This window comes from Prionailurus viverrinus, chromosome A1 (assembly GCF_022837055.1).
Source record: "Prionailurus viverrinus isolate Anna chromosome A1, UM_Priviv_1.0, whole genome shotgun sequence".
In the NCBI taxonomy this organism is placed as follows: Eukaryota; Metazoa; Chordata; class Mammalia; order Carnivora; family Felidae; genus Prionailurus; species Prionailurus viverrinus.
In genome coordinates, this window is record NC_062561.1 from 6,276,605 (window position 1) to 6,507,694 (window position 231,090).

Below are 231,090 nucleotides of genomic sequence, written 5' to 3' on the forward strand. Positions count from 1 at the left end.
CCTTTAGAGATACAATCCAGACAAAGGAGGCCGTGGGGTGGGCTCAGATCCAATACGACTGGGATCCTCGTGAAAAGGGTAAATTTGGACACAGCCACACAGAGAGGGGAGATCACGTGAAGATTGCAGAAGATGGCCATCTGTAAGCCAAAGAGCGTTTGAGACCACCTGAAGCTGGAAGGGAGGCGGGAACAGAATCTTCCCTGCAGGCTCCAGACCCAGCAGGTCCCTGCCGACAGCATGGTTTGAGCCTTCTCGCCTCCAGAACAGTGAGACAACGAACTTCTGTCGTCCCGCCTCCTGGTTGGTGGCACTTTGGTATAGCAGCCCCAGGACTTAGAGCTGGAGTTAGAATTCCACGCGGTGAGTTTTCTAGATAGAGACTTGTTGGTTCCTGGTTTGAAGGCGAGATCCAAGAGTGTTCTGTTTTTGCTTTGTTTAAACGGCATTGGCTTTTAAAATAGAAACATTGAACTGGACACCCCCCCCCCAAATCTGGAGAATTCCTGATCCCTTTGGCTAAAGCAGGGGTTTTTCCTCCTTTAGAAAAAAGGAGGGGGGGTGGGTGGGAAATGACAGGTAGTTAAATTTCAAGGTCTATCTCCTCCCGGGCTTTGAAGATGAAGAAAAGCAGCTTAATTGGCTCTGGGCTGTCTTGGGGGTGATTTGATACTCTTTTTAAAAATAGAGAGCAAGGAAAATTGTCTCATGTTGAAATGCAACTCCCTCAGTCTCAGTTTTAAAGGCTCCTTTGCAGGCATCCCTCCCGGCTTCCGGCTAACCCTGCTGGCTCGCTCGTCTGCTCTCCAGGGCCAGCTGGAGAGAGCTTCCCCCGGCTTCCCGGCTGCTCTCCCTCTGCCAGGGAGAGCATGCCCCCATCATTTTTAGGATGTCCCCCTTTCAAGATCTGCCCACATCCTGAGGAAGTTTGGGAGGGGAAAATGCACCGCTTTGTCTCAGCCACGCTGTCGCTAACCCCCAGTGGAGGAGGGGGTGTTCTGTCTTCACGTTGGCTCAGAGGGAGTCTGTTGTCTCTCCCTAGCCCACACCCCGACCCCGACCGCGGGGCAACTCCGTGTCTCTGGGCCTTCCTTCGAATGTTCGGTGCTGACACGAAAAGGGCCACGGCCCTCACGGTAGTTCAGGGCTGCTAGAGCGTGCTACGCATCGATAGCTCCCAATTGCCGTGGCTTCTCAGCCCAGGGCATTTAGTCCAGCTCATTTCCAGTGGATGCAGCGGAGCATAACCCTGGAATTCGAAGAGGAGGGGACATTTTGAAACCTCATTAACTGTTGGCGTCTTTTCTGTGAACATTCTAGGCCATAAAATTGCTTCATTGGGGTATGTTTTATTAATTTTTACTATTTTTATATGACATTTATTGTCAGATTGGTTTCCACACCACACCCAGGGCTCATCCCAACAGGCGCCCTCCTCCATGCCCATCACCCACCTTCCCCTCCCTCCCCCTCCCCATCAACCCTCAGTTTGTTCTCAGTTTTTTCAGAGTCTCTTATGGCTTGGCTCCCTCCCTCTCTAACTTTTCTTTTTTCTTCCCTTCCCCTCCCCCCATGGCCTTCTGTTAAGTTTCTCAGGATCCACGTGAGAGTGAAAACATATGGTATCGGTCTTTCTCTGTAGGACTTATTTCACTTAGCATAACAGGGATGGCATTGGGGTATTTTTAAATGCCAAGGTCTTCTGTGCCCTAATGAATTTCAGGCCACCTCTCTTGCGTGCACAGGTGAATTGTACTCTGACGAAACATAGGAGCCGTTATGCGGACAGATTTATTGATAACAAAAGACCACCAGAAAGATCTCCTTTCCCTCTTGGTTTAGTTTAAGACTGTCCCGGAAGCTTCTGGTAATAGTGTCTGTCGTGGTTTAAGCTCTTGGCCAAGATGGTGAGATAGAGGGACTGTGGGAAAATTTTAAATTCTTCTCTGGGTCTTTCACCGAGGTGCTAATAGCTCAAAACGTGGAATCCTTTATAAAGGTGTTAGAGGGAAGGAGATATATAAGGAAAGAATCAGAGTAACGGTACCGTTATCCCAAATTACAGACCTCTTCGGAATTTGGTGTGATGTGAAATTATAGTCTGTCTTCAACTTCCTTTTTGCAGCTGTGAGTTGTTTACTATTGAACCATACAACCTTAAATTAGAGAGAAGATGGGAGGGGGAATCCCTGTTTGGGGCACAGTCTATGCTTATCTTTGCAGATATCTCGGAGCATGCACAGCATATTTCTATTAGTTGCCACACGGGTTCATTTTAACACCCACGTCCTGGTTGCTTCTGTAGTCCTGAAAGTGGTGTATTCGTAAATAAGGAGAAATCTAGAAAATCTGGAAGAATTTCAAAGCTGAACTAAACTGCAGTGATCTGGTTTTAACCTTTAAAAAAAACCAACTTCATTGTTAATTTCCCTTCCGACATCTCTTGGGATCTGGCAAAGGCAAACTGCCAAAAGGTCAGCCAGATTGCAGTTGGGCAGAAAATCTTGTTTAGATTATATTATCACAACCAACTAGCAGTATTTGGAAATCGGACGTAAATGACGCCAAGGAATGAGGGAGGGGGGAAGGACTCGTAACTCTCACGGCGCCCGCCCCAGACCCTGGGCGCTCCTGGGCAGGGGCGGAAGCAGCTCGCAGGGTCTGGGCCCGCTTGCACCACCCGATGGCCGGTGGTCCGTGGGGGAAAGCATCCAAATGTGAAGGCTTCAGTTCCCTCATCTATAAGAAGAGGGAGCTGAAAGAGATGATCGCCAGGATTCCTTCCGGTCCAAAACAAGTTCTGATTCTAGGCCATTTTCGATTCATTGGCTGACGTTGGGTGCTTACGGGAAGCCTTCAAGGAAGAAACGAAGTCTGAGCTGTGCCATGACAATTTGGTTCAAGAGTTCCAGGGGTATTGTGGGCTAGGAAGTGGTGGAACCGATACCTTACAGATAAATGAGAACGCAACACCCTTAGACGGCTGGATTGACATCCTGGTTCTTCCATTTCCTTAGCTTTACAAACACCTAGAAATAATGGTAAAACGCCCAGCACGGTATCAGGAACTTTGTAGGTGAACACCAGACGGAAGCTATTGATGACGCTGGAAGTTGGCCGCCCGTTGAAGCAGGAAGGGTGTGTGTACAGAAGAATATGTGAGTGGGAGAGCTATTGAAAACGTCTGAAGTCTTCAGTCACAAACTACAAATTGTTGTGAGTGGCAGTTGTGACCGTCTATTGATCTACAAAGAGAATCTGAGAGTCCCTGCTTGAGGAGTGGGACCAGGTGGACAGAAGCAGGACAGGCCGCCAAACTGGGAGACACTTGGCGTGCCACAGTTTTCTCCTGAGATGATGTGGCCCCGGGAATTAACTCTAGAAGTTCCCGTGAGGTTGACAGTAATGAAAAGAATGTGAACAACCACGCAAGGAAGGCGGGGGCCAATGCACAGCAGAAAAGTCCTGGCAGTGGAAGCTTGGGAGGCAGTCCTGGTCAAAGCGAAAGGTTGGGGGACCGAAGGGAGCAAATGTAAATCAATAAGAGGGTCCCCAACAGGCTGGGACGGCTCCTGCTCATACGGGACACAATACATACGTGTTCATTGACAGGCTAACTGGCTAGATGGATGGCGTCCTTGAAGCTAAAGAGAGAGAGGGCAGAGGATCACAAGAGGCAGAGTGTATGTCTGAAAAACTCCATTGTTTCCTTCTGCCCTGGTTACTATTATTTTTTTTTAATTTATTTATTTTTTGGTTCCTCATCTCCCTACTTGTCCAAGGACAGTCTCAGGTATCCCCAAACCTGGTTAACGCCCCAACGGTCCCGGACAAAGGCCTTACACAAGGCTTTAACACACGATAATCATCGGGCCCTTTTCAATTTCCCTTTCTCTGGTCATCCTCACTGCTGTTTCTCTAGAGAGGCTCCCCTGCTCTGACTCTCCTCACAACGGTCAGTCCTAGGGAGACTTGTGCGTACCGATTCACTCCAGCATAAGCCGTTAGATCGTGTCGTGTCCACGCTCAAAACTTTCCCAGGGCCCGGCACTGGGTATGAGTTCGAACCCCAGCCACTTGGCTGGGCTGTGTTTCGTCCCCGCACAACTGCCCGCGCCCCGGCTTTCTTCCAGGAACGCTCCACCCCTGCCTGTGTCCTATGCATTTCCCTTGCCTGCAAAGTCCTGGGTCCAGCCTTGAGGTGCTGATCTGTGGGTCCCTGCTCATCCCTACTCACCCCTCCCCTTTTCCTTTCTGGACTTCATTCGTCCGCTCTCTTCCTTGGGCGATTTTTCCGCCGATTCCAACTAGATAATACACCGCTTGAAGGTAAGGACTGCATTTTACCTTCCCTTCTCCACAGTACCTAGCATCGTCTGATTAATAGAAAACTATATTGGCATGCATGAGATAGCTAAAGCACGCGTCAATTTACGAAGCCGTTTCAAATACATTTTAGTAGTTAACGTGAAGGCAAGCTACCTTTCCAAAGGCCATATAAAAATAGCCTTTTAAAATCAGAATTCCTGTCTGAGTAATAAGTTGAATCAAATTTTCGGATTAAAAAAAAAAAGATGGGATACGGGTTTTTCAATTTCTTCTGCTAGTTGTTTCCAGGCAACCTTGAACTTGTCAAATAAAAAAGTCTAAGCAGAAGACTGAGATGTATGACCTTACTTTGAGAAGCCTGCTCTGGTCAGGCTAAGTGCGCTATTCAGCATTACAAGCAGACATTCTTTAGAGACCAACGTCGTTTCTCACGTTCGGTCTTCTTGGGTGATTTCAGGAAGAAAACGTGGTGTAGTGGGAGAACATAGTATTTGGGCTTACTTACTCTGAATCCTTTGAAGCCAGGCTTTATTGCTGTGAGCTTGGGGAAAAAATCATCCAAGGTCTCTGAGCTTTGATGTCTTTGTCTCTGAAATGTGTCTAACCGCCCAACCTGCCTCCCTCCTCATGACATCACGTGTACCACGTGACTGAACGGTAAACTGAAGCTGCCTTTTGCGATCATCATCATTGTCGTCGTCTTCCGTGAAGCTCCCTTCATCGGCTGCCCCTGCCAGGGCCTGCACACATGTGGCTGTGGCCAGTTCCCAAGGTGCGGCCCCCTACCCCACTGCTCCCCACCCCAGGGCCACCTTCGCGCGGCCGGAATTAGAACCGGCTCGGCTCTACCTTCTTGACTTCCACGTCCTTAATCCTTGGCCAGCGAGGGCTGACTCCAGCTCGCACCCGCTTTGGCCCTTGGCCGCTGGCTTCCGGTCTTTTCCAGCCACTGGGCCCAATCTGGGGTGACGCAGTTCCAGCCTGATTTGGGGGGTCAATCAAAGAGAGGCCTTTGCCACTTGTTCTGAACTTGGTTGGAGTTCTGATCACCCCTCAGCCCTGCATTTGGCATCTTGCCTTTCCTTATTCACGCGGGGAAGGAGCAATTATTGTCCCTGTGAAAATGGCAAGGCCTCCGTTCCCCTTCTCTGTTCTCAGGCAGCACCAGATAGGGAGAGAGGAAATAAAAAAAGCCACGGGGAACCGCTGAGGCTGTTAACTTCTCCAAACCTCTTTGGTCTTCAGAGACTCATGCTGAAGATCCCCAGGAGAGAATTTCTAAATGGAAAGAGGGAACTGGATTTATTCAAAAGCTACTTCCTCCTTGCAGGATGGAAGGAGCCTTCTGTCTCAACACAAAATATGCCATTTCAGAAGAAAGCTCTTTTTTTTTTCTTCTATTATGGCAAAATACAATGTTCCTTTGTCAGGAATGGGGAAACCTCAGAAGACGTAGCTCTTCCCTCCACAGACGTGAGGACTGACTTCTATAGTTTCTATTTTAAGACGGATTCAAATCCTTCATACATGATTTAAGAGCAGCAGTGGAGAACGATTCTTTGGAGGAGAGATTTTTTCCAATGGCATTCTACGCCCTCCCGTCCGGCGCCCAAGGCTGGACTGGACCTCACCTACTGGTTATGGCTGGGACGTCGTTATTCTGGAATGGCAAGCTATCATGAAACATCATTATTCTTCATCCTGACCCCAGGAAGCTAATGAGACAGGCCCAATTATGAAGCCATATGGCAAAGAGATATTTGGGTAAACAAATTTGTATTTCAATAAAATTTAACAGCCCCGTAAGATATAATAATTGAAACGTAAATGACAGTAGGTGCACTGGCTTAAAGCTGACTTCGTAACTTACCAGATGGCATATTGTAGGTGATTTGTGTTTCATGAGCGGAGGTTTTTAGGCAGGCGATATTTTCAGTATTCTCCCTGTCCATTTTGTCTCTTTGGGTAATATTTCTAGTTTGTTGTCTCACCCCCTGCGATCAGCTTTATTTTATGGAATTGCTTAGGGCAGGCATTGAGTAGTACAGTATATTGAGGGGTTTTCTTGGTTTTGTTTTCTTTGTTTTAATTTTCTCCTTTGCCCTTGGGGGATGAGTGGGGAAGAGGGCAGGAAAATGAGAAGAACAGGAGGTGAGGTTACCAGCGAATTCCCTCTTGCCTGGACTCCCTTTCCCCCCATCAGTCTAAGCCTCCATCAACTACACGAACATCATCTCCTCTCCGTCTCCTTCAGACGCACACGCAGTAGCCTGCAGCCTCCCTTCGGGCAGTCTTTTTCTGAAAGTAGCACTAACCAGCAGGGAGATGTTAAGAAGATCTAGATTCTAATTAAGGTCGCCTCTGATTGCACTAGACAAGTCCCTGCTGCTTGGAAACAGGCTGAAAAACCTCAGATTAAGAGGGTTGTGGAGGATGGCACAGATCAGGGGCAGGGGCTCGCATGAGCCCTCTTTCTGCCAACATTATCTAAAATGGGGCTGTAGAGGGCATACGATAAAAATGTCAATAGTCAACAATGCCACCCCTTGCTAAACCATGAATTTAAGATATAGCACAGGGCAAATGGTGACATCCATTGTGGCACGCAGCTCTATCTGGTAAACACTTGGTGTAGAATGATTGTGGGCCGTGAAGAAGGGGGGAGGGTGTTGGACAATGTGTAGGCTTTCCCTTAAACCAGCAGTGTAAAAAGGTTCTGCCTTTTGAGAGCATAAAGTAAAAATGAGAGCACTGCTCTTCCATCGGAAGAGCGGGAGCTAGGGTTTACCTTCCCATAGCTGGGGGCAGGCAGAGTCTGGTGACGGTCTGGAACGCCCTCACCCCTTCCCCTCAGCGGCCACACTGCTGGCCAGACTTAGGGTCATGAAACTTGGCATCGTGAGTGTGCGCTTTGTGTCTGAAATCGTTCTGGTTAATATGGAGAGACAGGCCAGACTGGTGATCAGAGTAGGTCATCCGATAAGTGTTGGATTAAATTAACCAAATATGTGAATGAATGGTTGTTTAAATGAATGAATGCCTGGTCCCTGCCCTGTTGGGGCTTAACATCTAAAGGAGGCGTCCAGACCAACATACAAGAGGCACGAAGCTCACAGTCTCATCCTCTTGGACCTGCTCCCTAACCGGAGTTAACCAGTGGGGAGAGGGGGTGTGTCTGCTTTTCCATCGGGGTTACCAGGAGGGGCTGGGCAAACAGGGTGGCTTCCTTTTTATTAGTGGAAACCTAGAAGCCCAGCAAGGTTAAATGGCTCCTCTTGGGCCACTGTCGTCCACGGGTAAACACCAGGTGAATATAACTGTTTGTCTACGAGGATAAATATGTCTGTATCGGAATTTATTTTTCAGCAACTTTAAATTTGGAAATATATAACTTCCCAGTATACAGAAAAGCTGCAAGGATAAGAAATGTACACAGAACACCCATACCTCCCTGCTTCACCTACTTTGTTGTTGTTCCATTTGCTTTATTATCTGTACACAGTAATAGATGTTTATATTACATTATATCGTGTATCATGTGAGTGAAAAACTATTTTTCTGAAATATTTGAGAGGTACATACAGTTGATCCTTAAACAACATGAGTTTGAAATGTGTGTGTTCATTTACAGGAGGATTTTTTTCGATAAATACAGTACAGCACTGTAAATGTATTTTCTCTTCCTAATGATTTCCTTAGTAGCATTTAGTTTTCTCTAGCTTACTTCATTATAAGATTACAGTATATAATAAGTATAACATACAAAACATGTTAATCAACTGTTTATGTTATCAGTAAGGCTTTCAGTCAATAGTAAGCTACATTAGTAGTTAAATTGGGGGGGAGCCAAAAGTTATACGTGAATTTTCAGCTCCTTGGGGAGTCAGCACCCCAACCCCTGTGTTGTTCTAGGGTCAACTGTATATTTGGCCTCTTAATGTTTAAATACTTCAGTGTGTATTTCCTATGAATGAGGCTAGGATCCCTACCCCGATCAGCATCTTTCACAGAACCTCTCCTCCATGTGGCTAATTGGGCTTCCTCATAGCATGGCAGGCTCAGGGAAGTTGGACTACTTTCATGGCTTTAAGAGGGAGCATTCTAAGCAGCAAAGGCAGAAGTTACAGATCTCCTGAGGACCAGCTCAGAAGTCACATGGCTTCACTGTCACTCATTCTATTGGTGCAGACAGGCCACAGGGTTGGTTGGATTCAAGGGCAGGGGAACCCAAACCCACCTGCGGTGGGAAAGAATTGTTGGCCATCTTGAATCCAGCACAACACCCACCATTTTCTTTTTCTTTTTAAAAAAATGTTATTTATTTATTTGTTTATTTTTTAATTTACATCCAAGTTAGTTAGCACATAGTGCAATAATGATTTCAAGAGTAGATTCCAGGGATTCATCCCCTAGGTATAACACCCAGTGCTCATCCCAACAAGTGTCTTCCTTAATTCCCCTTACCCATTTAGCCCACCCCCCCCCCCCACAACCCCTCTAGCAACCTTATTTGGTTGCTGTATGTTTTGTCCCCCTCCTTGTTTTTATATTCCTTTTTGCTTCCCTTCCCTTATGTTCATCTGTTTTGTATCTTAAATTCCACATATGAGTGAAGTCACACGATATTTGTCTTTCTCTGACTGACTAATTTCACTTAGTATAGTACCCTCTAGTTCCATCCACATTGTTGCAAATGGCAAGATTTCATTCTTTTTGATTGCCAAGTAATGCTCCATTGTATGTATGTGTGTATATATATATATATACATATATATATACATATATATATGTATATGTTTGTATGTGTATATATATGTATTTATATGTATGTATGTGTGTGTATATATGTATATGTATGTGTGTGTGTGTGTGTGTGTATATATATATATATATATACACATATCTCACATCTTCTTTATCCATTCATCTGCCAATGGACATTTGAATGCCCACCATTTTCTATCTTGTGGTCTAGGCATTTATGTATGATTCTCTGTCTCCTGCTAAACTCTAAACAGATAGAGCCTTGGTGGCACAATTCCTACCTGTCTTATCTTAGCAACTTCTCCCATGATACTCAGCTCACTGCCTTGCACATAGTAAGTGCTTAATATTTATGGAATAAATATTGATTGTAAACAGACTCCTCTATGGTTCAGTCTCCTCACATTATTTCTGAGGACCCCGAAACCCTATGAAAGGCCCTTGATAGTCTCAAGGTCACAAAGCCCCATTGTGTTAATCTCCATGACAGTCCTGTGAATCAATGTTCCAGTAGGGAGGTGTGACTGGGGACTAAGGAGGGCTGCTACGGGTTGGTAGGAACTTGGTAGGGAAGAGACTGTTGGCTTTCTCATTTGGTGCCTGTGTTTTTGAGTAAAAATCCTGCTTTGAATGGTTAATTGGCTTACCTGGGTCATAATGTATCTGTAAAATAAACTGGAAATATCTTTTTTTCTATATCTACTGGCAGAGTAAGGATACTAGATTTAAAATACCATGGGAAAGACAGGGAGGAGAGATGGGTAGATGGTTCCAGAAGTAGCAGTGTTGATGGTTGAAAGGATGTCCTGTCCACTTTGTCCCTCCTTGGTCTCTGTAACTGTGCTTAAGAATCCCTAACATGAGCACGGTCAGTGAACATGCCAGCAGTTAGCAAGTACTCGGGGTCCCTAAGTGGCTCTGCTCAGAGCTGAACAGGAGGGCTCAGCATTTTCCCTTCAGCACTAGCTTGGCCCTGTCCTCATGCGTGCCCATGCCAAATCAGAACTAATGCCCATGGCATCTGTCTCACAGGCCGATTTGCTCAACTTCAACTTTGGTCCTCCAGATTTTTGTTTTGACGTTTAAAAAATGGCCTCGTCAGTCGATACACCCTGATTTTTGTGACGGTTCTGAATGAATTCTAACGAGTTAGTGAATCTTTCTGGATCTGTATAGAGATGTAGGAAGATAAATTGCATCCGTCTTCAGGAGAGTTACGAATTCAGCAGAATGTCAGGCTGGGAAGGCGGGAAGGGAAGCATCTCTGACAGCAGGGCTGCGGAGCAGGCAGCACACGCTGGAAGACTGTGGGCTGTCGGACGAGGCAGACTGGACACAGGGGAAAGATAGAAATGGCCTGCACGTTCCAGACTCCTGGGAAACCACTTGCACCTATTAAGGAGGACTCTCCATCATTTTGGCCATGAAAGCAACATCTCACTTACCCTGCACTCGTTTAGATGGCCAGCTCCAATATCTGCGATGCCGCCATAACCTAGGAAGGAAGCTAAAACATCTCTGAGGCGTTAAAAGAGATGTCTCGGAATTTGTGACAAAACTCCATGAAGTTTTAGACAGGATCTCAACAAACTTGGTTATCTGCTGTCCAACTCACAGCTAGTAAGAACCAACTTTGGGAAGAAGGCAAGAGGCTTCTAGAGGCAGACGTGAAAAGCAGAAGGAAATCACAACCTGATGGGGGAGGAGCCCTAAAAACAAGTGAAAATCCTCAACAAGTACAGCATCCTGGGACCAGCCTGGGAGGAGGCAGATAACTCTGTATTCTGAATTACCTGAGTTCCACGTTACAACCTGATGGAGAAATGAAGATAGATGGGGCCTGGTGGCATCCACAAGGGGTTAAAACATCCTCATTATATTGTCATTTATACCTACAGCTTAGAAATCTATCCCTCCAAAATGATTCGACATTTTTTAAGTTCTTACACTTAAAGGAATAGATTTTAGTTATCTGGAAAATGCATGAAGTAACTGTATTAGTCTGCTTGGGTGGCTGTCACAAATACCACAGGCTGGGGGCTTATTTAGGCCACAGAGATTATTTTCCCACAGCCCAGGAGGCTGGCGGTCCAAGATCAAGAGGTCAGCAGGGTTGGTTTCTCCTGAGGCCTCCCTCCTTAGCTTGTAGAAGGTCCCATTCTCCCAATGTCCTCACTTGGGCTCCTCGCCATTCACCTGCATGTCTGGTGTCTCCTCCTCTTGTCATAAGGACACCAGTCATATCGGGTGAGGGTCCCGCCCTTATGACCTCATTTAACTTAATTACATCTTTCAAGGCCCCATCTCCAAATATGGTCACTTCCTGAGGTACTGGGGGTTAAGATTTCGATGTATGAATTCGGGGGGACACAGTGCAGTCTATAAGACCAACACAACTTTATTTCTTTATTTGTGCTTTATTTTGTGTCAACACAACTAATTCAGCCTTGGGGGGCGGGGCGGGTGCAGAAATTAGCAGAGCTACTAGGTAATCTTCTTTTCTAGTTATTCTGAAGCCACTGACAAGAGGGTTGAGGACACAACTATTTGTATGTAGTTCTTTCGATGTTTTACTGTCTCTCTCTCTCTCTCTCTCACACACACACACACACACACCCCTAGGAGAGCAAGTCTTATTTATTCATTTTTCTTACAAATCTTTGAAAACCTCTCCCTTCTCCTGCCACTGCTTTCTTTCAGACGCTTATCATTTTTTTCCCGAGTTCCATTATCCGCCCTAGTCCCCCTTCCCACCGTCCCCCCGGCCAGGTGAGGAGGCGATTTCCCGAAACACAGATCTCATCACACCACTTTCTGCTTACATCCCTTCAGTAGTTCCCCTATTGCTTCCAGGATTAAGTTCAAACTCTTCAGTGGCTTTACAAGGAGGCTGACCAAACTGATGCTATCAAGTGCTGGTGAAGATGTGGAGGAACTGGAACTTTCCTACGTTGCCAGGAGCAAAGCAAAGTGATACAGCCACTTCGGGAAACAGTTTGGAAGTTTCATGTAAACTAAACATACACTTATCATATGACCCAGAAATCCCACTCCTACATAATTACCCCTAGAAAAATGAAAATCTACCTTCACACGAAAGCCAATATGCAAATGTTTACAGTGCCTTTATTGATGATTGCCAGAACCTGAAACAACCCAAAAGTCCCTCAACTAAGGAATGAATAACAAGCTGTGGGACATCTATAAACTAGAATACTCCTTAGCGATAAAAATAAAACACACACATTCCTGATACAAGTAACAACATATATGACTTTCATATCCACTGTGCTCAGGAGTCAGATTCAAAAAGCTAAAGACTTGATGAACCCATTTCTTCACACTCTTGCAAAGGAACAAGGCACAGAAAGATCATTGATGGCCAAGGGCTGAGCTGGGGGAGGGGCTGGTCATAAAGGGCACAGGACTTTGGTGGCTTGTGGAGCTGTGTCCGTATCTTGACTGTGGTGGTGGTTACACACTTGTATATATTGGTTCAAGTTCCCAGAACTGTATACTAAAAAGAATGACTTTTACCACATGTAAACAGTTCCTTAATTTAAAAAAATGAGAAAACAGGGGCGCCTGGGTGGTTCAGTCAGTTAAATGTTTGACTCTTGATCTCGGCTCAGGTCATGATCCACGGTTCGTGAAATCTATCCCTGAGTCGGGGTCTGCACTGACACTGGAAAACTTGCCTGGGATTCTCTCACCCTCTCTGTCTCTGCTTCTCTCTCTCTCTCTCTCTCAACATAAATAAATAAGCTTTAAAAAATCCTTTAAAAATGAGGAAACAAAAATACTGACCATATGTCCTGATTATCCTGGTACAGCTCAGATTTATGCCTATTGTCCCCGGGTAATTTAGGCCACCTTCCACCTTTTACTCTAAAAAAAAAAAAATGTCCCCAAATTGTACAATCATCATCTTAGCCCAGGATAAACCCAGAAAGCAGCCCCTGAAATCAGGATTTGTGGACAGACACTTTGTTTTGGAAAGTGATGCCAGGGAGTAGGACTGGAAACTGGGAAATGGTGAAGCAGGGAAAGGGGCAAAGCTAATACTCGGGGGGCCGCCCTTTGTGTAGTGGGGGCTTGTCTCCACGGGTTCTTACCCTGTGTGGTTTGGAAAAGAGGAGCGTTTCTACCCTGCTCTCCTCCTGGGTCGGTCCGACACGGCCCACGGGGTGCTGGGTTCCAGGTTGCACATCCTCGGGGCTACGTGGGTCAGTGTTGGCATCCTATTCATCATCTGAGAAGCCCCCAGGAGGCGAGGGGAAGGTACAGGCAGAAGCCGAGATGGGGTTCTGTCGGGCTACACCCGAGGAAAGCCAATCGCTGCAGCAGCGGCTGGCGTAAAGCATGGGCGGAGATGGCATGAGGTGGGACACGAGAGGTGTCCGATTCAGGCATCCTACTTAGAAGGCCCTTTGGTGCTGGGTCCTGATTTCTTTTCTGACCTTACCTCCAGCTCGTCCTTCATGTGCTCGTGACCCAACCACCTGACCCTGGACATCTTGTGCTCTCCCTTGCCTCTCAGTCCCTAAGTCGTTCTTCTTTAGGGCTGCCACCGAAGGTTACATAGGTTGTATGTACAACCTATATAACTGCCCAAGGGCTACTGGAACAGGGGACATATCGGGACTGTCATCCAACCCGACCTCCACTGTATCCTCAGTGGAGAGGTGCCCACAGAGCGGTATCTCCCCAGCGACGGTACCTTTTCCCAACTTGCACAAAGGCACCCTGTAGCCTGGAAGCAAGCCCGCTCCTCTTGGAATGTGTCCTCTGGTTTCCATAGTCTCATGTCTCCTGTCCCTCTCTGCTTGCCTACTGTTCATCCTCCAAACTCACCCTAGGAAACATCAGCCTTTCCTAATCCTCCTCCAACCCAGCCCTAAGCTATTAAATACCCCTTGTTATGGGTTGAATTGTTCCTCCCCAAACTCGTACGTTAAGACCCTAAATGTGTACTACCTCAGAAGGTGACTCTATTTGAAGATACGTCCCTTAACTAAGTGATTGAATTAAAATGGTGCCCCTGAGAGTGGGCTCTAATCCAATGTGACTGGTGTCCTTATAACAAGAGGAAGAGACACCAGACATGCAGGTGCATGGCAAGGAGCCCGCGTGAGGACACTGGGAGAATGGGACCTTCTACAAGCTAGGGAGAGAGGCCTCAGGAGAAACCAGCCCTGCTGACCTCTTGATCTTGGACCGCCAGCCTCCCGGGCTGTGAAAAAAATAGATTTCTGTTGTCTAAGCCCACAGCCTGTGCTGTTTGCTTATGGCCACCTGCGCTAATAGACCCCTGTTCTGTGCCCTCATAATACCTTGAGCATATGTATTTTAGCTAGTATTCCAGAGTCTGAGAATCACTGGTGTCCCTGCTTCCTCCCCCAGCTGGATCATCGGCTCCTGGAGGGCGGTGTGATCTTGTTAGCATTCACTCCCTATCACCCAGTGCAGCGCCCGACATCAGTATTTGTAGAATGAATGACTAGGCAGAAAAACCCTTATCTCATTTGGCATCCTGAGAAACTGTAGCTGCTGAGGCCATTAGAAGCTCAAATGAGAGAAGCAAATTTTATGAAAAATATATCCAGAAACGCCGCTTCATTCCATAAAATGTTTCCAATATAGATAATACAGTGTCACCAGCGGGAAATTATGGCTTCCCATTAGCTATGGGGTTGGCTTCTATCTGCGTTCCAAATTTAACTCCTATCACTCTTTACCTTGATCACTGTGCTGGAGCAAAGATCAACATTTTGCTGCTTGCTCTATCTGCCTCTTTCTGCAGCCACCCCGGCCACCACCCACCACACACGTCCCGCACATGCTGGGTGGGATCCTGCGGCTGTCCATGCTGCTCTTCTGGAAGGTTCCCCCACTTGTCCCTGACAGCCCTCCTTCCCCTCCTAGGTGCACCATGCCTCTCGTCTGCTCCAGGGATTCTCCCATTTCTGCTTCAGACTAGATCAAACACTTCTTCTGCACGCTGTCTTATACCTGGGAGTACAACTTACCATATCATTTACCACAGTACATCACAGGTACCCATTTCCACGGTTGTCTTCCTGATATACCAGAAATTCCTTGAAAGCAAGGACCTTATCCCTTTCATTAAACACACACACACACACACACACACACACGACTTTATCCCTGGTGCCTGGCAAAATGCCTGATATATAAGTTACTCAACACATGATAGTTGTTATGATCATTTCTAATAAAATAGTAGTAAATCATGGGAAGGACAGTTAGGTATCATATAACGTCAGTATGAATTATTTATAAACTAAATATTTTTTCTTTCCAGGTTCATTTCTTTTCCTTCTGCTAATTTCTTTTGAACATAAGTTGTTTTCTAACTGCTGGTCTCCAAGATTGGTGAGAAAAAAATAGAAGAAAAGACAATGAAAGTTAAAGAGGGTGAGGGGAAACAGACACACACACACACACACACACACACACCACAAGTATAATTGAAGACAAGGATTTTACATACTTAAATACCCTAACTGCAGCATGGATTCCCTTAGTGCCCTAAAGTGAAGTGTACATAGTCCTTAGTCTCTGAAACTAGAGATGCAAAACATATCTCTTTCAACAAGGGGCTGAACAGATTAATTAATGCTTACAAAGCTCTTTAAAAATGAAAATGTGCACACAAATCCTTATTAGTATTAGTTATGCTCTATATAATAAGCCTTAGATGTGAAATTTATGTAATAAATCAGGTAACATGGCTCAAAAGTAGAAAAAGCATGTACAAAATACACACTGGGCATCCACATTAATCATATAATCAACAACTCCTAAACCCTCGTTCCTGACTGAGCTATCAATAATATAATACGAACTTGAATCCTTTGTGTGCTTTCCAATGTGATTATTGGCACAGTGTTACGTTTTGTGATGTAGATTTTAGCACACTTCTAGAAGATTTCCCTTTTTTTATATTAGATACATTAGAAAGACCTCATTCTGATGTGTTTTTTTTCTGGTGTTGGAAAAAATTGACAGCACTAAGAAAATTCATATATTTTCTTTTATAAGACTTGAAATGCTGGGTTTTGCCATAATGCGTCTATTGTCGAGGAGACAACTGGGCCATTATAATGATAACAATTTCTTCTGTCACTTTTCTTCAGTTTGGGTGAAAGTCCTTAAGCTCTTTCTAAGAAAGAGCTACTTTTCACTTCTCTGAAACAGGGAGATCCTTATAGGTGATAACACTCCTACTTTATGGTAATTGCATATTTAATGTCTGCCTTCTCCCCCGGATGGTAGCTTCACAAAGCCAGGAGCTATGCCTGCCTTCTCATGTGATATTTGGCACACAGCAGGTGTTCAGTATACATTCAGTATACATCTGAAGTGGAGGGGCTAGGTGTGGAGAAAGGGAGCATGAATATTAATGATATTGATACCATCTATGAGAGAGAGAAGGTCAGATGTAGGAAGGGAGAGACTGGTGGAGAACACGCATTTTAGAAAACTATAGAAAAAGATTTTGAGATTGAACAGAAGGTCCCAATTTGCTAAGGTGATAAATGTGAGTTCGAACCACTCAGTTATGTACATATGGTTTTGCTAATATTTAAACCTTATGATATGAGGAAAAAAGAGAATAGCATGATTATTTTTGCACGTAAGTTGTATCTCGGTAAGGTATGTGGGCTGACTTTTGACGTTATCATTGGCTATCATTTATGGAGCCCTTACTCTTTGTCTGGTTGGACTCAGCATTTCACATTGTTTATCTCCAATTCTCACTACTGTGCGTCAGAGACATCCTTAGAGACATTTTACGGAATAAGGAAACTGAAGCCCAAATTCCAAACAGCTGTTGAGAGGCCGAGTGTGGATTTAAATTCATTTTACTCTAATGATCCTTTCCCTACATTGTGCTATGTTGGGGGAAAGACTGCTTTTTGGACTTAAGCATGTGACTTGAACATGTTGTCTAACTTTAATGAGCTTCCATTTCCTCATCTGGAAGATGGAGAAATTCTACAAATAGAGGGAGGTAAGGCACTCCCTGCTGGGTTTGGAGCTGTCCATGGTCCTGACAAGACAGACCCCAATAATGCCATAATCCCTTTAGGAAGAAGTCCAAGAGTCCAGAAACGCCTACATTAATAAAGATCTTGGTCTTATTCTCTGGGTCTCTTAAGTAATTAAGCATGCCTTCTCTTACTGCTGAGTGTATGGATTATTCCAGGGCCCAAGCCACTGCAAATTAAAGATACAGGCAAATATGCACGCCCTTCCCCTCTCCAACACACACACACACACACGCACACACACACACACACCCCTGAAATAGTCTATGTGTTCCAGCCAAATGAGCTGTCCATCTTGCCTCCATTTTTTATTCTTTTGCCTTGAATTACAGATTCTTTTTCTGGGCAACAGATGTTCTTGAGCCTGAATTTCCAAGCTTAGCCACCCTACGAACCAAGTGAGATTAATTGAATGAATTATCTCAGAAGCCAAATAAGTTCTTTGGTTTTAGTCTACTTTTATTCCTTTTTCCATTTACCCACAGGGATATATATTTCACATGTGTCTGTGTCAAGGGACGCATATTTATTGTATAAGCAATAATTTCAACACAAGATGTAGTGGATACAGGGATGTGAAAACTTAAGATGAGTGCCCACTGTACGTTTTCTCTGTTGATCATGGGCTAGTCACTGAATTTTGTACCATCATCTCTTACCATTTACAACTTAACCCTAATGTATGACGTAACTTGTAAAATAGCATTAATAATAAACCTCTGGTATTTTGAAGTCTTTTTACTCTATGATGGCCTTTGCAAGATTTTTTTTTAAACAGCAATATTTAAATGCATAAGGAGTTCTCTCCATGTTGAAATAGTGTGTCCCACTGAGAGTTAATTATAAGCTGGAGCTACTTTAATAAGGATATATTGGACCACAGTAAAAGTAAAATCCTAAAAACAACAAGTGATAAAATTATAGCTAGACACTACTTTTAGTGTTTGCTTGAGTCCCTTTTTGAATTCTGTGTTCATTCACAGATCTGTGTATATAAATATGGTTTTACATTTTCAAATACACATACATGTATTTTCTTACATGCATGCATAGGTAAATATATACGGCTAAATCTAAGCTGTTTACATTTAAGGCCAGAGAGGATTCATTTTTTTGCCCTCCAAATTATCTTCCTGAGTGATCTTCAAGGAGAAGAAGGTCTTCAAAGGGAATGTTTTTAAGGTCCTTGAAGAAATGCTGAACAAGTGAATTCCTACATCAAGCCAAGGAACAGAGTCAGAGAGCCATAGCCTATATGGTGCTCATCCCAGCCTCAAAGAGTAAGATCAGTCTTAGGGAGAGAAACATTTCCCCCAACTCATGCATAAAAAGAGGCTTTAGGGCTGGGAGGTCTGAAGGGGACTTAAGACCTTTGGGCTCCTAGAGAGTTTGCAGCTCTGGGGGTGTTGGAAGCAGCTCCCTGGGCAGGGGCAGCATCACCCCAGGATGTTTGGCAGAAACAATTACCAGGAAATGGTGGATGTCCAGCACTATGGGTGGCTGTGCACAGGCCTCGCCAGGCAGCAACAACAGCAGCTCAGGCAGACTGAATAAATCCCTCAGCAGGCAACAAGGACCCAGGGAATGCCCAAAGTCAGCTGTGTTTGGGGGAATCGGTAGCAACCTCCAAATCAGATACAACATGCCTTTGCCACATTATTTATACTTAGTTAAAATTTAATTTTTAAGTATATTATAATGCATGGATATGTGCTTCCTTAGAAAACGTTCAACAATTAGAGAAAAGCTGAAATCCCATTTGCTATCACCCCCCAAACCTGGTTCCCTCTTCCTTTTTTTGAAGACTAGTTTATTTCTGCCATATTAAGGAATCGTTTTCCAAAAGAAAAAAGAAAAAAATTATAGACTGGAAGTCAGTGAGAATACTGGTTTTCATATTGCCTTAAAAAAGTTTTTAATGTTTATTTATTTTTGAGAGAGACAGAGACAGAGACAGAGTATGAGCAGGGGAGACACAGACAGAGGGAGGCACAGAATCCGGAGCAGGCTCCAGGCTCTGATCTGCCAGCACAGAGCCCGACGCAGGGCTTGAACTCACAGACCATGAGATCATGGCCTGAGCCGAAGTTGGCTGCTTAACCAACTGAGCCACCCAGGTGCCCCTTAATATTGCCTTTTTAAAAAATAAAAGAAAATAAAAGAAAAAATAAAAGAAGCACATGAAACACCAAGAATACAGGCAGTACAAATAGGGGGGGAAAAAAAAAGGAAAGAAAGAAAGAAAAAACAAATAAACAGAGCTTCTGATGAGATGTTGGAAATATTTACCTCTATCAGCCCAGTCTCATAAGTATAACATTTCTCAACGGAAGGGAAATGGAGTTAAAGGTCTGGGTCCACGTGGCTGATTGATGTACCACTCTGATGTGTTGACATAAAGAAAGAAAGAAAAATCACATTCCCCAGGTTGTAGCTACATAAGGCAAGCCTCTGCTGGCAACGTCTAATCATCTTCCCCAAGGCTGTTGTGTCTTTCATATTGATGATTCAAGGTAGTTAAGAGATAGGAGGCTGGGCAGCCTTTCACGGGGTGGCCGATTAACATTTTATCAGTAAAATTCCCTGATTTGGACACGTTTCACAGAGCAGACGTGATTCTTAAGGCACAGAATAAATAGTCAAGGTCTCCATGTGCTAGTTAATTTCTTAGTCACATGTTTTAATGGGGCCCTGTGATTATCATTATTTAATTTGATGAGGCAGGTGCTCTGATTGCTGTGAAATAGTCATCTGGTAAATGGTACTTTCATGGCCTGATGGCGTTGCTGCAGCTACCCTCTGGCTTACTGTCCAGGGGCAGAATCCCTAGACATTTTGTTCTTTGTAACAGGTCACATGGTGCATGGACAGCTTGGCAGTTCTCCGAGGTGTCAGGCAGGTGAGACAGGAATCCCTTCACATCTAGGGAAGACAAGCCAAAGATAAGTGAGCTGGAGACCAGTGACCAGTAAGTCCGTGGTTATATCATGTCCCCTGCCTTCACATCCAGCCTCTTAGGAGCACCTTCCAGAACACTTGGGCAACCAAACCCTTGTGCTTCCCTTTCTGCAAGAAAGTACTCTGTGAGCCTCTAAAGAAGAGGTCACCCTCGCTTTCTCTCCCAGTCACCGATGCTCAAGCAACTTGGCTTATGACAAATGTGAGCAAAGTATCTCATACAAGTTGTTTGGCAGCCACCGTATTTTTGGATGTATACACTTTTCCTTTCTTTAAATGTTTATTTATTTGTTATGAGAGAAAGAGAATGGGAGCGAGTAAGTGGGAGAGAGGCAGGGGTGGGGGGAGAATCCCAAGCAGGCTCCGGCTGTCAGTGCAGAGCCTGATGCGGGGCTTGATCTCACAAACTTCGAGATCATGACCTGAGCCGAGATCAAGAGCCCGACACTTAGCCAATTGAGCCACCCAGGCACACTTGACTCTTTTTAAGTGTGTAGTTCAGGAGTCTTAAGTATATTTACATTGTTCTGCACGCCAATCTCTAGAACTTTCTCATCTTAAAAAGCTCAAACTCCATATCCATTAAACACTAGTTCCCCCCTCCCCACCTACTCCCCCCCCCCCAAATGCCCCTGGCAACCACCCTTCTCCTTTCTGTCTCTGTGAATCTGACTACTCCAGGTACCTCACACAAGTGGAGTCACACAATATTTGTGTTTTTGTATAACCGGCTTATTTCATGTGGCTTAATGTCTTCCGTGTTCAACCATATTGTAGACTGTGGGCTGAATAATATTTCATTGTATGTATATGCCTCATTTTGTTTATCCGCTCACCTTTCAACCGATATTTGGCTTGCTTCCTCCTTTGGCCTATGGTGAATGTTGCTGCCAGGAACATGGGTGTGTGAATCACTCTCCTCTCTATCTCTGTCTCTCTGTGTTTCATAATCCAACCTTTGGATCTCACCCTGACTCAACGTTCTGCTGCCAGGAAAGGAGATGTGAGAAATCATTAACGCCTCGGTGCAAATGTGCGTAATGTGTTATTCCTAAATGAGACTGTCTGCATTTTAAAAAGAGGACCAAAGGGAAAGGAACATAAGGGAATGAATACCAAGTTGTGGAGTCCCCGGGTGGGCGCTGTGTGGGCCGATGGCACCCTAGCACTTCTCAGAGCTGATGGGAATTCTGTACCAATGGAAGCGGGACTCTGCTCCCATTGGCCCAGAACACCCTTGTCTTACGTGTCAGTTCCGATCCGAGTCTGTCTTAACCATCAAACGTTAAGCATACACTCGTCTCGACCTGTCATCATCTCGTGTTAGGCTGGGAGAGAACATCTTTATAACGTGCTGGAGAAAGCTCACTCTGCTCACAGAGCAGGTCTGGTTCCACTCAGACCCCAGATCACACCTCCCCACTGAGCCTTTTTTCCTCACACCAGCATCCCCGGGGCCACAGCTCCTGCACGGTTGTAATCCTCCCCAGCGAGGGTTGGCTAATCTCTATTATCTTTGCCTTATGACACCTGTCAACTCATGCTCCTCTCGGAGCTCGCCACCATGAACACACTGTTGCCAGAAACACACGTCCGCCCACAACTGAAGATATGCAACCTAGGGAATGTTTGTCTTCCTACAGACTTTACCCGCTGTAGTCTCAGAAAATGTTAATAGGCTGCAAGAATTCGTGGCTGCTGAACGGAATCTCTGTCCTCTTTTCTTCGGTTGTAATGTCACAAGCGGAGCCTGTCACAGCAGATCAGTCGCCATGACTTAACGTGTTGCCTTTCTGCTCTCACCAGCTGGACGCAGCCTGGGCAGGGGATGGGCTTGCGGGAGACAACGGGGAAAGACCCAGTCACATCTGGAAGGTGCAGAGTTCAGAACCGTAGGGAAGGCTGATTTCTGAGTGTTGGGGTGGCCGACCGGGACTTAGGTGAGAGGGGGCGGCGGACTGGTAAGTCGGGGCAGAGGGGGTGGGAGAGAGTGATGGGTGCCAGAGTAGTGCACCCAAATTCAGGAACTGTGCCAAAGTGAGAGTGCAGGAACCAGAGACCTAAGGGGGACGTGGAGAAGTGAATTTAATCCTGGAAATAGCTTTCCACGGACCTGCCCTTATTTTATTATTTATTTATTTATTTTTGAAGTTTAGTTGTTTATTTTGAGAGAGAGAGAGAGAGAGAGAGAGAGAGAATCCCAAGTAGGCTCCATGCTGTCAATGCAGAACCTGTCCAGGGTCTCAAACCCACGAACCACGAGATCGTGGCCCGAGCCAAAATCAAGAGTCCGAAGCTTAAGTGACTGAGCCATGCAGGCGCCCAACATGGGGCTTGAGCTCACGACCTGAAGATTAAGAGTCGCGTGCTCTACTGACTGAGCCCGCTAAGCACTCCTCACTGATTGCTTTTAAAAGCTTAGGTATATGTTCTGAGGAAATTTCCTTTCGTTAGAACTTCCCATTGCCAGTTAAAACCCTCATGGTATTTTAAAAATATCTTCCGGGGCGCCTGGATGGCTCAGTCGGTTAAGCCTCGGACTCCGGCTCAGGTCCTGATCACACAGTCCGTGAGTTCGAGCCCCGCATCGGGCTCTGTGCTGACCGCTCAGCGCCTGGAGCCTGCTTCGGATCCTGGGTCTCCCTCTCTCCCTCTGCCTCCCTGCCCCGCCCCCATTCATGTTCTGTCTCTCTGTGTCAAAAATAAATCAACATTAAATCAGAGTCTGTGAAGGTGGGCCTTGGGCACTGGATACAAAACAGCAACTTCCCGCATGATTGTAACGAAGCCATAATTAACCACTGCTTTGGCCTCTCCCCATGTACGTCCACCCTGCATACCACTTCCAGACAAACCTTTCAAAGTCTGATGCTTTAGAACCCTCAGGGACTCTCCGTTGACTTCTCAAGTTGATGGGTTTCCTCGGCCTGTCTTCCAACACGCTTCGTGTCGTGGGGCTCAGCGCCTGTGGCCTGCCTACCTTCTCCTTCCGGCTCATTGCCTGCTTGACTGTGGCGGCGTAGAAGCCCTGGGTGGGCCAGGCGCAGGTGTGGGAAGGAAATCCCATCTGGCGGGCAAAAAGGGGTGTCTGAGGGGCACGTGAGCAAACACGAGGGGAGCCCAGTACGGGGAACGGAGGCGTCCCATGACACGGGGTGGCAATATTCAGAGGTTCACGCAGACAGCAAGATCACAGACCAGAGAAGGCTCTCAGCTACAGGTTGGTGGTCCTAGAGCCCTGGAAGCCATGCTGCTCAAGCCTAGCTGGGCAATGAGAATGAGGTAGAATGTCCATCTCAGCCCCAGGCCAGCTCTATCCCGACTGTCCACAGTAAGTACCCAGAAATCTTCCAGCCATGCTGCCTCTCCCAAGGCAACAGCATCTGCCCAGGGTACCAGCCTTGGCCCCATAATCGGCAAGGTGGTCGCGGTCCTGGGCTGCCAGACCCCGGAGGGCCAGAGCTCAGAAGGTCAGGCAGGAAGACCAGGCCACCTGCCGGGTTGTGTGCTCCTGTCTCATTTCCTGGGCTTCGCCTGCCTCCTGCTTTCCTGAATCTCCGCTGCCTCACCAGCTGGAACCCCTGGACTGGGCTGGGCTGGGCTGGCTCTGCATCCGTCCATCCGGTACGCTCCGTGCTCTGCCCCTCTGAAATCTCATCTTAGTGATGAGCTCTGCCAGAGCCCCCTCTGGGCTCCTGTACCTGCTTGGAAATGGGTCGAATGTGCCAAGCCCTCTCCGCCCTGCCTGAGCTGGGTTTATCATTGCAATCCCTCCCCAAAGCTATCGCTTCTGCTCCCACTTCCTGCATTTGGTCCGTTCCAGGCCTTCTTCCTTGGTCCAGACCCCAAATGAGCTCTCCCCGCACCGGCATGCCCCCTGCGTCTAACTCCCCATCAGAGGGTAACACTTGGAGGGAACCATTTAAAATCGCCCTACAAATAAATATTTGTTGATGTTTGTGTTGGTGCTAAGTGGAGAAAAACAAAAGGTAGTTTGTATCTGTATGTGTTCACCCCACCTATGTAACAAGTGTGCAGACAAGGTCTGCAAGGGTATTTGGCAATATGTTAAGAGCGGTTGTCTCTGGGAGGTGGAATTATGGAAGTCTTCCAATTTTGTCCTTTTTGTTTATCTCTGTCATATAATTACTCCGCAGTAAAAAAAATTGGTTTTTTTAAGAAGGAAAATTATATACATATGTGTGTGTATGTATATATATACACACACACATATATATTTTTTATTTGTAAATACACACACATACACACACACATTTACAAGTACAAAACATAAGGTAGCTACAGGGATCCTGGTTCTCAGAAACAACACAGAGGTCGAACTGAGAGCACCCGGCCAAAAGCGTAGTTCAATTAAGAACTAGAGATTGCAGGGGCGCCTGGGTGGCGCAGTCGGTTAAGCGTCCGACTTCAGTCAGGTCACGATCTCACGGTCCGTGAGTTCGAGCCCCGCGTCGGGCTCTGGGCTGATGGCTCGGAGCCTGGAGCCTGTTTCCGATTCTGTGTCTCCTTCTCTCTCTGCCCCTCCCCCGTTCATGCTCTGTCTCTCTCTGTCCCAAAAATAAATAAACGTTGATTAAAGAACTAGAGATTGCAGCCAAGCCCCAAAGTGTTGGGCCCAAGCTCCCGAGGGCAGGTACTTAAGACTTAAGGGGGTGCTTGAGACTGTAACTATTAACAGCTTGCTCGGGTTTGAATTCCAGCTCACCACCTGAGAGCTGTGCAACTCTAGGCAAATTGCTTAACCTCTCTGTGCCTTGTTTTTCTGAATACTTTGGCGCTTCAGTGGATCATATCGTGTAACAGGTACTTCAAAAGGTGCCTGCCATATAGCAAGTATGCAACTGATGTTCACTGTTCTGGGAAGGAAGGCGGGAGGGTCTGGGTGGAAAACCTACCTGGAGCTTCTAACCCTCTTTGGGCTCCTCCTGTTTATATTCCTGAAATCCCACCCATTCTTGAAACTCCATCTCAAATGCCACATCCTTCGCTCAAGCCTCCCCTTTCTGGGCCTCCAACCGGGAGGGGCCTCGCTTTCCTCCGCATCCACCCGTCACTGTGTACCGTGCCCCCAGCCCCGAACGCACCCTGCCTTCTCAGCCAGTAATTTGTACACTCGTTTTGTCCCCTGTTTGCAACCGTACGCGGAGAACCCGTGTCGTGTCTTCCACGCTGTAGCACACATTAACTATCTGAGTTGAATCGCACGTTTTGAAGACGGTCAATTCGTCCTACGAAAATGCTAACTGAAAAGTGCTGAGATTTACCGCTCGGATGGAACCGTATTTGTCGCTTGACCGATATAAGGAAGAGTAGTTGTATATTTAAACTTAGGCACTTTGGTCCCACGGAAGATTGGATGTGTCAAAGGGTACCGGCCAGGAACCTCTTTGTTATTTGCAAAACAGGTTACAAATAAGATTGCAGGTTGGCGGAGTAAGGCGGGATCTGGCCACGAAGTTGCCAATGTCTGTGATGGCATCCAAATGCCGAACGGGGACGGAGACGGCTTCTCAGTCCCCGCCAGTGCGAACGTGAGGAACCGTGCGAGGCTGTGTTGTTGGCCTGCCGTCAGCAACTTTCTGTTTGGGGAAGAAAAATGCTACACTTGCTAGAGTTTTGTTTCATATTTACCTCCCACACGTCTTGGCAAATAAACTATACATCGTTTGTTGTTCTCCATCCAGACCACACTTCCTTTTCAAATGTGTTTGTGTTACATTTGCCAGGGAGCCAGGGGATCTTAACTGGAGTACTTACCGCATCAAAACCTGTCAGTGGGAAGAGGGTGGCGTATTGGGCACCTATTTGCACACGGGCTGTACGTTAGCCGCGTGCCCTGAAGCGATATATCCGAGAATGAGAGCTCAGGGCCATACACCGGACACATTTCGTCTGGGTTAAACAGGACGCCACGCCGCCTCCCGCCCAAAGCCCGCTGAAAATTGATCAGCGGGCGCTGTCGTTGCCTTGGACATAGAGTAGGCGCTCAATAAATGCCTGTCGATGGACTGCCTTGCGCCGTTTATTTAATGTCAATTTTTGAAAGGCAATGAGTAGAGCGTACGGAAATAGCGTCTGCGTGTAAGCAACCTACAGTTTTCACGGGACAAAGAATTTCCGAATTGGGCTAGAGAGGTGGGAAAACGTAAAGTAGGTGAAGAGAGTTAGAAGGCGGTGGTGGGCAGTGTGGGGCTTTGGGACACTGTGTCCCTCGATGTCCTGTGTTGAAAGGCTGAGACCTACCTCTCTAAGATGTTTCTGAGCAGCAGGATGTTGGGGTGATGGTGAGGTCGGGGTTGGGGAGGGGAACGTATCTGCCCTGGCTTTGACACTGGGGCCTTTGTTTATCCAGAAGCATTCCTGCTTTTCTCCATGGCTTTTGGGATTTCCTTTGCATGTGCGGGAGGGAGTTAAGCAGAGATGGATAGATGGATGTCTCCTGCCTTTAAAGCTGGGACTTAAAGGGGAACAAAATGGGCAAAGTTATTGGGAATGAAAGTGCATTATTTATCGATTCCGAAAGGCTTCATCTTTCATTCATAATTTTAAAAATACAACAGGGATCATTTTAAAAGAGAAAACGACTTCATTTTGAATCATCTGAAGAGAAATATTACTATTACTGTGGCATGTGGGGGCAGGGTGGGGTGAGTAATAGATTAATGCTGTCTCATCTCAGATCTAAAGACCCGATTCTAGGGAAAGGCAGAGACACGTGGTGGGGAGATGGGACGATTTTAAACAGGCATAACTACCCAGCCCAGAGCCGAGAGCCCTGAGGGCGCCCAGAGCCCTCGCTGGCTGCACCGTGTGTGGGGAATGAACTTGCAGCGCGCCTGCTAACCTGCGGCCGTGGGTTTTAACGGCCCCTGCCTGAAGGGTCTTTATCTTTCACAAAACTGGAATTACACAAAGATTGTGGGGCACTGTTAGTTTCCCTCGCCTGGCTGAACTTGACCCTTTCTCCTGGTGTCCACTGGGAATCGAATGGGAAACTGCTTTTAGCAGGGCTTCACTGCAATAATCTATAAGTCATTAACTGTAGCTATATTTAAACCTACAAGAATCAATCTCTGAGATCCTAGCAGATGTTATTGACATAAAGACCAGCGCCTCAAAAAATCCTTTAGAAACAATGATTTGAGGTCTGGGGCTGGGGGTTCGCACCTCCCCATCTTCCAATCATCTTCGATTTGCTACCTGGGGCTGGGACGCACGCCTCCGTCACATTCTATTCCAGAGCACCTGGCACTGGAGGGTCTCACACGCGGGACTGCGATAGATCTTCCTCGTGTCCTGGGGCAGACGCAAGGTTAGAGGCCCCTGTATAAATAGAAGCTGAAGCCAATGTTCTCCAGGGAGACTATAGCGATGATGCTGTTACGTGTTGAATTGTGCCTCGCCATTCATTTGTCGAAGTGTCAAACCCCAGGACCTCAAAATGTACCTATGTTGGGAGATAAGGTCTTTAAAGAGATGATTAAGTCAAAATGAGGCTGTCAGGGTGGGCCCTAATCCTATATGACTGGTGCCCTCACAGGAAGAGGATGAGACACCAGCGGGCGTGTGCCCAGGAGGGACACCAGTGAGGACACAGCCAGAGCGGCCATCGCCATCTATGAGCCAAGGAGACAGGCTTCAGGAGAAGCCAACCCTGCCTGCACCTTGACCTTGGACCCCCAGCCTCCTGACCTATGGGAAATAAATTTCCATTGTTTAAGCCCCCCAGCCGGTGGTACTTTGTTACGGCAGCTCCAGCAAACTAATACGGAGGCGAAATCACTTCTGAGCATGCTCCTAGCTAAGTATCAAACAGACGGAATTTTTTATGTTACTTATTTGGGGGGGAGCGTATTAGGGAGCGTTTTAGTTTTGGTCTTGTTAGAAATAGATGGTACACTCCAAGGGTGTCACCGAAGAGTGTGAGGAAGGTGACTGACTGGTGTGGGCAAGGCTGAGGGAGCGGAGGAGGGATGGGGCGACCCGGGGACTGGCAGCCGTGGGGTGCCATTGGCACGCTTGACCTGAGGGCCAAGGGGATCGAAGGGTTGCTGGAGCCCCCGGCAGCTGTAGCTGTAGAAAGGAGGCGGCTGGCCGCAGAGTGGCCGGGGTGGTGGAAAGGGAAAGATAAACACTCAGCCCTCTCTCTCCTCCTGCCCTCTTCACCTGTGCCAGTGCCTCCTGTTGCCCGACCTGCGTGATGGTGCAGCCCTGCAAAGTCAGGCTCCGGGCTATGGCACAGGGCAGAGAAGGGCTGAGAACACACGAGGGTGGGCACGGAGAACGTTAGCTCCTCTCTCAGAAGATCCACTCCTGCCACGTTCAGAATGGCGCCCTCTCGCCCTGGGTTTCTTTGCTTCTCACTTCTCCTCTCGCTTTTGGCCATTTTCTTAGTTGTAGTTTCGTCATTTTTACAAGTGGGAGCCGTAAATATTTTCCTCATGGGATTGTCGTGAACGAAACAACTTATGGACCTGTTGAAAGCCCCTGGCACGGAGGGGATCCTCTAGGAACCTCATTTGTTCTTGTTCACCCCTAACTACTCCTCCCCCGCCTGTATCTTCCCCATGCTCTTCTTCAAGCCTTCGTAGGTCCACACCAGACTCTCTTGGGATGGCTTTGTCACCAGGTCAGTGTGCTCTACAAAAATGGGACAGGAACAGGAAAGAAATAGGTAAGAAGGCAGTTTTGTGTATTGGCCAGAATAGAGATAAAATAAAGGTCCGTTAAAGAAATGGAAGAGGTTAAAAAAGAGGAGGAGAAGGCTAATGTAGGGACATGAGAGAGTGCCGAAGATCGATCACAAAAGAAGAAATAGGTGCTCTCTGGCTCCTTTTCCTTCCAAGGTCTGAAACCTCACTCCTATGGAGGAAGGGAGGGAAGGAGGGAGGGAAGAAGGAGTGAGTGCATGGCTCGGTGGATGGGTAGATGGGTGGATGGATGGGTGGACAGATAGCTGGCTGGCTGGCTGGCTGGGTGAATGATTGGATGAATGGATGGATGGATGGATGGTTGGTTGGTTGGATGGATGGGTAGATAGATGGAGGCTTGGGTTCCTGCATACCTGTACATAACTGCTCTGTTCTAATAACAACATTATGATTTCAGAGGCACAGAAAGAAGTGCTAAGGATCCTAAGCCAGGGTTGGGGAGGAAATTTTTATAGGAGCATATGGGTACTGTCTCGCCAGGTAATCTAGTTGTCAAGAGTGGATGGGAGGGTGAGAGAAAGGAGTGGTAGTATTAAAAATAGATACAAGAGTACAAGGTGAATTTTAGCTCTTGGTTTTATTTTTGGAATGAGAGCCATAAATAGTCACAATCTTACCCATTCTTCATCCTTCTGGGCTTTTCGCAGGGAACTCTTATCTAAGCACAGAAGATGCATAGTCAGATCTGAGCCTCAAATACATTTTATACCAAGAATTAGGAAAACCTTTAAAAAGTGTTATTGACAGGCCAGCAAGAGTGTTTCTCACTCAAAGAAGGGGGCACTTCCTGTCCCTGGAGGATGGGAGTCCCAAGAATGGGCATTTCTTGGTATCACCAAGAGTTCAGTGCATCTCAGTTCTCCATAAAAACATCAAAATGTGCTTACTACTAATAGAACGTAAGCTAAGATCTCATTAGTTTTAACGTGTCTAAGGTAATGTCATAACACAAGTTGTTTCTTCCTAAGAATCTGCCATTGTTAGTCTGTGTTACATTGTTCAGAGCAAACAAGTATAGTGAGTCTGTTTGGTGGAGGACGCTACCATGGGGACTCACAGATGCTTGGTGACATGAGCTGATGACTGAGGTCTCCTATCTGTCAAGAGGAAGACCAGACTCTGGACCGGAGACGTCCCACCACACAGGGGTTGTCCAGTGAAGCTATACTTGCTCTGCCTGTTCTTCTGCTTGTTTCCACGTCTCAAGGGCAACCCTGGCTACGCACCAATCCCAACCACTTTAAACTAAGTAGCTTGTCTTCCGCTAATAAGTGTAAATAACTGAAGGACGTTTTCTGAGATTGAACTGGGCACATCCTAGGCGTTTGAGTTAAAGAGGCAACCCACCCCTGATTTCAGATAGCACCCGAAAAGAGTAGTGACTGTCGGGGCGGGGGTGAGAGAGATTGTGTGGGAGGTAGCAAGCGTGGCCTTGCTCAGCCACATTGCCCTTTGCCCCCTGCCTTCCACGCCTGTGAAAAATGGGATCAAGGGAGTGGGAGTCAGAGGAATGTCAGGACTTTGCTAAGATTTCTGCTACTGGAGGCTTTCTGCTAGTTTTCCCTCATTCCTCCACATTTTAATAGAGAAGTTGAAGTTTCCCCACTACTTTAGGTTTCTACAAGATTATTTCTGGGTACAATACAGCTTGACTTACGTGGTTTTCATTGTACTTTTTGATATTTTCAATATTCCTTCTCTTTCTCTAATTTGCAGAATGCTTAGATTTTCTTTAAAATTGTTTTTGCTTTCAATGCTAGTACTTTTCTTTTCTTTTTTTTTTTTTTTTTAAGTAGGCTTCATGTCCAGTGCAGTGACCAACATGGGGGCTTGAACTCAGGACACTGAGATCAAGACTGGAGCTAAGATCAAGAGTTGGATGCTTAACCGACTGCGCCACCCAGGAGCCCAATTCCAGTACTTTAAAATTTTGTGTTTACTTTTGATTTGCTAGTCTCCATACTCACTTCTGGCTTCATACATTTTTTTCCATTTTAATTGCAATAATTTCACCTTTTCCATCCTTGTCTTTAATCTTTTATCCTTTCCATTTTTGCATTTTAATTTTTTACTTTTCTAGATTTTATTAAATCTTTTTTTTAATGTTTTATTTGTTTTTGAGACAGAGAGGGACAGAGCACAAGCAGGGGAGGGGCAGAGAGAGAGGGAGACACAGAATCCGAAGCAGGCTCCAGGCTCCGAGCTGTCGGCACAGAGCCCGATGCAGGGCTCGAACTCACAAACCACGAGATCATGACCTGAGCCGAAGTTGGGCGCTCAGCCGACTGAGCCACCCGGGTGCCCCTACTTTTCTAGATTTTAAATCTAAATTCTATTTACCCGATCACCATCTTATTATTTAAACAGTTTTGACTTTCAGTCTTGGATGTGGCTTAATGAATTCACTTAAAATAGTGAATTGATGCTTTAAAATACCATTATTTAATCTTAACTTATTAGATTGATTCTTATCTTAAACCACTACCTTCCCTTTTAGTCTTGCCTTTCTCTTATACTTTAAATACTTTCATTTTCATTTTATTTTAGGGATCACACGTTGTTTAGAATTTTATTTTGGAGATCACGAAGATCAGACAAGAAACAAATGTATGTGACTTAAGCTGGATATAAGATGATAGGAGAGTAGATAGCACAGGTACCTGGAGATAGCACATCCTGCCTAGAAGACCCATATGAAGACAAACCACATGGGAGAAAATATCTAGGAAAAAAAAAAATAGGAGCTAATAATGGTGCTAACTTTTGAATGGGATTATAGTTTGTTTTTTTTTTCTTTTTGTTTGTCTCTATTTTCAAAATCTTACAAACGTCAATCACAATGCGTTGGTAATTATGGGAGGAGAGTAAACACAAAAGCGAAAGACAACATAAGGAGAATACTATTCCAGCCAGACAAACACATCTGCCGGCTGTATGTGGCCCGCAGGCTCCAGCGTGTGACCTTGACTTATTTTCCCAACGGCAGGAAAGAAGCTTACGCTGCAAAGTGGGGAAGCTGGAGCCACCCTCCTGCCCTCCTACTCGGGCTCCGTGCCTCTCAAGGAGAGTTCTCCCCGAAGCTTTAGTTGTTGGGTCTTGATGTTCCATCAGCAAAATTTCTTGCCAGTAAAACATAAGGAGCACTTTGCACATTCCAAGTGCTCCTGTTTCTTCTGAGCCACTGAATACTTTTTATTTAACAGCTACCGGGAGTCATTTCATTCTTTGGGTTGAATAGAATAGAATGGTTGCTATTCATGATTTTAGCATGATCTCTCAAGTGTCCAACTCACATATGTTTGTTCTTTGGTTTCCTCACTACTTTTTAATCCCGTGTTGCTGAATACATCCTGGGAGACACCTTAAGTCAGCTTTGAAATAACATAGGGTATACATAAAGTAATTGACTAAATGCGTGGGAACTGCCTCAGTTTACCTCCTCAGTCTCATTTCCGTAAAACTCTTTCCACACTGCTTGTCTACACACACACACACACACACGCACACACGCACACACCCCATATGCATCAGTTTCCCGGAGATATCCAGAATTAACAGAGATACTTACCTGAATTCACCATGCATCCTTCGTGCTTTGCATTTGGTCTCACCTCTGCCTGGAGTTGGCCCTTTGTTTATCTTACTGATTCCTTCTCATTCTTTCAGAGTTTGAATCTTCTGTTCGCATAGCCTTCTTCAGTTTCCCTTTTCTGCCTTTCCACTTAGATGCTTCTCCCAGTACTCATAGAACCCTCTAGAATAGTGTGTTGGCCTATTTGCTTCTCTTGATCTTCTCCCCTAAACTGGGAATTCTCTGGTGGCTGGGACTTAATCATTTTTTCAACACTTCCATTAAGTGCAAGGAAAATGTTCCAGACACGTGTCCACACTGAAATGAGTGACAAAACATAAAACTGAAACCAGAACACTTTTAGGGGCATGGGCCTTTGTTTGGGTGGATTAATACATTCCATATAGATTTGATCTAGTCATTTAACCATGCATCAATGTCAACGAATGACGTTACCTTAAATCGCTTGGATCTCCCTGGAGAGCAAGGTTTCACTCTATTAATATCTGTCATGACAGATCACTTGGTTTGCTACACTGACCTTGCATTCAGTCGTGTAGAGAGATAGTTCAGGTTTTCAGATTCTGCGTGATTAAACCTCCGCACAAATAGTGTTTATGCATTTTTATCTTTTCATTTGTATAGCACCCAATACATTTCCTTAGCATTCACCATACAACTCCGGATGTTTTCCCTCAAACCTGCTGTTTCTCTGGTCTACCTGTCTGTAAATACCTCCTCCCGCCCCTCCTGCAGAAGCTTGAAACCTGGAAAGAGTGTCTGACATTTTTAATCCCCTCCTCTTCCAGCCCATGGCCAAACCCCACGGATCGTACCCTACGACACACCCCACATCTGCTCTTTCCTTTCCGTTCTCCTTGCTACTTTCTCGGTTTGGGCCTTCATTGACTGTCACTCACTGTGAGAACTTAATGACTCGTCTCTCCTCCGTGATCCGCTACACCTGGATGAGAGGAATCTTCACGAGGCCTGCCCGCTCTCTCCTGCACTCTTGTCCACAGCACTGGGCCCAACCTCCAGGCTTACACGTGTTCAATGGACAGGCTCTTCAGAGGCTCCTCACGGTATGTCTGAATTCCTTACAAGACACGAGTGACCCTACATAGTTACGTTCTGATCTCTTCTCCTAGCTTCTCTGCAACCCGCTCCAGCATTTCCCAGTTCTCTAGCCTGTCCTATGTCATGTCACACCCCGGGGTGTCCTTGCCCAGCTATCTCTGCTTGTCAAAGTGACATCTGCTTTTCAAGGTTCAACTTGGTTGGAACCTCTTCCATGCTTCCACTTGGATGCATATATTTTCCCTCTCAATGATATTCCGGTGGAATTTATCTTATAATTTACTTCTCTCCCAGAACCTACTACATTTTTTTTCTTGACTTACATCTTTTTTTTTTTTTTTTTTTTTTTTTCATTTGAAACCATGCCTGAGTTTCCCTTTCCAGGATGGGGGGATTCTCCCGGAGAGCAGGAAAAAACATTATAGAGTAAAACCTTGAATTGCGAGTAACTTGTTCTGCGAGTGTTCTGCAAGACGAGCAAACATTTCTAATAAATTTTAACTTGACAAAGGAGTGACGTTTTGCAATATGAGTAGTACGAGATGCCGAAGGTCATGTGATCACCACTGAGCCAATGGTTCTCTCTCTGTGGGTGATCGCCTCCCATGCTTGGAGGCTCGGTCTCAGGCGTAGGGATTTGGCAGAAATCAGTGATGTTTCAGAATGTTGGAAGGTGCCCACAATTGGTACTAGTGTATTTATTGTCCCTTCAAGGCACCTATGGACAGTCCTTAGCTTTTCCAGACAAGAGAAAGCTTAGGGATGCTTAGCTTCACTCTAGGTCAGGCTGCCTGCAGATGTAGACCCTTTCCTCTGCTGCCTTATTGCCAGTTACATTATATACAGTGAATGACAAGAGTTCATGAATACTGTACCACAGTCAACATCCATGCGAGCATATACAACGGCCCCAAGCAGAAAAAGATTCCAGTGAGCCAACAGATAGCAGTGATTCCGGTAGTGATAGTCAAAGTCGTCCTACACAATAATCCTCCTCCCTTGTCTCCCTCACACCAGCCACGAAGGTTTTCAAAGGTAAGTGCAGGTTAATTTCTTTGTTCTTTATATTTTGTATTTTCCTTATTATTTTGTATTATATTCCAGTATTGTAATCATTTTTACAAGAATATTTTTGGGTTGTGGAACCAATCATCTGAGTTTCCATTATTTCTTACGGGGACATTTGCTTGGATAGACAAGTGCTTTGGATGACAAACATGTTTCTGGAATGAATTATCCTGGAAAACCAAAGTTTCACTGTACTGGGCTTAGCATCCTCTGGAGCACCTTGCAAGCTGTGTCCCCTTTTCGAAGCGCTTACCAAATACAATTCGTCCTGTGTACGTAGCAGACTGAGAAAACCTGATGATCTCATATGGGGAGTGAGGGCCGGAGGATGCTCTCTCTCTCTCTCTCAAAAATAAATAAACATTAAAAAAATTAAAAAAAATAAAAAAACACCTAAATCTGTTAAGATCTCTAAATTTGATAAGAAAAGCCATTGCATAAATAACCCACATATAAATGGGTTTGGAATGGCTAACTAGCAAAACTCCCAGGCTCCGATGGTCAAGAGGAACGACTGAGAATGAAGGCAGGTTCTTCAGGTAGCATCAATCTGGGAGTCATTTCCTTCCTGTCGAAGCCCGGGGGGCTTATATAACTCCACCTTACTGCAGCACAGAGATAAAAGGCGTCCTGGGCAATTGCAGCAGGTAATTTTGCAGACTATGCACGGCAAGAGTGTTGCACGTTTGTTTCAGGAGCAAATTAGGAACAGTAGTAGCCCAAGCAATAAAATGAAGACTCTGGATTTTTAATAACTGAATTCAGAGCAATTGCCCTTCCATTTTTCTAACAGTATGAAGGCAAGGTACCCGTGGATTTGAAAGCAGCAGAGGTCCCGGACAGGGGCGAGCACGCTGGAGGAAGGTCTCTGTGGGACCAGCACAGGGTCGTTGCCCTCAACATCAGGCTCCAAGATTTGTTTTTTTTAAAAAAAAACTCATTGCAGGAAACAGGTGCACCCTATACCTTCTTTACCGCTTGTGTAAATATGCAGCATGAACTTCAGTTCACTTCGTAAGCTTTGGTGTCGTCATTCCCACGTAACCCTTCCGCCTTGTTTGTAAAGTATCGACTTCCAACAGATTTCCTTCAGGTAGTGGAGGAAGGGGATCTAATCAATCAACAAGTGCAGTCTGGAGAGGGAGAGGGTTGAAGATGAGGAATAATCAATGTTCTCTGAATACCGGCAATCGTACAACCCCATTTTTTATGTTCATTTTACACGAGGGAAATGGACAGGCTCTCCGAGACCCTAAGTTACCTTCCTCAGTACACAGTGGATGCGGAGTGGAAACCCTCTGTGGTTTCACTCAAGAGCTCATGCCCTTTGCATCCCGGTCCCCGGCCCCCTGAAGTTTGGGGTCCAGGGTAAGCAGACAAATGAATGGCGTCTACTTATGGCCTGTGCTTATGTTCCTGTAACCCACTCCACAGCCGGATCACTTCAGATCCGGGTATGCTTCCTCCCCTCTCCCCCCAGCAAGGTCAGGACTGTGTGTCTGTTGGATGAGGGTCAGGGGAAGCTGACAAGTGTCACGTGGGCCCGGGGCGGTGTGGAGGCAGGCAGCGTGTGCAGGCCCTCGCGCTTGCCAGGCCAGCAGTCACGGGTTCACCTTCGTTCTTCCTGACGCTGTTGTCGTCGGCTTCCTGACCTTCGTGGGGGACAGAAGCCTGGGGAAATTTCTGAGCCTGATGCCTCTCAGAGCTCTCTGTTAGTGCTATTTGGATTGCTTGCATATTAGTTTTTCCTATGATATCATGAAAATCCATTCAACAAAGATTAGCTGCATGCCTGCATGTGTTTGGGTCTGGGGATTCGAGAAGAGGAAGGGAGAGTGTCTGCCCTCTCGGAATTCGCTGGCTGGTGCGGGACTGTGAGACAGGGTAGGGCAGGCATGTGAAGAAGTGTAAGGGGAGTGCTTGGCGGGTGTGAGTACCTGCACGAAGGCTCCCGAGAGGTGGGGGGGGGGGGGGCGTGTGAACTGCGTTGTGCAAAGCGAGCTTCCCAGGGGAAGAAAGGCAGGAAAGGTCTTCAGACAGAAAAGGTCCAGGCACACAGGAAGAATGCTAGGGATGCTTTGGGGAAACTCGTTGGAGGTGGTAATTAGTAAGGGTTTTATTTGACTTCCCTGGAGACGGTAGGCGCCTCTGAAGGGTTCTGAGCAGAGGAGAGACACAATTCGATCTGTATTTGAAAAATCACCCACGAGATAATGCAAAGACAGACCGAAGGGAAATGAAGCCATGGGAAACGTGTTAGAAAAACTACCCCAGCGCAGAAGGGGACCGCAGTGGCCTCAAGTTGAGTGGTGGCAATGGGGAAAGAGTAGGGGGACAGACTTGAGAGAATTCCCTGCCGTGGTGTCAGAAGGGCGTGTACATAGCGTTCCGCTGTCTCGCGGAGTGACTTTCAGGGCTGCCCTGGCCCCCTGGAAAGGCAGCTTTCCGTGAAAATATCACGTCAGTAACTCTGGTAAATAACATACTTTCTTGGGGCGGCCGGGTGGCTCAGTCGCTTGAGCGTCCGACTTCGGCTCAGGTCACGGTCTCACGGTTCGTGAGTTCGAGCCCTGCGTCGGGCTCCCTGCTGTCAGCACAGAGCCCGCTTCGGATCCTCTGTCCCCCTCTCTCCCTGTTCCCCCCACTTGCTCTCGCTCTCTCTTTCTCAAAAATAAATAAACATTAAAAATAAAACCATACTCTCTGTGTCTTATCTGTAAAGTGGGCGTCACACCACGTATCCAACAGACACCGCGAACGTTAACTAAACCAAGGCCGCCGTATGGCGAGTAGTGAATTCACGATTCATGTCATATTCACCTTCTCGTATTTTTCTTCTCTTAAAAATAAGGTTAATATCAATAGACTGCCCTGCTCTCACGAGATAACTGGCCTCACATTTCAAGTTAAGATAAAGTTCCTCACTTTTTCGGGGAAGGTTTGATTCCTGTGAGATGTGGGCATGTGGACACGAGGATTTATTTCACTCTAGCGTCAAGATAAACATAGATGCTCTCCTCCAAAAGAAAGCTAGGCTAAGCGCAGCGTGTTTATAAAGATTTATGTACGGAGCTAAATTAATTCCTGAGAACTGAGGATTTGTAATCATTCTACCTCGTTCTGAGAACACATACAAATGGGCATGTCAAAAATGATGACAATTATTATGCCTTTGTAATTCGATTTCTTACACAGTCTCATTATATTCTTTTAATTAGTAACCACTCTCGTTCTGGAGCTTCCCCAAAGTGAGACTGAACTCCGTTCCTAATGCAAAAACAGTTTGTAATCTTTATGTCGCAGGACACGTTATTAAGTGAAAAGAATGACAATTGTGTTTTTCACCGAAGACTTAGTCACGGTGAGAGAGAACTTCAGCTAATCACCGAGCATGTATCTAATTTATAAAGCGTCTAATTTGTAAAAGTCACAGTGTCATCACTATCCGAATCGTCCGATTAAAGTAAAAGATGATGCGAACACTACATTTGAACTTTGGGCATTTACCCAAGAGCTTGGCCAGGCAGGAGTAAAGAGGAACAAAGATGACACATTTCAAGAGGTTTAAAAAAATATCGTCTGGAAGAGCTCATTAAGAATACGCTCGGGATCTTGTTCAGTTGTCATCACCCTGGACAGCATGCGTTCAGCTGGCTGGTGGGCTCAGAACCGGCCGCATTTGATGAACGTCATTTCACAAAACACGAATGATGGCTCGCTAGCCTTGCCTCACCGGAATTCTCCTTGGCCGGATGCCACACCACCAACCTCCCTGGCTCCCAAATTTGATTTTACCTGCTCAGCATGATCCCAGTTCATGGGGATAAGGACGTTCTATGTCAGACTGGCCAGGTATTTACAGAAAACAAAAGGGAAGTGATGCAGCTTGAGTAGTCAGACATACCTTGTCTCCACGAGCCCATTTTAAAGGCTCTGCTTGTCTCTTCTTATGTGCTAGAACAAGCCAGACATTTTTGCTCTTGGAGGTACATGCGGAGGTATTTAAAGTGTCTTAGTGTCTGCGAATTGCCTCCAAGGGTTGACTGAAAAAAAAAAGCCATGTGCAAGAGAGAGAGAGACTGATGAAGAATGAAGAAGCAAATATGGTGCTGTGTAGACATTTGGTGAATCTGGGTAAAAGGTTCATTGTGCCATTTTTCCCGTTTTTCTTTACATTTGAAAAATGTTCACTATAAAAATTGGGGCACCCCCCACATCAACAAAAAAAAGCATATGCGATAAACTTTTTAAGATTTAGCAATAGTTGAAGGGCGATAGCATTTGTCTGTGAATGCATTGAAGGCCCATAAATAAAACAAAGGTGGCCTCTCCAAACATTTTTATTTCCTCTTTATTATGTTCACCTCATTACGGACCAGCGTTATAACAGCATCCTTGACCGTTAACTATGGTTCCCTTGTTTTAGTGATTAACAGACTTTATTTTTTAGTATAGTTTTCGATTTACAGCATAGCTGAGGAGATAGTACATAGTATATACTCACCCCACCCCACCCCTCCACCCCTCACACAGTTTGTCCTATTATGAACACCTCACACAGTTTCTCCTGTTATTAACATCTTGTGCAATTATAATTAATGGACTAATATTAACACATTTTTTATTAACTAAAGTCCATAGTTCACCTTAAGTTTCACTTCTGGGTTTTGCATTCTGTGGATTTTGACAAATACATAATGACAGGTACGTACCGTTACGTACCGTACAGAATAGTTTCCTTGCCCTAAAAATGCTCTGTGCTCTGCCGACTCACCCCTCCCGCCCCCAGCCCCTGGCAACCACTGATCTTTTTAGTTTTCATAGTTTTGCCTTTTCCAGAATCTCCTCGTTGGAATCGTACAGAACGTAGCCTTTTTAGATACGCTTCTTTCGCTTAGTAATATACATGTAAGGTTCCCCATGTCTTTTCATGGCCCGATTACTCATTCTTTTTATCACCGAATCACATCCTCCTGTCTGGATGACCGGTTTGTTCATCCACTCACCTACTGAAGGACTTGGTTGCTTCCAGTGTTTGGTGATGATGAAGACCGATGCGGGGCTCGAACTCACGAACTATGAGATCGTGACCCGAGCCGGAATCAGGAGTGAGACGCTTAACTGAATGAGCCACCCAGGTGCCCATTGCTCATTTCTATTTATTTATTTATTTGTTTGTTTGTTTATTTATAATATAACTTATTGTCAAATTGGCTTCCATACAACACCCTGTGCTCACCCTTGCTCATTTTTAAACTGGGTTGTTTGTTTTCTTGAGATCTGAATGACCTTTTTTTTTTTTTTTTTAAAGTGGGTCATCTCATGGATAGGGGGTGGGTCCAATCATGTGTTCACTTATTCCACAACCATGCCAGAAACTGCTTTCCCTTCTCCTTTACTAACAGAATCCTGACATCGTGGCAGACAAGGTCCCTGGCCTGAAATATTTAGTCTTTCAGACTCCTTTGAGAGGTGGTCAGTGTGACACAGGTCTGGCCCACAAGAAACAAAAACAAACAGAGAGTGCTGGTTGGGGCTTCCCAGAAGGACTGTTAGAAAGGAAGACTCAGTTGGCATGCACGACTTTGATCTTTGGTCCTTACCTGTACCCCTACCATTTCCCAGAACGTGATACAGTGCCCAGAAAGGGAGAGATCATCTTGTGAGGAGGAAGACAAAGTCACTTGACGAGTAGAGCCAATGGATAGACGGAATCTGAGGTATAATGACACCGTGGAGGTGTTGCAGAAGCCAGGACCGTCCCTAGACATCCTGGTTTGTGATGAGAAGCACCCCCATTTGGTAAGCATTTTAGTCAAGTTTCTGTTACAGGCAACCAATGCATTCCCCAATATGGCGACATTTTTCAAGCACCGATCAGGGTGACACGCTGTCTCCCTGACAAGACTATTCGAAGCAATGTTTATTTAAAGGCCTGGTTCGCAGAAGTACTACATTTGAAAAAATTTCTGTATGTTATGGGCACGATTATATTTACGACATGTTCAGCACTGTGCTGGGCATCACGGGGAGAGGAAACGAGAGAATGAAATAATGAGGTTACCCTCATGGAACTTACCATCTGATTAGAGATAAGAGCGACCTACGTGAAATAATCCTGAGCGCATCAGGACAGTCAACGTTTATTTATTTTGGGACAGAGAGAGACAGAGCATGAACAGGGGAGGGGCAGAGAGAGAGGGAGACACAGAATCAGAAACAGGCTCCAGGCTCTGAGCCATCAGCCCAGAGCCCGACGCGGGGCTCGAACTCCCGGACCGCGAGATCGTGACCTGGCTGAAGTCGGACGCTTAACCGACTGCGCCACCCAGGCGCCCCAGGACAGTCAGATGAAGGGCTCATAGTGGGTATAAACAAGGTATAGCAGCAGCTCCCATAAGGTGAGGTCACTGAAGAAGAGAGGAAAGGGGAATGTGATTGTCAACTCTGAAAACACACTTTGGGTATCCTATAGCTTCACATTTTTGAGTATTAAATCAATGACCTGAATATGGACAGGAAAGCTAGTGCCTGGGTAAGTGAAGACAAAATGAAGAAAAGTCATTTTAATTTGTATACCAATTCAGCTTTGAATTCAGAGGAAATTTATCACACTAGTACCAATATTTCAAATACAGAGGACTGTAAATAATTCACTAAAAATCTATTTACCTTATTAATTGCCAGTATATTTCATGTTGACAGAAATGGAAACTGAGTGTATGTTATCTCAAAATAGAGCTTTCCCAACCCTTCCTTTGGTAGGTTAATGGATTTCACCCGAAGAGGGGCCCATGCTTTTTCTTACGCATTTCTGGTGGTGCAAATTTTGCTAATACTGTCAGCAACTGCTATTCATTTTTCCTAGCTTGCGGTTGCCGTTACTAGCTGGAACAAAGGTGGGTAGTTATCACACGTCTGTACAGACAAGAGCAAGGCAATCTGAATTAGTTTTTCTTGGGCCTCTTTCCTGGGATTTGAAATTTTTTTTCTCAAGTTTTTCAATTTCCGTGATAGAAGAATAAAGGCTTGCAACTAAAATACAGATGACATCTCTATCTAAAGTTTTTAAACCCCTTTTCTTCAGGACTTGGGGGCACGAGGACATACTTGGCTTTTCTTTTTCCTTCTCTTCCTCTCCTCTTCCATTCTTGAGTTTACGCCTGAGTCATCAAGTCAAGTCATCAAGTTTACGCCTGGCCGTGCTTCATTGCCACGGGGCTTAGTTTCAGGGTTATCAATCAGATCTTTAATGGGCACTGTGGATTGTCTCACATCTGGGCTGGAGGGCGACTGGAGATAGGGTGAATCAAAAGGGAAGAATCTGTAGAAGGATAGGAGGATAGGCAGAATGTTAACGGATTGGAGAAGGGCATGGAACCAATAGATGACAACGGCTATAATCCTCTCAAGGTTGCCTGAACTTAACCCTGTAGGACGTCTGACTACCTACAGGTAGATGGGACTTGTTCGCAGGGGCCCTCAAAACCCGGGTAAGGTTAGGGTACGGGTGGAAACTCAAAGGGACTGCAGTGGGTCCATCGGTAGCAGAGGCGACGGAAGGGCCCCTGATGATAAACCCAGCCGAAAGTAACCCCACCTCTCCGCTCCGGGGCCGACTCCGGCCAAATCCTCATCCGGAGCCGCGGGCGGAGGACTGATCGTGAGAGCCACCTCCTCCGCAATCCCCCGCCCCTCGGCGCCGACGCTCCGCGCTCCTTCCATTTCCCCATTGGCTGAGGCGCTCGCCAATCCTGGTGAAGCGGCTCGGCGAGAGGCCTCCGGTTGGTGGAGCCGGCGCTGAGCCCCCCTCTCGCTCCGGCCGGGCCCCCGGCCGAGAGGGGGCGTGGCCGCGGCCGTGGCCGGGCCGGAGGCGGCGTCGCTGGCGCCGCTGCGTGCGGTGTGGTGCGGGGCGGGGGCGCCGGGCGGCCGCGGCGCGGCGGGACCATGGAGCTCGGAGCGCAGCCTCGGCGCGGGCGGCGGAGCCGCGGACCGGTGAGTGCGGGCTGCGGCCGGCCGGACTCCCCGGTCCTGGCCCCTTCGCTGCGCGGCTGCGGGTCGAGGGGCTGCCCCGGGGGAGGGGCGGGCGCGGGCCGGGTCCCCGCAGCCCCGTGGCCAAGTGAAGTTGCTGCATCGCGCCGGGCGCTCTCGGGCGGCCGGCGGGGCCCACTGCGGGCCGCGGCGCCGCCCCGCGCCTTGCCCTGCAGCCCAGCCGCATCCTCCGCGCCGGCTCCCGTGCCGGCCCGGGCTTCCCGCCGTCGCGGCGCGGCCCGGCGGCCGCTCTCCCCCGCGCGGTCCCTCGGCCCTCGGCCCCGCTCGGTGCGCGCTTCCCGGGCTGCGGGGCAGGCGCCCGCCATCCCGGCCGCAGGTGGCGCCCGGGCCTCCGCTCGCGCCCCACGCACGATGCTCGGGGCTGCCCGGCGTCCGGGACCTTCACATCCCGTGGCTCTGCGCGCCCTGCCGGCATGTGGCCCAGTCCCCGCGTGCCTGCCGCCCCGGGTCGGGCCCTCCACCCCCGGCTTCGCCCTCCCCGCGCCTCTGCGCCGGGTGCCCCCTCCCCCGGGTCTGCAGGCCCGCGGGGCTCCCGGCCTCCGCAGCCAGGCTCGGCTCCCCGAGCGCAGGGCAGGGGGGTCGGGCAGCCGGCGAGGGGGCGCGCTGCAGGGCAAGGGGAGAGGGCTGAGCGCCCGGGAGCCGCTTCGCGGGCATGGATCGTCCCCGGGAGACTTTGCCTGCGCGGCGGGCGGGGGCCGCGGCGCCTGGCTCTCGCCGTCCTCCGCGCCGGAGCTCCAGCGCGTGGAAAACCTTCCCCTCTCCGTCCGTGGTACTTACGGGCAATGGCGATTTCTTCTTGCTTCAGCCTCCCTGCAAGGGATAGTTCCGTGGCGGAGAGCAGAGTTCTTAATTATTAAGGAGCTAAGCGATGGGCTTAGGGATGAATGGGAACATCTCATTTTTCTCAGCCGCCGTCGGGCGTATTAGGAATTCTTTCTCATTTGGGGGTCAGTTGAAATCGTACTTAACTACCAGCAGTAATTTCTCAGGTTTTAAAAGACCGAACATTCAGAGGTCAGTTTTTGCTTTGTGCTTGCTTCTCCAAATCAAATGCATACCGGGGCACGAAATTTTAAGATTCAGAATCCACATTTTTGGTTTTTCTTGAGGGGAGGGGCTAGCCTCATTTAAAAAAATCGGTTTGTCTGAAACTTAAAAAGCCTGCGTCTCTATCAAAACTAAGTTCAAAGTGTTATAATGGACTTATTTTTCTGTCGCCTCTAGGGCAAATTCTGTTGAACCTTGGTCGCTTCTTTTCTGTGTATGCTTTACTCAACTTTCCTTTTCTAGCAGTGAAACAATGCAGTGATTCTCTAAAGCTATTTCTTTTACCTACTAGAGAGGTTAAACAAAGGAAAGCTGGGTTTGACCTTTCCCATAGGCAGTTCTTATTGTGTATCTGGTCTCCTTTCTAACCGCCTCCACATAGCGCTCAGTTTTCTTCATTTTTGAAGATCTTAATTCATATTCACAAAAGTTGTGCCCTTTCGGATGTTTAAAACTCACTAGGTTGGGAAGTTTGCTTGACTTCATCATACATTTGCAGTTTGACCTGTATTCACTGCTGTCTTAAAACCGCGAAAAGAAGCTTGTTCTGAAACTGTCTACATAAAAATTGTTCTTGCGTTTCCAGTTGCTCACATGAAGTTGCTCTATAGCAGCGTTTTATCTGTTTCCTTGAAACTTACGACCGAATAGCCAATGGTGTACTACTCTGTTTTTAAAAAATTCTGGAAAAAAAAAAAAAAAGGCGAAACTGCACTTTACTAAGTGGTGGTGTCGGCATCGTAGCCCCCTGTGTGTTCTCAGCGTGTCTTTGTACACCTACTTTACCCTTCCCAGAGTAACCGTGTGGTAAGTCACTTCTTGGTTATTGGAATGGTTCCATTAAAACAGTTGTCTGTTTATAAGTATTAAAAGAATTACCTGTCAGGGCGCCTGGGTGGCTCAGTCGGTTGGGCAACCGACTTCGGCTCAGGCCATGATCTCACGGTTCGTGGGCTCGAGCCCCACGTCGGGCTCTGTCCTGACGGCTCAGAGCCTGGAGCCCGCTTCGGATTCTGTGTCTCTTCCTCTCTCTCCCCCTCCCCTGCTCATGCTCTGTGTCTCTCTGTCTCTCAATAATAAATCAACGTTAAAAACATTAAAAAAAAAAAAAAAAAAAGAAAGAATTATCTGTCCTGGGAGGCCAGTACTAGTGGTTTCATTTAGAGTTCCCAGAACTTTTCTTTAAGAAATAATCGTCGAGTATATTTCCCGCTTCTACGCTGTTATCATTCCTTATATCTTCTTGGGCCTGCCCCCCACATGGTCGTACAGACTGTTGATGCTCACCTCAGTCCTTTTTGCTCAGAAGCCTGCTTTCCTCTGCAAGGTCAGGTTTTCTTGGGGCCTGCCCTGGGGCATTTGGAGCCCAATGCTACTTGCAGTCCATGGGTGCTCAGGGCTGGGTCTTCACCCATGGTGGCTTTTACGCGGGTAATACAGGAATAGTGTATGCCATTCATACGTAAATAAGGCGTTAATATAAAATAAATTGAGTATCACTACGGAGATCCATGGAGTAACAAGTCTCAGTCCCCTCTTCCTCTTCTTCTTGGGTGCCCTTGTCCTGTGTCTTTCTCCAGAGGTAACCAAACCTGATCCTATGGAGTGTGGCCTTCCAGAACTTTTTCGATAACTTTTTTTTTTCTTCAGAAGCCAGTGAGTGGATGCCCGCTAAGCGCCTAGCGCTATTTTCATTCCGGGAGCGCAGAAATAAGAGAGAAAAGCTCTCAAGATGTTGTTAGTGTGCCGAGACCAACGATTTCAGTGCAGTGTGATCAGTGCCGTGATGGGAGTTAGTAAGCAGAGAGGGGTGCGGAGCATCACATGAGTGGCCTAGTCCATTCGTTTGCTTGCTTTATTCATTCGCTGGACTTCAGAGCTTATTCTATGTGCTGGGGATACAAAGGCAAACAAGGTAGATGCCTCTTTTAGCATCTGGTCATCGGGTTCTCGGACAGTTTTACAGAAAACATTTTTTTTAATGTTTGTTTATTTTTGAGAGCGAGAGAGACAGAACATGAGCAGGGGCCGAGAGAGAGAGAGAGTGGGAGACACAGAAGCCGAAGCAGGCTCCAGGCTCTGAGCCGTCGGCACAGAGCCCGATGCAGGGCTCGAACCCATGAGCTGTGAGATCATGACCTGAGCCGAAGTCAGTTGCTTAACCGACTGAGCCATCCAGGTGCCCCATCGGACAGTTTTAACCGATGGGGCACACATTTAGTTAACCAGTGTGGTATATGGTAAGCGCTCTGAAAGGGCTCAGCTACTGGAGCTTAGAGGGTGACTGGAAACCGAAGCTTAGGGACTATTCAGAGAGACGAGAAAAGCCTCTGGGAGAAATACAAGGGAAGGAATTGGTCAGAGTCTGGGTCAAGGAGAGGCTTGGTAAAGGCTGTCAGGGACACGGTATATTGGAGCACCTGAAAAAATTTAGTCTGGTGGTGTGACAAGGTGTGGATGGGCTCAGGGAAGCGGCAAGAAATGGGGCAGGAGAAGCGACCCGGGGCCGTGCGGCATAGGGCCTTGCGATTCCTGTCGTGAGGGCTTTGGACTCTTCTGTGGACGAAAGGAAACGGTTGCGGAATTCTGAAGCAGAAGGGCATGATCAGGTTTGCCCTTTGCAGAGTGGATGGAAGGGAGCAAGGGTGGAAGGAGGGAAGGTCGAGGAGGTAGAATTACTGGGGCTTGGTTGTCGGTTGGTGGGGGTACATGTGGGGGAGTTAGGAGAGGCAGGAGTTCTGGGCAGTGCTGAGTCCTGGGTGGCCAGCCGGGTGGATGATGGTGCCTTTCTCAACGGAGCAGCGGCCATTTGGAAGAAACGATGCCCGGTGCACTTGCCTTTGTTAAGTTTCAGGTGGCCGCGAGACACGGTGGTTAGTCGACTGCGTTGGGGGATGTCTGGACTTGAGACAGACATCTGAGAGTCCTTAGACCACAGTTCCCAGACTGTGTGCTGATGTGATGCAGTGAACTCACAGGGAGACTGCGGGATATTGAACTGTGGAAGGAAACTCAGCAGTCCATAACATCTGTCCTGCCCTGTGGGGAATACTCGCTCAGAGGAATCTACAGTTTCCACCATCAGTTGCATTACTCTCTTTTCGTTGATAACGTTTGTAAGGCTGGGCGTTCAGTGGTTGGGTTCCCTGTGAGATTCAGTGTGTAGTAGGACGTGCACGAGGTGATATCCAGTCCAGCTCCAGGGTTTGAGAAATTGTGAGGTGCCCAACAGGTGCACGCGTACCGTAAGTAAATACTGGTGGTTTATTCAGACATGAAAATGCTGATTTTTTTTTTCCTCAATTGAAATGTGCTTTTTAAAAATAGGTAATAAGTTGTTAGGGCATGAATGCTTAAGTTATTTGAACTTGTCCAACAATGCAGCAGTCAGGCGTTTCTTTTGGCCCGAGACGCTAAGGGTGCCGTGAACAGAGAAAGTTCCAGAACCTCTGCCTTGGCCCGTATTTGTGAACGGAGGCTGTTGGAGTGGATGGAGTTATTCAAGAAGCACGTACAGAAAAAAGGAGTGTGTCGGATGTGACCTGGGGAGCTCCTGTGTTCAAAAGATACGCAGGAGAGGGTAGGCTCTCACTGTGAGACCGAGAAGGACAGTTGTGGGGGCAGGGGGGCACGAATGGCGTCCGGAAGCCGTGGTCCAAAAGAACGTCAGCAAAGAGGGGTGCTGAGAGCCAGGAAGTCATTAGTGATATAGGAGGTGGCAGCGGTGACACGGTAATGGGGACAGGAGTGGGATGGCCAGATCGTGAGAGCGTATAACAGCGGGAGCCAGGAAGTATGTGGGGACAGTGTGTGGGGACAGCTCTTGGGCGTGGTGGTGGTGAAGGGTGGCTCCAGGAGGCCAGGGAAAGGAGGGACTTTTTTTTTTTTTTTTTTTTTTTTTTTTAGTGCAAGGATTTGAGCATGTTGAGGAACCAAGGGGAGAGGGTGCTAGCTAGCAAGAGATCCAGACAGACAGTGGGTACAGAATGTCCATTGGCTTCCGCTCTGGGACGTCATTACTGGTTTCACAGGAGGAGTCCCAGGGGAGCCTTACTGCCACGGACCAAGGATTGTACTCGGGTGGGGAGGCTGGTCGGGTTACGCGGTGCTTCTAAACCTTGGTTATGGAGAGGAGAGAAGGGTATTCGCTAGGGAGGCACGTCTGGTTCAAGGGGAGTTGCTTTTTGGTGTTTTTTTTTTAAACATTGACTCTATTTTCTTTTATTAACTTTTTTTTTTTTTTAAGAACGCCTTTTTTTCTCTTCCATTTAAGACATGCTTTTCTTAGGACTGGTTGAGCCTTCTCAGGATGGGGTGCTCTGGGCATGGCCGTGCCTTTTTCTAGGTCCTGGCGTCCCGTGAAGGTCGTATGGTCCGCGACAGTGCTGTCCTGTTTTGCTTTGAGTGGACGCTTTCTGCTGTCAGTGCTGTGCTGCTTACCTCAAGGTCAGTTTTGTTTGTTTTGTGTAAGAGCCTATCCTCCTGTCTTAGCAGATGTCCCTAGATTAGGATAATTTTTCCATACTCAGATTTCGGCCTTAATCTTTGGAGCCACTGTGTTCTGGTTCTTCTTCCCTGGATCTGTGCCTCTTCTCTTTTCTCCTGTTGATGCTCTGTTTTTTTTTTTTTTTTTTTTTTTTTTGGTGGGGGGGGGGGGTGGGTGGGTGGGTAGGTTTAAACATCCTGAATATCCCAGGGTGATTTCTCCTCTTTCAGGTCTAGTAGGAGCTTCTGAGCCTCAGCTCTGGGCTCAGCATCCGGGATGGAATTTTCCCTTGGGCCTGTTCTTAGGGGGCCCTCCGACCTCTGGGAGCAGTGGTCTTGTATTGATCTAAAGATGTCTTCTGCTGCATTGTGTATTTTTGAACTTTTTCAGTGTTTTATTAACATTTCTCTTTAGTTTTTGCTTTATGGTTCTTTTCACATGATTGAATGCCTACTGTGGACCGTCCTGGTTATTGGTGATAACAGCATTAATCGGACAAAGCACCAGTCCTCAATACCTGGAGAGGGAAAACAGAGGTAAATTGTCTTGCAAACTAACTGTAAGCTCCTTGTGGGCAGGCACCAGACGGCACGGTGCCTCATCCACAGCCGGCTCTTAGTAGATGTGCTCCAGCTTTGTTAAGTAACCTCTTAAACACTGTGGCCACTCACAGACTGTTGTTTAGGTCATTACCTTACTGGCCAGTGGTAACACCCAGTGCCTCCTGGCTCCAGCTGGCCATTTGCCCAAAGCCTTTGTGATCTTTGGTCCTTGAATACTTCCTTTTACTAGTGACTGAAAGCCATCTTGGACTTTTAAATTTTTTTTTGTAATGTCTACTAATTTTTGAGTGACAGAGAGACAGAGCGTGAGCAGGGGAGGGGCAGAGCGAGAAGGAGACACAGAATGCAAAGCAGGCTCCAGGCTCCGAGCTGTCAGCACAGAGCCCGATGCGGGGCCCGAACTCACAGACTGTGAGATTGTGACCTGAGCCGGAGTGGACACCTAACCGGCTGAGCCACCCAGGCGCCCGCATCTTGGATTTTTAAAGCTGTGCTGCAGTGCATCCTGAAGATGTTATTACCCTGCTGCTGTGGTTCCTCTCGCGGAGTGCTGTTACCCATGTTGTGCACACGAGCAGCTCAGTGAAATTGTGTTGCATATAAAAGTATGGATGTGATTGACCGAACTAAGAGCCCATGTGGCCATATTTTATCAGCTAAATGGAAGAAATGGTGTCTTCCTTGCACATAGCAGATACTCAACAAATACGTTTTCATTGACTGAACGTGTCATGGGTTTTGATTGAGGACCATAGGAAAAGCAGAACACTATCACTGCTTTCTAATTTTAAGGGTCCAGACTGAGTCATTTTGCTCTACTCATGTTGCACTTTTGTTTTAAGCCCCCCAAAACACGTGCATGACACTTCCCCCCCTTGTTTTGTCATGTAGTCCTGTGTTAGAGTTATTACCTAGGCACAGTTCCCCTCTGAATTTGACTTTGTAACTCTTTTCGGGGCCATATTCTGTGCAGTTTAGAATGAACACTTACCGAGAGGTTCATGGATTTAAACTGCCCCCTGTGGTGCATGGAAGGAACACTGTCTAGACACTCAGGGAGTGAAGTATCTAGTCCAGTAGAGGGATGACATTAACCAGAAGAGTGGCAAGAAAGTGAGGGAGCAGCTTATGTTTGTGTTTGTATCATTCTGAGAGAGGCTGTTCACAGCTTACAAGGAAGAGGAACTGACTTGCCTTCCATCTCTTGAAAAGTAAGATTTTAATTTTGGCGGGAAGATTGTAGTTTTCCAATATAGGTTACATGCCCATTTTCAATAGAAACAGAAAAACACATTTTGTTTATAACCAAACCTATAGAGTTTGAAACATAACTTGGTTCTCGGTTTTCCATAGTACTTATCTCCTGTTTGTGTACATCTTTTAGAGTTAATTATCTGGTTTTTGATTTAAAAACAGAAATGCACAGAGACCCCTTAATTCCCCAATCACCTGTCTTCAGATTTTAATTACACACTGCAAACAACATTGTTTCCAAAGGCTTTACTAAAATGTGGATTGTCCTTTGAGATAGCCCAGGGAGGAAGATTATTAAAATGTTACTTCTTTTTGAAAGCTAGCATCGTAAAATTGGAGGATTGCAAGGCCTATCAGTGATAATGAAGTTCATACCTGAGTTTGCCCGTTGTATTGCATAGATTAATTAAAAACTTCTTCCATTTCCGACATGTCCAGCATATTCCATACTACCTGTCCAAAAAAAAAAAACAAAACAAAAAAAACGTAGTAACAACAAAACCTCATGATATCATTTGATAGAATTAGAGAGGCGTTAGGTACTACAGGGTCTAGAACAATTTTCGTTTTAAGCTACATTTATAGTTATTGTTGCTAGACAGGAGTTTAGAAACGGGTGGTTTCATTTCTTAGGCTATTTGGTTTCTGATGATTGTCAAATTACATTTGAGATAAAACATATTGCCCTGCATTTTAGTATTCACCCAGCATGCCCTCTGGTTCTGGACTTAGACCAACTGTGTACAAGTGAATGTTACAAATAGGGTTTTGTTGCAGTGTTTATGTTTTATCCAAATATATTCAGATTTTGTTGTTTGAGATGCTTATGATTTTATTGAATGCAAACAGTGGAGGCTTGTCCCTCGTCCCCCATTACGTAAAGATTTAAATTAGCTTCTAGGAAATACTCATAGTGATGAAGCTGAATATAAATAACGAGAATCAAAACCATGTGAAGATCATGAATGAAAACAATGAAACCTATTCTTTGAACAAGGGCCCAGCCTCCCAGGTGGGTGTTTTAGTTGTGGAGGGCTAGAATTTTACTCGTGCAAGGCGTCAGTGACTCAGCCCCAAAAGCATCTGTTGCTTAGTGTTTGTGTTCCTCATGGGGTCGTCTTCCACGGGGCCCTTCTGGTAGGCCAGCTTTTTCCACCTGTGACTCAGCCTCCATTAGGAAGTAGGAACTTCCTCCTGCTCGGTTCAGCTGGTGGGCAGGGAGAGAGCCAAGTCCCGTGGAGGTTTTATGGGCCAGCACACATCACTTCTCATCCCCCTGGCTGAACTCCGACGCGGCCTCATTTAATGTGCCGAAGGCTGAAAACGTCGGCTGACTCTGAATCCCGTAGGCTGACTCTGAATCCCCGAGAAGAGAGGACGTAGATATTGGTGACATAACTAACCAGTCTGTAGACTGGGAACTTGGCCGAGCATCCTGGTGGTGAAAGGGGGAAACATCGTCAGCTCTACGCTGCAGCTTTCACCATCTGTAGAAAACATACCAGTTTCCTTTCCTTAATACGTTCCCCACACCCTCACTTGGGGTTCATATTGGTTACACTGAGAGCCGCAGTGAGGGGTGTGCAGCCCATAGGACGTGGTTTTTCTGAGGCTGATTATATTCTGTTTTTTAGATGAAGGGAAAACACACCTTAATAACAACGTTTCTGCAGAGGGTTAAACTCACATGGTTCATGTGCTTTCTGGTGGCAACAGTGAATGCACTGCATCTCTGTCAAAACAGCCCTTCAGGAATATAATGAGCCTCAAATGGATTTTTTGGTAAAAGGTGTATAGAAGCTGGTTTGAAGTTCTCTTTCCTGATTAGGTTGGAGTGCTGGTATTTTATGTTGTCAATTAGAGGTAGACTTTTTAGAGACCAAAAATGGAGAAATGATTGATTAATTCAAAGTCAATGTACTGCATGCCAAGCTTGTTCCAGAACAGGGCTTGGTAAACAGTAGCCTTCGGGCCCAATCTGGACTTTTGCCTGATTTTGTAAAGAAAATTTTATTGGAGTAGAGGCTTGTCCATTCGTTTACATACTGTCTGTGGCTGCTTTTGTGCTATAAGGCAGAGGTGAGTAGTTGTGACAGGAACTGTCTAACCTGCAGAATACAAAATATTTACTATCTGATTCTTTAGAGCAAAAAATCCCGACCCCTCTTCTAGAGGGTAATAAGTGCCCTTTCTCAGAGAGATGCCGTTCGAGTGGGGGGGAAAGATAATAAATAAGCAGCATAAATACATGTGATAATGGCTATATATATAGCAAGGGGACAGTGTATCGGGGACTGCCATTCTTGATAGTGTGGTCAAGGAAGTGGTCAGGGAAGGTGTCTCTGGGGTGACAGTTGACAGAGGCGTGATGAAGGTCAAGTGCGCCAGTCCGGCAGATATTTTGGCCAAGAGCCTTATGGGAGGAGGAACGGCAGGTGCAAAGACCCTTGAGGTGGTAGGAGGGTAGTATGAGTAAGTGGGGTGTGTGTGTGCGTGTGTGTGCGTGTGTGTGCGCGTGTGTATGTGCGCGTGTGTGTGTGCGCATGTGTGTGTGCGTGTGCAGTTACAGAGGTAATAAAGGACCAGATCACGTAGGGTCTGGTAGACTGTGGTGGCACTTTGGATTTTATTCTGAGTCAAATGGAAAGCCATTGCAAGTTTTTGAGCAGGGACACGATACCATGTGGCTTAGATTTTAAAAGGGTCACCAGCAGTGTCGTGTAGAGGATAGATTGTAGGGGACAAGGTAGAAAGACAGTGTGTGCACCTGCTAGGCATTGCTAGATGCTGAGGGTATCAGGATGAATCAGATGGCCCTTTTCTCCAGGGGCTGATGGTGTAACCGCTGAGAAAAACAAGTGAAAAGATCGCTGTGGTGTATAGCTGTAGGTGGGAAAGTGTAAGGTGCCATGGGATTGGGCAGGAGGGGTGCTTGATCCAGAGTGGGAGACGACACCCGCCTGAGAAAATGGGAGGACGCTAATGAAGACTGATCGGAATGGGTGCCCGTTGCATACCTGAGGTCTGAGAGTTTTGGAAGAACCACGCGAACAGATCGTCAGAGATTCTGCCATCGAGCAGAGGTGGCGGTGGGTTTCAGATCCTAACGATTGTTCTCTGGAGCACTGCAGGAGAGTGATTCTAAGATTGCATCGGGCCCCGATGGGATACGGTGCAGTGGGTGCTGAAGGGGCACAGATGATCTTTGCCAGAGAGAGCAGGACCAAGGTAATTTTGGTCTGGAAAAATTGTGGAAGAGTCTCCATAATTTATCTGCAGAATGTATTGTAGAGCGTTGATAACCTTTCCCATGAGCCCAGCAGCATGAGGTTGCAAAATATACCTCTAAGTAGTTGAACAAATTGATCTGCTGTCTGCAGTTACTGGATCTGACCCAATGAAACTTTGGAGGATGTCTATAACGATGGTTTTGATTTTTGAGAGAGGTGGTATTATCCCATTTTGGATAATAATTAGCGGAAAAAATTGCTGCCATTTTTATTGGTGTAGTGAAGGTTATTCATCTTTTTATTTTCTTTAATAGAGTGTCTAGATCATCTGAAAATAATTTCAGTGATTATAAAAGAAATAGGGAGATGAAATGGATACGTTCACAATCGTAGAGGGAGTTGTTTTTTGTACTACCCTGGTATTGTAGTGAACAGAATTCCGTAAGGATATAGAAGATTTGAACAACACAATATTTGAACAATAAACTTGCCTTGCATGTCTAGACATTGCCCCTAACAACTGCAGAATACACATTATTTACCAGTTCATGTGGATAAGCTGTCAGCTTATGGGATATTTCAGAGGATTGAGGTCAAACAGTACAGTATTCTCTGCGTTAAACTAAAATCAATAGCAAAAAGTAAAATCATTTCTAAATACCCACAAATTATGGAAGATCTTTAGTTGCAATGAGAATTTTAAATATTGACAAAATATTTTGATCAGAATTAATATAAAAATACTTCATATCGAAATCTGTGGGATGCAGCTAAAGTTATACTTAGAGGAAAGTTTATAGCCATAAATACATGTTAGGAAAGAAGACAAAAACATTCAGTGATCTGTACATCCATCTCACAGAGTTAGGAACAAAACAGCAAACTAAACACGGAGGAAGTACAGTTGACCCTTACCATGGGGGTTAAGGATGCTGACCCCTGGGCAAAGATTCACATGTAATTTTCGGGTATGGATTTTAAGTCAAGGTCTGAAAACCTTTCCCTGCACCCATGTTACAGAAGGCTTCACCAATGATTTCCTTAAGAAGTTAGGTATCTTTCAGCTTTTACATTTTGATTTCTGCTGCACTTGGAGTTTATTCTGGTGTGTGATATTATGAATGGGTCTCATTTTATCTTCCACATGGGTGTTCACTTGCCCCAACATTGATGAAGCCCATCTTCGCCCAAGTCATTTGAGATGCCACCATTATTATATATTACTAGGTTTCCGTATATAGGTTGGGTCTGTTTTTGTATTTTCTGTTACATTTCCCTGGTCTGTCTGCCTCTGAGTGCTTACAACCACAATTTTAATCATGGAACTTTGTTCTCATATCTGGTGGGGCTACTTCTCCCTCGTTCCAGTTCAGTATTAACTGAGTGTCAACTTGTCTAGCTCCATAAAGAAGCTTCCGAGTAATTTTTATTGCAGTTGTGTTATATTTGTAAATTCGTTTAGGGAGAACCAACTGCCAGTCTACTGAAGTTGTGATATCTCATCCACGAATGGTGGATGCGGAAGTCTCACAGGGTGTGCCTTTTCAGGAGTGCGAGTCTGTAGATTTCTTCATGGAAGTTTTGAACATTTCTTGTTAAGTGTGCGTTCTTTTCTCTTGCTGTTACAAATGGGGTTTTCTCTTCCATTACATATCCTGACTGGTTATCGGTTGTGTACACGAAGGCTATTGTTTTTTTGTTTGTTAGTTTTATATCCTGCTGCCTTGCTGAATTCCCTTTCTTGAGTTATTTTTTATCACTGATTCTTTTGATTTTCCAGGTTTACTGTCATGTGATCAGCTAGTAGAGAGTTCTATTTCTCCTTTTTCACTGTTTGTGTTTTTAATTGTTTTCTCTTGGTGAATGCCTCCAGAACAGTGTTAAATAGTAGACAACATATTGGGCATCCTTGCTTGGTTCTTGGCCTTAAGTGGGCATGCCTCTAGTTTTGACCTAGTAAGATGTTGGCACCCGCTCTCTTGTGTGCGTACTCTCTTGTGGGTGTGCTCTCTTGTGTGGGTACTCCTAGGCACACACTTTCTCTATATGTACCGGTAAAGTCATGTTAAGAAGCATTCATTCATTCCTATTTATTCAAGAGATGGTTTTCCAAAATTAGGAATGGATACTGAATTTTGTCAAGGGTTTTTTTCAGGCCTTTTTGGAGGTTATTATGTACTTTTTCTCATTAGATTTATTAGTATGGTGAGTTGTATTATTCAATTTGCTAATACCGAATAACAATAATAATAATACTGGTGTTTTTTTTTTTTTTTTAATTCCTTTAAGTTTATTCATTTATTTTTGAGAGAGAGAGAGAGTATGTATGTGTGTGAGCAGGGAAGGGGCAGAGAAAGAAGGAGGGAGAGAATCCCAAGCAGGCCTCACACTGTCAGTGTAGACCCTTGACATGGGGCCTGATCCCACAAACCATGAGATCATGACCTGAGCTGAAATCAAGAGTTGGACGCTTAACTGACTGAGTCACCTAGGTGCCCTGGGTTTTTTTTTTCTTTAATATTTTATTTCATATCTCTGCATCGGTGTTCCTAAGTGCTATTCATTTATAAAGGTGTTCTTTTTTTTTTTACTATCTTAATTGGGTTCAGGTATTAACGTTATAGTTTTTTATGTTATACTTGATTCATAAAAAGAATTTGGAAGTTACTCTTTATTTTTCATGTTTTAAAACAATTTAATATTGGAACTGTCTGTTTTTTAAGGGTTTGGTAGATTTCCTCTGGGCTCTCTGGTTTGGTCCTCTTTTAGTAAGGTAGTTCTTTGGTAACTTTTTCTGATTCTTCTAGGGAAGTTAGTTGGTTTAAGCATTGTCTCTGCTGGGGTCCGTTTTGATACGCTGTATTTCCTAAGAAATTATCTATTTCATCTAGGTTTTTAAATGTGTTTGCATGCAAGGGGGCAGGGTACTCTTTTATGATTTATAGATTTTATCTTTTTTGTATTCGTGTATTCGCTCCTTTTTTTTCCTTTGCTGAAATTAGTGTATGTTTTGTTTTGTTGTTTCAGCTGTACAGGTCTGTGGCATTACGTCCATTAAGTGCAGCCATGAGCACCATTCCGCTCTAGAGCTGTTTCACCTTCCCATAATCCAAATTCTGTGCTGGTTGAATATTCACCCCCTGTTCTTCCCTTCTCCCAGCTCCTGGCAACCACTGTTCTCCTTTCTGTCTGTGAATCTGACGACTCTAGGTCCCTCATATACGTGAACTCAGTTTTTTTTTTTTTTAAAGAATGAGAATTTTTATTAATTTCTGCTTTTGTATCTTTACAGTTACCATCTTTAAAAAAATGTATTTATTTTAAAGTAATCTCTAGACCTAACGTGGGGCTCGAACCATGACCCTGATCTTGAGAGTTGCAAACTCCACCAACTGAGTGAGGGGCCTTCTTTGTACTCCTTTTGGTTGACCTTGTTCTCCTTTTTAGCTTTTTGAGTTAGGAATGGAATACATTCATTTTCTGCTCTTAAAAAATTGACGTAGGTGGTTAGGGCTCTGGATTTGTTTCTGGTTAGTACTTTAAATTCTTCCATGGAGTCTGATATGTAATATTTTCATTATCATTATTTTTTAGGAATTCTGTGACTTGTTTTTATATTCTCTTTCTTCCAAGAGTTGCTTAAGGTTTTCGGTGGGAAGGCTTTAAAAAAATAATTTCTAGCTTTTCTCTGATTTTTAAGAAAAAAATGTTAATTTTATTGATACTGATAAAAATCACATCAGAAGTGTGGAGCTTGGTGCATTTTCACAAAATGTATTCCATCACCCATGAACCTAGCACCTAGAACATTCCAGTGTCTCCTTTAAGTCATGACCACCCCGCTCTCCAAGGGCATCCCCTATGCTGACTTCTAAGCTGATGAGTTTTGCCTGGTTTTGAATTTTGATCATTATAAATGGTTTTGTATTTAGGTCTTTTGTTCACCAATTTTTAAAAATTCGTCCATGTTGTTGCAAGTACTCTTGGGTCATTTATTCTTCTTGCTGTGTGTGATTCCATTGTGTGTACCAAAATTCATTTATGTGTCCCTTCTTGTACCATTTTACATTGTTTCCAGTCTTACTTTCAGTTTTCTTTGCAATTTTGATCACTGGTTATTGTTGGTAATATTGCTGTTTCATGATTACGTTCATGATTTATTTGTGCCTTATCCTGGGATTAATGTTTTGTGTTTGTTCAAAGGAGGTATGTTCTCTATTCTTAGAGCATGGCGTTCATAATATGTCCAAAAAAACCCTTCTTTATTGGTTATGTTGTTTAGATCACTTTTTTTTTTTTAAATGTTTATTTATTTTTGAGACAGAGACAGAGCATGAACGGGGGAGGGTCAGAGAGAGAGGGAGACACAGAATCTGAAACAGGCTCCAGACTCTGAGCGGTCAGCACAGAGCCTGACGCGGGGCTCGAACTCACGGACCGCGAGATCATGACCTGAGCTGAAGTCGGATGCTCAACCGACTGAGCCACCCAGGCGCCCCTAGATCATTTACTTTTAGTCTTTGTTTATTTTCCTTCCTGATCTGTTTTGGGTACTGAGTAGTGCGTGTCTCTTATTTATAGAGATTGTATTTTTTCTTGGATTGGTTATAGTTTCTGTTATTTGATTCATAGATATTCATACTTTTTTTGCATTGTGAAATAATAGCTTTTAGCATTCATCCGCTTGAATACTTTTTGTCTTAACTTTTATCTTGTCTGGTATGATTGCCACCTAATTGCTTCCATTTGCCTGATAAGTTTTTGTGCATCGCTTTATTTTTAGCCTTTTCGAATCTTGCATCTTAAATCTGTCTTCTCGTTACTGCGGGACAGGGTTGGCCTTTGCTCTCTGAGGAAGTTTGAAAATCTTTTAAGTAGGGAAGTTTAGTTCATTCACATGAATTGTTATAACTGAGATACTTGTTTTCACCTCTGTTGTTATCTATGATACAGTTACCGTGTGTGTCGAACTTACTGTGTTCACTCATTATTACGTGTATTTTCCTTGAGCTTGATAAAGACAACTTCGTATCTAGGAAGGAATGAATTTTTGTTCTAGCGGTTACTTTTCAATTATGTACCTGTATAGTACACCCTCCCCCTTTTTAACCATTTTAACCCATTTTACTCTCTTGTATGTCACCTTGACATGGCTTCTTTTGATTTTCACCTGTCACCAATACAGTAGTGATTTTATTGTTTTTTTCTTTCTCTTTTACCTCCCCATTTTACTCACTTACTTAACTTATTTATAGCGTATACGCTCGCTCGCAAGCCGGGGAGGGACAGAGGGAGAGGGAGAATCTTAAGAAGCTCCATGCTCAGTGTGGAGCCCTACTTGGGGCTCGATCTCATGACTGAGATCACGATCTGAGCCGAAACCAAGAGTCAAGACGCTTAACCGAGTGAGCCACGCAGGCGCCCCTTCCCATTATTTTTGTTGCAATTTTCCGCTTTGTCACAACGTAGGTTTATATACTTCTATCCGTGACCCTAGTCTTGTTTTTAGTTTTAGTTCTGCCGTTGAATACACAGACTGGGCACTTCTTCATCAGTCCTCTTCAGTCATCCTGTTACCGGTGGGAGATTCTGCATTGTGTGAATGGAGGTCTCAGTTCTTGGCTTCCCCAGGAGAAGATTTATGTGCGGATCCACACTTGCTCTGGAATAAAGGTGGCCAGACGGAAAGTAGCAAGCACGAAGCAGTTTATTAAGGACAGTACATCCTCAAGGTGGGAGAGTGGGCAGGCCCAGAAGTGGCAGCTGCCGGGGTTAGAGGGGACATTTCTTTCTGTGTTTGCATAGGTCATGGGTCACAGCTAGGGCCATCTCCCACTGAGGGCTGAGGTTGCTTCCAGTCATCTACGGGACTACTCCCACAGGTTAGGAAGGGGAGCTTTTGGGCCTATACACACACGGTTCTTGCCAGAACTGTCATGGCCATCTCCCCCAGGGGGTGGGGGTTGAAACCACAGTGTAAATATATTAAAATGAATCTACAGGTTACCCTGGGACAGAGGTTGAAGAGGAGAGCCATGTTCTACACCTGTGGCTCTTGGTCTGTCAGCCCTGTGTGTTGGAAGCCACAAAGTAAGGGGGAACCTGGGTGGCTCAGTCGGTTGAGCCTGACTCCAGCTCAGGTAATGATCTCAGGGTTCGTGAGTTTGAGTCCCACGTGAGGCTCACGGCTGTCAGCTCAGGGCCAGCTTCAGATCCTGTTTCCCTCTCTCTGCCCTACCCCACTCATATCCTCTCTCTCTCTCTCTCTCTCTCTCTCTCTCTCTCTCAAAAACGAATAAACATTGAAAAAAAAAGCCACAAAGTCAGGATGTTGTGCCCTCAGGCTTCTTATGTGTCTCCTGTGTATCACTGCCTTTGCCTCTTACTCATGTCTGACTGCCTGTTCCATTCCTTGGTTAGATGGAGTTCAATGTCTAGTGCATCCATTGAATATAATGGATTAACTTCTCTCCCGTGCATGTAGAAGTGTGTTAGTTTTGTGTCTTTGGGAGAACTGAGAAGATAGTCACGCCGATCATTCTGTGTCTTTGATTCAGATGATGAGCCTGAGTTGAGAAGGGTGATTGGAATCCTCAGGATGCGTGCCTGTGTAAGCATTTTTTGAGTTCTTGCTTGTTCGAGTATTTTTCATGGTCCTGATGGTTGAAGGACAGCTTGGCTGGATATAAAAACCTATGCTTCGCTAAGTTTTCAGGCTGACGCAGGGCTCCATCTCACAACCGTGAGATCATGACCTGAGCCAAAATCAAGAGTCGGATGCTTAACCAACTGAGCCACCCAGGTGCCGTCCCTCTTTCAGTATTTTAAATATCTATTCCCAGAGTCTTGACTCTTCGTACCCTGGAATACGTGTGTCTTCAGTTACATGATGTTTGACCTTCTTTGCCTGTTTTCTGTTTCATTCATTCTCTGCATACTCATTTCTTTATCTTTTTCTTTTGGTTGTTTGCTCACTTTTTCTTAATGCCTTTTATTAAATTTTCATTTGAAGTTAATTTCCTTTGGGCACCTTTTCATTTAATCTTCTGCAACAGGATTTTTTTCTTCTATTTCTTTCCCAGTTAAGTTTAGCTTGCTTTTGTTTTAGTTTCTTTTTCAGTCCATTTTCATTCTCAGCTTCTGTATTAGATTCACATGTGCTTGTTTGAGGGTAGTCAGTTCGGTTTTGAGTGTCATACTAGAGTTTTCTTTGGTTTCACAGATGCTTTGGGGGAGAAGTTTTGTTAGTGAAATGCTTTGATTTACATTTTCTGTTTTCTTCTAGCAGTTTCGTGTGGGTATGGACTTCATTTGCGTTTTTGAATCCCTGTTTATTTTGTGAGTAGCTTTCTTGGTTGGAGAGCACTCTTTCCAGTTGTTCCCCAAAGTTCTTTTAATGATGTCAGTTTTGATGGGCGGGTGGTTTGTCTTATTTTTGCTTTCATTTCTGCAGTTTCTTAATTTTTCTCTTTTTTCTTTCTTTCCCCTTTCTGCCATGTCTCCAAGACGTGCCAGTCTCTCTAAATAACTGACCCTTCTTCACAAACGTTGCTTCTCCAAGGCTGCGACTTCTAGTTCCACTCACTTTCAAGCCCCTCTCTTGCAGCCAGTTCTGTGAACTACCAAGTCTTGATCTGTGTTCAGTGATGTAGCACTTTTTCTCCCCCCAGGGGGTTGAGGGTCATTTAGGTCTTCCACATGTCTCTACTCTGTTTTATATAACCTTTCATCTCTCCCGCCTTGTTGTCTCCAGCCATAGGCTTTCAGTGGTATAGGATGGAAGCTCTGTTGGAATGCAGTTTATCTATTTACAGGTTATTTGAAGGCTGTTGTATTCTGCTTCCTATTCATGCATGAAGGCATGGGTCATACGTGGATGTTTTTGCTCTTCTTATGGATGTTTCGGAAAGAGGATGTATGGGGAGATTTGGAATCAGGGTGGCCAAACTCTTGCAAGCCTGGAAGTCCTGCCAGACGAGCATAATCTTAACATCAAATATTGTCAAGGAATAAATTATAGGACAGTCTCATTCATGAACATACTTGCAAAAATCCTTAAACATGACAATGAGATCTACCAGTGTAAAAGGGTAATATGAGCGTTTTGTATTTATTCTAGAATGCAAGGTTGGCTTAATGCTCAAAATCAAATGTATCTCATCATATTAATGAAGGAAAAAAACTATTATAATCATTATGAGATGCAGAAAGCACTCAAATTTAATATTTGTTCATGTTGAAAGACTCTTAGGCAGACTAGGAAAGAATGATCTCAGGAAGAGTACCTACAAGGAAACTTACAGCAAATGTCATATTAATGGTGTTCAGTGATGAAATGCTTATCTTCTGAAATTGGGAATGAAATAAGAATGCTTGTCCTTACCACATTTATTCACCATTATGCTGTAGGTTATGGCCAATGCAGTAAGAAAAGAAAAGTAAAAGGATAAGAATTAGAAGGAAAAAAACAATTGAATATATGTAGGTAGTACGATTGGTCTATATAGTATTGTATATAGAAACATCCAAGAGAATCTACACATAAGTTATTAGACTTTAGAAGTGTATTTAGCATGGTTGTTGAATTCTCTATAGCGATTGGAAGATGAAATTAACAAAGGCATTGTTTTGGCATTAAAGATCCCAATATATAGGAGTAGAAGTAGCAAGAACGTTATAATACCATTGTGCAGGAAACTATAAAATATTTAGAGAATTTAACGGAAAGGTAAGGAAAGGGGGACTGTATCATGTTCATGAAATGAAAGCCTTAATATTATGGAGATGTCAGTCCTCTCTAAATCAATACATGGATTCTGTTCAACCTTAGACCATAGCCTGGAAAATTTGGGGGAGGGATGGAAATTGACTATTCGTGTCTAAAATTTATGTGGAAAAATAGAGGGCCACGAGTTTCAAGACATTCTTGAAGAACACCAAATCCCTGGCCTTATCAGATACATAGAGTTATTATAAAGCTATAGGATTCAAGCAGTGTGGTATTAATACGTGTTAGCGTAGGCAAACACGGTTAATGAAGTGGAGTAGAAAGCCCTAAAGCAGGCCCAGACATTTATAGAGGTCTGATTATGTTAAGTGCAAAACAGTCTGGAAAGAATGTTTTTTTTTTTGATAAAAATTGTTGTGTGATTGCTTAGATGGATGTCCCTAATTGACATTTGACCCCTATCCTGTATCATACTCAGACATCAATTCCACACAGACTACAGGTCTACAGGTAAAAAATAATATAGAAAATCCTCATGGCCTGTGAGCAGGAGAACCTTTCTTAAACAGGACACAGAAGGCCCTGACTATAAATAAACAGATGCTAAGTCGAACTGAGTATTAAGAGCTTCTGTTTATTAAAGTGTACCATTGAGATTAAAAAAGTAGTCCATAGGCTGAAAAAGAATGTTTGAATCACACGTAAACTGACATGTCTCCTACCTCGAAAATTTGAAGAGCTGGCAGAGATGAGTAAGAGAGCCAGATAACCTAATAGGTCAATGGGCAAGAGACTTGAACTTGCACTTTTCCAGAAGATGTACAAATTGCCAATGAAGATACGAAAAGAAGTTTAAACTCAGTAGTCAGGAAGTGCAGAATAAATAATACTGAGACATCACCACAGTCTTCAGATGGGCTAACGTTGAAAAGACTGGCAGTCTGTAGCGTGGAGCCACCAGAATGCATATCCCAACTGACGGGAGTGGGAATTGGTACATACGCGTTGAAGAGCTGTTGGGGGTTGTACCGAAGTTGAAGGTACACATTCCTCGTGAACCAGTATCTGTCTTCTACATATACACTCCATAGCTATGCGTGCGTGATTGCACCAAGATACGTGTATGGTGCTGTGCATAGAAGCATTATTGGCAATACCCCATTTGGATACATCCCACGTGTTCGTCCGTAGCACAACGATTATGTAAAGTGTGGTGGATTCATCCACCACCCAGTGATAGAAATGAAAAAATTGAAGCTGTGTGCGACAGCAGTAATAATCTCATAAATTTGACGTTGAGTGAAAAGATGCTAGACATAGCAGAATCCAAACCGTATGCTTTTGCTAAATACAGTTTTAAAGGGGTGTCAGGAACAGGGGAAGTGATGATCTTTGGGGAAGAAGAAGGGATTCTAAGTGAGAGAGGCACGATGGGTACTTCTGAGGGTGCTGGCATTGCCTTATTTCATGATCTTGATGGTGGTTCCCTGGATTTGTCCACTTTGCGTTAATCCTTCAAGCTGCAATTTCTTTAATAGCTAGATTTATTCTGTATACGTCACGTTTACACTAGTGTTTGGATATAGATTTCCTTCACAGCTCGTGTTCGGTTTTGATTCAGTTCACTTATAGGTGTTAATCTTTTCATCGAAAATCAGTGTGGGTTTTGAGCCAGCTCTCTCCCCCTCCCCCTGTCTGTTTTTTCTAGCGGAAGTCCTGCCTCTCTGACCGCTGCAGACCTCATTCGTCCTCCTTGCCTCTCTACTGTCTCCCAGCAGTTTTCCCAGTGTAGAATGGGACCTCGGGGAGTCTCCAGCACCTTTTCAGGGGTCATTGAGGTCGCACTTATTTTCAGAATTATGCTAAAATATAATTTGCCCTTTTTACTCTCGTTATTTCAGAGCATACAATAGGGTTTTTCAGAGGCTGCATGACAGAGCTAACAGTTACTTGCAAAGACTATTAAAAACTCCTCTTTCCAACTAGATATCTGTGTAAGACTGAAATGTCTCCATACACTGCAGCCAAAACAACGTATTACAGTGGAATGAATTCAGAAAGCAGATACGACAATCCAGCTGCCTTCTTTTAAGCCAGATGTTAAAGAAACTCGTAAAAAGACAATGGTGCCAATGGTTTTTTGTTTTGAGAAATACAGTTATTTTTTAAGAGAACGTTTGTTCACACATAATGAATTTATTTTGTCCTTTTCGGTGCTTTTTTTTTTTTTTTTTTTTTTTGAGAGAGAGAGAGAGGGAGAGTGAGCGCATGTGTGTGAGCCAGGGAGGGGCAGAGAGAGAGAGAGAGAGAGAGAGAGAGAAAGAGAAAATCTTAAGCAGGCTTCATGCCCAGCACGGAGCCCAGTGTGAGGTTCTGTTTCATGACTGTGAGATCTTGCTTGACTTGAGCCGAAATCAAGAGTTGGGCGCTTAACTGACTGAGCCACCCAGGCACCCCAGCGTTTTATTTAAAACATTTTTCTCATAATTTCTAATATGGTAAATATTGATACATACAACTCATGAACAATTACAGTTTGGGGTTTCAGATGGTAAGAGGTCCTGAACAAAAATTTTAGAGGATTATTGCTTCATACAGCAGTGGTTCACCCAGGGAGTTTTAAAGATACTCATGCCTGTGTCCTGGTCCCATAAATTGTGATTTAATTGGGCCTGGGGTGTTGCATAGGTTTGAAATTTCTAAATGACCTCTAGAGGATTCTGCCGTGTACACAAGCTTGGGAATTCTATTGATTTATAGTTTGGAATGGTGGTATATTGTATGCTTATGTGACTTCTGCTCTTGAGGTCTTGAAAAAGAGATAAGGCGCTGGACCCCAGATTTGTACAAAAACCTTACCTTGGGGGTCTTAATTTCATTTCTGGTTGTTGCTGTTCTGTAGAAAAACAATCGATTTTTCAGAAAATAATTAAAAAAAATTTTTTTTAATGTTTATTTATTTTTGAGACAGAGACAGAGCATGAACGGGGGAGGGTCAGAGAGAGAGGGAGACACAGAATCTGAAACAGGCTCCAGGCTCTGAGCCGTCAGCACAGAGCCCGACGCGGGGCTCGAACCCACGGACCGTGAGATCATGACCTGAGCTGAAGTCGGACACTTAACCGACTGAGCCACCCAGGCGCCCCCAGAAAATAATTTTTTACTGTGAAGGATTGGTTGCTTTGATACCTTAAATAGTCACGTGTGAAGCCATTTGACCCTGAGCTTTTCTTTGTGGGAAGAGTTTTAATTATTAATCCAGTCTGTTAACTTGCTACGACCTAATTCAGCTTTTCTCTTTCTTTTTTAGTTACTTTTGTTAACTTATATGTTTGCAGGAACTTTCCTTTTCATCTGAGTTGTCCAGTTTGGTGGCGTACATTTGTTGGTTATTCCTTTATAATTGGTTGGTGGTAATTGATGTTTTCTTATTATTTCATAACTGATTTTGTGCTCTACTCTCTTTTTATCTTCGTCAGTTTCAGGGTTTCAGGGTTTGTCAGTTTTGTTGATCTGCTTCCATCTAGGTAGGATTTAACCTCAAAATCGTTTAAAAAATGATAATTATCTGATGTCTGTGATTAGACTGTGGAATTTTAGGATGATGGTTGTCTGGGATTGTTTTTTGAACATGAAATGGATACGTAGTCCCTGTAAAAACAACAAGAGAGAAGCTAGATTAAAATACATAAGTAGAGGTGCCTGGGTGGCTCAGCTGGTTGAGCATCCGACCCTTGATTTTGGCTCAAGTCATGATCCCTGGGTGTTTGGATCTGTCTCTGTGTGGGGCTCTTTGACTCTGTCCCTCTGCCCTTGTCCCCTGCTCGCTCGCTCTCTCTCTCTCTCTCTCTCTCTCAAAAAAAAAAAAAAAAAAAAAAAAAGTAGTAGTAAGCAGTAGTAGTAAGGTGTCTAAGCTAGAGAAAGGGGAAGGATACTGATGATTGATTATAAGTAAGTTATTTAATTATATAATCCTTATTTTTTTTTGCTTACTTTTTATTGGGGCATTTCGGGTGGTAGACAAATGCAATTCAAATATTTCAGTGTTCCATGGATTAAATAAGTGAGTAATCTGGGTCCGGACAAGTGTCGAATTGAAGTGCCAATGACAGAAAATAAGGTTGAAAATAATATTTCTCCTCTACTGAGGAGACATTTCTGTTTGGGTTATTTTGCACATATAACATAATCTCACATATATTGTCTCCTTGCCTGTTTTACCATTATTTATGTATGTATTTTTGGTCTCTGTGAATTTCTGATAAAAACAAAGGAAAAAAAGAAAAACGTAGACCATCTTGCAGTTCCCCCTCCGACCTCCCGTGCAGTGATGTATAGACATGATATGTACCCTTGCAGTGACCCTTTTCTACCAGGGGGTGACATTCCTCATGGTTAGTGTGAACCCTGATTATGCATGGTCATCAGAAATGAATGAACTGGTAACGCAAAGGAATGGATGAATCCAGAAAAAATGAACCACATCATGCTGAAAAACAGACGATTTCCAGACTGACTGCGTTTCTGAAACCTCAGATGTCGAACATTGGAGATGCCTGCATTTCCAGGAATTTCTTACTGTGTATTTTTGGCTTTCTAGTATATAAGATTTCATTAAAAAATAGCCTCTTAAACTTTTCCTTTTAGAAGAGTATTGGGGCAGATCCATTAATATGAATGTGTCTAGAAGTGGGTTTTTTCAGAGATTCTGTAGCATGACATGGGTTAAAAGTATGTGCACTTTCCATTTCTGTCAGGAACATTGGAAAGAATCTCCGTGAATGGAGTTACTCTCTCAATGGGCTTTGTATAAAACTGGCCAAGCATTAGATTCATATTCTTTCATAGGTCCAATTAGCATTCAAATATTATTTCTGAAGTGTTGGATTTAATATATTTTAGAGCTTCTTGACCCTCGCCCCCCAACTTTCTCCCTCCCCCCCCCATTTTCTAATTATAGCCTCAAATTATTTCTAGTAATTTTTAGAATTTCTTTTCTTGATGATGGCATTTGTTTTTACGGCAGTGATGGTTAATGAAACCCTTCCTTCTCTGGAGGAATGGAATATGATTTCCTAAATTGAGTAGAATTTGATTTATCCTAGTCTTCTGATTGAAGTGCTAAAATAAATCAGAAGATTCAGCAAATTTAATTTGAAGTTCCCTGAATTTTTGAAGTGGTAGGCATACGAATGATTAACTAGAGAAAGCAAATTTTTGGGAAGTTGAATGAATAGAAGCCCAGAGTGCTTTGAGTTGACCAGAGCATTTTGATCGGTTTCCCTTCCCTTTCCCCCAGATGCAGAAATGATAAATGCTACATCTTAAGGTTCTATTTTACTGCTTTCTTTCTGGTTCTAGAGTACCGAAGTTAATCTAGCATAGGTTTGTAACTTTTTTCAGGCACTGTTATTTTCTTGCTGCTGTATGTAAGTTTCTTCGGTTAGCTTCAGTTTTCTTAATTTGCTGTTTTTCCTTCCCAGTGAGGTTTCCTACATGCATGTATACATTTAATAGCTTTATCATCCAGAGTTTCACTTTGGCTGGTAATTGTTCCTTTGGGAAGGAAAGTGAGGGGGAAACTTCGTAAATTCATATTGTGATAGAAGAAAGCAGTAGGACACGAGTTAGCTGTAAATGTCAGAGAAGGACGGGGAGTAGTCACGAGTGACAAGTTAGCGTGGAGAAATCAGTCGGCACCCTTCCGCTCTCGTTCCAAACAGACTCATTCCCTTTGCAGCTGCTTGGTGTTCTAATGAGAAGTTGCTGTTAACCTAAAAGAATTAAAACAGCCAATTATTCTACCAGCAAAATGGGTTTATCCGGGGATAGTGGAGAAGTGCAGTCTGAGACGTGCAATCTGTGGCAGGCCAGTCCCCCAGACGAAGGAGAGGAATGTTAATTTATTGAGAAGGAGGAGGAAGTTGGGAGGGGTTGTTGGGAACAGAAAGCCCCTCGGAGAGAAGCAAGAGTTCAGGGTGACAGCGGTTTCTCTTTGGCCGACTTGCAGGGGTAGGTAGCACATTCCTCGTAGGAGATGCGGTGTCCCATCTTTTCCCGTTGAGACCTGTAATTGACACTGCTTCCTGTAATTGATGTTGAGTGGGCCAGGCTCCCCTTTCTGGCCTCCCTGGTCCTTTTTAGTGAGGTTTTCCTTCGCTCATTTTCACGTCACAGAACCACTGCTCTTGTGGGTAAGGGGTCCCAAGTTGTCATGTTTTCAGTGGAAGATAATCAGAGTTTCTTGGCTTTTTGTTTTTAATTATCTTGTACTAGAGATTCTTTGACAGTCGTTTGCTACAAACTGGGCTTTGGTTTCGGAAGAACACAGGGGGGCTGTTTGGGATATTGAGGAGGAAGGGATATGTATTGGTACTTTGGGATAGGATGTTAGCAGGTGTGGATTGAAATATGTTTGCTTTCGGGACTTCGAATCAGGAGTAAAGGCAGTTTCCATGAGTGTTTGGCAGGTTTGTGGCTGTAGACATTGAGTTCTTTAGTATCTCAGATTTCCCTTTGCAAGTCCTTCGACCAAATTTGTTTCACCTGTAGCGGATGTACAGGGTTTAGGGGCTGCCTTCCACACTTGTTTCATTTCTAGCTTACGTGATGCTTCTAGTCTTTTTTTTTTTTTTTTTTTAACTGACTTCCATCATCTGTTGTCTTTTTCAACAGGGGGATGTACATAAACGCAATCATGTATAGATGGTTCCTGACTAGACCTACCCCTTTGTAGGTTTCAGGCTCGGGACTGATGACTGATGGCCTCTGAGACCGGCTGAGACAGAATTGCAAGCCAGTGGAGCAGGGGCTCTGGGGGCAGACTCATTGGGTTCAAATCTTGGCTTTGCCATTTCTTAGCAGCGTGGTTTCTGGGGCACTTGCCAACTTCGGGGAGCCTTGCTCCTCTCATCTATAAAACAGTAACTACCCCATAGAGTTGTAAGGAGTAAAGGAGAGCATGTAAATAATAAATAAAGGGTTGAGAGTGATGTACCAAGAATAGAAACCTGCCCGGCAGCCGGCAGAATAGAGGATGACAGAAAGAGTAAGAACATTCTTGAGAAAGTTTCAGACCTGCGTGTGCAGCGTTGACCACACTTTTGAAGAGAGGGACACAACCACCTAGGTGTCCTTTTTAGCTATTAGAAGTAATAGGGGAGAATTATGAGGGGATAATTTGTCAACCAGAAACGTGATGACAGGCCTCTTTGTGGATGTTTAGAACAGGGCAGGAGGAAATTAACGCCAAGTTAGTGATTTGGGGTCTTGGTGCGAAGAGAGTGACAACTGCGGTGTTGTGGTTTGGGCGGAGTTAGTGTGGATAACTTGTCACCAGTTCTCGTAAGACTGCATGCTTGTCTAGTGATTTATGGTGTTAAGGGTCTTTACGATCCGGTGGAATTTGATGAGTACACTCAGAAGGTAGCTTATTGTTCAGATGATTCTCGTTTGCATGGGGGCAAGTTCCAGAGGCACTGGGGAGCAAGCAAGGATGAGAAAAAGTCCAGCGATTTTCCTTCGATGGGCGAGAGAGAAAGATTCACATGGTCAGTGAGTGAATGCACCAGGCCTGTAGAGAATTCCTGATATGAGCGCGGGGCTCTTTCTCCTAGAGATCAGGGTAGTGGCTGTCTGTGGCCAAAATGGGAGCGCTGAAATATACAGAATAGTTCACAGGGGAGGTGAGGTGGAAGCTGGACCCCAGGGGTCCTTCAACGCGAGCGGGAACTGTTTTCTTCTGGATGGTATCTTCGTAGAAAATTCCTTACCCTATTAAAAAAAAATGTTTACTTTTTAAATTACTAATTTGATTATAGTCTTTGTTTTTGTTGTTTCTTTAGACGGTTTCTCAGAAGAGTGTCCCCTGAATACATGGTACCGTGGGGTTGGGACTATGTTTTTTTCATTTGTTAATTCATTAAAAAAAAATATTTTTTTTAGTGTTTGTTTATTTCTGACAGAGAGAGCGACAGAGCATGAGTGCGGGAGGGGCAGAGAGGGAGGGCGACACAGAATCCGAAGCTCCAGGCTCCGAGCTGTGAGCACAGAGCCCCACGCGGGGCTCGAACTCATGGATGGTGAGATCATGACCTGAGCCGAAGTCGGACACTCAACCGACTGAGCCACCCAGGCGCCCCTAATTAATTCATTTAAAAAAAAAATTTCTTAATAATTTTTGAATGAGCCTGATGTTTTTATTTTGCTTGTTTTACTTCAGGTTTTTTAATTCCACATATGAATGAGAACATATCGTATTTGTCTTTCTCTGACTGACTTATTTTGCTTCTGCTCTCTAGCTCCATCCATGTTGTTGCCCATGGCAAAATTTCCTTCTTTTCGCGGTTGAGTAATATTCCATCACACGCACACACACACCCCCCACTTCGTCTTTATCCATTCAGCTATCGATGGACACTTGGGATACTTCCATAATTTGGCTACTACAAATAATGCTGCAATAAACATAGGGGTGCATGTATCTCTTTGAATTAGTGATTTTGTAATCTTTTGGTAAATACCCAGTAGTGCATTTGCTGAGTCCTAGGGTAGTTCTATTTTTATTTTTTTGAGGAACCTCCATAGTGTTTTCCACAATGGCTGTTTGTGTTCCCACCAACAGGGCCCGAGGGTTCCTTTTTTTCTACATCCTCACCAACACCTTTTGTTTCTTGTGTTGTTGATTTTAGGCAGTCTGGCAGGTGTGAGGTGATACCTCTTTGTAGTTTTGATTTGCATTTCCTTGAAGATGAGTGATGTTGAGCATCTTTTCGTGTGTCTGTTGGCTATCTGGATGTCTTCTTTGCAGAAGTGTCCGTACCTTCTGCCCATTTTTTTTTAAATTTTTTTTTTTAACGTTTATATATTTTTGAGACAGAGAGAGACAGAGCATGAATGGGGGAGGGTCAGAGAGAGAGGGAGACACAGAATCTGAAACAGGCTCCAGGCTCTGAGCTGTCAGCACAGACCCTGACACGGGGCTCGAACTCACGGACTGCGAGATCATGACCTGAGCTGAAGTCGGATGCTTAACCGACTGAGCCACCCAGGCGCCCCCTCTTCTGCCCACTTTTTAATTGCATTATTTGGGGATTTTTGGGTGTTGAGTTGTATCAGTTCTTTATGTATTTTGTATGTTAACCCTTTGTTGGATATGTCATTGCAAATATCTTTCGCATTCTGTAGGTTGCCTTTTAGTTTTGTTGGTTGATTGCTGTGCAGAATCTTATTTTTTTGATGTACTCCCAATAGTTTATTTTTGCTTTTATTTTCCTTGCCTCAGGATACATATCTAGAAAAATGTTGCCATGGCTGATGTCAGAGAAATCATTGCCTGTGCTCTCTTCAAGGATTGTGATGGTTTCAGGTCTTACATTTAGGTCTTTAATCCATTTTGAGTTTATTTTTGTATATGGTGAAAGAAAGGGGTCCAGTTTCATTCTGTTTCATTTGGCTGTCCGGTTTTCCCAGCACCATTTGTTGAGGAGACTTTTCCCATTTGATATTCATTCCTCTTTTGTAGAAGATTAATTGACCATATAATTGTGGTTTTATTTCTGGATTTTCTGTTTTATTCCATTGATCTGGGTGTCTGTTTTTATGCCAGCACCATACTGTTTTAATTATTACCACTTTGTAATATAACTTGAAATCTGGAATTGTGATAGCGCCATATGTTTTTCAAGATTTCTTCGGCTATTTAAGGTCTTTTGTGATTCCGTACGAGTTTTAGGATTGTGTGTTCTTGTTCTGTGAAAAGTACTGTTGGTATTTTGATAGGGATCCCATTAAACGTGTAGATTGCTTTGGGTGGTATAGACATTTTAACAGCATTTGTTCCAATGGTTTGGACTAACTTTGCATTCCCCTTTTGTATTACATTTATACAGTATCCCCTTTGCTCTTTAAAGCCTTGAAAGCCTTTTGAAGCTACTGTAGCTTTTTTGTAGTTTGCTTTTGTCATTAGGAGGGTGCGTAAAAACCAGGTCTGTCTCTCCAAAGAGCCAGATAGTAATAGGAGTCAGGGGTGTAGGTCGGCACTTTCGTACCCTGGAAAGGTTGGGAGTGCAGGAGGGAAAAGGCTCACGGGAAATTTGGTGTACTCAAAACGGTCCTGAAAACTCAATTTCAGTAAAGTACATTTTGGGCTCAGTGCATTGAATCTGTGACCTCCTGTAAGATCCTGCATTTTTGCCTAATGTTTACTTAAGTCTCTAACTTTTAAGAGGTACCCCTCCCGCTCTCCTACCAGGCTCAAGCCCTCCCCAGAAGATACTCACTTGGTTTTGCAGGATTATGGAGATCCAGCAAACGTAGCAAAGGTACTTCCTTTTTTAGGTGCCTTTTTTTCTCTGGCCTCATAGCTTAGTTACTTATTTGCACGGGACCCCTAAGTTAGAATGCTGGTGTTTTTTTTCTGTTGCTTTCTCTTGAGGGCTAATGATTTCTGCTGGAATGCAAATGAAGCATCTCAAATTTTCCAGATCTTTATTGTGAAAAATCCCGGACTGTGGCGAATGAGGATATTTTATTAATTCCTGGAAATACTTGCTAAGAATACTTCTCTAGAGTGCTTATTTGTAGAGTAAAAACTGTGACTTCAATTTCCGTTACCATGCAGTGAACATAATTTTTGTGAAACAGTGGCTGTAAGGATCTAGAATTAACACTATATGGCTCGTGTTCACCAAATCTGTATTTGATACATTCAGTGCAGTGTTGCGAGTTCTGGCTGTTTAACCAGTGGAATTATTCATTACGGAAGTCGATTTTTTTTTAAATTTTTTTTTAACGTTTATTTATTTTTGAGACAGAGAGAGACAGAGCATGAACGGGGGAGGGTCAGAGAGAGGGAGACACAGAATCTGAAACAGGCTCCAGGCTCTGAGCTCAAACTCACGGACCGTGAGATCATGACCTGAGCCGAAGTCGGCCGCTTAACCGACTGAGCCACCCAGGCGCCCCTACAGAAGTTGATTACGGACAGCTTATCGGAGTTGACTTACAGTTTCATTCATTGTTTTCCATAATTAACCAGGTAAAACGATGACAAATAAGTCAGTCATTTTCTTTTTAATTAAAATAAGGAACTTACAAACGATTCTTCGGTTTTATGTTCCGTTATGTAGAGAAGTTCACAGGCAGCCAGGACATGGGGTAATTATTCAGGAATTTCATTTGCTAGGTTTTACGATGTCTTTGCCAAGTCAGAATTGCCTTGTAAAGGACCTTACAGAAATTCCTAACTGTTTCTGAGCCTTTTAAGCGAAGAAACGGAAAGTTAGTACTCCTTCGATAGTTGTGGTAGGGTGGCTCATGCTAGCTGGCCGAAGGAGTGGAGGGATGCCACTATGCCCTACTCCGGGAGAAGAGAGGAGTGTTGGTGACAAAGCCCTTCCTCCCAATCGGAGCTTCCTTGTTAAAGTACATAGTATAATTCTCCCAGGCAATAGTGCGGGAAGCAAAAAAGGGAAGAGGAACTTAAAAAAAAAAAGGACTGAAGGGAGTTAGCACATGATTTGTAGTAGGTAGTATCTCTAGGTCAGCAAGGAAGACTGAATGAATGGGTAAGAAACTGGGAGATCCGGATACCAGAAATGGATAAAGGGGAGAAAGCGCATGGAAATAAACACAACATGGTTTTGGGATCAAGGTGATACCGGACTAATGATCTGAATTTACATAGCAGCTGTTCTGCTACCCTGCAGGAAGATACCTCACCCAGCTGACAGGCTCTGACTGTAGTGCCTTCGGGTTTTGAGCCGAGTCACTTGGGTATACCCATAAACTAGTTTAAAAAACGACATGGTTGATGACGATTTGCTTCTAGTAATAAGTTAGAGAGGGGTACTTTTGCTTCGTCGGGCAGTCACCCGGGGAGATTTGAGATGGAAACATAATGTATGTTACTGCCCTTGGTGAGCAGATACCCTTTCTTCATGGTCTGACTAGTCAGCTGGTTCCTGGAAGGCAGAAGACTGACTGGTTCTTTTTCATCTCAGAGTTTGACATACCACCTTACATACAGTAGGAGCTCAGTTAATCTCTGTTGATGCTATACATTTGGTAAGCATTCACTGTTGAACCTGCATGTTGCCCATCTGGCCACATACCCCAGAGCAAGCTTATTCTGGGAAAACTATTAACCTCGTATTGCTTTACTGTGTGTGCGTTTTGTTGAAATTAAGCTGTGACCTGAAGATGCCTTACGAAAGACATTGCCTTATTGTAGGTTGGATAGTTTCTAACACGAGTGGAGGATAGTAGCTGCGGGTGGTGCTGTAGAAATCTCAGGTCAGGGGCCTAGGCAAGTTTGAGATTCTCACCGTGCATTCTGTTGGATTTGATTTTTTTTTTTTTTTTTTTGTATTGTTTTAAAACCCCTGGCAACTTGGGATCGTAGGAAAGACAGAAAGAGTGCTGTACTTGGCATGGCATAGAACCTGGGTTTTGTGCTGGTTGGACTTGTGCTTGGACTTCATGCCTAATCTTGACCTTGTCCATGAAGTTTTCTGTAAGGAAGCCATGTTTTATGTTTCTTTCTTTCTTTTTTTTTTTTTAATATATGAAATTTATTGTCAAATTGGTTTCCATACAACACCCAGTGCTCATCCCAAAAGATGCCCTCTTCAATGCCCATCACCCACCCTCCCCTCCCTCCCACCCCCCATCAACCCTCAGTTTGTTCTCAGTTTTTAAAAAATATGGAACGCTTCACGAATTTGTGTGTCATCCTTGCACAGGGGCCATGCTAATCTTCTCTGTATCGTTCCAGTTTTAGTATATGTGCTGCCGAAGTGAGCACCATGTTTTGTGTTTCAAGTAGTTTCATGTTTGGCTTCTGTTGTTTTTCAACCATTCTTTGAAAGACCTTCTCCACTACCAGATTGTTAGAAAAAGATCCTTTCGTGTTTCTTCTAGTCCTTTAGTGGCTTCATGCTGTATATTTTTGCTGCATTTAGAGCTTTGTGTAGTATATGGGCAAGGTAAGGACTCAGTTTGGGATCCCCACCCCCCCCCCCTTACTGCATACCCATTTAATTAATAGTCTTTACCCCAGTGATTTGAAATGCCACCTCCATTTTATACTGAGTTCCTTGGTATATTCATTAGTTCCTGCACTTTCTAATCTGTTCAGTTATTAGGTTTATTTCTTCAGATGTCAGCACCACACTGTTTTAACTATTGTAGCTTTATAATGTTTCAGTATTCTATAGGGATGGCCCCTACTCTTTAGTCTTTTTCAGAAGTGCCTTGTCTATCTTTGCTTGATTTTCTACAAGACTTTAAAATCGCCTCGTCTAGCCCCTAAGGGAATCGCTGGGGGTGCTGGAAAGCAAACCTTCCTCTGTGATGAATGATCCTGGATTCTGAGAGCCCCATCTGCATTGTAAATCTGGAGACTTGGTTTCAGACTTCGTTCTGACGTTCACTGGTGCTGCAGTGAAAAATTAGATTTGTGTTTTACAGCTTTGCAGATATGTACAGGTGCTTTTAAAGAATTACTGTGGGGGCACCTGGGTGGCTCAGTCAGTTAAGCGTCCGACTTTGGCTCAGGTCACGATCTCACGGTCCGTGAGTTTCAGCCCCGCGTCGGGCTCTGGGCTGATGGCTCAGAGCCTGGAGCCTGTTTCAGATTCTGTGTCTCCCTCTCTCTCTCTGCCCCTCCCCCATTCATGCTCTGTCTCTCTCTGTCTCAAAAATAAATAAACGTTAAAAAAAAAAAAGAATTACTGTGTACTTGCTGTTTTTGTCCCTTTACTTTTTCAATCAGTAGATGTAACCATTAGAAAACTCCTCAATTTTTTAGCGTTGCAGAAGGGCCCTCCTACTTGCAAACGTTGGGGACAACTGGTTGAGAGTTCTCTAAGCTCTTCTCTGTTCTAAAATTCAGTTCTAAATAATAAAAGGTGGTATATCATCAATCCAATCAAGGATTGAATTTAAATCTTTGTAGCCACTGAAAGGGCTACTCTACCAAGAGAAGCTGCAGAAACGTTTCTTGGCAAGATCATTTGTCTGTGTCTTTCTTTTCCTCTGTAAGCAGTTGGTGTTTTGAAAGGAAGCATATTGTCTAGATTTTCAAAGTTCTCTAAAAACAGGATGGGGGAGTGCGTTATTTTCGAAGCTTGTAACACGATTGCATTTTAAGCGGAATTAAGTGCTTTGAAAGCTTGAATTTGTGTTGTCATAGTTGAGTATTTATGATTGAAATAACTACGCACATGTCTTCTTCCCTTTCTGTGTGATCACTGTTAGGTGTAGTGAGAGCCTCTGGACAGAATGGTTGGTTTATAGGAGAAGACAATCAAGGCTGTGATAATTCTCAAAAGTAAAGCTTTACATTTTGAAGGGCAAGTCACATCTATAGTTTGTATGATTCTGTAACAGATGGGGAAATCATGGAACAAATGATGAGAGAAAATTGGCCTTTATCTGTTGGCAAATGGCAGTCAATGAAGAGATGACAATTTTTTTTTTTTTAATTTTTTTTTTTCAACGTTTATTTATTTTTGGGACAGAGAGAGACAGAGCATGAACGGGGGAGGGGCAGAGAGAGAGGGAGACACAGAATCGGAAACAGGCTCCAGGCTCTGAGCCGTCAGCCCAGAGCCCGACGTGGGGCTCGAACTCACGGACCGTGAGATCGTGACCTGGCTGAAGTCGGACGCTTAACCGACTGCGCCACCCAGGTGCCCCAAGATGACAATTTTTTTGGCTCCTTTTGGAAAATTACTTTCAGGATTCATCGATTGAAAATTGCTACAGGACTTGGGGCGCCTGGGTGGCTGAGTCGGTTCAGTGACTGACTCTTGATTTCAGCTCAGGTCATGATCTTGCTGGTTCATGAGATCAAGCCCTGAGTCAGGTTCTGCACTGACAGTGTGGAGCCTGCTTAGGAGTCTCTCCCTCTCTGTTTGGCCCTCCCCCACTTCTCCCTCTCTCTGTCTCTGTCTCTGTCTCTCTCAAATAAATAAACATTTAAAACTAATAATAAAATTGCTACAGGACTTAAAACTCTAAAAACATTTACCAGAAAGTCTAGAATTGTATACTGAATAATATTCTGAAGTTAAGGTTGAGGTTTGGGATATGTTGAGTCTAATTAAACCAGACTCAGTCTATTTAAGAGTCTAATGTTCTTAAGGAGGAATAAACATAATTAGATAAGCTGATCTAAATTACCATTATTAAAATTAGAAAGGTTGGAGAGGGGAGTTTAAGAAAACAAAAATATAAGCAGAAAATAATCCTGAGAATGAAAGTCAGTTTATTGAATCTTCAGATGTTGTTTGTGTGCTGAAAAGGAATAGAATGTCCCAGGAATGTGAGACTTCTTCAGATAAAGCTCTTGAGTTTACATTTCCTTTTTTCAAGAGTACATGTGACTAGAATAAGTCAAAATCTGAGCCCCAATTCCACATTCCTGGGAGGGAAACTGGCCCCTTTTGGGTAGCGCCTGTCTCCGTCCAGTCAGCCGTGGCCACAGGGTGGGGGTGGAGGTCACAAAGCCCAGGGTTTCAAAGGGTCATTAACCCCTCAGTTTCTACTAAAGTCAAACGGCACCTTAAAATGGACTTGTGTTTCAGTTGTCATCACAGATTATGTTTTGGGAAATAGGTATTTTTTTCCTTGGAGTTCAGTTCGATCTTGCGGACTCTTTGCAGCCTTTTAAAAAGCTTTAATTTACAGTCTATTAGAGCGCCACACTGGGCTTTTTCATATGTTTTAATCTCTACTAATCTAGTAAGTGAAAATGGTGTAACACATCGTGGCTTCAGTTTGCATTTCTTCCGTACTTTGGAAGGTTGGGCATTTTTGCGGATCTGCTTTTTCCACTAGCCATCAGGGGGATGGGAACTTAGTTCCTTTCTGTTCTTGTTCAACCAGATTGGTGGGCTACAGGGCGTCTTTCGTAGCGTGCCACTTTGGAGGAAGTTCCAGCTTGTTCTATCAGCCATCAAATTAGCACTAAAAATGGCTCATCTCAGGACTGGCTCAGGTGGAGTGAAGTGCCGGCCGAGCATTAAAGGGAAGTGGTCACAGGGCAGGTGTCATGGTGGGAACCGTCGTGATTGGTAGACAGCAAACCGTCACTGCAAATCGAGCTCAGCGTGGACGGAGGACTGTATGGTTTAGAAAGTTACTTTATGTAGGCAAGCGGCAAAGTCCTCTGAAGGCTTAGAGATCTGGGCCTGGCGTGGCATTGTCAGTAGGTGCGTTTGTAGCAGTAGGTCTTGCTGTTTAACATCAGGTGAATGTTCCGAATGAAATCGTGCCATGACGCAGCCTTTGGAGAGATTTTTGCACGTATCTCGTGTTTAAACCTTTCCTTTTGTTATTTCTTCAAAGCTCAACAGAGCTAGGCGGGCCGATAACATGTAATTCTCTTGAAATTAAATTAAAAACAATCACGTTACGGTAGGTTGGTTGGGGTGTAGGGCGTTTTCCACCTCTGAGAATGTTAGAGCTCGTGCTTTGGATTGTCTTGAACATATACTCCATTTGGCTGGATGTTTCTTTAGATTTTAATATTCATGAGCACTGTCATCATGCTTCTTAGCATTGAATTAAAGCCAAGGTAGGGCTGTCGAAGGCATTTTCGCCTTTCTTTTGCGTTACTTCCTTGACTGGGCTCTCTCCGCTTCTGGGTTTCTGCCAGTGCAGATGAAGGTTTACTTCATTAGCTCTCAGTGTACAACAGTGAATGGAAAACATAAACATGCGTCTGTTCTTGCATGTCGAACTTTCCCCTTCCCCTTTGCAACCAACTCCTTTGGGGAAGCTGAAACTGAAGACCCGTGTCTGAATAGCATTTTAACAGTATTTCTCATTAATATGCTTTGTCAGTCCTCAATTTGCAAGAAAGGCACTGTCAGGATGTTCTTGGTTTGAAGCCAGGATGCTTTGATTTCCGTCCTGTTAATTTCTTATCCGTGACCCTCTGCTGGGAAATGCCCTCCCCCTCCCTTCCCGTTTGATCACATTCAGGAGAAAAAGTAAAACTTCTGATATCTCTTTAAAATTGTTCACGTATTAATAAGATTGCCACCTCTTCCTCTCTGTGTGAAGATGTAATATAGTATATACTTTTGCTTCAGTAGTTTTTCTGAATTTTGACCTTTTTTATTTGAGAAAAAAACCTAAAGGAAGGCATAAGGTGGAAAGTTGTTGATTATTCTCTTTAAATGTCTTTCCTCTTACAGATGTCATCTTTAAGTGTAGGTTTTAAACCAGAAATATCCCCTACAACTTGACTCACAGAAAGTAATCTGGAAGAGATTTACGTGCACATCAGATCTACATGAGATCACTGGGTGAGGTCACCAAGGGAAAGGTCCAAATAAACACATCTAAAATCTGGTAATCTCGTAATTCTCTGGCATTTTGGAAGATGATAGGTACTGTAGAGAAAAAGAAACCATTAAAGATGTTGCAATTTTATGTGGGGTGGGGTCAGAGAAGATAGTATTTGAATAGAGATTTGAAGGAGGCTCGAGGGGTGTGGGGTGGGTGGGGTGGGACATTCCAGGAGAGGTCATAGCAAATGCAAAGGTCTTCCTCTTTGGAATGGCTGCTCCCTGGTGTGTAGAGGGAATTGGCCTAGGAAGGCAGCCAGGCCTGAAGTAGAATGAGAGAAGGGGGTGGGGGTGTGAGGGAGAGGGGATGTGAGAGAGAGAGAGAGAGAGAGAGAGAGAGAGAGAGAGAGAGAGAGATGAGGACAGAGTGGTAAAGGGAGAGAAGGAGGCAGGTCAGGTAGCTATCTTCTAGGTCATTGTAAAGGTTTTGGCTTTGACCTGAGTGAGGTGAACAACGATTAGAGGGTTTTGAATAGAGGAGAGACATGATCCAACTTCCCCTTTGATAGAATTGCTCTGGTTTCCATTCAGAAGAGAACAGGAGCAAAGGGTAGAGGCAGGAGACCAGGGGGAGTCCTCAGGTGGGAGCTGCCTGATGGTGGCCCTGGGTTGGGATGGAAGCAGTCGAGGTGGGAGGAGTGTTCTGATTTTGATATGTTTAATTTTTTTTTAAATGTTTGTTTATTATTGAGAGACAGAGAGACAGAGCATGAGCATGGGAGGGGCAGAGAGAAGGGGAGACACAGAATCCAAAGCAGGCTCCAGGCTCTGAGCTGTCAGCACAGAGCCTGATGCGGGGCTCGAACTCACAAACCATGAGATCAAGACCTGAGCCAAAGTCAGACACTTAACTGACTGAGCCACCCAGGCACCCCGATTTTGATATATTTAAAAGGCAGAATCACCCGTGGTATTTGCCGATGGATCCGATGTGAGCTATGTGAGGGAGGGGGGGAGAGAAGTTAAGGATGCCTAGTGTTTTTTTGTTTTGTTTTTTAATATTTATTTTGAGAGAGAGAGAGTATGCGAGTAGGGGAAGGGCAGAGGGAGAGAAAGAGTCCCAAGCAGACTCCGCATTGTCGGCTCAGAGCCTTCTTATTTTAGATACAGAGAAATTATTTTCCCAAGGTGTTTCTTAATAGGTTGCACAACTTGTGTCCATATTTTCAGTGCTTCCCTTCAGTTTAGTCTTTTCACAAATTGAACAGTCTGATACTTGCATAATGGGGAGTGGTTCGTAAATTTCGATGGCGTTTCGGGTCCTGTTTCTAGGGCCTGTGCGATTTTGCCGGAGTCCCTGCCATGCTGCTGTGCGGTGTCGATTCAGTGAGTGAATGAACTTAGGCGAATGTGTGTGTGTGTCTGGGGGGGCGGAGGGTTGTACTACAATGAAGACAGGAAATGTGAAAAATACCATCTTAGCTGGTAGATGGAAGGATCACTTGTCTTGTGAGATTTTCTGCCTTCAGCGTTGCAGAGTTCATCTTGGCTCAAAGCAGCTTAGTAGAAGCACAGGCTTCCATAAGTATGTTGCTTTCCTGTCCTTCCTGAGTTTCTGGGTTCGGGAGTGGGAAGGTACCAGGTTTTGTAAAAGTTCTGCCTCCTGGTGATGCTAAAGGAGAAACCATGGAGGGCCCACGCACTTCCTGTTTATAATTACACTTTGATTTTCCTAGACCATTTACTAAGCCGCCTGAAGTTTGCTTTGTTTTAAACTTTTATTTTACATTATTTTTACTATTAATCTTGAGGCTTATTTCTTTTAAAACGATTCCAGGTTTTTTTTACATAATTATACACACACACACACACACACACACACACACACACATTGTCTTATTATGTCACCTGTTAATGTTTGTCTTACTAGCATTTATTTCATTCCTGATTGTCTTGCACATTGATTTATCTACCCTTCCTGGCTCACTTTCCAGTAGAAGCCGAGCTTCACAAAAACAAGAAATTGTCTTTTACTGCATTTTATCCCCAGTACCTAAGTGATAGTAGGTAACAGGTATTCAGTAAATAGTCTTGCGTAAATAAATACTGCAGACCCTATTTTGTATGCTGTAAAATATTCAGTGTCATAAGAAGTGTATCCCATAATGAAAAAGTCTTCTGAAATACTACCTAGGCGGTTGCATAATTACTTATCTTATAGATCTAATTTAATTTGCTTTGAGTTAAGTATTTTGTTTGGTTATTTAGTTTCTTCTGTTTTATTATTGGAAATGACATTGAAAGGAGGACATCTTTATATATAGATCCTTGACCACATTTGTATTTATCCCTTTCACGTATTGTAAAGAATTATTAGTTGAGATCATTTAGGTCTGAACATGTACTGACAACAGAAGTATAATAGTTTACACCTCCATTGACATTTTACAAGGGCCCCTTTCTTCTAGAATTTGATCTCCAATACTGTTTTCTTCTCGTTTTATACTCCTTCCCTTTGGCAAGCCCATCTCTTACTGCTTTTACAGCCAGTGCTGGTGATTTGTGGCCTCTTAACCTCAGGCTGTAACTCTGTATGTGCTAGATCCTGGAGATCCCTCTGTGCCTCAAGTTCACATTCCCCAACGGCATAATGATTATCTTTCCATCAGAATCTGCTCCCCGCTGCTCTGTTCCCTTTTGAGGTAAATGAAAGTAACATCTTTTCAGGCGCCCAAGATGGAAATGTGGGCATGATTCTCAATTCTTCTCTTTCCTCTTTATCCTTAACTAGTTGGTACAAACCCCTTTATTTCCATGCTTTTTCCTCCTCCTCTGGTTTAAGCTTATTACCACCTCTTCCTTGGACTATTAGATTATTGCTCTGACTTCCTCTATCACTTTGCTCTAATGGATCATCCTTACTGCCAAAGCTGTCTTCCTAAAAGGCCCGTCTTCTATTGCTGTCCTAATTAAATTCCTTCAAACTCTCCTAGTTCCTTACAGAGTGAAGTTTGAGCAGAGATTTCAGCAGAGCCTGTGCTCCGCTTGCCCTCCGCACAGTCCACCCTTCATCATTTCTTGTAATGAGGGATTTTCCTCCCCCTTATTTTCCAGGTGCGTTGCACCCTTGGTGTTCCACGTATGTGTCCTGACTCTTTTGTCCCTCAGTGGCTGGACTCTGTCTAGAATACTGTCCCTCACTTATTCACATAACATTCACTTGTAAATTCAGCTCCAAGAAGACTTTCTTACTCTTTTCTAGTGATAGCTTCCTTTTCTGTACAGCTGCGGGTGGTGTTTCAGCACTTCTGTGACAGAATATTCAATGTCATTTATAGGTTTGTATGCTAGGCTGTGTGATTGAGTCTTATTTGTCCTTGATTCCATGGCACTTACCGTAAGAGACTATTGTAGAAAAAAATATTTAACAAGTATTAATTGAATTAATGAATATATCAATGGAAACATCCTTGAAATTGATATCTTTTTAGTGTTCTTCCTTTCTGCTTCTGACTGAGAAGTATCATTTCCATTTAGTCTGAAGAACTTTAGCATTTTTTGTAGTATGGATCTGTTCAGCTTTGGTTTATTGGAAAATGTCTTTGTTTTGCTTTCTTTTTATTTTTAAATAATTATAGTCTCACAGGAGATTTCAAAAAATCACAGTCCCATGTGCCCTTTGCCCAGTTTTCCCAAATGGGGACATCTGGTATACCTGTTACTGTAGTAGCAAAACCGAAAAATTGATCTTAGTATATTTCTATTAACTATTAAGATTAAGATCAATTAAGATTAAGATCTTATTCACTGTTCAGTGTATTTTCAGTTACACTGCGTGTGTGTGTAGTTCTGTACAATTGTATTACGTGTAGATTTGTGTAAGCACTGCCACTGTCAAGATACGGTACTGTTTTCATCACCGTATAAGGTCTCCCTTGTGCTTTTTTAAAACAATCTCATCCACTCTACCCCCTACACCCTGTTCTCCATGTCTGTAGTTGTGTTATTTTGAGATTGTTACCTACATTGAATTGTACTGTACTTAGTAAAAAATGGGCAGAGGACCTGAATAGACACTTTTCCAAAGAAGATAGGCAGATGGTCAACAGACACATGAAAACATGCTCAACATCAGTAATCATTAGGGAACTGCAAATCAGAACCACAGTGAGGTATCACCTCATACCTGTCAGAATGCTGCTTTCAGAAAGACAAGACATAACTAGTGTTAGTGGGGATGTGGGGAAAAGGGAACCCTCATGCACTGTTGTTGGGAATGCAAACTGGTGCAGCTACTGTGGAAAGCTCCTCAGAGAATTTAAAAATGGAACTACCATATGATGCGGCAATTTCGGTTCTGGGTATTTATCCAAAGAAAAAGAAAACACTAATTCAAAAAGGTATATATACCCCTGGGTTCACTGCAGCATCATTCATGATGGGAACAGCCTGTGTGTTTGTGTGTGTGTGTGTGTGTGTGTGTGTGTGTGTGTGTGTGTGTGTGTAGGGATTATCACTCAGCCCTACAAAGAATGTGATCTTGCTTTTTGCAACAACATGGATGGACCTACAAGGTATTACGCTGAGTGAAATAAGACAGAGACAGACCCAGGACCTTGTGATTTCACTTGAATATTAAATCTAAAAAACAAAACAGACAAAAGAAAACAAATAGATTCATAAATATAAAGAACAAACTGGTGGTTGCCAGAAGGGAAGGGTGGGGAGAATTAAGAGATACAGACTTCCAGTTGTAAGATAAGTAAGGCACAGAGATGAAAAGTACAGGGAAAAGAATATAGCCAATGATACTGTAATAATTCTGTATGCGACAGGGGTAGCTAGACTTACCCTGGTGATAATTTCATAAATATATATGAAATATTATTTCATATGAAATATGAAATATGAAATATGAAATATGAAATAAAATAAATATATATATAAATATCGGATCACTCTGGTGAACACCTAAAACTAATATAACGCTGTATGTCAGCTATACCTCGATAATAAGAAAGTTTCACCAAACCCAAGATAATAAACTAATTAAAATTATGTGGGTATGGCACTGTTTCTTTAGAAGACCTGATAAACAAATCTGTCTTCACCGGAAATCATGTTCCGCAGCTGTGATCAAAGAGTGGGAATAAGGTGAAGCAAATCATCATGTTCAGGGTGTCTGAGTAATATCGTTTTGCAAGATGAGCTCCATTTTAATTTACAGAAACACTCTTAGGTAAAGTCAAGTGAATTAAAAATTTTTAAAAGCGAATTAAAAATAAACCGCATGAGTGAACGGATTCCCAGTTCAAGAAGTCCTAACAACTGAAAGCGAACTCATTTTTCTTCATTGACTGTATAATCTGTGAGTATTTGGGGAAGTTAAAATAGCGTTAATATTTTTTGTTTTATTGCCGAATATCTGTAACAGTACTTAGGTCCACCTAATGAAAAGATGAGTCAGATACATAGAATGTGCTACTGCCAGCGTGTTTTTAAGGCATTCACTATACAGTGTATCTCATGTCTTACATCCTAATAAAATATCATAATGAAAACAATCCAGAATGCCCTTACAAATCATTCAGATCGTTGTCTGTATCAATATTTCTTCCTTTTTATTGCTGAGTAGTAAAGCATCGTATGGATTCACCAGAGTTTGTTCAGCCACCCACCCGAATAACATTTGACTGGTTTCTAGTATTATGAATCAAGCTGCTGTGTTCACATACAGGTTTCTGTATGGAAATAGGTTTTAGCTTCTGTGGAATAAATGCCCAGGAGTGTGTATTGGCCCAGGGTCCAATGGCAAGTGCGTATTTAGTTTGGTAAGAACTTGCCAAACTGTTTTCGAGAGTAGCTGTACTATTTTCATTTTACATCCGCACCAGCGGTGTATGGGTGATCTAATTTCTCTGGCTCCTCATCAGAATTTGGTGTTATTACTGTTTTTTAATTTTAACTGCTCCAGTGTGTGTGTAGTGATATCTCACTGTGGTTTTGGGTGGCATTTCCCAAACGGCTAATGATGTTGACCAGTGATGTTGGCCATTAATGTTAATAATTGATTGCCATCTGTCTCTCCTCTTTGATGAAGTGTTTCCTTCTGTCTGTTGCTCATTTTATACTTGTGTGCTTTTTCTTTTAACTGTTGAGTTTTGTGATTCTTTATATATTCTAGGTAGGAGGCTTTTGTGGCATGTTCGGTTTCCAGATATTTTCTCCGTGTGTAACTTGCTTTCATCCTCTTAACAGAGTCTTTGCAGCTCAAGACTGCAAAGTTTGATGCTTTTGTTTTTGAAAGTATTTCTGCTGGATGAAAAATTCTGTGTTGGGGATGCCTGGGTAGCTCAGTTGGTTAAGCGTCTGACTCTTGATTTTGGCTCAGGTCATGATCACGGTTCGTGGGGGTGAGACCCACATTTGGCTCCACACTGACAGCATGGAGACTGCTTGGGATTCTCTCTTTCTGCCCCTCCCTTGCATGCACGCACGCACACACACACACACACACACACACACACACACGCACTCTCTCTCAAATTTAAAAAATTCTGTGTGACAGTTTATTTTTTCTCCTTCCTCAGCATTCTAAACACGTCACTCCATTGCATTCTGATTTTCACTGTTTTTGATAAAATGTCCCTTTCTTACATGTTATTCTTATTGTGGTTCCCTTTTTCCTATTGGTGGCTTTGGATGTTTTCTCCTTATCTTTGGTTTTCAGCAGTTTGGCTATCATGTGCCTACGCGTGGTTTTCTTTGTATTTATCCTCCTTGGAATTGAGTGAGCTTCTTGGATCTGTGGGTTGATATCCTCTATCACAGTCTGGAAAGTTCTTAGACATTGTTTCTTCAGGTATTTCTTCTGTCCCCTTCTGTCTTTCTCACCTTCTGGGACCCCAGTTACACTTGTAGTTGAGCCATTTGATATCGTGACACAGATGTTGGGAAACTTTGTTGTGCTTTTTAAATTATTTTTTTCTCTTGACATTTGTAGAACTGTCTGCTGTTTCCAGTTTGCTGTTAAACGCATTGAAGTATTTATTTCAGAAGTTGTAGTTCTCTTTTCTCCCTTTTCTGTTCAGCTGTTTAGTTTCTGTTTTATTCTGCTGAGATCCTTCCCTGTTCATGTTTACTGCTCATCTTTCCTACAAGATTTTTTAGTACACTGAACATAGTTGGGTCTGCTGGTTGCAGTCCAGGGTCATATATGGGCTTATCTCCGTTGCCTGTTTTTTCTCTTTTTTATGAATCATATTCTTCCTCTCTTGTTCGATGATTTTCTTGTGTGGTGGTCACTGTGTGTAATGAACAGTGAAGCCTGGAGGATACCACACGAAAAGGGCTTGTCCCTCTTTTGGTCATGCTGCTGACACGAGGGACTGAGCTGGGCCTAGACTTTGCTGTGGCAAGAGTCAGGTCCGCTTCATCATTAGCTGCAGATATTTTGGGAGTGGGATTGAGACATTGTTTTTGGGAGAGCTTCAGAATGATCCCAGGAAGACCTTGGAGATTTCTGTGCTTTAGAGCTAGGCTGCCAACTTTTTTTTTTTTTATTAAATTTTTTTTTTAACGTTTATTCATTTTTTGATAGAGACAGAGCGTGAGTGGGGAAGGGGCAGAGAGAGAGGGAGGCACAGAATCTGAAGCAGGCTCCAGGCTCCGAACTGACAGCACAGAGCCCGACGCGGGGCTCGAACTCACGGGCCGTGAGATCATGACCCGAGCTGAAGTTGGACACTCAACCGACTGAGCCACCCAGGCGCCCCATAGGCTGCCAACTTTCTGAACAGTGACGGACTCTCGGTTTTATAGCTTGGCTGCTAGTTTTGGGGACACTAATGAGTCCTCTTTGCCCTCCGGTCTGTGGCTTTCTTCTCTGGAGATCTCTCTTTGCCCTACTGTTTCTTAGAAGAAGTTTTCTCAGCTCTCCTTTCTTCCTCCTGGTGTTAGAGGGTGCCTGGATATGGAGCCTCTCAGCTCTTGTGTTCTGTCTGTATGTGTGCCATCTACATTATTTGGTAAAGATCCCAGTGGAAGAGTTGGCAGGTGAGTGCAGACTTGCCCTGTGTCCGGGGCTCCTTGAGATTCTAACCCAACATTTCTGCTCATGTGTGGACATCAAAGGTTTATTAACAGTTCAGCTGGTATTTTCTTACCCCTGTTTACGGCAGGTTCTCCTTCCTGGCACTCTGCTGGGGATGAAAACAGTTGTGGGTCCTGTCTCTCCTAGGAAGGCCTTGTCAATATCTGGTATTTACTTCATTTAGCTTTCTTTCTGTTCTGAGCTTTTTTTTTTTTATTATTTTTTTTAATGGGTTTCTTTCTTTCCTTTTCTTTTGAAACTTTTGGTTTTATAGCTTTCTTCAGTTTATACTCATTATTATGTAAAGTTGCTTTATTAACATTTCTTATGAATATGTTTAACATTTTACTAATGAAGCACTGATACTATCTGTATTAATTTCTGATCCTTAGGCAATCTGTTCCCTTAAGCAGTGGTCTTAAAAACCATTTGATTATGTACTTCATAATAAAATGAGCACAGAGTCCCAATATATGCATACCTTTTTTAAGTTTATTTGAGAGAGAGAGAGATAGAGAGAGACAGCCTGAGTGGGGGTGGGGGGAGGTCAGAGAGAAAGAGAGGAGTGGAAGAGAGAGAATCCCAAGCAGGCTCCACGCTGTCAGTACAGAGGCAGATGTGGGGCTCGAGCTCAAGAACTGTGAGATCATGACCTGAACCAAAATCAGGAGTCAGACACTTAACTGACTGAGCCCCCTGGGCGCCCCTGCATATCTTACAAATTATAGATATATACTAGGTTATTAAACTGTATTTTTCCCACGTTTTAATACCTTAAGCATTATAAGATTCATAAAATTTAAAAATTTTTATATTTACCTGAAATTGTTGATAGTGGATATAAGTTTATTTCAATTCATTGCTTTGATGACTGTGAAAAAATTTTAAGTTGATTTCTATAGATGTGTTCAGATTATGATTGTATTTGACTCATGTAGCTGACAAGAGGAAGTTACCTAGACAAAGTGTCAACTTTGCCATTTCCTTGTTAGCTGTGAGAAATAAGCCCACTGCTCCAGTCAAAGGAGGGACACAGAGACTCGGAGCACAGTGAAGCAAGGCTTTAATCAGTGTTCTTGCAAGAGCAGGTGTCTGATGGACAGGCATGCTCGGGGCAGTTACAGCAGACAATTTATCTCCTAGTATGCAAGTCCCTCCCCTGGGTCCTCATTGGCTGAGCACTACAGAGGCAAGTCCCTCCCCTGGTTCCTCATTGGCTGAGCACTACAGAGGCAAGTCCCTCCCCTGGGTCCTCATTGGCTGAGCACTACAGGGTTACAGCCTTCCCCGGAAGTCGCCTGTGCCCATGTAAGGCAAAAAGTAGTCTGATTGGAACAAATGTACATTCCTTGAGGTGACACACAGACTCTCAGTCCCTCCTCCCTTTGTTCTTTGGCACGTGCTCATTGCAGAGCCCGTGAATGGAGAGGGGAAGAAGAACCAGGAATCGAAGGGTTTGGGACTCCATTGTGTGTGTGTGTGTGTGTGTGTGTGTGTGTGTGTGTGTGTGTGTGTGTTGGGGGGGGTTGTACATATTTCCAGTAGGTTGTGAACCTACTGTTAACTAGACAGCACCGCTTTTATTTGGTATTTCTGAAAATAGATCATCTCTCTTCCTGCATCAGCTTATTCTTGTGTTAATCAATATTTAATCCTTTTGTTGTTGTTCCAGGAGTCTCTTTTTTTATCCTCCTCTTTCATTTTTGTGAGAATTAGTTTTATTGAAACTGGTTAAAATGACTTGTAATTCCACTTTGCGTGGGCCCCTGTAGACTGAAACCCTGCAGAACATCTCACCTGCCGGTAGCTCTTGGGGCAGGGCTCTCCTTTCCTTATCCCGTAATTGTATACTGTTGGGAGGAAGACGTTCCTCTGCCCTTCAGGATCCTTCTACCTGGACTTAGAATCAAATTGACATGAGACAGATTAACAGGAGAAAATCAAATTTAATAGTGTACATAAAAGGGGAATCCACACAGACATGAAATTGTGAAGACAATGAGGCAACGTGAAGCTTATATGAGCTATGGAGGGGGGTAGGGCCTGAGGATACAAAGGAGAGGAGATCATTAGGGGGAACGTGAGAGGAGCTACGTTTGGAAAAACAAGTTGCCCTATGATACAGATCAGTTTTTTAGGTAAAGGGGAGTCTCCCTTAATAGCTCTCTTCCTGATGCAGGCTCTCCTTTCCAGTGCAATTAAGTAGTTGAGGACCAGGGAGAGAGCTTTTCCTGCATCTGCCGGGTTTTGATTACTTTTAACTCAAAATAATGTTTATGCCAAAGTGGCCCATCCTGGGGCAGCCTCCCCCGACCACCTCCTATAATACCTTGATACATGACTGCTGACCTATCGTCCACAGGAAGACACGGTGTCTTACATATGTTAACTATGAGTAAGGCTTATTAATTCCTCTTCTGTCTTCCTATTCATTTTGTGTTTCCATTTCTCCCTGCCCATCGGGGCCCTGCACTTTGTAAACCATTGCCCTAGAAAACTAGAGCCAGTTCTGTATTTGGGGAGCACATTCCTTTCACATTCTTAGAGCGTTCACTGCCTCTGTTCAGCCAACTTTCCTGTTGATCCCGTTAGAGTAGCTATTCCCCAACCGCCCCCCCTGCCCCTGCCCCTGGCAGGCACATCTAGGGCACAGCAGGATCCTTCTGGAAGTCCTAGGGCAAGCCATCTCTGTGTAATGTCATAGAACGGAAGTGAACAGTCATCCCACGGGACTCAATTCATTCAGGCCAAGTAGGCAAAATATTTCCAAAGGCATCATCTGCTGTAAGTGGACTGGGAGTTCACCTTGCCTTTGCCACTAAGAAGCTGGTGGTAATATTCAGTTATTCCTACTCTCTGAAAAGTACTCATTTGTTAATTGGGGTTTATACCACCTGCCTTCTCTTTGGGCGCTAATGATTAAGTGATGTGCTGAACGCAGAAGTCCATAGTAGATTTCCCAGGGCTCGAACGGCTTTTGGAGGATTGCTGTAGAGAGATTGTGAAGTTTACCTTTCAGAGTGGAGTGCACGGTAAGGTGAGTGGAATGGAAATTTGATAGCTTTCCATTTCCTGACTTTGCAGTGAGCCTCTTATTTAATTTCACATGAAAGGGGGTGGATAGTGGTTAACAGCATCGTCTCTGGAAGCAGAGACTTTTCAGGTGGTAATCTCCGCTCCATTATGTGTTGTGTGACCCTTGGGCCATTCCCTTCTCTGTTCCCTAGTTTCCTCATCTGTAAGATGGGGATCATGCTAGCACTTAACCTCATAGGGTTAGCACGCGGATCAAGTGAAAGACGCAAGCTTGTAGAGCAGTTGAGTGGCGTGCCTGGCTTATTAGCATTGCAGGCCCAGGAAAATGTTAGCTAGCCTGCTTCTCCTTTTTTCCTTTCTAAATGTCCTTGTGTGATACAGTCCTGGTTCACATTTCAGCCCAGCAGAGAATTCAGAACACAACCCCTGACCCAAAAAGATGTTTTCAGTAAGAAACCTCACAGTGTTTATGGGAGCGGGGATCTTGTTTTGTTGGGTGGTTGGTCTTGGAGGCCAGATGTTTTCAGCTCCTTTCTGCATGAATTTAATCTCCTTGCGTTCAAGTCGTCAGCAAAAGAGGAGCAGGGGCACCCTCTCTGAATCACTTACTGCCTCGAACAAGATGCAGGGTCACCATTGCCACCGCTCTGGCGAATCTCGTCAGTTTCCCTTGCAGATTTCTCCACACCTTCCTGCTTCCGTCTGTCTTTCCTTGACTGTTGCAGGAATGTGGTAAATAGCGGATTGCTTTCTTGCGGGCAGGGTAGAGACTATCTGGTTGCAAATTCTTGAGGTTGTGGTAAGGGAGGGCCGTGATGTATTGAAATCATATGATCTCGTTAGTTTAATAATATTGTCTTTTTAGTATCTCTGTTTTTTTCCTTTCAGTATTTTTAGGTACAATAGCTCATTTACTTGCCTTCAGAAGGATTTTAATATTGCTGGCCTCTTTGTTAATAGATTTAAGGGCCATTTGTTTTAAGCATCGAAACTGATGAAAATAGTATTTAATGTCTTTGCACTTGTGACACATGAAAATTGATACCATTATACGTCTTTGGTACCTGGAGTATATAGTAGTTATTTTAGTAAATTTCCATGGCGTTTCCTTTACTTCTGCAGTTGTGAAGGGAGAAAGTAAAACTGGATATGAAACTGGCTGAAGTGCGTTGTGGTCTCATGTCTGCGGCCTGCCCCTGAATAGGTTGTTGTCACTTTCATTCTCTCTGTCCACTTTATACGTGGAGTCAGTCACGAAACCGTGACCCCTGTGCCAAAAGGCTCCATGGACTTGAGGTCTGCCTTTGGGAGAAGTGGGCTTTTCTCGACTTGGAGAGAAGAGTGATGTCAGCTCTTTGGGATTATGGTGGGTGGTGGAGAGAACAGAACAGAATCTGGATCTTGGCATCTTCGTAGCCTTCGGGGTTGACAGATTCCGCTGGCATTTCATGCAGAATTCAAACCTAACAGAAAACTACACAAGTGAAAGAGCTTTTGTTAAGTAAAAAAAAACCCCGAGGATTTCAAACATCAGAATACCTACTGTTGGGAATATCCACATTTCCATGCCTTTTCTCTCGGTGTGTAGATTGGCCATCATCTTCACTTGCAGAAATCAAGCAAGGGCTGGGTGGGACACAGCCAGTACGTTGGCCACTTGCCACGGGCATCCGCTTTGTCATTTCTAGACAGGTGGGTGTTAGCTACAGTAACTTGAGAATGAGAAAGCGGCACGTCCTCTGCCTTCACAAAAGCCACGGTATCTGCATTTCCCCTGTGCCGTAGCGGCCTAAGTAACCCTGCCCGATTGTGGCGGGGATGCTTCCGCCTCCCTGTTGGAGGACAAGGCCCCGCCAAGTGCGCGACAAGTGCATTTAGCTTTCTGTAGGAGGTGGTTAGCAGCCACCACTTATGAAGCGTCTCTGCCTCCTTGCTGTGTTCTTTGACAGAATGGCTCATCCTCCCCTCGTGCTTCCAGAGGGGGGGAGGGCACTGTTGGCCTTCTTACACATGGGGAGACTGAGGCCTGGAGAGTCACAACTTCCCCAGAGTCCACAGCTTCGGGTGGTGGATCCAGGCATGGAGTGCCAGTCTCCGATGGCCACATCTCTGTTCTTTCCCCTTTGTCGTGCAGCCGCTGGTCCCCAGCGCGTGTTTTCTCCAAGATCACATTGGATGCCACTAGTTACGTGATTACTACTTAATTACTAGGAGACAATTTAATGCTAGAAATATTTTCAGTGGCAATGAGTTACTTTCTAGGTGACTGAAATTTTCTATCCATTTCTGGGTGGTGATAATTCCCCCCCCGCCTTGTGTTTGCCTTCTGTCACAAGCTGTGGTATTCTTGTAGTCTGGTCTGGTGGTGAGCCATTCAGCCATTCCCCGGTTACTTTAGATACAGTGTCCATTAGGGTGACCAGAGGCTCAAGGGAATTGAGCGTAGACGTGCCATAAAATGTTACTGCTGTGTTTGTCCGTCTTCTGTGGACGCACAGGGTCCCCCGTGGGTAGAAGTTTATGGACCCATTTGTTATATTGGCTGGTACTGTAATTTATCCTGGGGTGGGGGGGGGGGGGTGGGAACGGGGGAAGTGACTGAAGGTACTTGTTGAATGGCACGTGAAATCTTTGTGTCAGGTGTAGTGTTACATAGCTAGCTTTGAAATATATTTGGATTTGGGGATATGTAAAGATTGTCATGGGAATGAAGAAAAAAAAAAGCCTCTGCAATGCAGCACTTACATCTGCTGTTTCCATCTGATAATGCACAGATTTCCCAAGTACTTTGGTGCGGTTAGGTAAGAATTCTCTTTGTCCAAATTGAAGAGTCAGCATAGTTAATGAAGCCGAATGGTAATCCTGATTTGGTTATGATCTGTTTGGTTTCCAACAGGATGTTGATTGCTGACGGGGCTGCCCTAATGTTTAGGATGAGTTTGAAGAGGAAGGATAGAAGGTCATGGGGAGTGAAGAGTCACTGCCGCGGGTACCCGTGTTACTTTCGTCTTTCTCTCGAAATAGCTGTGGACATGCCGAATCCAGGTGCAAACTAAAGATAAAAATAAGGCAATATCCCTCTCCTGACCGCTCATACATAGGAGGCTCAGCCGGTCCCTGTGTAGGGGCCTGGACGGTATCTGTGGCAGTGGGTTTGCTGTGGTTGACAGGATGGGTTCGAAAGTCAGGGTCAAGAGAACCCAGGTGGGGCTGGAACTTAGGAATCCTGGCGTGAACAGAAAGCAGGTGAATATGGGAATCGAGGCAGGTCACATCAAGGAGATAAAAAACCCAGACAGGCAGCCGGTGAATCAGGACCTCAGGAGCTTATGAAACTGAGCAGTCAGTCGGAAACCAGGGCAGTTTACAGTTACAGGAGAGCAGAAGAGACTCAAACCTGTTAAAGAGGAGAGCAACTTTAATCACTGTTAAGAAAGCCTCTTTTTTTATTTATTTATGATGGCCTGGGAACGGCTTCCGGGATTTTCTAATCTAGTTGCATATGCATCTAGTGATGCCATAGTTGGGAAGTAGGAGAAGAGAGACTTTATCTACTCGATGATTCTTTGATAGGTGGTGCGATAAAAAATAGTTCAGTGTCTGCCCTTTATGTACATGATTCTAGACACTAAGAAATAGAAGATTCTCGAGGGGATTCTAACGGAGTTGAGAAGACAGCAGGTGGATCCCAAGGTCAACCACAATGGGAAGTAGATGTGTTGGGGAACACCCGGGTAGTACTCTCCTTGAGCTTTGTTGGAGTTGGGGGGAAGGGGTGACCTGGCAGGGCTGGGGCGGGGGAGGGTCCAGGAAGCCTGGTGAAGGTAACAGAGTGCGTCCTTGCAGGAGCTGAGTTTGGAATACAAAGTGGGATCAAGGGTGAGGAGGATGGGGGCGAGCGGCCCTCCCACCTTCATGTGCTGTGTCAGTTTTTGAACTGGTTTCCTAATTTGTAAAATGGAAGTAATTCCTACCTTTCCCGTTTGCGTGAGGCTTATTGTGGAGATTATGTATATGACGTGATTCATGTGAAAGCACTTTGTAAATGGCACCGTGGGTTCAAATGTAAGTTGTTATTAATAATTGCCATTTGTGGGGTGCCTGGGTGGCTCAGTCGGTTAAGCGTCCCAACTCTTGATTTTGGCTCAGGTCACCATCTCACAGTTCGTGAAATTGAGCCCCGTGTGTTGCTGACAGCACGGGGGCCTGCTGGGGATTCTCTCTCTCTTCGCTCTCTGCCTCTTCCCTGCTCGCACGTGCTCTCTCTCTCTCTCAAAATAAATAAATAAACGTTACAAAAAAATAATTGCCATTTGTAGTCGGAGAGCCTGTTGGAACACGGCTGGGCTTTGTTTCAATTCATTTATCACATGTAAATGACATCGCATTCTTCAATCAAAGGTGTTTCATGAAGGTCATGATTCAATGTAAAGGGAAAGGAGCTGTTTTTAAGCAAGGTTAGTTTATGTCTGAGATTTCATGTTAAGCTTATAAAGGCATAATTAATATTGAAAATTAATGTTTAATGTGCATCTGAAGTGGTTTACGTTTTTGGTTAATAAAAAGAGGAGATATATTTCAAGAGTAAGTTACTGAGCTGTGAAAAAATAGAAGCCCATTTAGTAGCGAAATTACATGATGCTTCTCATTCTACATTCTGAAACAGACTATTTTTAGCATCTCTTTGAATCAGTGATGAATTCCAATTACAGGATTCAGTAATTAAAGCAGAGAAAAATACATAACATCGTTTAGGCAAGAAAATCTTTCAGTTGAATTGGATCTGTTTCAAGTTTTAAGCCATTATGTTCAGGGGCCTCCCCGGAATCATTGATTTGTCATCTTTGTGGGGTCACAAGCAACAGGAAAAGTGCCAGAACATCAGCCAAGGACAAAGTGTCCCACTTTTAAGAAAAGGAGTTTAAAAAATTCTGCGATTCTGGGATGTCTTAGCGGGTGCGTGTGTTGTGACTCTGTTGTCTGCAGAATCCCGGAAGAAAACTTCAGGGACCCCTCGGCCTCGCCCTGTTTTCCCACCCTCCTGTGGTCAGCCCACTCCCCGACCAGGACCTCTGTCCCTCTGTCCCCTGCATCTGTCCTGCCTGCTCCTTTCCTCCTTCCAATCTCTGGCTGCTTCTGAGTGTCTCGAAAGAAGATGGCATGATGGTACCACTCCACATTTGTATTTAATGGTTGTAGATTGTCCCATAATGTTGCCAAACAGCTTTTAAAAAGCTTGTTCCTAGTCAGCAGTCTTTCCTCAAGCCGGAAGCCTTATTTTATCTCCAGCCAGTTATTATTTATCTTTTTATGCCCCTTGCACAAAAGCTCATTAACCATTTGGCTGAATTGAAACGCGTGTTCTGTTGACCCCAATTCTCCTCTTTGCTTGGGTAAAGCCCAACACTTAAGGTGCTGACCCACGGGGACAATACAGGGTCACTAGACACAAGCAAGTCCAACTTGCCTGGTCAAAGTAGGTCAGGAAGAGGCATCGTGATTTTTTTTTTTTTTTTTAACCTAGGCATTCAAGAAAATTCACTTATTTGGCAAATGATTTTTGAGTGTGGGCCGTGTGCCAAGCACTGAGCTAGGTCCTAAGAATTTTAAAATGAAAATGAAAAAATGTTCATAGTGAAGAGTTCAGTTAGGGGTCAAAAGTGTTGGGGCTCACAGGTGGCTGTCTGGGGCCAGACCTCTCTGCCATGAGCATTAAAAACATGACAAATAGAAAATAAAAAAAACTTAACATTTGCATTAGGCAGAAATGTCCTACAACTCGATAATCCGTTTTTCCCCTTTGAAATCAGATGCTGTTTATCGTGAATTTCTGAACATTTCAACCTCGAAATTCTTTTTTTTTTTTTTAACTCCTGTTTTTTAATGTTTGTTTATTTTTGAGAGAGTGAGAGACCAGGGGAGGAGCAGAAGGAGGGGGAGACACAGAATCCGAAGCAGGCTCCAGGCTCCGAGCTGTCAGCACAGAGCCCAACGTGGGGCTCGAGCTCACAGACGGTGAGATCATGACCTGAGCCGAAGTCGGACGCCCAACTGCCTGGGCCACCCGGGCGCCCCTGAATCTCTAAATTCTTTGATCTCCTGGCGGCTCGGTGCATTCTGTTGTGATAATTGTAGTTCAGGAAATTTAAGCCCAAATAACCTGCCCGGAGTCTTGGAACGTGTGAGTGGGGAAGTCGGTTGGAGTCAATTCCGGCTTGAGAGCCCCCCCTGCACCCTGGCATCCTGCATGGCGCCTCTGGTTGGTGGGGGTGGAGAAGGGAGAAGGGGACGCTACCGGGAAGCCAAACGATGCTTTGCAGGGGGCCCTGAGTCGGCCCAGTAGGAGAGCCGGTAACCGTGGAGAGGCAGGTGTAAAGAAAGGCAGGGGTGGACGGGTCGGGGCCCCATCGCAACTTGAGAGACGTGGAGGAGGCCACCCTGCCAAAGGTTTGCCTGGGAATCGAGCTCCGGAGGGGTGGGCCAGTCCTGAGCAGGAGTGTGCCCGGCATGGCGGCGGTGTCCGGAAGAGAAAACTGGTGGAGCAGACTGGCAGGCTGGCCGCCTTAAGGGGAGGGGTGTGCTGCCTCCGTCGGGCGGCATCTGGTGTGTGGTGTTCTGGGCACTGCACCTCCCGGAGCACCGGCCAGAGGGCCCCTGGGAGAGGCTGGAGGGACTGGAGCAGTTAACTGTCCCCTCCGATGCTTGGAAGCTGGCAGAGCTGCGGGTGTGGTAGCCTCTGCCTGGGCTCCGCGGGCGGAGCAGAGCATTGGTTCGCGGTTAGGAAGATGCAAGCTTCAACCGAATAGAAAGAAAGGCTCAAGGCTCCGGGGGCGCCTGGCTGGCTCAATCCATTGAGCATCCGGCTTCGGCTCAGGTCACGATCTCATGGCTCGTGAGGTCCAGCCCCGCGTGGGGCCCTGTGCTCACAGCTCGGAGCCCGGAGCCTCCTTCGGATTCTGCGTCTCCCTCTCCCTCTGCCCCTCCCCTACTTGTGCTGTGTCTCTGTCTCTCTCTCAAAAATAAATAAATGTAAAAAAAAAAAAAAAGAAAGAAAGAAAGCCTCATGTCAAGTAGTGTTTCTTAACACGTGGGGTTACGAAGTCATGGCTTCCCTCTCCCTGAGCGGTGTTCTGGTAGATGCGTTCACATGGGGGGGGGGGGGGGGTTGGTGCTCTGGACCCCTTCTAACGCTTGCCTGGGAGTTTCCCGTAGCTTCCCTGGAGACGGGCAGGCAGATGCATACTTTTTATTTTGTGAGGAAGCTCTGGATCTGCTGCTCAGGATCCTGACTTCCTCATGATGTCCTGACGCTCCAGCGATGATACGGCATTTATCTTTATATTCCCTTTGCATAGTCTGTGCATCTCAGAAGACAGTAATCAGTCTCGTGGTGTCACTTTGAGCCCCAGGCGGATTTGAAGGCTTTTCTTGTCTATCGCAGCTGGCACTAGCCTTCTCTTCTCTCATAGCGTGCCACCCGTGTCTCTCTTGCCACTTGGCGCTTTTGAACTTGCGGTGTGGTGTCTCGCCGTGTACAGCCTCACCTTCATCTGACTCATGGCTGTGTTTCTCATGCACAGTAGGGAGAGAGTAAATGTTTGGATGGATCGATGAGTGGTTGATGTGACCCCGATCTGTATCGGGGCTATTCGGTTCCTTGACCATCGTTAGCCCAGAGGTGTGGGCCCGCTGTGGATCTCTGCAGACGTCACGCTATATCAGGAATTGATCACTCCTCGTGGTTTCCTGGGTAGTTACGCTGTTCGTTAAGTGAAGGGGAAGAAGATGCTGTCTTACGACCCTCGTATTTAGGTCCGGGGTAAGTCCTTTCTCAGTGAACAGATTACTCAAAACCGGGCGAAGTTTTCATCTGGGCTCATCGTGAACGTGGTTTTGTTAATTAACGAATGAAAGTGAGCCTGGCAGAGAGTGTGAGGCACGTAGGGGTTCAGTGGATGGCAGTCGGCCGCGGTTACTTTCGTTCTACTCACAGCAATATCTCTCGTGCGGCTTGTTTCACATTTTTTGTGTTTATTTGCCCCCCCCCCCCCCCCCCCCCCCCCCCCCCCCGATCAAGCTTTCCGGAGGCCAAGACCTCGTCTTGTTACTTAACGTTTTCGCTCTCCCGTCTGCAAAAGAGCCCACTAATACTTTGAATTGAATTGTGGGGCCAGCCAAGCGTGTCCCTGTTGGCTCTGATTTCAAAGACGTAGGACTGTTGTGGCCCTGGGACTTGGGGCACAGGTATCCAACCCGGGGGGCCAACGAGGGGAAGCACAAGACTTCTGTGTTAACCTTGTTGTTACACACAAGATTCTAGCTAAAAACACTCATAATAGACATTCTGACGAGATCTGTTTCTCTGAAGCTAACAGAGGCTACCGGTTCTCAGGTGCCCAACAGTCTTGTAAATAGAACTTTGTATGTGAGTGGTTATGAACATGGATGACGTGCTCTCATGGAGAGGGAGGAACGTCGAACTGGAGTCTGGTTAATCAGGTAGCACAGGGAAATGCGGCAGGGAAACAGCTATCTGGAACACGTGTGGGTATTGTATACCTGCCAGCTTCTCATTTCTGGAAAACTGGAATTCGGAAGCTTAAGAGGGATGGCAAGGACCAAAATAGTAAACAAATCCTAGTACAATCAGATTAGGATGATATTGGCGGATTAACGTTGGTCATTTGGACACAACCTGTTCTCAGGTTTCTGAACAGTATCTGTTTTCGTGTCGCAGAGTTATTTATCTCATATTGACTTGGATGTTGTGGATAGCTACGCTAAAAGGGCATGTTCCTAGGGACAGCTTTATTATCATTGACCTTTTAAAATGCTCCGTGGGACAAAATGAGGTGTTTCGTGAGATAAATTCAATCCTTTCCCCCAGCAGAGTATAGAGGAATGTAAACTGAATGTCAGCTGAACTGCATAGGAGGTGAGCGGACTGTAATATATTTGTAATGACCTGAACTCATCATAAAGCTGTTTGGTCCTCTCCTCCTCCCCGCTTCTTTCTGTTTTTAGAAAAGGACACATTTTACGAGACAGTTATTTATCCTGGCTTGATTATCCTGGGTCTGGGATTATTCCCCAAGTTATGACTTGCTGTAATTTCATGATACCCTTTTTCTTTCTTCTTTTTTCTCTTTTTGTTTTTTTATACTGAAGAGCATAAGGAATTTTAATTTAGCAGTATTGCAAGAATTAGGCTGAGGTTTGGAGACAGCATGAGTGCATTTTGATATCACCGTACTGAAAGCAGTATTTGAAACCTGAAGGAGCAAGGGTAGGTACCTCTTTGATGGGATTTTAAAGGGAGGAGTCCTTCAAGGTCACCCTGTTCCTCTTCATTTGCTTGTTCGTTCACCTATTCGACAGATATCTGAGTGTCTGTATGTCTTTCTCTTGGTATTCCTTTCCCCAGATACTGATGGTAATCCCTCAACTCAGTATCTCAAGCCTGAAGTGTTAAGAGCTGCACTGTTGAAGCCGTTAGCTGCTAGCCATGTGTTGCTGTTTAAGTTTGGTTAAAATGAAATAAAATGACAAGCTCAGATTCTCAGCCACACTCACCACATTTCAGGTGCCCCATCAAGTGCTCTGTGTGTGGCCGGAGGCTGCCATATTGGATGGTGTTCATCTACAGGACATTTCTGTCATTGCGGGGGGTTAAGCCGGACCGTGCTGTCTTCGCAGCCCTTAACTCTGCCTTCCGAGAGACATCCCAGCCAGCATCCCTTCTGCTTCGTTGCCCAATACCTATGTTTGTCAAGTTCGTTCCCTTTAAAAAATTCTCCCATCTTATTACTTCAGGTCCGCATCATCTGTCATCTGGACTAAGGCACCTGTGTTACCAGGGCTGCGGTGTCTTCCTGCCACTCCCTGCCTTGCGCTTTCTTAATACCATGTGTGTATGTTGATCGCATGGAATGCCAATTCCTTTTTTGTGCAGTTTTCTTCTGGTGGACCAAGAGGTTCTTGGGGTTGTGGGATTGGGCTTTGATCTTCCCGGGGTGGGGACACACAGTGCCTAACACGCTACTACAATAGATAACTGTTCATTGAGCAGCTAGAGGGCTGAATGGATTGGTGAAGGAGGCTGTTGCATTCTGAAGGCTAGGCACAGTTGGGCTGCATGGAAGATGGAAAAGGGCGATCATACTGGGGGGCCATCTTGGACGCAGGCCCATTGGGTGGAGATTAAAGCACAACTGTGCTCCTAGACTGTCGCCACGGAGAGGCAAGCATTTTCAGCACCACTCAGAGCTTAACCATGGGACATAAATAGAATTTGAATTCTGGTGTTGCATATAAATGTGTTTCCCTGCGCTTGCTAATACGACACCTCTAAGTAGAGGTGCTGGCTTTCACGCTTAATAACCTTAAGCGGTGGCTTCCGAGGAGTTGAAGATAGGCTCTCCTGTAAAATTAAGCAGCACACTCACAAAGCCCAGTTGATTCTTCAAGACTTTTACGGTTCCTGACTTAGGTTAGACATGGTAGCTGCAGAAGAAGAAAGAAAGCTGCACGTGTACGTGTTCAAAAGGAGGCTGTCCCCTACCGCGGTTCGAAAGAGTGACTGCAGCCAGGCAGACCTGTCCTGAGCCCGCTGCTTCCAAGCTGGGTCATCCTGGGCACGTCGCCTTCTGGTCCTCGGTTTCCTCATTTTTTGATGGAGATAGATGTTACCTGCCTTGTGAGGATAAGTTAAAATACCATGGGACACGTGAGCGCTGTGCTGAATCCTGAGCAAACCATTCACCAAGTGATAGCTAATAACAGATTAATAGTTACGTAGCATTTCACGCAAATGGGAAAATTCATGGTTGTGTTTCCCAAAGGAAGAATTCACACGTGATTGCGCTCATGCAGGAAACACGCATATGGGACACTTTCCTTCCCACTTAGCTAGGTAGGACCATCTCTACAGTGAAGTGCATGGTTACTTTGAGAATCATGCAAGTAAGACGGTCTGGCAGAGGTCAAGTTTGGCCTGGATACTCCGAAACCCAGGGGTAATTCTCCGCGTTTGGAAATAAGGTGATCGCCAGTGGAAACTGCTTGGGAAAAACTCCCTTTTCTCTTTCATTCTGCATAATCAAGAGCATGCCGTACAGCTGCTCCTAAGGAAGGAGAAGAAAATCATGTGCTGCTTTTAATTTTAAGTAAGCAAACCAGTGGGACGTGTCTAAATGAGAGTATCATTGAATGATCTGTTTTCCCCACTTTCAAAGCAGTGGTGACAGTCTCAACTGGGAAGACTCCGCTGGCCGACAGATCATTCGTGCACATCCAGAGAATCCTCTTTAGTGGATTTCAAGTTGCTTTCCTCCCACTCAGACATTGCACACTGCTCCTTCCCTGTGCCTACATGACCTTTGCCTGGCCTCACTCCTCCTGAGGACTCTTTGTCCTCGGAGAAGCTGTTCGATGATATGCCCCACTCCCTTCTGGACTCGCTCTTGCTTTCATGTGACTATCTTATTGTAGCATAATTATTGGTATGTATTGGCCTCTGTGAGTTCTTTGACGAGCATTTCTGTATCTGCAGTGTTTTTAAATTTTTTTTTTCAACATTTATTTGCTTATTTTTGAGGGACAGAGAGAGAGACAGAGCATGAGCAGGGGAGGGGCAGAGAGGGAGACACAGAATCCGAAGCAGGCTCCAGGCTCCGAGCTGTTGGCACAGAGCCCGACATGGGGCTCGAACTCACAAACCGCGAGATCATGACCCCAGCCGAAGTCGGAAGCTCAACCCGACTGAGCCACCCAGGCACCCCTGTATCTGTGGTGTTTAAAGGGACACTTCCTCATACAAAATGCTTCGTAAAGTTTTGCTGAATGAATCAATAATGATATTCACTAACTTTTTCTTCTGTGTATTGTTCCTAAGTAAACTGTAACTCTTGTTTGGGTGGGAAGCTATACCATACATACTTACTGCTACCTCCTGGCTCTAGCACATTGATAATAAACAATATTAGACTGTTCTGTAGTCTTACGGCTCTGAATATCTATTATCCTGGAAACACTTTCTAGACTCGATTGAGCAAGTATTAAATTTGTGTTGTTACCATTTTATTCCCATACATTCTAATAAAGTATTTATAGGTGACCACCAGGATTTCTATTGAGTTTAAATATTTTTGTGTGAAAAATTAATACAAGTGCTTTTATATGAGAGAGTTCTTGTGTGAATCATCCGTGTTCAGTTCATTGTAGGCATTAACAAAACCTTAAATGTATGTGTGCAGAGCCTATGAACCGAGCAGTTCAGTTGAATAGACTTGTAATATACTTGGCTTTTTGTTTTTCGGCCCTGTAGCTATTCACTGTGATTTCTTGAAGTTAATTTCAGAGTTTATTCCAGGATAGGGAGTTGGAATTATTCAGGAACTCACATACCTTATTAGCTCCTTGCTTAAACTCATTAAAAAAAAAAAAAAAAACAAAAAAAACAAAACCTAGTTCTGGGAGTAGCACTCCCTTGATGAAATTGTTGACATGTGAAATTGAAATTTAAAACTTTCTCGAAGACTTGAATGCATCTTACTTACTGTTATTTACTTTTTTTTTTTTTTTTTTTTTTTTTAGTTTTAATTCTGATTGCTGTACCATTGATATCTGAGCCAAAGTGGTGATGCGACTACCTGAGGGACATTTCTGCAACCCGTAAGTCAACACTTACACGGTAAGAATGTGTGCCTCTTACACTTAAAGCCATTTAATTTCTGTAACATTGTAGTTTAGAATTTTAATTTAAAATAGAATAGTATAAAATAGTCCAAGATTTTAACATATTAAGTATTACTGTATATTAACATAAAAATTAACAGCAGATAATATTTTGGCGCTTTAGATCCTAATCAACAGTTGGATTTGAAAGAGAAAAATATAACTTGATCTATCAATTTCATATTAATTTTTGCGTGAAAAACACACTGCTATCTAGTTTATGACTAAACTGGGGCCTCGTTTTCCTCCCTACATGTTTTGCCCGTTTACTTTTTATTTCCCAGGGTTTAACCAGTTCTTTATGATCTGAATCTTGTTAATAATGAATGGATATGAGATGTCAAGATAATCAAACCGAAACCTAGTTGGAATTTGCCACAACTTACTTTGAACTCAGGTGGTGTTGATTCTAACGGTGGCTAAAATGAGGTTTTGAATTATTTAGGGATTTAAATGATCTGTATTCCTCTATCTTCAAGGGATAATTCAAGAGGAATGAGACACGGCCAACCAGGAAGGAGAGTTATTCCTTTGAGCTGCATTTTCCTTGTACTGAGTGTCTGTAATTTGTTTCATAGAGTTGTAAAAAGCAAATGAGATGATCTATGTGAAACTGTCCTTTTCTTCCTTATTTTTTTTGGAAGGGTAGGGGGAGAATAACAAAAAGTCTTGATTTTGACGTGGGATTTAGAGAGAACACACTGCTCTTCTATCCTCTAAGTTTTTTTAATGTTTATTTTTGAGGGAGAGAGAGAGAGACAGAGTGCGAGTGGGGGAGGGGCAGAGAGAGGGAGAGAGAGACACACACACACACACACACACACACACACACACACAGAATCTGAAGCAGGTTCCAGGCTCTGAGCTGTCAGCACAGAGCCCAACACGGGGCTTGAACTCATGAACTGCAAGATCATGACCTGAGCCAAAGTAGGATGCTTAAAAAAAGTAGGATGCTTTTTTTTTTTTTTAATGTTGCTCTTCATATCCTTTAGAGGAAAGGGTACTGGAAGACCCGATCTCCAGTTTGGTCTCAGTTTGACTGTGGGCATGTCGTTTCATTAATTTACAATCAGAAAATTGAATTTGATTTCCATACTTTCACCTCACAGGTGACTTTTCACGAGTATGTCTGTGTTTTTTGACTACAACGAAACTAAGCTAGAAATCAGTATCAGATTATCTGTGAAATCTCCCAAGTATTTTGAAATTAAATAGCACATTCTAAAAATCCCATGGGTCAAAGAGGAAGTCGCGAAGGAAATTAGAAAATATTTTGAACTGAAGCACCTGGGTGACTCAGTCGGTTAAGCGTCCGACTTCAGCTCAGGTCATGATCTCATCTCATGGTTGGTGAGTCTGAGCCCCGCATTGGGCCCTGTGCTGACAGTCCAGAGCCCGTTTTGGATCTTCTGTCCCCCCCACTCTCTGCTCCTTCTTCACTGGTTCTCTCTCTGTATCTCAAAATAAAAATAAACTTAAAGAAAATATTTTGAATTGAATGAAAATGAAAATACAACACATCTAAATTTATGGGATGCACCTAAAACAGTACTTCTAGGGGAAATTCACAGTGCTAAAGGCTTCTGTTAGGAAACAAAAGTTTTAAAACAAAGATCTAAACCTTCACCTTAAGAAATTAGAAGGCAAAGATTTGCAAATTAAACGTAGACCAAGCAGAGAAGATACGAAAGATAAGAGCAGAATTCATTGAAACAGAAAACAGAAAAACTGTAATCAGTGAAACCAAAAGCTGTTTTTTTTTTTAATGAGATCAATAAAATTGATAAACTTGTAGTTTTTCTCTCAGGAAAAAAGAGAGAGAAGGCAGAAATTTCTGATATCAGAAGAGAGAGACCATCAATGTAGATTCTACAAAAGGAAGTTAAAGAGAATATTATGAACCACTTAATATATTTGATTACTTAGATAAATGGATATACTTCCTCAAAGACGCAAGGTCCTTAACCTTACTCAAGAAGCAGCAGATAATCTGCATAGCTCTTTATTCAAGAAATGGAATTTGTAGTTAAAAACCCTCCCCCAGAAAGAAAGCTGTAAGCCCAAATGGTCTACTGGTGAATTCTACCAACCTTTAAGAAAGAAATAATACCAATTATATACAAAATCTTTAGAAAATAGGAGGAATGGAACACTGATTTATTTTATGAGGCCGTTATTACTCGGATATAAAAAACAAAGACATTTCTCAACAGAATATTAGCAAATTGAATAAAGTTTATATAAAAAGGATGATACATCATGTCAAAGTACCATTTATTCCAGAAATGCAGGATTGGTTCTTCATTTGAAAATCCGTCATATAATTCACAGTATCAAGAAATTAAGCAGAATTTTTAAAACCTGTATAACCATCTTAATAGATACAGAAAGAGCATTTGATATTATTTATCATTTATTCACGATAAAAACTCAGAATGGTAGGAATAGAAGGGAGCTTTTTCAAGTTGATAAAGGTGTCTGTGAAAGACCTACAGCTAAGAATTATAATTATTGATGAAAGACTTCATGTTTTTGCCTGATTTTAGCTCACTCACCGTTCTTACTCAGAATTGTCCTAGTCAGTGCAGTAAAGCAAAATCAAAAACAAAAACATATATATATATATATATATATATATATATATATATATATATATCCATATACATATACACATATATATACACACACACATATGTGTATATGTAATATGTATTATATATATGTAATACATATATAATATATATGAAAAATAGATAAAATATATATGTATAAATATATATATGAAAAAATACATATATATGAAAAATTAAGGTCCTATGGCAAGGGACCTGAGAAATGAGCTTCTAGCCTTCTAGCCTCTGATACAGGGAAGGGGACAGAGGAGGTGGGAATAAATGTTAATACCAGTAGACCGTGTTTATTACATTTTGGTTTCTGTGATCATGATGTAAAAATCATAAGAACAAGGCCACATTTATATGACTTGTGGTTTTAAGTTACTGTTTTCTCAGTCAGCATAATCTGTTGAGAGAGCTGTGGTTCAGCATTTTCTTCTTTCTGTTAATCTAGCCAGAAAGCTTTGTGTAGTACTTGAAAGTTATGCCTTGGTTTCACCTTCGTTACATAACTTACTCTTTGGTTTAAAGAAAAAGACTGAAACAGTGCTAAGATGTTCTCTTAAATTCTAAGAGGGCCTATAGAATTACTTGTTGATCTGTTACAACTATCATATATCTTTGGATGAGTTAAAATTATTTTGTATGCTTGTTGTATATATCTTAGAATTTGTTGACATGTTTTGCATAATAACGTAAGCCACATAGTACGCCTGTTGATTTCTGTTAAATAATTTCCATACACATACTTTTATGATGGGTGGCAGTTAAGAATTGAGGGAACCCTGAGTCCTTGTCCCATTTGCCTGGGACCGTTGTATGGCAAGACATTGTGTCTGTGGATGGTGTTACTGGAATCATTTCTAAGTCTCTTGCAATCAAATACTTTCTCAGCCTTAGTGGAATGCTTATAAATGTAAACAAATATTTAATAACTGTGTGCATTTCCATTTTAATTACAGTTGACCCTTGAACGGTGCAACAGTTAGGGGCGCCGACTTCTGCACAAATTCACATACAACTTTTGATCCCCCCCTCCCCCCAAAAAACTTACCTACTGGTAGTCTTGACTGGAAACCTTCCCAATGATATAAATAGGTGATTAACATATATTTGGTACATTATATGTATTATATACCGTATTCTTACAATAAAGTAAGTTAGAGAAAAAAATGTTATTAAGAAAATCATAAGGAAGAAAAAATACATTTACAGTAGTGCACTATATTGATGGAAAAAAATCCACTTATAGGTGGACTATGCGGTTCAAACCCATGCTGTCCAAGGGTCAGCTGTACATGTTATCGGCCATATCAGTTGGCATGGCAGAGTGGCATAGTAGGGGGAGGGTAAGTTTAGGAGTTAACAGAAAAATTTGGGGTTCAGATGCTAAAAACATACAGGCTCTAAGCTTTTGAGCAAAATCCAGTTCAGTCCTTGATCCCCATTTCCCTCCTCTGTAGAAGGAGGATAATCTTGACGAGCTGCTTGAAAATATTAAAAATAATACCCAGAGCTTCTAGCAGACAGTGGGCGCTCAAACGGTGATGCTCACAGAGGATCTTACTTGCAGAAATGTTATAAGACTTTGGTATCTGACAGAGCTGGTTTTGAATTGGATTGGAAGAATTAATATTTAAAAAATGCCTATACTACACAAAGCATTGCACAGATGCAGTGCAATCCCTATCAAAATTCCAATGGTATTTTTCACAGAAATAGATCCTAATTTTAAAATTTTCGTGGAACCGTGAAAGATCCTGGATAAGCCAAAGCAGTCTTGAGAAAGAGGAGCAGAGCTGGAGGCATCACATCACGCTCCCTGATTTCAAGCTCTATTGGAAAGTGATAGTATTCGAAACATTCTGGCACTGGTATAAAAGCAGACACACAGATCGATGGAAAAGAAGAGAGAGCCTGAAAATAAATCCAGACATATGTGGTCAATTTATGACAGAGGAGCCAAGAATATTCAATGGGACAGTCTCTTCAATTAATGGTGCTGGGAAAACCGAACAGCTACATGCAAAACAATGAAACTGGACCGCTGCGTCTACAGCATACACCAAACTTAACTCAAAGTGGATTAAAGACTTAAATGTAAGACCCAAGTCCATAGAAGTTCTAACGAGAAAGTATAGGTGGTCTTGGCGATGAGTTTTTGGATCTGAACTTCAAAAGCAAGGGCAACAAAAACAAAAGTAAACAAGTGGGACTACATCACACTAGAAAGCTTCTGCACAGCAAAGGAGATCATCAAGAAAACGAAAAGGCACATCACTGAATGGGAGAAAATATTTGCGACTCCTGTCTCCGATAAGGGGTTCATACTCAGGATATATATAAAAAAGTCATACAACTCAATAGTAAGAAAAATCTGGCAAAAAAAGGACAGAAGATCTGAACAGATAGTTTTTCAAAGAAGACATCTGGATGGGCAAGCAGGTATGTGAAAAGATACGCAATATCACCGATCATCATCACGCGTATCAAAACCGTTTTGAGCTAGCCCCTCACACCTATGACAATGGCTGTTACCAGAAAGACAGGATGAGATGAGGATACAGAAAAGAAGGAACTCTTGTGCACTGCTGGTGGGAATGTAAATTGGGGCAACCACTATGAAAAGCAGTATGGAGGTTCCTCAAAAAGTTACCAGTAGAACTCCCATATGATTCAGCAGTTCCGCTTCTGAATATTTATCTGACGAAAACGAAAACACTAATTTGAAAAGATATCTGTACCCCCATGTCATTGCATTTTCAATAGTTCAAGATATGCAGACAGCTTATGTGACCATCAGTGGATGAATGGATAAAGAAGATGTGGTATATGGAAACCAGAATGGAATATTCAGGTAATAAAACATTACCATTTCTAAGTACATGAATGGACCTGGAGGACATTATGCTAAGTGAGATAAATCAGAGAAAGACAGATACTGTATGATTTCACTTATATGTGGAATTATAAAACAAAAACGGGCGCCTGGGTGGCATGTTGGTTGACCATCGACTTTGGCTCAGGTCATGATCTCCCAGTTCACGAGTTCGAGCCCCGTGTTGGGCTCTGTGCCGACAGCTCAAGGCCTGGAGCCTGCTTCATTCAGATTCTGTGTCTCCCTCTCTCTCCCCCGTTCATGCTTCTCTGTCCTTCTCTTTCTCTCTCTCTCAAAAATAAATATTAAAAAATAAAAAAAAAACAACAACCAGGGTTATAGATGCAGAGAGCAGATTGGTAGTTGCCAGAGGTGAAAGGTCAAGGGTGGGGAAAAATGGGTAAAGGGTTCACAAGGTGCAGACTTCCAAATATAAAATAAATAAGTCCTGGGAATGTAATGTACAGCATGGTGACTATAGGTATGATATTGTATTGCATATTTGAAAGTGGTCAAAACAGAGTAGATCTTAAAAGTCCCCATTACAAGAAAAAAAATGTTGTAATTATATATGGCGATGGATGTTACCTTATTGTGATGATTATTTTACAGTATATGTAAATTTCAAATCACTGTGTTGTACACCTGAAACTAATACAGTTGACCCTTGAACACAGGGGTTAGGGGTGCCAACCCCCCAACACAGTAAATCTGCATATATAACTTTTGACTGTCCAGAAACTTTACTAATAGCCTGTTGTTGGTTGGAAGCCTTACTGATAACATAAACAGTTGATTAACACATACTTTGTATGTTGTATGTATTAGGTAACTGTATTCTTATAATAAAGTAAGCAAGAGAAAAGTCAGTGTTACTAGGAAAATCATAAGGAGAGAAAATACGTTTACAACACTATACCATATTTATAAACAAACAAAACCGTGTATAACTGCGCAGTTCAAACCTGTGTCGTCCAAGGGTCAACTATATAATGTTATAGCTCAATTAAAAAAAAGAAAAAAGACTGGCATCTGACAGAATCTTTTTTTCTTTACTTTCTTTTTGGTTTTGAATTTAAATTCTTCTGCTTGCTTTTCAAGCCTTGATCTCTTTTTCTTTTAGTTGGGCGCAGTACCAGCCTGTAAAGTGGTAGTGGGACATAAATGACATAATGCATACAAATGCTTATATATGCAAATGTTCCCATTTGTCATCTTGAACTGGTTCACTACCATTAGCCTTTTGACTTGGTTTCTTTGGTTGGCTTTTTATAAAGTTGCCCCAAAACCCTGCCTGCTCCTTTTGATGGCGCTCGTGATTTACTTGCTGGAATATGTTCCAAAGAATGAAGTTGATAGGATGCCAAATTTGATGGTTGGAGACCAGGTACCTAGGTTGCAAATTTCAGAAATTCTACTATCTCGTATTTCTCTTAATGCTTTCATGGCCCAAACAATTGGGAATAGTTAACTAAAAGAGCCATTTAATTGTTCTTAATTTTCTTTCGTGAGCGCAGTTTCCAGTTGCCAAAAATACTGCCATCAGGATGCTTTTGTTTCTAAAAACACAGGAACTCATGTTTAGTAGCATGTATGCTAAGGAACAGTTGGTAGAAAATAGCTTTATTGCTATTTTAATTTTATCTCATTTTATTATGTTCATTCATGTGAAATTACCAACATTTTGGCTGTTTTAGACCAACAAGAGTGGTAATTTCATACGGTTCAACTTGCTGTTTCGGGGTAAGGTGACAATGTGTGCAATTGGCAAATTCCCTAATTTTGTAGCTTATAATTTGTTGTTTCCTCTAAAAACATAAGTTTTAATTCGTTTGGATTCTGTAAATTTGTTTGGTGAAGGTCATTCTCACATGCAGAAGAGGAAGGTAGAGAAAAGTGATAACTTGTTTCTTAACAACAACAAAAAAGGAGATGCTAATTTTTGAGGAGACTTTAAATTTATGGTTAACTGGATCATTAGAAGCAAAAACTAGAGGTGCCTGGGTGGTTCGGTCAGTTAAGCATCCGACTCTTGATTTTGGCTCAGGTCATGATCTCAGGGTCATGAGATCGAACCCCGAGTTGGGCATTGTGCTGGATGGGCAAGGCTCTTGCTTCTCTCTCCCTCTCTCTCTGCCCCTCCCCAACTAGCATACACGCACACACGTGCTCTCTCTCTCTCAAAAAAAAAATCTAAACCTTGAGGTCACAGGTGATACCAGGTAAATTCTGAGTACCTCAAAATTTTTCTTGAATTAAAAAAAAAATACTTACTTATTTTGAGGAGAGCTCAAGTGGAGGAGGGGCAGAGAGGGGGGAAGAGGATCCGAAGCAGGCTCTGTGCCGACAGGCTTGACGGGAGCGAGCCAGATGTGGGGCTCGAACTCAGCTAACCATGAGATCATGACCTGAGCCACCCAGGCGCCCCCTTCTTGAGTTTTAAAAAATTCTTTGACATCAGCACCGTTCAGAAAGTCATGTCTTTGGCAAGTGATAAAATGCTGTTGATGGTTTTAGCTTCTGAGTGTTTATTGACGTATTTTATGTTATTAAAACAAGGCTAATTTTGCTTAACTTTTTTAACATTGTGTTTATAAAATGTGTGTAGGTCGCCTGTTGATTATACCTTGAATAAGGAGCTGGCGATTTTGGTTTGTTTAAAAAAGCCAAAGCGTAAGAGACTCTTAAAAACTGAGAACAAACTGAGGGTTGATGGGGGGTGGGAGGGGGGAAGGGTGGGTGACGGGTATCGAGGAGGGCACCTTTTGGGATGAGCACTGGGTGTTGTATGGAAACCAATTTGACAATAAACTTCATATATTGAAAAAAAAATAAAAATAAAAAATAAAACTAAAAAAAAGTAAAAGAGCATTAATGTAACAGATACTTCATGTGGGTTTTAGGTTATAGTATCATGCTAAATAGCATATGAGCACGTCATGTTGACCACAGTGTGGTACTGATAAATGGCTTCTTCCTCTTGCTGTCCAATTAAAGTAAAAAGGAGGTGGTTAAAGGTAGTTAGTTGGTCAAGTGAGCATTTATTTGCTAAAGAGGAACAATATCTAGGGGCGCCTGGGTGGCTCAGCTGGTTAAGCGTCCGACACTTGATCTCAGGGCTCAGGGAATGATCTCATGGTTTGTGAGGTCGCCTCACCCCGGGCTCTGTGCTGAGCGCGGAGCCTGCTTGGGATTCTCTGTCTCCTTCTTTGTCTGCCCCTCACCCCCTCGGAAAATAAATTGATAAACTTAAAAAAAAAAAAATAGGCATGGTATCCAGTGTGTGCGTTCCGCTTTATGGTTTTCAGGGCGTCTTCAGCTGGGCCTTTCAGGCCACCGGGCAGATGTTCTGGCTGCTGTGTGTTAACTAAGGACTTGGGTGTAGTGGGGTCTCAGTGACTCCCACAGGCCTCTCCGCTCCTGAGGAACTGGGGCTTCTGCTCGTGTGGCTTGTTGGGCCGTGCTGGAGAGAGAGGCCCCTGGAGGAGAGCCAGCCGTGCTCAGACTGTGGCACACTCCCTGATGAGGTTGGTGAGGCAGATTCCCTTCAGGTGAAGGAATTCTGTAGGAGGAGAACTTTCCTTAGGGAACTGAGCTCATTTCTGTTTATTATGCCACTAACCGGCCCTTTGTAAATACTCTTGGAGCGGTGGCCTACCTGCTAAATTTATCGCTTATGTCTGTTTCTTCTGCCGTGATGTTTAGTCCTGTGTCTGTGGCCAACAATAGAGTTGTCTCTACAAGGCCGTCGTGGTAGAACCTAAGCGGTGAAGAAATATTCAGTGATCTCCCAATTAGTTTTCCGCCCTTATCTCTTGTTCGTCTCCACTGATTCATTTTGTAAACGGTTGTATCGAGGCGTAATTGACATACAGTAAACTATGCACATTTAAAATGTACAGTCTGATAAGTTCTGACATGTACACACACCCATGAAACCACCATCCCCAGCAAGAAAGTGAATCTACCATTACCCACACAACTCTCCTCGTGCCCCTGGTCATCCCTCCCTCCCGTCTGTCCCCAGCCTCCAGGCCACCACTGATCTGCTTTCTGTCACTGTAGATTAGCTTGCGTTTCCTAGAACGTTATTGTGAAGGAAGAACACTCCTCCGTGTGTCTCCTGTATTATAAATTCCTCACCACGGCACCACCTCACTTCTGACGATAGACGTGTGGGTTTTCCACACATCAGGCCATTTGACCACAGCAGCTGGGTGTCCTGCAGTTTAACTCATTTATTTCCCTGGAGACCGCATCGGATCCCGCAGATTAAAGGTTCTGTCCCACAAGACTTCCCCCCCTGCTCCCCCCATCTGCCCAATTTCAGTCTCAAGCCCAGAATGTTCCCTGTGCTTCCAACCGACTGGCTGTAAATTGGGGGTTCCCATGCCCCCACTTCTTGGGTTTTATTAATTAGCTTGAGTGGCTTATAGAACTCAGGACAGCAGTTCACTTAGTAGATGACTAGTTTATTATGAGAGATGTTAAAGGATGTGGTTGAACAGCCACAGGCCTGGCAGAACACAGGAGCTTCTGTCCTCATGGAGTTTGGGCTGTGCCACTCGCCAGTATATGAATGCATCCTGGCTCACCGACCTGGAAGGTCGCTGGATCGTGTCCTTTTGGGTCTTTATGGAGGTTGATTACCTAGGGATAGTTGGTTAAATCACTGGCTCCTGGTGACTGACCTCAAGCCTCTCCTTTCTCCCCAAAGCTAGGGTGGCTGGGACTGAAAGTTCTAACCCTCTAATCACATGGTTGGTTTCCCTGGCAACCGGCTCCCACCCTTCTGACAGTAGGAGTGTCTTTCCCAAAGTCACCTGGCGAGGTTGAGAGGGATTTGTTATGAATATCAAAATTCTAGCTCTTCTCACTTAGGAAATTCCAAGGATTTTGGGAGCTCTGTACCAGAAATGAGGATGAAAACCAAATACAGATCTCTTACTATAAATCACAGTATCATAGGCCCCTGGGTGGCTCAGTCATTTAAGCATGCAACTCTTCTTTTTGGCTCAGGTTTTGATCCCAGGGTCATGGGTTGGAGCCCCATGTGGGGCTCTGTGCTGACAGCATGGAGCCTGCTTGGGAGTTTCTCTCTCCCTCTCTCTCTCTGCCCCTCCCCACCTCAAAATAAATAAACTTAAAAAATATATTTTTTATTTTATTTATTAAAAATTTTTTTAATGTTTATTCACTTTTGAGAGCGAGAAATAGGGTGTGGGTGGGGGAGGGGGAGAGAGAGAGGGAGACACGGAATCCAAAGCAGGCTCCAGGCTCTGAGCCGTCAGCACAGAGCCCGACATGGGGCTCAAACTCATGAACCGTGAGATCATGACCAGAGCCGAAGTCGGAGGCTTAACTGACGGAGCCACCCAGGTGCCCCTAAAAAAATGTTTTTAAAAAAAGATTCTCCCTCTGCCCTCCTCCCCCACTTGTGTACTCTCTCTCTAAAATAATAATTAAAAAAAAAATCACAATATCACAATTATGTAAATGGAATCGTACAGTATACACTCTTTTTTTCGGTCTTTTTTATTTTTTAAGTTTATTTTTGAGGGAGAGAGAGAGACAGAGAGTGGGGGTGGGGAGGGACAGAGAAAGAGGGAGAAAGAGCGCAGAGCCTGATGCGGGGCTCAGACTCAAGAACCGTGAGATCATGACCTGAGCCGAAATCAAGTCGGACACTTACCCGACTGAGCCCCCTGGGTGCCCCTGGTCTGGTTTTTATTCAGCACAATTATCTTGAGATTCATCCATGTTGTTACATGAATCATCCTGTGTTACTGCTGATTAGTAGAGTTTATTTATCTATTTGCTTGTTGTGGATTTAGGGTGGTTTCCATTTTTGGATCATTTGGGCTACTACAAATAAAGCTGTATGAACATTCGTGTACAAATCTGCATGTGGGTGTTATGCTTTTATTTCTTTTGCATAAATACCTAGGAGTGTGTGTTTAACTTTCTAAGAATGTGGCAAACTGTTTTCAACAGTGATGGTGTTATTTTACGTTTTCTTCAGGGTTTGAGCGTTCCAGTCGCTCTGTATTCCTACCAACACTTGGTATGGTTGGACTTTTTTTTTTTTAAGTTTATTTATTTATTTTGAGAGAGAGCATGCGAGCGAGCACGAGCATGAGTGGGGGAGAGACAGAGGGAGAGAGAATCCCAAGCAGGCTCTGCCCTGCCAGTGCATGAGCCCCAAGTTGACCTCCATCTTACGAGCCGTGAGACCATGACCAAGAGTAGGATTCTTAATTGACTGAACCACCCAAGGGCCCCTTATTGCATATATTTTAAATCTATATCCTTTTTTTTTTTTGTCATTTCTGGGGATTTGAAGCCTAAGGAGAAGCCTAGACTAGCTTAAGGAGAAGTTCTCACGTAGATTTGTTTTTCTTTCTTCAGTCGTCCCATTCAAATTATAATAGCTTTTGAAATGATTTTCTTTAAAGAGCTAATAACACCACACACACACACACACACACACACACACACACACACACACACACACACCCTAGTTCTTACAAGTTTCTCATTTTGATTGAGAGATTTACTCAGTATTGCTAGGGCCTAAGAAACAACAGTAAGGTACCTGTAATCCCAAATCGAGGAATAGGAGATGGTCACTTTCTCTTGTCCCAAAGGTCCTGTTAAACTGGGAAGTTTTCCTTACTGTACCCACACACAACAGCATTTCCCTGCTTGTCCTTAGAGACTGGGTATATACTCATAGTCTCCTGCAAATACCTTTCTGGCAGATGTCAAATGGGAGTTGAGTTACCAAGGTGTCATGCTGAATCATGCCCAGTAGAGGTGTAGGTAGAGTGCTTCCCTGGCCTGGGAAGTAGGATGGAACACAAATATCTGGGTTTCTGGAATAGTTAACCAAAAGCCAGTCCCACTGTAAAAGCTCACGTATTTCGAAAATACAAAACAGAATAAGATCAGGACATCTGATGCTTTATGCATCAACAACAAGGGAGCGTCAGGAGTTGAGGGACCAGACAAAACCCCCTGTTTAGAAAAAATACTACAGTATCTTCCACAAATGGAGCCTTGGAAAGACCAGCTTCTTCCTTTCACGGTTGGAGTTGGCCACTCGCAACAGGTGCGTGGTTCAGTGTTGGGAAGGTAGCAGGAAGGAGAGGGACTGTGTTGAAGCATCATCTGAGAAGTCAAGGCTTACTTGCATACCAAGGCAGAGAATTTTTGCGGCCTTGCTGCCTTTATAGACTGATAAAACACAGAAATGAAATAGCCTTGGCTTGTTGGTATATTTACAGATGGGGCTTATAGGAGGAAGGCTTGCAAATGGGAATGCGGTGGGCAGAGCACCAGCAAAGTCAGAGATTGAGCTAATTTCTCCTCTTCCTTGGCAAATGTCCACAATGTGGGAGAGTTGGGGTCTCTTGGTCTTGCTCTCTGACTGTAAAATGAAGAAGTTAGTCTAGATCTCCCAGGTTCCATTCATCCAGCAAAAGTTTATTTTAATAAAGAGCCGGTTTTGTTGGGCTGGTCAAAACAGGGAAGGAAAATAGTGTCTGGCGAAAGCATCTTCGAGGTTCCTAGAGTAGTAACATGCGTGGGGATAAATTTGTACGCACAACAAAGAAATAGAAGACAGGCGCAGGCTCCAATATAAAATATATTCTCAGATATACTGAGTATCTGGTTGTATGGACGCCAGGGCCATTATGGACTTGGAAACAGAAGACATATTTTATTTTATTTTATTTTTTATTTTATTTTAATTATTTATTTTTAATTTTTTTAATGTTTATTCTTGAGAGAGAGAGAGAGAGAGAGAGGGAGCGAGCACGCCAGCAGGGGAGGGGCAGAGAGAGAGGGAGATGCGGAATCTGAAGCAGGCTCCAGGCTCTGAGCTGTCAGCACAGGGCCCGACGCAGGGCTCGAACTCATGAACCGTGAGAGCATGCCGAAGTCGGACGCCCAATCGACTGAGCCACCCAGGTGCCCCAAGACGTATATGCTTTAAAAACATTTCATATCTAATAGGAACTTAGTAATTTATTTAAATAAAAAAAAAATCCAGACTAAAGAAGGATATAAAACAGAGCATAAGAATCAGTTTAGCTAAGTGTAGCTAAATAGAACTAAATGGTGGAAGGTTCTAGAACAGAGACTTTTTTTTCCCTTTTTTTGGGGGGGGGGGCACTCATCACTCTTCCCCACAATAACCAGGAGAGAAAAGAGAGGAGAGGGACCTAAGGATTTTTCTTAGCGATTGTTCTTTGCCAGGGTCCCCACTCTGCTTCTCTATATTCTCACTTACGATAAATTGCTTTTTGTCACCTATACTGGCTTTGAGGTTTCTCCCCGAGGCAGAGAAAGCTGCAAGACAGGAGCCAATGGGGAAAGCGTTGGTGGGGAGAAATCTCAACCTAGACATCTGACCTCTGCTTTCTCAGTTCGAACCAGATATCAGCTTCCACCTGAAGTGTCTTTTGGTGCCTTTATGTAGCCCACAAAGGGCAAAGGATCACTCTGTGTCTCAGAATGTCCTCCAAAAATAGGTATGGGACACATGTTTCAGGTACATCATGTTATTCGGCAGACCTGAGTCTCCTGTTGCTCCCTGGATGCTTGCTTGCTGCGGCTGCTTGGCAGTTTTTAAAAATAATGCGATGCCTCCCACGGACCTGGAGTAAGACCTCTGTTCATCCGCTAATGCTTGTTGAGTAGCGGCTCCTGCGTGCCGGGCGTGGCGCTACAGGCCTGTGATGCGGGGCTCCCTCCTCCCCACCGCCCTGCTGCTGAATCCTAGTTGTGTTTAAATTTAGTTGCCCGGGTGTGAGAAATACCTGTAACGTAGGGCTTGGTCACACTGGGTTGTAACTTAATTTATATGCCTGGGTCTCTCACTAAACCATTAATTTTTTGAGGAAAGGGACTCTTGTCTTATTTTCGTCTGTTCTTCGTATTCCCACCGGCTAAAGAATAATAAAAACGCACTAAAGCTCTAGAAGATAATGTCACAGGTTGGGAGTTGAGGAATCCTGGGCTCTTCCTTCGGCCTTGGGAATGTAACATTAGTGGGAAATGTCTTCGGGGACTGTCAGTAGGCAGGCAGCGTGCCGTGAAACGAGGGTGCACACACATGGCCCTTGCCCTTTGGAATCGACAGGGCCCGGTGGGCAGTGTTGGTGGGAGGTGAGAGCAGGGGCTTGGAAGCAGTGTGTCACTTAGTTCTGTACGAGCGTGGAGACAGGACCACTCCTGCTTAGATCGCTCTGGAGTACAAATCTCATACACACAAGTCAGCGTGATTGAAAAGCCAGACACGGGGGCGGCACGCACACGTTGAGTTTGGCGTGTGTGTATCGCCCCAACGGCGTGATTTGGCTCTGCCTCGCGAGGCACTGATTGCCTGGCACGCGGCAGTCAGAGCAAAGGTTACCGGCGCATCCAGAATGGAAAAGACAGAATCATTAACACCGTCAAGTTCTGCAGGCTGTGCGTGCTCTCAGAACTCCCAGGATTGTCTTTGTGGCTGCGGAGTGGAGAAAGGAACCTGTCACAAAGCCTGTTGGTTCAGTTTTGTACACTTAACTCTAACGCTCAGTAATACGGTTTTAAAATCTGTCCTAAAGACTTAATGCAGTTACTAGAAGTTACTCTGCATCCGGTCAGCCCTTCGTACGATTGTGGAATAAGCTGGGGAATGATCACAGTTGTGGGTTGTGGGTTTCAATTTAATTTATACTCCCCATGGCAGTATGTTCCATGCATGAAAGCTATTGTTTGTACTCGTACGGTAGTGTTACTCCTTTGTTTCCAAAACAGTTTGCTCACTTTGGGGTCTGCGCACACAGATACTTAGAGTACCCTCAGATGGTCACTCCTCAAGAATGTCCGTTTGCTTTCTTGTCCCTTTGTGAATACAGTTAGCCGTTTCAAGTCTTAACAAAAGAGGAAGCTGATGTGTTCATCTTGTCCTTACCATGCTGCCAGAGAGTTTCTTTTCCAGTTACGATATAAAAAGTTGGAAATGAGCATTGCTTCCATCAGTAAGAGAGAGAAGCCAGATGATCTATAAAGTAATAACTTATCTTGAATTATAAAGAGTAGCAAGCCCTCCTGAGGAGAGCAGGACTCTTAAACTGTTTTGTGTTTTGCAGAGCATGGGACGGGGGGGGGGGGGGGGGGGACAGGTGACCACCATCAAAGTGGCTAAAAGGAGCTCTTAAAGGTTGAGTGTGAGTGAACACATCCGTTCGAATAACCAGGAGCCTAGATACAAGGGGGGTTCACACTCGCAATCTGTTTTCTGCAGGCCTCCGCCAGGCACTGGTAAGAAAGAAGAGGGACTAGACAGGACCCCACTGGTGGTGCGGCCATGCGGGGGATGGTTGTACTGGGGGACTGGTAGGCTGTAAGGTCCGTTATTCTGCTCCTTCTCTCCTTTGACACAGAAGTTGTTGGGAGGGCAGCAAAGCCCCCAGGACCCAGGTAAATGTGAACAGCCAGATGAAGAAGTACATGGGATGAGGTCTCGAAGGGCCACAGGGACCAGAGCTTCTGTCCCCAATTCCCACAGAGTTGAGATTTGCCACGCTCCTGGTACATGAATGTGTTCACCAACCTGGGGGATCTCCACACCCCACAGTTTGGGGATTTTTAATGAGGTTTCATCACGTAAGCATGATTGATTTCCATTTCCCTTCATTTCCAGTCCCTTTGCCTCCCCCATGAAGGGGAGGTGCAGAGAGACAGGAGGAAGAGAGAGAGTCCCAAACAGACTCCACGCTGTCAGACCGGAGCCCGAGGTGGGGCTGGATCCCATGAACCCCATGAACCGTGCGATCATGACCTGAGTCAAAATCAAGAGTTGGAAACTTAACTGACTGAGGCACCCAGGCGCCCCTCCAGTATTTTCTCTGGATAATACTTTCTTTCTTTTCCTTTTGGATTTCCAATTACAAGTATGTTACGCTACTGATATTGTTCCATACTTCTTGGGTGTTCTGTGGTATGCTCTGTGTTTGTGAAAGCTCATGGTTTCTCTCTCTCTCTCTCAAAATAAAGACATAAATATTCTTTTTTTTAAATGCTTTTTTAACGTTTTTACTTATTTTTGAGACAGAGAGAGACAGAGCATGAGCAGGGGAAGGGCAGAGAGAGAGGGAGACATAATCCAAAGCAGGCTCCAGGTTCTGAACTGTCCGCACAGAGCCCAAAGTGGGGCTCGAACTCACGCACTGTGAGATCATGGCCTGAGCCGAAGTCGGACACTTAACTGACTGAGCCACCCAGGCGCCCCAAACATAAATATTCTTTAAAAAGAACACCACTTAAAAAAAATACTTGAAGAGTTGCTGAGAATTATCCAAAATTAATGGAAACAAACAAAAAAAAATTAAATAAGGAAATACATACAAATCCAACAATTTCAGAGAGCAAGAAACGCGAACCCCTCCTCCAATTCTATAAACACAAGAACCAAGCTGCTGAAATACCAAAGATAAACAGGAATATCTTAAAGGCAGCCATAGGGAGAATAAACATTACAAATGGAGGAGCAAAGATAATAGTGGAATAACATCTGTAAAGTACCAAAAGACAAAACAAAAAAGCCTACATCTTGGCAACCCAAATTTCTATACCCATCAAAAATATCTTAAAGAAAAAAAAAAGGACCATGTGAAGACTTTTTAAGACAAACAGAAGCCGAGGGAATTTTTTTTTTTTTTTTCTAGGAGATCAGCACTACAAGAAATGTTCAAAGAAGTTCTTTAGGCAGAAGGAGTGCCAGATGGCAGTCTGGATCTACACAGAGAATGAATAGACCCTGATATGGTGAAAAATGAGGGTGAACATGAACGTATCAGCATTGGAGAAAGAAGACAAAAATGCACGCTTCCGAGGTTACAGCCAATGTTCACACACGATGCACGATGTAGTTCAGTAGTAGTTGAAGGTAGGCCGTGATTACACATAGATCGTAAGATGGTAGGGAAACCACTTTAGAAAGGTTAAAAGTGAATAAAAGCCAGTTATGGAGATGAGACATCAGAAAAATAATTACTAGAGGACAGAAAGACGGCAAAGTGGAGCAAAATGCAGAACATAGAAGACCACTGGCAAGAAGGTTTAAATTCTACCTTATCGTTACACTTGAAAGAAAGTACATGACCTAACCACACCGATTAAAAGACAGAAATTGTCATTTTGGACAGAAAAGCAAGACCAAACCGCATGCTGTCTCAAACCTACTGTAAAGACACGGAAAGGTTAAAATTGAAAGGAAGAACTTACATTGCATAAACACTGGTCAAAAGAAGGGATGACTGAAGTAGACTTTGGGATGGCGATCAAGCTCGGGGGTGAAGGGAACGTTACATAAGGACAAGGGGTTTATTTCACCAGGAAGACGTGATGATCTGAAATGTGTGTGTAGATTCAACAACAGACCTTCAAAATACATAAAAACTGATAGAACGCCAGGGAGAAATGGACAAATCTATACTGTGGGCAGCCTCAAACCTCCTCTCAGGGATTCAGGGAACAAGCGTACTAAGAATTAATTAAGAAAATAGAAGATCACAACATCATCATCATCAGTCACCACAGCTGAACGCACGTCTGTTCGCCAAGACATACATGTGGAATGCTCACCAAGACAAATCATGCTTTGGGCCATAAGACACGTCTCAACAAATTTAGACAAGTCCAGACAAATTATGTCTTCTGAGTACGGTGAAATTAAACTGAAAATCAGTAACAGTAAGTGATCTGGAAAGATCCACCAGTGACTTAGATTGCTGAGATGACAGCTCATCCCGGGTGGTTCGGTGTGGACGGGAATGGTTGGGAAAAGGGACACTCCGAGAACTTCACACCGTTTTTAAACATTTGTTGAATTGCTTTTGTAACCTTTTTAGAAAAGACATTCCATTAATCATTCTATAGGAAGACTTCAGAGTTTTATAATACGGAATTTCATTTTATGTATTTTTTAAATGTTTATTTTTGAAAGAGAGGGACAGAGAGAGCGAGCATGAGTGGGGGAAGGGCAGAGAGAGAGGGAGACACAGAATCCAAAGCAGGTACCAGGCTGTGAGCTGTCAGCACAGAGCCCATCGTGGGGCTTGAACTCACGAACTGTGAGATCATGACCTGGGCTGAAGTCGGACGCTTAACTGACTGAGCCACCCAGGCGCCCCAGTGTATGGAATTTTTAAAAAGAGGTTGGATAACTTATTGGAAGAGAGAAAAGTTGCCTTTAAGTAGAAAGCACACTGATATTACTTGAAATTCTTTAATCATTTGACTTTAGTTAGAAGATTACCACTCTGGGAAGTGAAATGCCAGTGTTTGGACATTCGGCTGCCATAGTAAGTCAAGTTGCAGGAGAAATACAGGTGTAGATTAATTGGACACTAAACAAAATTAGAGGGAAAAAATTAAGTATCTTACTTTAGGAATGAATGTTAGATTAATATTAAAATTTAATAATACCATCAGTATGTTACTTTTTTTTTTTTTTGCCCAGCACACATTTTCATGTGAGCTGTAAGGAAGGCAGGGAAGGTGTAATCAGCACACACAGGGACTCAGGGTTAATTTGTTAATGCAATTCATAAATTGGAGTAAAGAATACGTTTTGCTCTATATTCGACATTGTCTTCCCCATTGTTACCCACTTTACCCATATTATTCTCTGCTGGTCGCCGATCCTTTCAGTTTTTCAGTATACCTCGCCGATCGTTGTACTCACCCTTTCTCGTTCCACATTTGAGGACCACAGTGGAGAGGGTTATAGGAACAGTGAAACGTGATGTGATACAGTGATGGAGAGGCTGGGGGGTTAAGAGAGTCCTCATAGGAGACGTCTACGAAGTGAAATTAGCCATGTGAGTTTCTGTGGACACGTACAGCTGCTGGGTAAAGTATAGCTGACTGTGTGTTTGTGAATTTATGGTTTTTTTTTTTTTTTTAAAAACCTTGCCTTGCTGGAAAGAATGCGTTGGAGGCCTGTCCATGGGTGTTAGAAGCCAAGGGGGTCGAGAGGGGAAAGGACACCAGAACAGGTGCTGGAGGCTAGGTTCTGATGCTGCCCATGGTACAGAAACGTGTGTCCGGACAGCCTGAGGCAGCGAGCTAGAACTGGAGCCTCAAATGAACACTGTGATTTTCAGAGGGTTGTCAGATCCCTTAAAAATTGGGTGGAAGAACGGCTCGCCAGCCTTGAGAAATGGCTTGCCATCTGCCTGGGGCTCCAGAAATAAAAAACCCCAAGCTCTCGGTGAGAAATTAGAACCCTCGTCCTGTGCCAGGGTCTCTGTCAAAGCAAGCACAAGGTTGCTGTGTCGGGAAACTCCTGAAACGAGGTGTGGAGAAGAAAGCCCCACGGTGAGAAACAAGTTAACCATGAGATAGATGCTCCAGGAAATCGGCAGGTGCGGCGCACACCTCGGCGCTGACCGAGCACGCTAGGTAAGGTGGTGGGTCATCAAGTACCCAGATCCTGCCGGAAGCGGACAACAAGATGCGTGTCGCCTGGCTTGCACGCGTGCTCCTCCCTGCCCTTTGTGTAAACGCAGCCCTTCCTCCTGGTCCCAGTCGGCTTCCTGTGCCCCAAGGGGACTCTGGTCCCTGGCCCAAGGGGTCCAGGGTGCTGCCCGGAGCCAGAACCTGCAGTTCCCTGGGACCTTGACCGTGGTCCCTGCCGGAATGAGCCCTTCCTGGCCCTCCAGAGTCCAGCGGGCAGGGGCAGGAACACAGAACCCCTCAGAGGGCTCTTGGCAGTGATGGTAAGTGGGTCGTGGCAGCTTCTGCCTCCTGGCTCCTGAACCCGCGTGCCCTTCTTAGGGACGCGGGGCCACAGAGCGGTCTTCGACCTCGCAGACCGCATCGTGAAGCGTGGCACCCATCCTGTCAGACTCTCGAGCTGGTGCTTCCGTGTGCTTTGAGAAGGCGGTTGCGGCACTCGGTGGGGGTGGGGGAACTGCATCTGGACGGTGTGGTGTGTGTTACCTACCACCCGCCGTGTTGGGTCCGGTCCCGAGCCTCCCCGCTGTGAAGGGGGGGCCCCTGGTCAGATGCGGCGACCGAGGCGATCCCATCGGGCAGATCCTGATGCCGCGGCCTCGTGGATCTTGCCCACTCGGTACTCCGCGCCTCTCCCGTGGGGGGCGGGGGGGGGGGTTGACACGATCCAGGAGTCTTCCCACTGTGCCCGCTCCCCAGTGCCTGCCCCGTATGCTTGTATCCAGACTTCCTTGTCCCTGCTGCTCTCGTTCCCCTGACCACACAGCAGGCAGCCCAGGCATCTGGATTTTCAGCTCAGGCTCCCTCTCCGTTCCGCACGAGGCGGGGTGAACTGCCGTGTCGCACCTCCGCGTGCGGGAAGATTTTCCTCTCCGGTGTCTTCCAGGGCAATCCCCAGTTGCTGCTGTAACAGAGCCATGGGCGCTCTTTGCTTTCGTCCCTGACATCAGGCTGACCCGTCTGTCATCCAGGCTCGTGCCTGCCCCGCTCTGCCCGCTAGACGTACAAGTCGGCGTTTCGCCGGGGCACGGGCATGGCGTGCGCTGGCAGCTGTGGTGGGGGACGTGGAGGAGGTCTGGACTTGCTGCTCGTGGGAGTCACTTGTGCCTTCCACGCTGGCTCACTCTGGGGAGTGCCCTTTCCATCCCCTGGTGGATCGGTTGACCTACAAACCCAGCTCACCGGTGGGGGCCGGGGGGCCTTGGATGCTTCCGCCCTTGCTGTTCATGACCTCTACCAGGGCCTGGTAATGCACACGCCAGGAGCTGTTCTCAAAGGGCGTATCATTCTCTGCTGTGATGGCGTGGCCTTACTTCAGAATCCCAGGGGGGGTACGTTTGATTCTCCATCTGGTGCTTGCCAGGGGCTCCTTACTGCACCTGTTCCCGTTACGGACCCCTCTGTACCATCCAGGGTCACTGGATCCTACGGCCTAAACATCCGGGCCGCTTGTGCCAAGCCCGGCCCTGCTGCAGAGAAAGCCTCTTGCTCTGGGCCCCACTCCCAGGTGGCAGCCGCTGTGCCACCCGGTCTGCGGGCCAGAGCAGCATTCCCAGCTGCGTTGCCCCCACGACCCAGCCGAATGGGCGCTGCACTTCCTTCTTTGTGGATGTGTCTTTTACTCAGGAGGGGCTCTCCCAGCATGCCAACTGCCACGCCCCTAGAAGCTTCACCAGAGTTGCCACATCCAGAACCTTCCCACACTTTATCTTCCACGCTCCCGAAGCTTGTGTCTCTGGGGCACAGCCACCCACCGCTTGCTTGTCCTCCCCGGGCTGCCTGATGTCAGTCTCCCCCGCCAGGCCCGGCACCAGTTCCCCCGTTGGCACGCGGGAAGGGACGTGTGAAGCCCGCGCGGGTCACCAGCCAGCCGTGGGGGCGAGGCCTGTGCGGCATCCCCCAGTGGTGTGCTGACCACTTCCGGAGGGAGCTGGGGGGTGGTGGGGAAGTGTTTGCGCCCAGCATCCTCATGGGCATCCGTCAGGAGTCCGTGTTCCAGTTCTCAGGATCCCTGAAAACCGCAGCCTGGATCTGCATACTAACAGAATGCTCTGACCGAGCATTCGAACATCTTGAGCTCCGTAGCTGTCACGCAGTCCAGTCCACAGTTCCATTGCAGGTCGCTACAGGTCACCGATGAGGACCGGTTTACACCCACCAGGAAGGCTCCAGTGTTCTCTCACTTAGCCATTAACTGCTTGTTAACAGCTTCCGGTCCCTCATTACCCTTACGCAGGCCATCAGTGCAGGCTAGCAGCCACGAGCCAACCCTGCTGTTGTTGTAGATGTTTTTTACCTTCTGGATCTTCCACGGGTCCACACTGTTATTCCTGTCGTGGCATTTCCCTCCACCGGACAGTTCCAGGTCACTTACGGCTCAGTCCCCGTAGCAGGTGAGCCACAGTTTGTGGCAGGACTCTCCACCCCTGCCCTTTCAAGACGGCCGCCTCCTCTCCTGCACAGCGGTCTGTGCACGAGGCCCGTATCCCTGGATTACTACCCGTTTTTCTTAAACGACTCCCAGAGCCGCTCCTATTTGTCTGGGTCCTCGAGAGAAAGCCATCAAGATGGGGTCATACCTGTGAGGGTTTGGTTACGGGAACTGTGGTGTGGAAGGAAAGAGAGGAAGCGAGAAGAGGCCGGAAGAGGCATCAGACCGGGATGCAAGCCTGACCCCCGCCCCCCCCCCCCCCCGCAGTGAAGTGGGGGGTTGGGTAGAAGTGTCCTCTCTTCGTTGGCCGTGCATTCTGAGGAGGGTTGGGCAAAGCCCTGGGGTGTCCTTGTCTGCCTCTTGTCTTTGCCAGTTTGTCTGGGACTTCGTTCTCATTTCTTGGCCGCGACTGTGGCAGTCTCCACTTCCTGTGGCGGAGGGGTTACCCATGCCTGCTGTTCGAGAGAGCAGCAGCTGAGCTGGGTGTGGGGTCCCACTTCCGAATTCCCAGGGAAGGGCTCTGGCCTGCTTTCAGCCGCGTCTGGAATCTAGTTCACGGTTATGTGAACCAGGTTGTCTGTCTCTAAATTGAAACATTTCCCAGAAAGGTTGGGCGAACTACAGGTTTAATAGCAATACCTTATGTAACCTCTAATAATCCATAAATGTATGATTGGCAGTCTTTGATTTTTTTCTTAGCGCACAGGATGACTTTGAAGAATGCTCCGGATGCATCCTAGTTCTTCAAGCGAAGGAATCGAGAGGCATACTTAAGTGATTTGTTGGTGACTAATTGGGTTAGTTCATGACGTGTCCGTTTTTGTCGTTGCAGAGCATTTTCAAGAGTAATGAGTGACCCAACGTTTTCCCCTTTACCTCTACCCTGCCGTTCAGTATATTCAAAACTGGATTAGTGTCAGATAAAATAAAGGCCGGCCGGGGGAAAATTCACGTGTTAGGGTACTTCACCCTGAATCGGGGAGTCATGACAGTCATTGCTAGGTAATTAGAACTTTCCAAAGGAACTACAAAGCCATTTTTCTAAAGTTGAGAGGAGAGTAGCATTTCCTCCCCCTGTCGTATCGTTTGTATTTAGACAAGTGTGGGGGTGCCAAAGAGACGTATAACGACCGTGAGAAGTGAAGGCTGGGATTCATTAGGGCTGAAATACTGGAACAACAACAGACGCAGTGCCCAAGGAGAGGGCCAAACAGAGACGTGTCTGCCTACACGTCGGCGTGTGACCAGCAGACGGCTTTTCAATGCTCAGGTTGTGTTGGGGACCCTGGAAGTCGGTGTGGGAAACACAGAACTTGTAGGCTCAGTCCCTGAATTCAGAAAGCTTCTAGTCCACTTGGGGAGGGAGTCCTAGCCTGGGGCCAGGCATGTAGACTCCTGCAGTTCGCTTGCAGTGGTAAGCAGGGACACGGATACATCGCTGCCATGTTGCTTCCTTGGAATCCTTCTCAGACTTCCCTGTTGTCTTAAAATACAGTATGCTAATCGAAAAGGTGACATACGGGCTGGCCGGCAGATCAGGAGGTGATACCATAAGGTAAACGTTACAGATCCCAAGATGAGGGGACTGCGTGGGGGGAAGCACCGGGTTTGGGGGGTACCTGGAGACAGAGCGAAAGAGGAAGCTGGCATGGAGAGCCTTTATCTCGGTTTCTGTGGGGAAGGATGGATAAGGCAGGCTGAGCAGGTTTGGGATTGGCTACTTTGAGTAATTTCAGCAGGCTTTGGGGCGTAATGTTGTCCCCGGTTGTCTGGCACCTGGTCCTGGGGTGACTGGGGCAGTTGGACGGTGGCATGGGGTGTGAGAGCGGATAGAGGAGGTGCGGGCTGTGGGTTGATAGGTTTGCATACGAGAGGCGAGCCCCTGGGTGAGTTTACCAGCTCTAGGAATTGGCTAATCCCCGGAGGACCGATGCCTCCAGGGACCTCCGTCTGGCTCCAAGATGTCAAAGCATCAGAATGCAGAAATAAAAGATGTGGGTACTACACCCGCTTAGACTTAAGCTTTTTTTCTTTGGTGCCCTAATAACGCCTTAAGCAAGCCTCTAGGTGAGCCCTTTCGGTGAGGCCGCAGTACCCATGGAGCCTCCCGGGACCCACCGTGTTGAGCCAACAGTTCACTGCGTGAACACAAGAGGGGGCTGTCTTAAATACGAAACTGAGGGCCTTTGGCGGGGGGGGGGGGGGGGGGGGGAGGGGGGGCGGTATCAGAGTGGGCCGTGAGCACTTCTGACTGAGAACATCGGGAAAATCCTGTGCGTGTTTTCAAGATTCCCTCGAAACAGACAGCCAGTGGTAGCTCCTACATATGCCCTGATGAATGGCAGGCCTATCCGATATTGGGGACCCAGCCCAGGGAAAGAGGGGAGGGAGGTATTAACTAGCTCTGGCCGTGTTTCGGACATGTTGGTGGGACCTCTGTGATGCGTGGATGATTAGATTTCTGTGCATTTGAATAAATCGTAAGAGATGTGGTGGTGGGCCGGGGGAGGTGTACCCGGGAAGGTTGCTGGGCATGTCAGAGGCTGAAAAAGAGTGACATTTCATCCTGGATGAACACAGAACGGATGTGCAGGAGTTGCCTGTTATATGCGTAGCCTTCAGCTCCTAAATCTTACATTTACCCCAAACTCTCATAAATCCCTCTTTTGAGAAATTATTTAAAAGGTAATTCACACTTGGGCCAGTTTCACAAATCGGCGTTACAAGCAGGCTGCCCGCGAATTCAGAGTCTTCTAAGAACGTCCAGTTCGCTAGCTTATCTGTGCCGTCCTTAGAAGCTTTTGCCACCACATCCCTCTCCACCCCCCACCCCCGATCGCTCCGTGCTTCTTTATGGATATCATGGTTTTTGTTGCTTAATTTCTTTCTTGCTTTCCTGGAGCGAGTCCCCGTTTTCAGTAGTTTTCTTTCCCACACCCTATGCTTTTATTAAGTTTGTTAATGAGTTTTCTCTTTTTCCCTTATGACAAATTCTGGCTTTCTAGTTCATTTTATTGTGATTAGTTACCATCCTGTCCTGTTGTTCTAATGTGGTTCCAGAAAGAAATGACAACTCACAGTAAATCTTCCGGTTTTTGCCTTGAGACTTGGACCTCTAGAGTTTTCATATTTTAGCATTCCTTCCTTGAGTGTGTACATCTTCTTTCACATAATTTCTGTGCGAATATTGTTATCTTTTGTGGTTCAGCCTTATCGTCGGCTAGTAAACCGCTCCTTGTACTAGTATGATAGAAATAATAGTTAACATTATAACAACATATAAGATGTCATTAAATTAATAATCAGTCACATTTTTTTTAGTGCTGCTACAGTTCAGGCTGTTCTAAATGATTAATATATGTGATCGTTCATTAGATTTGCACTCTCTAAGGTAGGGACTGCTATTTTCTCCCCATTTTGCAGGGAGGAAACAGGCACAGAGAGGTGAAGGGATGTGCTGTAGGCATTGCGCCTGCGTCAGTGGGAGTGGTATTTGAATCCGGAAATAGGGTCAGTGTGTTGAACGACCACCTTCATGGATATAAGGCAGAAATAGTCGATTAAACGTTGGATAATTGGACAGAACTTTTCCTTTACAGCTCTCACCCCCTTTTGCCTTCCTTTGCTCCATTCTCCACATTACCACACAGGACCCTTGTTCACCCTTCAGATTTCAGGTCCCACGTCCACAGGAGCTTGTCCGTGACTCCAGACAGCTGAGCACCCTGACCCCACAAATGGTTTTCTAACCCCGAATTCGTTAACCTGCGCGGTCGGGTCAATGTCTCTCTCCCTCGTAGAATAGAGCTTCAATGGGAAGGGGGGTTCCTCGTCTGCTTTGACTCCCCATTGGATCATCAACCTCCTACACCGCCGGGTAGGTGGTAGGTGCTCTGTAAGTATTTATTAGATGTATGAGCAAAAGTTTTAAAGAAAGGAGGAAGAAAGGCAAAGATGTATTATATGCTTACCACATTCCAGGATCTTTAGGTACAGGGCACCATTCAGTTGTTGTACCAGTTGGAAATAAGTTTCACACCAGGTAACAGAAAGCCCAACTACGGTGGTTTGAACAAATAGGATGTTATTTGTCTCCCGTAACATGAATTCCAGATTGGCACCTCAGGGCAGGTTTGACCACTGACCAACATCCTAGGCTCTTGTGTTTCTGTACCTCCAAGTTGGCCAATGTGATGATCTTGTCAAAATAACGGTTATGTCCCAGTCACTGGATTTTCTACTGTCGTATGAGCGGTAGGTTGGTTGTCTAAGTAGCAGGTTTGAAACTCTATATGCCTCCTTAAACAAAAAGTTGAGACTTCATGTTATTTATAATGTACTTTTTGCAGAGAGAAGTGAAGAGGATTCCCAGGTTTCCCCACATTGGGGAAAGCTTTCCTGAAGTGTCTGGTGATCCTTCACTGTGCATTCTTCTGTCCGGGGCATTAAAAGCCATGTGGGAATTGTGCGGGGAGAGATTATTGGCAGGTGTAACTGGTGGGTGACCTGGTTGGCATTTTGCGTAGGGGGAAGCCCTGGCCCAGTGTCCCATGTTTGTAGATCTCTCTTCCAGTATTCCCAGGGAGGGATGTCCCGGTCTCTTTGGGTGGGAGTGAAAACCAGGCTGCCAGGGCTCTGGGAGCCACGTGGAGAAGCCAGCCAGGGAACGAGGGTGTAGGGAGAAGCCCCGTCTTACGTTCAGTGTAGACTTTGATTGAATACCCCTGGTCTCAGTGCATTTCCTTCCCCAACCTTTAGCTCTGCTTTGTGTCTCAAGTCCAAATTCTGGAGTTCACCAGAAAGTAAAACATGCCGGGTAGGGTGGAGTGGAGGCAGCCCAGGAAGGGAGAAGGAATTTGTAAATGGATTTTTAAAAGCTAGTCCTCCTGTTGTCATATTCCTTCGTGTAGATCCTTGTGGTTCATCCAGTTCATGAGCTTATCCCACTTGGGAAGCCATCCCCTGCTCCCCCACCTCTGTCCGTTTCATGCATACGTGTCACCTTCTGTTCCTGAGCTGTTGTTGGGGAAGGTGGGCAGTGGGCTCACTTCCTTTCTCCCTTCATTGGCCTCCAGGGTATGGCCTTGTCTGTGTCTTCATCTGATTAGGCTCTGTCCAGTTTGGGACCGCTGTGTCCTTTCCTGCCCTTAGCACTGCTGGGCTTGTGCCTTTTTGATCTCTCATCATGTTAGTAGAGAGGGAGGGAAAGTATAAATGCATGCATTCATTCATACTTTACTGGAAATCTTGCTTACATTATCTTTCTATAAAAGTCGGGTTGTATGCTAAATATATCTTGGCAATCGATAAACTTTTATGTAATTAATTCGACATCTGCTGTGTTTCTAGCTGATTGTCTCACGTAGAAAGGATAATGAAAACTCTAAGTTTCTTGAAATGTGACTGTGAGCTTTTAAAAAAATGTCTTTTTGATTTTCAGATTGTGAGCCATGCCTTTAGTGAAGAGGAACATCGAGCCCCGGCACTTGTGCCGGGGAGCCCTGCCGGAGGGGATTACCAGTGAACTTGAATGTGTAACCAACAGTACCCTTGCTGCTATCATACGCCAGCTCAGCAGTCTAAGTAAGTCGTCTTCTGTCTGGAACACTTTTTTCTGATTACCGATGGCATGTGACGAACTTTAACGTCAGCACATTGGTTTCACTTCAGTCGTTAGTTTTGTCCCAAGAAGAGACCACAGCTTTGAAGGAAAGAGCCCACCCCCGCCCCCTCCCGATTTTCCCAGAGTGAAATAACTCACTGGTCTTACGATACCAACTTTATGTGCTAAAGACGTAAAGTTCAAATTGACCCTTTTACAGATTGTTAGATAAGACTGAATTGTGGATTCAAAGTAGTGTCGGTTCTTATTAAATGAGGATTAAATGATTGGTACTTTTTTTAAAAATGTGAATTACTTTGTTAAGCTTGGACAGGACTGATTTTTTTCTTTTTAACGGGATAAATTAAAAACTTGTTAACACTTGTAACATGCCTGGCACAGAGTAGGTGCTCAAGTATTTGTTGATGAACTAATGCTCCAAGTGAATTGACGATTAAAGCCAAAAAGTAGTGAGATTTGCTGATTTTCACTTACCAAAATGCAGGTACCAACTTCCAAATTGAGGTCAACAGATAAACTGTTACATATACAACACTGTGTATGTATTACATGTGCAGGTATATAAACGCAAGCAAATATAAGGAAGAAAGGACTTTCTGTTATTTTCATTTTGAATATGAAGGTGAAACACCCAAGAAATAGTTCATTTCTTAAGACTCAGATATTCACGAAAATGCATTTTCCTTCAAAGTTTCTTGAAGTCAGAATGTTTTCCCCCTAACTCTTATATTTAAAAAATGATCTTATCTTACTTTGTCCCACTCCTTTTTGGTTTAGATGGTTTACACCGCATTTGGGTGACGGGTTTTCACAGTAAAATGTTCCAGAAGCTCTGTTAATAATTAGAAAATCCTCCCTGATTTCCCCTACTGGTAGCCTCAAGCATAGAAATACGCTTTTTAAGAACATTCAGGTACTTTCGGGGGGGCCTTGGGGGCTCAGTTGGTCAAGTGTCTGACCCTTGATATCGGCTCAGGTCACGATCTCGCAGTTCATGGGTTTGAGCCCTGCGTCCGGCTCTGTGCTGACAGCACAGAACCTGCTTGGGTTTTCTCTGTCTCTCTCTCTGTCTCTCTCTCTGTCTCTCTGTGCCCCTCCTCCCCCCTCCCCCCCCCCCGCTGGTGCTCGCTTGCTGTCTTTCTCTCTCTCTGTCTCTCTCTCTCAAAATGAATAAACATTTAAAAAAAATAAAAACACTCAAGTAATTTTATTTAAATTTTGAAGAAGAAACATTCTGGAGAAGTATTTTTTCTTTAAAAGAATTGTACAGTGTTGTTATATTTTTCATATATCTATAATCATTGGCTGAGGCAAAAGTAACTTGAAAATTACTTAAAATCTGTTTCGAAATAGATATCTTTCGGAATCTAAACTAATTACAATTGATTTTGAGTAGCGGTTGTTGATAAAATGTATAAATTGGTATAATTACAGGAAAATAGCTGGTAAATTATCGAAGGCTAGAAATGTTTCTGTCTGAATTCATAATATTTTTGTAAGAACACTCTGGTCTCTTGTTTTTATGGCTGAAGTGTCTATTGACGTGGAGTCTAAAAGATGGAAACCAACATAAATCGTTGAAGTTTTAGTAGTCAGGCTGCATCTCATGCTGTCATAACACTCAGCATCGTGTTGTTGGTCGTGTTTATGGCGTCTGTAAGCAAACCCCACACGTTCTATGTTCTGTTCCCCGTAGTCTGCTCATGGAGGCAGAATAGGAATGGCCCCTCTAAAGATGTCTGCGTCTTAATCCCCGGAACCTGTGGACACGCTGTGTGACATGATGGGGAAATGAAGGTTGCTAATCAGCTAATCTTAAGAAAGAGGTTAGCTTGGATCATCCAGTGCAATCCCAGGGTTCCTTTAAACGTGGAAGGAGGAGGCGGAACAGCCCACATCAGAGCGATGTGATGTGAGAAAGACTGAATCAGCCGTCGCCGGCTTAGAAGATGGCAGAAGAGATCGTAAACCGCGGAACGCGGGCCACTTCTGGAAGGTGGAAAAGACCAGGAGATAGATTCTCCTCTGGGGCCTCCAGGATGAACGTAGCGCTGCCAAAACCTTGATTTAGCCCAGTGACATCCCTTTCAGACTTCTGACCGCTAGGTTTCATTGCACCCACCTAATCCACTCAGGGATGGGCACCGACTGGCCTCAAGGACAGTCAGCCTTAGTTAGGCTGCCCCAGTGGGTCCCAGCCCTGTCCCTGCTAGAATCACCTGGGGAGCTTTAAAACAAGGCGCTAGGAATCCCCCCAGAGATGATGATTGGAGTGTGCCCTGGCAGTGTGATCTAGAGAATCTGGTACCGTGTATCCGCATTGAAACGATGAGCCGGGTCAGCCCTATGCTTGCAGGAAGTTTGACCTAAGAAACACGGCGAGCTCGCTAGGCTATTATGGGACCTGCTGCTGAAGTGTCCCCCAGGACCGAAGCAGTGACGGCCACCCGCAAGCCGAAGCTGGGGTTGTGGGCAGAGTTTAAGAGAAGGCAGAGGAAGCCAGCTGGTGAAGGCAGGCGAAAGCATGGGCAGAAACAGGAGCTGACTGGGAGAGAGACCGCAGGTCGCAGCCCGGCGGAGGGAGCACCTCGTCCCTACACCTGCGCGGGGGAGCTTTCCCTCCGGTTCAGGGGGCGGTGGTCGGGCATCCTCAGAGCACAGCCGCTACCTTCCCCTTCCTCGTGATCCATGCTTGCGGCCCAAAGAGACTTCCGGAAAGGGGACTATAGTGATACGTACGCCAAGGATGTAATTGTAGGAAACTAATACACCTGGTTACTTACTGGTAGTAGTATAGCACGTTGTCGGTTACCAGTGATTTATTCTTGAGTGATTGTTCACTCGGGATCCCCTAGGTGCAACGCATAGCAAATAAAATCGACTTGGTACCTGCGTGGAATTTTAAAAGCATATATAATTGGCGGTGATGTCAATAAACAGGAAGCATATGCACTTACTATGACGATGCTCTAGCACTCACACGTGTAATAAATGACCGCTCCTTTTGGGGTGACTCCATTTTGTGGGGGGCTTGCACGGAGTCGAACTATATGACAGGAGATATTTTTTGATCTAATTTTTTATGATCTAAACTTGCTAGGAAGAATCAGAATTTAAAAATTATGTTTTTATGTTATTTTCTAATTTTGTAATCCTTCATCAGGTATTTTTAAAATGAAGTTTTAGGAATGCATGAATCTGTCATTCAAAGTCTTCTAAAAAAAAAAAAGTCTTCTACTGAGTATTAATTCCCAAGATAAAGTCAAAAAGGAATCTATTTTTTTATCCCATTAGGCAGTAGGCCCAGATAAGTCTTAATCTTCCCTGCTTCCCTACCCACCGTCCCACACGCCATGACCACCCCTCGTGGGGGTTCCCCAGGTTAGGAGCGGGTGATGACATCACCTGAACTTCTCATGAACTATATAGAGAGAGGCTGGACTCCATCTACAAAGGCCACGGTGGGCAGAGTCCCATGGGAACTTGAAGGATTTGCCTCGACCCCACACACACTCCTATGCGCCTGAACAGCAGAGACTTGCCCTGGGCGACCTTCTGCGATGGTCCAGGGTAACTGATTCTCCAGTGGGTGCAAGGGAGGAAGAACAGACCAGGAGTCCACAGGAATTTGGTTGTTCTTTTCCAAAAAGGAAAACTTAGAAATCCAGGCCCCGTTTCACCAGATCATTCTGATTCTCATCACGTGTCTGGGGCAGTTCAGCATCATGTAGATATCACTGACTTTGCATAATCAAGAAAAGAATATGGTCCTGGATACCAACTAGACCTCTGAAGCCCCTAAAATTCTGCATAACTTCTGGGAAATCTATAGGTTTTTACCAACTAGCATGTTCCCATTATATCCAGATGAGACACTTGACTTCAAAGGGTGAGAAATTTTGTCAGCTCTAGATTTTTTTAACCAGGCTTTTCAGGGAATTGAAATCTTTTCAATGAGAAAATATTGATTATTGTAATGAGCTTAAGAACAGTCATAGAAATGCAAGAGATTTGTAACTTGAATCGCCTTATAGTTAAAAGATCACAGCTTTCTCCAATAAAGAATTAGTAATTTTCAGATTTTTTTTTTCTTTTGTGTGTTCCTGACTTCTAATAGGAGTGATCTGGGGGAAGTGGGAGGAGACAGGGAAGCCATTATTTAAAACAGTTTTGGTTAGGGGCGCCTGGGTGGCTCAGTCGGTTAAGCGTCCGACTTCGGCTCAGGTCGTGATCTCGCGGTCCGTGAGTTCGAGCCCTGCGTCGGGCTCTGTGCTGACAGCTCAGAACCTGGAGCCTGCTTCTGATTCTGTGTCTCCCTCTCTCTCTGACCCCCATTCATGCTCTGTCTCTCTCTGTCTCAAAAATAAATAAACGTTAAAAAAAAATTTTTTTTAAAACCGTTTTGGTTAATAGTGTGTTACTTGGTTTTCTAACTATGGAATATTGACTTTTTTTCCTTCAAATAATGACAGTTTAGTGTAGCAATGAAATCAGTGCTTTTTCATCATTTTGCTTGATTAATAATCTGAGTACTCTTGTTCCTATCAGCTAGTTGCTCAATTAAAATTACAGTATCTTGCAATCAAATTCCTACTGATATTATAATGTAATTTTAATATGATTTGCATTAAAAAGGACATGGGAATATAGGACATTTGTGCCAAGGATGACATAAATCCTCTTTAATACCTCTAGGCTGTTTTTTACTACTTCTTTTCTCTTTGTTCTTGTGACAATAATGGTCTTTCTTTTCCCATCTGAAGAAGCCTCCCAGGATGTCACAAAGAAAGGGATCAGACCTTTAGTGCAGCACCCCCACCCCAAGGTTTTTGCTTGTATTAGATGGCATTAATGAGGTAATACAGAGAACTTACAGAGCACAGGAAAGCACACAGGAAAAAAAAATTGCAAAATTTTCATTAATCAGAGAAGGTAATCGGTAATGCCTTATATACGTCTTCATAAAAATTGTATCTTATTACACATATGGTTTTGTAGCCTGTACTCAATATATAGTAAGCATCTTTGTTGATTCTTCTAGGACATAGTTTTTAATGGCTAGAGATTATTATATTGATATACCATAATTATTTAACCATGTTTCTACTGTTGGACATATAAATTGTTTCTTTGTTAAGGGGTGACACTATCATAAATTCTTGTATAAACCAGTATATACATCTCCAGTTATTTTTGGTATTAAAACATTTTTTTGAGACACCATTCATTTTAAATATACCTCTCCTTTAAAAACTTATTACAAAATCAGCTGCCTAGGTGGCTCAGTCGGTTGGGCATCTGACTTTGGCTCAGGTCATGATCTCAGGTCCGTGAGTTTGAGCCCCACGTCAGGCTCTGGGCTGACGGCTCGGAGCCTGGAGCCTGCTTCAGATTCTGTGTCTCCTTCTCTCTCTGCCCCTCCCCTGCTCACGCTCTGTCTCTCTCAAAAATAACATTAAACAAATTAATTTTAAAAAATTATTACAAAATCAATTTTTCTGTTAATTTCAGTGTTTCAGGTAATTGCATGAATGAGAAAGGAGATCTGTTGACTTCTCAAAGATTTTAATAAATGATTAATATTTTTACTAATAATCCTTGTGATGCATACTGTTTCATATCAAACCAAATGCTAGATCAGCATAAAAAATACTACCTATTAATGGGGAGATACCCTGGTGGCTCTCAGTTAGGTGTCTGACTTTGGCTCTGGTCATGATCTCATGGTTTGTGAGTTTGAGCCCTGTGTGGCGCTCTGTACTTACAGCTCAGAGCCTGGAGCCCACTTTGGATATTCTCTCTCTCTCTCTCTCTCTCTCTCTCTCTCTCTGTCTCCTGCTCCCCCACTTGTTCTCTCTCTGTCTCAAATATAAATAAATAAATATAAAAAAAAGATGAAAAAAATACTACTTTAAGGGCTTGCTCACTTTTGGTTTATCTAATCAGATCTAAAATTTGGAGTTAGATTAATTGATTATATCAAGTGCAGTTCTACTCAGAATAGAGATCTAAATATTTTGAAGGCATGCACTAAATAGATCTCTAAGATGTTTGTAGGGGGATATGGGGGAGGAAGGGGAGATACCCAAGTGCAGTAGGTACAAGAAATAGGTCACAAGTACATTTCCATGCAGTGTAAGGCCAGGGTTAAAAGGCTATGTTAGGAGAAAACGTACTGCTGTATCTGGATAGACGTTGACTGGAAGAAACAGCAAGAACTTTAAAAATTTTAATGCTTCAAACTGAGATAAATGTTTGCATTTCTTGTGGACTCAAACAGAAAGCCAGTGAAGGGAGCAATGTATACTTAGGAAAACTATGAGATAAAAGTTCTGTCAGCAAATTGGAGGCAAGTGTAAGAGGCCCCCCTCCCGAGAGGCAGGATTGTTAGGAATTCAAGCACTTTGCGGACCCATCATTTGACCTGAAATATCAGAAATTCTTCCTTACAGGCATTATAGAAGTAATTATGACTTAGATTGTTTTTCATTTCTCCTTTTTCTAGATGGACCTCTACATAGCAGAGTTTAAATGTAAGATAATTCATAGGAACCCAAGTTGGAGAGTCCAGCCAAATCTGTATGTTTAGTCCTATCATTGAACTTCTGGTTTATCATATGTATCCTTCCTGTTTCATGAGTATGTAGGCTTATGTGATTTATAGATGGTTTCCTTTCCCTTTTCCTTTCTTTCTTCTTTCTTTCTTTCTTTCTTCTTTCTTTCTTTCTTTCTTTCTTTCTTTCTTTCTTTCTTTCTTTCTTTCTTCTCTTGAGAGTATGCAGGAGTTGGGGAGAGGAGCAGAGGGACAGAGAGAGAGAGAGAGAGAGAGAGAGGACCTCAAGCATGCTTGACGCCCAGTGCAGAGCCTGATATGGGGCTCGATGCCATGACCCTGGGATCATGGCCTGAGCTGAAATTGAGTCGGACGCTCAACTGACTGAGCCACCCAGGCATCCCTAGATGTTTTTCTAATTGTTTTGCTTTACTAAAGCCGACCATCTAAAAACTTTGAGGGAAGCTTTTAAAGGTTTTTAATATTCTAAAATTTTGCTATGCTCACTCCCACATTAGGAACATGATTGTTATTATCAGCGGCCTAAAGTAGCATTCTTCTGTCAAGCGTGCCCTTGTATAAGACTAAACATTTGCTATCTCATTTCTACTATTCTACATACCTTGTCCAGTGAAAAAATACAAGACATTCAGAAAAGGAGAAAAATGTGACTTCATAATTAAGAGAAAAAGCAACTGGTGGCCGCAGGACCCACAGATGACCCCAGTTTTGGAGTAGCTGAAAAATGCTATGAAAACTATATTGAAGGCGACTTCCAGGTTCCAACCTGGCATTGAAGGGGCTCAGAAATGATTGGTGATAAAAAAAACCACAAGAAAAAGCTGAACAAATTGAAAACCCAGAAGCTTCTCTTCGATCTGTCAGAGAACGGAGGTCACAGTTCAAACCACTGCCCCCACGTGTGGAGAGACTGGTGAATTGCTGAGGGCTCAGTGAGAACAAGTTTGAGAGTTAAAAGCTCGGGGGGGGGGGTCCATTCTTTGTGGGGCTTCCACACTTCGTGAGTTTTACTGTCAGGTGCCCTTCTGTTCTCACGGTAAACATTAGAGCAAAATCCCCTTGAGTTTCCATCAGAGGAAACTGATGGGCCACCTACTCCAGCCCCTTCTCGCCTTCCTTTCTCATCTAAGGGGGAGCGGAGTGAGCCCCGGGGGCCTAGGCTCACTGAAAGACTGACACCGGGTCATAGGCTACCATCAGCAGGTGAAGGGATAGGAAGATGGGGAATATACGTGGACACGGTGGGGTATTTATTCAGCAAGGAGAAGGAAGGACATCCTGCCATTTGGAACATGGGTGTACCTGGGGGACTTTATGGTGAGTGAAATGAGCCATACAGAGAAGACTGTATGATCTCATTTATGTGCAGAGTCTTTAAAAAAAAAAAAAAAGTTGAACTCCTAGAAACCAATAGCAGAATGGTTGTTGCTGGGTGAGGGCTGTGGGGGAGGGGAAGCAGGCAGATGCTGGTCAGAAGGTACAAGCCTTTAGCTTTTGGTTACAGGATGACTAAGTTCCAGGGATCTGATGTACAGCATGGTGACCATAACTAAAAATACTGGATTGTATGTTTGAAATTTGCTAAAGGAGTAGATGGTAGGGGTTCTCACCAAAGAAAGAAAAAAAAGAAAAGGTTTGTGAGGTGATGGTATGTTAATCAATTGTGGTAATCCTTTCACTAAGTGTATGTATTTCAAATCATGACATTGCACACTTTAAATATATACAGTTTTGTCCGTTACACATCAGTAAAGCTGGAACCAAAGGGCATAGGACTCTAGAACACTTTCCCTCCCCCCACACCTTCCCAACACGTCACCAAAGGCCTTCGTATCCCAGTTTCCTTTGACCCTGTACAGCATGTCTGGGTTTCACCAAAAAAAAAAAAAAAAAAAAAAAGAAAAGAAATTAAAAGGTAAAAAAACCCAGTTTGAAGAGGCAGAGGAAGCATCAGAAGCAAAGTCAGATATGGTAGGGCCGTTGTAATTATCAGACCAGGAATTTAAAAGAGCTGATTCATATGTCAAGGATGCCAATGGAAGAAGCAGACAGGATTCAAAAACAGATGGGTCATGTCAGCAGAGAGATTGAAGTTATAAGAAAGAGTTAAAAAAATATATTGGAGGGGCGCCTGGGTGGCGCAGTCGGTTAAGCGTCCGACTTCAGCCAGGTCACGATCTCGCGGTCCGCGAGTTCGAGCCCCGCGTCGGGCTCTGGGCTGATGGCTCGGAGCCTGGAGCCTGTTTCCGATTCTGTGTCTCCCTCTCTCTCTGCCCCTCCCCCGTTCATGCTCTGTCTCTCTCTGTCCCAAAAATAAATAAACGTTGAAAAAAAAAATTTTAAAAAATAAATAAATAAATAAATAAAAAATATATCGGAGGATAGATCAAAAAACTAGGTGACTGACATACATGAAGAAATAGAGAATTTCTTTTCTAAAAATTTTTTTTTAGTGTTTATGAAAAATTTTTTTTTAACATTTATTTATTTTTGAGAGACAGAGGCAAAGCATGAGCAGGGGAGCGGGGGAGGGAGAGAGATACAGAATCTGAAGCAGGCTCCAGGCTCTGAGCTGTTCGGCAGCACAGAGCCCGATGCAGGGCTCGAACCCACAAACCGCAAGACCATGACCCGAGCTGAAGTCGGGTGCTCAACCGACTGAGCCACCCAGGTGCCCCTAGTGTTCATTTTTGAGATAGAGACAGAGCACGAGCAGGGGAGGGGCAGAGAGAGAAGGAGACACAGAATCCGAAGCAGGCTCCAGGCTCCGAGCTTTCAACACAGGGCATGACATGGGGCTTAAACTCACGAACCGTGAGATCATGACCTGAGCTGAGGTCAGACGCTTAACTGACTGAGCCACCCAGGCGCCCCAGAAATAGGGAATTTCAACAGAGAAATGGAAACTATAGAGAAAATAAATAGAACTGAAAATGCCAGTATCAGAAATAAAGGAATTCACTTGATGGTCCTACTTGCAGAATGGACACAAGCGGAAGTGGCTTGGGGACAAACCAGTAGAAATTATTCAAACTAATTCACAAGAGACACCGAATGATAAAAAAGAAAAAAAAAAAAAAAGAACAGAACCACCAGAATATAGGCTAATATCAGAGGGTCTAATACGTATGTAATTGGAGTCCCAGAAGGAGAGGAGAGAGCAAAAATAAGGTAGACAAAATAACGGATGAGAATTTTTGAATATTGATGGTAGATATCAACCAGCGGGTTCAAGAAGCTCAGCAAATTTGCAGAAGCGTAAATTACACAAAATCCCATTTAGTCACATCCTAGTAATATTGCTGAAAAAACGAAAGTAAAGAGAAAATCATAAGCAAGAGAAAAAAACACATTACGTATAGGGCGGGCACCGTGTTGAGAATGACAGCTGATTCTCATCAGACACAAGACCAGGAATGAAATATGAATGAAATGAAGGGAAATGGAAATGAAATAGACATATTTTATTTAGACAAAATCTGAGAGAATTCATCTTCAGTGTATCTCCATTACCAAAAATGCTAGAAAAACTCTTTAAGCTAAATGAAAACGATACCAGATGGTAGCCTGAATCTGCAAGAAGGAATAAAGATCAACAGAAGGAGTAAATATGGGACTAAAGAAAAATGGGCATTAAAATGATATATTTGTATCTCTTTGCTTAAAGGCTGTTGACTGCTGAAAGTGTATTGTAGAGTTCATACCCTGTGAAATTAAAATATATGGCAGTAAGAGCTATAAGAGTAGAAGTGGAGAAATGGAACCTATGTTGCTGTGTTTTACATTGGTTTTGAAATACTGTACTATTTGAAAGTACATTGTGATGAGTTAAGGATGCCTGTTTTAATTTCCGGTAACCTCCAGGATAACACACAGAGGAGATAGATGGAACCCCAAGGTAAATCATTTGGTTTTCCCAGAAGAAGGCAGGAGAGGAAGAAGAAAGGAACCAAGAACAGAAAGGACAAATGGAAAACCAATACCCAGGTGATGGAATTAAACCCAGCCATATGAAGAATTACATTAAACGGAAACATGTTAAATACCCACTTAAAATTTAAGGCAGAGCTTAATCAGGTTAGGTAAAAAAGCAAGACTAAAATACATGCATTATTAAGGGTGAAGACACAGATTTAAAGAAAATAATGTAAAAACTATACCATGTGAACATAAAGCAGAAGGAAGCTGATGTGGCTATAATAATGTCAAATAAAGTAAACTATAAAACAGAGAGAAAGAAGGAATGTTCCATAGTGATAAGAGCTCATTTGTCAAGAACTCACAATTCTACATTTTAGTTTAAAAGAACGTGGTGTAACAATAGAACCAAAAGGGAGAAATAGACAAATGAAGAATGACAGTTGCAGATTTTAACAAAAACCTTTCGGTGAATGCTAAAAAAAAAATAGACAAAAATCTGTAAGAATATAGATGGTTTGGGGCGCCTGGGTGGCTCAGTCGGTTGAGCATCTCACACTTGATTTTGGCTCAGGTCACGATCCCAGAGTCATGGGATTGAGCCCCGTGTCGGGCTTTGTGCTGAGCGTGGAGCCTGGTTAAGATATATTCTCTCTCTCTCTCTCTCTCTCTCTCTCTCTCTCTCTCTCTCTCTCTCTCTCCTCCCCTCCCCCAGCCCCTCTCCACTGCTTGCACGCTCTCTCTCTTTAAAATATATGTAGATTTGTAGATGGTTTGAACAACACTACTAACCAATCTGATTTAATTGACCTTTATAGAACACTCAACTCCCAAATTATAGAATATACATTCTTTTAATGTTCACGTGGAACGTTCACCAAGATGAACATAGGCTCAGCCATAAAATACTACATTTGAAAGATTGACATCCTGAAGAGTATGGTGGTTATGAGACGGTAATTATAATAATCTTTTAAGAGAATTCTCACATATCAGAAGATGAAGCAGGATCTTTTAGAATAATCCCTGGGTCGAAGAAGAAATCAAAAAGGAAATTAGAAACTGTTTCTAATGTGTGATAATGAACCATGTATTTCTGGGATTTCCTTAAAGCAATGCTTAGGGGGAAATCTGCACCTTTAAATGCTTATGTTGGAAAAGAAGAGGGATTTAAAACCGTGGGCACGTTGCTCAGGTGAGCCCTCAATGTTGCTCTGCGATCCTGCTGTAATTGCTTCGTTAATCCGTTTCCCTGCCCTTGGGGTGCCTCTTCTGTACCTTTTCCGCCTCAGACCTCCCCTCTGAGCTGACGATTTGTTTCTTACTTCGTTTGGAAAAGGAAAGCAGCCAGAGGAGAACCAGACATCCCCTTCTGCCAGCTCAGTCGGCCAATACCAGACGGAACCCGGATGCGCCGGTCACCCTCCTTTCAAATGGTGACTGTTGATGTTTCAGACACACCGGACCCGATACCCTCCTGCTCGCTCCAGGACGGCGTTCACCCTCTCTTTTTCCTGCAGTATCTTTCTCCCCTCCCTGCCTCCATCATTTCTACCAAATAGTAAAATATGGAGAAATCTCTCGACTTAAACCTCCAACCATCCTCTACCTGTTTCCCCATTTCTTGGTCCCCTTCACAGCAGGATACGTTGAAAGGACCCTTCCTTCCTCCGCTGCCTTCACTTCCCTCATTTTCTCTTGTCCCCTCTACACTTAAAATTTGTGCTTGTCCGCACTACCAGGGACCTCCCCGTGGCCAAGCCCAGTGCTTAGTCTCGAGTCTGGAGCAAACTTCTTGACCTGGCTTCTGGGCCAGCGCGCTCTGGTTCTTCTCCTCCATCACAAGCTGTTCTTTATTAGTCTCCTTTGATGATAGCTCTGCCCGTGGGAACACTCCAGGGCTCGGTCACCGACACTCTTCTCTGGCTGTTCCCATTCACTAGGCGATCTCATGACTTGAAACACCGTCTTTACGCCGATGACTTCCGAACGTGGGTCTTCAATTCTCACCTCTTCCCTAGATTTCAGACTTGTATACACAACTGCCTACGAGGTATCTGCGCTCGGGTTTTTGTTCTTGAAAGTAGGCTTCATACCCAGCGCAGAGCCCAACGTGGGGCTTGAACTCCAGACCCCGAGATCAAGACCCGAACTGAGATCGGGAGGCCGACACTTGGCCGACAGAGCCACCCAGGCTCCCCTGATTCACTTGGCTTTCTGAGGCATCTCACACCCTAAATGTCAAAAGCAGAATTGTTTCATTCTTCTTTCTTCCCTGCCCCCCCCCCCAGTTCTTTTCTATTTGTGACCCCTTCTCTCCTACCGCATACCTTCGGAGTAGGGAGCACATCTGTGCACCTGTTGGCACCTCCACGGCCGAGCCCCCACGGTGTCCCTGCTCAGTGCTCAGCAGCGGCCTCTGGTCTGGTCTCCCCACGCCACTCATCACCCCACTTCACGGGGAAGGAACTTATTTGCCTGCGCTCTTCTCCTACTTTTCCCTCCGTTCACCGGACTCCAGCCACATTGGCCTCCTTGAGGCCGCCCTCCCACACCAGCCGGGGTTCTGCCTTCCGCCTGGACGGTTCCTGCCTGAGATGAGATCCGCGTACGTTTCCCTGGCCTTTGGTGACCACCTACGGGGCACCCCCTTCCTACCACTCTCTGCGCCCTCGCTGTCTTATTTTCTTCACAGCACGTATCATCACGTGATGTGTCACCTGTGTGTTCCCTGTGTGTAACGTCAGCTTTGTGGCTGTGTTCGCCGCCGCATTCCTTCGGGCGACCGGGATGGCACCCGGTGTGGAGGGGGTGTTTATGAAATATTTGCTGAGTAAACTGAATATGCTTAACAGTCAGCTTCTATTATCTTAGTTCTTATGAAATGCTAGAAAGAGTATTGTGAAGAAGTGTACAGAAAAGTTCACCACGGTTGCCTGTGGGTGACGTTTCTACTTTTCTGAGTTTTCCAGATTTTCTATCATGAGTGTATATTTTATACTCCGAGAGACACTTCAGTCATAAGGTGTTCACTAGGTTTTTTGGCTTTTCCACAGACTGGTCAACACAACGAAGACAGAAGAAAGAAATCGGAGTGTCAGCAGTAGATGGATTGGGCTTGGAGCCATTTCTTTCTACTGTTTACTCTTCCGTGTTTTCTGTATTTTTTATAATAAGCATGGATTGCTTTCATAGAAGGAAAATAAAACTTTAAAAGGGGGGAAAAGGGGCGCCTGGGTGGCTCAGTCGGTCGAGCGTCCGACTTCGGCTCAGGTCGTGATCTCGCGGTCCGTGAGTTTGAGCCCCGCGTCGGGTTCTGTGCTGACCGCTCAGAGCCTGGAGCCTGTTTGGGATTCTGTTGTCTCCCTCTCTCTCTGCCCGCCCCCCCCCCCCCCTCATGCTCTGTCTCTCTGTGTCTCAAAAATAAATAAACGTTAAAAAAAATTAAAAAAAATAAATAAAAGGGGGGAAAATCCTTAGGGCCCCCAAATTATAACTTGGTATTTTTATGGAACTCAGTGGTTATTGGACTTCACCGCAAACACTGCAATAAGGTTTCTTTTTTACCTTATTTTGCAATGACTTCCGACTTCTAAAAAGATCAAAACGGTAACGAGTTCTCAAACTTTCACCTGCATATTCTTTTTCTCAGACACTCTTCCTCCTGCCCTCCCTTCTCCTGTACACGCACGTACACATATATATTTAATATTTTATGTGTATGTTTAGCGTTTTTAAAATATTACATATTTTATGTTTAGTATAATATATATATTTAATTCTCTTCTTCAGCCTGAAGTGGTTCCTCAGTCTTTCTTTGACTTGATGATTTGATATTTGAAAGGGGAACTGGCCGTTTCTTTTGTGGAATGTCCGTTGGTCTGGGTCTCCTGAGGTTTCCTCTTGATTAGATTTAGGAAATCGGCAAGACTGTGACAGAGTGATGGTACGTCCTTCTCAGTGCGTTTGTTCACAAAGCACACATTCTCTGCTTGTCCCATAACTGTCCCATAACTGTCCCATGGTGACTTCGCTCACGTTTTGTTTTCCATCACGTTGGCATTTTGTCCATAGATTTCCGTAGCTAAAGTTGTGTCTCCTTCTGTAATTGGTAAGGATCTGTGGGGAAACATATTGAGACTTTGTAATAGCCTGTTTTCATCCACTGCTTTCCACTAGTCTTAGCATCCGTTGATGATTCTTGCCCCAAACACTTACTGTTGTGGTGGTTGCAGAAAGGTGATTTTTGTGGTTCCCTAATTCTGCGTTTATTGGTTGGAATTCTGCTGTAAGTGCTTTCGTTTCTTCCCTTGTCATTCATTCATTCAATCAGTTTGAACTCATGGATTCTCATTTTATTCTGTGGGCTATCATCCATTATCTTTCTTATTTATTTTGATGCTCACATTTTCCCAGATTTGGCCAGTGGGAGTCCTTTCACGCGGGCCCCTGTGTCCTTTTGATATGTCTCTGCCACTCTCTGAGTACCCCTGTATGTTTTTAGAAAAGCACAGCAAAAGGTGTGCTAAGCTCCTCTTGGCCTTATCCACCCTCGGCCCGAGAATCAGTCATTTTTCCAAGGAGCCTTGTTATTTTTAGTGGTGAGTGAAAAGCCAGAATCTCGACCAATCAGGATCGAGGTGCTAGGGGTGCGCACTAAAATTTCTGAAGGACCTTGTTAGGACTGGTTTCTTGTTCTACAGAAAGGACTCCTATCAGACAACGGTGGTTGTTGCCAGTAAATCGTCGCTTTTGAATACAATTGAAAATCCATGCATAATTTTGACTGCTTCGGCAGCTTAGAGGCATACTTCCCAACCTGACATACCTGGACATGAATTCGTAGTGGTACCGATAAATCCATAAGTAGATCCTTTGTCAGTAAAGAATGAATAAATTACACTTAGCTCAGCGTGGTCTTCAATTCAGAATGATTTTAGTTTCGCTATTAATGGACTTGCCACTTCCAAGAGCGCATAAAATTAAGCTTTTCAAATAAGTTGCTGTTTGCAAAACTGAATACTGTAATTTGCAACATTTTAGTCTCGTTCATCAGGAAAATATAGTTTCTCCCATTTTCTTCAGTCACTTGTTGGCTTGCCGCAGCTGGCAAAAGATGAAGTATGCGGTCCTCAATTTCTGTGTCATTTTTTTTGTTGTTGTTGATAAATTAAGAACCTCCGGGGCATCTGGGTGGTTCAGTCGGATAATCGTCTGACTCTTGATTGCAGCCCAGGCTGTGGTCACGGTTCTTGAGTTTGAGCCCCACCTCGGGCTTTGCGCTGACCGTGCAGCACCTGCTTGGGATTCTCTCTCGCCCTCTGCCCCTGTCCTGCTTGCATGCATGGTCTCCTTTTCTCAAAACAAAACAAAACAAAACAAAACAAAACACTAAAAGAACTTCCTACAGAAGTATAGTCAATGGCATGGTTTTTGGTCTTTGGTTTTTGTTTTTTTCCCAAATAGGGTTAAGCATTAAAGGCAGAGGCCACATGTTATTTATCCTTGTCACCTTCTATAGTATCTAGGGGAATGTGGTTCTCAGCAGTAGTCGCTGTGCTTGGAGAATGCTGGCGTGACTTTGGCAAGGGACAAGAGTAGATACTCCCATATTCTTGGTGATACATGCTGTCCCTGTTAGATCTCTGTATAACTGAAGGGAAAGGGGAAGGATTTGGGTGGGCAGAGGTGGGAATCACACTGGAATATTTTTTATTTTTCTTTTATTTTTTAATGTCTATTTTTGAGAGAGTGTGAGCAGGGGAGGGGCAGAGAGAGAGAGGGAGACGCGGAATCCAAAGCAGGCTCCAGGCTCCGAGCTGTCAGCACAGAGCCCGACATGGGGCTCAAACCCACGAACTGCAAGATCAAGACCTGAGCCGAAGTCGGACGCTCAACCGACTGAGCCCCCCGGGCGCTCCTGGAATATTTCTTTTAAACTATGAATGGCCAGATAGAGAAACAAAAATTAGTTGGCTCTATTTGATCATGTCTCGTATTCAAAATAAACAACTGATAGACTTGGGTAGATGCCCTTTGGAACCTGGTACTTTGTCTACAGATCATCCAGCCTGAACGGGCATTTTCCTGAATAAGTGTCGTAAACCAGAACTTCCAAAGGATGTTATTAGGTGGTGCCAGGCCCAGTCCGTTTGAAAACATGGTATGCTAGATGCTTCTCTTACAGATTCCTATTGCCTATGAGCATATTAAAGATTTGAGATACCCCAAGGCATAGAAACACGTTTGTCGAATCTTTTCAGCCCAGCATTCCCCAAACTTACTTGAGCAGGGAGCATTTGTTGGTTGTGTACGTGTTAACAAGAAAACACTGGTAGAGATCCTGTGTTTTTTTGTTCAAGAGGTACTTGCTGAACACTAACTCAGCACAGGCAATGAAGAGATAAAAGGCTTTGCTCATACCCGCAAAGAACTTCTGTAAAGACAACGTTTGAGTTACGTGAAGAGTCCCGTGACTGACGCATGCCTAGGGTATTGTGGGAACACAGAGGGAGGCATGATGTTCCCCCGGTCTGCATCCAGAAGGATTGATTTGGAGTTAATACGTTTTTATTCACTTATTCCAAAATCTTTTTGAGCACATACTATAAGGCAGACCTGCCCTAGACCTTGGAGATTGATACAGCAGTGCGCGGGACCCAGTAGAGCCCTTGTCCTCTTGGGTCATACATTCTGGCGGAAGGAGACAGGCAGGAAACACGAGGAATAAGCACACGTGTCCGGTGAAGCTCGGTCAGTTAAGCGTCTGGCTCTTGGTCGCGATTTCGCGGTTCGCTTCGTGAGTTCGAGTCCCAAATCGGGCTCCGTGCTGATAGTGTGGAGTGGGATTCTCAATCTCTCCTTCTCTCTCTCTCTCTCTGCCCCTCCCCCACTTGTGCGCGCGCTCTCTCAAACGTAAAAAGAAAGTACGAGGCTACAATTATAACATGGTGGTAAATGCTAAGGAGAAAACTACAGCAGGGAAGGGCCAAGGGGGTGTGTGTGCCTCTAGTGTGGTGAAGTGATTGCAATCTTAGCTAAGGTTGCTAGAGACGTCTCACTTCGAAGGTCACAGTTGGGTACAGGCCCGGATGAAGCGAGGGACCAAACCATGGGAGTTTCTGGGACAAAAATGGTCCAGGGAGAAAGAACAGGAAATGCACCCCCTCCCCCCCAAGGCAAGTGTGATTGGCACGTCTGAGAAACAGCAGGAAGCCAGAGTAGTTGGGGGAGTGGAATATGCGAGGGGGTGGCCTAGTGGATGAGGCCAGCGGGGTAGGTGGCATTCATCACGTGACCTGTGGCTTTTGCTCTGGGTGGGGGGACAAAGGGCGGAAGGGTTTGAAAGCGCAGAGCGGTGGTGCCACCTGTGGGGCAGGGCCATGGGCACCGCAAGTAGTCCCTTCGGACCGGAGCATAAAGGGAGGGCACAAGTGAGGTGCACGGGGCCTTGTGTGGCCTGCCAAGAGGCCTAGATTCTATCTTGAGATGCTGGGGAGGAGGAGGGACAGTCAGATCTTTCTTTCAGAGAGATCACTTGGCAGCGGTGTGATGAACAGGTTCGAGGGTGGGAGGCGAGCCTGAAAGCAGAAAAGAAAAAAAAACCCAACAACTGTCGCTTGTTTAATTCAGGAGGGAAACGGGGCGAGTCGGAGCTCAGGGGCGCCGGGAAGAGGCAAGTGACAAGGTCTGGTGTTGGGTGAGCCGTAGCGGGAGGCAGCAGCCACGGATGACCCCGTTTCTGCGTGGGCTTCCCTTTAGGTGATTGATGCCTCTCCACACGGGGGTGCAGGTTTGAGTTAACGTGAAAATGAATTCCTGTGCGCACTTGTACAGCATTTTGGGGTTCTGTAGGACATCAACGTGGAGATGTTCATGAGCCAGTTAGGCACACAAGTCCGGCACTCAGCAAAGGGTTCCGAAGGCAGTGAACACGCGCTAATTCTGGATATCGCATCTAGTTACAGAGTTTAGAAATATGTAATTTGTGAGGACTTTATTTCATTCCCTTGCCTTTGTTGAAACCGTTTTGTATGTTGTGGCAATGGAAAGCGTTGGCAGAATTTTAAGCGACTCTAGAGGATCATACACTAGATAACAGACTAATGATTTATTGCTCAGCTGACATCAGTGGCCTTGGGGATCCCCCTTCCATTTTTGGCAGAGGGATGACTTTTTAGATACAGAATGTTTTTACTGATTCCTTTATTGCTCTCATTTTTAAAGAGAAAGTTCCTCCTGTTAGGACAGTCACACTATGGGAATTTATGAAATTGTACTGCTTTTAGATTCACAAGAAATGCTTATCTGGTGTCTGGGAGTGACCATTTAGGCAGCAAATATTTTAGTCCCTTTAATTAAGTAAACAGGAAATTACCGAGTGGCTTGTGGCCTGAAATAATTTGTGGAAGTTGCTAATTTCTAGGCAGGGAAGTTCAAGGAAGTATATGATAAAATCAGGAGATTAGAAGCTAGAAGACCAAAGTTTAGTTTCATCTTTTTCTGCCACTTACTAGCCATGAGATTTGGACAGATCACCTTTCTGATGGTCAGGTTGGTCATCTGGAAAATGAAAGCAGTAGCTCGCTATTGACCTCATAAGCCGGTGCGTTCTTTGAACAGGCGTTTGTCTGGACTCATTGGTCTAGCTAGGGCTGGGCTGCAACACTGAACAGACAGGCTTCGTTCTTATTCTCACATCTTGCAGTGTTGTGAATTACAGCAGACAGTCTGCAAAGTGGATATCAGACTGTGTAAATTGTAAAGCACTATGAAAACATCACGGTTATTCTTGCTTTAAGTAAGTATTCTTTCCAGAAGAATTAAAATGAAAACCTTATGCTCTGTGAAAGATAGGAGAATAATAAGACCTACCACAGACGGGGAGAGAAGGTTTGCAGGAGACATAATCTGATAAAAGGCTGTTACAAAGACCTCTTAAAATTCAATAAAAAGAAAACTAACAACCTGATTAAAAAATGGGCAAAAGACCTGAACAGACATCTCACCAAAGAAGATGTACAGATGGCGGTCACAGCACATATGAAAAGGTATTTAATACGGTATGTCATCAGGGAAATGCAAATTAAAATGAGAAAACTACTTCACACCTTTCAGAATGGCTAAAATCCAGAACACCGACAACACCAGATGCCGATGAGGGTGTGGAGCAACGGGAACTCAGATACACGGCTGGTAGGAGCGCAAAGTGATACCGCCACTTTGGAAGTGAGATCATGGCCGGAACCGAAGTCGGACGCTTAACCCACTGAGCCACCCGGGCGCGCCCCGACTGCCTGTTTCTTATAAAAATAAACATATTCTTACCATACAGTCTGGCGGTCCTGCTCGTTGGTGTTTACCCAGATGAGTTGAAAACTTTTGTCCGCACAAAAACCTGCACACAGCTGTTTATTCCTCACCACCAGACACGAGAAGCAACCCAGGCGTCCTTCAGTTGGTGAATGGATAATCACACTGTGTTTCGTCCAGACAGTGGGACGTTATTCAGCGCTAAAGAGAAACTGGCTGTCTTGCCATGAAAAAGCATGGAACCTGAAGTGCTTATTACTAAGCAAGTATGATTAATTGTAATTAATGACGATTCCTACTATATGACATCCTAGGAAAGGCAAAACAAGACAGTAAAAATCAGTGGTTGCCAGGTTGAGAGGGGGTGGGGTGAGGGAGGTAAACAAGTGGGAGCATAAAGGATTTTCAGGGCAGGGAAGCCATTTTGTTGAAACTGTAATGGCGGATACGTGTGTCTTTTATGCGTATGTCAAAACCCATGGAATGTATGCCATCAAGAGTGGACGGACCCTCATGGAAACTAGACTTTGGATGTCACAATACGTCACTGCGGGTTCATCAGTTACAACAAATGCATCACTCTGGGGTGGGATGTTGATCGTGGGGAGGCTGTGTGTGACGGGGTTAGGGAATACATGAGAACTTTTCTGTGCTCTCTGATAAATTTTCCTGTGAACCGGAAACTGTTCTTAAAAGTAGAGTCTTGGGGCGCCTGGGTGGCGCAGTCGGTTAAGCGTCCGACTTCAGCCAGGTCACGATCTCACGGTCCGTGAGTTCGAGCCCCGCGTCGGGCTCTGGGCTGATGGCTCAGAGCCTGGAGCCTGTTTCCGATTCTGTGTCTCCCTCTCTCTCTGCGCCTCCCCCGTTCATGCTCTGTCTCTCTCTGTCCCAAAAATAAATAAACGTTGAAAAAAAAAATTAAAAAAAAAAAAAGTAGAGTCTTATTTATTTATTTTTAAAGTGGGATCTCTGACAGAGAGAAGATGCAGCTCTGCCTCGCACAGTCAGGGTAGACGGTTATTAAGTGTTCGTTGAATGAATAAAGGAACGATGTTAGGATTTGGAAATTCAAGCAGGTACTTATTCCTGTCTTTTCAGAAATGTTTTTATTCCATTTTTTAAAAAATGAGAGTAGTTGTGTCTGGCACTCATAAGGATCCATGCAGAAAAAATTAACTCAGAATGCAAAATAGTGATTTTTTGAGAGTGCTTAGATTTCAAAATATGGATTAGAACAATTTAAGGCCACTAGAGAATGTTAGGCGCAGCGTAAGATACCTAATGTTTCTGATTGTGAACGAAGCGGAATCTTAAATTTAGAAACCAACATGATTTATTTAATTCTCACGGGAAGTAAAAGGAAGGTTAAGTTCCTGAGATTCTATTTATACATAAAGCATGCAAAATGTGAGCACATTTTTTCCCGACGAAGTTTAATGGGAACCAAGTTTCACGACACCTCACGTAGCAAATGAGTGAACGTTCCATAGTGTCTTAAAACTTTACAACTTTGGGTCAATTTCAGATATACATGAATTTCCGCAATACATTTTCAAAAGCTGTAAAGGCCTTTGACCGTGACACTGTAATTTTATAATCGTTTGCACAAAATCCCACGGGTCGACAGTCCTCAGCGGTGGCGAGAACGTGTGAAGGCTGCCTCAGCAGTTCTTAACAGATGGCCTTCTCCATTCATTCTCTCCTATAGGCAAACATGCTGAAGACATATTTGGTGAGCTGTTTCATGAGGCTAACAACTTCTACATCAGAGCAAATTCTCTTCAAGACAGAATTGATCGCCTCGCTGTCAAAGTTACCCAGCTGGATTCAACAGTGGAAGAGGGTAGGTAATGGCACGGAAGCAACGAGCTAGAGGTGATGTTGACAGGACAGCAGTAATTAATTGTGGTGTCATCACTGTTTTTTCCTTGGGGTAGTGTACTGATACTTCATCTCGTCCTTTCTGGAAGAATATTAAGGGGGGGGGGCGGGACCCCAACATTGGGTTACTTAGTAATTAAAAGATTCTTGGCTGCCTTATATACGCCATACTCTTTTTAAAAATTTTACACATAGAGTATTTGTGTTCAAAGGCTTCTTTGAATGAATTCGGTATTAGAAACCCTAATTTAGGTCATTGGTAGTTATTCTAAAGATACTTTCTTAGCCAAAACTCACAGAATCACTCAAAGGATGTGGTCCAACGAAGAGGGAGGGTGATACGTACACAGCATGACTGAGCGAAGGCTTCTAGCTGCTACGCTTGTTGGGGTTGATGCCTGTAAATAATCTTGGTTGATCCTGCTGATTGCACACCTCGAGAAATAGCATTTACCGAAGGCCTTTAGCGTCAGAGTTTTCAAATAAAGTCAGTATTGGTAAGCACTGTGTAGTTAACTGATCATCACTTTGAGGATTTACCGTGAAATTGTGACAGTTTCACAATTAAAACTCTACAACTCCTCTTTAAAGATTTCACTTTCTGTAGCTTTCCAATGAGAGACTGAGGTTAGACTGGAAGAAAAAAAAAAAACTTGAAAAAAAGCGTAAGACGTGTCATTTCGTATTTACTTGAGGAAAACGTTCAGAGTAACAATTCCTGTGGTAGTTACCGTGTCTCGTTGCATTAAAGTGATCTTCGCATCTGCTTTTTCTCCTAGACCTATAATAGTAGTGTCAGTAACAGATGAAAGTTTCATTTATTTTTTTTAAATGTAGCATTTTATGCAATTCATCCCTCATCATTTATGTTCGGGGCTTTCCAGAGGTCGTTATTAAATTAGTGAATTAGAAATTTAACAAAAATGCAGAGCATTGAAATTTTAGTATCCATGATGAACATTCTCTAGTCTGATTTTTACGATTGATCCTGTTTGAAAAAGGAAAAACCTGGATAGCTATGCGGTCTATTCAAATGAGAAATTTTATCATCTTAAGCCAGGCATTCATTTTTCAAATTGGTATCACAACTGATTTTTAATATTTATTCATCTGCCTTCAGTTTTGTTTTTCTTTTTTTCTTTTGTGGGCTCTTGCCATCGGAACACCCGTGATAAACCTTGGGCTGGAAAAGATTAATCTGTGCACTAGATTTCCTAAGATTTTGCAGTGCGTCTATCTCATATCCTCAAAATCATTTCCAGTCAAGATTTACCTGATTACTGTCCTTGGCATGGATGTTATAGTAGAAAAAAACCATTTGACCAAGTTAGGAAATCTGTGTTCTATCTCAGGCCTACCTTTTTTTTGCTGGGTCACCTTGGAAGGGTCACTTAACACCGTCATGACACTCCCCTTCATCGGTCAAGTGGTTAACGGACCAGGTTGGCCAATTCAAAAAGTTGACGTCACAGTTAGATGAGTTAATACACGAGGTACGGAGCGTTGTGCCAACAAGAAATAAGTATAGTCAGCCCTGATTTTCTCACCCCTGAGTGTAGTTTTTGTGTCCTGCTACTTAATTTCTAGGACTGTAGAAAGCTTTGCCATCTTTCTTTAACGTTCGCGTCAAGAAAACTTAATGCGCTTTTTACATTTGTGTGTTTTTTGCAGACGTATTTCGTACATGTGTTACAATTCAAGTGGTATTAACTGTTTGAATGTTTTTTTCCTTCTAGGATACCCAGATCTTTGCACTTACATGCCTGTTACACTCAACTGTATTCCTTGTGGTTTCTGCAAAGTGCTAGTATAAAGAATGATGCTCTAATGCTAGATTCAAAGAAATAATTAGATCACGACAGAAGTGGGCAAGATGTGATTCGACTTCATTTTATAGAGATAACTATTATTTATAAGAGGGAAGGAAGGCACATGCTATTTAATGCACAGGCTTTTAAACGAACAATAAAAACATGATTTTGTTATCCTAGGGGATATTTACGATTGTGTCTCAAATGATGCTTATTTCTGCACAGTGAAAAATATTTCTGCATAACTCAACTTGGGGGGCTTTTCTCTAAATAGTGTCACTACAGGATATCAACATGAAAAAAGCTTTCAAAAGTTCCACAGTCCAAGACCAGCAGGTGGTTTCAAAGAACAGCATTCCTAATCCCGTTGCTGACATTTACAACCAGAGTGATAAGCCACCTCCTCTGAATATTCTTACGCCGTACAGGTATGGCTTCGTGCGTTCCTGGTGCCGTTTTTAGTCTAGATAAGCTGAGACAGGAGGGCAGTGCTGTGAAACTATTTACGCTGTGAAAATAATAATTGTATTATATATACAACAAAATTAGTTACTGGTACAGAACTGCTAAAGGGTTCATATTTGAAACTGTAGATAAACTCACCGAGAGAAGCGTGAACTGTCTGTCGCGTTAGCTTTTGTATCTGAAGTAGACACCTGTAGTACCTATCTCCTTTTGTAGATATCTGAGCGTAGATATCTGAAGTCGAAGCGGACACATCATACGGTATCGTGTGTGATGTTTTTCCTCATATCCAGAGTCAATTTTAAAGGAACTGCCTAGTTCATGTACAATGTGGCAAAATGCGGGTCTCAGCATTTCAGCACTGCAGAAAAACGTATTCCGTGGCAGTAGGGGTTTCTAAGATGGAATAATATAGTCAGCGAATTAACCCGTTACTGTCAAATGGTAGGACACGTTATTAGGACCAGACTTCTGACAAAAAAGACTGGAGAATCAATGGCGAAGAAAATGAATATTCAGAAACTGAAAATGCTGTTTAAAAACACCTCTCCTAGCTGTTACCACATTCGTGTTTTCTTTCCATATTCTGTCACCTCGTCTCCCATCTCCCTTATCTGCAGCCTTCTCATTGTCCCTCATTGCACACAGCTTGTTCTTCTCCCACACTTACCCTGCTGGTGAACTCACTCCCTCACAGCTCAGGCTGTGGTAGGGGTGGTCTTCACCGTCCTCAGGATTGGCTCCGCTGGGTGGCGTTCTTGACCGCGGAGGGAGTTCTCTGCTTCCGGTGCCGCCATCTTGGTTGGGCCTTTGGTGCTTCTCAGAGAGTGCTCAGACGTCTTTTGGTCTGAATTCCTGTCCCTTCTCAGGGTCCAAAAGGAGGTGTTCGGACCCACCCTCCATTGAAGCTGTGCTAGTAAAGTAGCAGTTCCAACTGTACCCCCTTCTTTAGCACAGACAGAAAGAGTCTCTCAAAGAAGAAGGTCCTAGAAATCCCCTGGAAACTGTGATGGGAGAGGGCCAACCTGTCACAGTTTTCTGGGAAATATGTCTGCTTTTCTGGAAGGTTTAGCACACGCGTCTAAAAATTGGTGGTCTATATGACTAGTAGTATGGTAAGCCTAATGTTTTAACCTGTGATTTTGCTTTTGTTCATAGGCATTTTTCTGGGGCAATTTCAGTTTCACTTAGCACTGGAAGCCCTAAGGGCGGGCCTGTTAAAACTTTCCTAAGACAGCTCACTAAATATTCTAAAGGAAAAAGCCCATAAAACTCAGTGAACCACTTATATTTGATAAATCAAGATCATGATTAGATCATTTGTGGTGACAGAAAAATTCTAATTATATAAAAAATGACTTGTATATATTGGATGTGTGCATTCAGTTTTAGGGAAAATAAAAATGTCTCTGACTTTTTAATAGTGTGTTTAAGAAGAGCAGTGCTGGGGCGCCTGGGTGACTCAGTCATCATTTAAGCGTCCGACTCTCGATTTCGGCTCAGGTCATGATCTCACTGTCGCGAGATCAAACCCCACGTAGGCCTCTGCGCTGACAGTGTGGAGTCTGCTTGGGATTCTCTCTCCTTCTGCCCCTCCCACCCCTCAAAATAAATGAATAAACGTTTAGAAAAATGGAAGGGGCGCCTGGGTGGCTCAGTGGATTAAGTGTCTGACTTTGGCTCAGGTCATGATCTCACAGTTTGTGGGTTCAGCCCCCGCTTTGGGCTCTGTGCTGACAGCTCGGAGCCTGGAGCCTGCTTCGGATTCTGTGTCTCCCTCTCTCTCTGCCCCTCCCCTGCTCACACTCTGTTTCTCTTTCTCTCAAAAATAAGTAAACATTAAAAAAAAATTTTTTTTTTTAAAAGAAAAGTGCTGACTCAGATGTACTTTTTGATAGTAAAATAATATTTGTGGTATATAAAATACTAAATAAAGATTGGTATTATATGAGCATTACGATGTGACCAGAAAATGACGTATTCACTTGCTATAAACACAGGATATTGCTGCTTATATTCTTGTGTTTAGATTACTGTTTGTTTACTTATACGAGCTTCTGCCTTCATTAAAGTATTAGCTCCCCTCTTCAAAAAAAAAGTGTGGATTTTGTATGTTTTAAATTTTGCAGCAAGTTACTGCTCAGTTTTTTCTGTATCTTCGTCTATATAGAAGGCCTCGTATCTTAGGGAAACATATATGTTTCACAATAACGTTCTTAATAAAATCTCTATAATGGAAGTCTCATACCCGTTAGGAAACTTGGGAAGGAAGCGAATTGCCATGGTTAGTGATCTTCAGACAGTTGAACGGGCCAGAATAGCCCCTGTAGGAACTTGGGCCTTAGTTTGAGATGATGAGAAGTTCAGCAGGAGCAGGAACTTCAAGGACAGGCAGGGTTTTCCCCTGGACTCATTCAGTTAGTTTTCTTTGACTGTTTAGGCAGAAACTTTTTTTTTTTTTTTTTTAAATTCAAGTTACTTAACATACAATGTAGTCTTGGTTTCAGGAGCAGAACCTGGGGATTCATCTCTTACCTATGACACCCAGTGCTCATCCCAGCAAGTGCCCTCCTTAATGCCCCTCACCCATTTAGCCCATCCCCCCACCCACCTCCCTCCAGCAACCTTCAGTTCTCTGTATTTAAGAGTCTCTTATGGTTTGTCTCCCTCTCTGTTTGTATCTTCTTTTTCCTTCCTTTCCCCTATGTTCATGTGTTTTGTATCTTAAATTTCACGTATGAGTGAAATCACAGATACCTGTCTTTTTCCACTGACTTATTTTGCTTAGTGTAATACACTCTAGTTCCATCCATGTTGTTCAGCATAAACTTACACTCCTCTCACTGTGCCTCATTTCATTTTGCTTTTATCTGTGCCTAAAATGACTTGTTGAAGCACTAATTTGAAATGTAAATGTTCTGCTTCCTCTTGAAGGTAATCTACAGGCCAAATACTTTATGATTATTTTGAGTGTTACTGTTGATTTATATTACACCTTGGGATTTGTATTGGCTTTATGATAGGTGAATAACTCCTATAACCCCCCGGAATATTCTTTCAGACCACAGTAGTTACAGCAGGACTCGAAAATGAAATGCCACGAGTGAATTCTCTTTGTGGGTTACTTCTACTTCTGTCACTTACACACCTTGAACACGTTGCTTCTTTCCAAATTGAATTTACAGAGGTTGGGCCAACCTGATGTAAAAAAAAAAGGGATAGCGTACTTTCTAATTAAAAAAATTTTTTTCAATGCTTATTTTTGAGAGACAGAGAGAGAGAGAGAGAGAAAGAGTATGAATGAGGGAGGGTCAGAGAGAGAGGGAGACACAGAATCCGAAGCCGGCTCCAGGCTCCGAGCTGTCAGCACAGAGTCCGACGTGGGGCTCGAACTCACAGACCGCGAGATCGTGACCTGAGCCGAAGTGGGACGCTTAACTGACTGAGCCCCCAGACGCCCTGTGTACTTCTTAGTTTTTATCCTAATAGTATTGAAACTCCAGAAAAGAGGTGAATATATATACACAAACCAAGAATCCGTCCATCTGTGTGTGTGGCCCCTGTTGGAATAAGCAAAATGTTTCCTGAAATAATTGAGGTATTAGATATTGTTGTTTATGAGCCGTCTTGTGATTTTTAGGCACTTTTCTGTACTTAAACCTGAATTGGCAAGAGTACTTTTTGCCTGATTATTCTAGAAAACTTTGCCCTTCCTGCATGTTTGCAGTTTGTGTCAAATAAGGAAATCGGAGAAGCGTAATATATAGGACAGTTAAAATGCCCCATGCAGACGTTATCCTCTCACGAGTTGAAATTAAATTAGTATTAACCCCATCTGAAAATGTCTAACAACCTTTCCCCCCCCCCAACTTGTAATACATTGATTTATAGAGATGATAAAAAGGATGGGCTGAAGTTCTACACAGATCCTTCCTATTTCTTCGACCTCTGGAAAGAAAAAATGCTCCAGGACACGGAAGACAAAAGGAAGGAGAAAAGGCGTCAAAAGGTAAATAATTCTAGGACGGGAACGTGCATACTTATGTGTCAGGGAGCTTCTTGTTTAGAAATAAGTCAGTAAGTTCTTTATTTAAATGGTTGAGAGGCTGGATTTAGGGCAGAAGTAGGTTGCATTTTTTACATGAAGATACTGACCATTCAGTCTAACACAGTAATACTGTATTTCAATAAATACTATCTGATTTGTTCCCTAATACTTGCGTTGCTTTAGCAGAAGTAGAGGCTAATATTTCAGTTCCGTTTGTAACTGTGTTTTATAGCTTTTCTCCTGCTGTTCTTTAAATATATATCATGGAAACATCAGATACAATGATCTGTTCTCATCTCTTGAAAGCATTCTTAATTGGTGGGTTGGCACCTCGCTGTAATTAATCCCTTGGTGAGATGTTCATGTTGAATTGAAAAGCATGTGTGATCTGTACATATAGGGGATAGTATTTCCTAAAAAATGAGACTCCTTTCGGTGAGGTGGTCGTAGGCAAGAGAGTTGCAAGTCTAAAGGTTGACAAACATCCACATTATAAGCACTCTTAGAAGAATAAGCCACTCTGGTCAGGTGTAGGGACTTCTGGGTTTTTTTAATGTTTGTTTATTTTTTGAGAGAGAGACAGAGTGCGAGCAGGGGACGGGCAGAGAGAGAGAGGGAGACACAGACTCCGAAGCAGGCTCCAGGCTCCGAGCCGTCCACACAGAGCCCGACGCAGGGCTGGAACTCGCGGACCGTGAGACCATGACCTGAGCTGAAGTCGGACGCTTAACCAAGCCTGAGCCACCCAGGTGCCCCTAGGGACTTCTGTTTTAAAAAGACAGAAGACTTAAAAAGAAAAAGAAAAAGACTTCTGTCCTTTGGGGCCCAGAAATTAGACTTAACCCACTGAGAGTTAATTCTCCAAAGGCAAATATTTGCTAAGACTCATGTATATAAAGTATGTTTCAAAAAAATGAGCACCTGTTTTGCTTGACAAAGATTAGGGTGCTTTGGTGAGGACAAATTCTTGGTCTCTTGTGGGGTGGTGGCATTAATGTGTGGCAGTATTTAGATGTACTGGCCCCAGAGAAGTGACAGTTTGGGATGGAAGAGAATTTGGGATGTGAAAATAGGATTTAAGAAAGGGACGTGGAAAGAGTTTGCAGACTGCAAATGTAAGATGTTCTCACGGAAGTCCAGGGAAGAATTCCAGAGGTTGGTTATTCATAGTCTCTCCCTGCACTGTGGGTCGGGGAAATCAACTGGGAAATTTGGGGAAGAGTATTCCAGTGGAAAAGTATTCAAGGGACGAAATTACAAGGTATTCAAGTGAAAAGAAGAAAGACCCTAATCTCCTGACAGGAGAAGAAACATTTATCTAAAGGCCCATTGGTCTCAGTCCCTATACCTTTTTATATTAACAGAGGTTGAAGAGTATTTTCCTTTAAAACCTAATGTCCTTTTAAATGGCCTTCGAGGTTTCCCTTCTCAGTGATATCTTGGCAAAAATACCTAATTTTTTCAGCATTGTTCTTCAGGGAAAAACAGGGTTAGTCCATGGATGATTATCACGTCTTCAAAATGGTGCCATTTCCTCGCTGTTTTGTCTCATTGCACATTCCTCCGACACATAGAATTCTGATAAGGACTTTCTATTCACTTACACAGTATTGCGTCTTGAGTGCCTTCTAACTGCTGGATAAACAGTGGTGATAAAGGATTATCGCCCTCACGGAAATGACAATATAGCAGGGGAGACAAACGTGAAGTAATCGTGCAGCCCACTGGAACTCATAAAGAGGGAAAGAAGTTTGCAAATTCTAGAACAAATCTGCTTTTATTAGGCAGGAATGTAAAATGAGGCCAGATAGCCTTCATTTCCCGGGATTTCGTAAACACGCGTCGCTGCTTTCAGTTTTGCACTGACAGATCTCTCTGAAGAAAAGTTAGTTCAGAAGAATTTAGGGGGTGAGAAATCCATTGTTTCTGAACTCGCTTTCCTTAGTTTGCTGGTTTCGAAACATTTTTAGAATTGCAAATAAGTAGGTAGTTGTGAGCGTGTCGTTACGGCGCTGTAAACGTTGCGAAGGAAAAGTATGGTGTGCGGTGGGGTGAGGTGACGAGGAGGGGACAGCGCAAGTGCAGTGGAGTGTCATTCATTGAGCCCCAGCAGTGGGGAGTTAGAAGTCAGCTAAGCAGAGTTGGGGGAGGATGTGTGTGTGTGTGTGTGTGTGTGTGTGCGCGCGCGCACGTGCAGGCGCGTGCTGGAAGAACGGAGGACAGAGGAGGTGGGGTGCATTTGGGGTAGAAGCAGCCAAGACCATACTGGGCTAGGAGACAGTTGGGCACATTCTGGGACTTTAGGACAGTGTAGTTGGAGTATAGATGCGTCACTGTTAAAACTTTGTCAGAGTTTGTGCACGTGTGTGTGTGCGCGTGTGTGATGTGCATGATGGTGGGTAGATTGGGAGGCTGAACCGCTGTAAAGACCGTTGCATAATCGTAGCAATACCTGAATAGTCAACATGCATCATTTAAAAGTAAGGGTGAGAGTTACTGATCAGTGCAGTGGTCCTTAATCAGGATGCATATTGCTTGAAATCCATTGAAGTCTCCCTCCTTTGGGTTTCTACAGGTATGCAGACAATACATGCTGTAAAATGCTCAAATTACACTGAAGGAAATACATTAGAAAATTTGGGGAGAAGTTTCTTCCCTCCCCAGGTGTCACTAATCAGTAGGAACAGTTCAGGGCGCCTATTTTTAGGTCTTTTGGGCATTCGTAAACATGTGTGCACACGTTTCACCAAGTATTTTTACGTGCGTAGAATTGTACCACTCTTGACGTACACACACACGCAGACGTGTACGGATATTGACATAATTAAAGACCTTCTTTGGTCTTTTTAACAGTTGTATGGTACTCCAAGGTATGCCCACTACGTAGACTATTTACCCAATAGCGTATTAGGAAATAGGGTGTAAATAATTGCTTAACTGCAATACTGCTATACTCATGTGTCGATATCTCTTCTCAGTAAATTCCTAGAAGGCAAGTAGGAGTTTTAAATTTTGAAAGATGCCATCATATTGCCCCTGACCATTAAAAGACTGAACCAGTTTATACTCTTAACAGACTTCTTCTAGACCTGGATGTTGTTATTATTTTTTGGATGAGCTCACCCCTCCCCCTCATCTAATTTGCATCACACATCCTTATGAACCATTTGCATGTGTTCTGTGAGCTCCACGTTCACATCGTCCGCCAGGACATCGCCTACGCCTCCTGAACTCCTCTGCAAATAGTCCGGCTCCGCCTCGGCGCCCACCGCGAGCCGTCAGCCGCCCCTTTTTCCAGGACCTGCCTGAGCAGCTTCTAATTGGCATCCCTGCCCTTCCCCCTTTTATCTTTTATTTAGTTTTATTTTATTTTTTTGCCTTCCCCCTTTTGATCCGTTCTCCACTACCTAGAGGGCTCTTCTCACGTGCCTGGGCAGGGTGTGTCAGCCCCTCCCTTGTCCCATTGCTCTCGGGGTAAAGAAAAACACTTGTGACACAGCCATTCAGGCCTTGCAAACCTTTTAGATCTTGGAGCCATTCACCTTAACTCACCATTTCCCTTCTTTATTCCTCCTGGCGTGCTACTGTCCGCCCTCCACAGGGCCTCTGCACGTTCTCTCCCCTGTGGGCATGCTGCTGACCCCTGCTCCTTTGCAGAATTAATGCCTGCACACCGCAGATCTGACCTCTCAGTCACTCCAGGACACTCCCTGACTTCCAGACTAGGCAGCATTTGGTGTACGATGCACTTATGTTTCACCACATTTTGTAGCTAGGCGTTTATTTTTGTGATTTTGTGGGCTTCGCCCACCGGATTGCAGGCTCCGTGAGGGCAGATTCCGTGTTTGTGTGTTTGCTGTTTGTATCAGCAGCACCTGACGTGGTGTCTGGGACGGAGTAAGTGCCCTGAGCCCACCTAGACCTGGGCATATAGTCAGCCTTTGCCAAGTGCACACTGTCTGTAAAGCCGTGTGTGGAGGTGATTTAAGAGGAGCGTAGGAGTTAAAGGCACACAGTTCTCATCCTTAAAGACCAGGACGTCTTACTCGGGAAGCAGGAAAAACACGTAAACACACGTAGAAATAACTGCCTTCACACTTAAAGAAACACCTGTGTAGGACCCGTGTATTTACTGGAGACATTTTTGCTGGCAACGTACGGCTGGCACAAGAATGATTCTTTGTATGTGAAGGTAAGTCCTAATCACGGTTTGCTTTGTGTTAAGCTAGTTGCAGGATTAGCTTAAATTTCTGTAACGATCTTCTAGAGACTGGAAATAGAGGATTTTGAGTTATTTCGTGAAACATGATGGCCTGTTAACAACTCAGTCAAAATTGTGCAGTGGTGGGAAATGATTTCTCTGCATGTTAGATATTTCACGTGTATAATACACATCTAAAAGGTACAGCACATTTAAAACAAGCTAAAAGCCTAGTAAGGTGTAAATTCTCTTCTTTAATTTTATTTATGTATTTTGAGAGAGACAGAGGGAGGGCGCCAGCAGGGGAGGGGCAGAGAGAGGGGGACAGATGATCCGAGTGGGCCCTGTGCTGACTGCAGAGAGCCTGACGCAGGGCTCATGACCCACGATGTATGCTGACCGTGAGATCATGACCTGAGCGGAAACCAAGAGTCAGACACTTAACCGACTGAGCCACCCAGGCGCCCCTTAAGGTACGAATTCTTTACCAAAAATGATGGTAAGCAATTCCTGTAGTTAGCTGCAGTACAGTCAGTAGCTTTCATTTATTTAGGTTACATAGTGAAGTACCTGTTCCTTCTGTTGGGTCTGCGTTGGGTAAGAGAGTATATGCTTAGAATTTTCTTAACGTTAAAACCACCGGAAATGGGAATGTCTCTTGTCTGCACACCACGCTTGTTGCCTATGCATTACGACTGCATTTAACTTCTGTTTTCCTCTCCCTTCTGTCTTGGCATGCTTGCCCTCTCTGCCTGGACACCAGGAGCAAAAGCGTATAGATGGCACAACCCGTGAGGTGAAAAAGGTTAGGAAAGCCAGAAACAGGCGCCAGGAGTGGAGTATGATGGCATATGACAAAGAGCTTAGACCCGACAACAGGCTGTCTCAGAGTGTGTACCACGGAGCGTCTTCCGAGGGATCCCTGTCCCCAGACACTAGGTGTGTGTGCGTGTGTCGGAGCAGAGCCTCTGCGTAGCAGTGCTCGGTTTTATCGTACATTGGAAACGTACCAGTGGCTTTCGTGTTCACGTGGCCCACGGGACGTTTCAAAGCTTTCCTTAAAAGTCGATTCTGTATATGTTTTCGATTGTGAAATAATTCTTTGAAACAGTTTCATTTTACATTGGGTCACATCGTATGATTCTCCACCACTCTGACTTCAGTTTATGGTTCCATTAATCTAGACGCTGTGTTTTAACGTTGATACTAACTTGGGGCTTGATAACCGTCGATGACTGACATTTTTATTTTAATAATCATTAATTCTTTCTCTTCTGCTTTAGCTTAGAATCTCGAATTTCCTTTGCCACCTGGTATCTAAAATTAATTAGTAGGTAGTAATTGATGTGCCTGCGATGCAACTTTATTATTCTTTAAATAACCTTTTCTAAGAGTGGTGAGCAAAAGCGATAGTGTTTTCTTCGGTGCACTAATCTTGTGTATTCTAATTTCAGGAGAAGAGTTCTGTTGGAGTTACTTTAAGAATTTGTAAGCATTTAAGTAAAAAAAAATATTCCTTGCAGGTGTGAATGACATGGTCACTAAATCACCATTTGTTGCAAAAGGGATTCACTGAACGACAGAAGCTGACTAGTCCATTTTTACTCTGGTTTAATTTCCTGTTTCTGCTTTTGTAAGGTCATGGTCTGCCACTTGCCTGCAGCCTCAGAGTCTTCCGTCAACGTTTCAAAATTCCAATAGAGAATTCTTAAGTGACACAAGAATGTTCTAAAAATAGCCAACAACCTGGGCGTCGCATTACATCTGTATCTTTTTTTTTTTTAATGTTTATTATTGAGAGACAGAGAGAGACCATGAGCGGAGGAGGGGCAGAGAGAGGGGGAGACACAGAATCCGAAGCAGGCTCCAGGCTCTGCACAGAGCCTGATGCGGGGCTCGAACTCAAGAACCACGAGAGCATGACCTGAGCTGAAGGCAGACGTTTAACCGACTGAGCCACCCAGGCACCCCACATCTGTGTCCTTTTTAAATTTTTATCTCTATAACCTCGGCGTCTAGTCCCTCTGCACAAGTGGCTTTGTCTTTGGTAGTTACCACGCCCAGAAACATCCCTGCCCCAGAAGGGCTGTACGTCTTTAACTGGCTATGTTAGGAGGCAAGTTCTAGGCAGTTTTTCTGTACTGGCTGTTTCCTGTTCAGTATTAGAGAATTAGTGGAGCTTTAACTGAGTGCTTGCCTCAAGTTTGAATCTCTGTGTCCATTTATTTCCATAGAAGATAACAACGATGACGATCCAGGTTGCTCACGCCTCTAGGGGTGAGGAGGGGTACTTGAATACGATAGCCTTGAGAGTGTCAATTGGCTTTTTGGCATTTTTTTTCCCAACTAATTTCGTTGTGCCTGTTTACTCATAGGAAACCTATGCTTTATTTTATAATACTCCATATACTTGCTCTCCCATTTCAACAGATGCAGGTGGAAAAATGATTTTTTCCTCCCTCAGTTGAGGAATGGAATGGTTACTCACTCTGGCATCCGAGATTCCGTTGTTCCGTGTTGGGTATAAAATTGACGGTTGCTGAGATTATTTAGTATTCAGCCTTTGTATTTATGTGGTTCAGGTGCATCTTCATTTTTCTTAGTTTGCAGAATGCAAATCCCATTTCCCGCAGCCTCTTGCTATCTGCACACACGAGATAATAGATTAAAATTCATCCGTGTCCCTTATTGGATTCTGTCCCTTAATTTAGAGACTTTTTTCATTTTACTAAAGTGTATCACTTTTTCTTCATATAAAATAAGCTTTTTATATTTGGAAAGTACCAACGAAAAGTAAAATATTATCCATAATCCTATCATCCAGAGAAACCCCTTTCTGCATTTTAGTGTATGTCCTCCTTTGGTCTTTTTTTCAGTACACGTACATGTTTTTTCTTTTACAAAATTGAAATCATGCGCCATGTTTTCTGTCCTTTGACTTTTATTATCTCGTATTTATGTTTTAAGTATTATTTAGAAACAAGGTTTTTAATGGATATATTGAGGACAACTGAAATGCCAGATTTCACGGCATGTATATAACCTGTTCGTGTAAGTAATGTGTTTGAATCCAATCCAGGTAAACTAACCATGAGATTTTGCTCCACTGATCAGGAATGGTTTGATTCTAAGCATAAATTTAGGATGAGAATTGACACACTTACCTCCTGCTCTCCCTTGCCCTTCTCAGGGCTAGATACCTCCAGCCCAGGTGTCCTTGTGTTTGTCTCTTCCTGTCCTGTGCCCGTGTTACAGCCGTCCCACTGCCCCCCTGTCTACCCACAAGACCCTGGGGGAGTCTTTGGATTCTCCCACTGCATCTCCACTGCCTGCACTTTTCTTCTTCCTTTTTCCATGTGGTCTTCACTCCTACCAGTTCTCCTTTCTGTAACGGACAGTCAGTGATGATCATGACATTTCAGGACCACCCCACTCGTCTCCACGTCGGTACAGCATCTTCTGGGGCTGACTGCTACCTTCCCGCGGGGATGTCTGGCCCCCACCAGGCCCCCGAATCCCCCCCCACCTTTCCTCCAGCCCACTGGCGCCCCCCGCCTCAACAGGGCAGCCCCCCTCCAGAGCAGCCCTACCCTCCAGACCTCGCCCGTGCTGTTCTTATCCTCAGACGCTCACCCCCTGCTCCTTTACTCTCTCCTCCATCTGGTCTTCCTTCCCCTTTTCACCGGCTCCTTTGGGCCTCTGTCACAAGGCTACTCTGTGGGAGGAGTGCCCCGAGTTACCCCAGGATGTTTACAGTTGCTGGCTCCCCATCTCATCAGAAGCACTGCCTATTTTGCGAGATGACCTCGTTTCCTTGAGAAAGTGGTGCACGCAGTCTGTGACACAGGCACACACACACACACACACACACACACACGGTCAGTCACGCACCACCAGTGGCTCTAGTGTCTTAGGGTTTCCGTTTTTAAAACGTGCTACCTCTTAAGCTAGGTCGGGTGCTTCCCCCATTAAGAGTGTTTTTAACTCGCTAGCAGTTTGCGTGGTTCAAAAGACATACTCGTGTTCGCACCGTAATCTAGAATTCACACTGCAAGTAAGCCAAAAGTGAGTTATTCGTTATTCTCATTATATTGCAAGTAGGGAAGGAAAAAAAAAAGCAAAAAAGCAGCCTCTTGTCATTTAGAATGCTTTTCTGTGCCATGCAACGCTCCGGTTAAGGAAGCTACCGTCGGGATTTCAAAGATCGAAATTCAGTTGGTGTCTTCCCTGCCCCCCCCCCCCCGCATCCCCAACGTGTGTTTGCCTGTTTCCTTCAGAGAGAGAAGCACAAGCTGAATCCTAACAGAAACCAGCAAATAAATGTGAGAAAAGTAAGAACAAGAAGAGAAGAGTGGGAGAGAAGGAAAATGGGCATTGAGTTCATGAGTGACACCAAGGAGCTGGCACAGGCAGGGAGCACGGCCGAGGACAGAGTGCCCAGGGGGTTCGTCACTTTGCGCTCTCGGACCCCAGCCTCAGGTTGCCCGCCTTGCTTTGGCTGTCCTGAGAGGACACGCGGCCCCCTTACTGACAACGCCTCCTGTAACCTGTCCTGTAACCCCGGGCCAGGAACACGCCGCTGTCATTACTAATGCCCGTGGCCCGTGTGGCTGCGCCACTCACGAGTCCCCGCTCCCTCCGTAGGGCCTCGCTGGCGTCCCAGCGTCCGCACCTTTCTGAGCTCTGCTCATCTAATCCAAGACATCCATTCCTTCCAGAATTTCACACTCTGCTGTGCGCTCAAAGAGAAGACGACCTTTCCGTGTTACCCCACATTCTTTCCTTTTTGGCCGAGTACAGTTCTTCCGTCGAAGAACACTACGGTTCACTGTATTGCATTCTGGATTTCTCTCCTTTTCTTTCCCGTTCGTGTTCATCCGGGTCACCTGCCATTTCGTAACTTCTAATCATACGCTCTCACTCTCATTGCCACTGAAATCCTCTGCCTTAGGTGCGGTTTTTTAATTAAATGAGATCTGTCTTGTAGCCTTCTCTCTTAGAAAAAAAAAAAAAGCACGCTGAAATACTGTGGAAATGGGGCTCTGCTGCTCCCCGCTTGCCGATCTGACTTACCCACTTCAACGCTGTGAATCTGAAGCCACGTAACACTGGGGCTTGCTGCTAAAGTCGTAATGATGTTGTTGCTGGGAGGCTCTCATGGGGCTGGACCTGGCTGGTGCTTGTAAAGGAAACACAGTGTGTGATTTCTGTATATCGGCAAGGTTGTTACTCAAATAGAGGTGTATGCCTGTTGGGGTGGGGTGGGGGGATCCTCCTAATTTAATTTGAATTTCTCCCCCCCCCCCCACCTCTTCCCTGAACGCCAGGTCGCACGCGTCGGATGTCACAGATTACTCTTACCCGGCGACCCCCAACCACTCTCTGCAGCCGCAGCCCGTGACCCCTTCTTACGCGGCCGGCGACGCACCACCGCACGGGCCGGCAGCCCAGGCCCCCGAGCATGAGTACCGACCCCCCTCCGCCTCGGCGAGGCACATGGCGCTGAACAGACCCCAGCAGCCGCCGCCGCCACCCCCACCGCAGGCCACAGAGGGGTCCCAGGCCTCCGCGCCCATGGCGCCAGCAGACTACGGGTAACCGGGACTCCTGCGTCCTGCCGCGCTTGCTGTGGCGTCGGGAGTCTTGCTGTGTGTGCTCGAGAAGGTGCAACTGAACGATCATACCTTAGGGGCCAGAAGCAGCCAGGGGCGGCTGGGTGTAGATACTACCAGCTAAGCCACATTTCGCATTAAAAGCCTCAGTGTCCCGCTGCTCCCCTTTCCGTTACAGATGCATCTCAGGTTCGAATCTGTAGTCATGCACACCCCCCCCCCCATACATACCCCTGGCTACGTTTGAATGGATTGCGAAGCCAAGGCGTTGATCGAGGGTGACACGCTGATTTTGTGAACCTGTCCCAGATCTCCGGGTTTCTGGACGTGCGCCGGGTGAACCGCAGAGAGTTCCCGTCACACGTGAGAAAACCATACAGTGCAGCCCCCCGTGAGCCGTGTTCGCACTTGGCCCCGTGGTCCCCTTTCTTGACCCGTTGGAGCCCAGACATCATTCCTCCCCCGGGTCCTTTTGTTTTCTGTGTCTCGGGTGGGATTCAAACACCTCCTAAAGAAAGACCCTCACGTTCAGGAGTTTATTAATGTAAGCACCCGTCTCTGTTTTGATAGGCGGTCTTTTGCTCTGTCTTTTCGGGCTCAACCGTAACCTTTGAAGAGTTAGTGCCTCCGAGACAGTGTCCGGGAAGGTTGAGTGTGTGTTTGTGTTAACATGTGTGTTCTTCAGAGCAGCATGAAACACCTGAATGTATGCCCTGTCCCCCCCGCCTCAGCCAGCTTTTTGAGGTTCCCTCTGTGACCACTCAGTCCTGGTTATTCCCATCCATCCGTCCTCTCTCTCGGAGTGTGTTCTGAGGCTCTAGCCAAGGGTCAGGCAAAGAGAGGGTCTGTGGTCCAGTTGGTTACGAAAAGCCTTAGCTAAGTAGAATTCAGTGGATTTCTTAGCTGAAGGACTTTTCAAAGATTTTGAGACTTCCATAGGCACTGTCGGCTTGAGGAACTTCCGTGGGACGGGCTAGGAAATACAGATTTTTCCAAATCTGACTGACCACAGAACCCTTGTAAGACCGAGTGCGTGAGCCGCCCACCTTTGAGATGCCCAGGAGAAAGGAGAGATTTGAGTCACTGTTCTTAACCTCTGCCGTCAACCGTTTTATTCTGGCCTGCCACACAGAGTTACTTTTTGAGTGATTTTCTTTTCGGTTCTTTTGAGTAGGCGATCTCGAATCGCATCACAGCGAATAATGTAGACATGTGAGAATGGCTGGTGCGAAGCGTGGATGTTTGCGTCCTACGGTGTTGCAAGTTCAAAGGACAGTGTATATTGTGTTGGAGGGAGGCGCCTGTGTTAGGTGTATTAGACACGCAGAGGATGTGGCTGTTGCTGCTTTAACGACTCTTGGTGTTTCCTCTCTTTATTAGGATGCTCCCAGCACAGATCATTGAGTATTACAACCCCTCAGGACCGCCGCCTCCTCCGCCGCCCCCCATGATTCCTTCAGCACAAACTGCCTTCGTCAGCCCTCTCCAGATCCCCATGCAGCCCCCCTTCCCTGCCTCTGCGGGCTCCTCCTACGCGCCTCCTCCCCACCCTCCCGCCACGGGGCTCGTGGTCACGGCCCCGCCGCCTCCGGGCCCACCGCCGCCCCCGCCGGGTCCTCCTGGCGCAGGGTCTTCTCGATCCTCCTCCCCGATGCACGGCCCCCCAGCAGCCGAGGCGAAGCGCCAGGAGACGGCACAGCCACCCATAAGCGATGCTCGAAGCGATCTGCTTGCCGCCATTCGAATGGGTGAGTGAGCGTCTCAAACACAGTCTTCCTTCCAGAAGGAGATCTCTTCGTGGCTCCGACCCCAGCTACAGCCTGGCCCTCAAGTGTCTACTCTCCACTGAACTGTGTCTGAGGATAGGGTTCAAGGACACTTGTTTGATTTTGTTTTTGAAGTTTATTTATTTTGAGAGAGACAGAGGCGGTGCGAGCGGGTGAGGGGCAGAGAGAGAAGGAGAGAGAGAGAATCCCCTGTGCCACCAGCTACGGAGCCCAGCGCGGGCTCGAACTCACGAACCGTGAGATCGTGACCTGGGCCGAAACCAGGAGTTGGACGCTCAGCCGACTGAGCCACCCAGGCGCCCCTTGATTTTGGTTTTGGTAAACTGTAGATATGTTTTTGCCAGTGCAAGATAAACACACAGTAATAAAGAATTGAGAATTCAGGAAACCTTTACTTGACTAGAAATAGCTCATAAAAATGATCACTAATTAATGAGCTCTTTCCTCTGCCTTCTACTCTGAGGGTAAATGTATAAATGAGCGAAAGCGAGCTCATGTATATGATTTAGTTATTTTTAAAAATCTAAGCTGTGTCCTAGACTTCCCATATTTTTAGCTCGATGTGCTAAGCCAGTAAGCTTTTCAGCATTTATTTAGCAGCAAAATTCTTTTGTCAGATTGAAGTCCTACACTGAACCCCAGAACATGAGACATACAGAAATAGAGCATCTCTGGTCCCGTCAGGTTGGAGGAGCCCAGACGCTCACCTGTTCTGGCCCCCCGCCGGAGCCACACACTTCCAGTCTGTTCCACCCCATTTCTTCTCAGCCCCAGGCACAGCCCAGGCTGGTTGAGGGTCACTGACAGGGCGTGAGATATCCCAAGAGCTCCTCGTCCAGTCGGGAGATGCACCGTCTCCTGGTCACGGTCTGGTTGTTTCTGTTCAGAAGGGACTGAGAAGGGAGCCCGACAGCAGCATCCCTGGCGTCCTTCACAGGACGGCGGGGACGTGACTGCCTCTGCTTTGAGTGCCCACACATCAGACTGGAGTGTGACACACAGGCCCGGGGTTCTCGTATGTCTTGAATGTCATTGGCACACTTTGATTTTGTCAAGGAGAGAAGATCCCAGAGGTACACGACCCCGTCGCAAATAAATTTAGGGTCATAGCAGGACAGTGGTTTTGTTTTCTGACACCTGTGAGCCCCTTCCAGTAAGAGTGATAACATAACTTGGATCTAATCACAAGGAAACCTCTGATAAGCCCACATCCAGGGACAGTCTACAAAAGAGCTGCCTGTGTTCTTCAGAACCATCAAGGTCGTAAAACACAAAGACGGAAGAACTTCCCAGAATAAGGGACATGAATGACAACTAACGTGATGGGTGTTTCCACGTCGGATCCCAAGCCTGGTGGAAAACTTTCTTCATTTGCTGCTGTTAGGTCTGCTGGCAAAATGGAAATGAAATTTGTGCAGTAGACGGTAGTATTTGTGTCTGCACCGAGAGCCTGATTTTGGTCATTGTCTCTTAGGAATTACACATGAGGTATTTTAGGGGCACAGGGACATCATATGCTACCGTATTCTCGAGTGATCCAGGGAAAAGTATGGGTGTGTGAGCAAGAATGCCAGAGAAGGGTTGCTAGTTAAACAAGACGGTCAAATGGAATCTGGATGTCGGTTATATGGGGACGTGTTTCCGCTAGTTTTACAGCCTATAAATCCGAAATCGTTTCAAAAGAGAAAGTTAAAGAATTAGCACATTAAATCATCTTTGTATCCCACTCTGTTAATAAGAAAGCAGACGATTGTATTTTGTATTCATTTTCAGCAAATCAGTGAGACAGAGATCTCTTAACTCCCCACACCAGCCAAGGGCTGTTGGGGTAAAGCACTGCTTTCTAAGCCTTGGGATTACAGCAGCGTCCGGGAAGTGTTCATGATGCCGTCCAGTATGGTAGCCCCCGGGGCCCAGTAAATTCACCCTTAATTAGCCACACATGGCTAGTGGCTACCCCACTGGACGGTGTAGCTCCAGAACTTTCGTGACGTTCATATGTCCTGATTCGAACACACTGCCGTAAAACTCTTTGCTACAAAAAACGTTTCCCCTTTGAGTGCCAATTTTGTTGGTCACGAAACTTCTATTTCCCAAGCCTTTCTCCCCTCAGGTTTCCAAAACTTTCTACCCTGGGTGTCAGCAGGAAAAACAACAAAAAAAAGGCCGCTGGGCCTGTTAGTGGGTGTTTCCTTCGTGTGGAGCCAGCAGAGGGATTAAATTCTACGCTCCGTGTCGTGTCTCTAGGGATTCAGCTGAAGAAGGTGCAGGAGCAGCGTGAACAAGAAGCCAAGCGCGAGCCAGTTGGGAACGACGTGGCCACGATTCTGTCCAGACGCATCGCCGTGGAGTACAGCGATTCTGACGACGACTCCGAGTTCGACGAGAACGACTGGTCCGACTGAGGCGGGGCGCGTGCACAGGTGGACGGCGTGGGGGCAGGGCTGCTTGCCGGCAGGAGACCGTGCGTCGGAAAATGTCTCGCAAATTTTGTGGTCTCCGCACCCACGTAGTGGTATTATAACCCTGTAGCTTAGCAACTTTTGTATTAATAATGTGATATTGCTTTTGCACATCCAAAAATTCTGGGTTTTTTCAGTATTTACTGTGTAATACTTAAGTGCCACTACACATAGCAAATTGTGCTGCACACGAGGAAATATGCTGTAACTATTGCATTGTCCCGAAAACGGCATTTTGCTTCCTTTTTCTTGGCCGTGAGCGTATTTAGTGCAGTTTGGTTTTCCTCCTTTTGGTCGCTATAATTCTGCAGACTTGCTGCGTGTTTGTGAAGCTGCCTGGTGTTAGGTCTTTGCAAGATTAATGACCGTGTGTCAGAGTGATGTCTTCCAATCAGTAAGTGATACCGTTTCACCTTCGTTTTGTTCTGTTTTGTTTTAAATGTGTTTCAGAAGAAGTTGGTTCTAGAGGGAAGGACTCGGCAAGTAAGGAGGATCCGGTGTTTCTGCTCGCAGTGTCTGGGCTCGTGCCTCTGTGTGACTCGGAACGATCTGTTAGATAATTCCGTTTCCTTTGCACCGGCCCTTTGCAGGCAGGGTTCCCTGCGGGCGTTCCCTTGGTCCCTGCCTGTCGGCAATTGCCATTAAGAGGTTTGGGCAGCTGCGCAGTGATGGACATGAACAGCGGGGTTCTTCTTCCGTCAGGGCCATGGGGTTGTGACGCTGGAAATGTGTGACAGCGCTTACAGCCTTGGGTGCCAGCCAGCCAGCACAGACACGGTGGTCCGGGACCCCCGGACCTCAGGGAGAGGGCTTCCCGTGGCCCCTCGCGCCGCGTGCTCTGAAGTTTAAAAGCTCAGATGGAGGTGGACGTAGATGCTGGCAGCTACTTGCTTTTCCCGGTGCCGCGGCCACATTAGGGATCCATCACCCGAGCGGGGCCGTGGCCCTGCTCCCAGAAGCACACGGTTCTCTTTCCTCACGTGGCCGTCGGCACAGGGAATTTTCAAAAGTACCTCAGGTCAGAGTAGGCTCCTGGCTGCACCGGATCACTTGCCCCTCGCCTTCGCCCTTCCCGCTCTGCTTCCCACACGGCAATACGACCGAGCCATGGGGTTGATCTTCCTGAGGAAGGCAGACTGCTGGAACGCTCCCGGATGGCAGCTTACGTCTTAGAATTTGGGGTGAGGGATCGCTGCTTGTTCGGAACAAATAAACGCCCCCGGGCTTTGATTCTAGATACGACGTCACAAATAACACTAAGACACTTTACGTACTAGGGATTCTTACCCGAGTACAGCATTTCTCACGGATGGCGGTTACTCGTGACTCTCGGTCGTGACAAAGGAGTCTTCAGCTCAAGGCAGAGCTGGCTGGTTCACGGTGGTCGTCTCAGCAGGACCATGACCGATGGGTTTTTGTTACTGAGTCCTCCTGAGGACCTCAGCGGCACCCTCGAACCGGGTCTCTGCGTCCCTGTGTGGACGTTTACGTGGCTTGTGGGCGTTCATCCTATAAAGCCGATACCTTGAATTTTAATCACGTAGAGTTGGAGACTCTGAAAAGCCTAATGTCTGTGTCCCCTTCCCAAGACCATCCCTCTCACATGAGGTTACCTGAGTCTTTTCAGCGGGACTAGCTATTTTGACACATGCTTCTCGAGTTTCCGTTTCTTGGAGCTGGACGCCATAATTTTACCGATTACAAGCAGTAGTTAGTAATGAACTTTTAAATTTCTCCCTTTGATTTCTCTCCCTTTATTTCAGTGTAAAGGCCTCCTGTGTTGGCATTATTCTTGGGACTTTTACCATTTGTACTCCTCTTTTGTCTTTATTACAATATTTTGTTTTTATTGTTACTTTTGGAGTAGGAATTACTTGCACAATTCTAGAACTTCTATCTGGTAACGCTTCTTTGTTTTTTATGTCCCTTCTGTTCTCAGGACGAAGAGAACACATAAAGCTACTACCCATGTCAGAATTTCTTCTATTTATATCTTATTACAATAAAATTACTGGCACTTTATTCATAAATATTCATAAGCCTATTAATTATTAGTCGTCTTCCTGTAGTGGAATCAACAAGTCACTTTCAGCTTGATTTTCCGACTAGTGAAAAACCTTTTGCCCTAGGGTGTCACATAGCCTTTAACAGAATGGAAAAGGACTAAATTTCCATTTCGATTATTTTTACAGTATTTTTCTCAGCACATCGGATTTCTTCGAAAATTTAAATCCAGACTTTTTCTAGTGTGCTAGTACATGAAGAGGAAAAAGTGAATATTTTGAATTTGCAGTTTTCCATTTTCAAAAAATATTTACCAAAACAAACGGAGAAGGACATTCAAAAGGGTATCTCATAGCTGTGAATTTTACGTTTTAAAGTAGTAGTCATCTATTGTAAGGTTATTTTAAATCATCCTCCGTTTTGTTCCCCCTCGTGTATTTTAGATTCATTTCTGATCAGCTTTTTTCTCACATCATAGATTAGGCAGAGGGAATGAGAAGACTGCTCGGTACCACACACATTAGCTACACAAACACAACGTGGTTGCTTTTCCATTGGTGGCCCCAGACCATAGGATTTGGTACACTTCTGGTTTTCCTTTCGTGAAAGTATACTGTTAGGAAATTAACATTTTCATTTCAGTAAATGTTTAGAATATCAACATCTTTTCTGAGCACCAAGTGGCTAGGCTGTGAAAGTTTTGTAATAATTTGCAACGGAAATACACGATACATTTGAATCCATTGAAGACTAGTGGGAATGTATCAGCCAGAGTAGCAAGTAAGTTTTGTTTTATAAATCAGAGTATCTGTCACCTTGCAGTATTATTACCAATGCTGTTGTAAATTGAATTGAAAATGGTATTAAAAAAAAAAAACAACCTCCTGTTAAACAATTTTTATCTGTTTGTATATCTTACTATAGATTATGTACAAGTAACATCTAAATAAAATTACACTTTTAACCCTAAAAGGTTTTACTCATTGGCAACAGTGTTGTATGTTTAACCTTTTTTGGAGGGGAGAAGTTGGGGGTTTGGCAGAGTTTTTTAAAAAATTTCTTTTAATGTTTATTTTTGAGAGAGAGAGAGAGAGAGAGAGAGAGACAGACTGTGAACAGAGGAAGGGCAGAGAGAGAGGGAGACACAGAATCCGAAACAGGCTCCAGGCTCCGAGCTGTCAGCGCAGAGCCTGATGCGGGGCTCGACCTCACGGACCGCGAGATCATGACCTGAGCTGAAATCAGAGGCTTAACCGACTGAGCCACCCAGGTGCCCCTTAAAATTTTTTTAACGTTCTTATTTATCTTTGAGAGAGAGAGAGACAGTGCATGAGCTGGGGAGAGGCATAGAGAGAGGGAGACACAGAATCCGAAGCAGATCCAGGCTCTGAGCCGTCAGCACAGAGCCCAATGCAGGGCTCGAACTTGTGAACCTTGAGATCATGACCTGGGCTGGAGTCGGACACTCAACCCACTGAGCCACCCAGGTGCCACAAGGGCAGAGTTTTTAATTAGCATTTTCATTATTAGATAGCAAATACTCCGATTTCCATTTAAATTTCTGCATAAGTTTTGCGTCACCAGGAGTTGTGATTGGATTCTGGGAGGGACCCGGCATAGTGAGAAAGAAAAAGCCATTCTGGGAGCAGGAGGCCGTGTGCTTCGCCACGTCTAGTCTTGATAATAGCAGTGATGAACATTCGGTAGCATTTATTGTTCCTGGGATGCTTTTCTCCAGTCCTTACAGTAACACATCATGATACACATCGTATACGTATATAACACATCATATACATTCAGTATACACATCATAAATTAGAGTTTAATATTTGTAACTAATGTTTAATGTTTTTGAGGTAAGCGTGAAATGCAGCGTCCTAAGTATACCATTCGATGAGTTTTCACAGTGTGGACGCTCTTGTAACACAAATCCCATCGCTTGTAACGCCAGTCCCACAACGGTAGCCAGCACTGCCGTGACCCCAGCATGTTGCTCCATACCCTTCAGAGGCTTCTATCCTAGTCCCTGGAGCAACCACCGTTGTGGTTTTGTTTTGTTTTTTTAAGCTATGGATTCATTTTAGCCTGTTTGAGAACTTCACATATGTGGAGTAAAATAGTACCATTTTACATCTGGCTTCTTCTAGCATAATGTTTTTGAAAGCCATTAATGTCACGGCATGTGTCAATATTTTATGCCTTTTTTGTCATTGAGTAGCGTTCCATTGTATGAATATCCCGAAGTGGGTTTATCCACGCTCTTGGTAAGGCTCCATACAAGTCCTTTCTGGGCGTATCTGCTCATCTATCTTGGATAAATACCCAGGAACGAGACTGCTGAGTCACAGGTAGGTGTATGTTTAGTTTTATAAGAAATTGCCAGACTTTTGCAAAGTGGCTGTACTATTTTAAGCTCCCCAGCAATGTTGCTTCATATGCTTTGGTATGGTTTTCCTCGTATTTATCTCGCTTGGAGTTCCCTGAATTTGAATCTGTAACTTATGTCTTAAATGAAATTTGGAGAATATTTAGACGTTACTTTTTCAAATATATTTTCTGTCCCTTTCTTTCCTTACATTCCTATTACACACACATTAACCTTTTGAGGTTGGCCCACAATTCCTTGAGGCTCTTTTGATTTAAAAATTGTTTTTCTCTCTTCAGGTTCACTGACTCTTTATTCTGTCTCTTACAGTTTACTCTAAAGCCCATCTAGTAAGTCTTTTCTTCTAACCTTCTTTTCCATGTAGAATTTCATATCCTTTTTTAAAGTTTATTAAGAGAGAGAGAGAGGGAGCATGAGTAGGGGAGGGGCAGAGAGAGAGGAGACAGAGAATCCCAAGCAGGCTCTGGGCTGTCAGCATAGAACCCAATGCGGTTGATCTCACAAGCCACGAAATCATGACCTGAGCCAAGATCAAGTGTCTGATGCTTAACCACCCAGGCGCCCCTGTTCTTTTTTCTTTTTTAATAGTTTTTTTTTTTTTTCCTCTGCTGAGATTCCCTACCTGTTTGTTTATTACAAGCTTATTTTCCTTTACATCTTTGAGCATGGCTATACTAGCTCTTTAAAAATCCTTGCCTGCCAATTCCGACATGTGGATCTTTTCAGGATCCGTCTCTAGATTGCCTTTTTCTCTTGGGTGCATGCCTCGTAGTTTTGGATTGTATCCTAAACTTTATGAATTCTACATTTCAGGGACTCTGGAGTGTCTTATGTTCCTCTGAAAAGTACTGATTTAAAAAAAAATTTTTTTTAACATTTATTTATTTTTGAGAGACAGAGCATGAGCAGGGGAAGGACAGAAACAGAGGGAGACACAGAGTCCAAAGCAGCTCTAGGCTCTGAGCTCTCAGCACAGAGCCGGACACAGGGCTCAAACTCACAAACCTTGAGACCACAACCTGAGCTGAACCGACTGAGCCACCCAAGCGCCCCTGAAAAGTGCTGATTTTTAAGGGAGATCGTTAACAGGGCTAGAATTAAGCTGCCACTTCTCCTTACCCTGCCTATGATGGGTAAGCCCAGAACTCTCCTAAGTTCTTTTAGCTTAGGTCACTTTGAGTTTGCCTTGCGTTATACCTGGTTTCTAGGATCAACCAGAGTTTTACCCAGGATTTTTGGATCCTCCTTTCTGGCTCCTTTCTAGTATCTTCTGTCACTTTCTGCCTGTTCTGATCACTCTGAACTTGGTCCTCTTACTTGTTAAGCCAGCAAGGCTGCGGGTTTTCTACTCCAGCTCAGCTGCCCTACTTGGCAGGAGGAAGCCTGTCCTCGGGCAGAAAAGCCATTAAATGCACCCAAAGATTTTCCTCCTAAGCCTCGGCCCTCCTCTGGTGTTCTGGTTTTGATTTCCCTCCAGCGCCTTCGATAGTCGTGAAGTGTATTTTGTCCACTTTGTGGTTGTTCTCTGTAAAGAATTGCTCTAGAATGGGCCAGTCCTGCATTCTCAGGAGCCTCACTCCATAAATATTGGATGCAATAGCTTCTTAAAAACATTTTAAATATCACTTAAAGATGAGGACTGGGGCGCCTGAGTCGCGCATCGCATGATGTGCTCTAAAACATCAGCCATCTTGACCGCCTTGCTCTAAACTGTACAAGCAGAACACGGCACCTGAATGACCTGGAGCCCGAGACGACTTGAATAAATCGCTGGCCTTAACCCCAGTCTCAAATTTTGGTGTTCACCGCAAGGACCTTGATGTTTCCACGGAGTGTTAAAACGTTAAATGTAAGAATAAATCTACGTAGACAAAATAATTTCTATTTCTGACCCTTGGTTCCTTTGAAAAAGGGGTGCCACTACTTACAAGTCTGAAAACGGCCACCTGACATCATCACCGTCCGATTTTCTGGTCTTTAGACCGAGAAGTGTTCGCACTGTGATAGCACATTGTACTGCGGTCCAATTCTGCGTTTTATGAAGACAGTACCAATACGGAGGCCTGTCAAAAGCTGGAGAAGCCTCAGCTATCTAATTTGGAGGTGTGAGTACCTTGTAGAGGTATCTTGACGGGGACTTAGACGCTTAAGAGGTTCGCTTTCAAAATACACTTCCTTCACAGCTGACGCGTGGACGTTTCTTTGCCAAAACACAATAGCTCTCTGTTGTGAATATTTGCATATGTCATTTTTCTAAATCCCCCCCTCCCGCATTCATCCTGTGTACTTGTGATTTGAATAATTGGCTTCAAATATAGCACCGTGATTAGTTAGAGGTGGTGAATCGGTGGATGATTTGCCACGAAGAAAAATTAAGAGAATATGCCCTTTGAGAACAATTTAAAACCTACCAAGTGGTACTTACCATGAAGTGACATTTAAAAGCATTTAATATTCTAGGATGTGCTGCAGCTCTTCTGGCCTAAAACCAGTTTAAATAGAAGTCAAGCGATTTGAGAGTACGTAAGCCTACACATCCTGAAAGTGTGAATATAACTTAGCACTTAACATGGGTAAGATGTTACTTTTTGTGGTGTGCGTGACAGTGGCTTGCAATGTCCCTTCTTACCCTTTTGAAATCAGGACTTTATGATCTCGATAATTAAGTTAGGGTGTCAACGTAACGCTCCTTTGAAACGTCTTTTAATATTTCAAGGACCTAGGCATTCATTTGATTTGCAAGCTAGAGTTTCAACAACCTATGCACTGAGGGCTCAGACAAAGAGCAGCCCAGTGAATCACCAGTGGATGGTTCACCGTGGAGGCCCCCCCCCCTCCACCGCCCCAGATCGCTGCCCCACCCGTGAGCACCCACACTCATCAGGAATCAGGAGTGATTCTTAGGAACACCGAAGTGTAAGAACATCGTCTTAGCACCTGACCTTGCATGGTTGCTAGGAGCCCAAAGATCACCTGCAGTGACCCGGGACCGGTCAGCTGACTGGTGTCGCCACGGGGACCCCATGCTGAGCCCCGGGACCCCACGACACTCTCGTGTCTGCCCGGTGGCGGACGAGCACCCCCCCCCACCCCCGGTGCCGACGGGGGGTGAATGGAGTAACAACTGGTCATCTCTGGACTGCAGGTGCAGGGATGCAGAATCACCATCTTTGATTCTGCACCTGGTGGCCCAATTCCATGTTCCTTGCAGAGAGCCTGTCCCCTCATGTCCAAACCTCCCCAAGCTTCTCCTCGTTTATGTCGTTGGGTCTTGGCTGCACGAAGCGCGTGGGAGATGTTACGGTCCCAGAGCAGATAATTTAGAAACTCCTTCCAACTCTCGTCCTCAGTAGCTGGGGAAGAGAAATCCGGGGCCTGACTTTTGCCCGTGGGCTGTCGTTATTGGTGTCCCTCCCCAGACGGGCCTTGGCCTTTCCCTGGCGGCCGCGGGAGAGGCTCGTCTGTCTGTTGTTGATTCTCTGTTGTTCCTCCTTGGGGCAGGAATGTGGCTGTGGGCTGCACATCACCCAGAATCTCCAGGGTTCTCTTGGGGTTGCTGTAAGCACAACACTCTCGAGAGCCCCCGTCTCCCTTCACCGCCTGTATTTCCCTCCCCTGACCTCTCCCTTGGTCTGTTTGCTTTGGCCCCCTGGCTCTGGGCAGTGGTGCGGAGAAGGAAGGTTCCTCTCTCCCTGTGTCGTCAGTCTGTGGGCGGCCAGGAGCAGGCGGGTCCCTAAGCAGTTCCCTGCAGGGGGCTCCCTAGGGGTGTCCTTGCCTCGGGATGGGAAACAAAAGAAACATTCTTGGGTTGGCCCCACATCTAGCCATCGTGGCTCTCTGCCCTCTGCTAAATGGCCAGGGGCTGGTGTACATCCTGGTGGGCCCTCTACCCTGTGATGAAGGACCCTCGTCTGGGTTCAGGGACAGCACGGGAAGCCCTGTGGCCATATCCGCCCCTCCCCCGCACGCCCACTGGACTCACTCCCAGCCTGTCTGTTCTGAGACAAGAAAGGGATTTTCAAAGTAGCTTAACACAAATGTCTGCCTTCAGGACTAGTGAGGGCAGGAGGTGGGGCTTCCTGTGTTCAAACTCCTTCCTGGTTGTGAACTAGGGAGCAGTGAGAGGTCAGCCCATGGGAAGGAAGGACAGTCCCACCCCCCCCCCCCCCCCACCATGGCCTGGGGCCACTAACACAGGGCCTGGGCGAAGCCCGAGTCCCATTGGATCAAGCATAGAGTGACACAGCCATTAGCCCTAATGGGGGATGGCAGTGCCTGACTGCTCAGACTGGTGCCCTGAGGGACAGATGATAGCCCGGGAGCAGCCGCCGTGTCCCCAGGGCCCTGTGCTCCTCAGTGTGCGTGGGGTCGCTGGAGGCAGGCCCGAGACCAACCCTCGGGGTGTGTGGTGCCCAGTGTCAGCCTGGCCCTCCTCTGCTGGGGGGGGGGGAGGGGCGGCGCTGGAGTGCCCGTCCCGTCCCGATGAGGGTGTGTGGGCCACAGCTGCAGGGGACAAGGGCCAGAGAGGTGGGAACTGATTGCCCTCGGATCCGAGGACTGGCGCTAAGACCGCTCTCCGACGTAACACAGCACCTCTACGAAGCAGGAACCGAGATCATAGGCGAGGAAACGGGGCCCCATGATCTGCCCACGGCTCCCAGAGGTGAGGCTCCAAGCCAGGCCTCCCTAAGGCGACTCTGCGTCCCTCCTGCTTGGAGTGGCCTCCCAGGCCTCGGGGAGGACCCGCAGGACACCGTGGTCAGCCTTCACCCCTGCTGCACCACAAAGCTGACGTGTGACTGCGACCAGGGAAGTCATGGGTTGGTTCCCAAAGGGTCAGCCGCACGTGGGTGAGCTTGACGCACGGGGACAGCGTGGCCTCCGAACAGCCCAAGAGGCCCATTGGGTCCCTAATTTGACCCAAACACAGATTGTGAAATTCAGAGGCCGTGTTCCTTGCCCTGCCCCTGACTCCCCACCCCATCCCCGAGCTGTGCCTGGATCTCCGTGGTCGAGGCAGCATCCGAGATGGGGCAGGGGGACCTCCGCCCACCCCCCTCCGTTGTTGACAAGGTTCGTGCGCAGCGGAATCGTCCTGGCCTCAAAGCCATGTTGTCAAAATGTCCTGCTCTGTCCCCAGTGGTGTCGAGGGACAGGAAGCTGGCTGGGGCCCTGCAGGGCCTGCCTGGGAGGGAACTCAGCCTGTGAGAGGGCCCCTGTGCTTGGGGCCACACTGGCGGGGTGCAGGGTAGGGATCCGGGAAGATGCATGTTCCGGAGAGCAGACGGTGACGGACAGGAGCAAAGGGCCAGTGTGTCAGGAAGCGGGCAGCTGTGTGCATCCGCGACCCGGGAGTGGACCCACAATCTCAGGGTGTGGAGTTCAGCGAACAGGCGATATGAACAGGTGCAAGTTGGGCAGGTGCACGCCTTGGGTGACCCGGGGTGGGGGGCAAAATCTTGCCTGATGGCCCGGGGATGCCTCACCCAGGGCCCAAGGGGCCTCCCTGGGCAGGCAAGGCCTGGGTCTCGGGGGCACCAGGCCATCCCTGGAAGTGACCAAGGGTCCCACCTGAAGGAGGGTGTGGGGAAGGGGCCACAGCCCCTGGGATCACCCTGGGGAGGTGTCACAGAGGCTCAGCGCCTCCGAGGTCTCTGCAGAGCGACCGCCCCAGGTCCCCCGGCACTACGCAAGCCCCCGCGTTGGCAGGCCTAAAACTACAACCACTGGAAATGTGCCTTTGAAGGAATGGCCTCACCTCCAGAGGCCCCTACAGAGGACGAATCCGTTCTGAGCTCTGGTGCCGTGGCCTCGGGAGGGCTTTACACAGGCATCGGAGCCTCCTGTACTGTAAAGGACAAAAGGAACGGAGAGCTGTGACTCCTGTCTTTCCTCTTCCGGGCTGTCAAGGGCAACCAAGTGGGGTATAAGTCCACACACCGGGACCTGGATGTAGGGAGCCTCCCTGCCCAAAGCAAACCAGTGCTCACAGACCTTCTTTCCCAGGGCGCCTCCCAGCACTTCTGTGGGAAAACACCGCCTCCCAGTGGCCGGACGATTAAGTGTTTCTCTGAAGATCAACTTGGCATTCATTCAATCACTCTTCATTCACTCTTTGTCCTTTCCATCAATCTTTCACTCCTTCCGGAGACAGATCCGTGCTTCTCATGCACTGCTGTTGGGAGTGAACTGGTACAAATCCTCTGAAGGGCTATTAACAAACACCTATGGAAATTAGAGCCTTACCTCCCTGTCACGGAGCAAGTGCGTTTCCAGAAAGGTACCCATGACGGATTGGATTAAAATGTTACAACGGTATTTCTGGACTCGAATTCTCTTCCAGGACCTTGCCACTCCGTGTCAAGAGGTGGATTCTATTCCCCTTCCTTTGAAGCTGGGTGGGATTTGGGGGCGGCCTCCTGCCCCCGACTGCCAAGGGCAAGGGGGCCGGCCTGGCTCTCTCAGAATGCCCTTCTGGAGCTCAGCCACCATGTGGCGAAGAAGTCAAGGCTGCCCGCAGGGGCCCCAGGCAAGGGTCTGGTCACAGGTAAGGTCTCAGCCAAATGCCAGGATGGTTTGCGGGCTCCGTGAGTGGATGAGACTTCATCCGAGGGCTCGGTCCCCACCCTGAACTGGCACCGCTGACGGCCTGTGGAACAGAGACCACTGTCCTCACGGAATCCTGCCAGCTGAAATTGCAGATTTGTGAGCCAAAAAGATGAATGCCATTGTTGCAGGTTACTCAGATTTGGGGTAACTTGTTACCCAGCTTTAGAAACTGAGACAGATAGATTACGCTCACTAGAACTATTTCATGGACTAAATGCCATAGTCACCACGAGATGATCTGCGATCACAAAAGATGAGAAACACCCTACTGTTCTAGCAACCGAATATGGGTTAAATTACAAGAGACACCAACAGAGTCCTCTGCAACTGTTCAAAGAATGAAGACGTTTGAGGGACGCTTGGCTGGCTCAGTTGGTGGAACATATGACTCTCGGGGTCTTGAGTTCAAGCTCCATGTTGGGCATGGGACCTAGTTAAAAAAAAAAAAAGAATGATAATGTTTTCAGTGATACGACCTTCGAGATATCGTCAAAGTGAGAAAACAAGGAGCAGAGAAATGTGCATATATGTGCCATTCACTAGCTAAAAAGGAGAATTGAGAACACACGTCTTTATTTAAATGGGCATAAAATACTTTTGAAAGGATCGGCAAGAAAGCGAGTGCGTTACCTCGGGGTGGAGGTGGAAGGGAGAGCTCTACGGCTTACCCTTTTAGTACCTGTGAATTTTGTAACCCAGGGAATGTTCTTATCTTAACAATGGACTATTTTTAAATGTATACAGCCTTTTTGGTGAGCTATACATGGTGATACAAGAAGAGAGGAAAGACATAATCCTTCTCACCATCGTAACATTTATACTACTGCCCTGCTATCGAGGCAAAACAGTAGCATGAGGATAAAAGAGTGAAGCTTCTAGAATCCGGCTGCTGGGGTTCAACTCCTGGCTCTGCTCTGTGACCTTGCGGCTCACTCAAATGATCAATTCTTCAGATTCCTTCTCTGAACAGTGGGCGCCCACCCGTGCTTCCCTCAAAGGGTGGTGGAGTTGTTGGCGACTGGCTATTGATCTGTTCAGATTCTCTACTCCTTGTGGCCATTTAAGCATTTGAAATTCTTAGAGAAATGTTTCTGTTTCCTCTTCTATTTTCCTGTTGTATTTTTGTTTATTTGAATCTCCTCTCCTGATGAGTTCTCCTGCTGCCTTGTCTGTATTAGGAGCCTTTTCAAAGAACCAATTATTTGGTTTTACTGGCCTTCCATTTTTCCATTATTCCCATTTCACCCATTTCTACTCTTTTCTTTGGGTGTTGTGTTTGCTGGTTTGCCTGCTTGGGTTCACTTTTGGGAACTTACTAAATGGGAACTCCATTTGCTATTTTCTCATGAATATTTTTAAAACTATGATTTTATCTCTAAATTTCTTTAGTTTGTCCTATACATTTTGACATAGAGTATTTTTCATTTCGAGTAAAAATATTTAATAATTTCCTTTATTATTTCTTCCCTATTTCAAAGATTATTTCATATTACATTTTGTTCTCAGTTTTCATTCATGAGGGATCTTATAAATTGATCCTTTTGATGTTGATTTATTTTACATAAGGTCAGAAAACATAGTCTGAACTTGCTGTGGAGGCTCTGGAATATACTGAGGTTTCCTCTGTGGCCTTATGCATAATCCACATTTGTGAATGTTCTGTGTGTACTTGAAAGCAACGTGTATTCTTTCTCTAATATTTAACTGATCAAGCTTTGTTAGGCACATTAATCAAATCTTCTATACGTTTGGTTCTTATTTGTCTGCTTGATCTGTTTCAAAGAGAGTATTCTAAGTTGTAAAAATTTTTTAATGTTTATTTTTGAGAGAGACGGAGACAGAACGTGAGTGGGGAAGGGGCAGAGAGAGAGGGAGACACAGAATCTGAAGCAGGCTCCAGGCTCCGAGCCGTCAGCACAAAGCCCCATGCGGGCTGTGAGCTGTGAGATCATGACCTGAGCCGAAGTCGGACACCCAACCGACTGAGCCACCCCATGAAGAGAGTATTTTAAAATCTCTAACTCAATTGTCCATTATCTTTTTATTTACAATATACTTTCTTTTCTTTTTCTTTCTGATTTTAAAAATTTTGGACTTTAAACAGCTCTGGTACCAAATTTGCTATACCAGCTTTCTTTTGGTTTATTTTTGCCTGGCGCATGTTCAAAAACTTAAAAAAAAAAAATCTGTATCCTTTTGTTTTAAATGTGTTTCACAATAGATATATCATATATATAGAGATATTCGTATCACTTGTTATTTCTTTTTTAATCTTTATAAGTTTGTCTTACTATACTAATGGGTGACTATTATAAGTAATATTTACTATAGGTATGTTATTTAAAAAACTTCATCAGGGGCGCCTGGGTGGCTCGGTCGGTTAAGCGTCCGGCTTCAGCTCAGGTCATGATCTCATGGTTTATGGGTTCAAGCCCCACGTCAGGCTCTCTGCTGACAGTTCAAAGCCTGGAGCCTGCTTTGGATTCTGTGTCTCCCTCTCTCTCTGCCCCTCCCCCAGTCTCTCTGTCTCTCTCTCTCAAAAATAAAAAGTAAAAAAAGTAAAAAAATTAAAAACTTCATCAGATTAATAAAATTCCCCTCAATTTCCTTTCTCAATTTTGAAAAAAATTATAAATAGATGTTGAATTTTATCAATGACTTTCTGTATTGATGTCAACATTCCTATGAACTTTCACCTTTAAGCTGTTAACTACAGATTACATTATTTTGTTAATATATTTTTTAGAAGTTTTGTGTTTATGGGGGCGCCTGGGTGGCTCAGTCGGTTGAGCGTCTGACTTCAGCTCAGGTCATAACCTCACAGTCTGTGAGTTCGAGCCCCGCGTCGGGCTCCGTGCTGACAGCTCGGAGCCCGGAGCCTGCTTCCGATTCTGTGTCTCCCTCTCTCTCCGCCCCTCCCCTGCTCACACTCTGTCTCTGTCTCTCTCTCTCTCAAAAATAAATAAACATTAAAAAAAAAAGTTTTGTGTTTATGTTCATGAGTAGATTATAATTTTTCTTTTTTTTTTTTTTAAATGTTTATTTATTTTGTTTCTGAGAGAGAACACAAGCGGGGGGCAGGCAGAGAGAGAGGGAGACAGAGAATCCCAAATAGGTTTTGTGCTGCCAGCACAGAGCCTGAGACACGGGGCTCGATCTCACAAAGCCGTGAGATCGTGACCTGAGCCAAAATCAAGCGTGGAATGCTTAACCAACTGAACCACACAGGTACCCCTGTAGTTTTTCTTTCCTAAGCTGTCATCATATTTTGGCATGAAGGTTATGTTTGCCTCATAAAATAAGCAAGAAAATATTTGCTTTCCCCCCCCCTATTCTGTAGAAGAGCTTGTATAAGACTGAAGTTTTGGTCCTTGATATCAGGCGCGGTAGCAATGGAGGGTGAAGCCACGTGAGTCTGAAATTTTCACTGAAGAAGGGCTTTGGGTTGCTGATTCAATTCTTAAATGTTCATAGGGCAACTTAAACGTTTTATCTCTTCTTGAGTCATTTCTGATAAATTGTCTTGTTCTAGAACTGTGACCATTTCTTTTACATTTAGAGAAAAAGTTTTCATTACATGCCCCCCCCAGGTTAACCTTTTATATATTTATTTAGCAACATGTGTATCTTACACACACACACACACACACACACGCGCCATATTTGGTAAACTTGTATCCGTTATATTATGCTATAAATCTCATTCTGTATTTCTATTTTTGTGTCTTTTGAGTGGAAAAAAATCATATGTAAATGTAGTTCTTATTCTCTTAATGTGAGCAGCAACTATAGTGATTTCCGTTCTCTCCATCACTGAAATAGGTCTGTGCTTTCTCTTTTTCTTATCCAGGTTCGTTGGAGGCTCATCAATCCCATTAGCATTTGCAAAACAAAAACAAAAACAAAAACAAAAAACAAAAACAAACAAAAACAAAAAAACAAACCAAAAAAACTTTTAGTTTGTTGATCTTCGCTATTGTAGATTTTTTTTTCAATTTCATTTGTTTCTGCTCTGAATTTTAGTGATTCCTTCTTTCTTCCTTCTTTGGGTTTATTTCGCCATTCCTCTTCTAGCTCCCGGAGATGGGATCTTCATTATTTTTCAGCCTTTCTTCTCTTCCAACATGCATATCTTAGGGCTTTGGTTTTCCTCTAAATTCTGCTGACTTAAATTCCATTAGTTGTGACATGGCATTTCCCTGTTTACATATGTAAATTATCTAGAAGCATGTTTCTTAATTTCCAAACATACGAGGATTTTTTTTAGGCTTTTGGATTTTCCCGCTTCCATGTGGGGAAACCGAAAACGACAGAGACTAAGTACTTTGCTGAAGATCACATACATAAGTAGCAGAGCTGGGATTTGAACAGGCTGACTCTGGAAACTGTTCTCTGAATCGAACTTTCACCTCTTTCTAATGAACGGGCTTCTGTCATTATGACACGGGCTTCTTCCTGGTGAGTGTCTTTGCCTTAAATCTGTTTTGCCTGATACACCATGCTCTGCTAGCTTTTTTTTTTAATGTTTTTATTTATTTTTGAGACAGAGAGAGACAGAGCATGAGCAGGGGAGGGGCAGAGAGAGGGAGACACAGAATCTGAAACAGACTCCAGGCTCTGAGCTGTCAGCACAGAGCCTGATGTGGAGCTCGAACTCATGGACCGCGAGATCATGACCTGAGCTGAAGTCGGACGCTTAACCGACTGAGCCACCCAGGCGCCCCTGGATTGATTTTTTTTTTACTTACTCTAATTTTCTTCAGTAAGTTAGAAGCATATACTGTTTATATTTTGGAGTCATTACTCTAAAAATCACAATATGGAAACTTAATTGATCAAAATCTAAGGTTAATCAATAATTTTTCTCAGAGGGAATTAAAAAAAATGGTTGTGCCGGCCAGGGTTACGCACACGGGGTCCAATCAGAACGCACGGGAGCCAGTTCCCTCGGGATAATGTACAAGTGGACAATGCCTGAGTGTCAGCCCCGGGGACAATGCCAGAGCCTGCATTCTGTTTATCTCTGCTGGCTGCCGTCATAAAACACCGGGGACCGGGGAGCTTAAACAACAGAAATTAATGTTCTTGCAGTTCCGAAAGCTGGAGGTGTGATTTCGAGGGTGCCAGTGTGGTCAGGTTGCGGTGAGAGCCTTCTTCCCCCTTGCGGATGGCACCTTCTCAGGCGCGTCTCTGATGCCTCTTATAAGGGTGCCCATCCATCATGAGGCCCCCCTCTCATGGCCTCACCTCCACCCAGTCACCTCTTCTTCCAGGCCCCATCTCCAAACGCCATCACAGCGTGGGTTACGACTCCAACATACGAGTTGCAGGGGAACACAGTTCATTCTGTAGCCACCCCTGTCGGACTTCTATGCTTTTGTTCTTTTGTTTTTTTAAACCTCATGAGACAGTATTGTTTCACGCAGTGAATAGATGCGCTTTTAGATCTATCCCAATCCCTATCATTATTATTTTGGCTTATCACTTCTTTGTATATTTCAGGCCTTCCACTTGGGATCATTTTGGTTTTTTCCCGAAGTATGTGGCTTTAGAATTTTCTTTAGTGAGGATCTGCTAAGGGGAAGGTGCTGTGTTCACCTGAAAATATCTTGACTTCACCCTCTGTTCTAGTTGCTGAGCGCCTGTCTGTCAACCCCAGACGCCACCCCCACCCCCCAACACACACATACTCTGCTTTGTGTCCTGCAGCCGGGACTCTGCCAGCGACATTCCTGCTTCTCCCAGCTGAATCCTTGTTAGGGGACTCTATTAGTCAGGGTCCGTCGGAAACAGAGACAGAAACGTCCCTGCTTATTGGAACAGGGCCATTCTAGTATAGCGAGTTACTGAGTAGAACGAGACAAGGTGGTTAATTACTAACAGGAGTTAGGAGGGAGCCCAGATGTGGAAGGTGCCGAAGGACAGCTTTTCTAGGCTGAGAAAGAGAGGACACTGGAGGAACTGAGGACAGGATGGGGACCCCCTCCAAGGCTGAAGCCTCTTCAAAGAAACCTCAGAAACATGCGGGCTGCCCGTGGCAAAACACCAAACAAAGGAAACAAAAACCCGCAAGAATGTGGGCTGGCGCTGGTCTGTAGAGGGAGCCCACCATTCCTGGAGGATGTGGGCAGCCTGTTCTAGAAGCAGCCCACTTTGGTAGAGGGCGTTTCTGGGACAATGTTGGTCTGCTGAGGGGCAGAGGCAAAAGACCCAGAATAGCCAGCACAATGTTGAAGAAAAAGAAAACAGAGTCGCACCGATGTCACCCAACTTCAAGACTTACGATAAAGGTACAGTCATCCAGACAGTGCGGTCCTGGGGAAAGAACAGGCGAGGAGATCCACGGAGCAATATAGAGATCCAAAAGAGATCCAGTCAAGTTCTCAGAGTTCTGGAAGCTGGGAAGTCTAAGGTCAAGCTACGTGTCCATATGCATTGTCTGGTGAGATCCTCCATCTTGGTTCATAGATGGATGGTGGGTGGTCTTCTCATTGTGTCCTCACACAGCAGAAGAGGCAAGAGAGTTCTCTGGGGTCTCTTTTATAAGGGCAAATAATTCCATGCAAGAGGGCCCTACCCTCATGATCCAATCACACACACCTCAACAGCCACGCCCCCGAACTTACCATCTTGAAGAGCAGGTTTCACTTAATGTGGGGGGGACACAAACATCCAGTCAATGGCACAAATATAGTCAGTTGATCTTTGACAAAGGAGCAAAGGGAGTACATTGGAACAAAGACAGTCTTCAACAAATGGTGCTAGGACAACTGGACGATCGTGTGCAAGAAAAAAAAAAAAAAAGAATCTAAACCCAGGCCTTACACTTTTCACAAAAATTGGTGCAAGATGGATCGCAGACCTCAACGGCAAATGGCAAAACTATAAAACTCCTAGAAAATAACACCGAAGAAACCAAGGTGACCTTGGGTTTGGTGATGACGTTTCAGTTCCAACACCAAGAACATGATCCGTGGCAAGAAAATTTGGCAAGTCGGTCAAAAACTTTTGCTCTGCGAAATCCAGCGTTCAGAGAATGAAAAGACAAGGCACAGACCGGGAGGAAATATTTGCAAAATGTATACCTGATGAAGGACTTGGAAGATACCGGGGAGTCATATTTGCAACGTCTTAATCAAATACCTGAAAAGTTGTCTTCCACTGTGGCTGCTGGGAGCGCCTGTCCCTCGTCTGCCCTTTGCTGACTGCAGGACCCCGGGCCAGTCACTGGGGCTCTCTTTCCTCACCTGTAAGGTTTGAGGATGGTACCTACCCCACAGTGTGGCTGTAAGCATCAGGGAACCTGACTTCGGGGGGAGCAAAGAGGGGGGGTGGCTAGAAATGCTAGAAAGGCAGGCCTTTCTGAGAAGCTCATTTACAGAGAAGTTCCACACGGTGTCAGTGGTGCCTTAGAGCGCCTGGGAAGCTTTTCTGTCTGACCGGGTTTGAAAAGACAGGACGAGGTATCCCCGGGGCCCAGGGTCCCTCAGCAACCCTGTGGGTCCTCCCACCCGCCTTGACACCTCCCTGCCCTCAAGTTACCTGGCAGGCAGCCCTGGCCCGGGGCAGGTGGGCTCCACCCCAGGGCTCATGCTCCTCACAGAGCCTGCCGCCTGCCGGTGGGGGGGGGGGGGGGGGTTCCCAGCCCCCATTGGCCGAGCCTTCTTGCAATTAAAGAGCCCATGCTGGGGTCAGAAGCCCTCTGGGTGGGCTCCCTGCGTGACAGGGCCGGCTGGCCCCTGAGGCGCGCTGGCACCTGCTTGATGACCGAGTCTTAAGCAAAAACGGGGGACTGCCAGAGCCCTGGTTTGTAGCCGTTGCCCATTTCTGTGGTCTAACGAGTCTGAAGGCAGCCACCTCGCGCCATCAACGCGGCATCACCCAGGGCAGGGTGGAGACAGGCGCGCAAGGTGCCCGCTGGAGCCCGCGCAGCCCCAGGCTCCTCCTAACTGAGACGGGAGCGACCGTCCCACCTGCTCCTCAGGGCGCCCTTGAGGGTTGTGCAATGCACCTGGCACGATGTCTGCCCTGTATCAAGTGCGGAAGAGACGTTCACTGCCACTGCCGATGCGGCCGTGGCTTCTACCGTTTTCTCCTCCCCCATAGCGCCCCCTGGATGGAGCTACTCCTCTCTCTCCCCTCCTTAAGCAGTCTGCTTTCCCTCCTGTCGTGCGGCCTTGCCATGGGTTTGCAGGGTCATCTCCCTCCCCCCCCCCCCCCAAGAGTCAGGTGCCCCTGGAGGCAGGACTGCCTGGGGTTGAGCCCCACTCTGCCACTCACCAGCTGGGTCAACTTGGACAAGGAACGTAAAACCCCCTGCCCTAGACGCCGCGAGACGGGCGTGATCACCGGTTCGTGTTGAGCAGGACCGTAGAGGGCGTCGCAAGGCTCGGTGTCTCCCGCGCTGGCATTCCTGCTGACCACTGCGGCCTTAGGAGTCTACACCGTGGGATCAGGTGACTCCTGGAAGGAGGGAGCCGCGTCGCTGGCAGAGGGCTCTCTGCAGGCGGTGGGCCAGGCCCGAAGGGCGCTTCAGGAGACCCGACGGCGTGCAAGGCCGCCCCGACGGCCAACGTCTCGCGTTGGCGGTCCACCCCTGCAGGCTTTCTCACCGCATCCTCTCGGGGTCCTGAGGCTGGGGCGTGGCTGCTGCGGACTCCGAAGAAACCACAAAAACGCGTCGCGAGGCAGGCCAGTGTTGGAGCTGCTGGCTTATGGGGGAGACCGAAGAAACTGAGGCCAGAGGAAGCAGAGCAGCGGTGGGGGCTGCCGCGGCCGCAGGCTGGGGGTGGCAGGTGAAGGTGGGAAGTCGCCTACCTTCCTGGGCCCCGGCTGTCTGGGTCGAGGAAGCCCCGCTTTACCCAGCGCCCTCCTCCGTCCCGTCCGCAGTTTCATTGGGCTTCTCTAGTTCTGCGCCTCAAGGGGGCCGACTTTTCTCCCAGAGGTGGAGTCAAGCAGGCAAATGCTAACGGGCTGCTGATATTGGAGGGAAGCTGTGTTTCTGTAAATTAACGCAGCGGGCAGGGTAACTCTGTTGGCCTGGGAGGATTTTTTTTTTTCCCCCTGAATCAGTGGGTTTGATTCTAAACACGGCGGGTGTGCCCATCTCGGGTGAGCTGGTTCAGTAACCACACAGCTCCGTCAAAAGCAAGGCGGGCCCGGGTTCCCTTCTTTGCTGGCAAGGTCTAGCCTGTGTCGCAGCGAAAACCCCCCTGCGGAGGCCGCCGAGCCTCGCACTCCTGCGTCCACGAGTTCCACTGATTTCGCAGGGCCTGCTTCTAAGGACGCGCGGACTCGCCCCTGAATGTGGTTTCGTCTATAGCTTTGGAGAAATGGCAGACGTCAATCCCCATAATTTATTTATTTTGTAACTGGAAGCTTATCCCTCCCGATCCCCTCCACCCCTGTCACACACACACCCCCCACTCCCCTCCTATGTGGCAACCTCTAATCTGTCCTCTGCATCTATGAGTTTTGTTTTATCTCTTATGGTTTTTTTTTTTAGAGTCCGCATGTACGTGAAATCGTATGTTGTCTTTCTCTGACTTATTTCACGCAGCATGACATCTCGGAGGCCTTCCGTGTTGTTGCACGTGACAAGGTCTCATTGGGTTTGGGCTGAGTGATGTTTAGTGGCGTCGAAGATACCACATTTTCTTTATCCATTCGTCTACGGAGGGACACCTGGATTGCTTCCCCATCTTGGCTACTGTACCTAATGCTGTAATAAACATAAGGGCGCAAATATCTTTCTGAATTAGTGTTTCGTTCTCTGTGGGTAAATAGCCGGTAGTGGAATTATGGGATCGCATGGTAGTTCTATTTGTAATTTTTGGAGGAACCTCCATACTGCCTCCATAGCGTTTGTACCGATTTACGTTCCCACCAATAGTGCGCGAGGGTTCCCTTTTCTCCACGTCCTCACCGACACTTGCTTCCTGTGTTTTTGATTCTAGCCATTCTGACAGGTGTGAGGCGATGTCTCACTGCGGTTTTGCTTTGCATCTCCCTGATAATGAGTGATGTTGGCCATCTGGTAATGTGTCAGCCATCTGTCTGTCTTCTTTGGGAAAATGTCTATTCAGGTCCTCTGCCCATTTTATTTATTAAAAAAATTTTTTTTTTTATTTTTGAGAGAGACAGAGACAGACAGACAGAGTGTGAGTGGGGGAGGGGCACAGAGGGGGACACAGAATCCAAAGCAGGCTCCAGGCTCCGAGCGTTAAGCACAGAGCCCGACACGGGGCTCGAACCCACAAACCGCAAGATCATGACCTGAGCTGAAGTCAGACACTTAACCGACTGAGCCACCCAGGCGCCCCATTCCTCTGCCCATTTTAAATTGGATTAGTTTTTTGTGGGGTTTTTTTTTTTTTTTTTTTTTTTGGTATTGAATTCTCTAAGTTCTTTGTGTATTTTGATGATTAACCCCTCATTGGATATACCACTTGTGAATGTCTTGTCCCATTCAGTAGGTTGCCTTTTCATTTTGTTGATGGTCTCTTTCACCGTGTAAAAGCTTTTTATTTGTGGTGTAGTCCCAATAGTTTATTTTTATTTTCCTTACTTTTCCATTTTCTAAAGGGTGATTTTGGAGGTGCAAATTTTTTAAAATGTATACTCTGCCCAAATTCTCCTTTATCGTTTTTGCCTCTGTAAAACTTACAAAGACCTTCCCAAACCTGAGAGATCTAATTTTTTTCTTTTCGTTCAGAGAGAAAGTATGTGATGGTAAGAACTCTACATTAACTGTCAGGAGACCTCCATTCTAGTCGTTGGTATGTTGTGCAATAATACATAACCAAAATATTACATCTGTTATTCGAAAAAGACCGTCAACGTCTTTAATGTTGTATTTGTTTATTTTTCCCTTTTTCACTTCCAACTCTTGCTTCATGCGTTGTGGAGTTCTTTGGTAGATGTATATACATCCAGGAACATTATGTCTTCTTGTTGAAGTGTTCTTAAAACACTTGTTTTCAAGTAGTGTTTTCTTTGATTTTTCTTGTTCTGAAGCCCACTTCGTCTATGATGAAGATAATCGCTCTAGTTCCCTTATGACTAGACTTTACGTCAATACCTTTTCCCATTACTTTTAGCCTGTATGTTTGTACTTACAGTACATGTCTTCTAGAAAACACAGTTGGGTTCAATCTAGTATTTCCTGCCTTCTAATTGGAGCATTGAGTCCACTTATACTTAATGCTTAATTAAAGTGTTATTCAATCTTCTTTTAACGTACGTGTTGCTATAAGTTGGATTTATGTCTGCTGTCTGGCTGTTGGTTTTTATTTATCCCATCTGTCTTGCTTTTTTCTTTCCCTGCCTTTGAATTCGTCAAGTATTTTCAGGTATTCCATTGTATGTCCTCTGTTGGGTTTCCTGCTACGCCTCTTCGTTTTGTTTGTTTGCTTTTGCTCCTGGCCCTGGAACCTAGGGATGCCACATACATTCTTGACACATCCGTGTACTTCAAATAATACATTTTTCAGTTCTAGGATTTTCATTTGATTTCTAAAAAAAAAAGGTTCCATTTTTCCTACCGACTTCTTATCTGTTCGCTCATTGTGTACCTCTTTTTCTTTACTTGTAATAGCTGTTTTAAAGTTCTCATTTGCTAACTCAAAGAAAAAGTAAACAGAGATCCCAATAGTTCATTGTTGCTTTTGTTTCCCTTGCCTCCCGAGACACGTCGAGTAGGAAGTTGCTGTCCAGCCGAGGTCAAAGAGCTTTTGCCTTCTTTCTCCTCTAGGATTTTGATGGTTTCCTGTCTCACATTTAGGTCTTTCATCCATTTTGGGTTTCTTTTTGTGAACGGTGTAAGAAAGTGGTCTAGGTTTATTCTTCTGCATGTTGCTGTCCAGTTCTCCCAGCACCATTTGTTAAAGAGACTGTCTTTTTTCCACTGGATATTCTTTCCTGCTTTGTCAAAGATTAGTTGGCCATACATTTGTGGGTCCAATTATGGGTTCTATATTTTGTTCCATTGATCTAAGTGTCTGTTTTTATGGCCGTACTGTGTTGTCTTGGTGATTACAGCTCTGTAATATGTCTTGAAGGCCAGAATTGTGACGCCTCCAGCTTTGGTTTTCTTGTTCAGGATTGCTTTGGCTATTCGCGGTCTTTTCTGATTCCATACAAATTTTTGGATAGTTTGTTCTGGCTCTGTGAAGAATGCTGGTGTTATTTTGATAGGGATTGCATTGAATATGTAGATTGCTTTGGGTCGTATCCACATTTTAACAGTATTTGTTCTTTTAATCCGTGAACATGGGATCTTTTTCCTTTGTTTGTGTGTGTCTTCTTCAATTTCTTCCATAAGCTTTCTATAGTTGTCAGTGTATGGATTTTTCACTTCTTTGGTTAGGTTTATCCCTAGGTATGTTACGGTTTTTGATATAATTGTAAATGGGATCAATTCCATGATTTCTCTTTCTGCGGCCTCGTTATTGGTGTATAGAAATGCAAATGATTTCTGTGCATTGATTTTATATCCTGAGACTTTACTGAATTCATGGATCAGTTCTAGCAGTTTTTTGGTGGGATCTTTGGGTTTTCCATATTGAGTATCATGTCATCTGCAAAGAGCAGAAGTTTGACTTCCTCCTTGCCAATTTGGATACCTTTTATTTCTTTGTGTTATCTGATTGCTGAGGCTAGGACTAATCTATTCTTATTTATCTCACATGCCTCTCTGCCAGGCTCCTGGAACGCCTGATATGGTGTAACCCTATCCTTTAAAAATGCGAGCAGAGGAGCAACCCTAGATGCTTTAGCATGCCTTCACCATAGAACGACACCCCACAACTCCTAAATACCCAACTCCCACCAGCATGAATCTTGCCTTTCGAGTTTAACATTCTGTACAAAGACAGTGTAAATGCTCTTTTCTTACGAAGTCGGTAGAGCAGGTGCGTAGGGTAAGGCCACAGTAGAACAATCGACACAACACCAGAGTCAGCTCACTGAGGGTGGCTCACCAGAGACCCACCCGGCTGTGGACACAGCGCTGTCTACAGGAGTTCCTGGCTTGCTGCTCAAGGCTGGTAACAACTGCACACGGGCTTGTGGTCCTTCAAAGGGTCAGAAGAAGAGTTGCAGCCGGGGTGGAGGCCAGCCCAAAATGAAAGGGCAGAGACAAGTGAGCAAGTGGCCTGGGAATCCCTTATTCCCATTCGAACACCCACGCCACACCCATTGAGTCAAGAATCAGGGGGCAGAACTTCTAAAATCTCTGCTGGTGATTCTAATATGCAACCGGGGGTTGAGCACTGCCTCTTTCCCCGCCCCATCCCCAACCCCCTTGGGGCAAAACGTTCTGTGAGTACAAAGGTGATTGTATTTTCTTTATGGGGAGTGATACAAGCGGATGGTCCCCGAACTTCAGCACGCATCAGAATTACCTGGCGGGCATGTTAAAACACAGATTTCTGGGGTCCACTCCCTGCCTTTCTCACTCAGTTGGCCTGGGGCGGGGTCATAACCAACAAGTTTCCGGGTGTCACCGATGCAGCTGGTGGGGCCCACCCTGGATGAGCCTCCACTTTCTGCAAGGAGCATTTCTGCCCCCAGTCACTGTATTGGTCCTCACCCCGCCAAGAGGTGAGTCCCCCCCTCTGAGGTGAGGGGCGCAAGCCCGAAACAGAGCCCCCATTTTAATGCATCTCATGGCAATTCATACAACTGGATTTCTGGTGGGGTTTGGAAAAGTGCTTGAGGAGTGGTCACAGATCACCCGGTGCACGACATTAGGAGCTCTGGGTTTTCCCTCCTCCACCCACCCCCCACCCCCCACCCCCACTGCCTTGGAGCACAAACCCCTGATCTCAGCCTTTGGTGGGAGGAGAGAGCTGAAGGGTTGACAGTCACAGGCTTAGGGATTCCATTGCTTTTCATGCTGTCAGGTGGGTCACGAGCCCTTTATTTGCTCATCTCTCTGGACTTGACTTTTTAACTTTTAGGTTGACATTTATTTATTTATTTATTTACGGAAAGAACGAGAGACAGAGAGAGAAAGCAGGGGAGGGGCAGAGAGAGAGAGAGGGAGACAGAATCCCAAGCAGGGCGGAGCCTGATGGCGGGGTTCAGACTTCACAAACCGGTGAGATCGTGACTTGAGCCAAAGCCAAGAGTCAGACGCTCAACCGACTGAGCCACCCAGGCACCCCTAAAAAATTTAAATATGTTTTTATTTTTACTGTGGCAAAATCACACGCCATTTGCAATCGTCATCATTTTGAAGCATTCCGTTGGGTAGCATTAAGTACATTCCCATGGTTGTGCAACCGTGACTCTTCATCTCTGGAATTTTTCATCTTCCCAAACGGAGGCTCTGTATCCATTGAAAACGAACTCCCCATTCCCCCTCCCCTCAGCCCTTGGCGTCTACATTTCTCCTTGCTGTATCTGTGAATTTGACTCCTTCAGGTACCTCATATAAGTGGACTCATACAATATTTGTCTTCTTTGTGCCTGGTTTCTTTCACTTGGCATGATGTCTTCAATTCTAAACCGGTTTTTGATCTCAGTCAGAATTATTATACCAGGATGGGGTCCGACAGAAAACTTTGGACTCAGAGGGTCCCAGTTTCGAGTCCTAGCTCTGCCTCCTTTGGTGATGTGATTTGGGACGATTTACTTAATATGCATGGGCCTTAGTTTTCCCCAAACTCAATGAGGAAGTCTTATAATATTTATCTCATAAAGTAGCCAGGAGGACTACGGGACAGCAAATATAGGACATATTAGGTAGTGAGAGCGAGATAGCTCTCCCCCCAGCCTGGAGAAACAGCTCCAAGGGGTTAGGTGACCCTCGTTGGGGTGAGGTAGGGGAGTGGCTGTAGATACACAGGGTCCCATCCTGAGTCACACTGCCTCCTCCTGGGCTTGTGTTTTCTGTTTCCTGCAAGGCAGAAGTCTTGTTTCTACAAAGTGAGCTTGGCCAACATCCGTGTCTGCAATGCTGGCGTGTGTAAAGAACTGCTTTTGCCTTTTAGAGTATTTTAAAATGAGCTATCTGCTCTGTTCTTTCTCCCCCCCCCCCACTCTCTTGAGTTTAAAATGCAGTGCTAACAAAATATTTTTGGCATAGTAAGCATAATATATTGAATGGTTTTTATAAAGGATTAACGTAACTTGGAATCCTATTAAGCCTAAGAAAGCAGTTCTCATTAAGATTCCAAATTATGCCATGCAGTACAGTTTTTATGATGATTAGGATAGGCAAAATAGCAAGAAAGCAGAATTTTCTTGGCATAATGCAAACTTGATATCATGATCACTTACAGCCATCTGTGGTTGTTCATGAGGCCTTGGGTACTGGGAAAAAGAGTGTCCTGGGTGCCCTGAGGCCATGGTTCCCAATGTTGGCTGAATATGAGAATCACTTGGGGGGATTTTGGAAATCTCAAATGCCCAGATAATGCAATTCCATCAGAATTCTGGGGGTGGGGGGGGGTGGGGGGGGGTTGGATCCAGGAATCTGTATTATTTTTAAGTCCCCAGGTCATTCCAGTGTGCAGCCACTGTTGAGAACCCAGGGGGAGAGACATTGGATCCAGGAATCTGTTATTTTTAAGTCCCCAGGTCATTCCAAGGTGCAGCCACTGTTGAGAACCCAGGGGGAGAGACATTGGATCCAGGAATCTGTTATTTTTAAGTCCCCAGGTCATTCCAAGGTGCAGCCACTGTTGAGAACCCTGCTCAAGTCCCAGTGGTAACCCACTTGCCTTTCCTTTTATAGTCTTCCTCATACAGATCTTGTACATATTTTGTTATATTTATACCTAAGTATTTCATTCCGGGGGATAGTAATGTAAATGGTATTATGTTTTTAATTTCAAATGTCACTTGTTCATTGTTGGTATATAGGAAAGTGATGAACTTTTGTGTATTAACCTTATATCCTGCAACCTTGCTCTAATTGTTAATCAGTTCCAGTAGGTTTTTCTTTTTTCTTTTTGACAATTCTTTCAGAGTTTCTACATGGATTGTCATGTCATCTATGAATAAGGACAATTTTATGTCTTCCTTCCCAATCTGTATGCCCTGCCCCCCTTTCCTTGTCTTACCGCATTATTTAGGACTTTCCGTACAATGTTGAAAGCAGTGGCGAGTGGAGATATTCTTGCCTTGTTCCTGATCTTGGCATAAGATCATGAGGTTTTTACCATGAAGCATGATGTTAGCTGTAGGGTTTTGTTGATGTCCTTTACCAAGATGTGGAAGCTCACCTTCATTCCTAGTTTGCTGAGGACAGATGTACTTTTGCAGCCACTTACAAACTGTCTCCCATAGATTGAACCAAAGCTGTCACCCACTCAGTTTGCATGGGCGTGTGTGTCCGTGACTTAGTCTGTAGGTAGGTTCTATCCCGTATAATCCTAATAATCATACTCTCGTTCATGCTACACTCATTCATTGAGTGTCTGTCGTGTAGACACAGCATTAAACAGGATAGAACACACAGAACCTACACTGTTTCGTTTCTTTTCATTTGAATGAAATTGTGTTATTTTTTTTTCTGATTGTAAACACGCTACCAGCAATACAGAAGAGATTACAGAATAAAAATAAAAATGTCTCTTACATACCACCCAAAGGCAGCCACTGTCAACAATTCTTTACATGTTCGGCAATGGTTAAGAGTTTTTAATAGCAAAAAAGAAAAATTAAATGAAATTGGGAACAGTGAGAGAGTCCAATTAAATTCTTCCAATTGATCTTTTTATTGGGATAAAATATGCATAACATAAAATTTATTCACAGTGTTGTACAGCCGTAGCCACTATTCACGTCCAGAACTTTTTTATCATCCCAAATAAAAACCTCATACCTATTAAACACCAACTCCTCATTGTCCCCATACGCCCAACTCTGGCAACTTCTATTATACTTTCTGTCTCTATGAATTCACCTATTCTAGGTACCTCATATAAGTGGGATATACGATATTTGTCTGTTAATATTTTTTTTATTTTTATTTTATAGAGAGGATGCGTGGGAGCGGGGAAGAGGGACAAAGGGAGAGTGAGAGAGAATCTCAAGCAGGCTCCACGTTCAGCACACAGCCTGACACGGGGCTAGATCTTGTGACCCTAGGATCATGACCTGAGCTGAAATCAAGAGTTAAACATGCAACTGACTGAGCCACTCAGGCACCCTTGTCTGTTAATATTTTGACAAATAGCCCCACATAGGTATCTCTTTTGTATGTTTGCACAGGCACACACACAATTTTATATTTATTAAATATTTCGACTCATATGAGAATGTACCTTATCACATAATAATTTTCTATAATCTTCTTCATGTAAATAGATAGATATATATATTACATGGCATTCCACCGATGTCCTCTTGACATATATTTAAGATTCCTTCACCTCATTTTATTAAACAATGCTTACAATTGTTGTCTTTGGATTTATATCACTTTGCACTTGACTGATCATCATTTGGGATAAATTCCTAGACGTGGACTATTTGGTGCAAGAATATGAACTAAATTTTCTTACATGTTGTCTTAAAAGCATACGTTTTCCCTGGGGCCAGTTTATTTATTTATTTATTTATTTATTTATTAATCTATCTATCTATCTATCTATCTTAAAATTTTTCCACAATGGCCAATTCAGGAAAATGATGTCTACACATAGCTAGGACCCAAGGGTACAAGAACATCTGGCTCTAGGGGCCCCCAACAGACCAGGCTGAGCCACTCACCGCTGAGAAAATCCAGACACAGAGAGATGAGCGGTAATGACACAAGAAAGGAATTTATTTCAATGAGGCCAACTGGGGGAAGACAGAGGACGAGTGTCTCAGAGACTGCCTTCAAAGTGCTGACAGTACATCCAGGTTTATATTAGGAAAATATGGGACGAAGGTCAATGAGTATGTGCAGGTGGGCAGAGAAGGCCAAGTCCTCAGTGTCTTGGGGTCAGTCATGGGTGGAGTCTGCTGGCTCGGGGCACTCCTTATTACTTGAAGGGATAGTTTCCGTTCCCATAGGGGACTCTTTGCCATCTGTGTCTTTTGTCTGAGTCAAGAGATAAGATGGAAAGAAGAACTTAATCCATTAGAAGATAGAAACAAAGGTCAAAATTGGTAGGTAATCGAAGTCCTCTTTCATACAGGCAAATGTGGTCCAAAATTAAAATACTAAAGTTTTATTCATGGAAAGAGTATACATTCTTACAAACAGAATATATGTTTATGGAATAGAAAGGTGTTATTAGAAATGGATTCGCTTTTTTTTTTTTAGCAACAAAAATATTAATATCTAGCAACATGAGGAGAGTTTGGGAATCTTCTTTATGAAATCAGATTAAGGGCTGCAGAGAGGTCATAGAGTCTGGATTTGAACAGGTTTGGTAGAAACAGTGTCACTTGTTGCTGTGGTTGACCGCGATTTATTTATTAGATTTGCCAAAGGGAAGGTTAGAGGGAAATGAAGACGCATGGCGTGTTATAGTGGAAAGAGCATCAGAGAAAGTCAGACCAGGAAACTCAGGTGCCACAAGGTGTTCCTCTAAAGAGGGACATTCTACTTCTCCACTCTGAACCTCTGTGTTTTCATCTGTCAAGTAAGGGATTGAGCTAGAGGGTTGAGCTAATACCCTAGACTACATGGCTTAAACAACAGAAATTTATTATTTCACTGTTTTGGAACCTGGAAGTCCAAGATCAAAGTGCTAGCAGTAGTGCCAGGTGAGAGCTCTCCCCTTGGGTTGCAGACGGCCACCTCCTTGCTGTGTCCTCACAGGACCTTTCACCGTGTGCGCATGCAAAGACAGAGAGTGAGAGAAGGGAGAACAAGTTCTCTGGTGTCTCTTCTTAGAAGAACACGACTCCTGTAAAATCCAGACTCCTCTCTTCTGACCTCGTTTAACCTTGATAACTTCCTCAGAGGCTCCATTTCCAAATACAATCACGCTGGGGTTAGGGCTTCAACATGGGAATTTTGAGGGGACACAAACATTCGGTCCATAATATTTCCCCCAAGCCGCCTCACAAATTCAAGTCTTCTTCTCGCATGCAAAATACATTCATTCCGCCCCAACAGTCCCCCAAATCTTAACTCATTCCAGCATCAACTCTAAACTCTAAAGTCCAAATAGCATCTAAATCAGGTATGGATGAGACTTGAGGTAAGATTGTCTCTAGCTGTGAACCTGTGAAACCAGACACTTGTGCACTATGTGCTTCCAAAATACAATAATGGGACAGGCATAGGATAGACATTCCCACTCCAAAAGGGAGAAAAACCAAAGGGGTGAAAGGGGTGATGGGTCCTAAGCAAGTCCCAGATCTAGCAAGAGAAATCTCATTAGATCTCAAAGCTCACTCAAGAGTCTTTGGCTCAATGCCACAAGTCCCAGGCCCACTGGGGGTGCGGGGGTGGAGTGGGAGAGGTCCTGCCCTTGTGGCTCTGGGGAGTCATCCTGTCCCCCAGGCTTTGGGCAGAGACCAGCTGGCCTGTTGAAATCCAGGCAGTGGCCCCAGCTTTTGAAACGGAGGAGGCAGCTTGGAGGACCTGAATTGCCTTTCCCCTCTCTCGAAGAACAGTACACATTCATGCCTACACAGCCCAGATCCCACCATGTAAAAACCGAGAGTCTAACCCACAGCCTCCCTTCATTGGCTCCATCTTCTGCCAGGTCAGTTCAAACCAACAGTGTTTCTGCTCAAATGATCTCATAATCCCTTTCTCCAGGGAAAGCCCAGCCACACCCTTCTCTTCAGAACAAGCTTCCTTATTTTTTGCAAGATGGGCAGGCTGGGGGTTGTCCAAATATTGAAATTCTGGTTCCTTTTTTTTTTTTTTTTAATTTGAGAGAAGTTGCACGAGTGGGGGAAAGGGGCAGGGGGAGAGAGAAAGCACGAGTAGAAGAGGGAGAGGGCAGAGAGAGAGGGAGAGAGAATCTCAAGCAGGCTCTACATTCAGTGCAGAGCCTGACCTGGGGGCTCAATCTGATGACTTTGAGATCATGACCTGAGCCAATATCAAGAGTTGGTTGCTCAACTGACTGAGCCATCCAGGCACCCCCTGGTTCTCATTTCCTTAACATTTCCTTCTTCGATTCATCTTCCTCCTCCTGCATTTTATGGTTAGTTATGAGGACCCAGGCCGCACCTTCCACATTTTGCTTAAAAAACTCCTCAGCTAAATTTCCAATTTCATCATTTACCAGTTCTACTCTCCACAACACGCTAGAACACAGCTCAGCCAAATTCTTTACCGCTTTGTAACAGGGACTGCCTCTCCTCTAGGGCTCAGTAACCTGTTCTCAGTAGCCCATTTTCACTTCCATCTGAGACCTCCCAGATTGTCCTTAAACATCCACATTCCCAGCAACGTTCTGTTCATGGTTATTCATTCTCTGAGAAGATGGGGACTTTCTCTCCAGCTCTCCTCTTTTCTTTCTGAGCCCTCCACAAAATTGCCTTTACCTTCCATATTTCTACCAATAATCCCATCATGTCAATCTAGGTTCTTTCTAGCATGCACCTTAAAACCCCTCCAGCCTCTCTACCCATTATCTGGTCCCAAAGCCACTTCCACACCTTTAGATATTTTTTATAGCAGCACCCTACTTCCTGGTACCAAAATCTGTACTAGCAGGATTCTCCAAAGAAATTTATTTATTTATTTGTTTTTAAATTCATTTATTATAAGGAATGGGCTCGTGTGATTATAGAGGCTGACAAGTCTCAAGCTCTTTGGGGGTAAATCGAAAGGCTGGAGATCCAGGAGAGTGGGCGGTGTGGTTCCAGCTTGAAAGCCATCAAGCTTGAGCCCCAGGAAGAGCCAATATTTCAGTTGGAGTCCAGAGGCAGAACGAAGAACTGATGTCTCAGCTCAGAAGCCATCAGGTAGGACGATGTCCTTACTCTGCCTTTTGGTTCTATTAAGCTCTTCAAATGATTAGACAAGACCCACCCACATTGGCTTCTCAGCTCAGAAGCCATCAGTAGGAGGATCTCCTTACTCTGCCTTTTGGTTCTATTAAGCTCTTCAAATGATTAGACAGGCCCACCCACATTGGAAGAGCAATCCAATTTATTCAGTCTGCCCATTCAGATGTTAATGTCATCCAGAATCACTCTCACAGACACACCCAGAATAAGGTTTGACCAAATATCCGGGCATCCCATGGCCTAGTCTAGTTGACACATACAGTTTATCATAACAGGGACCAAATGGGATCCCCTTGGAGGGGAGTTGGGAGTGTTGTTGTCAAAAGGTGATACCATCACTTACACTTTCAACTAGACAATCCTCTTGTCCCCTTGGCCCTTGGGCCTGCCCTAAATCCTTGTTTGGTCCACAACTTTCTTGTCTCTCTTCATTACAAAGAATCATTATATTGAGATCTTACTGTCTCTCATGAAAGCTGAATTTTTGTTCATTTTTCAAAACATTGTAGATGTGTTTGCGCCTATGAAATGCAATTTTACAAAGGAAAGAATGTAACTTCAGAGGAGGATTTATCATTGTTTCAGAATGACACGTCGTGGACCCTCTGGGCTTCATTAACTCAATGACAAGAAAAGGGATTTTTTTTTTTAATAAATAGAGCTTTGGGGCACCTGGGTGCCTCAGTCAGTTAAATGTCCGGCTCTTGATTTCATCTCAGGTCATTATCTCACAGTTCGTGAGATCGAGCCCCACGTCAGGCTCTGCGCTGACAGCACGAAGTCTGCTTGGGATTCTCTCTCTCCCTCTCTCTCTCTCTCTCTGCCTCTCCCCTGCTCGCACTCTCTCTCCCTCTCTCTCTCAAAATAAATAGATAAACATTTTTTAAAAAGGAGTGAAATTAACTTTAATGACATATTTTATTTAACCCAACATAGTATATCCAAAATAATATCATTTCAATGTACAATCAGTATAAAAACTTGCTGAGGTCTTTCACATTTTTTTCTCCACCAAGTCTTTAAAAGTCTGTGTGTGGGTACATGTGCCACACATCTCAGTGTAGAGGGGCCACATTCAAGTGACCAAGGGGTCACCCGTGACGGCAGCTCCTTTACCGGCCGGGGTAGCCCGCGAGCCTCTGGCCGTCACACACCCGCCGCATCCCAGGGCTCACCGCACTCAGATCCACTGGCCTTCGGTCTCCCCCCTTCACTCATTAAGTCCTTTCCCACCCTACGGCCTTCACACCCAGGGATCCCTCTGCCTGGGGAGTTGCTGTCATTCACTCCACCATTGAAATAGTTCCCTCCTGCTCTTTACTCTTATAGCACTTAGGACGATTCATAATTACAAATCCATTTGTTTACTCAATGGCCATCTTCATGCTAAATAAAATCCATACTTCATGAGCCCGGGGATTATTTCCATGTAGCCCAGGACTACCTATCAGGCGTCCTGTCTGCGAGACACACAGGAGGTCCTCAACGTAACCTGTTGAAAGAATGACCGGATTCCTGAGAATCACTGATCCTCTCGTATTCTTCAAGATGTGAGTTGCAACCTATTAGAAAGCATGAAATCAGTTGGGTGGGTCACGCGAACCGTTAGGTAAAAGAAATAGAGTACAACGACTTGATGTGTGATGATGCGTGTGTCATGTATTTGTCCCCGTGAGTTGTGTTCAGACACGTGTGGCAGTGCTTGCCTAATCTGTGCTGAAATGCAGGTGGAGGGTGTCAGTTCACCCCGGGGGCAAGTGAGCCCCCCGTTCGTGGGCCTGCGGGGCCAGAGCTGGGGGTTTCTGCCCCCTTCCCTTAAGCTGTGGCCACACTGTAGTAGAGAAACTGTTGGACTAGATGGTGATCAGTTTCCCCAGGGGGCCATTCAGCAAGAAGAAGGTATTGACCTTGTCACTCTGTATGCTGGAGACCCCTGAGCGGAGCAGGGGGGTCACAGGCAGGCCTCAGTGCCTGCCCGTCAGACCTCTTCAGGGACCAGGCTGAGCGGTCTCCTCACATCTGTCCCAGGGATGGCTGTCCTGGGAAGCAAAAGAGCGACCCGGTTGCAAACTGAACTGCGAAGCACGTCTCAAACTTTCGGATTAAAATCCTACAGAAGATATATATATATATATATATATATATATATATATATATATTTCACTTCAGTGCAGTTAGGCTAAGCATCAACAAAAAGATAATTGTTACTTGTTTGGAAATAGAGCAGTACTTTCTCTAAAAAAAAAAAAACCCTATGGGACAAGGAAGAGATCATAGTGTAAATCAGAAAATACTTTAAATTATAATTAAATAGTATATATCAAAACTTTTAGGATGTAGCCAAAGCCATGCTTCAAAGTTTATAGCTTGAAAGGCTTGTATTGGACAGGAAGAAATGCTGAAAATCAACGAGCTGAGAGTCTGTCTTAAGAAGTTCAAAAAAGGGGCACCTGGGTGGCACCGTCGGTTAAGCGTCCGACTTCGGCTCAGGTCACGATCTCGCGGTCCGTGAGTTCGAGCCCCGCGTCGGGCTCTGGGCTGATGGCTCAGAGCCTGGAGCCTGCTTCCGATTCTGTGTCTCCCTCTCTCTCTGCCCCTCCCCCGTTTGCTCTGTCTCTCTCTATCTCAAAAATAAATAAACGTTAAAAAAATTAAAAAAAAAAAAAAAAGAAGTTCGAAAGAGAATAGAAAAATAAAGCCACGGGCAGTAGAAGTAAGGATATAATAAGGGTAAAAGTCAAAAATAATGACTCAGAAAAAAAAATACAGAAGAGGGTCAAGAAAGACAAAGAGTGGTTCTTTGAGAAGACTGATACGACTCAAAGTCTGTTAAAGAACAAAACAAAGTAAAACATTGATGTCAGGGAGTACCAAAGGGATTTTGGTTAAAGAGCCCACCATTCTTATTTTTTTAAGGTTTTTATTTATTTTTTAGAGAGCGAGCGAGCGCGTGGGGCAGCGGGAGAGGGAGACAGAGGATCTGAAGCGAGTTCTGCCCTGACGGCAGACAGACAGATGCAGGGCCCAAACTCGTGAACCGTGAAATCATGACCTGAGCCGAAGTCGGACGCTTGACCAACCGAGCCCCCCAGGCGCCCCAGCCCATCATCCTTAAAAAGATGATAAGGGATATGACGATACATTGGAAAATGGAGGTGAAGTGGACAAGTTCTGGAACCACAGCATGGGTTCAGCAACATTTTCTCAAGAAGGAGAACATAACTTGTCGCCCTCGAGGGTTGCTTGTCTCTTGCTATGCTCCGGAATTCGGTCCTGGCAATGCCAGGGTGATGTACTTTAGAGAGATGCGATCTTGACATGAAATGGCCCACAGGACGGAGGACCTGTTCTGCTCAACGAGGCCCCCGCGGGGGCGTCCACCCCCCTGGATGGAAAACACCCTGCCGTCCCCCTGCACACCCCCGAGCATAATCCCTCTTTATACTGCTCTCGCACCAATATAAAATCAGCTTAGTAAACCGGGCACACCGCCCAGAATGAGATAGCCCCAGCCTCGCAAACCTTTCCGTGGGGCACATATTCCCGGGACGAGGGCTTTAGGTACCTTCACGCTACTAAGGGCACAAGCCTTGCTTGCCCCAGATTGTGCAAGGACGCCACCAAGCCTGCGCCCGGCCCCCCTTCTGGTGGCTTCTGGCATGTCCGGGAGCAGGCTCTTTAAGGGCAGTTTGCCCACGCAGAGCCTGCTTGCAAAGAATGCTAACCGAATGCCGCTGCAACACGGTTCCTGCCGGGCCAGGGACCTCTCCGTGTTCTGCAAAAAAACCCCAAAAAAACCCCAAACACGCAAAGCAGACTCACCCGGCTCAGCATGACATCGAGAAGCATCGCTTTGGGCCCGGGCCGCTTCCACGGATTCCTTCTTGCAGAGGAAGACCAGGCACATAGGTGGAGGCAGGCGGCCCTGTGCAGAGCCGCTGGCCTGAGCGCCCACGTCTAGCCTCAAAGTCAAAGTCTCCAAGCTCAGCGTTCCCCACGTGCGATGGGTGGATATCACCGCTCTACTGAGCATACCTGGCTGAGCTCCGAACGCAAGGTATTCTTGGTTTCCTTATTTGAACCTCCCGTTCCCAACGTGCCTGCAAATGACAACTCGGCCGGCTTCCATGTCTTTTCAACTTTGGTTTACAAAAAAAAAAATTTTTTTTTTGTCATTTTCATAGATTTTCCTCCGGAACGTTTTTGGGTTTACAAAAAGAGAAAGAGAAAAATTGCACAGGAAGTAAAGAGAATCCCCCTATAACCCCTCTCCACCCACAGTTCTCCCTTGCGGACATCACTAAGAGTTGATGAGCCATGGATACATTCTGATTAGCTGAAGTTCATGGTTTACATTAGGGTTCACTCTTGTCCATTCTATGAGTTTTGGTAAGCATGTCAACACATACATCCACCATGATAGTATCCTGCCCTAAAGATCTTCTGTGTTCTACCTAGTCATCCCTCCCCCCACCCTAATGCCTAGCAACCATTGATGTTTTCCTTGTCTCCGTGGTTTCGCCTTTTTGAAAAAGTCCTAGAGTTGGGATCATACAACCTGGAGCCTTTTTAGATTGACTTCTTTCACTGAGCAGTATGCATTTAAGGTTCCTCTGGTTTTTTGTTTGTTTGGTTTTGGTTTTTTTTTGTTTTTTGTTTTTTGTTTGGTGGCCTGAGATCATCACATTCCACACATTCCATTGTATGGATGCCTCTCAGTTTGTCCTATTAAGAGACACCTTAAGACTATACCTTCAGGGATCATTTCTATAGTTTGGCTAGGTGCATGAGTACTGTTCAATTGTGGGTAATCAGTAATACAGTTGCCATCAATATTCACGTGCCGGTTTTCCGTGTAAACATAAGTTTTCAGCTCCGTTGAGTAAATACCTTGGAGCATGGTTGTCAGATCATGTGGTCAGCCTGTGTTTAGCTTTGTACCACATTGCTCAACTGTCTTCCAAAGTGGCTGGGCCATCTTGCATTCCCACCAGCCATGAACGAGAGCTCCTGTCCCGCTACACCCTCACTAGCAATTGGCGTTGTCAGTGTTCTGGATTTTGGGTTTCCTAATAGGCATGTAGTGGTATCTCATTGCTGTCCCCATTTGCATTTCCCTGGTGACCGATGACTGTTAACGATCTTTCATATGCTTATTTGCCACCTGCGTGACTTCTTTGGTGAGATGTCTATTCATGTCTTTTGCCCATTTTTAAATTGAGTCATTTGTGTTCTTATTAAGTTTTTAAATTTTTTTTTCAACGTTTATTTATTTTTTGGGGGACAGAGAGAGACAGAGCATGAACGGGGGAGGGGCAGAGAGAGAGAGAGAAAGAATCCTAAGGAGGGTCTGCACCGTCAGCACAGAGCCCGAAGCAGGGCTCAAACTCATGAACTGTGAAATCATGACCTGGGCCGAAATCAAGAGGTGGACACTTAATGGACAGAGCCACCGAGGCACCCTGAAAAGAGCTCACTTCTGAAAGGGGTGTGGGGGGGCCATCTCGGTTGACTGCCACCCTGGGAAGGGAAAAGGGGCCCAGGGAACATTCCCCTGTGGGGACGGGGGAGCGCAGAGATTAAGTTTGGAGAAGAGGCATGTCAGAGGGGCATTTGGGGAAGAGACAACACTTGACCCCGTGGACTCTTCCCTTGACCCCACAAGTGCTGGATGAACCAACGTGTATCACGATATGCCCAGGGTGAGGGCTGATGACGGGACCAAGATTTATGTCATGTTTGCAAAGGAACGGCTCATATCTAGACGACACTGATGCTTTCCAATGCGTCATGGACGGGACAGCGTACCCCAGGGTTAAAAGCACGGGCTTTGGAGTCCAGCAGATTGAAGTTTAAGTCCTCATTCTCCTGCCTGTAGTCAACAGTCGATAAATACACAGGTAGTGACACAGACTCTTCCAGGCACAATGCCAAGTGTCTGGGTGTTCCATGGAAACTGTCGTATCGACTGTGGGGCCTTTAGCAACTTGTCATTCCTTTAGAGCCCTGTCTGTAAACGGAGATGACACTACAGATGTGATTATCTTCATTGAAAGGTTGTCATCAGGGTTAAATGAGAAAATGCATTTAAAGTATTTGCATCATATCCAACTAGAAAAGCCCTGGTTTAAATGTTTGTTGTTTTTTTTTTTTAACTTTTTAATGTTTATTTTTGGGACAGAAAGAGAGACAGAGCACAAGCAGGGGAGGGGCAGAGAGAAAGGGAGACACAGAATCCGAAGCAGACTCCAGGCTCCGAGCTGTCAGCCCAGAGCCCAACCTGGGGCTCGAACTCACGGACCGCGAGATCATGACCTGAGCTGAAGTCGGACACTTAACCGACGGAGCCACCCAGACGCCCCTAGAAAAGCCCCATTTTAATATTATCTAGCCTTCTTCTTCAGTACTCCATTAATACTGAGAAAAAAAATACATTCTTTACACCTTCAACATAGTAATTAGCTCATCAACTGGCCTCCTTTGCTTCAGGACAAATAACCCCAATTCCTTTGATCTTTCTTCATTGACTGTATTTCCTGACCCTTTAATCACCTTCTAAACAGGATTTATTCCAATTTGTCTGCAACACTTTTTGAGTATGGTGTCCCCAGGTGGGCGCAATGGATGAACAGAAATGTTACTGGTGAGGAGGTGAGCAAAAAAGGAGTTCCCCGCCCCCCTTCCAATTTCATTTGAAGCTTTTCTCCCCACTCACCTCCCCCCCACTCCGTGTTCTAGGGTGAGACACCAGTAGCTTCCTCTGCCTTATGACCCACAAGACTAGCCACTCACTCAACAGAATCATCAAATCTTAACTATGTAATGCATCTAGAATAGAATCAAATGTCTATGGAGAACATTTGCATGCATTGCTGGTAGGATTGTAAATTGTTATCTGGAAGGAAGTCTGGAAATATGATACAATAATTCTTCTAGGATCTTTTTTTTTTTTTTTTTTTTTGAGAGAGAGAGAGAGAGAAAGCAGGGAAGGGGCAGAGGGGGAGGGAGAGAGAGAATCTTAAGCAGGCTCCCTGCCCAGTGTGGAGCCTGAGATGGGACTCTACACAAGGCTCTATCCCAGGACCGTGAGATCATGACCTGAGCCAAAATCAAGAGTCAGACACTCAACGGACTAAGCCACCCAGGCGCCCCTCTTCTGGGATTTTTAAAGAAACATCATAGGTGCGGGCGAACGTGTATGCGGGAATATTCCTTGGAGCATATTTCCAATAATAAAATTGCAAATGATCTGGATGGTCCACAGAAAGGAAATAAGCAACAGTGTTTCCATCTGATATATAATTCCATAGAGTCAGTGAAGAGTGTGGTTAAGGATTACGCGACACCTAAATGTGTTCGCTACATATCAAGGGACAAAACAGCATGTTTAAAAAACGATGCTGTAAAACAGAATGCAGGTAAAGCACTTAGCATTCTGCGTGGCTCTGTGTTCGCTATCATCGTTTGCAACAATGCGATCTGAGGTTTTAGAGAAGCGTTCATAAATAATGGAAGAAAATGCATTACAACCTCAAGTGGTTATCAATGCGTAGAAGAATTATAGATTTATGTGTCTTCCCCCGTGCTTCTCTGAATTTTCTGAAGTGTCTGTAATGAACCAGTACTCTATCACCTGAGAACGGTCGCCCACAAAGAGCCCTGTGCCAAAGGTGTCCCAACCCGACTCCGTTTCCTTGAGCTGTGATGTTAGACATGTCTCTACTCCTCTAAGCTTTGTTTACCCATTTGTGGAATGATGTCTGACTTCTTTAGGTGAGGGGATCCGTGCTTGTGTTGACGTTAGGGAGAATTTTCGTTCATCATCATCAAAATAGCTCCACTTCTGGAACCCATATGGAGATGCTGGGTCTATCCATGCTCTCAATGGTGGCATCTTACACAAGAGGACATTTAGGCTTAGAGAAATAAGGGGCCCCTGGGTGGCTCAGTCAGTTAAGCATCTGACTTCAGCTCAGGTCATGATCTCACGGTCTGTGAGCTTGAGCCCCGCGTCGGGCTCTGTGCTGACAGCTTGGAGCCTGGAGCCTTGTTTCCGATTCTGTGTCTCCCTCTCTCTCTGCCCCTCCCCTGCTCACACTCTGTCTCTCTCTCAAAAGATAAAAAAGAAATAAAATGACTTACCTGCGGCGACACAATGAGAAAGTGGGAACTCCGGGATTTGGACAGGTCTCTCCTACTGCAGGCAACAACCTACCTTAGTGCTCAAACAAGCAAAAATCTTCAAAGGCAGGAACAGAATTAGTTTTTTGAGACACATGTACATTTTATTTTTTGGCCGCTTCATCTGTGGCTCAATCTGGATAGCCTTTGTCCATTTCACGTTCTTGTATGTTCTAAAAGTATGTAGTATGCAAAAATTAATCTGATCAGGATTCTGCACAAATGTAATGAGATGAAATTTTGTCACCTTTTCAAGGTTTTGCTTTGCTGAAAGCCTAAACTTCTAGAGTCAACCTCCCCATTCTAGAGATAGGCGAGCTCCTGTTTCTGAACGGCACATGTAGGTAAATTACAAACAATACATGTGTCTATTCAATATGAAGAGATAGGCAGCTTTTTATGAAGCCAAGCTGATGTATCCTTCATACCTCATAGACAACGGTTTTGCTTTTAACTAAGCTATTACGACATGAGTTAGAAAACTGCGCATTTTCAATTCAGCATAGCGCAATAGGGATGCTTGACAAAGAGCGACTTGTGCCATTTAAAAGTTAACATCAGTCGGTTGAGCGTCCCACTTCGGCTCAGGTCATGATCTCGCAGTCGGTGAGTTCGAGCCCCACGTCGGGCTCTGTGCTGACAGCTCAGGGCCTGGAGCCTGTTTCAGATTCTGTGTCTCCCTCTCTCTGCCCCTCCCCTGCTTGCGCTCTGTCTCCGTCTCTCAAAAATGAATAAATGTTAAAAATATTTTTTAAAGAAAGCAGCAGCATGAAAGTTAATTACAACACCTTCACAGAAGCAGTGGGTAGTTAGCATGACTGTGAAAAAGAGTCCCCTTGGGCCTCAGGCGCAATCACACCTCAGAGGTTAGGCTGTTTGCTTTCATTTGAAGGGGCAGCTCGTCCCGCTGAAATCATCTGCTGGGATTAAAGTGAATTAAATTCCCTAGGGAAAGCAATATCTGAAAAATTCTACAGGAAGAAGACTACTGTAAATTATCTTGCATTTTCCTTCGGTTACGCAGACATCAGTGGTTGCGGGGGAGGGAAATGTACAATGTCAAAGATGAAAGTATTCTGTTAGAATCAAGAAAATGGACTCTTTATTGCCAGTGATCTGGGGAGCAAGCCTGGAATGTATGTATGACGGTCACTCTTTTACCAGCCGAGTGTCCAGTGCCCCAGCCCGGTCACCAGCAGGCAGGAACCTGCTCTTAGGTCTTCGCCGACTGGTCCCAGCTCTCTCGCCAGCCCCGGAACACAGGGGTTTCATGACTGACAGCACTATTTCTGATTCCAACCTAGTCACATGAATGCTGTCATCGTTCCTTCGGAAGCCACAGTCCACAGCACTAAAATTCATCGTCACTCTCTCCCATCCTTCCTGCCCTGCCCACCTGGTGGGGGCGGCGGGGCGGGGGGGGGGGGGAGAAATAATTTGTATGAATGAATTATATATGTTTTTAATATTCTGTATATTTATATATTCTTTAAACCTTATTAGAATTGGTAAAATGAATTTCATTCATTCACTCATTCATTTCTTTAAACCATTTGATTGAGGTACGATCCACATACAAAACCCTGTGCATACTTAATTCATATAACTTGATGTGTTTGGAGATAAACATACACCTGCGAAACTACCACCACAATCTGTGCCATAAATCTACCCGCTACCTCCAGATGTTTTCCTCCCGCATTCTCCTCCCCCTGCCTCTCCCCACCCCTTCCCTCCTCCCTCTCCTCCTCCTCCCTTTCCTCCTCCTTCTTCTTTTTCCCACTCCTCTTCCTCTTAAGTATTTAATACGAGATTTACTCTCTTAGCAGGTTTTTAGGTATATAATACAGTATCGTTAACTCCAGGCTCTCTGCTGTACGGTAGATCTCTAGGATTTATTCATTTTGTATGACTGAAACTTTGTGCTCGAGTAGGCTCATTAGTTAAAGGGTAAATGAATTAAAATTATTTTAATGTTTTATTGTATTTCTTTTGAGGGAGGCAGTGTGCAAGTGGGGTGAGGGGCAGAGAGAGAGGGAGACACAGAATCCGAAGCAGGCTGATCCGAGCTGAGATCAACAGTTGGGCACCTGGGCGCCCCGGTGGCTCAGTCGGTTAAGCGTCCGATTTTGGCTCAGGTCGTGATCTCGCGGTTCGTGGGTTCGAGCCCCGCGTCGGGCTCTGTGCTGACAGCTCGGAGCCTGGAGCCTGCTTCGGATTCTGTGTCTCCCTCTCTCTGACCCTCCCCCGTTCATGCTCTGTCTCTCTCTGTCTCAAAAATAAATAAACATTAAAAAAAATCAGTTTCTCAGTATCATGAGTCACATTTCAAATGCTCAATCACCACAGGAGACTAGCAGTTACTGAATTGGCAACATTTCCGTAGTCAGAGAAAGTTCCATCAGAAAGCCCTGCTCCAGAGTTTTTCTAGAGGATAAAAATAAATAAATAATACAGCTGGTACAACTTTTAAAATAAGTAGCCATTTAAACTTGGTAGTTCCAAACTAAATATTTACCAACTAAATTATATAATGCAAAATATGTAACAATGTGTCATCTAAAATATGCGACATAAATAAACATTGACATTAAAAAATAACACACTAGGGGCTCCTGGGTGGCTCAGTTGGTTAAGCATCCGATGTCAGCTCAGGTCATGATCTTGCAGTCCGTGAGTTCAAGCCCCGGGTCGAGCTCTGCGCTGACAGCTTGGAACCTGGAGCCTGCTTCAGATTCTGTGTCTCCTTCTCTCTTTGCCCCTTCCCTGCTCACCTTCTGTCTCTCTCACTCTCAAAAATGAATAAATATTTTTAAAAAACCCACACTGGGGCGCCTGGGTGGCACAGTCGGTTAAGCGTCCGACTTCAGCCAGGTCACGATCTTGCGGTCCATGAGTTCGAGCCCCGCGTCAGACTCTGGGCTGATGGCTCAGAGCCTGGAGCCTGTTTCCGATTCTGTGTCTCCCTCTCTCTCTGCCCCTCCCCCGTTCATGCTCTGTCTCTCTCTGTCCCAAAAATAAATAAACGTTGAAAAAAAAATTAAAAAAAAAAACCCACACTAAAAGACAAGTACCATCTGATCTCACTCATGTGTGGAATTTAAGAAACAAAACAAATGAACAAAGGGGAAAAAAAGGGAGATAAACCCAGAAACAGACTCTTAACTATAGAGAATAAACTGATGGTTACCAGAGAGGAGGTGGGTGGGGGGATGGGTGAAATCAGTGATGGGGATTAAGGATACACTTGTCATGATGAGCACTGAATCATGTACAGAACTGTTGAATCAATATATTGCCCTCCCCAAATTAGTAGAACACTGTATTTAGCTGTACTGGAATTACAGTGAAAAACTTTAAAAAGAGACATTAAAAAATAACACCGATTCCTGAATTGTATGCTTTTAAAAGTCTATACAACCCGTGTTGGGAAAAACTGAGTGTGTGTTTTTGAGCATTGGTTTTTGCCCTATTCCCACTATTTTATTTCATATCTCTGGCAGAAAAAGCCAGCTTGAGTTCACATGTCCTCAAGCAGTTTTTCACTGACAAAACTTAAACGAGAATACATGGATTATAAGTGTGTGCTAATGCATGTGTGCACACACACACACACACACACACCACTGACGTACACTTTACTAGATGTTGCTCGTGGTAAGGATTGTTATTCTTGGATCTCAAGTTCTGTGAGTCAGCTGTGCTGAAATAGGCTGCCAAAATTCATCCTTTTCAGTGAAATCTTTTATGAAATATAATATATGGGCCATCTTCTTAAAAAGCTTGTAAACTTGGCAGGCTGGAAAATAGACCATGTATGTTTTTCCCCCTCGGTAGAACTAACAAAGCAACTTGCCTGCTTTAAAAAAAAAAAAAAAAAAATCCCGTTTTTGTTGATTGGCTTATTTTGAGAGTGTCTTCAGGCTGACTCTAATTCTGTCATTTCAAATGTCTTCTGGGCTTCCTTTGAAAAAATTATTGAGGCTCACGAATTACTTTCGTATTTAAAGGGCCAGCTGCCCTCCCTCCCCCGTGCAGTAGAGTGGTAGGGTGGAAGCCGGGAGGGAGGGCCACCCTCTGTGCAAACATTTAATGCTTTCCATTTAAGTTGTGTCCCGGTGTTCAAGCAGAGACAAGGAACCTTCCTCCAGCGTGTGGCAGAAGACGGTCTTGTAGTTCGAGGTGTGGCCACCAAGAAATTATGAAATTCCCTGTCTTCTAGCAATTAGCTTTGGCATCACGTAGACAGGCCTGTCAAGGACAGACCCCCCGGGGCTGGTCCTCAAGACAGATGGAAAAGAAGGGTGTCTGGTGGTTAAGAGGGGGTTGTGGTGTCGGACAGACCCGCCCACCTCACAGGTGGAGGATCTTGGGCACATTACTTAGCGTCTCAATCTTTAATTTCCTCCCCCACGAAATAGAAAGAATAGAAGTGCCTGCATGTTGCCGAGTCATTTGTAAAGAGCTAATTTACGTAAAGTGCCCAGTGCGGTGTCTGGAACAAGAATAACCCAATACATTTCATTATTTCATATCACTTTTATTTTTTATTTATTTTTTATTTTTTATAGACAGAGATTGTGAGTGCGAGCAGGGGGAGAGGGGCAGAGGGAGAGAGAGAGAGAGGGAGAATCTTAAGCAGACTCTGCACTCAATGTGGAACCCAACATGGGACTCGATTCCACCGCCCTGGGATTGTGACTTGAGCCGAAATCAGGAGTCGGATGCTCAATCAACTAACTGAGCCACTCAGGTGCCCCACTATCACTTTTAATAATAGTTGTATCATTAGGATTTCCAGAAGCCTGTCACCCCACTTGTCACGTGTGGGATTTCTTTGCCCCTTGTCAGACCGGAAAAGCACGCTGTGCCGTCTGCCATTGGCTGCCCACTCACTGGCAGGATGGGAACAGGTTCGGACCTCTGCATATCCCTTTATAAAACTTGCCAGCTTTCATGTGACAAAGAGTCACAGGGATTACTGTATTTGTCACCTTGTGTGCTGATATTTTGCGTGTGCAAATAGCTTACAATCTGTATTGAAAATGCAACGGCTTCTGAACTGCAACAATGCTTATTAAGCCAGTCAACTGTTGGAGAAGGTTGGCCCAGAGTGTGTTAAGCTCCAGGATACATGGGACCCAGGATTGGGGGGCAGAGAAGAAGGGTCCTGAGACTTGCTTCTGGTTTGCATTTGTGAACAACCCCTTCCTGAAGGCTAGATTTTATGTTTTCAAATACTACCTTGAAGATGTGAAGAGCCGGTAAGTCGATACACGTAAAGCCCTTAAAATGGTGCCTGGGACAGAGCGCTCAGAAAGCGTTAGCCTTTATAGCAATGATCACTCCTCAAATTATCGCTGTAATTTCTAATAGTCGGTGGTAACAGCAAATTATTCCGTCACAGGAGGGAACACTAGGCAACGCTTTTCACATCTGAAGCTTTTCCTTGTCCGTGAACATCTGCCCCTCGTGAACATCTGGATGAGGAATCACGATCCTGGCTTCTCATTCTGGGCCTGCCACTTCCAAGGCAATGACCTTGGGATGTCAGCCTGCGTCACTTCAATGTCAGTGAAGTGAGGTCCTCTCCAGCTCGAGAACATGAACTCTATGCCTCCTGAGATATCCAAAGGACCCACGTAAAAGTAAAAAAAAAAAACCTGTGCTATGTTTATGTCTGAAGAGTCTGCATGTAAATTAGCTGCCTTGTTTTAAAAATAAATCTTTCTAAAGAATTTTTTATTCATGCAAATGCATATGTTTACAAATGCAAACTTGTGGTTGCTCAGCTCTTTTCCTGAACAGACATTTTATGGATGTCAATAAACATAAATTTTTAAAAATCTGGCGTTTACAAGGTTTACAAAGCACCTAAATGCGAGCTTTTGGTGATCATGCTGAAGTTCGTTTCAGTGCCGTTTTCAGAAAATTTTTCAGGAATTGGGCCTTGAATGAAATGTCATTAAAAGAAATTCCGTACCAAATTATTTCCACTTCACTCCTTGGAATCCATCACAGTTATTCCTTTCAGAGAACTCTGTGTTTTCTTTACACTTAACTAGGTCCAGCCTGCCCTTCGGGACCTATTGGCATCCAGCAGTTCTCGTGAAGCCTGTCTACACTCCAGAACGTTAGGTATCTGCTTGGCACTCCTCTGACACTGAACCCAGGCCACCTTCGGAGTCACCTGAACTGCTCACGCACAGGCCACTCTTGGCTCGTCTGACTGGGCACTTCTTAGCAGGTGCTGCCCATTTCTACGCGTGCACAGTTCCTAGCACAGTGACCCCCACAAAGGCTGTGTGACTTGAGGCAAATCACTCACCCTCTCTGTGCATCAGTTTCCTTGCTTGTGATGGAGAACACCGATACGTGATGTATAGCGTTGCTGAAAAGATCACACGACGATGTGATTTAATGCAATGTGTAAAGCTTTTAGCTCGGCACTTAGCTAACTAAATGGTGGAACTTGTATTAGCAGGAGTAATAAAAATACTAATGAAAAGTAACATCCAAGTAGGTTCGTACCAGGCCCCATATTAAACCTTTCATATGCTGTCTGTCACCCAGCACCGGGAGGTGGGTCTTGACTCACACACGTCTTAGAGAGTCAGGACAGGCAGCTTCAGAGAGGTGAAGGAGCACAGCCAACGCCCTCCAGTAGGAAGTGACAGGGAGGCGACATGAATCCAGGTGTCTGTGTCCAGAGCCCGTGTTCCTGATCTCTATTAATGAAGGCCATGCGACTATTGGTTGACGTCTTTTCTGCTTGCAATTAACAATGAAATTGTTGGGGCGCCAGGGTGGCTCAGTCAGTTAAGCGTCCGACATCGGCTCAGGTCAGGATCTCACCGTCCGTGAGTTCGAGCCCCGTGTCGGGCTCTGGGCTGACAGCTCGGAGCCTGGTGCCTGCTTCTGATTCTGTGTCTCCCTCTCTCTCTGCCCCTCCCCTGTTCATGCTCTGTCTCTCTCTGTCTCAAAAATAAATAAACGTTAGAAAAAAATTTTTTAAAAAAACAATGAAATTGTTAAATTGAAAATTTTCACTCCAGTAGGAAAGAAATGTATTGCCAACACGGCCTGTTTAATCGATGTCACTCTGTCAGGTCTGCAGGTCGAGGTGGGTACCCGGAGGCCCGTAGGTTTTCTTGGTGAAACCTCTTCGGACCAGTGGCGCCTCCTGAAATAGGTCCGTAAGAACCAGCTCGTAACTAGGTGGAAGGGTGTGAAAAATGGAAACTATCTTCGCACTAAGGCTGGGTAGAGTGAATTCAGCTTTGGAATACACTGCATAGAGGGGCGCCTGGGGGACTCAGTCGGCTGGGCGTCAGATTTCGGCTCAGGTCAGGACGTCACAGTTCGTGAGTTCGAGCCCCGCCGTCAGGCTCCGTGCTGACAGCTCGGGGCCTGGAGTCTGCTTCAGACTCCCTCTCTCTCTGCCCCTCCCCTGCTCACACTCTGTCTCTCTCTCTCTCTCTCTCTCTCTCAAAACTAAATACATGTTAAAAAATTTTTTTTAATAAATAGATAAACATTAAAAAAATTAAAAAGAAAGAGAGAAAGAAATACACTGTGTAGAAAGAACTCCCAGGATTCGTCAACCATTCCAGGCCTGAAACGATGACCTTTTGAATAAGAGTGACCTCAGATGGGCTGCCCTGGGGCCCCCAGAGGCCTCTGGTTTCACCGAGTTAGTGTTCTCTTTGCATTAAGTGTGCTGGGTGGGGACGAGGTGGGAGAGGAAGCCCTTGTCTCTGTGGCGCACTTGCTGTGGGGGGACGACACTCAGGGGGCGCGGGGGCCACTGGGCGCAGCTTGCCGCTTTCAGCAGTGGCTCCTGGGTCAGCAAGACCAGTGTTCCCCATGGCGTTAGTCATAACCTCTGGATTTGGGTGTTTCGGAAATCACTAGATTTTCACTGGAAGACCACCCACATTCGTGGTGAAAACGCACCCACGTACTAGAACAGTCCATGCAGTGTACCCTACCCACCCACGCCGGAGTCATCCGTCAGAGGATAGCATGAGGAGTGCACGGCACCGGTAGAAAAGGCTGAGAGGTCCCGGTTTTGCCGAGATATTAATGCCAGCATTATGTTGGGTTAGAAACAAGTGGATGAACGAACGCAAAGCAGAATCAGACCCATGAATACAGAAAATCGATGGTTGCCCCAGGGGAAGGGGGTGGGGGGATGGGCCAAACGGGTGAAGGAAAGTGGGAAGTACACGCTTCCAGATGGAGTAGATAAGCCACAGCACGGGGAACATAATCAGTGGTATTGTAATAGCGCTGTATGGTGACAGATGGGACAGCGACGCTTGCGGTGAGTATAGCCTAGCACAGAGATGTCTGATCAATCTCTTGTGCACCTGAAACTAATGGAACATTGTGTGTCAACCATACTTTAAAAAAAATCGTTTTGGTGGGGGGGGCGCCTGGGTGGCTCCGTCGGTTAAGCGTCCGACTTTGGCTCAGGTCATGATCTCGCGGTTCGTGGGTTCGAGCCTCGTGTCGGGCTCTGTGCTGACAGCTCAGAGCCTGGAGCCTGCTTCGGATTCTGTGTTTCCCTCTCAATGCCCCTCCCCCCCTCTCAAAAATAAATAAAAATTAAAAAAAATTTTTTAAACCTTTTTAAAAAAATATTACACTAGTAGGTCAGGATTCAGTTAGCTACACAACGCGCTACTCAAACTCAAGAGTGCATCAGAATGATCTGGAGGGCTTGTGAAAAGATGGCAGGGTCTCCCACCCCAAGTTTCTGAGTCAGTAGGCTTAAGGTGAGGCCTGAGACTCTGCATTCTTAACACCTTTCCAGGAGACTGCTGCTTCTCTGCTGGTTGGGCCCACACTGGAAGGCACATTGCTACACAGCAGACCCTCATTTCTGCTCTAGGGAGCTCTACATTTAGCAGGTTACTGTCTCCCAGCTTGAGGTATAGGGAGGAACGGTAGATATGGAAGAAAAGATCAGCGAAATAATCAAAAAGATGGAAAATAAAATAAATCAGAAAAAAAATGCTTTAAGTAATCAGGATAGTTGTATTTGAGAAGAAGAGAACTCTATTGTTTGATCAGTGTTTGCAATAGACGAACGTTCACTGTGGCGGGGACATTCGCTGTATCTCCAGGGGCTGAGCCAAGATAAATAGAATTTGCATGTAATAAGAAAGACAGATTAGGGATATTCAGACACTGCTAAGCAGCGAGGGAGAGGGTGGAATTTTAGTTTCCAAAGATACTTGGACTTAGATGATGCAGATTCAATATTCAACATGGTACTCTGTACCTTGTCTTCCAATGGTTAGATTCTACAGTATCCGAGACTAAATTTGGTGCCAAAACATCCTGGAAGGAGTAAGGATGTATAGTTGCGTCAGAACCAATGTTCCTTCAGGTTGTAGCCCAGGGACCACGATGTCTGGGAAAGACGGGTCAATATCCACCTCATGTGAAAGGCTTATGGTATCTTCCCCCAACGCAAGCAAGAATCCCATAGATTCCAAGTATGCCGTCTGGTGAGAAACGCAAATCCAAGCCTTTCAGAGAACGTTGGGAAGATGTCCTTTTACCTTTTAAAATATTCTGCCTGTAATTGTCTATTCAAACCCTCACCTGCCAGGAAATCTGTGACGCAGTCAATGTTTTCCTTTCTGCTCCACACTTATTTCCAGTTGAAAGTTTGTTCACGGCTGCTTGATGTTACCATTTGCATTCCAGTGATAAAAATTTCCCAGAGTTCTTCTGTAAATATTTTATACTATGGACATATTGAAGTTATATATTAAAATCCACTTCAACTATGGACTTGGACATTCGTCCGTTGGATAAAAAAATATTCGCACCTCCTTGGGCTGAAAGGAAGGACAACGGTGGTAATGACCATTGGTAACAGTTAACATTAATCGTATTTTTGGTGTTAAAAAGTAACAAAAGATTACAGATAAATATCAAAACGAAGACGAGATATTTTTGAATGTCTCTGGCTACAGAAAGGTTGCTGTGGGATGAGTTTAGCTGAATTGTAGAACACAGAGAACCAAAGTTTCCGCCTCACTTATCTCAAGGTGAATTCATGCATGTACATGAACCACATACGTCATAGAGAAAAGTGTCCTTTTTGGAAAACATGGCGGTGAGAACAAATCTTTGTTGCTACTGCTGCGTGTGTAAACATGCAGAGTTTTGTGTATGCTCCTACATGCATCTGGAAACATACTGCACAGATACATAACGTTCTGAAAGAATTACCTTAAGATAATGGTAATTGGGATTTTAAAAAGTGAGAATCCTAACATGGAAAATATATGTATAGATATTTACAAGATACGGAGAAATCCTAGGAAAAGTTCAAAGTTCATGTCCATTGAACATGGACTAGTTATCTATCAACTTCTGACAAGAATAAACACCTTTAAGGTATATATACGTGTGTGTGTATGTGTGTGTGTGTGTGTGTGTATGTATAATATACATATATAAAGTATATATATTTTAAAATGTTTATTTTTTTCAAGTTTATTTGAGAGAGTGTGTGTGTGTGTGTATGTGTGTGTGAGAGAGAGAGAGAGAGAGGAGAGGGGCAAGGGGAGAGAGAGAGAAGGAGAGAGAGAGGGAATCCCAAGCAGGCTCCACACTGCCAACGTGGAGCCTGATGTAGGGTTCAAACTCACGAACTGTGAGATCATGACCTGAGCTGAAACCAAGAGTTGTATGATTGACTGAGCCACCCAGCCACCCCAAAAGTGTTTAGTTTTTTACTTTATTTATTTTTTTTTAATTTATTCATTTATTTTGAGAGAGGAGAGAGTGCGAGTGGGGGGGAGGGGGAGAGAGAGAGAGGGAGAGAGAGAGACAGAGCATGAGTGGAGAAGGGGCAGAGAGAGAGGGAGACACAGGATCCGAAACAGGCTCCAGGCTCCGAGCTGTCCGCACAGAGCCCGACGCGAGGCTCGAACTCATCAACCACAAGATCGTGACCTGAGCCGAAGTCGGACGCTCAACCGACGGAGCCATCCAGGCACCCCACACCACTTATAACTTTAAACAGGAGGCTTTGTCTTAATTGTAGAAGTAAAACTTAGTGACAGTAACATGTCCTCAATCATTTCGCTCAGCTCTCATGCCCAGCGAGGGATCACAGGCAGCCTGGTGCAGGGAAGGGGTCAGGCGTTGGCTTTGGGAAAAACCTGGCTCTACCCTGGAGCTCTGTGACCTCAGAGAAATTGGTTAGCTTCTCTTCACCTTAATTTTCTTACCTGTAAGTGTATTTTAGTGAATCCAGCAACAAAGCAGGTACAGCATCCGGCAGGGAGCCTGGCACAGAACGTGCAGAGAGAAACAGCACGGTCATTATCGCTAAAATTCCTACTGTTAGAGATATCCAAGTGGACCACCGTTTCTAGAAAGGCAGCATTTATTGCTTTAAACCTCATTATGAGTCTTTGCCCGCACATGTCAAAACCAACTCACCTTAGTCATCTCTCACAAGGGGACGCTGTCTAGTTTTCCGTCATTAAGAAACGAACAGACCCATCACGTCCCATCCACCAACTCCATCAAACGCTCAAAAGGAATTTTTTAAAGGCAACACGTTGATTAGATTGGTCATATGGTGACAGGGATTAAAAATCCCGCTTCTGAAATATTTCACTCTCCCGCTTCCGCAAGTAACCTAGGGGAGGAGACCCAGATTCGAGTATGGGATTGATTCACCCTTGTGCTACATACGAAGACGAGAGGGACATCAGTATGCAGGCTGACAGAACGGCCCCGAGACCACCACGGGCATAACGTTTGGGACAAACCGTTGAGGTGAATTTATTACCAGTGATTCCCCCTCGGACCCTGAAATACTGGTCTTGCCGCCATCCGAATGGGCTTAGTTGACATCCCGTCCCGAAACCTTTTGTTGATTGTACAGGCACCACTACGAATCCACGGCAAATGGAGGGAAGGTATGTGTGTCTAAAACATCTGTCTGACTAAAGGAAATGGCGCTCAGACAACGATTTTGCAATGTGCTTACAACCGAGTCTTCTGTGTTATTTCTTGACAAAAATCTTTGCTCTCTGGGAACAGGCAATGCAGGTTTTATTGCGTTTAAGTTGTTTTTTTGGTGAAAAGAAGGAAAAGGAATTCAAAGTTAGCTTCTCACGAACAGCCACATGGTCACTCCGCTGAAGAACTTACAGAGGGCAGCTTACAGATATCACCGTCAGATACGCGTGGTTTATACGCACTCGCCAACTTAATCGTTAAAATAGGAGACCACCTGTTTCAAATGCACTTTGTACCACAGACGGTGTGAACCGGAAATATTTGATCTACAAGATTTAATTCTATTCGTCTCAATCAGGACTATTAATACATTCTTAGATATAGAGAGATAGGAAACGTGATGTTTTCATATTTCGCGACAGCTTCCCATTGCTTTATTTTTCAGAATATTCTCCAATAAACGTAACCTACTTTTAATAGATGTTACTAAATTTTTTTCTTTTGTTCCCTGAAAACAATCAGACTGTGGTTTAAGAAACTACAATGGCCGGTCTAATCAATCCCACTTCATATGCAAATCAAGACAATTTTCAGAATTCGTTTTAGAGACACATTGAAAACCTATATTGAAAGCGGACTCATTTGATTCAGGATTTACACGGCAACATTTGAAACTAGTGGTCTAGCTAACACAGGCAACCTTGCAGAAAGTCACAACATTCACAGAAATACCAAAGTAATTCTTGTGAACAGTAATTGCTCCAAGTAAAGAAAGAATGAACAAGAATGGGTACACGGTTTCCGTGTTGGTCACTTATCACTGAGTTCACGTTAATAAAACCGGGTCTCTTCCAAACAGAATCATGTGAACTATTTGTGTTGGCTCAAAAGAGATCATCTTCAGTTAGATACATGCAGCGTTGAAAATCTACCTTGACATTAAAAAAAAAAAAAAAATCTGGAAAAAGTCACTGCTCCTCCATTGATCGCAATAATTCAATTTTATTGTCGACTCCAAGTGAACACTCCAGGACCAGTTTACTTTTGATAACATCATGGCCACAGCATACACTTTCTTTCCCACCTGCTACCAATCCTCCAAATACAACAGAAAACAAAAATCCCTGCCTCTCAACAAAACAAAATAATCATTTATTTTATTTATTTATTTTTTAAAGGGTGAAGACACTGGCAACATTATTTCCACTTTGATCACTTGACTCATCTAAATGAATGTTTCAGAAATGCTGGGTGCTCCTGCGGCTGGAGAGAAAAATCCGGTCGAAAGGAGTTAAGGACAGCATCTCAACCACTGGGCCGGGCAGTGAAAGTGCTTGGTAAATGCAGAATTTAGTGCGCCGTGTGTCCCCTAAGGGGGAGGCTGCTACACGTCGCTGGGGGACCGCGCTCTCTGGGAGAGACTGGACGGGATGCAGCCGCAGCAAATGAGACAGAGGGCTTTCTGGATCTCTTGGTTTCTGAAAGCATATATGACAGGGTTGATGATGGAGTTGTAGGTGGCCGGCAGGAGGGTGGCATAGGTGTACATGGAGGGGTAGGTGTAATCAGCTATCAAGGAGTAGAGCGTGAAGGGCATCCAGCAAGCAGCGAAGGTCCCCAGAATGATGGCCAGGGTGGAGACGCCTTTCCGGGTGGTCACGTAGTGGGAGGTGGCCAGGAAGTGATGCTGCAGGGCGATCTGATGGGCGTGCCGCATCACGATCTTGCAGATCTGGACGTAGAGCTGAAGCATGAGCGCAAACATGAAGAGGAAGGAGACGGAGAGGATGGCCGCGTTGTTCTTGGTGAGAGGTCTGACCACGCTGCAGGTGGACTCGTCTCTGAGGCAGTTCCAGCCCAGGACGGGCAGCAGTCCCAGGCAGATGGAGGTCCCCCAGAGCATGACGAGCATGACATAGGTGAACGTGACCGTCCTCTCCGAGTGGTACGTCAGCGCGTAATACAGGGAAAGGTAGCGGTCAACAGTGATAGCCAGCAAGCTGCAGACAGAGGCAGAGAAAGAGGCGACAATGAGCCCGATTGTGACCAGCTTGGTGGCTTCTGACTGAAGCAGGTAGGCAAAAACAAAATTGATGATGAGTCCCACGCCGGCCAGTAAGTCTGCCAGAGCCAGGCTGCCTATGAGCAGGAACATGGGTGCTCGCAGGCTGGGGTTATGGAAGATGATAAGGACCACAATGGCATTTTCACAGGAGATGAGGGTTCCTGAGGTACACAAGACAATGTCCCAAGGGTTGACAACCAGCTCTGGCTCCGGCTCGACAACAGGAACCTGGGAGGAGACGGCAGCCGAGACGTTCTCCGCAGCGCCAGCATCTAAATAATCCCGAGGCAGCCCGCTTAAATTGACCTTCAGGTCTTCATTCATTTTAACCCCCGTCCTCTTCAACGAAAAGACAGGCTTTTTAATGTTGAGACACAGCAGGGCGACAATCCAAGATCATGCAAAACACACACAGACAGAAAGCCAGCCCCTGCTCAGACACCGCCATCAAATGCCACACGCTTCACCAACTCGAAAGTGTCACGGAACAAAACAAAGGGCAAAGTCTCGCCGGCTGAGGACCCGCGACCACAGATGCCGGTGGGCGCTGGGGACGACACAAGATCGGACTTGGAAACACGAGCGTGAGCGAGGCAGGCACACGCGGAGCCGCGGCGGACCGGTGGCTAAAGTGCGGGCAACGCACAGCTGAAAACCACATCCTGCATGCTGGAACCGAACCCCCGTGCCACCTCTGGGCTGCTGCCGGGGCGGCCGCGCCGCAGCCACAGGTCGCGAGCCGGGGGCCGCCATCCTCGATGGAACATTTCAATCGCCTATTTCCATCGAACTCCCCCTCCCCGCTCCAAAAAAATCAAACCAAAACCAAAAAAAAAAACAAAAAAAACCCCAAAAAAAACCAAAAACCCTCGCGCGCGTGCACACACTCACCCCCCTCCCCAAGCCAGAACAAAGAGGGGTCCCGGCCGCCCCCCGTGCGCACGGGGCAGTCGGGCCAGGGTCACAAAAGGCAGGTGTGTGCAATGGGAGTGTGGACACAGACAGACAGACACACGCCCATGCACCTGCCGCCGCTCCCCCCCTCCCCCGGCGGCGGGGACGGGCGGAGGACGCGCGGGGACGGACAGGGCGCCGGGACAGGCGGCCCACGGGGGCGGGAGGGTCATCGAGGGGGTCACCTTGGCGCGACCAGGCCGAAGGGGATCCTCCGGTGCTTCCGAAGCGCGCGGGCTACTCCTGTCGCATGCCCGCGGCTGGGCCCGCGGCGGCGAGGGGCGGTGGCCGCGCCCGGGAGTGGGCGGGTGTGGGGGGGGGGGGGCGCGGGGCGCGCGCTCCGCGCCAGGTGAGGTGCGGGCGGCAGGTGAGCGGCGGGCTCGGCTCGCGTGCCCGGCTCTCCCCGCCGCGCGCCCGCCCGGCCCACACGCTCCCCGCGCGCGCGCGCCCCCGCCCCTGCGCCCGCGCCCGCCCCCCAAGGCTCGGCGCGCACCTGCAGGCGACGGCGGAGCGCGCGCGGCTGCAGCCCCTCCCCCACCCCCCCCCACCCCGCCCCGACCCCCTCTGGGAAGGAGAGGACCTGGAGGCCGCGACTTACACGCTCGCCTTCTCGGCCCGCTGCCCCCGCACCCCACCCCAGCTGGCCGTCTGGGGCTTGCACCGGGTGACGGGCAAAAGAGCACTGCCCGGGAGCCCGGTGACCTATTTATTCCGTTCCTGAGGTCTCTCCGGGGAGTCGCGGTCTCCTGGGCCCCGCTTCTCCAAGCCTTTGCCTAAACTGCCACGTTCATGGCCCAAAGGATGGCTTAGGGTGGTATTCAGGAGTAGCATTTGGGATCCACGGTGAGCGGGTTAGGGAGGCTGATCCTTCAAGCAGCAACATGATTGGCCAGCTAGTTTGGAGTTGCCGTTGACCACACTGCATCCGGATCCCCAAAGGGTTCCTTTCCTCAGGTGTGTGTTAGACCTGGTGCATGATGACTGTGCCCCGGGGCACATTGGCTTAACCGCATGTAAGGTGCTGTTCTGTGAATCATCATTCTCATCAAATCGTACTTATGAAGTGCTCCTTGAGCTGTTTTCAAATAGAAATCGTCTACTGAATTCCTGCAGAAGCTTCCTACAGATGCTGGCCGAAACCCATTCATCTGGGTCCTGGAGCGGCAGTGTTAATTTATTTTTTTCATTTCAACACATCGGTAGGTTCTAAGATTAAGAACCCGATAGCCGTCTGCTCTTATGAGCTCATGTCTCCTCTGGCTGCAAAACCTAGAGCGCCTAGTAGATCTTAAAGTTAAAAGTGAACTCCCAGCTTAAAGATGGGAGAAAACAAGGCTGGATATTCTGTTTTTGTTTGTTTGTTTTTTATTGATTATTATTATTTTTTTCCTTTCAACAGTGAAGGTTTCCTGACTGCCTTTCTCCACCGCACGGTAAGGGTCCTGTGTGAACAGAGATAGTCCGTGGAGCATGGGACCCTACAACTCCTTCCTCCAGGGACATCGTCCTCTGGCCATCCTGCCTCTCTCTGGTGCTCACTGTCATTTCTTACCCCAGCCCTGCAGATTCACCTGCCCTTGACTTCCCCTTCTCCCTTTTCCTCCCTTTCCCCCATCCATGAGCTCTGGCCTCTGCAAGATCACCCTGTCTCTCCCTACATGCCGGTTCTCAGCTACATATCAGCAGTTCTGCGGTGGGGCCCAGATTCTTCGTTTGCAATCCTCTGTCCCGGAGATCCCGATGTTCCTGGTCCACGTACTCCCCTTGGAAAAACAAGGTTCTATGGAGTTTGTAGAACTCCTGGGGCACCTGGGTGGCTCAGTCGGTTAAGCATCCGACTCTTGGTTTCGGCTTAGGTGACGATTTCACAGTTCATAGGACCGAGCCCCCACATTGGGCTCTGTGCTGACAGCGTGGAGCCTGCTTGGGATTTTCTCTCTCCTTTCTCTGCCCCCCTGCCCTGCTTGTGTCCCCAATCTCCCTCTCTAAAAAAATAAATAAACATTAAAAAAAAAAAAAAAAAAAGAACTGCTTGTACCTGGTGGGGAGGCATCAGACACCTGTACCTGCCAAGAGCCATGCTAATTGCTGGGCGCAGATTCACTAAGATGTGATCTCCCTACTCACAGGCATGTATCTCGTGCTGGTGACAGACACATAAAAAGGAACAATAATGTCGGGCAGCAAATGCTGTAATGAAGGGATGTATAGCTTCCTGTCAATTTCTATGTGATGAATCAACGCGCTTTTAGAATCAAGGGTTGATAACCAGCTGCTTAAGCATACACAACAGTTTCAGCACGGTGCGGTTCAAACTATCTGCCACAACTTGGGAGCCTCGCATCCACACCGCAGTTCGCAGTTCGGGGAAGGCTAACGCACAGGGCTAGCCAGACACTGTTCTGGTCGATCACACGGAGACAGTCCCTGCCCTACAGAGCAGACAGGAGTGGCATTCATTCCCTCTTTAGTGTGTTTGGGAGTTGTGGGGGGCGGGGGAGAAGAAGGGTTGGGAAGAGAAAAGGTAATGAGGTGGGTGTGTTTCCCCACAGCGAGATCTTGAATTCAAGGAAGAAACTGAAGGAACGCACACGGGGCTGGATACGGCTAAAGGGCAGTTCCCCGGGGGCTACGGCGATGTGGGCACCTCCTCCAGATTGCCAACATTAGCTGTGCCTTCCCAGTTCTGCTCTCTTCCCCCCCTGCCCCCCACCCCTCCAGCGATCGCTTGTAA

General features: G+C 45.1%; 2 protein-coding genes and 1 non-coding gene across 9 annotated transcripts; 1 reads left to right on the forward strand and 2 right to left on the reverse strand.

Moving 5' to 3' along the window:
• The first annotated feature begins 42,509 nt into the window (after window positions 1-42,509).
• Window positions 42,510-176,211, forward strand: WASF3 (WASP family member 3). 7 transcript variants are annotated; one of them, XM_047861555.1, is made up of 11 exons: window positions 42,510-42,572; window positions 102,960-103,056; window positions 130,982-131,124; window positions 152,677-152,811; window positions 154,935-155,088; window positions 159,017-159,134; window positions 164,138-164,313; window positions 168,702-168,968; window positions 170,367-170,734; window positions 173,021-173,196; window positions 173,686-176,211. In XM_047861555.1, the coding sequence occupies exons 3-10, from the start codon at window positions 130,992-130,994 to the stop codon at window positions 173,176-173,178; spliced, it is 1,509 nt and encodes a 502-aa protein (XP_047717511.1). In that variant the 5' UTR covers window positions 42,510-42,572; window positions 102,960-103,056; window positions 130,982-130,991; the 3' UTR covers window positions 173,179-173,196; window positions 173,686-176,211. The 7 variants fall into 7 exon arrangements, with proteins under 7 accessions (XP_047717511.1, XP_047717485.1, XP_047717515.1 ...); XM_047861553.1 differs by adding an exon at window positions 58,719-58,941 and having other exon boundaries at window positions 42,544-42,572; window positions 102,960-103,037; window positions 173,021-176,211; XM_047861539.1 differs by adding an exon at window positions 58,719-58,941 and having other exon boundaries at window positions 42,545-42,572; window positions 173,021-176,211.
• On the reverse strand, window positions 74,636-74,742 carry LOC125146914 (U6 spliceosomal RNA). The gene has a single exon (XR_007144927.1). It is a non-coding gene; the product is annotated as a U6 spliceosomal RNA (small nuclear RNA).
• A 50,510-nt stretch (window positions 176,212-226,721) lies between the features above and the next one.
• GPR12 (G protein-coupled receptor 12) lies at window positions 226,722-227,726 on the reverse strand. Its single transcript, XM_047872198.1, has one exon. The coding sequence runs from the start codon at window positions 227,724-227,726 to the stop codon at window positions 226,722-226,724; it is 1,005 nt and encodes a 334-aa protein (XP_047728154.1).
• Window positions 227,727-231,090: the final 3,364 nt, after the last annotated feature.

Bases quoted from the DNA above. Each gene is read 5' to 3' on its own strand.
- WASF3 (XM_047861529.1), top strand. From the start codon at position 130,992: ATGCCTTTAGTGAAGAGGAACATCGAGCCCCGGCACTTGTGCCGGGGA. The intron at 152,812-154,934 runs GTAGGTAATGGC...TTCTCTAAATAG, and splicing joins GGATTCAACAGTGGAAGAGG to TGTCACTACAGGATATCAAC. The intron at 168,969-170,366 runs GTAACCGGGACT...TCTCTTTATTAG, and splicing joins ATGGCGCCAGCAGACTACGG to GATGCTCCCAGCACAGATCA.
- GPR12 (XM_047872198.1), bottom strand. From the start codon at position 227,726: ATGAATGAAGACCTGAAGGTCAATTTAAGCGGGCTGCCTCGGGATTAT.